At 44.0% G+C, this 288,358-nt stretch overlaps 2 protein-coding genes and 1 long non-coding RNA gene across 6 annotated transcripts in view; 2 read left to right on the top strand and 1 right to left on the bottom strand.

The window, feature by feature from the left end:
* Nucleotides 1-84,327, bottom strand: part of LOC137435381 (TSC22 domain family protein 4) — a 117,775-nt gene extending 33,448 nt beyond the window's left edge. The window contains exons 1-3 of one of the 4 annotated variants that reach the window (XR_010986049.2): nucleotides 83,634-84,127; nucleotides 64,122-65,530; nucleotides 57,715-57,766 (exon numbers count right to left, since the gene is read on the bottom strand). Coding sequence is in view for 3 of the 4 variants with exons in the window: in XM_068129126.2 (XP_067985227.1) it covers nucleotides 64,122-65,488 (1,367 nt within the window). In the remaining variant the exon portion in view is untranslated. Of the gene's footprint in view, nucleotides 1-57,714; nucleotides 57,767-64,121; nucleotides 65,531-83,633; nucleotides 84,128-84,313 lie in introns of those variants that run through there. The other 3 variants (XM_068129126.2, XM_068129127.2, XM_078784349.1) reach the window with 3 other exon arrangements.
* Nucleotides 84,328-94,833: 10,506 nt separating this feature from the next.
* CLYBL (citramalyl-CoA lyase) lies at nucleotides 94,834-200,440 on the top strand. The gene is given in 9 exon segments (XM_078784350.1): nucleotides 94,834-95,057; nucleotides 148,555-148,762; nucleotides 166,966-167,154; nucleotides 167,670-167,718; nucleotides 167,721-167,770; nucleotides 169,981-170,074; nucleotides 171,535-171,702; nucleotides 185,384-185,508; nucleotides 199,623-200,440. Coding segments are annotated over 9 exon segments (1,035 nt in total). The 5' UTR covers nucleotides 94,834-95,001; the 3' UTR covers nucleotides 199,719-200,440.
* Nucleotides 200,441-203,979: 3,539 nt separating this feature from the next.
* LOC137435387 (uncharacterized) lies at nucleotides 203,980-204,416 on the top strand. The gene is made up of 3 exons (XR_010986051.1): nucleotides 203,980-204,000; nucleotides 204,091-204,143; nucleotides 204,340-204,416. It is a non-coding gene; the product is annotated as an uncharacterized LOC137435387 (long non-coding RNA).
* The last annotated feature ends 83,942 nt before the right edge of the window (nucleotides 204,417-288,358 follow it).

Genomic DNA, 288,358 nt, shown 5'->3' with positions numbered 1-288,358 from the left:
ACACTGAAGGGGATAGTTGAAACATATTTAAACAGAACTGTGAAGAACAATCTTATATTCACAAAAATACCAATGGGGAGAGGAAGCCTAGAGCGACGACCACGAGTCACTTGGACAGGGCAAAAGGTGGAAGGCAATGGGAAAATGGGGGCGGGGCGAGACAGCGCACGTGGGCAGAGGCAAAAGCACACGAGGAGAAAGGGAAATAAAAGTTTTTTTTTGTTTGTTTTTTTGTTTGTTTTTGGGGGGGGGTATGGGGGTTACAACGTTAGACAAATAGTAGATGTTTGGTGAAGCTTGGTGGAGAAGGGGAAATCAAAAAAGCTAGCAAAACAGCGAAGGAAGGAACAACCTTCGACGGGGGAAGCCTGAGGCTGCAAGGCCTTGCTCGCGACGCGGCAAACAAACGATTAATTTATAAAAGATAAACACCGAGAAACTTCCAAGGGGGACACTATAAGTTCACACACCGAACGATAAATACAGTTTCGACAAAATACAATTGTGAACAGACTTAACTTTGAAAAACGTGGAGACCGTGTGGACCGTCGAAAACCCCTGCCACCGTCTCCAAGATCTCGCGAGATCCCAAGGTTGCCAGAATTATACGTACCTAGATTCTTCAAAAGAGACTTGTCCTGATGGAATCCCTGTGATTGTATTGAAGATGTGTTGTCCCAAACTGTCACCGATTCTTGCCAAGCTATTCAACATGTGCGTGTCTGCTTCAGTGTTTCCTTCATCATGGAAAGTGGCTTCTGTTGTCCCTGTTTTTAAGGGTGCCGGTGAGCATTTTGAACGAAGTAACTATCGCCCCATCAGCCTGCTTCCTGTTATAAGTAAGGTATTTGAATGCTTCATCAATGAACAACTTCTCAGCCATCTGGAGAACAATGAACTTCTCACTGACTGCCAGTATGGCTTTCGCTATTGTCGCTCTACTGGTGATCTGCTATCCTTAATTACAGATCATTTCAATAGGGCAATGGAGCTCAAGGGTGAAGCTCGATTAGTGGCTTTGTATATCTCAAAAGCCTTTGATAAAGTTTGGTACAGGGGTCTGCTCCACAAGCTTCAGTCCTATGGTGTATCTGGAGTGTGCATTCAATCATGTCAGCTTTCCTTACAAATCTCAGGATGAAGGTGGTACTTGAGGGTCAATCTACTCCTACTTGCTCCTTAAATGGAGGTGAATGAAGGCGAATGGAGGATGAAGGTGAATTCTGGTGTTCCACAGGGTTCTGTCCTTGGTCCCACATTGCTCCTTGTTTATATCAATGATCTTCCTGATTATGTTCCGTCTCAGCTAGCCATGTATGCTGATGTCTCACTCTACTGTACATCTGCTGATTCACTCAATGCCACTCATATTGAGGTTGGAGTTTCTCTGGACAATGATTTGGAGAATGTGTTGAAGTTGGGGCATGACTGGCTGGTAACCTTCAATGCAAAGAAAACGAAACTGTTGTCCATATCTCGTTCTAGAAACAGGTCTTTCCCTTCTGTGCACATGGGGTCTTCAACCTTCACAGAATCATCGGAGCTTCGGCTTCTTTGTCTGAACATGCCTGCTAACCTCCGTTGGGATAAGTACATTTCTGGTATTGCTGAGTGCTTCCAAGCGAGTTGGTTGTCTTTATAAAGCGCAGAGGTATTTACCTCCTGAGGCAACAATACGTCCCCTCATGGAGTACTGTTGTCACATTTGGGCTGGAGCACCAGCCTGCTACTTATCTTTACTTGATAGGCTCCAGAAACACATAGTCAACCTGGTTGGTGTAGAGATGGGTTCAACTCTTCAACACCACTCTCTCACCATAGGTCGATTGCCATTCTTGGTTTGTTCTACAGATATTTTCATGGCAAATGTTCTGTTGGACTTTCTAACTTGGTTCCTCCCATAGGAGTGTTTGGACGCAAGACTCAGTTTGCCATCTCTGCACCCCCACACACGATAGCCGATCCAAAGTGCAGAATGAAAGGCTATGCAGATAGTTTTATCCGTCGTGCTGTCTCGCTCTGGAATACACTACCTGTAACATGCTTCCCATTACCCTACGATTTACTGTGCTTTAAGAGGAATGTCAATTCATACTTCCTACATCTTTGAGGTTTAATCGCATTTTACCCGACCTCTGCTACTTCCGGTGTCTTGGATGTTTTCTTGTTTTTTGTATTTATTTTGTTTTGCTTTATCCTCATATTTTTCTAACTTTCTCTGAGCCCCTTACCTAGAGTGGCTGTATGCCTGGTCTGGGGCAATATCCATTTAACCAAAAAAACCCCAAAAAAAACCAGTTCTTGTGATTTGACCCCCCCAAAAAAATTAGACTGAACATAGACATTACTAATCTTGCAAAATGCACAATTTAAGAAATCCACAAAACATCGAGTTATTTGTTGCTTGAGTGCCTTATTGCATGCAATTGAGCAAATTCAATTCCAATAGGTTCTCAGAGAAAATTTCCGCACACAACGATCTGTCTCGGTCGGATCTAGATTCTTAACCACCGAAACATTCACAAATTGTCGTGATCAGTGCCACAATGGTCTATCAGGAGTTTAGGACTCCAGCACCATTGGTCATCGTGAGTTAGAGTTTTAATTATTATTAAAGTTTGTCAAACAGAGTCGTTAAATCGATATTGGTAACATTAACACATTTTAACAATTGATAAGCTGTTATATTGAAAGATGCCAGCAGGGGGTTTTCCATACGTTTTCCATACGTTTCCATACGTATCAGGGGGTTGTATCAGCATACGTTTTGACAGAGGATACACAATCGGGGCCGAGCTATCCCAACTGCAATCAACCGTTGTATACAAGCAGGAGTGCAACCAGAATATTCCTTAGAAGTGGGCTCGGGTTACCTGCCAAGTAGCAGAGGAACAGAAAATACTACAGGACAAAATCAAGGCATCAGGTTGATGAAAGTGTGATTATTAGTGTTCCCCATATTCTTGTAATAAAGGTTTGTTGAAAATTTGATGACAAAAGCTCAAATGTTAAAACAAAAAAATCTGACACTGACACACTGCTTCCGCTGCACAGACTAACAAAGTTGTAATCACATGTATGGCTAAGGGCCTGCAAGGCTTATCTACCAGTAACCTACTTATGGTGAAACTCCCAAAATCCAGGCTCACTGCTCACCTTCACTCATTTATTCCTCTGTTCTCTCACCTGCAGTCTGGTGTTGGCTTAACGGTTAAGGCGGCTGGCTTGAGACCTCAGGGTCCTGATTTCAAGCCCCTCTCGAGCCGTTGAATTAAAACCAGGTGGGTAGACCCAGTCTGTCGCCCTTCCGAGGTCGGAAAAATAAGTGCCAGCTTACTGGGAAGAATGAGCCATTCGAGTATCCTGCATCGGAGTAGCAACCCTTCCAGGATTGTGCCCAATAGCCGAGGAAACTGCTTTAGCAGCCCGATGCGTCTGAAGATGCTAAAGGAGTCGTCTTCTTCTTCTTCCCAGCAGTGGTTCCACAAACTTACCCCATCCATTCAATCGCATTCCTTCAGGCCTTCAAGACAGCTGATCACCACATCTGGCCATCCCCTATCTAGCCATGATCTTTTACGCCTCCATTAACACTCACCAAGCTCGTCACCAATTGAGATTTCGTGGCTGTATACATTTTGTCCACACCACCCCCCCCCCCACCCCCACATACTCTTTCAAGTCTCCCTCTATTTTGTCCATCCACACTTCTGTTGGAGCCCCCCCCCCCCCCCCCCCTGTTTTTGCTGTTCTTTTTGTTCTGTTAAATCTGGTCTGTGCTGTCTTCTAGCCAGCCCACAAGGCTCGACTCTGTACACTGAAAAAAATCCTATTTTTAGTCAACTTGTCTACAACTCTAAAAACAACGTACAAGCTTGCATATCACATGATTTTAAACTCAGCTTTGATTAGCCAGGATTACAGTAGCACACAATGGCATCCTTTTTGAGAGACACCACGTGATGTTTAATGGCCACAAGCAAAATGCAAACAGGATAGCCAGATTTAAGTGAGTGAATGAATGAATGAATATGAATGATCGTTTTAAGGCCATTTTTCCCCGCAAGAGCGGGGGTTAGCCTTGCGGGCCCCATGACAATCATGGTTCCCTGTTTGAGGCCATGTTTTTATGGCCGGATGCCCTTCCTGTCGCCAACCCTTAATCGCCTCTTACCGATTCTAAAATCTTACGCTTAATCTTAAAATCTAAAATCTTACGCAGGGATGTACGATTCTAAATCGGGGTACACCCGGGATAGCCAGATTTAAGTATCCATCAAAAATCTGGCATGCTCCAAGATGCAGCATTTCTCCGTTGCCCCTTGCACACCTTCTCAGGCTGACAGTAATCTTCCATTTCAGGAAAAACGTGACGAGCAGACAGCTCAGAGGCAATCATGACCAAATGAGCAGCCCTGTTGCCTCTCAGCCAACATTGGCCCTTTTATGGAGGTCTCAACCAAGTACCAACTGAGCCAAACTCTGCTTGGGTTCAGATATTTCATGGGTATAGGTGCATAGAACCTGTAGTAGTAGTAGCCTCTATTAAAAACAAAAAAATTCATAACTGTGATGGCTTTGTAAGCAAAGAGCATATTATTGGAGCGAAACTGTTATTGTCATTGGCTAACAGACACACCAAAGTCAGAGGAAATATCTACAAGTTATGATTGGAAAAGGAACTCAGCCTTTGAAGCAGGCCACTCTACCCCTTTTGAACTTTTCTTTACTCAACAATGCAACACTATCGACAGCACAGTGAAATTTAAACAAACGTGCTCGTAAGGAGAGCTTGATCCTCCGATCGCAGCAAGCCAAATGGGTGTGTGCTCCTCACCTCTCACTACAACTTAAAAATGGTCTCCAACAAACTTTGTAGATTCACACAAGTTTTATAAAAGATTTATAAAGCAGGGAGAAAAGCTTTAAGAAAATAAATTTTTGCCATTGTAACCTTTTTGTTTTGCTTGTAAACATATTTGTTGGCACACCGAAGAGCAGTTAACGTTAACCCTAATTCGCCTGGGTTATGTTGGACATTCTCAAAAGTCCGAAGGGGGTGGTGGGTGGTGAAAAATTCGTTATTGTGAAGGCTGGTGAGGGTCTGCGTTGGCCGGCAGGTAGATCCGATGGTTGAAATCATCAGAGCGTTGATCAGAGGATGCGAACCGCTATGGGAAGCAGGAAGCTGACGTTTCAGGTGTTAAACCTGTCTTCGGAACAATAAACCTTTGATAAGTCTCATGCGCTGACGGAGGATTAACTCTATAAACCACAGCTCCTTGCTTCCCACGGATGTTAGTATAAACGCTGATCAATGTTCTGTTGCTTAAATCGACCATTCTGCCGGTGACGTGGGAATGGGAAGCAGAGGAAAAAACAACAACAAAAAAAACAAAAAAAAACAAGGAAACCTTTGCACAATTTGTACTGAGATTTGCAATCTTAATGCTATCAGATAAGCCAACTTAAGTCACAAATGCACTAAAAGGAAAAAAAACAAAAACATTTCAATGGGAATGGGAAGAATGGTGCACAAATATTTATTCTACAACTGAGCCATTCTCCTCAGCACAATATTTTCCCTTCTCAAACCCCACCCACACATGCAGACAATTCCCATTCAGCCAACGCCCATAAGCCAACAACCACATTGCTTCCAGATGGCTCATCAACTGCCATGGTCAGCCGTGCATCACATTCTCCGTGTCTTCTCAAGACGCTGTGATCGGCATAAAATTTTAATCCACTTTTCTGCACTTTCATGGGCAAAGCAAAAAAAATATAAAACGAGAACGGGCACTCGGCAGAGCGCATATCTCCACCAGGCTGAACATTTCGTTTTGTATCCACTGATAGACCGGATCTGTATCTGGACCTGAAACAAAAATCTAAGACTTGTTTTTATCACATAACCAACTCATCCACCTAGTTGTGTCATAACTCATCCACAACTTTTTTTTTTTTTTTTTTTATATCCTGCTATTATATCGGTTTTGGCCCCATCTCCCAATGGTGACGAATCACTGGAAAATTAAATAATTCTCGTCTCCAAATCCAAAATCAGATCTTCACCAAAATTGAACCAATTCTTCCTCGTCACACACCCAACCTGGCCATCACGTTTCGTCAGAATCCGTCCACAACTTTGAGATATCCTGTTCACAGACAGATGGGTGAACACATAACCTCCATCCATTCGGTGGCAGAGGTAATAAAAGGTTTTTGTTTTTTTGGGGGGAAAGGGGACGTCATAATTGATCATACTGACCTAATGTTTAGTTTTATACAGCTCTAATAAAAACCATTATTTGCTGAAATTCCAGATGTAAATATTCCGATTCCAATTTCACTATTCATTTTCCAACTGTGTGGGGAAGCAAAATCTAACCTTGAGACAAGTCGCCGACGTCGAGGAAATAGTGAGTACGGTTATCAATTAGGTTTGAGAAGAACTTTGATTTTGCATGTGAACATTACATTGCTCCTCAGAAATTGGTTAAATAATCTTGACAAGATCAACATCTTTCAACATTATATTCAATAGTCACAATTAATCACAAAATGGATTTCGAGAAAATTGCTTGTGACAATTTCTGCCTTCCGTGCAAATCGCCAAATGTCCGTGGTACATGAGGGACAGTGGTCCCCTGTCCATGATATTGAAGCTGGTGTTGCTCAGGGCTCTGCACTAGGCCTTAAATTATTTTATATATATATATATATATATATATATATATATATATATATATATATATATATATATACACCATACAGTCACGTGAACATTTATCTTTGTTCACGAGAATATCACATTGATATTAAGAATATCACTTATTAAGTTTAAGATTAAGATTGAAGATAGAAGATTGATTAAGATTGAATATCACTTATTAAGACTTATTAATAATATCACTTATTATTACTTATTAATTACTTACTAATTATTTACTAATATTATTATTACTTACTCACTAATATACTTACTAATATTTAGTAAGTATACTTATAGTATAATTTATATACTTTAAGTATACTTATATATATATATATATATATATATATATATATATATATATATATATATATATATATATATATATATATATATATATATATATATATACTATATATATATATATATATATTAGGGTGGGCTTCAAAAAAGCAAAATGCAGATTTTCTCCGGGACATGGTCTATTTGTGTTCCTTTTGGTGTCAAAGGAAACCACACCACATTTGAATGGACTCCAATAATATTTAGGGGGTGCCACATCAGTGATGAATTTTCCCCCATGCAAAAATAGGAATTCCCATTTTTTGGGCTGTCTATACACAAAATAAATACATAATTATAGATATACATTAAATATAATATTACAAATAAATATATAGTAAATATACATTAAATAATTAAATATACATAAATACACATTATACATTATATATATACAATAATATTATACATACAGTTTTGAGACTTCCTATGATCACTATCTGGGCAATTTTCATGCATGTTTTGTACAGGTTCCCGGGGTCAGGGGTACGCTTTTTAGTGTGTAATATGTAGGCCTAACTTATTGACTGTGGCTCTTTTGTAGAGAGTGACCCTGTGGAGTAAGAATTAACAGGATTTTACCCACATTCTTGCGTATTTTGCAGATATGGCATGTGCTAGTACCAGTGTTTCATTGAAAACTCGGGCTCAGGATAATGTGTATCTCATTGGGTCCACTTCTGGAGATGCCATCAAAGGTGCCAAGCTCCCGACTGTGCATCAATCTCTTGTCCCTGTTTTTTCCATCACCTGAAGAAGGAGAATCGCACTGCCCGGGAGAGTGCAACCCTCACAATTGAAGAGGTTGTGAAGTTCTGGGAAAAAAGCTCACCTACCTACAACGACGAAGCAGCACTGCATCCATCGTTTGGAGAGGCTATATGAAGAATGGAGGAGCCTCCAAAAAGGTGCAAAGCGGTGGTGGTGCGACCCCAAGAGAAAAAGGAAGCATCCTTCAAGGCCTCCTTGGAGAAGACGTTTGATCTTAGGCATGCAGATTCGGAGGCCATAATCACCAACCCCGAGGACAGGAAGTTTCTTCACGATCAATTCTCAGAGAGGAAGGCTTCAATGGGATCTGTAGACACTGTGTTGGAAGCAAAAACGTTCTTGTGTGTTTGAAAGATCCAGCCAGCCACGAGATGATTATCGTGAACTCCTAGAACTGACTGTCACTACATGGGAGGAATCCCACCTCGTGGGAATCCGGATCATGGCTCCAGGGAGCAATGCACAGAGCCAGATGGATGGCAAAAGCACTATATTCACTACAGGTGTTTCATGTTTCGGTCAGAGTTCCACTTGACACTTCGAGAGGCGAGAGAACTCCGAGCCTTCAACATTTTTGTCTGCCTTGTTGTATGTACAGGCTTGGTTTCGGGCTCCACAAGCTATTGAGGCTCCCCTGAATGACATTAACCTCTTCAAGAAGTTGGAAAAGTTTGAACAAAATCAATCAGCAGATGGCTCAGGCAGCCTTGAAGGCACTTGGCCGCCACACGTGGTAACATGAGCCCAGTACTAGTGGCATTTGCATTCTTTGACACCAGAATTGACAAAGAAAGCAAGATCAATATGATTGAAGCATTGAAAAATGACGGTGAAAACCCCCTCTCCAAAGAGACCAGCTAATCAAACGAGGAACCGCCCTGTCAATCGCTGGCCTCATAACAAAACCACACCAAGCATTTCTTCAGCAATCCTAGGGACCCCAACTGATTGGATGGATAAGGATCCTGGTTCCATGGGAGCAAGGAAACCAGCTTTCAGGAAGCAAAGAAAGCCGCCAGTGGCTTAGTCGTGGTGAACGACAGGGCAGAAAGGGGTGTCGCATTGATACAAGACTACAATAAGCTCCTTACAAAGGATGAAGAGCAAAAGCAAGCTCTGCTCCAAGTTGTTGCTGCTCACAGGAAGATGTACCCCGATGCCAAGAAGGCAACAGTGGTGAAACAGGCCCAGAAATAGGAGTTACATTTCTCATTATATTTGGGTTTTTTTAATATTATCGTGATATGGTGTCTCTTCATTTTATGAACTGAACATTTGGATTGTTATCATTGAATTTGAGTTTTCATAGCAATATAGTGCTATTTGTGCAGCTATTGTAACTTGTGTTTGCTAGAATACAAAGAAAGTGAGTGGAGGGTGGATTTTCATTAAACAAACTTCTGGTTTTGCTTTCGATCCATATATAGAAAAGTTTTGTAGACACCTTTAGTTAGAAGGCTGATGTGGCACCCCTAAATAAAATCAGATTGCTTTCATATTTTGGTGTCTTTTCATTTTGGAACAAAAGGAACAACATAAAGCCATGTCCCAGTAAATATTTAAAAAAAATTATTTTTGAGCACCACCCTAATATATATATATATATATATATATATATATATATATATATATTATATATATATATATATATATATATATATATATATATATATATATATATATATATATATATATCTCCCTGGTATTGGCTTAGCGGTTAGGGTGCCGGCTTGGAAACTAGGATCCTGGGTTCGAATCCTGGTCGATCGCTGAATTAAGGCCAGGGGGGTTGACCCAACCTGTCATCCTTCCGAGGGTCGGCAAATTTGAGTACCAGCTTGCTGGGATGAATGATCATGGTGTGTACCCCGATTTAGAATAGGGACTGTATCCCTGCGCATCGTAAAGAGGCGACCAAGGGTTGGCGTCAGGAAGGGCAATCCGGCCATAAAAAACATTGCCTCAAACAGGGGAACCATGATTGTCATGGGGCCCGCAAGGCTAACCCCCGCTCTAGCGGGGAAAAATGGCCTTAAAAACAATCATTTCATTCATATATATATATATACTAGCTAGGCTCGGCTCGCTACGCTCACCTCACCAAGCGTCGTTGCTGAGGAACAGGCTTATTTTAGCTGAGGATAATGACTGTACCTGAGTTGCTGTGTTGTCATGATTTACACCAATCATAATACAAACAATTATTTTGCACAAATGTATTGTGTTGTGTTTGTGATATTACATTTTTATAGGCAATTTAGGTTGAATGTTTTTTTCTTTTCAAGAAAGAACCCCTCAGCACAAACATAGGGGAGCGGTAGGTGTAGACTGGAAATTTGGGAGGATTACACCTCACCACCCCACGTAATTTTAAAACACCTCACCACCAATAACGTAAAACACCTCACAGCCAAAAAAACACTGTAAATAAAAACACCTCACCACCACAAAATTAAAAACACACCACCACGAAATTAAAAACACCTTACCACCACAAAATTAAAAACCACCACACAGCCATGAAATTAAAAACACCACACAGCCACGAAATTAAAAACACCTCACCACCAAGTAATTAAAAAGACCTCACCACCACGTAATATAAAACACCTCACCACCACATAATATAAAAACACCTCACCACCACGTAATTATAAATACCTCACCACCACGTGATTTAAAAACACCTCACCACCACGTCATTTTAAAAACACCTCACCACCAAGTATATCAAAACACCTCACCACCAAGTAATTCAAAACACCTCACCACCCACGTAATTCAAAACCACCTCACAACCACGTCATTTCAAAATACCTCACCACGTTATTATAAACACTTCACAACCACGGAAACAAAAGTTTGAGGGAGTCGTTAAGTGACAACACAGACACTGCCCAGATGTGTTAGTGGGGCGGCTTAGCCCAAATATTCAAAAGAATTGTGCATTTTTGTGATACAAGCACCAAATTTGGCACAAAATGTAACATTAATATGTTGCGAACATTTTCAGATATTGGGCCACTTGAAATTCCGTAATTTTTTTTTTCAAATTTTTTCAAATTTCGCAATTTCAAATTTTTCGGGTGACACCGTCACAATTTCGGTCTTCGAGGCCGGCCGATAGGCAAAGTGTGACCGGAAGGGACGAGGTTTCTCCTGACCACGTGGCCCTCGATCTGGGAAGCGAGAGGCGTTCCATTAGTGGACGCGCCCCTCACGCCCGACTTTTGGGCGGCCCCGGCAGGCCGTTTGTTTTGACGTTCCGTTGACAAGGGCCCCGCACCCCCACCTCCGGGCCGACCGGAAGGTTGTGCTGAGTACATCATACCTGAACAACTCAGTGAGGCAGAACACAGCAGTGCACACCAGGGTGACCCCTTCAGTGCATAAACCAATTAACCTGTCCACTGCAGGGCATATAGAAATGAAGTTATTTTCTGCATATAATAATAATATAAGTTCAGTTCTATATAACAATTTCTGTTATCAACCACTACCACTACAACTACCACTACTACAAGCTTTGTCTGGAATTTTGTGGACTAACAGACAAACAGACATACAGACAAGCTGGGATCAAAACATTACCTCCTTCCACCATTGAGTGTAGAGGTAAACATCATGGAAATTATATCATGCCCTAGATTTAATTCATGCTTACCCGTGTATTTGCTTCACTGGTTCACAAGGTCTTTTGCATACATGTAATTCAGACTCTCGTCTTCATTGCTGACCACACAATGTTCGCAACATATTAATGTACATTTGTGCCAAATTTGGTGCTTGTATCACAAAATGCACAATTCTTTTGAATATTTGGGCTAAGCCGCCCCACTATATCGGCCGGCCTCGAAGACCGAAATTGTGACGGTGTCACCCGAAAAATTTGAAATTACGAAATTTGAAAAAAAAAAATTACGGAATTTCAAGTGGCCCAATATCTGAAAATGTTCGCAACATATTAATGTACATTTGTGCCAAATTTGGTGCTTGTATCACAAAATGCACAACAGGTTTGCTATGCTGCTACACTATGTAGATATCTATCTATAATTCCAGTAATCTCTATGTGTGTGTCTGTGTGTGTGTCTGTGTGTGTGTATGCGACCGCTGTTTCTCGACAACTACCAGTCCGATATACTTGAAACTTGCCAGGTATATTGCTGGGGACCCGAGGATGTGCCTTTTCAAGGTTTTAAATTAATCGGACAAGTAGTTACCGAGCTATGGCGATTTCTTTACCAAACTCCGCAAGCCGTTCGCTTTGGACCAAACCATTTCATGTAAATAGAGGGGGGGGGGGGGGGATTGTCACCGTACTCGCAAGCCGTTCGCTTTGGACCAAACCATTCCATGTAAATAGAGGGGGGGGGGGGGGGGGATTGTCACCGTACTCGCAAGCCGTTCGCTTTGGACCAAACCATTTCATGTAAATAGAGGGGGGGGATTGTCACCGTACTCGCAAGCCGTCCGCTTTGGCTTTGCGAATGGACCAAACCATTTCATGTAAATAGAGGGGGGGGATATAATTTTAGATATATATATAGTACGGGCATGCCCTAGTATAGATAAATGACTGTACCCGAGTTGCCGTTTTGTCATGGTTTAAACCAATCATAATTCAAACAATTATTTTGCACAAATGTATTTGTAATATACGTGATATCACATTTTATAAACAATTGAAGTTGAAAACTTAAGTTGGGAAAAAAAAAATTCGAAATTTTTTCAAAACAAAATACCCTTTGGACATACCGACGGGAGAGATATGTGCATACCAGAAGTTTGGTACGATTTCACAAAAGTTTGAGAAAGTAGTTCAGTAACAACACAAGACAGGACAGATGCTGCACATACATATATATATATATATATATATATATATATATATATATATATATATATATATATATATATATATATATACATATACATATATATATATATATATATATATATACATATACATATATATATATACATATACATATATATATACATATACATATATATATATATATATATATACATATACATATATATATATATATATACATATACATATATATACATATATATACATATACATATATATACATATACATATATATACATATATATACATATACATATATATACATATATATATATATATATAATATATATATATATATATATATATATATATATATATATATATATATATATATATATATATATATAGATATATAGATATATATATAACAGTGAGAAATAGTAGAAACTCCACAGTCCGAGCAGGGCGTCTCATTTGTATTAAATAAATAATCGGGAGATTTAAGAAGATGATTGAACTTCAACGATTGATGCAAAAAATAAAGACATGAACGACACCTCACTTACCTAAACGAATATGAACGAGGATCGTACCTAAAGGTCTCATTAAAAAACGATCTTGCTTCACAACTCAAACCAATGATGACGTCATCACTGCGCAATGGAATCTACTGCTATGGAACACTGCTCAACAACTAATGGAGATTGTAATAACACAAGTAAAAATAAAATTAATCAAATTGAATGAGAACATCAGCCAAAAGAAGGAGAAGATGTGGAAGAATGTGAATCCTGGACAATACCACCACATAATGTGCTCAATCAATGATAAGCTAATGACTGCTAAACACTACATTGTTAAAGTTAAGGAAAGGAAACTTAAACGTGATGAAATGTTATGCAAGCATATAAAACCATCTCAAGAGAATACACCCATTGTAAACAATAACCAGGTAACTCCAACCACCACTCCCAACCACTTCAAACACCCCAACCACTTCCGACCAACTTAAGCATAAACACAAAAATCGACATTATCGTAAAAAACAATACACAAACCGCAGACATCATTACATACAGAACCGTTCCTCCATGGAAATAAACACAGCTGAGGTTGAAAATAGTCAAACCAACAACAATAGAACTTCTACTACAACCAAACTTGTGGATCTACCTAAACTCGGGATCATCAATCTTTCCAATCATTCCCTCGGTGAGACGGAAATAAACCTGCTCTCTAAGGGTTTAAAATTTTGCCCAATCGCTCCACAAATAGACGAATTACAATTGAAAGAGTATTTAAAAGATTTCTGTAGGCGAATGACATGAAAGGCACACTTTGCTAAAGTACACCCAGCACCATCAGCACCACAACAGACAACACCAACAAACACGCATACAATCACACACGCCGATACCAATACACCACAACTCACTTTACCCAAACCAAAAAGCACCTGGACACCACGTGTTGTCAATCCATATCTACATGTCTATATGGAACAAGTGAGCAATGAAATTGAAAAGGTGGCACAAAAATATAATTGTTCCAGACATAAGGACAATCTTACAAAGGCAGAGCGACGAGCACTTCACAATCTCCAAAATAATGAAAAGATAATCATAAAGCCAGCAGATAAAGGTACTGCCATTGTCATTATGTCGACTACCGATTACGTTGCAGAAGGTAATCGCCAACTACATAGTGATAACTACAAACAAAGACTATAACGCTTACTTACAAAGAGCTCCCATCCGACCCTACCCTTTTACATCTTGAAGAGGTTAAATGGGTAGTAGATTCTTAATACAATACTTGTTTGTTGGTAACAATTGGTGTGGTTTCACCATTGATCTTTGACACACAGAATAACATATCTTTCTGCCGTGACTCCTCTCGGGGCTCGGAGGTACAACGTGACCGGGGTTTGGGGAGGAGCACGTAACAATATATATATATATATATATATTCAATTTGCCCGATTGTATTCCTTCACAGTTAACCATGAAACCGCCTTTAGAGGGCATTCCCCCCCCCCCCCCCCCCCGCAGAGCAGGGGTTGGCCTTTTTCAGGCGCCGTGGTCCCCTTTTTTAAAGCAATGTTTTTATGGCCGGATGCCCTTCCTGCCACCAACCCTGTTCGTCATCTTTTGCGACACAGGGAATTACCAGTGAGCTGGTACTCAATTTGCCGACCTCGGAAAGATGACAGGCTGAGTCAACCCACCTGGCATTAATTGAGCGATCGACCGGGATTCGAACGCAGGATCCGAGGATCCCAAGCCAGCACCCTAACCGCTAAGCCAACACCAGGCTGTCACAGTTAACCATGAACAACAACAACAACAACAACATGCATTTTAAGGCCATTTTCCCTGCTAGAGCGGGGGTTAGCCTTGCAGTCCCCATGACAATCTTCTCCATTTTGCCCTATTTTCTGCATCTCTCCTTGTTAACCCACTTGCCCGCATTTCTTCTTCCACCATCTTTAGCCAAGTCTTTCTCGGTCTTCCCCGTCCTCTACTTCCTTCTACATTAATTTCCATCACTCTTCTCAACCAGTCACTTTCATCCTTCCTCAACACATGACCAAACCATCTCAACCTGTTCCTCTTCACAGCATCAATCACAGGCAATATTCCCATCATCTTTCGCAATTCATCATTTGTCTTCCTCTCTCTCAACGATACTCCGCACATCCATCGAACCATTCGCATTTCCACCCTTTCCAGCCTTCGTTGCTGCTCTACGTTCATTACCCATGTCTCACTCCCATAAATCATAACACTTCTCACACATGCAGCATACACCTTTCCCTTCCATTAGTTAACCTTTAGTTAACCAATAACCATGAACGCAGATTTTAAACTGCATACTATATAATCACGGAACCATGTCTCCTCCACCCCATGTTCAGGCCAGTGCCACTCAATCAGGACCTAGAGAGCATGGTAAAATGGGGAAAAGACTGGCTCATTATTTTCAACCAAAGGAACTCATTTGTTGTCTGTGCCCAGCTCAAGATCACCCTTTCTACGTATGAAATTTTTTTTATTGTAATTTTTTATTGTTGTAAATGTATTGTAAATTTTATTGTATTGTAAAGTTTTTATTGTAAGAATATGAAATTTAAAAATTCTTAAGATTCTTCACCCTTGCCAGAACTCCTTGATGTCTGATTGGATATCAACTCAAACATCAGCATCACTGCCTCATTTACCCTACATCACTGCCTCATTTACACTTCATCAATTTTATTGCTTCAAGCTTCCACAAACACTTCACTGTTTACAACAGTACTTGATTACTCTTGTAGTGTAGCCACATACTGAGACTACAAATTAGCAGTCTGAGTACAATGTTATAATTTCAGTACATGATCATCAACTTCTTACAAACTGCATGAACATCTATATAATAATACCGTAAGGACTCGACTTTGTTATCCCTTTTACGCTGCACCCAGTGACCAGATGCCCACAGCACTCATGGATTTACGATCTATGAACCGCGCTCTTTGTTTATCACGTACAACCATACTCGAAAAATCTGAATTAGCAGACGTTGGGGCCCAAAAGCATCCGATTAACTGCCCTTACGACGCCATCGTATTGGCGTCTGCTGGGCGAAGGCGAAGCGAGCCGTCCGCTGATTGGACAGTCGAGTGGTGTGAACATGGGTGGTGTGAACCAAATGGTCTTTTTATTCCCTTGAACATTTTAAATTAGGATATATAAGGAAACGTCTTTATCGTCATTTTAATAAAGTTAAATGGAGTGACGTTGCGATACTCGGGGTGCGTTGCATAAATCCTCGTAACTCAGAGAGGTGTAGCAGGTGGTGAGACGTAAGGAAGCTTAAAGATAACGAGCTGAAAACAGACGAACGATATGTCAATCTCTTTCTACACCGAACGGCAATAAAAGTATGAGAGCGGGAAGGCATGGCCTGAGCACTTCGAGCAGAGAGGACTGATTGGACTTAACTTAAAGAGAAAAAATTGGAGCTTAACGGAAGAAGATCCCATGAGCGCTCCCCTATGCCATCCATAATGGTACACTCTATCCATACACCACATCCTCCCTTCCGTGGATGTTCCACGGGTTTCGGCTAGTCTCTAATAACAGCATTCTATAATTATCTCCATTTGTGATTGGTTACTCTAAGTTGATAAAAAAAGAAAAGGAGGAAAGACAACTGAAGCTGCAAGAAGTCCCTGAAATTATATAGGAGCTTTTTTATACAGAAATGAAATATAGGAGCTTTAATACTTTTAGCTATGCCTAGCCCTAGACAATAGTCTGGAGGCAGTGATGACGGGATTGTTATGTGATGGAAATACTGTTAGCTACTCTCGAAACCAACATCATCCCTGTTCACAAGGTGGTTCACTCTACCACCTCTGACATCAACTCATCCTGGGAATTCTTCCAAAGTAAATTGCTCTCTCTCATGCACAGATTTATCCCATCTCGTCTTCAGTTGTCATACCCTTCCTCCCGTCCATGGTACACGGAATCTTGTGGTGAGGCTGTTGCCCAGAAACAACTTGCCTTCGTCTCCTGGAAAGCAAATCCAACGGAAGGAAATCTCATTTCCTTTCACAAAGCCCGAAACAAGTGTGTGTCCACCCTCAGGAGAGCCAGGAAACAATATCTCTCCGTTCTCAAGACCGAACTCTCTTATCTGTCTCCCTCTTCCAAATCCTGGGGGCGTCTGGTCAAATCCGTTTCTGGTGTTTGTTCCCCCTCCATCCCCTCCCTTACCTCAAACGGCTACACAGCTGACTCCGCACGTGAAAAAGCTGAATGCCTCAACTCTGTGTTTGCCTCTAAATCTTGTGTCCCAAACCCATCCCTCTCTGTACCCACCATACCCAGTCGTACCCTGCTGCTCCTGGACTCCGTGTCCTTTCCTCCTGACAAGGTGGAAAAGTTTCTGTCAACCCTCGACTCTGATTCTGCAACTGGACCCGACGGCATCAGCCCACGTCCTAAAATCCTGCTCTGCTGCTCTATCTCACCCTCTCTCTGTTCTCTTCACCCTCTCTTTTGCTCAAGGTCAACTGCCATCTGCTTGGAAATCAGCCAACATCACCGCTTTGCACAAAAAAGGTGCAAAAACAGATCCTAGCAACTAGAGACCAATCAGCCTTCTCCCAATTATCAGCAAAGTCATGGAATCCATCATTGCTTCAGATATGAAATCTTTCCTCTTCTCCAATGGCTTGATCTCTGATCATCAATTTGGTTTCAGACCAGGTCACTCTACTCTGGACATGCTGCTTCTGCTGTCTCAACAATGGATGGAGGTCCTCAATGCCAAATAGGAAATTAGAGCTGTCTCCCTCGACATATCACGTGCCTTCGACACGGTCTGGCACCCCGCTCTGCTCACCAAACTCTCCTCCTCTGGTATCCATGGAAATCTCCACGCATGGCTGGCAGACTTCCTCTCTAGTCGTCGTCAACGTGTGGCCCTAAATGGGTTTCTCTCATCTCCTCTTCCTGTTCAGGCTGGAGTTCCCCAAGGCAGTGTTCTGGGCCCCATGCTTTTTCTGGTCTTCATCAATGATCTCTCTGACTCTCTCGAAAATCCTCTCTATCTCTTTGCTGATGACTCCACTCTCTGCCGCTCCATTCCTCTTCCCTCAGATCGGCAGTCTGCTGCCTCCTCACTCTCTGAAGACCTGGACAAAATCACAGACTGGTCAAACAAGTGGAACATGTCTTTCAATCCTGACAAATCTCACACTATGTCTCTCCGAAAAGATCGACTGGACAACCCTCCCATCTACTTTCTCAACAATCCTCTCCAAGAAGTTCTGTCGCTCAAGATTTTGGGTCTCACTATCTGCCATGATCTTTCTTGGGAAAACCACATTTCCAAGCTGGCCTCCAAAGCCAGTCGCCGACTGGGCATCCTCCGTCGTGCGAAGTCCTTCCTCGGCACACCTGAGCTCCTCACCACATACAAGGCTTTCATCCACAGCTCAATGGAATACTGTTCTCCCCTATGGGCCGGTGCTCCTGCCTCACACCTAGCTCGGCTTCACGCTGTTGAAACCAAAGCTTTCAGAATTATTGGAATCTCCCGCGATGAAGCTATCTCTGAGGGCCTTTCACTCACTCACCGCAGGCAGGTAGGTGGTCTTTCTGTCTTCTACCGACTCCTCTCCGGCCTTGCTCCCCCAGATCTCTCTGTGCTCTGTCCCCCAAATATTCCTACAGGTCGCACAAGATCTGCCAGCAACCCTCTGATGGTTAAACTGCCGAAATCTCGGCTCTCTGCTCACCTTCACTCTTTCATTCCTCTTTTCTCCCGCCTCTGGAACAAACTCCCTCACTCCCTTCAATCCCACTCCTCCCTCCAGGTCTTTAAAACAGCTGTTCACCACCATCTCTTATCTTCCCCCATCCAAAACCTTGATCTTTTCTACCCCCGCTAATTCACCCCAGATCCACCTTGTTTGAAATTCCAACTTCTTTCCTGGAAGTCCTGGCAGTGTCCATATGTTTTATACCTCTCCCACCGCCCCCTTCCCATGCCCCCCCCCCCCAAAGCCCTCGCCCTCTCTCAGATCTCTCGATGTCTCCATGTCTCTCGGTCCCTGCTCTCAAATGTTGTGTTTGTGTCCTTCCCCCTCTCTCCCCATCTTGTCTACCGCTCCCGATGTTATATGTTTTATGTGTCGGTTTGTCTTTCTGTGTGATTAATGTTCGCTCTTTCACGAGCCTCGATCTTGTATACAAAAAAAAAATAAAAAATAAAAATCCCTATCTCGTTTAGGACCTTTTTTAGACTGTAGTTTGTCATCCCTACATTGCCTTTTTAATTTAGCATAATTTGTTTTTATTCACTAGTTTGTGTAATTTTTTACAATGTGGAATAACACAATGGTGTATGGTACTGAGAGGATACCCAATCTTGGAGCAAAAGTGTCAAGATATCTTAGTCAGCAAAGTCAAACACAGCACGTGTTCCTATATTGTCTTACGTAACCCAGACTGTATCTTGCAGCTCTGTCTTATTGCTCGTTTCTCAAAGAGTAATGTCTTCATCCAGCCTCATGCCACACAAGGACCTGCACTTAGAAATGCCCAAAGTAACTGGTGTGGTTTCTCTCTAACCAATAAGGGGGGGGGGGGGGGGGGATCAGAGGGGAGGGGTGGAGCCTCTCGAGGAACTTGTGCACGGTCGGACGTGAAAGACACTCTCGTGGTTTTTACTGTTTTGCTTACTTGAAGTGTCAATAAAACTTATTATACACTCGAACTGCAAATGTCCTCGATAAACTACAATGAGAGTACAAAAATATACTCAACCTTCGTTTTGTATCAGTGGGTGACGGCGACATCTTTTTATCGGCGTCATCCCTGTTCGTACATGGAGTCGAGATTTGCCAGTGCACTCTGATAACAGTTTTGTAAAATTAATTTCGATGAAGAACTTTATAAAGACAAGATACAAGTATTTATCTGTAGTATCCAAATCCTGTTCTGAGAAATCAGAAGACCTCGGCAATACTAGAGTAGATTCTCCCCAGACAAAAATAGTCAATATAAATCATCATGAAGACGTTAGTCAAACACATCGTACAGGTGACGAGCTTTCTTATCTGCGCATGCGCATAGAAATGTGCATGGTTGATCGAGTAAGCGTGAGGAAGGGCGAGGGCGTGGCCTTGTCAAACTACGATGGCGTTGGTCGAGTACGAGAGAACACGCTCTCAGAGAGTATGTGTAAATATTTAACTGTGGAAATGAACTGGAGAAACAAATAACAAAGTAAAACCATTGTAAAACTGATTCTGCACCAAGTAAAACCCCAGTCATTGCCATTGAGAGAGGCCCAGCTCAGAAATACACTGTCTGAATAATTATTATAATTGAGTAGATGATGTTCTACTACTGATTTACAAATGTTGTCGTACAAACTTTATAAATGTGCTCACCAGTGGTGTACTGAGAGTGTCTGGCATTATTTTTTTTTATTACATAATTTTCCCTCTACCCCTTACCCCCACCCCTGTTTCCACCTCCCTCTCCCAAATCCCCAATCCCAGTAGCCATAGGTAATACTAATAGGGCATAGAAAAAAGGAAACTCCGATCTTTATATTTAAATATTAATTAATCGACCATTGACCACTCCAGGTGATGCAGTATGCCAAAATAAAGATGAAGGAGCACTAAATGTCAGTTAAAATATTTATTAAACTAGGAGGCCCATTGGTCCATTGGACGAAATTTTAATTGGGGACTTTTGAGTGATCAGGGTCATTTTGGTCCTTGGGGACTTTTTGGTCATCTGGGTATTTTGGGGGCTTTTGGATGTTTGGGAACTTTTGGGTCTTTGGGGACTTTTTGGTTATCAGGGTCTTTTGGGTCATCAAGGACTTCTGGGTCCTTGGGGACTTTTGGGTGATCTGGGTGTTTTGGGTCCTCAAGGGTCTTTTGGGTCATCAATGACTTTTGGGCGATTTGGGTTCTTGGGGACTTTTGGGTCATCAAGGACTTTGTGTGCTCGTTGACTTTTGGGTGATCTGGGTATTTTGGGTCATCAAGGACTTTTGGGTCATCTGGGTGTTTTGGGTCATCGAGGGTATTTTGGGTCCTCGGGGACTTTTGGGTCATCTGGGTCTTTTGGGTCCTTGGGAACCTTTGGGTGATTTGGGTCATTGGGGACATTTGGGTCATCAAGGACTTTGTGTGCTCGTTGACTTTTGGGTGATCTGGGTATTTTGGATCATCAAGGACTTTTGGGTCATCTGGGTGTTTTGGGTCATCGAGGGTATTTTGGGTCCTCAGGGACTTTTTGGGTCCTCGGGGACTTTTGGGTCTCAAGTGTTAAAGAGTCTTCCAATGTCTAACTAAGGGGTCTCAGCAGTCTAAAGGGTTAAAAGGTACATTTGAATAGTACGTAATTAATTAATAGACATCAAAAAGTATGCCTCACAAACGCGCACACGCTGCACACACACTCACACACCTCCTCCATTTATAGTCGATTCAATTCGCGTGGATTCCTTATTCAGGATGTTCTATACGACGGCATCAGTGTTGCGCCGCCGTAGCGAATCTGCCGCCGAGAAACCGTCGACTCGAGAAAGTTATTGAACACGTGGTTTGCTTTTGCCTTGTCCCGTGACTGGAGTGTTCATGATCACGTGTCCCGTGTGCGATGTGTAGCACTGCTACGTCACTATTATTTTATTTTCATCAATGTAACAATGAAAAACAAGGCATTTCCCGAGACATGATATTTCTGCTGATATTATTTGATGCCACGTAACATTATCACGCATAACACCGACACCAAGGCAAATGTGTCTAGCGGCTCTGCCCCCATCAAACTGATTGACAGTCATAGCCACGCCTACCCCAGTCCTATTCTTTTACATAGGAATGTAGTTTTGCATACTTTTAGTGGAATCCTTTCAAGCTACGAGAATTATAATACCAAAGGATGTGGCAGGAAGTAAAACTCTGTTGAATGGAAGCAGAATCATTGCCATTGATAGAGGAAGCTTGGAAATATGCCATCTGAAGAAGATTATTATTATTATTATTATTATTATGAACAAGAAGATTAATTCCCGGGTTTGACCGATCTCATTTTTTTCGCTTTATTTTCCTTTTGCCTTGGTCTGAAGAACTGAAAAGTGATCCCTACCTCGACAATCAGCTGAACAGACCAGGTAGGCTCTCATATGTAGCCTAAGCGAGTTTTTAAATAAGATACTCCAACTTTAGTTTTGTATGTAGCAGATGGGACCCACATTTTTTTTCCCGCGCCATCCCTACAGAGAGAGTACTAGGGTACTCTCTGATACAATACCACGAGACGACCTGTCATGGAGTAATGTTGCCCACCCTATTAGGGCTGGTGCTCCGGCCTATCACCTATCTGTCCTTGCCAGAATCCAGCGAGTGCTCTCAATCTGGTGGGACAGGAGTTGGCATCATCCCTGGAACCTATCTGTCCATCCCTCTATTGCTTATTTGAGCCTTTTCTATATAGATATTTTCAAGGAATGTGCTCTGAGGGTTTGACAGGTTGTTCCACCTGAGCGTACTTTGGGAAGAAACTGCCAAACGTGCAGAACAACAACCATACACTGTATCTGTCCTGATGACAGACTATGAGGGACTCTTCAAGTTTCTTTCCCATACTGCTCACTTTCGGACTCTACCTGCTTTCGGCTTCCATCTCAATTCAAGAGAAATATTCCGGTAAATAGATTATTTTTATTTCTCTTTCGAATATCTATACAGTACGTTCCTTTGTGTAGCCCCCACCTTGAGTGGCTTTTGGTTTTGTGGCAGGTGAAATCCCATTAACAAACAACCACATATCGAGAAAGAGGAGGAGGAGGAGGATACAATGGCAGCAATTGATAAAATAACTTTAAAAATACAAAATAAATAACCACCATGAGTTTGGAAGACTAAAAACATGAAGATATTTTGACAAATTGACTGATGCGGTCAGGGTAATGAGAAAGCTGGGATATATCTCGGGTCCCAAGGTTTCAAGTCATTACACACCAAGAATGAGGTATTCAACAAAACAAGGAAAAGAAAAAAGAAAAAAAACCACCTTTAGAGGCCATTTTTCCCCGCAAGCGGGGGTTGGCCTTTTTCGGGCACCGTGGTTGTTGTTGTTTTTTGGTCCCCTTTTTGAAGCAATGTTTTACGGCCGGATGCCCTTCCTGACGCCAACCCTTTTTGCCGCCTTTAACGACAAACAGGGAATTACCAGTGAACTGGTACTCAATTAGCCGACCTCGGAAGGATGACAGGCTGAGTCAACCCCCCCTGGCGTTAATTCAGCAATCGACCGGGATTCGAACCCAGGATCCTAGGATCCTAAGCCGGCACCCTAGCCGCTAGCCCAACACCAGGGTTAGATAGACCCACCTAGACCGTTAGACCGCTAGCCCAACAACAAAACAAGGAAAGCCATATCAATTTCCCACATCAGTATTGACGGGCCAGCAGGATAATTTAGAGGCATGGACACCAACGTTTCAGCCGTCGAGGCTACGTTCAAATCTCGACTCAGCAATAAACTGTCATTCAGCTGTTTGGTGCTGAGGAGGTTGCCGACACACATTGGTGACATTCTTAAAGATAAGCAGATGGGCCATGGGGAACCCACTATGCTGGTGCTCTGAAAGAAGATGAACAAACCCCAATTCTCAATAGCCTCTAGAGGACAGGTGGGTCCAGGTGATGGCGCAAAGCCGGGTGGGTCCAGGCGACAAGAATTTTGTTAATCTTTTCATAAAGGAGACTTACATGTACTTTAGCCTGCCAGGCTTTCTTATACTTGGGGATATAGATTTAACTTCCAGAAAAATGATGAAATGTCAGAGTGATTTGCTGATGTTGGTGTTCCAACTTAACATGTTGGAACAACTCAGAACGAGAGACATTAAAACATGTTCGATCAGGTCAATGAAAGGATCAGACCGTGCATGACATTATAACATGTTAGATAAGGTCACTGAACGGATCAGACCATGCATGACATTATAACATGTTAGATAAGGTCATTGAAAGGATCAGACCATGCCTGCCATTTTAAAATGGTCGATCACATCATTGAAATGATCAGAACATGCATGACATAACATGGTAGATCACATCATTGAAAGGACCAGATCGTGCATGACATTATAACATGTTAGATCAGGTCATTGAAAGGATCGGATCATGCATATTATAACATGTCAGATCAGAACATGACACATTAAAACATGTTCGATTGGGTCATTGAAAGGATCAGACCATGCATGACAGTTGTTTTCAGGTAGTAGGTTGCAGACAACAACCACCCAGGGTAGTACTACCGTTCTGACTTAGGAGTGTTAAAGTGGTGCCTGGAACCATCTTACACTCTCCCTGTCAGGATTGCTGGTCTTACTTTGTCTCACTCAAACTATATCTACCGGCCTAGCTTAAATCTCTTTCTCGCAAACAAATGCCATACACTTTTCATCATACACTTTTCTTCTCTTTTATTTAAGGCCAGGCCTTGAGGGCTATATAGACCATGCCTGGAGCATCCAACATAAAATAAAAAAATATATAACATGTTATTGTTCGATCAGGTCATTGAAACGATCAGACCCGTGCCACACCATTGGAAATTCCCGAAACTAAAATTCATTTCAGTGAGGGTGTCAGTGGGGAAGAAGGGGGGGGGGGGGGAGGGGGAGTTGGCAGGAAATATCTCAAATCAGAAAGCTCCTTGGAAGAACTCCGCGGAAGTAGCAGGAAGGGTGGTGTTAGTAACCATTGTGAGCTTATATTGACTACAGTAGATATATGATCAGGTGTGCTCGTTGACGTGATTCCTCCAAATCTATTTCACTTTTGTGTTTAACAGCATTATCAACTATTTTAAAAGGTAATCAAACACGTTTGTGGTTTATAATATTTTTACTTCTGGTCCACCAGAAGTAAAACGTCTCACGTAAACGGTATAAGCTGTTTATACATGTTATCACGGCAGGAAAAACACCTTGGGGAGGTGGGATATTAGTATGAATATTGTTTTGTAATTTGCAAAAAAAATTGTAAATATGCTATCTATCTATAATTCCATTAATCTCTGTGTGTATGTGTGTATGTGTGTATGTATGTTTGTCTGTGACCGCTGTTTCTCGACAACCACGGGTCCGATATACTTTAAACTTGCCAGGTATATTGCTGGGGACCCGAGGATGTGCCTTTTCAAGGTTTGAAATTAATCGGACAAGTACTTACCGAGCTATGGCGATTTAGCCGTTCGCCGTTCGCTTTGGCGTTGCGAATGGACCAAACCATTGCATGTAAATAGAGGGGGGGGTTCTGTGGTCGTTGCGAATGGACCAAACCATTCATGTAAATAGAGGGGGGGGGGGGTTCTGTGGTCGTTACTGCCACGTGGTTTCAAAGTTTTTTTTTGTTGTTGTTGTTTGCACGCATGTTTTTTTGCACCCACGTACGGGCACGCCCTAGGATGTTTACACACACACACCCCTACACAAATTTTTTTTTTTTTTTTTTTTTGGCAAGGAACGGGCACCCACGTACGGGCACGTCCTAGCTTATATATAGTACGGGCATGCCCTAGTTATTATTAATTTTGTTATTGAAAGCGTCTTTGGAAAAACGCCACGATAAAGCTAACTTAACATGGATATACACCTCAACACGCAACCCCATTGACGGCAATGGCGGGGAAAACCCACTCTGGCAGAAAACCCCCCTTGGGGAGGGGGACAAATGAATGCACTACAACCTTCATTATGTAACCCTTAGTCATCCTGTAAAGTTTGGTTGAGATTGGATAAGTAACGATGGAATGTATCGTGGTCAAAAAAAATCATCAGAGAGACAGAAACCAAATTGAGTATTTTAGTATAATGATGTGGTCACAAAAATCAAATCTTGCAAATTGTGACAATGGAAGCAAACTTGAACAGACATGAGGAACCAAGCAAACAGGTACAGTAATTATAGATGTCTGGTGCACAAATGGCTAAGGTGCACAAATGGCTAAGGTGCAGAAATCTAGATTCTGACTTCTCTGCAAACAAACATTACAAAATAACAAAAAAAAGAAGTAAAATCATAATATTGATACAAAAAGTAGGAATAAATAAAGAAATAAAAAGCCATGCGACAAGTGTCATATTTGTATGCTGTCGTCACAGAATCAGAAATATTCCAACACGGACACGAAACAAGTTCAGACTGAGGCCAGTTTTAAACAAAGGCCTCAAATCGACTCTTTCAAACAACCAATTTCCATCGTGAAGAAAGATTAACGAACACCCATCGCGCACACGCACACGCACACGCACCTGTCAGTTACTTTTGTTTACTTTTTGCTTTGACATTTTTTTCAACCCATGCAACGCATTGTGCATCTAATGTTTCCTATACAATTTATTAATCTCACGATGACATCTATGTCCGATAACATCTCCTTACCTTCCAAAGTATTAGGTAATATAAGAAATTGTTTTCCTCAAACATCTTCTACTGTTTTGTTCCTCTATTCTTAGAGTGCAGCATAATCTACAATTCTCTCTGGTCACATTCTTTCCTCCACTCCCTTTAAATGTCAAGCCATCACAATCTCACGAAAGCCCTTATTCCTGACATTTTCTATTCTTCACTGACCTCTCCTTTGCCCATCATTTGTTTGCGTGCTCCACCGTTGGTGTTACCTCCTAACCCCTGCCAGTTATCAACTATTTCATCATCCTTTATCTGTTTTAATTAATAACAGTAATAACAGACTAAACTAGCACGGCACTCGGTAGGGCGCACACCTCCGCCAGGCTGAACAGTTTATGTTTTGTATCCCACCGATACGCTGGATCTGGATTCGGACCTGAACCAAAATCGAATCGGCTTGTTCTTGTCACCTAACCAACTTTTCCACCAAGTTTAGTCATAACTCATCCGTAACTTTTTCAAATATCATGTTATACATCGCTTTTGGCCCAATCTCAATGGTGAAGAATCGCTTAACAATTAAATATTCTCGTCTCCGAATCCATATTCAGATCTTCGCCAAAATCGAATCAATTCGTCCTTGTCACACACACGTCCACCAAGTATCGTCTAAATCGGTGCAGAACTTTGAGATATCGTGCTATGTATCGGTTTTATCCCTACCACTCAAAGGTGAAGAATCACTTGGAATTAAATAACTATCGTATCCGAATGCACATTCAGATCTTCACCAAAATTGAATAGATTAGTCCTCATCACACACCCAAAACTCTCCACCAGGTTTCCCCAAAATCCGTCCACAACTTTTTGAGATATCTTGTACACAAATAGTCAAACAAATAGTTCACCTATGGTGAAAATTTCCTGTCAATTGGACCAACGGTTGCAGAGAAAAATCATATATATTCTGTGCGGACAAACAGACAGATGAAAAATCGGTCAGAGACCGAGGACTTGCCGGAATGTACTTTTTTTTGGATCAAGTTTTTCGGTTTTCCCAAGATGGCAGCCGAACCACGTGACTGATGACGTCATCATTATTTGTTTTCTAAACTAATTTATTCCTAGATTATGCTCAAGAAATTTCATCTTGATCGGATGAAGTTTTGTACTTGCCGAATCATGACGTCATAATGGAGGCACCGATGACATCATCATTAACATTTTATTCCCCATGGAGAGTTCTTTACAATGAGCCATGTCTCTATTTTTTTTCTATTCAGCACTTTGAGATATAGAGGTGCAAAGTTTTTCGGTTTTTCCAAGATGGCGGCCGAACCATGTGACCGATGACGTCATCATTATTTTTTTCTCCACCAGTTTATGCCGGCATGGCGCTCAAGAAATTGCATCTTGATTGGAAGAAAGTTTTGTACTTGTCAAATTATCGAATTATGACATCATAATAGAGGCCTTGGGCCGAGAGAGTTAAAAATTGGGCACAGTCTATTCCAGGGCAAGGCAAATATGTGTGTAAAGTATGGCGATGCTATGTTAAATGATGTAGATGTAAGCACTGCACACAGACAGACAGACAGACAAACAAACCAACCAACCAACCAACTTGCCGGAATTTTTTCTGGCAAGTAATAACCTCCATCCACCTTTGGTGGTGGAGGTAAAAATAGTGAAGACAAAAAAAATAAAATAAAAATAACAGATATAAAGCAGACTTCAAAAATAGATCAGACATTTTTGTCTCCAAACAAGATCAAAAATCCAAACACCAGATACTGCACAACCCAAGCTGGGGAACGTGGTGGGACGTGGTGGTGAGGGGGGTTGGGGGGTGGGGAGGGCGGAATGAACATTACACCCCACCTCAAATGCACCTTATTTTATCCACATACGCCATGCGAGCAAGGTTGTATTATTCATGGCTTGGAAAATGACATTACACTCTTCAATTATATAAATTGGAGAAACACCCATTGTTTCTGGTGAGTGTTTAAGCCACAAGTATTTTTTTTTATATACATATCACTTTTTTTAACCATGTAAAAACTGCCTAGCCCTAGTAGGAGCAATGTAGTCACTTATGGAACAAAGAAAACATTGTAAGAAGCAAGTGTCATTTGGCAGTGGTACATTGCTGCCATTCCCAAGCACGTCATTTTTAAACTGCCTAAACGTAGGTTTGTCTGTCTGAAAGAACTTGCAATTTTTCTATTCCATGATACCTTGCATGCGAACAACAATCAATGTGAATGCGTACTTTAAGGTGAATAGAGGCAATAAGGGCCAACATTCCTTGGTGCTGGCTTAGCGGTTAGGGTGCTGCTTGGGATCCTTGGATCCTGGGTTTGAATCCCGGTCGATTGCTGAATTAATGCCAAGGGGGTTGTCTCAGCCCGTCATCCTTCTGAGGTCGGCAAATTGAGTACCAGTTCACTGGTAATTCACTGTGTGTCGCAAGAGGCGACCAACAGGGTTGGCGGCAGGAAGGGCATCCGGCCATAAAACATTGCTTCAAAAAAGGGACCACGGTGCCCAAAAAAGGCCAACCCAGCTCTGCAGGGGAAAATGGCTTCTGAAGGTGGTATTCCTTGGTATGATCCATCATGATTAGCGTACCTACAAATGTTTACAATGCAAAGTGTTAGACAGGGGGGCAGAGAGCAGTTTCAAAACAAATTACAAATCAGAAACAAGGGCACTGCTCTAAGACAGATGCCAACAAAAATATGCAAACCCTGGAATGCTCTGTATGAATCGAGCAACCCCAAACAAAATCTGTTTTATACACACAAATTATATTTTGGAAATCAACAGCAATTCTTCCCTTGGTGTGAGCTAAATGGCATGAAGGGGACGGGAGGAGGGTGCGAAAGGAAGGCCAAACGGAATTCCGAAGCACAAACTAAACAAAGAAAGAGGGCTAAAAAAAATTTTAGAATAACAATAAAGAGAGACTAAATGACAATACATATAAAACTAGGAAAGCAAATAACATGGATTGCTAAATTAACTAGATTACAATGGAAAACTAGTATAAATCCTGAAAGCTGGTGTCATTCAGTGTTGGCGGACAGAGAACAGTGCAGGGAATAAACAGAACATTGATCGAAGTATGCCAACCGCCATGCAGTGGAGCATGCCCACAACACTGACAGAGACCGCTATATACATTATACAACCTTCTGAGGGAAGGTGGAGGGGAGGTGGAGGGGAGGTGGAGGGGAGGGGGATCCCAGCGCTCTTTTCCTCAGACAAATGATTAATATCCAAAACATCAGCTTTTCCTTGTTTCCCATGGTAGTTAGTATATCACAATCAATCTTGGCAAGGAACAAAGTCCGAGCAAATAACAAAATAAAAACCAAAACGCAGGAGAGAGTACTTTTAATACAAGCAGACCTTCCCTGCCCAATCGAATTGAAACTCGATATCCGAATTAAGGCCCTCAAAACCTTTACAAGTCACAGCAAATCAAGAGAGTAGCCAGTGTTTGGGTTTAACCAACACAACCAGGTAGTTCCAGGTAGTTTGGGCCAGGTAGTTCTACAACCAACAAAATACAGAAATGGGGAAGTGCCCTGGGGGCTTGGTGCTGGCACAATATTGTTGCGGATATGGGATTTGGCCTCCATATCCGCTTGTAAATATTCCCCTATTTCCCCAATACTCCCCAACTATCCCCAATCCCCCATTCCCTAGTCCCATTGTCTGTAAACAACACTCTGTAGCCCCGACCTTCCCCTTTTTCCCCCATTAAATGTCGTGCCCAGGTTCACCGCATCTCACGTAGACAACTATAGGACCTCTTGCTAGTTATTCTTAGTCTATGTCAGTTAAGGACTCGTTTCCATTAATTCTGACTCTTCGTTGCACCAGAATGTGATTGTATGGCACCAGTAGTGAGTTTAGGACCTCCCCATACCTCCTCCCATCTTCCTCATGAAACAACAACAACAACAACAACAACTACAACAACAGTGCGCGGGGAGTGTGCGTCCTCACTCCGGCTTGGTTAGCCGCCATTGCCCATGTGCGCCGACGGGGTTACCACGAAGGGGCTGACTGTCGGCCCCTCGTCAAGGGCGGAGCCCGGTAACCCCCCGCACCCAATAAGAAGCAACGGGCCGATTCCATCTGGGGCGGAGCTAACGAGCCGAGGGCGTGTCACTCCCCGCTGGATATACGCAGCCACTTACCGGACGTGACGTGAGATGCGCCCCCAGCTTGGAAAGAGAAGTCGCCACCTCCGAGCGCTGAGAGACCTCCCGCATCTCTGGACCGGACCGGGTCGATTCTGCCCCTGAGCCAAGGTGCACCTTGAGCCTCGACTACCTGCCCTTCCTTGCCATCAATCCCTGTGTGAGTCAGTTTTGTCCTGTTTATCTGTGGTCTGTCGGGGCTACTATAAGACCGTGATTAAGTGCCCACCTTCCTATGCTGTCCCTCTTGTCCTTGTAATCTAAACGTTCCGCATATCCCATATTATAACCTCCTCCGGAGGTCTTGAGAACTGTACCCCTGGTGTCGTGTCATCTAACCCAGCCGTTGTGTCCTTTCCTTCATTGATCTAGCGTAGCGCGACTCGGCTAACGTTCGAGTATAATCGGGTAAACTGTGCAGACGCGGTCATACCAAACCGCTCGGTAAACTAACATCCAAAACCGCGTCTGTAACAATATATTAGATCAAACGTAAGGTTAGTTATGAAGATCTCATATCCCTAACTTAACACCCTTTGCTTATGTCTTCATAAGTAAGAACATATAAAGGGCACTGCACTGCCAAGTGAGCCACAAGAAAACTGGACTATTCAATGTGGTGCGTGTTCTTGGCAAAATCATTTCCAAGTTCAGTGTTATTTTCCCACGAAACCGTCAACGTTCACAATACCAAGCGATAAAACAAACACCTGGCACATTTTATGGTCCGATTGGGAAGCTTCTCATCGCTTTTTCAGCTCAGGATTTTGTTGCAATAGGCGTGCCTACGCGTCGCTTCATTGATGGGTTTAATCAAAAGACAGCAGGTCGTACTTCAGAAACATATTGCATGTCCATGTACGAGTCACATTGAGAATGTAAAATTAAGCAAAACCCACATAAAAGGGATTTTTTTTTTAATTTTTACAACAGTTGCTGTTGCTGCTGTGTTGTTGTTGTGCTCCTTCCGTGTCCTATTATAAATTTGTATATTGCATCGAAAATAATTACTTTGTGTAATTTGTTGTGCTCCTTCCGTGTCCTTCTAAAGGGTTCCTGCTGTCGTATTTACGCATCCAATGGCCAATTGATCTTTGTGCTGCAATTGCTTTAACTCATCTACTCCGCATTCGTTTTGTTTCAGGTATTTCCTTATTGCTAACTTGCTAGTATATCCCAGTACCTGCTTGTTTCAATGATAACTTGGAGAGGATGTAACCTTGTCAAGAAGGTGGAAAAATAAAATATACCAAATCACAAGTTGAATCATTCAGTTACAAACTTTCAAAATAAAAGCTGAACTGGGTGCACACTGCGAGATAAACAAAATGCTTCCTTGGTACATCGAAGATCCTTCAACTTTTTGACAATGCAATAGAGTAGAGCTCTCTTCTGTGAGCTCGGGCTCATGCACCAGCTTGCATTCATGCAAGTGGTACAAGTGGTAAAAGTATGTATGCAAGTGGTAGAAGTGGTAAAAGTATGTATGCAAGTGGTAGAAGGCAGACTATGCAAGTGCAACTATGCAAGTGGTAGAAGGCAGACTGTCAAGACCCCACAACTTTCTCAAAGCAAAACAGAACATACTCGTACATTATGCAAAAGAAAACAAGAAAGAGCAATCGGAGATTGCAGACGTTTGCTAGGACGTGTTTTTAAGGCTTCTGTGTTAAAACAAATATGGCGGCCGAACCACATGACCGATGACATCATCATTATTATTTCTCTACCAATTTATCCCTAGATGATGCTCAAGAAATTTCATCTTGATCAGATGAAGTTTTGTACTTGTCGAATTATGACGTCATAATGGAGGCACCTATGACAATCATTAACATTTTATTCCCCATGGAGAGTTCTTTACAATGAGCCACGTCTTAATTTTTTTCTATGCAGCACTTTCGGAGATATAGAGCTAAAAAGTTTATCAAGATGGTGCCCATACCATGTGACCTGACATACTTACCATTAAAAAAAAAATTCTACAGGAGGAGGCGCAGCTATAGTGAAAATTTCCTGTCAATCGGACCAACGGTTGCAGAGAAAATAATATTCTGTGCAGACAAACAAAAACAAAAAGACAAACAGACTCAAATGCAATACTCTCTCCTCTGGTGAGGGTAACAATTCCCCATAAAAATAAATTGCCAAGAAAGCACAAGAATAAATGACCTATTTGCATTTTGCACTGAACACTTAAAGCTCTGAGACACTCAAAACCCAGTAGTGAAACTATTCGTACGTGAACCGTTTATAAACAAACATGGTTTAAATTTTTCCTCGTAAAGGTACAGCACAAGACACCAGACCATGTGGTAAACCACACTGTCACACCAAAGGCAATTGATAAATATATGCACAGCAGCAACAATCCCCCGCTAGGCAGTTCAGACTTTAATCTGCATTTCCCACAAATAGGGAATCCGATAAGAATACTCATCAATTCGTTTTATCCATACAAGCTTCCGTTTGCCCAGGCACTTTAAGCAAATGACAAAGTGAAACCAGATCACATGCAGTGCCAATAGAAAGTCTACACCCCCTTTCAAATGTTTCACCTTTTGTTGCCTTATATCCTGGAATTAAATTGTATTAAATCAGACTTTTTCCCACCTTTATTTATACATCGTAATCCACAACTTCCAAGTGAAAAACAAATTCTACAAATTTCAGAAATAATTAATTAAAAATACAAAACTAGATTATCTTGGTTGGACAAGTGTCCACCCCCCCGAGTTAATACTTGGTGTAAGCACCTATAACAGCAATTGCATCTGTGAGTCTGTTAGGATCAGTCTCTACCAACTTTGCAAACCTTGATTGGGCAATTTTTTTTCACATTCTTCTGAACAAAACTGTTCAACCTCAGTCAAGTCAAGTTGTGTGCGGAGCGTTGCACACCAATCTTCAAGTCATGCCACAGATTTTCGATTGGATTTAGGTCGGGGCTTTGACTGGGCCACTCAGGGACATTTAGACAGATGGACAGTCACAGACAGACGGCGCCGATGACAATATCCCCATTTTTTATTTCCCAAAACGCACGGGATGAATGGTGAATGAATGAATACCACAGTGAATGAGTGGCACTGGAAATGCTGCCAAACAGAACGCCATGGTGGGTGCTAATCACCAAAACCTGGACCAAATAGAACAAATGGAACCTTAACTACAACTAAAACGAGAAAGCAGAATTACAAGACTTCAGTGTCCATTCGAAGTCTGGTGAGAAATATGCAAAGCAGTGAGAAAGGAGAGGAAACATACAGAAGGAACACACACAAACACAAGTGTGGTAGAAAGACACACCGAAAGACTTCTTAAGAGTATTGTAAATCAAAGAAAAAAGGTGCTAATTTCCCCCCCCCCCCCCTCCCTCTCTCTTGGCAGGGACATAGGAGGAGCTTGGCTTTCCTCTTTGAAAGTCTATCCCAGCTAACATAATTTTCACAACATTTGAAAAATGTTCTGGTCCAAATTTGATGAAAAACGTCATTTTGTTGTGTTCTAAGAACCATGAAAACACAGAAACCATTGCATGCTTAAAATGTTTCAATAACATTTTTGCAATTATGATGTCAAGTATGAAATACCAAAGTTTAAAAAAAAATGTTGCCAAAATAGTTGATCAATTATGGTTCAATGACGTTTTCTAAAACCATACAAAATAATGTTTTCAATGTTTTAACGATATAACATGTTAGCAGGGATGCTTTGTCAGGAATTGAACCAATTTCACTAAAACGAGTAATAAAAACATTTTTAAAATGCAAAAGGATGTCAGAATGTTACTCCAAAAAGTATGCAAACAAGGTAGGGATGGTCACGATAAATGACAATGTGAAACCATCCCTACATCTTTCTTCAAATAATGGTTGTCCCTCGAGTTACATCAAAGTTATATCAAACACACACGCATACGCAAAAGGTACAGTCTTTCTTCGGGGCCACCATTATCCAAAGGAAGATGTAGGGATGGTTTCACATGATCATTTATTGTGATCAACCCTACCGTGTGTGTGTGTGTGTGTGTGTTCTACCATTGATTACAAATGTTGTAGTACAAACTTTATAGACGAGCTCAGCTCACATTGTGATGGTACTGTACATACTTCATCGATGATCTAACATTCGAAATAGTACGTACTTCATAGAAATGTGTGGGTTGTTGCTGTCACTGACTTCCTGATAGCATTCCAGCTTTAACCACACCCATTTAGGTCTGATTGGCCCAATGGTAAATTAGTCCAGCGGCCCTGCACCTATCAGGCTGATGACAGTCGTAGTCCCGCCCACCCCTGATCCCTTCCAATTCCTTTACAAAGGAATGTAGTTATGAGGAATTTTTGTGGAATCCTTTCAAGCTGTGGAATCCAAGGAAATACGGTGTCTGATGATAGATTATTATGAAGAAGATTTTCCAGTTTTGATTTTGCCACGGTCTGGAGCACTGAAAAATTATCCCTGCCGAGAGACAATCAGCTGAACAGACCAGGAAACCCAGAGGGAAACCTCTGGACTTCCAGGAAAGAAGTCAGTATTTCAAAAAAGTGGATCTGGGGTGAATTAACAGTTAGAAAATATCAAGGTTTTGGATGGGGGAAGATAATAGATGGTGGTGAACAGCTGTTTTAAAGAACTAGAGGGAGGAGTGGGATTGAAGAGAGTCAGGGAGTTTGTTACAGTGGTGGGAGAAAAGAGGAATGAAAGAGTAAAGGTGAGCAGAGAGTCTTGATTTTGGAAATTTCACCAGAAGAGGGCTGCTGGCAGATCTTGTGCGACCTGAAGGAATATTTGGGGAACAGAGCACAGACAGAGTTGGGCGAGCTAGGCCGGAGAGGAGTCGGTAGAAGACAGAAAGAAAGACCACCAACCTGCCGGCGGTGAGCGAGTGAAAGGCCATCACAATCAGCTTCATCACGGGAGATTCCAATGATTCTGAAAGCTATGGTTTCAACAGCGTGAAGCTGAGCAAGGTGTGAGATAGGAGCACCAGCCCAGAGGGGAGAGCAGTATACCATTGAGCTGCGGATGGAAGCCTTGTATGTGGTGAGGACCTCAGAAATGCCAAGAAAGGACTGTTCAAGGGTATTGTTCAGAAAGTAGATGGGAGGGTTGTCCAGATGGTCTTTTCGGAGAGACAAAGTGAGAGAGTGAGATTTGTCAGGATTGAGAGACGTTTTTTTTGTTTTTTGTTTTTTTGTATACAGAATCGAGGCTCGTGAAAGTGCTAACATTTATCACACAAACAAATCAAACAGACAAACAAAATATATAAAAAGAGGGAGCGGTAGACAAATATGGGGAGAGAAGGGGAAGCACACAAACACAACATTTGAGATCAGGGACATTGGGAGATGTGTGGGAGGGAGAGGACTTGGGGGGAGGAGGCATGGGAAGAGGGGGGGGGGGGGGGTGGGAGAAGTATAAAACACAAGGACACCAAGGACTTACAGGAAATAAGTTGGTATTTCAAAAAAGTGGATTTGGGGTGAAATTAGTGGGGGTAGAAAAGATCAAGGTTTTGGATGGGGGAAGATAAGAGATGGTGGTGAACAGCTGTTTTAAAGACCTGGAGGGAGGAGTGGGATTGAAGAGAGTGAGGGAGTTTGTTCCAGAGGTGGGAGAAAAGAGGAATGAAGGAGTGAAGGTGAGCAGAGAGTCTTGATTTTGGCAGTTTAACCATAAGAGGGTTGCAGGCAGATCTTGTGCGATCTGTAGGAATATTTGGGGGACAGAGACCAGAGAGAGCTGGGGGGGGGGGGGGGGCAAGGCCGGAGAAGTCGGTAGAAGACGGAAAGACCACCAACCTGCCTGCAGTGAGTGAGTGAAATGCCTTTGGAGTTAGCTTCATCGCAGGAGAGTCCAATGATTCTGAACGCTTTGGTTTCAACAGCGTGAAGATGAGCTAGGTGTGAGGCAGGAGCACCAGCCCAGAGGGGAGAGCAGTACTCCATTGAGCTGCGGATGAAAGCCCTGTATGTGGTGAGGTGAGGCGACTGGCTTTGGAGGCCAGATTTGAAATGTGGTTTTCCCAGGAAAGATCATGGCAGATAGTGAGACCCAAAAGCTTGAGAGGCAGAACTTCTTGGAGAGGATTATTCAGAAAGTGGATGGGAGGGTTGTCCAGTCGGTCTTTTCGGAGAGACATCGTAAGAGTGTGAGATTTGTCAGGATTGAAAGACATGTTCCACTTGTTTGCCCAGTCTGTGATTTTGTCCAGGTCTGCAGAGTGAGGAGGCTGCAGACTGCCGATCTGAGGGATGAGGAATGGAGCGACAGAGAGTAGAGTCATCAGCAAAGAGATAGAGAGGATTTTCAAGAGAGTCAAAGAGATCATTGATGAAGACCAGAAAAAGCACAGGGCCCAGAACACTGCCTTGGGGAACTCCAACCTGAACAGGAAGAGGAGATGAGAGAAACCCATTCAGGGCCACACGTTGACTATGACTAGAGAGGAAGTCCGCCAGCCATGCGTGGAGATTTCCATGGATACCAAAGGAGGAGAGTTTGGTGAGCAGAGCGGGGTGCCAGACCGTATCAAAGGCACGTGATATGTCAAGGGAGACAGCTCTAATTTCCTGTTTGGCATTGAGGACCTCCATCCATTGTTGAGAAAGCAGAAGCAGCATGTCCAGAGTAGAGTGACCAGGTCTGAAACCAAATTGATGATCAGAGATCAAGCCATTGGACAAGAGGAAAGATTTCATATCCGAAGCAATGATGGATTCCATGACCTTGCTGATAATTGGGAGAAGGCTGATTGGTCTGTAGTTGCTAGGATCTGTTTTTGCACCTTTTTTGTGCAAAGTGGTGATGTTGGCTGATTTCCAAGCAGATGGCAGATGACCTTGAGCAAAAGAGAGCGTGAAGAGAACAGAGAGAGGGAGTGAAAGAGCGGAAGAACAGGATTTTAGGACCCGTGGGCTGATGCCGTCAGGTCCAGTTGCAGAATCAGAGTCGAGGGTTGACAGAAACTTTTCCACCTTGTAGTTGGAGACCAGCCTGTAGGTCCCGTGACCAAATTCTGGGAACAAAGGTTTGAAAGTGTTTTTGTGTTCCCTGATGAATACCGAACAATTTTGACTTGGGCTGCCCCCTTGAAAATGTCAGGCATTTCCAGGAAGGGTCAACAAAGGTCAAACAGGGGTCAAAATTCAAATATATTCCAATCGTGTCGATATGCATATCACATTACTCGTCTAGTCATGAGGATTCCAAAAATGTATAGTTTGTTATACCTCCGACCTTAAATGAGGGCGCTATGGTCAAAAACGTCGAAAGGTCAACGCACTTTTGACTGGCGGTCAAATTCACCAACACAGTTAACATTGTCCGATTCTAATGATTTTAGTGTCTAATAATATGTTTTCTGACATGGCCAATTCAAATAAGCAACTTTTAAAAGTAAAGGTGGTTGCCATAACCTTGAAATTTCAAAATGGCTGCTAAAAGGTCCAAAAAGGTAAGGTCCTAAAGGCCTCCAAAGGTGTTTTAGCTCTTACATGAGCCTCGATCTTGTATACAAAAAAAAAAAAAAAAAAAAAAAAAAAAAAAAAAAAAAAAAAAAAAAAAAAAAAAAAAAAAAAAAAAAAAAAAAAAGGTTAACATAAATTAGCCAAAAACAACAATTTTTTTCCCAAACCCATGGATAAGAAATTATTAAATGTTTGTCACCGAAACGTCACGAACAATTGAAACACTCCATTTTTAAAACAAAATAATGATTTTTAATTGTGTGTATCATTTTTCTTTAGAGCACATGTTCGATATAATATTGTGTACCATATAAATCCCTGGTGTTGGGCTAGCGGCTAGGGTGCCGGCTTAGGATCCAAGGATCCTGGGTTTGAATCCCGGTCGATCGCTGAATTAACGCCAGGGGGGTTGACTCAGCCTGTCATCCTTCCGAGGTCGGCTAATTGAGTACCAGTTCACTGGTAATTCCCTGTTTGTCATTAAAGGCGGCAAAAAGGGTTGGCGTCAGGAAGGGCATCCGGCCGTAAAACATTGCTTCAAATAGGGGACCGAAAAACAACAACAACCACAGTTCCCGAAAAAGGCCAACCCCCGCTTTGCGGGGAAAAATGGCCTCCAAAGGTGGTTTTATATAAAGTGTATAGGTAAATGATGATGATGGGCTGTGAATATCTGGTAGTCATTTGTTCTGTTTCATGACGTCCACACACTAGTAATTTTTACAAACATTTCTTCTGTGTATTGATGTAAAGTAAATATGATTAGGATCCCCATAGGATCAAGACTAACATCTGCTCTGTATTTTTATATTTTATATCTTCTGGGAACAATGTCAGCACCAAAGTCAACACCAGTACTGAAGCCTCAACCAAACAGAAAAAGAAAACGAGAGGAAATATCTGGACTATGTAATTTGTGTAATGAACAATGCGATGAAGATAAAAGCAACATTTCTCCTGAAGCATGGGAACGCATGAAGGGCAAAGCACAAGATTGGAAAGGGTTGCATAAATTTGGAACTGTTTATGATTCAGTCAATTGGGATGCAGGACCGAATGGTGTCTATTTTCATAAGGCATGCAGGACTGCATTGGCAGCTCAACGTGGACTTCAACAAGCATTAAGAAAAAGAGATCAAGAACAGAAACAACAAACAGTGGACACACAAGAAACGCATGCAAAAGACCAGCAGCAAGCTGGACGATCTTCACGTAGCACAGGTCTCCTTCATGAAAAGAATCTGTGCATTTGGTGTATGAAACCAGAAGACTTGAAAAATTCCAAAACATTATGTATTATCCAACAGTTGAATGCGTGGAACACCTTCAAGTCACATACAATACACTTGGAAGATGACCAGATGAGAGAAAGAATTTTAACTGTCATAGATTCTACCCCTGATCCCTTTGCGTCAGAAATACGCTATCATCGTTCCTGCTGGATGAAGTATGTGAAGCCTCACTACAAACATTCTGATTCATCTGGTGACCGAATGCACTTACAGAACGTGCGACTTACAGAGGTTAGACAGATGTTTTTTAGGCATGTCCGTACAGTTGTGCTGGAGATGAATGAGCCAAGAACATTACAGGGTCTTCTGGTTGATTATAACCAAATGAGTGCAAACTTTGGTTTTGAAACTGTGATGAAAACCAGCACTATAAAACAAATGCTTCAAAATGAATTCAAAGACAACATTGGATTCCATGATCGTTTCCACAAGAACCAGAGCACAATTGTCTATGATGCATCTGCTGGTGGAAGTTACATTGAAGCAGCCATTTATTCTTGGGGAATAAGTGATGAACAGTTACTAAACAATGTTGCAAGGCGTCTGAGAAAGAAGTTTACAGAAGAAGTGGGTTTATCTTGGCCTCTCCGTGTTGATGAGCTTGAAAATATTGAAGAACCCCATGAACTTTTGCGCCAACTTTTGACATGGCTCAAGGATCCTGATTCCAATGACTTTACTGAAGCATGTCATGATCCACAAATTGCTGCTTTGGCATCCCTCTTGTTTTCGTTTATCACCGGCAAACGCACATCCTTCCAAACAAAGTTATCAGTGACTCTTCATGGATTAACTCGGAGTCGTGAAATCATTGACATCTTGAAAAAATTTGCTCTTGGAATAAGTTACAAAGATGTTCTTGCTCTGTATGAAGCTTGGGCCATGGATGATATCAAAGCAAATGTTGCTTGTCCTGACGAGTTAGCAGATGGTTTTCCAGGAACAGGTATCCTAGATAACGATGACTTCAAAGATGATACATTGACAGGGGCCGATACATCTCACCGGACCAATGTTATGTTTGTACAACCTGATGATGTTACATCAATGGACTCAGAGGAGGGTCGTCCTATACTTCAATTGACCAAGTCTGAAGATTTGAAAGATTTAAGTACTTTACAACACAAGATTCATCCTTACAAAACAGTCAAACGTGGCCAGCCAGCAGTTCGTCAGGAAATTGATATCTCACTTCAAACAAGTGATGAGCAAAGAAAGCGAGGTGTTATGCACGTGTTGGCCCATCTGGATATTGCAGGGAAGAACATACCAGCTGATGAACAGAAAGTTGGAAGTTTCACTGGGTTCCAGGCTAATATCCATGAGTATGTGGTGAAAAGTACAGCATACTATTTTCTGACATTTCCAAAGCCACCTCAGAAGTCAGTGGTTCACGAGGTTATGTGTCGCATGGTCACCGCAGCCGAGTGCAAGTCAATGCCATTTATTCAGCTGGTAGGCGACCAACCAGTCTATGCCCTTATTGTCCAGCTGAAAAATGAGAATCCTGAGAAATTTCAACTTATCCTTCCATTCTTGGGTCCATTCCACGCTCACATTTCCTTCATATCGGCGATAAACAAGCGGTTCCATGGCTCAGGTTTATCTGAAATTCTTGTGGCAGCCGATATAATTTCAGAAGGATCAGTTGACCAAGCACTTCGTGGTAAACACTACAACAGAGGCATAAGGTGCCTTTCACTTATGTATGAGGTGCTCATTCGCAGGATTATTTTTCGCGGGGTCAGCGAGGGACTGAAGCTATCATCGGAGCTCAAATCAAAGTTGGAAGTTCTTAGAAGTCCACCCAATAGCTCAAAAGAACAATTACAGGCCATCGCAGACGATTTCCTGATGGATGCAGAGTTCAAGTCCTTTATAGAAAGAGCATTTGAGAGTGTTGGGAAATCAGACAGCCCTATGGCAAGGTTCTGGTTGAGCTTTATGGAAATGGTTGAAATACTGATCATGAACATATACGCCCTGAGGACACAGGATTGGGATTCATTCAAAGCATCCCTCCGAATGATGATGCCATGGCTGCGGATATACGACAATGAAATACAGCAGATGGCTTGTAGAATTCTGGCTTGAGATTAGCAGTCTCCCCGAAGAAAAAGAGAGGTACATGCAAGATGGCCTATTCGCGCAATCAATGACCGGGAAACCGTACTCGTGCTTACCCCTGGATCTCTGGATAGAAATGACCATGAATAAAGGGTCGAAGATGAAAGCAGGTTGGAAGCGCATCTTAAAAAATGAAAAGATGTTGTTGACTCACACAAGAACCGTCAACTCTGTGAATAGAGTTAGAAGTTCACTACATGCATTGGCAAACCTCACCAAATCATCTGAAGGTCACAGAGAGAACTCCACAACGAGGTTGTTGCTGGATGAGCGCGGTGTACAACATCTATCTATAATTCCAGTAATCTCTGTGTGTGTGTGTGTGTGTGTGTGTGTGTGTGTGTGTGTATGTGTGTATGTCTGTGTGTTTGTCTGTGACCGCTGTTTCTCGACAACCACGGGTCCGATATACTTGAAACTTGCCAGGTATATTGCTGGGGACCCGAGGATGTGCCTTTTCAAGGTTTCATATTAATCGGACAAGTAGTTACCGAGCTATGTCCAAAAAACGATTCAACCAATCAGAGAGCAGCGAGTTATCACGTGTGCCGAACGTGGCGAACAGACTCTGCCTCGGACAGCACATTTGAGAGCGTATTCATTTATTTCACGTTGGCAAACTATGTTGCCGCTATGTTGGCGTTAAACTATGTTTTAAAACTAATTAAAACTAATTTGCGATTCTTTCGCTTTCCTGCGCGTTTGTGCACGCTATGGCGATTTCTTTACCAAACTCCGCAAGCCGTTCGCTTTGGACCAAACCATTTCATGTAAATAGAGGGGGGGGATTGTCACCGTACTCGCAAGCCGTTCGCTTTGGACCAAACCATTTCATGTAAATAGAGGGGGGGGGGGGATTGTCACCGTACTCGCAAGCCGTTCGCTTTGGACCAAACCATTTCATGTAAATAGAGGGGGGGGGGATATAATTTTAGATATAGATATAGTACGGGCATGCCCTAGTCTAGACAATTGCATCACGGAATTTGATTGTGACCCATTCGACCTTACACAGCCTATCTTGAGGTCGCTCCAGTCAGGAATGGTCGCATCAGATGCACTTGTCAAAGACTTTGACTCAGCACATGAGGATGGGGAGACTCTAGTGCAATCATTCTTCAAAGAGCGCAAGTTCTCTGGTGATAAACAGTTTGATGCAACCATACACAGAACCAGCAGACACAGCTTCAGCAAACCACCAGTTATCAAAGACACATCAAAACAGAAGGTCACAAAAACAGATGCTATGGAAAACAAAGCCATGGCCGAGATCATCACTTTGGCACAAGAGTTAGATGATGGTCTAGTGCTATCTGAAGTCATGGAATACCGCGTGACAGAAGAGTGTCTCCCCATCTTCAATGTAAATGGAACAATGCGCAAAGGGCAAAAATGTAAACTGGCACAAAAGTTCAACTTTATTGAACTGGAGTTCCGGGATAGATACATTGCACGAGTAGATATGGGGTTCATTTGGAGGCTATCAACCCCGTCTGCTGAGGATAGAGAGAAGCAAGACGAAAGTGCTTATACATGGGGCGATTATGCTGCTAAAATGTTTAACCTTGTTGTCCAACGCCATCCTACGGCTTCCCAGGTAATATTTGTAAATGACCCATATGATCTACAACACAGCATCAAAGATAGTGAACATGAAAGGCGAACAGGTGAATTGCCTTTTGTTGGTGGGACCAGGAATATTTTCATCAAGAGAAATGATGAACTGCCATCCCCTAGGCACTTCAACAACATGTTCAAGAACCCAGGAAACAAAATTCGTCTGCAGCAATTTCTGAAGACTGAGTTCAAAATCCTGTTACTCCAACATCCAGATACCAGATTTATTTACTCTGTGAGGGAACGCTGTAGTGATTTGTCCACTGATGAGGAGGTAGTTGAGTTGACATGTCAGCATATGGAAGCAGACACCATTCTGTTGTACATATATTCCCAACTAAGAAAGTCGGGAGTAAAAGATGTCGTTGTCATTGATGCAGAAGACACAGATGTGTTGGTTTTAGTATCGTATGTGGCACATCAAATTGAAGGTATGCTAGGACTGAAAAGGAAGAAAAGCATAATTGATTGCGCAACACTCCTTGATAAGGATATTAGTGATATCATTATCCCATTTCACATCCACAATGGTGCAGATGCTATTTCCAGTTTCTATGGCCGTGGAAAACCATCAGTCTTTGACAGCACAATGAAGTCAGAAGAGGCACGAGAGCTACTGAGAGGGCTTGGGAAATGTCTCCCAGTGACATCACAAACTCTTAAACAGCTAGAGCAGTATACCATCAAATACATATACAAGGATAAATCAAGCAAGACACTCGCAGAAGCTCGGGCCAAAAAGTGGGAGGGGATGAAGAGGAAATCGACTCTCAGGATTCCTCCTGATACAGATTCACATAATTTGAAGGTAACACGGGCCAACTATCAGGCATTCATCATGTTAAACTTTATGAATCCAGATGCTCCATCATCTCCCGTTCAGCATGGTTGGAGCTTGAGAGAGGGCAAATGTTTGCCAATACGGTATTCACAGCCGGCACTACCTCAACGTCTACGTGATGCCAGAACAAACCGCACTGTAGACTCTGACACAGATTCAGATACTAGTGATTGTAACAGTGATTTTGACTCTGATTCTGATGGATATGACACTGCGTAGGATGATGAACTGGGCAATAAAGCAAGATAAGCATCATTGGACAATGTGTATAGAAATAACTGTGTTATTGTTGGCCAAGGATCCTGATTCAAGTCTTTCAGTAGCCCTTTTGCCAGCCATTTTGAAATTTCAAGGTTATGGCAACCACCTTTACTTTTAAAAGTTGCTTATTTGAATTTGCCATGTCAGAAAACATATTATTAGACACTAAAATCATTAGAATCGGACAATGTTAACTGTGTTGGTGAATTTGACCGCCAGTCAAAAGTGCGTTGACCTTTCGACGTTTTTGACCATAGCGCCCTCATTTAAGGTCGGAGGTATAACAAACTATACATTTTTGGAATCCTCATGACTAGACGAGTAATGTGATATGCATATCGACACGATTGGAATATATTTGAATTTTGACCCCTGTTTGACCTTTGTTGACCCTTCCCGGAAATGCCTGACATTTTCAAGGGGGCAGCCCAAGTCAAAATTGTTCGGTATTCATCAGGGAACACAAAAACACTTTCAAACCTTTGTTCCCAGAATTTGGTCACGGGACCTACAGGCTGGTCTCCTACTATTGTCAGGAGGAAAGGACACAGAGTCCAGGAGCAGCTGGGTAAGACTGGGTACGGTGGGTACAGAGAGGGATGGGTTTGGGACAAGATTTAGAGGCAAACACAGAGTTGAGGCATTCAGCTTTTTCACGTGCGGAGTCAGCTGTGCAGCCGTTTGAGGTGAGGGAGAGGATGGAGGGGGAACAAACACCAGAAACAGATTTGACCAGACGCCACCAGGATTTGGAAGAGGGAAACAGATATAGTCCAAGCCATGTAGCCCAAATATGGGGCCAGATAGGAAAAAACTGCAACACTACATATCAGTGCGAAATTGTATGCAGTAATATATACCAGATAACATATCAAAAGTCTAAAGCTCTAAAAATATGGGGTGTCTGTCAAAATCACTGGTACATGGACCCCCCTTTTCATCCTTTTGCGGTACGATTTGTTCACATTTTGCGATACATTCCGAGCACATGGTATATAATTATACTTTTAATATCAGGAATTACAGCATGTTACAGCCCCAGTACGGCCCGTACGGAACAAAAAAATAAGCACGTAAACAAAATTCCCAATAGCTAAATACTGATCACTGATATGCAAATACATGAATCACTTGTCATGACTGTTTCAGAATTATGGCACATTTTGTTGATTAAAATCACAAACTCATAATAAAATCACATATAGAGAAACTAATAATACTGACTCATAAAATACTGTCGGAAGTCAAGGATTCGCTTAAAAGTAAAAAAAATGTCCACAATTAACTAATTCAGCTGCATGTAACAGTCTATAACAACAGTCCACGACCTAATCATCATTTTCCTCGTCATCGTCGTCGCTGAAACTGTCCAAGACGGAGTTGGTGCAGCCAGATCCACGGCACTGACCACAAGCAGGAGAACACTCCAAGTTGTTCTTGCGGCATGTACACCGTGCGGAACCACAATCGGTCGAACAGTTGCACCGGATAACATTCAACAAATCCTGAGGTGCCGGAGGGAGGTCGGTCATAACAGGAACAAGATTGCCGTCGCTCATTCTCCAGCCCCAATCCACTGGTTGTAGGCTGTTGTTTCCTTTCCACTGCTGTATTTGCAGATACACCCGTCTGCTGTGATATCTCGCTACAGCAGATGTGGGCGGTAAGGTCTGTGGGAGTATCTTCGAAGTCTTGACTGCGACCTGTTCACAAAACCGCTTGTACCTGAGGGAATCCAAACTTTCATCAGGTTTACCCTTGTAGAGACACACGAGTGCTATCTCTCCTGCAGCCTCGACCACATCTGGTGATGCATCCTCAGCCAAGAACTGTTGGGATTGAGTTTGGAAGAGTGTGCTCATCATGAATTTCTTCAGTGACGCTCTTTGCCAAGGCCGTACAGTCGAGACGTCGTGTCACATCCCAATACTGCGTGTATGAATAGGATGCTTTCACACACAGCTGCACCTAGCTGACGTTTCATGGACTTCACATTCCAGATGTGGTTTGGTTTTGTAGTGGATTTTGCCTGACTATACATAAACAAGTCGTGTGCTTCTAGGTTTGCGTAGAAGCAGAGTAGGACGATCAGATCTGTGTCTTCTCCTATAAGGGCTGTGTTCCTCATGTTCGCCGAACTGACTGCGGTCTGGACGATTAGCAGGTCAGCATCTTCCTGGGAATGATGGGTCTGGCATCCAGAAAGCCGGAGGTATCTGCTCAACATGTTGATGAAGTTCTGTTTGTTGTTGAGGTTTCCCAGGAAGATGTCTTTCTTCATGGTCAACTTCATGTCATCAGTGAAAGTCACTTCTGGTCCACCTCTACCTGCTGCTCGCCTCTGGTGGGTCATGTGCTTGGTTGATTGACCAAGATATCCATCAAATATTACGATGGCCTTTCCGTACTTTCTTGTAACATAGTCACAGTGGAGCATGCAGATCTCTCGATATGTTGGTGAACCACGTGGCCATGGTATACGGTGCAGCAGACTTCCACCATCCAAGACATACTGGATTTCGCTGATTGACTCTATGGTACCTGGTTCAAGTTTAGACCAGATAGCATCTCCGAGTACGGACTTCTGGGCTTCACGTAGCATCAGCTTTTCATCAAACAGCGCAGGTGGATGAGGGCATAACTCAAAGCGAAACATCTCTTCCTTATCTTCAGCAGATTTTGAGATGATGATGAGCCGCTGGAATAGCAGTTCTGGGTCTATCTGTACCTGGTCTTTACCAACTCGCACAGATGATCTGGCCTTCAGAAATGTGGTGGCTTGGTCTTTGCGCTTGAACGTGTAGTGGACAACTGACTGATTTGTCATGGAGTGCATGATCTTGTCTCCAATGAGCTTGGCATTGCCGACATCAACCTTACTGCCAGCGTTGACACCAGTCATTATGTTCCTGAGGGATGGATGACACTTGAAAGGATTTCTGTCAACTAGAGCGACCTGTAGTGTACTTGTATCTTGCATGTCGCGATGCTGCCTGGTTTTGCCCATCTCTTTGTTCTGTTCACCTGTGCTGTACTTCACTCCAGTGAGCTCTTGCATCGATCTGTTCGTCTCCGAACAAGCCGGCATGGACAAAAGCCACGTTAACCGTTGTTGCTCTGTCATTCCTCTTCCTCTTGTTAACCCCCCGCTGGTCTTCATACTTCTCATGAGTACTTGCTCAATCATCAGGTCTGAGGAAATTCCAGCCCAAGCTCTACTACTTCTTCGGGCGACATGGAAGCCCTGAGTAAACTTACGGTGCACATCTGGATAGTCCTGTTCTAAGCTGTGCATTATTTGCAGGTAAATCCTGGCAGACTTAGCATAGAGTGAATGACCTGAGGCTGCTACATATGGTAACATATCAGATACAGCTTCGAGGTGCAGGGACCAGAGTCCCATACGCTCGGCTTTGATGAATTTTCTTAAGATCTTCACCATATCCATATACTGTAACCACAGTTTCGCTGTTCGGTCTTTGGTCAATGATTCTGTCTGTGTTTGAAAGACTTTGCTGATCTTGTCAAGGATTGGATCACTTGCTACATCGTTGGAAGATCATGTGCCTTTCATCAACGCATCATACAGGGTCCTTGCTTTACTCACATCTGGATGAATCACATCATCATCGGCCAAGCCACTCATTGCATCTTCATCCCGAACTGGCAAGTCTTCTGCAGTTCTGTATTGTGTTCCTCCAAGAGGATCAGACAGGAGGAGTGCATTCAGGACAGCATCCAGGAGGATGTGTGCCCGTACAGCCCTGGAAATTGCTTTTCCTGTTAGGATGTGATCCACTGCATTTGGTGCGTATATGAGTTCTAGCAGCTCCTTCAACCCAGAACCACCCATGAGGTGCCCTATGCTGCCAAGGAAGCTCATTTCCATATGAAAGGCACCTAGCCTTACCACAATACGTCGCATGGGGCTTCCATCTGGCTCCGAGAGAATGATCGACAATGCCTTCCACCATAGTGGTTGATCAAAGGTAATGATGGTAGGTACATCATGTTGTTTAGCATGTTGCGCAATGTAGTTGAGAGTGGAGTAGATGCATGTAGTGTCGCTCGAGCTCAAATCAATCATTGGGAGAAACAGGACAGACGATTTTGAATGCTGGACACCACGATGTAAGAGTTGCATCATCCCGGACCATGCAGGTCTTGGTATCTTGAACAGCAGTGACGTCTTCCACAGTACATCAAGGTTGACCTGGAACAGTCTGTATTGGGTCACTGCGCTGGTCACTAACAACATTAATAGTCCGACTTCCCTTTTCACGAAGTGTCACTACTGGATTATCGTTGTTGGTGGATTCATTGCAGAACACACGAATTGGCCGCCATTCTTCAGGGTTGGATTACCTGCAAATATAGAAAAGTTGAATATACTATTACTGTATGTTATTGCCAATAGACCTAAACGTACTAAATACATGTCATTGATGGGATTAAAAACTAAGATATATATGGTTCACAAACAAATAATGATGTACCGTCGCTTGCTGTGGAGTGAGCAGTCTTTGTAAAACGGGGTGTGGTTAAATAAGACACTAAAACAGTAAAAACTTCACTTATATATACAATATTGTACAGTATGATATCCTTTATTTATTATATCGTGCTAGTGATTAGGTCCAGTGTATAAAATAAGCAATAGAAGTTCAGAGAGCGACAATAATCATAGCATGCGGCATATGTACGTCTTTTAACATGGGGCTAAATGGAGAAAACTTGATTGCATTATTTGAGAGTCACCCCATATTTTTGGACCTTTATACTTTTAGTATGTTATAAAGGTACCTTGAGGGCAATCAATACTAATGAGATCGGTAGTGTTGCAGTTTTTTCCCCGTCAAATGCTAAATGGCTTGGACTAATAAGAGAGTTCGGGCTTGAGAACAGAGAGATATTGTTTCCTGGCTCTCCTGAGGGTGGACACACACTTGTTTCAGGCTTTGTGAAAGGAAATGAGATTTCCTTCTGTTGGATTTGCTTTCCAGGAGACGAAGGCAAGTTGTTTCTGGGCAACAGCCTCACCACAAGATTCCATGTACCATGGACGGGAGGAAGGGTATGACAACTGAAGACGAGATGGGATAAATCTGTGCATGAGAGAGAGCAATTTACTTTGGAAGAATTCCCAGGATGAGTTGATGTCAGAGGCGGTAGCGATGGGAGACCAGGCCAGATGATGGATGGCTGCTTGAAGACCGTGCCATTTGGCCTGAGTGAAATACCAGACTCGACGACGCTGAGGAGGCTCTCTGAGAATGGTCAGAGAGATGTCCACTTTAACAAGCACATGCTCAGATGAGCCGATTGGAGCAGAAGAAGAGCAGCAGACATTTTCAGGGAAGTTAGTCATAACTAAGTCCAGAAGAGAAGATGCTCCGTTGACTGAGATCCGGGTCGGGAAATTGACAGATTGTGTCAGTCCCAGTGAGTCGCAGAAGTCCTTTGCTGAGGAGCCATGGCTGGTGAGAGAGGTACCCACAACCAGCCAACTGGCATGGTGACAATTGAAATCACCACATATGAGGAAGAGAGAGTTGGGATGGGTAGATAGAAGTTGGTCCATATTATCAGACAGCGAGATGTAGATGGAGTCATCACTGTTTGCTGGACGGTGCAACACACATATGAACAAAAGGTGGGAGCGAAGGGGAAGCCGTAGCCAGAGGTATTCCTGGGGGTGAGGTGGAGAGAGGGCAGTGCAGGGCGAGTGGGGAAGAGAGTTTTTAATAAAGATAGCAACCCCACCTCCAGGACGAGGCTCAGCTCTATCATACCGGAGGAGGGAGTAACCTGGGAGAGATACCAAGGAATCAGAGACATCATGAAGGAGGAAAGTTTCTGTTAAGCAGATCACGTCTGGTTTGTCAGAAGCAACCTGTATGGAGAGATCAGTCAAGTTTGAGCGAAGGCCCCGGATGTTTGAGGTCCATACCGTTATTGAAGAGGAAGGGGGAGCATCGGATACAGAACAGGGGGGGGAGGGATGGGTAGGGTAAGATGTGGGAGAGAAGGAAGTGGTAGGGAGAGCTGTTGAAGGTGTGTCAGAGATTTCAGAATAGCTTGGAGAAAGGGAAGGATGGGGCGGACAAAAGGTTTGATGGTGATTGGGTGAGGCACAGTGAGGTGTTATTTGAGGAGGGGGAAGAGCGAGGCAGAAGGTTGGGGGAGATGAAGGTGAAAGTTGGAAGGGGGAAGAAGCGGGGAGGACGCTTTGAGAAGGAGGGGTGAGAGGGGAGTCTCGGAGGGGAGGAGCGAGGGGGAGTCTCGGAGGGGAGGAGCGAGGGGGAGTCTAGGAAGGGAGGAGCGAGGGGGAGTCTAAGAGGGGAGGAGCGAGGGGGAATCTCAGAAGGGAGGGGTGTGGGGGGAGTTTAGGAGGGAAGGGGCAAGGGGGGAGATTGGAAAGGGATGGGTGGTGGGAAGGATTTGGAGGGGAGGGGCAAGGGGGAAGATTTGAATGGGATGGGTGATGGGGAAGATTTGGAGCGGAGGGGCAAGGGGGTAGATTTGGAGGGGAGGGGTGATGGGGAAGTTTTGGAGGGGAGGGGTGATGGGGAAGATTTGGAGGGGGAGGGGTGAGATTGGATTTTAGAAAGTGTACGATTAATGGGAAACGAACATTTATTGCAAAATGAGTTTGTGACTTTCGAGTCAAAAATACGTTTGAGGACGCTGGAGGAGGGGTGGAGTGCAGGAGAGTTTCGGGAATGTAGAAAAGAGGAACTGTAAGAGATGGAATTTTTTTTTGGAATGAATAGATTTGGTGAGCAAGTCAAAAGCAACCTTTTATAGAAGAAGAAGAAGAAAAAGGTGTTATAATATACGACAGAATACAGTTCTTCAGGGGAAAGTTTAAACATTTTTAAATTGAGCAGTGAAAACTATCTGGGGAAATGGAAAATGGAAATGGGGGTGAAACACGTGATCGAAGAACGAACGAACAAATAAGAACAACGAATAAATGAATAAGAACAACGAATAAGAACAGAGAAGGAAATATTTTATTATTATTTTTTTTTTTTGAGTTGAGATTTTAAACAAGGAAGTATGGGGTGAAAAGACTGGGAAAAAACAGAATGAAAGTAATTGCAGCACAATCGACGGACTACTGAGAGAAAAACAAAGCCTCAAGGTAGGACACGGTCGACTACTAGGCCTCAAAATATGCGACACAAATTAACCGACGATTTTGTATACAGGTACGAAAAATTAACACCGAGAATCCTACTAAGGACACACTCTCGGTACACACACCAAAAGATAGATACAGTTTTGACAAAAACACAATTGTGAAAAATTACTTAACTTCGAAAGCGTGAGCGCATGGACAGCTTCGAAAAGACATGACCTCGCCGACAAAGATCTCGCGGGAATTCCAATTATTTCTCAATTCTCAATGTTCAACTTGTTTGACCAGTTTGTGATTTTGTCCAGGTCTGCAGAGAGTGAAGAGGCTGCTGCCTGCCGATCTCAGGGTTGAGATATGGAGCGGCAGAGAGTGGAGTCATCAGCAAAGATATAAAGAGGATTTTCCAGAGAGTCGGAGATCATTAATTAAGACCAGAAAAAAGTACGGAGCCCAGAACACTGCATTGAGGAACTCCATTCTGGACAGGAAGAGGAGATGAGAGGATTCCATTTAGAGCCACATGTTGACTATGACAGAGACGAAGTCCGCAAGCCATGAGTGTAGATTTTCAAGGATACCATAAGAGGAGAGTTTGGTGAGCAGAGCGGGGTGCCAGACCGTATCGAAGGCATGTGATATGTCAAGCGAGACAGCTATGATTTCCTGTTTGGCATTGAGGAGCTCCATCCATTGTTGAGACAGCAGAAGCAGCATGTCCAGAGTAGAATGACCTCGTCTGAATCCAAATTGATGATCAGAGATCAAGCCATTGGAGAGCGTTACGTATTACCTCCCCAAACCCCGGTTATGGTGCACCTCAGAGTCTGGAGCAGGAACACGGCAGAAGGATTTGTTATTTTGCGTTTTCTAATAAACCATGGTAAAACCACACCAATGCAATTGTAGAACAAAACAAGTAATTGTATTAAGAACTCTCACATACACAATAATAACACTAAAAAAAGTACAATGAAAATGTCACTTGCATCAAATAAACAATACATATGATGGTACCATAATTCCCCAATGCTCTCAAAGCAATGAACTCAGGATACGCCAAATGTGAGTGGGATGTATCATTCCCCAAAGTCCGTGCACGAATCTCCACGCAGGGTGAAGGTCGAGGTCATGCAGAACGGCAAATCAATAGGCAGGTATTGGCGCAACTGTGGATGAGGAGTTACGAGGTGAGAGGTCGATATGGGAATTGAGCCGATAGGTAAACCAAGGGCAATCAACACAATGAGGTTGATATGGAAATCCCAATGGCAAAACAAGATGCACCAAGCGGACAGCCTCTTCTTCTTCGAAGACAAAATGGCATAAAGATCCATAATGGAGGCGCTTGATTTCTCCAACGATGACTCACACTTGGTGATAAAACCTGAGATGCAGGTTTAGTTGCACTTGCAATGTATGACGATGTCACAAACAATCCCTTTCACGGGAAACCTCAACTCATTCGCGACCAACATATAAGTCTGCTCGCAGCCTCGACGCAATTCACGGCTCTCTCCTCCTCTCTCTGCCCATATCGGTCTCCCTTCTTCTGGTCTCTTTGCCGAGTTTTCCTTTTTCCTTCACAAACATTTATTTTTACCTTTTACTAAAGTCATCTCCATTTAACATAAAAATCTTAACAACAATATTACCTGAAACTAAAAATCTTGCAAGTATATAATAACAACAAAGGTGGAAGTGACGGATCTGTAACAAGAGCCATTGGTTTAATAACCTTAAACAAGGAAATGAGGTAATTTGGCCCATCATTGCCATGTTGCACTCCAGAGTTAATAATCTTATTGACGTTTTACTAAGGAAAGAATAAATAATCTGATCTTGATCAGGTGACCGTGACCGTGACCACACACACACACACACACACACACACTCTCTTTATAATAAGTTTCTAAACCCCGAGCCCAATCTTCCTGAAATTTGCTACTCCGCATTAATTCCACACGAGGAAGGTCAACCTCACAAATAAAAGCCTTCAATTCTTGATCAAATAGTCCTACAACGTAAGCACTCATTTATTGTGGCTCCACTCACTGTCATTGGCAGTTAAAAGTTGAAAGGGCCCAAATGTATGAATACTATCCTCAAAGATTTAGTTTCACATATTGAAAACTGTCAAAGGCAAAGCCACACAACTTCACATGACAATATGTTGTCATATAACACAATCAATTAAAACAAAGGCCAAACAAAACCTCCAAAAAGTGTCCTTTAAAAAGCCAGGTTGTGTACAACCACCAGCATATTCCAAAGCATACACAATACATGCTAGATGTTTTGCCTTTCCACAAAATTGTCAAACTTAACACTGTTCAATGTATCTCTGATATTTATAACGACAAAACAGGCAAATAAAATACTTGGATATTTATTTTCAAAATCAATATAGAAAGCACTGGGGGGGGGACAAAATGCTTTCAAGAACGAGAAACTATGCATCAGAGAGAACAGAGAATCAGTGTTACGCCACACCACACCCTTAGGATTGGGAGTTTTTTTTTTGTTTTTTTTTGTTACACTTCACAGTAGAAAACAGGCATAAAAGGTACAAATTTGCATAAAACAAACAAATCATCATGTATGTGCAAAATGAAGCATTCACCACAACAAATACGTGCACAAGGTTTGCCATTATTACACAGAGGGGGATTTGGGGGGGGGGGGGGGTGAATATCACCAACTGAAGTTAATTTCGTTATGGTAAAGAAGAGGATTCAAGGTGGTGAAAATGAATAAATACAAAATATAAATTTTCATACAATTTCACTTTTGATCAAATTGATCACACAATTGCCATCGCAAAGCTCATTGATCTCAGCACACGTCCCTCTATTATTCCTTAGGTCTGCGATTTATTGTTCTTCCGTCAGCAGTGTCTACGCTAACATGCCACTCGCTAAGATTTGGCACCACTTAATGCTGGAGAGGTCCTCCAGGAATATGCTTGGGGCCCACCATGTTTTTAGTGATGATCAATGATGCACTACAGTCTGATGAACTGCATACATTTAAATATGTAGATGATTTGACTATGGTTCAAACTTCAATGTCATCAATCACACCAGCCTTCAAATGTACAATTAGCAGCTATTAACATCTTGAAATGGTATCAATGCAATAATGAGATGAAACCCTGCAAAATGTATCAAAATGGATATTTCATTCATGCGAGATCCTCAAAATGAGACGATTGCGCGGATCGGAAACGATCAGTTCCAAAATGTATGCACGGCAAAAGTTTAGGGTGTTTCTATTAAAAATGATATAAAGTGGGAAGCTCGTGTGGAGAGCATTGAAAAACGTGCAAATAGTTAACTCCGCATGTTACGTCTTTTGAAACATTATGGTTTACCGCCCCAAGACTTGCTTACTATTTATAAAACTAATATTCGGTCTCTTACCAAATATGCAGCACCTGTCTGGATGGAGCACTTCCAAAACACCAAAACTTTCATAATTGAAGAAGTAAATTTTAAAAAAGAAAAAAAAAAACAGAAAAAAGAAAAAAAAGTGGTCCGCATAATATTGGGATTCAAATACTCAACTTACCAACAAGTTTTGTTTCAGTATTCACTTCCTAGTCTGGAAGAATGCAGAAAAATCATTTTGCATTGGATTCATGGGAGAAAACATTAAAAACCACAAATTAATTTGTAAAAAAAAATTTCCCATAAATTGCTGCACAAGGACCTTTAGGTAGACTACCAATATCCCAGAATTCCATTGTAAAACTAGAACAGCACTAAGTAGAGAGCATACCTCTGCCACGTTAACATACGCTACATCTCTGCCAAATATCGCCTGAATCCATACACAACGTTTTGAGATATCTTGTTCACAAACAAACAGACAAGGGTGAAAACATAACCTCCATCCACCTTTGGTAGTGGCGGTAACAAACCATTTGAAGAACAGTGCTTTACCTTATTTAGTTCATATTTTAAATTAAAAGTGGAGCCTGGTGTTGGCTTAGCTGTTAGGGTGCAGGCTTGGGATCCTAGGATCCTGAGTTTGAATCACGGTCGATCGCTGAATTAACGCCAGGGGATTGACTCAGCCTGTCATCCTTCCGAGGTCGGCAAATTGAGTACAAGCTTGCTGGGATGAATGATCCCGGTGTGTACCCCGTTTTAGAATAGTTACATCGTATCCCTGTGCATCGTAAGAGGCCACTAAGGGTTGGCGTTAGGAAGGGCATCCGGCCATAAAAACATTGCCTCAAACAAGGAACCATGATTGTCATGGGGCCCGCAAGGCTACCCCCCGGTCAAGCGGGGGGAAATGGCCTTAAAACAATCATTCATTCATTTTAAATTAAAAGTGGATTAACCGTTTAGAACTGCTATCTGAACAAACTATGATTAGTAGCATGTGCGTACGCATTTTTATTTAAATTTTATGGTTTAACCCTATTGACTTGTCATTTTTTTACCAATTCATAATTTATTTTTACAATGATCCACTTCTGCCTGTTTTATTCGCCTTTTTTAATGATGTAATCCACATTAAATTTGACATACTGTTGTGATATGTGGAATCGAATAAACCATTTATTAATGTTTTTTATCCTTTTAAGTGCTGACCATCAAGCAATCCAGGTCCTGACCAAAAATGTGTGTTGCTGTCCTTTGCCAGTCACCTACATACAAAAAAATAATAATTCAGAACGATTGCTTCAAAACTGTGGACCAACATCATCTGACAAACAGACGCTATAGACCAACATACGTGGCAAAAATACTTTCACCAAGTAACAAACAGATAGACGGAATGACAGACTGACCGACCGACAAACAGACAGACGAGGGTGAAAACATAACCTCTGTCCACCTTGGGAAATAAAGGTATCAGTAATAAATGTGATCATAAAAAAATGCATGACACGAATGAAGCAATTTTCAATACAGTCACTATATAATATTCACTATATTAATATTCACTATTCACAACACTATATTAATATTGTTGTGGTTTTGGAATAAAGGTTAATTCCCCCTCGTAGGTAGACGCACCACAACATGAAGCCTCGCGATAGTTCAGTTATTTCTTAGTGAATGTAAGCGTAGTCCTTTCCTGTGTTTAGTTTTGCGTTGAGTAGGCCAGTGAGCTTAGGTGTTCTTTTGGCGCTGAAATGCCACGCGGCAGGCCTGAACAAGTCTACCGAGGCTGAAGGGAGGCGCGGCAGGAGGAGTGGTCGGTAAGCACGAGCCGCCAATCAGGGCTCGAGGGGAGTGGCTAACCACGATGACCAGAGGCGGGGTTTGAAACATTCGAGTGAGACTCTGGGGCGGGGTGATAAAACCTAGAGTTAGTGCTGTTAGCTAGATTCAAAATCCCGTCTCGGAACCGTCTCGATAAATTTTCAATTTTCATAACGGGATCTCGGGTCGGCTCGGTTCCTGACAAAGTAATACATTAAACAACAAAAAATAATAATAATAAAAAATAAAAAATAAGGCTTCAAAAATAATGGAATTTCATTACAATATATAAACAACAATGAAAAAAATTCATTTCTGATGTTGAGTACTTAAATTCCGACTTAGCTTCCATTTACCGGGATGAAATAAAATACACCGCCTACATGCAGATGATCGGCCACCGATGGGACCGGGTTATCTCATTACAGTTTGTATTGTCGTGTAATTTCTTGCTCGGAATGTCAGAGAGAGGGAGAAAATGTTTCTGCCCAGGCATATTCGAGTCCCGGTTGGAGTTTCATTATCATTTTGTGAGTTGTGATCGGGCATGTCAAGCGTTCTCGTAGCTCGCGCGCGTACACGTACGACCGTTCGATATTCATGATAGTTCAATAGTTGCCGCGTCCTGCTGCTGCGCACATGTGCATGTTACTTTTTTTTAATAGTTCTGTTAAGCGGGCTATAATGACGCAGCGTTGCGTGCCTCAACTCAAATCGGAATGTACAATTTTTTGTTCAACCCGTTGATAGCCGTTCGGTGGACGGATCGAATATACCGACCCCTTATTCCAGAAATTGAAACTAATAACGTTAAATAACGCCTTTCATCGAATGTTCACGTGTTTTAACAATTGTCGACTGATAAGGCACCCAAGTTATCCGAGCCCATGCTTTGATCAACCCGACTGCGTTACCTGAATTCCTCGGAAGCCCCACCAGGACGACGGCAGACATTTTCAGAAGTTCCTGCCACACAACGAAATATTTTTTATTCATATTTACCTCAGCGCATTTCAGCGCACGGAATCCACGGCATCAGAGCAGGTGGGCGCTGATTCGCTCAGAGCGATCACGTGATGACGCTATGACGCTATGAACGATATGACGTTATGAAAAAAAAAAAAAAAAAAAAAAAAAAAAAAAAAAAAAAAAAAAAAAAAAAATCGCTCGCTTTGCGAAGGGGCTCACTCCCCCCCCCCCGTTCCCCTCCCCCGCCCGGCAATGCCAGGTACTTCTGCTAGTAAATTATAAAGCAGGCGGTGTAGTGATCACCCCCCCCCCCCCCACCCCCCACCCTCCTTATTTTGACTCTGTGACTAAAGTAAACGTAATCAACTTATCAGGCCTAAAGTGGAGATAAGATAACCAAAATACTTTCACATTCAAACCGTCAAACCAAACCCCGAAGGATTCTTACAATTTATAGATTTAGCGTTGCAATTAAAACATAAACGTTCATCAAAAACTCATTTCATAAAACTACATAATGTATTGTACTTGTATTAATACATTGTGTGTAGAATAATCCGTTATAAACATGTTTTTAATCTAAATAAACATCGTCCCTCCATTCACGGGGCCTCGAGCGAGTCCCTCGATATTAATGTGCAAAAGACCATAGCAACCACATTCCGTAACTCGTCTCCAAGGACGGACACGTGACCGCAGCGTAAAGCGGAGCGAGGCGGAGTGATACAGCGGAAGGATTCAACGGTTTAAATAAAGCCGCGACGCGGCGGATTTTCATTGGGACCTTCATCCTGATTTCGTTACCTCTGCCACCAAAGGTCGATGGAGATTATGTTTTCACTCCTGTCTGTTTGTCCGTTTGTTTGTGAACACAATATCTCAAAAAGTTGTGGACGGATTCGGACAAAATTTTGTGGAGATGCAGCGTGTGTGACAAGGACGACATGATTAGATGTTGGTGAAGATCCGGATTCGGAATTCGGATTCGTTTGCAGTGCATTGTTTGTTGACGAGGGGAAAATCCTGGAACAGTGAGTTTACTTTATCTATCATCGTTTGTGTCAGTTCAGCTGCACTTGTGAAAAATGATGCTTGTGCAGAAGCAGAGTAATGAAAGCAAGGCTCAATAAATGCCTCTATTATGGAAAATATCTGCAAGAAGTTGGAATTTTAACCGGGATTTTTTTACCGAGAAATTGCGTCAGTCAATTTATCTCGGGACCGTCCCGAGACCGTCTCGAAAGCCGAAACCGCTGGGATTTCGTCCCGGTCTCGGATCGGTTGACAGCCCTACCTAGAGTCCCTTTATATACAGAGTTGTGACATAGAGGGTCCGGAAAAATCTAGTCACGTGATTGCGTGGAGCCATTTTGTGTCCATCGCGGACAGGATCAGGATCGGACGCATATCGGTCAGCGTTTTAAAGTTCCCGCTGTACGCAGCATTCTCATTCGTGTTTGACATCGATTTTACGACAAAATGACAGGTTGTAGTGCCCGTGGGTGCACAAATAGAACTGAGAAGGGATTCAAGATGTATAGATTTCCATCAGATGCTAAAAGACGGAAAATCTGGGAGAACAGAGTCAGTCGTGTTGGATGGAAAGTAACTTCTTCGTCAGTTCTCTGCCAGGTCAGTGTGATGGTGGTAATGGTCCCATATGCGTATATTTGTGTGCTGCGAGTGAGACTGGCCTTTGCTTTGGCTTTACAGGCTTGTTATCCATTGCTCGTGGATTAATTAGCACTTGAAGGGGAAGGTGTAGTGGTTACCTTATTCATATGTCGCGGTTATCTTATTCACGTCGCGGTTAACTTATCCGCATGTGACGGTTACCAATACGATATGTTTGGTCTAACCCACCCACACGGGCTTTTGGTTGTGTGGTCGTGACGCACGCGCGGCTGTTGGAGCCACGCCCTCCGAAGAGGGTTCTTGGTTTTATATAAGCCGTTACGACTTCCGTTCGCGAGCAGTTGCCAGGTGATTGTTGCTGAAGGTGAAGAAGTTAACCAAGCTGCAGAGCTTACTGTACTGAAAGAGTATAAGCAAGGGTGTCTTGTTCATGTTTCAGAAAAAGTGATCAACATGTTGGTAACTGTGGAGGCCATGTTTCGTGGTGCACAGGATGCTTTCATGGCTGAAAAGAACGTCGCAACAATGTTTGTGGAGAGAGCAGAGCAGATAACGAGAGATGTTCACTTCCCAACGTGCCACAATCTGAAAGCCAAACTACTTACAAAATTCATCAACACACACCTACACATCTTTTGTAAGAAAAAGACACATCAACGCAGGCAACAAGCTGCACAAGCAAAGAAGGGGGGTGAACTTGGCAGCAAGAGCATGGCAATGAGACAATTGGCTGCAAAAGTTAAATCGATATTTCCATTGGACTTCAGTTGCAGGACTGCAATGTGCTGTACACCTACAAGCTAGCAACTTACGTGGATAATTGGACGAAATAATCATTTTGAAAATGTTATCATTAACATTTTCTCTAATATGTTATTTCAACAGGGAATAATACACATATCCAAGTTATTTTAAAGCTATGGACTAACATACATTTCAACATGATATTTCTGAGAGGGAATGATTGTAATATTGGTTGCAAATTAAATAAATGTACTGTATGAATATCTCGCAAAGGAGCTCTTTATGAATGACGAGAATTTGAGCATGTATAGTTGTACACTCTGTTTTGAGGTACATGAATCAAAACTTACAAATTGTTGTTTATATACATGTACCAATGCCCTCTGCTAAAGGCACTTTCCTGCCTGTGGTAGTTAGTACTCCAACAAGTGAATGACATTCTTTGTTTTTAACAAAATTATGTAATTTGCTATAAAAGTGGAAGGTTACAGGTTCACGGTTTGAGTATTAATCGTAAATGAGTTCAAAGCCTTTCACAATGGTCTCTGAGACCTTCGTAAAACAAATAATAAAATAAGTTTTATTTTTTGTACTTTCACATGGAAGATAGGATTATTGTCATTCAAAATTTTCAATGATGCTTCAGAAAGAATTTGCTAGAAACCAATTCATGCCAGTGATACAGTTGTATGCCACAACTGAGAAAGGGGGGTGGGAGGGCATGCATTGAATGTATGTATTTGTCTCTGTTGATTTGAATGTGTGAGGACATTAACTTGTGTTTGTGTGTGTGACTTTCAATTTATATGTGTGTGCATTAGCACATGCGTGTATGTGTGTGATTGTAAATATGTAGAGTGTGAGTGTGTGAGTGTGTGAGTGAGTGAGTGAGTGAGTGAATAAGTGAGTGAGTGAGTGAGAGAGAGGAGAGAGAGGAGAGAGAGAGAGAGAGAGAGGGGGGGGGGCGGGGGTAGGGGGGCTAATCTATTTTTGGTGGGATTAATATATGATCGGCAACATGCAGCAAAGTTTAGATTAATAATTTAAATATGAAAATTAAACAAACACAAATATATACCCACACACGATAAACAAGGTCAAACAACTGCAGAAATACAAAGATAACTCTTAACATTGTATTGTACATGTACATGTATAAGCAGGGAGGTGAGAGTTCGAGTCTCGCTCTCGCCTCCCTGAAATTAAAATGAGGCTGAAATAAGCAGCACGTGTACCTGTCTAGTTCATTCCTTCTTTGTCATGGTTCTAAATGTCTGTGACTGTTAAATCACAACCAGCTCTGTGATTTTCTTCTTTATCATATGGCTCTTAGTTGTCATAAATCTTCTATTTTGTCATCTTCACATAATTTGTTCATTATCAACATGGAAAAGACCATTCCCATCTCTCATACAGAGAGAACATAATGGAATACACGGTTCAATGCACTAGCGCCATACGGCGGCTCCGCACTGAATGGACTCAAAATGGCGTCAAATCGTTAGTTGTCGCTACTCTCTCTATAAAGGGACTCTAATAAAACCCTGCTCCGAACCCCCCCCGGACTAGAGATGAGTTGCGCGCGAGTTGAGAGAAGTCCTCAGTTGAGTTCCTGGTGAGTTGAGTTGGCAGTGCAGTTGAGAAAGAGAAGTTCTCGGTCAGAGTCGTGTGCAAGTTACAGTTCCCCGTGAGAGTGAGTTGGGTTGAGCTGGAGATCCCGAGTGGAGCTGCAGAACGAGCGAATTGAATTGCCTATTGCACACAAACTTTCCCCCTGCCCTGCGCTCTGCGCTGTATTAATCGCGCGCTCGAGAGGACGACCCGCGCCGGGCCACAGACGCACGATTTCCTCCTGCCTGCCTTCGCCTGTGTACGTGCCGCGAACATCGGAGAGCCACGCCGGGCGAGCTGCCCCGGAGCGACCGACGGCAAAGCGCGCGAACATTCTTTTCTTCTTCTCCCCATGTGCGTGAGTGGGCCCGTGTCTGGGGACAAGTAAGATTGATTAAGCTCTGCTCTGTGTCCCCTTTCCTCCTTCATTCTGAATCATTGTACATTGTAAATAAATTGTGTTCTTCCTCTGATTTGACCGTCCTGTCCCTTCCATAAATTGGCTTTGCATGGTACAAATAAAACCGCTCGAATCTGGTCCCATAAAAAGTAACAGCATGAGTTACGTGGTACGCATACCGCTCGGGCGTACTCGATTAAGCGTGGCTTGTGCGAGGTTCGGTCTCCGATTTTGTGGCAGCGTGGGTTAAAGGTACGTGCGAATTTGTCCCGATACCATTTTTCACGTTTGCCCGGAAGTGGCGATTCGGCCTCGCGGACCCGAAGACCCAGGGGGAAAAATGGGTTTAATCCCCCCTTTATAACGGGAACGGGCTTCGGGGGATCTGCAACAATATTTTCAAACTTTCAGCTGCATTTTGTTTTTACAAGTCACAAATATAATTATAGTAAAGTCATTCCGTTTGTACTTTGCAGCAATTTGGTACGGACTACAAACTTTCAACCTTCGACATGGTCACAAATTTGCTATTCAACCATGGTGGAACATCTGCAGTTTATAATATGAATTGTCAAAGCTTTATAACTCCCAGATTCCAGGGTAACCATCCCTACCCTACTCTTTTCTTCCAATTTGTGGGACTGCCTTCTGGAGACACTTTTATTAGACCCCTTTTAGGGGTCTAACAGTTAGCCTGGTGTTGGCTTAGCGGTTAGGGTGCCGGCTTGGGATCCTAAGATCCTGGGTTCGAATCCCGGTTGATCGCTGAATAAACGCCAGGGGGGTTGACTCAGCCTGTCATCCTTCCGAGGTCAGCAAATTGAGCACAAGCTTGCTGGGATGAATGATCACGGTGTGTACCCCGGTTTAGAATAGGTACACCGTATCCCTGCGCATCGTAAGAGCGTGACCAAGGGTTGGCGTCAGGAAGGGCATCCGGCCATAAAAACATTGCCTCAAACAGGGAACCATGATTGTCATGGGGCCCGTAAGGCTAACCCCCGCTCTAGCGGGGAAAATGGCCTTAAAACGATCATTCATTCATTCATTTCAGGGCATCAGGCAGGTGGTGCACCTACCATATCAGGTCACTCCCACAACGCTACCAATGATATTTTCAACCCCAATTCACCCTACCCTTTTATTTGCAGCTTAACAAGTTTCCTGCCCTCCTCTTCTGTTCCTCCATTCCCTTGCTTATGGCATCCACCTGTGGTCCCACTGCCAGTTGTCTTTTTATCCTCTGTTATCCTCTGTCCTTATTTTCCAAAAAAAGTTAATAGGATTGTTAGTTTTCTTTTAAATCTTAATCATACACTTATTCAAGGTTGTTGATCATTTAGTTTCATCAATTTAAAAAAAGAAAAAAAAAAAAGAAGAAAAAAAAGAGGAATTTCTCTCTATTCAAATAATGTGATATGTGTTGGCCAAATGGAACCAATGCTCAGTATTGGGGTGACTGCCAGGTTTGCTTTAGTCACAAAACGCTCAGGAGATTTTTCTTCAGCAACAGAATTTGATATCGTTTACAAGAAAAAATGCATGCCACGATTGAGCAGATAAATCTTTGATGCAAAAACAAACAAAAGCAAAAAAAACTACCTGGAGCTAAACACGAACAGCCTTGCACCATTAGTTGCACTATCATTTAGAAGGAATGTTTTGCTGAGTTTACTGGATGCTTTAAAAAAAAGTTGTGGATATCAAAGAACCCACAAAAAAAAAAATTCACTTTGCAATATTTCTCTACTGCATGGTGCATCAGCAAGCATATGTAAACTGCCGGCTTTATTAAGAACAGCCATAAAACAGGCCAAATGTCCATTCACCTTTACCAATTTGTGAATATGCACAATGTCAAAACAAGCTCGAATCACATGCCACAAGAGAAATGAGAAATAAAATGGCATTGTGGAGCTTGAAACTGTGCACTTAACTCGGTTGAGAGCTAGTGGCACGTACCCGTCTGCCTCCATTCCTAGGTCGGATGCTGTTGGGATGAGACCCCCACGTACTGCCGAGGATGAGAATAGATGTGGAAATAGTTTGTTGGCCATGGCATCAGCTCCCTCAAGAGAAAAACAACCAGGAGGCAAAGCAGATGAAGCAAAGTTCCTGTGATCACGAAATGAATCATGGTTGGAGAAATTGCGTGTGGTTGGGCTTGGGCAACCAACTGTTTGGGCAAGGGCAAGAGGAAGAGGCATTGGGATGCCTGGCTCAGCATTTACTCTAGATTGCATTGGTGGTGTTGCCGGTACTGTTGTCAATGTATCAAGACGAAGTGGTGAGGCAAATGCTGCAGCATTTTGAGAGAGAGTCACTGGACAAGGGGGTTGTACAGCAATGGCAGGTGTAATAGAATTGTTGGCAACGGGTTTGTTTTCTCGATTTGGCACCAGATTTTGAGTCCCTGCACCAACAGTTGCTCGCCTGCTTCTGACCAGCTGCCCCTCCGAGGCCCTCCTGATAGAGTTGGTGACTAATAACGCAGCCGGAACAGCAGACAACACAGTCGAGCCATCTACAACAATGGGCTTGCCATTCACAGGGTTTGATATTCCACCAACTAACTGATCAGCTGTCGCATGATCCAGCACGTCCAATCCTGTCTGCACATCCAATGATCGTCGTCGAATGAAGACTGAAGTAGCAGGAGGTTGCTCTGGGATGTCCTGTTTTAAGCCTGCAGTTGCAGGAGGTTGCTCCAGGATGTCCTGTTTTAGGCCTGTGACCACAGTAACTGGGGTTGCCTCACCATGTCCTTGTGGGTTATTGTCTCTCTCGTACCAGTCAGTGCAAAGCCAACGGCCTCGCCGAAAGACCTCTTTCTCAAAGTCTAGCCGCACAACCCGAAACCTTGATGCAGTGGCACCCATTTGGGCAGACTGTTGACAAAATGCAGTGGAGACATTACCCGAGAGATTGTCTGAAGAACATTCAGCAAGCTTATCCCCGAAACCCTGCCACACCTCAGGCTGTCCGCTTCTCAACCGCTTGCCCATATTTTCCTCAAGCTTATTTCCACTCTTGGCTGCATGAGAAACTGGCCCTGGACTGGAACCACGTCTAGGGCGACCACGAGCTTGTGAACTAGGGCTGGGGGTTAGCAAAACACAATCATCATCCACACGGGATTCATCCGGGTCATCCGTATCTTCTCCCATGCTGCTGGCACTCTGAGCTCTTGCCGTTGTGATGCTCGTGATCTGAAAGCCGCTTTTCTTACGGCCCTTCTGTTGAACAAGGTGTCGATACTGTTCCAAAATAAGAAAGTCCTTCTGTTGTTCTGGAAGTTTACCTTTCATCATTTGTTGCTCCTGTTCCATGTCTCCTTGGTATTCTGTGCAATCTTGTTACCATGTGCCAGCCTAGATGGAGAGATTTGGCATTTTATGCACAATTTCAACTTTTTTTTTGGCTCAACAAACATCAGCAAATTTGCACATTTCAAAGTAAGGGCCATAAAAGTACATAATTAGTCTTGAACCTCCTTACCCACCCCCAACAACAAAGGAAAGAACAAGGGGCATCATAACTAATAGCCCAAGAAGAAATTCAGAAAAGCAAGTTATAGCTGCAAGGCCTAGACTTGCATCAAAATAAAATAAATAATTTTAGCAAACAAGCCAGAACAAGTGAACAACATTTCCAATTTTGTAACCACCTCAGTGATGTCAAGAATAGTCCCTGAATAAATTGACAATGTAAGGATCAACAAAAACTTTTCCTTCCCTTTTGAAGGAGGAAAACATCCTCAAATAAATAAGCTGGCTTTTTAATCTCTCCAATACATTCATTGGCAATTTACAGTTGTTGATCACATCTTGCTCAACCCAACCAGTTATTTTCCTTACCCAACCCAACCGCTCATACATCGAGTAAAATAGGGGAAATCCACCAGAACAATTTTTTGCACAGTTACATTAAGTTGATATCCTGAAGATGTCAACAAGTCACTTTAGCCAAGTCTCAAGTCAAATGTTCTTTCTTTCAGATGTTCTGACGTCTTTGAGGGTGAGTGTCAAGTTAAGTCTCAAATCACAGTAGTATTACTTCAACTTGTAGCAAGTCCCACATTTACTTATAAACAGAGTTAGAGTGCAAGCTATCAAGCAATTAAGACACAGGGCTTCATTTATTGCATGTTTTGAAAAGCAGTTCAACTCGTCTTTATGCCAATTTCATACAGTGGACATTTCTTGCTTTGTTTCCAGCAAATATCAATTTATGTTAAATTTACTTCTCATATATAGCATAACTACTTGAACATGTGTATGAAAATAGTCAGTAATCTCAGCTTATGTTTAAATTGTTTACATATAGAACCAAAGCAATTACCCAGGGGGCCAAACCAGTTTTTTTTTGGAAAAAAACAGACATGGGGTGGTTGCTGCAAAAGGTTGGCTGCCAAACATCATATCTATATTATATTATATTATATATATATATATATATATTGTTGCGGACGCGGTTAAAGATGTTATTTACCGAGCGGTTGGTATTAACGCGACCGAACAGTTCCCCCGATTCTTCCCCAACTCACCCGATTCACCCAGACGTTGGCCAAATCGCGCTATGGCAAATCAATGAGAGAAAGGACACGACGACTGGGAAAGAGGAAACGACGCAAGGGGTACAGTTCTCAAAACCTCCGGAGGAGGGTATAATTACAGTGGTGGAGAAAAGGGGTAGATTACAAGGCAGTGAGGTAAAGACACAGAAGAGATGGGCACTTAATTACCGTCTTATCTTATCCCAGACAGACCACAGACAAACGGAACAAGGCAGACTTACACAGGGATTGATGGCAGGAAGGGACAGGTAGGTCGATAGCACAAGGTGCACCTTGGCTCGGGGACAGGATAAAGCACGGTCCAGAAGATGCGGGGAGGTCTCACAGCGCTCGGAGGGGACGTCTTTCTTTCTCCAAGCTCAGCGCGCATCTGACGTCACCCCCCTCTCACCGCGCATGCTCAGCCGGGAGTGACACGCCCTCGGCTGGTTGGTTCCGCCCCACTGGGGCCGGTCCGCCGCTTCCATTGGGTGCGGGTGTTACCGGGCTCCGCCCTTGACGAGGAGCTGACAGGGAGCCCCTATTTGGTAACCCCGTCGAGCACATGTTTGATGGCGGCTCGTTGGGAAGGCCTGGTGCCCTCCCAACACCCCCTACCAACCAAGCCGGAGTGAGGACGCGCACTTCCTGCGCTCGTTGTTGTTGTTGTTGTTGTTGTTGAACTGTGAGGAAGAGCTGCAGGGAGGTATTGGGAGGTCCTAAACTTCCTAACGGTGCCATACAATCACATTCTGGTGCAACGAAGGGTCAGAATTAATGGAAACGAGTCCTTAACTGACATAGACTAAGAATAACTAGCAAGATGTCCTATAGTTGTCTTACATGAGATGCGGTGAACCTGGGCACGACATTTAATGGGGGAAATAGGGGGAGGTCGGGTCTACAGAGTGTTGTTTACAGAAAATGGGACTAGGGAATGGGGGATTGGGGATAGTTGGGAAGTATTGAGGAAATAGGGGAATATTTACAAGCGGATATGGATGGATGCAAATCCCATATCCGCAACACTGCACCCTTCTCTACCCTCGGGGCGTCCCGACCCGATAAATTTTTACCTACTTTAGTGTGGCACTCAGATGTAGTTCCCTCTACTATTAACTCAACCCTGAGTGCGACAGTTTTACAGATGTTCACAAATGAGTAAATATGTCCCCCTGCGACGTTGCACCCTTCTCCTAACAGAAACACACCCACAGGATAACCGAATCGCGGAAAGCATCCTCAAACTAAACATACAGCCGGTAGGGAGCATTATTTATACAACACTGATATTTACACTACGATCTAGGACCTGTTCTTTGAGGAACACATGCAGATGTTATGCATAGGGAGAGCACGCATGCCAGCATCGATACACCAACCCACGAGTGCCCGGTGGCCCTATGGCCTTTAATAATGTGCAGAGCACCCCGTCCAAGCACCAAAAGCACCACCCCATTACGCACAGTCAGCACCATCCGGTGCACCAATAAAGTGTTCATAAAAATGCGCAATTAAGTGTCCATGGTCACCGGTGGTGTCGCAGCCGGCCGATGTTCTGCCGCTGGTCTTGCCTTCATGGAGTGCACTTGGCCTTCTGGCTTCTTTAGAAATAAAGAAAGGCGCCAACCGCGTCCATTTCTGAATTGTGGCCGTCAGGGGGGCCAACTAAAAGTGGTTCACCTGTATGGCATAGGTGCCACGTTGACCCAGAGGTCCATCCACGGGTGGTGCTTGACCGCAAAAGAACTGCGGTCCATTGTGGGCGGCCACAAAAATTGCGGTCCATATGGTGTATTGATCCAGGCAGCAAGCAGCGGAAGTACAGGCCCACAACTACAGAGCCAGCACCTCTCTCTCCTCTCTCTCTGCCCCAAAGCCAGATCCTCGGAGGTGGGAGACAAAAGAAGACAAGTGAGTAAGGTGGTAAGGGCGCAAAAGTGCACGCAATACAAGGTACTGCACACTGGGGGCACATGGGAACCAGGTGAGACAGGTACGTTCCTACCGTACGCCCCCCCACCCCCCCACCAGGTAACCTACATTGCCCCTCCCTTACCCCTTACTGTATCCACAAAACACAACACTACCCATAAACATCTACTTTACACATCAACAACGTCCCTACTGTCTTCCCGGTTCCTCCCATAAACCAAATTCGTCTTCTCTCCCTCCTAACCAATCAAATTTGCCATTTCCAACTCAACATCAAAATCTGCCATCACCAATTCATCATCAGTCCCTCCTAAGGAGGGAGAGATGGAATCACCCCAATGTCTCATCCACGTCGTGATGCGTCTCACAAATCCAACCAGCAATTTTCCTTTCCTGCATCACAAAACAAAGGAACACAGGTGTGGAGTCATCAGCATCACCTCAGGTAAGTGGCTGCGTATGGTGCGACAGGTTCATCAATCCTAACTATTTCCTAAATGACTTTAACAACTTTACATTACCCGGGGTCTTTCCCTGCCAATCCATTGGCCAACTTACACTATGGGTTCTAAAAACCAATTCCCATTGACCAAACTGTGGTGCTTCTCAATTTGGGGTCTCACTCCCCCGATTCATCTCCCGGTGCCCTTGCACAATTTCTGGGCTGTGACGTGTAGCTCTCCCAGCAGGTCTACCCACCTGCACACCTCCACCACTTCAGTTTCCTCCCGAGCCTACCTGCTCCTTACCTAACCTATCTAACTGGGGAAGGCCCCTCCTGGCTCTGTCACCCCTTGGTGCCCTCTGGCACTGGGCTACCCGGGTCCGTCCTCCGGATCCTCGGGCCCCATCCACAACAACTACTACCGGCTCCCAGAGCCCACCTGCGGCCTCACCTGGCCGACATCCTCACAGTGGTGGAGTGCCCAAACCAACTACACACACTAACAGGCTACACGCCCAGCCATTTCCACAACACTAATGCACCCATCCAATCATCATTCTTCCACCCGCACCACAGATGCCAATATCCAACCACAATTTACCTATACCCTCTACCTAACACTTACACTACCCGCCCCGGGCATTCGTGATGGGGGTCCACTCTTCCCCCATCCACACCTTCGCACCACGCACACCACTCCGTACCACTTACTCCAACTCTCTCCACACCACTCATTCTCTGCCCCATATATTCCACACACCTGTACTTGCACACCTGTGCTCCCATACTTGGTGCTGCCTGCACCCTTCTCTCCCCCAAGCGCATTCGCGCTGACCCACAACACTCACTACTCACAATGACACTCATCCGCAATGCTCTCTCATTCATCACTTGTACACTCACACACACCTCGGAGCATTGCCTCACCGATGCCTCATGTGAAGCTGCTCACCAGCACTTCCATTCATACTGCATCATCTGCTCTGTCTACTCCCTTCTAAAACTCGCGCTCCTCCGTCTTCCCTTACACTCAGCGCTCCCACGTCATTATCAAACACTAAGCTACTACGTCCCCACTACAGGTACCAAGACTCTTACTTAAATCTTGTCACCCATAGTCACCTCTACTCCCTATCAATATAACCTAACCCACCCGGGCTAGTTTTCACTGCCATACACCCCATAATCTATAGCGCATTTGCCCCAATCATGGGAAGGGTGGCAGGGATGCCACCCTTACCCACCGGCATACGGCGCGAGTGGGACCTTGTGGGACCACCTCGTCTGTGAGTCATTGCCCGCCTGCCGGACCCCGTGCGTCGCCCCTTGCGGGGTCAGCGCGGGGCCAAACCGGCCGGGCCCCCACAGTACATTACCCCCAAGGGGCTCCCGTGCCTCCCCTGTCCCTCTAAAAACTACCCCTGTTGGTGTCGATGCATGGGTCACGCTTCCGCAACCCGCTACCCATTCCATACCACCACAACCTTGCTCACTCACACCTCACACCTCTCCCATCACCGGACCCTCTCGCTCGCACCCTCGTTCCATACACTCCGGACCAGCCATACACCTCACTCTTGGCCTCTCACGAACATCCGGGTCCATCTCGACCCCCAAGCTTATTAAATCACCTGGCGCATCATACGCACGACCATATTGGTCACCACTTACACCGGATCCTCTTTCTCTTCGCTTCTCCTCCATCACCTGTGAATCCCTCATCCGGTTAATGAGCACATCATCACGATCCGAACACAGACTTTGGACCAATTCTTTTACTTCCTCTTCTATCTCTTTCTTATCCTCTCTCCGTCGCTTCTTAATTTCGCTCACCCCTTCTTCCACTTCTTCTAATTTCTGCTTCACCTCCTTCATCTCCTCGTGCGCCCCCTTAAGTTCTTCCTCTAACTCCACCTTATTTTTTCCTATGTGCTCCCGCACCTCCCGCTCTTTAACCTTCATCACCTCTACCACCTTGTTCATTTTCGTCAGGTCCTCATGTACCGTCTGACACTCTTTTTTAATTACCCCTACGTCCTTTTTCATCTCCTTCTGTGTCGATTTTAAACCCTCTATTACCGCTGTGTTCTTCTTTACCTGGTCCCCCAACTCCTTTTGTCCCACTTTCAGCTGTTCTACTCCCAGCGTCAACTCCTCTATACCACCTTGCAATTTTACAGTCCCCTTTCTCACCTCCTTCTCCATGCGCTCCTCACAGTGCCTCACCTCCTCGCGCACTCCCCCGACCTCCTCACTCACACCTCTTCTGATCTCCTCTCCCATCACTTGCATCTCCTGCCCAGATGCCACCCTCATCTGCTCCATTTCCTCCCTGTGAGCATCCAATTTAGTTTCTACCCCCATTCTGACCCCCTCTATCTGCTGCCCCATTTGTTTAACTTCCCTTTCCGCTTGGTCCCTCATTTTGCCTTCCATACTGTTTTCTAACCCCTCTAACCCCTTTTTCATCCCTTCCATTTGATTCTCTTGAGCGGCCATTCTGTTTTCTACCCCCGTTAACCCCTCCTGTATTTCCCCTAATCTATTGTCTAATCCCTCAAATTTGTTTCCTAATCCCTCTATTCTACTCCCTAACCCTCCGATCTGGGCCCCCCATGTCCTCCCTCAATTTCTCGCTATTGGACCCCATCCTTTGTTCTAACCGTTGGCTATTGGCCCCCATGTCCTCCCTTAATTGCTTGCCCATTCTTTGTTCCAATTGTTCGCTATTCTGGGCCATAAGGGCCTTCATTTGTATAAAAAAAGGTTCAAATCCACCAGCGGCGCTGCTACGGTCGCGGGCGCGGTCGCCGTAGCCATCTGCGAGGCGCCATTTTGCGCGCCCGTAACCTCGTGCGCGAGGACGCCATTTTGCGAACCTGCCGCCCTCACTGCTTCGCTCTCCTCATGTCCCTCAATTTGGTCCTGGATCGACCCTGCCTCACTCTCCTCTACCGGAACCCAGCCGTCTTGATCTCCCATAACACGACTTTCAAAATTCGGGTTTTTTTTTGTAAAACAAAATCAAATTTCGGTGACTTGTAATTTTGAGCACGTTAAGCGCGCTTCGGGTCCGTATCTCACTCCCAGACACCAATTGTTGCGGTAATAACACAATTGGTGTCCAAAATTTGGGCTAAATAAATTTAGTCCCAGGTTCGAATCCCAACTCCTGACTACCAATTGTTGGGGACGCGGTTAAAGATGTTATTTACCGAGCGGTTGGTATTACCGCGACCGAACAGTTCCCCCCGATTCTTCCCCAACTCACCCGATTCACCCAGACGTTGGCCAAATCGCGCTACGCCAAATCAATGATAGAAAGGACACGACGACTGGGAAAGAGGAAACGACGCAAGGGGTACAGTTCTCAAGACCTCGGGAGGAGGGTATAATTACAGTGGTGGAGAAAAGGGGTAGATTACAAGGCAGTGAGGTAAAGACACAGAAGAGATGGGCACTTAATTACCGTCTTATCTTATCCCAGACAGACCACAGACAAACGGAACAAGGCAGACTTACACAGGGATTGATGGCAGCAAGGGACAGGTAGGTCGATAGCACAAGGTGCACCTTGGCTCGGGGACAGGATAAAGCACGGTCCAGAAGATGCGGGGAGGTGTCACAGCGCTCGGAGGGGACGTCTTTCTTTCTCCAAGCTCAGCGCGCATCTCACGTCACCCCCCTCTCACCGCACATGCTCAGCCGGGAGTGACACGCCCTCGGCTGGTTGGTTCCGCCCCACTGGGGCCGGTCCGCCGCTTCCATTGGGTGCGGGGGTTACCGGGCTCCGCCCTTGACGAGGAGCTGACAGGGAGCCCCTATTTGGTAACCCCGTCGAGCACATGTTTGATGGCGGCTCGTTGGGAAGGCCTGGTGCCCTCCCAAAACCCCCTACCAACCAAGCCGGAGTGAGGACGCGCACTTCCTGCGCTCGTTGTTGTTGTTGTTGTTGTTGAACTGTGAGGAAAAGCTGCGGGGAGGTATTGGGAGGTCCTAAACTTCCTAACGGTGCCATACAATCACATTCTAGTGCAACGAAGGGTCAGAATTAATGGAAACGAGTCCTTAACTGACATAGACTAAGAATAACTAGCAAGATGTCCTATAGTTGTCTTACATGAGATGCGGTGAACCTGGGCACGACATTTAATGGGGGAAATAGGGGGAGGTCGGGTCTACAGAGTGTTGTTTACAGAAAATGGGACTAGGGAATGGGGGATTGGGGATAGTTGGGAAGTATTGAGGAAATAGGGGAATATTTACAAACGGATATGGATGGATGCAAATCCCATATCCGCAACAATATTATTTATATATATATATATATATATATATATATATATATATATATATATATATATATATATATATATATATATACAGTCATCCCTCGCTATAATCGCGGTTCACTTTTCGCGGATTCGGTACATCGCGGTTTTTTCTCGCTAGTATATGTAAAATTATATCGCGGATTTTTCGCTATATTGCGGGATTTTGCGGTATAAATGTATTTTTATATACTATTATTTTAAATATTTTTGTGGTAAAATAAGCATTTTCTAGCCTAAAAAATTAAAAAACGTAAAGAAATAAGAAAAATACAGTATTTAAAACATATTACAAGAAATAAAATACTGTACATAGTGTACAGTAGAAGGGTAGACAAAGAGTCGTGCGTATGGAAAACGCCAGTACATTCATCATCGTCATCACCTTCATCGTCATCAGTACTGCACAGCTAATTCATCATCATCTTCATCACGCAAGTTGTAGTATTGAAGAGCCGGGGCTCTTGCTTGATACGGACGAAATGACGGGCAAGACACAAACTCGTCCGAGAAGATATTTATTCTCAAAACCAACTCGGGAACACTGAAAAGCCCATTTATCGGGCTGCATTATAAAGCACAACCAGAAACCGAAAGCCACGCCTCTCAAGCGTGGCGTGCTTCGGTGAATCGGTGGTCACGTGATCAACAGGTGTAGCTGATTATACCCGCAAAGCGCGGCACGCTTTAGCGGTCACGTGACCAGCCACTCTCGCGCCGGGAATCCCCGCCGGTGACGTCACCGGCTGGAGCAAGGAGATTCTGATGCTGGTCTTGCTTGGGGAACCCATGGGTAGCTTCAGTATCTTCAATGGTGAGTACCCATTAGAATTTTATATGTTGTTAAAATTACGTATGTTTAAGAGTGTAAAAAGTGTTTAAGAGTATAGGAAGTGTTTATAAGAGTATGGGAAAGGTTAATAAGAGTGTGGGGAGTTCATAATGCTTTAAAATATATATTAAAAAAAAAAATATATATATGGTCGCTACTTCGTGGATTTTCGTTTATCGCGGGGGGTTCTGGAACGTAACCCCCGCGATAAACGAGGGTTCACTGTATATATATATATATATATACAGTATATATATATATATATATATATATATATATATATATATATATATATATATAAACAAAATGTATATGGACAACCTTCCCAACAATCTACTAGAAATCTGTAGGAAGCCTCTAAACATGACCCTATACGCGAATATGGCACCTTTAGCGGCAATCAGCCATTATGGTTTATCCATATTCCTTGAGCAATGATGAAGGAAAAACTTAATTCTAACAAACCAAATACAGACTTGGCATTTAATATGGAATATTTTTTTTTCCCTTGACTTGGGTTTGCTTTCTTTACTCAGTATATCAATCTGGTGAGTTTCTATTACACTTTGTTGATTTATTTGTTAAAAGAACCATGTCACTGATTGTCTGTCGCAGCAAGAAGTCAACAACAGGATTATATCACAGGTGGCGTGGCAAAATGTACGGACAGGTGCATTTGATGATTGGCTTCACAGTCGGGTATACAAGGGTTGTTGCGATCTGTATTAGTGGAAATCAACTGCTGCACGTCTCCAAAAGTTATTGCCGCTTCCTCTGGAGATGGTCCGTCAACTCGACAATGCTGTTTGTCATGGAGTGGTGGCTTTACGAAATTACGGCATGAAACAGCGTGCTATTGCTCGGCAGTATGGCATCACTCAAGGTCAAGTGTCAAAGATCCTGAAACGAAATGCTCAGAGGGGTGTCCCTACTCCAATACCGAGGCCAGGACGTCCCCGCAGAACCACAAGCAGGGATGATCGCCAGCTGACCGGTTAGTCTGCAATGGCCGTACCAAGTCAGCTAATCGGCTTAGGGCTGAGTGGCAGCAACTGACAAATGTGCCTGTATCCAGAAGGCTAGTCAACCAACGACTGGTTCAAGCAGGCTATCGTGCCAGGCGTCCGCTGAGAAAGCCACGCCTGACCAGACAACACCGCCAGCGCAGATTGCAGTGGGCCAGAGAGCACCGTCAATGGCAGCCAGGACACTGGAATCACGTGATCTTCAGTGACGAGTCTAGATTTCTGGTCTATCGTCAAGATGACCACGTCCGAGTGCGCAGACAAGTGCATGAAGCCTACAACAAAGATTGTATAGTGCCAAGAGTCCAAGCTGGAGGTGGTGGGGTGACCGTTTGGGCTGCTTTTCATGCAGGGGGCAAAACTGACCTGGTTGATCTGAATGGAAACCTGAACCAGTTCAAGTACAGGGCCATTCTGGAAAAACATTGCTTCCATTTGCTCGTGCAGCCTTTCGAGGAAACTTTGTCTTCCAAGATGACAATGCACGGCCTCATCGTGCTCGCATGATCCAACACTTTCTTGCTGACCGTGGTGTAGAGCATATGGAGTGGCCTGCCATATCCCCAGATATGAATCCGATAGAGAACTTGTGGGCAGAATTAACGCGTCAAATCGACCACTTGGACCAGCAGCCGACCTCTGTGCGTGAATTGCAGCAGGCTATTGTCACTGCATGGCAAGCGATTCCTGTCCAAACCTTGGCAAATCTAGTGAACAGCATGCCTCAACGTGTACGTGCTCTCCTGAATGCTCGTGGGGGTTACACGAAGTACTGAACTGTAATTTTACTGTTCGTAATCCCAGTCGTAATTTAACTTTTGTTTTTATTTTAAAAAAATTTGGCTAATGTGCAAAATAAAGAGATACTTCTGGAAAACGTACAGAAGTTTAACACAGTACTGTCCATGAATTGAGTTCGATATCAGTTTACATCACTTTCAAGGATCAATTTATTTGTTTCGAAATGTCAAATGTGGTTTTTGTTTCTTTTAAAGGTCACTAACAAAATCTAGAATAATTTCAACATAATTTCAATGAACTTTTGGTTCTAGGACATCTTGAAAAGTAAGTTCACCCCCACAAAAAAAATATTCCATATTAAATGCCAAGTCTGTATATCATAAATAAATTGTTATTACTCCCTGAACCATTTACATCTCAATATCAAGGCATATATTGGAGCAAAACATTAAAGAATTGTTAAAAATGCATGCACAATCCTGAATTTGATTGTTTTGTTTGTGAACGTAACATTAGAAGATGCATTTCTGTGGTGCTGTTTGTTATCACTTTCTGATTCACTGCTGCTGTCAAAGGTGGCAGTGTAGTGGACACGGCTGCACTTCTTTATCGATCCCTGACAGCGCAAGCCTATACAACACGCAATGTTTTTCTTCCCACATGAGCAGTTTGTGTTGCAGCCCTTGGTGCAGCCACAGGAGATCGTCTGCATCATCTGCTGTGGCCAAATCGGGTGTGTGGATTGCACTGGTACCAGCTTTCCATCCCCCCCGGCCACCCATCGTCATCATATGGTTCGACACTCGGCTTACAAATGTGAGCACTCTTGTCGATTGCAGTCGCCAATGCCGCACGTTTGAGATGTTGTTGGAATGCGTTCTCTGTGGGTGGTAGCAGCTTCAGCAGAGTTGAACCCAGAGCTTTCAAAGGTCAGAGCCCTCAAAGTTATCACCCTTGTTGGTACATACAGAGACCACAAGCTCCTTTGCCTGGTTGATTACATCTGCTGTGATCCGAGCGGGACCTTGATCTTCGTCTGCAAAGTCTTCCAATGCCGAGATGTCAGGTGTCTTGCTTCTGTATGAAGGCAGAGTAATTATGTGTGCTTCTTCTTTGCCCCAAAATATGCCTTGATATTGAGATGAAAATGGTTCAGGGAGTAATAATTTATTCATGATATATTTCGTTTGTTAGAATTAAGTTTTTCCTTCATCATTGCTCAAGGAACATGGATAAACCATTATGGCTGATCTCCGCTAAAGGCGCCATATTCGCATATAGGGTCATGTTGTATAGAGGCTTCCTACAGATTTCCAGTAGCTTGTTGGCAAGGTTGTCCATATACATTTTGTTCCGAGATGTGTGTGTGTGTGTATATATATATATATATATATATATATGATTTTTGGCAGCCAACCTTTTACAGCACGCCATGTCTATTAACATTTGGCCCCCTGGGTAAATCAATGAGGAATGCGAAAGGATATTTTAATAATTTACTTGTATATTTATTATGTACGTTCAAATGCAAAGTGTAGTCAGGAAAGAAGGTGGCGAATCAGGAAGGTGGCGGGACGCTGTGGAAGTATAAAGAGGGCGGAACACTGGGGAAAATTAAACGTACAACTTATTAACTTCAATTGTTGTGATATAATTTACAATTATTGACAAAGTTTAAACAATCCAAGTCAACTGACATTTAAATAAACATATGTCACCCACAGGGTGAACCGTATCTTGCCATTTGACCTTGACCTTTGACCTTGACCTTAATAATTTCGTATGGTGAATAGTATGTCTTCATGACCAACGCACATGAAATATTGAAAGATTTTGATGAGAACTGAGGAAATAATTTTTTCATGAAAATTCCGTTTTTTCGTCATGACGTCATCAAATGACGTCATAGCGTCAAACTGTTTACAGATCTGGGAAGCACTCATCAAGGGCATTCATATGAGGTATTACTCGATATGGTACCTACGATTTCAAAATTTGACCTTGGGGTCAATAATTTTCGACCTCCAGCGCTAACCATGAAGGTCAAGGCCGATCGCCACCAAAAACTAATCAGCTGAGCGCCGGACCATATACTAGATTCCCATGAAGTTTGGAGACGATCCGATCAAAGTTACTCAAAAAATTAGTGTTTCGTCGACCTCCATGATTGACCACAAAGTGACCTTGACCTTTGACCTTGACCTTCAAAATTTTGTGTGCTGAAGGGTATCTCTATAGGACTCTGATATGCGAAGTTACAGGAGTTTCCAATAATAACTGTGGTCTACAGAGTGATCTAAACGTGAAAAAAAATGATTAACCACAAACAAATGAATGACCTTCAAAATGACCTTGAAGGTCAAGGCCGATCGACACCAAAAACTAATCAGCTGAGCGCCATACCACACCCTATATACCCACCAAGTTTGGAGATCATAAGATCAAAGTTACTAAAAAAATAAGGGTTTCGTTGACCTCCATGATTGACCGCAAAGTGACCTTGACCTTTGACCTTGACCTTCAAAATTTTGTGTGCTGAAGGGTATCTCTATAGGACTCCGATATGCGAAGTTACAGGAGTTTCCAATAATAACTGTGGTCTACAGAGTGATCTAAACGTGAAAAAAAAATGATTAACCACAAACAAAAAAACAAACAAAAAAACAAACAAACAAACAAACAAACATACAAGCTGACTGATACATCTTGCAAAAACTTCGTTTTGGCAAGATAATAATCACAAAATATCTTTATCAGGTCGGGACGTGCACGGGGCCACATTTACCCGATTCGATATGAATGTCAATGACAAGGTTTGAATAAAGTTGTGCTTCCTTACGTTGGTGGGCAATTCGTGTGCAGCCACCTGGCTGCTGGTTGCATCATTTTTCTGTGGGCGCGTCTGCCGCTGATGCAATGCCTCTCTATAACAAGTTATCTGGTACTCATTTTTCCGACCTCGGAAGGATGACAGGCCGAGTCAACCCCCACCTATCATTAATTCAATGGGATTCAAACTCAGGACCTTATGATCCCAAGCCCACCACCCAAACCATTAGGCCAACACCAGGTATCCTACGTTGGTAAAACTGGTGCTTGCCACTTGGCCCTGGGGTACTCTGTGCTGTCTGGAGGTACACTGTCAGGTACACTCTTTAACGTTAGTTTAGAACAGTATGCGACCCGGCAGCCGTGACCTCTGGCGCACCATACATATACAAGGGTATATGTCGTCATCGACCGAACCGTGCGTACCGTCAACTGAAAATAATTTACCATTTATTTCAAACTCTCCCTTCAGCATCATTGGAATCTCCCGCGATGACACTATGTCCGAGGGCCTTTCACTTACTCACCGCAGGCAGGTTGGTGGTCTTTCCGTCTTCTACCGACTCCTCTCCGGCCTTGCTCCCCCAGCTCTCTCTGGGCTCTGTCCCCCAAATATTCCTACAGTTCGCACAAGATCTGCCTGCAACCCTCTTATGGTTAAACTGCCAAAATCAAGACTCTCTGCTCACCTTCACTCCTTCATTCCTCTTTTCTCCCGCCTCTGGAACAAACTCCCTCACTCTCTTCAATCCCACTCCTCCCTCCAGGTCTTTAAAACGGCTGTTCACCACCATCTCTTATCTTCCCCAATCCAAAACCTTGATCTTTTCTACCCCCGCTAATTTCACCCCAAATCCACTTTTTTGAGGTGACTTTTGACTTCTTTCCTGGAAGTCCTTGGTGTCCTTGTGTTTTATACCTATCCTGCCTCCCTCCAGACCCTCTCCCTCCCACACATCTCCCGATGTCCCTGCTCTCAAATGCTGTGTTTGTGCGCTTCCTCCCCTTCTCTCCCCATCTTGTCGACCGCTCCCCTTTTTATATACTTTGTTTGCTTGTTTGTTTGATTTGTTTGTTTGTTAAATGTTAGCTCTTTCACGAGCCTCGACTCTGTATACAAATAAATAAAAAAACCCAGTTTTAATTAAATGATTATTTTCCGAACATTGTCAACAAGTTATTATAAAATCAAGTTGCATGCAAGTCCCAAGTCAGTGTCTTAAGTCAATTTTGTCAAGTCTGAATAAAGTCTGACTGGTGCCATGAGCTTACATCATTTATAAGACAAAACTACTCCAGGTTACACAAATATTAAAACACACCCTTGTAATTAGCATTAGGGTATTTAAAAACAACAAAAAAAAAAAACCGTTTACCCCGTGGTGTGGTAAAAAAAAAAAAGCCCCAACACCTTCCTCAAAGATAACCTTGTGATGTTTAGATAATTTCTCAAAAGAGGGGAGAGTCACATCAACTCAGCCTCAGCAGTGTAATGGTTACAGCGGAAACTCCGAGTCTAGGAGGTCGGCGGCTCAAACCCCGGTCAAATCATACAAAAGACTTGAGAAATGAATGGTACGTGCCGCTTCCTTGCTTGATGCTCGGCATTTAAAAAATGATAAAGCACGGCCAAACCACCATAGGTTGGCGATAATAGTGCAGGCTTTGATGGGCCTGATGGCCTCTCCTGCACCACAGTTCCGTGTCAAACAATGATTGATAATTATCAAACACAAAGTACACCAACATGAATAGGAACGGTACTACGCTGAACAGACATTTAAAAAAAAAATTGTTCACGTTTTTTGATTTTTCATGGCACTATTCCGCATCGTTTCATTTCGTTACATCTTCGATGCCATAAATATTGAATTCGTGCCTTTCGGTGCATTCAAAACCCTTGATGAACAAAACAGAACATGAGCTATTTAGACACTCAACCAATGGGTACAACTACACAAGGCATTAATGACCCAGGTGAGCTGCAAGTGCACGATGCAAGGAACACCTTTTCCAAAAAAAAGGAGGAGAAAAAAAAAACACCGATCAGATATACATAATTTGATGTTCTTGTCTCATCTCAACGAAACTCTACATTGAGAATAAACACACAAGTCATGTTTGCGTTGCGATGGAAGGTGGTGTCAAAGAAAGGTGATGCGTGTGAATACGTGCAGATGCTCAGGGGAGTAACAGAGAAAGTAACAGCACCCAAACCGTGGTGTGGTAACTACAACGGAGAAAGGGTACACCGTGGTGTGGTAACTATAACAGACCACCAAGGGTACCCCATGGTGTGGTAACTAACAGACCACCAAGGGTACACCGTGGTGTGGTAAGTATTATAACAAACAAAGGGTACCCCTTAGTGTGGTAACTATAACAGACCACCAAAGTTACACCGTGGTGTGGTAAGTACAAGTATAACGGACCACGAAGGGTTCCCCGTGGTGTGATAACTACAACGGAGAAAGGGTACCCTGTGGTGTGGTAACTATAACAAACCAAGGGGGTACCCCATGGTGTGGTAACTATAACAGACCAAGGGGGTACACTGTGGTGGTAAGTATTATAACAAACCAAGGGTACCCCATGGTGTGGCAACTACAGACTTTGCATTTAATATGGAATTTTTTTTTTTCTTGACTTGGGTTTACTTTCTGAACTCAGTATATCAATCTGGTGAGTTTATTTTACCCTTCGGTGATGTCTTTGTTGAAAGAACCATGTCACTGATTGTCTTTCGCATCAAGAAGTCAATAACAGGATTATATCACAGGTGGCGTGACAAAATGTAAGGACAGGTACATTTGACGATTGGCTTCACAATCGGGTATATAAGGGTTGTTGCGTTCTGTATTAGTGGAAAACAACTGCTGCACGTCTACAAAAGTTATTGCCGCTTCCTCTGGAGATGGTCCGTCAACTTGACAATGCTGTTTGTCATGGAGTGGTGGCTTTACGAAATTCTGGCATGAAACAGCGTGCTATTGCTCGGCAGTATGGCATCACTCAAGATCAAGTGTCAAAGATCCCGAAACGAAATGCTCAGAGGGGTGTCCCTACTCCAATACTGAGGCCAGGACGTCCACGCAGAACCACAAGGAGAGATGATCGCCAGCTGCACCGGTTAGTCTGCAATGGCCGTACCAAGTCAGCTAATCGGCTTAGGGCGAGGTGGCAGCAACTGACAAATGTGCCTGTATCCAGAAGGCTAGTCAACCAACGACTGGTTCAAGCAGGCTATCGTGCCAGGCGTCCCCTGAGAAAGCCACGCCTGACCAGACAACACAGCCAGCGCCGATTGCAGTGGGCCAGAGAGTACCGTCAATGGCAGCCAGGACACTGGAATCACGTGACCTTCAGCGACAAGTCTAGATTTCTGGTCTATCGTCAAGATGGCCGCGCCCGAGTGCGCAGACAAGTGCATGAAGCCCACATCGAAGATTGTATAGTGCCAAGAGTCCAAGCTGGAGGTGGTGGGGTGACCATTTGGGCTGCTTTTCATGCAGGGGGCAAAACTGACCTGGTTGTTCTGAATGGAAACCTGAACCAGTTCAAGTTCAGGGTCATTCTGGAAGAAACATTGCTTCCATTTGCTCGTGCAGCCTTTCGAGGAAACTTTGTCTTCCAAGATGACAATGCACTGCCTCATCGTGCTCGCATGATCCAACACTTTCTTGCTGACCGTGGTGTCGAGCATATTGAGTGGCCTGCCATGTCCCCGGATATGAATCCGATAGAGAACTTGGGGGCAGAATTAACGCGTCAAATCGACAACTTGGACCAGCAGCCGACCTCTGTGCGTGAATTGCAGCAGACTATTGTCACTGCATGGCAAGCGATTCCTGTCCAAACCTTGGCAAATCTCGTGAACAGCATGCCTCGACGTGTACGTGCTCTCCTGAATGCTCGTGGGGGTTACACGAAGTACTGAACTGTAATTTTACTGTCCGTAATCCCAGTCATAATTTAGCTTTTGTTTTTGTTGAAAAAAAATTTGGCTAATGTGCAAAATAAAGAGATACTTCTGGAAAAGGTACAGAAGTTTAACACAGTACTGTCCGTGAATCGAGTTCAATTTCAGTTTACATCACTTTCAAGGATCAATTTATTTGCTTTGAAATGTCAAATGTGGTTTTTGTTTCTTTTAAAGGTCACATTAACAAAATCTGGAATAATTTCAACATAATTCCAATGAACTTTTGGTTCTAAGTCATCTTGAAAAGTAAGTTCACCCCCACAAAAAAAATATTCCATATTAAATGCCAAGTCTGTATAAAAGACCACCAAAGTTACACCGTGGTGTGGTAACAATAAGAGACCCAGAGTACCCCGTGGTGTGGCAACTACAATGAATCCAGGGTACCCCGTGGTGGCAACTATAACGGACCCAGGGTACCACGTGATGTGGTAACTATAACGGACCCAGGGTACCACGTGATGTGGTAACTATAAGGGACCCAGGGTACCACGTGATGTGGTAACCATAAGGGTCCACAAAGGGTACACCGTGGTGTGGTAACTACAACGGAACCAGAGTACTCCGTGATGTGGCAACTATAAGGGACCACCAAGGATATCCATTGGTGTGGTAACTACAACGAACCCAGGGTACCCCTTGGTGTGGCAACAACAACAACGGACCATCAATAGTGCACTAAAACGAACCTAGGGTACCACGTGTTGTGGTAACACCTATAAGTATAACGCACCATCAAGTATAAGTATAACGCACCCCGTGGTGTAGTAACTACAACGGATCAAGGATCTCCACTTACCCGTCAGGCGAGTCCCGATTTTGCGCCGCACCAGCCGTTCACGATTCGCACGCTGAAGACCATGGTGATGGTGCGGCTCCTTTTAGGCATCGAGATGAACGTACGTACCATCCTTTATTATCATTAGGGGCACCTGAGAGTAATTCGCATCACGCACAGATGTTCCAAACACCATAACTTCTAACCGCCATGTCTCTAAAGCTGACAATAGCTTATTTGACGTTAAACGAAACAAAATAATGGTATTTTTTAAATCTCAACAAAGGAAATACTGGATGAAGACCACGCGGAGCAGAGCAGAGCTCACAGCACAGCGAACCAATCCACTTCAGTTATTTAAACCGTTCTGTGAACAGTGAGGGAAGACAGGAGGGGGAGGGATTAAAGTAGATTATGAGCCATTTCCCATGGTGATTTAAACAGCCACATGATTCACTCCGGAAGCTGCATTTTGAAGAGCCAGCACCGTACAGCACTTCCACACACAACAAAATCATTTTTCCTTTTAAAATACTGATAACAGCGTGAATGCGTGATCCGTGATTTTTATCTGCAAGCATCGATCCTGCTTAATTAGTAAAGCAGAAGAAAATGGTGAAAGACGATTTAATAAGTATGGCGGATGAAAGTAAAACTTTCATTGGAATTATTATATTTCGAGAGTGGGAACTGAAGCGTACTACGAACACCGCCATTGTGGCCGACAAATACAGATTAAACAAGGTATTTCAAAATGTAAAACTGAAACGAGAGAAACGCCTCAATTTCAAGCTGGATGTTGTAGAGAACACAAATTCATATCAAAATCCTTGAGGTGGCGAGTAGCTATCAGCACAGGATATCGAATCGTTGCAATAGCCGTGGTTATCGCCCCTCAAAGCGTGGAACTGGAAGAGAAGGCTGACCACCCGAACCAATGGGGCACCATCGTTAATAATTGAAATGAAAGTAAAACTTTCATTGGAATTATTATATTTCGAGAGTGGGAACTGAAGCGTACTACGAACACCGCCATTGTGGCCGACAAATACAGATTAAACAAGGTATTTCAAAATGTAAAACTGAAACGAGAGAAACGCCTCAATTTCAAGCTGGATGTTGTAGAGAACACAAATTCATATCAAAATCCTTGAGGTGGCGAGTAGCTATCAGCACAGGATATCGAATCGTTGCAATAGCCGTGGTTATCGCCGCTCAAAGCGTGGAAGAGAAGGCTGACCACCCGAACCAATGGGGCACCATCGTTAATAATTGAAATTCCCACATCCCGCAGAAACGTTCAAAATATTCCAATGGATGGATTTATTTCATATTTGCGGCGAAAAGGTGGACTTGCGACTATCTGGCCCAGCCCTGGACTTACATGGTCAGATCGAGAGAGTCCATGAGTGATGCAACCAGCCAGGCTGTTTTACAAAGACCCAATTACTCAAAAAGAACAGCTGCTGCGTTTTTACATCGCACATGTTCTTAAAAGGTGATCAATTGCATAAGGTTAACGGATGCTCTTTCCCTATTCCTGGCTGAACTTTTCGCTATTATCTTGGCATTGGAATGGAAAATTGGCTTCAACCCTCAAAGTGGAGTCATCTTCTCTCATTCATTATCCACTTTGAAGGGTGGAAGAGAAGAGAGAACTTATTATCCCCCCCATCCAAGACCTTGATCTTTTCTACCCCCGCTAATTCACCCCAGATACATTTTTTTGAAATTCCAACTTCTTGCCTTGAAGTCCTTGCGGCTTGCAGTGTCCATATGTTTTATACCTCTCCCACCTCCCCCCAAGCCCTCCCCCTCCCACATTTCTCCCGATGTCCCTGCTCTCAAATGTTGTGTTTGTGTCCTTCCCCCTCTCTCCCCATCTTGTCTACCGCTCCCCTTATTTTGTTTCATGTGTTGGTTTGACTTTTTGTGTGATTAATGTTAGCTCTTTCACGAGATCCAAAAACAATTATATTGTATCCAAAAAAAAAAGAAAAAAAAAGTTGTTGGAATCCCTCCAGGCTGGATCATGCACCTCCGATCCGATTTTCGAGATACAGTACTACATCTGATCTGATCAACATTGCTAAATTGAGACGATCAATTAATTGTTCGATTGTCCTGGATTCCTTCCCGTGTAAGAATAAGGGGCATTAATCTGAGGTTTGTGACCAGGCATAGCTAGGTGGCTAACACAAAAAACCGTTCGCATTGTGATACAGCATGAATCTTTGCAGTGATGATCGTGTGTAGATACTCTTTAAATGCAGTTGATTAGCCAACTGATTAGGATGTAGATGTAGATTAACTTCTACATGGCGGCCATTCTTTTTTTAAATGTCCGCTAAAATTGCTAAATTTCCACTTACACTGTTATACGAGAAGCATAAGCCACCGAGATCGATTGGGCTGTTTCGAGTCATTCGGATATTTCTATACCATTTGTACCACGACTAGGATGTCAAAGTAGTATTAAAATTTGTCAAAGACACCGGAAATAAAGTTAAAATTTTCGGAAGCTTGATGGCCTTTTATTTATTTAACATCTGACTTGTATGTGGAGCGTGGCATATATAGAGCCTTGCGGCTCTGAACTCTGAAGACGACAATATGCCCAGGGGGCAAACCCCCCATTTTTTGTGATAACAGACACGGTCTGCTATAAAAGGTTCTTGTATATGGTTGGATTCCTTAGACCCCCAGCAACAACTTCCAGGTGGACAACCTTTCCAACAGGCTACTGTAACTGTGCAATTCAAGATGGCGTCCAAGATGGTCGCCATATTTTTAAATCTCCATATTGTCGTCAATTGTTATCTTATTTTCATGTGTAATACTTTGTTTCTCTGGTTTTCAAGGTCAGGGAATCTATTTATGATGGTTTCAGAGTGATATGATGTGTTTTATACCATGTACTAGGCCTAATATTTATTACATGTTAATATATTATTTTAAGGCGACCATGACACAGAAAATCTACAATAACAATACACAGTAGTTTACTGTTGTTGTAAGAACAATAATGGTACAGAAAGGTACTAGTTACCAAGAACAGATTACATGAGAAATGAACTACTGCATGTGCTTCACAGTTTGGAATGCAAGCCAAATGGCTGAGGCAAATATTTGTAAAATTCATGTCAGTGATACACGCCACAATGTTGCATCCTATGAACAGGTCTACCACTCAATATAATGCTGCAATACAAGTGTCCATGTGAACAGCTGATGGTATACAGTTAATTGTCACTGTTTGAGTCACTGCTGTCACTACTGTCACTGCTGTCAAATGCTGCAATGTATTTCACTCGGCTGCACTTGGTGGCTGATCCCTGGCAACGACATACAATGTAACAGGCCACGTTGTTCCTGGCACAGGAACAGTTCCTGTTGCAGCCTTTGGTGCAGCCACATGCAACAGCCTTTGTAATTGTCTGTGGCCAGGCTGATTGAGTTGACAGGACCGGAACTAGTTTCCCATCCTCCAGAGCCCAACCATAATCCACAAATGGGGGAAGCTGAGGCTTGGCCACATGTGCAGTCTTATCTATAATAGTTGCAAGAGCTGCACGCTGTAGATGTAGAAGGAATGTATGTTCTGTTGGTGGGAGTAGTTTCAGCATGGTTGACCTGTTGATCAGGAATTTATAGGCTCTAAGCTTTCCAAGATCGCAGTCCTCAAAGTCATCAGATCTGTTAGTGTACACAGCAATGACAAGTTTGCGTGCCTGGTTGATGAGGTCTGATGTGATCTGGTTGCGGTTCTGACCTTGCTCACCAAAGTGTTCGAGCTCAGTTATATCTGTGGTATAGCTACGGTTCAACCAGGTCTTTTTGCCAGTGAAGAATGGGTAGCTGGTCGTATCCCTTCCACTCAGGCTGTGGATGAAGGGAAGTGCACGACATTTCGAAGGTCCTAGTGACCTAGCCATTTGGTGTATGGGCAGATATGTCTCTGCAGCAGTTCTTACCCACAGTTCAGGAAGATCTTCCAGAATGCTGGCAGCATAGTAGATACAAATGATGATTATATCTGTGTCATTGCCATGAATGACCACCCTATTGCTGTGATGTGATGAGGGCTTTCTCTATTGTTGGCTGGTTGACCAGTACTCTCCCAGAATCCTGCAGTTTTGTTAGTGTCTCACTGAGCAGCATAGCTGTGAAATTGAACAGGGAATCAGGAATAAGTCTGGCAGCAGCTGCAAAAGAAATCTCTGTTGCCTGTTCATTTCGGCATTGTCTTTTGCATTGCTTGCAATCTGCTCGGAGTATCTTTGCTGCATGCCGAAGTGTATGATGCTTTTCATCCTCATGTTGCGCTGCTTCTAGGTGCCTCAGTTTCTCCAGTGCATCACCAAGGCGTATGGTTGATGCGCAAATGAATCCTGATCCACATGTTTGATCGAGGATGGAAATTCGCTTGCCATACTTCTGTTGCAGCCTCAATTTGAGGGTGATAGATCAGTACGAGTCTGCTGTTTTTACTCCTAGCTCTCGTAAAATGGCCCTGTATTGGTCCCGCAGTGACTTCACCAAGTACCCACACATGTCATGGAAAAGGGGGGTCTGTAGCTGTTCTAGGAGTCGCTCAAATGCAACATCATACAGGTTTTGTGTTGTTGATTTCCCAGTGGGGACACGATGTGCTTTGAATGAAGCCATGCATGGCTTGTGGTATGATATATCATTGGCCACCATGTCATGCCCTTTACCAACCAGTCTGAGGAGAATGTCCTCTCTGTTTAGTTGCTTTGCCTTATCTATGATATTTTGCTGACTGTTTTCTGTAGATACTCTGCATGTTGGCTCTTTGCCACGCATCCACCGTTTGTTGCAGATGAGGCATGCATTCTTCGCATCAAATGTTGGTGTGTTGGTCCTGGTTAACCTTGAATGCTGGGAAGAGGTACTGCACCCAGGCTGGTTCAAGTCTTCAGCATCACTGCTTCCAATGTTCTTCTTTTCAGCAAGTTTGTAACGCTTTTCATTCGTGTACCAGTTTCTACATTTACTGTGCCATTTGGGCATTTTGTCTGTCAGCCATGTACCAGTAGCCAAATCATATTTGAGTCTCTCAAATGTCTCATCTTGTCGAGCCTTCATGGCCAAAACTAGTTTGTCTGGTGTTGTAATATTATATAGTCCCTTTGCACCAAGTCCTTGACATATTATGCACTTTGTGTAGTCAATGTCAGTGTCCTGGCGTCTCCTCTTGGGTTCCTTTTTCAGTGACAAGCTTCCTTCCACCACCTGTTTCTCTGCCTGGGTCATCATCGTACCTCTCATGCAATCACCTGCAACAGCAAAACCACTACCATGTTATGCATACTAGCAACTAGAGTAGGCCTACATGCAAGCTATTGATATGCTACACTACATGCAAGTTTCTGATATGCAAGACTACATGCACACTACACAATGGCCACACCACTACAGATCACACAGTTTTGGACATTTCTGCCCACATTATTTTTATGAGACAAATGGCATAAAACACATCATATCACTCTGAAACCATCATAAATAGATTCCCTGACCTTGAAAACCAGAGAAACAAAGTATTGAAGGAGCTGTGCTCCTACGTAATCGGAAGAATGGACGCGACAAAAAGCTGGAATTCGTCCGAGTTTCTTTATTGTCACAAAACAACTCGGGTACTCTGAAAAGCCCGTTTATCGGGCAGCAATATATATACACACATTATACCGGAGCGTTTGCCCGAGAAAGGCGAGAGGGGGCGTGGCCGGGCGTCCTGGCCGCGGCCTGGCAAGTCGAGGGCGGGCATGCCCGGGCATGCCCGGGCGTCCCGGACGCGGCCTGGCAAGTCGAGAGCGGGCGTGGCCGGGAGTGCCCGGGCATGCCCGGGCGTCCCGGCCGAGGCCTGGCAAGTTGAGCGCGGGCCTGCCCGGGCGTCCTGGATGAGCCCGGCATGGTGATCGCTCCGTGTCCTTGGTAGGTGCAAGGCGATTGTGTAAACCCAGTGGTAGCCGCTACACACGTCCCCCCAGAATCGACTTGCACCGGCAGGGTCAATTTGAGGGGGGTCCTGATGACCTGGCCGAAGCGACCCCTGGCGGGTCGTGGGGGGGGGGGGGGTCCGGTGTGGTGGTGGGCGGTCGAGTGGGGGGCACCATGGACGGGGGTGGCCTCGCCGCGGCGGAAGGGCCAACCGTGGCGGTTGGTCGATGTCCACGTGCGCCGGCTTGAGGCGGTCCACCGCAATCCGGTCCGACCTGCCGCCGATGTCGATGACGAATGACTTGTCGTCACGTCGCAGGACCCGGAAGGGCCCGTCGTACGGCGGCCGGAGTGGCCCCCGATGTGCGTCATGATGCACAAAAACGACCTCCGCTGTGCGAAGCGCTGGGGGACGTAGGACTGGGGGTCACCGTGGTGGGATGTTGGCACGGGGGCAAACCGTCGGGCGGCCTCCTGGAGGTCCGAGCGCTAGTGAGCTGCGGACCAGGGACTGGCAGCGTCGGGCACGAATTTGCCCGGGACGCGTAGCGCCTGGCCGTAGACAAGCTCGGCGGTGGATGCCCGGAGGTCCTCCTTGGGGGCTGTGCGGAGGCCCAAAAGGACCCACGGCAGCCGGTCGGCCCAACCGCCGTCTTGAAGGCTGGCCATGAGCGCGGCCTTCATGGAGCGGTGGAATCGCTCGCAGAACCCGTTGGCTTGGGGGTGGTAGGCCGTAGTATGGTGGAGCTTGACCCCCAGGTTGCGGGCGACCGTGCCCCACAGCTCGGAGGTGAACTGCAGTCCGCGGTCCGACGAGATGTCCGCCGGTGCGCCGAAGCGGGCGACCCAGGTAGCGATGAAAGCCTGCGCCACTTCGGCGGTGGTGGTGGAGACGAGGGGAACGGCCTCCGGCCACCTGGTGGTCCTGTCCACCATGGTGAGCAGGTGTGTGAACCCCCGTGATGGGGGGAGGGGGCCCACCAGATCCACATTGACATGGTCGAAACGTCCTTCGGGCACGGTGAAAGGTGCCAGCGGGGCCTGGGTGTGTCGGTGGACCTTGGCCTGTTGGCAGGCTGTGCAGGTGCTGGTCCAATCGCGGACGTCCTGTCGAAGGCCGTGCCAGACGAATCGCGCCGATACCAGCTTCTGGGAAGCTTTCCGGCCCGGGTGGGAAAGGCCGTGGAGGGAGGCGAAGATGCGGCGTTGCCAGGTAACGGGCACGATGGGGCGAGGCTGGCCTTGGGAGACGTCGCAAAGCAGGACAGTGTCCGCGAAGGGGATGTCGGCCAGGCGGAGGCCCGTGTCCGCCGCCCAGAGGGCTTGCACCGTGGTGTCGGTGGTTTGGTCCGCCGCCATAAGCGCGAAGTCCACGCCGAGGTAGACCGCGTTCGCGCTGGCCCGAGAAAGACAGTCGGCCACGGCGTTGTTTTTGCCGGCGACGTGCCGGATGTCCGTGGTAAACTCCGACATGGCAGAGAGGTGGCGCTGTTGGCGGGCCGACCACGGCTCCGTGACCTTGGCCATTGCGTAAACCAACGGCTTGTGGTCGACGAACGCCGTGAAGGGTCGGCCCTCCAGGAGGTGGCGGAAATGGCGAACGGCCAGGTGTAGACCGAGGAGCTCATGGTCAAATGTGCTATATTTGAGCTCGTTCGGCCGGAGCTGCGGGCTGAAAAAAGCGAGTGGTGGCCAAACCCCGTTCACCCATTGCTCATGTACGGCGCCCACCGCGTAGTCAGAGGCATCCGTGGTGAGGGCGATTGGAGCGTTGAGCACCGGGTGAGCGAGCAGTGTTGCGTCGGCGAGGGCCCGCTTTGAGCTTTGGAAGGCACGTCCATTGCTGCGGACCAGACGATGTCGTGCTTGGCCGGCTTGCCCCCAGAGGGCTTCGTAGAGGGGCCGCATGAGTTGAGCAGCACGGGGCACGAAGCGGTGATATAAATTCACCATTCCCAGGAATTCCTGCAGGGCCTTTATGGAGCGGGGACGTGGAAATGTGGTGATGGCCTCGACCTTGGTTGGCAGCGGCACGGCCCCGTTCTTGGTGATGTGGTGGCCCAAAAGATCAACGGCTGTCGTGCCGAAGTGGCATTTGGCCGGGTTGACGATGAGGCCGTGCTCGCTGAGGCGCCCGAACAGTGTTCGGAGGTGGAGGAGGTGCTCGGCCCGGGACGTGCTGGCGACGAGGATGTCGTCCAGGTAAACGAAGAGGAACGGCAGGTCACGCAGCACGCCGTCCATCAAGCGCTGGAATGCCTGAGCCGCGTTCTTGAGGCCAAACGGCATCCGTAGGAATTCGAATAAGCCGAACGGCGTGATGACGGCCGTTTTAGGGACGTCGGCCGCCCTGACAGGTACCTGGTGATATCCCCGTATGAGATCGATTTTTGAAAAAATGACCCGTCTTGCCAGACGGGCGGAGAAGTCTTGGATGTGCGGGATCGGATACCTGTCGAGGGTGGTAGCGTTGTTAAGGCGGCGGTAGTCGCCACATGGGCGCCAGCCGCCCCCTGGTTTTGGGACGATGTGTAGTGGCGAAGCCCACGCGCTATCGGAGCGCTGCACGATGCCGAGGTGTTCCAAAGCGTCGAACTCGGCTTTGGCCACGGCGAGCTTGGCTGGGTCGAGGCGGCGGGCTCTGGTGTAGACCGGCGGGCCCGTGGTTGGTATGTGGTGCGCGATCCCATGTCGTACTGCGACGGCCGAAAACGTCGGCCGCGTGAGGGCCGGGAACTCCGTGAGCAGGCGAGCAAACTCGTTCGCCGCCGGGAGGGCGCATGCCAGCTCGGTCGGAGCGGAGCTGCTCAATGTGCATACCAGGGAGCTGAAGGTCTCGGCGTTGATGAGGCGACGCCGTTGGACGTCCACCAGCAGTCCGTGTGCGCAGAGGAAGTCGGCGCCTAGCAGAGCCATGGGCACGCTGGCGGTTACAAAAGTCCAAGTAAAGCGTTGGCCGCCAAAGCAGAGGGTGACGTTGCGTGGGCCGAAGGTGCGGATGGCGATCCATTGGCCGCAACCAAGGAGGGGCCGCAAACCGCGGACTGCCTGTCCTGATCGGAGGCGGGTATGACGCTCAGTTGGGCGCCGGTGTCGCACAGGAAGCGCCGTCTGGATGCTTTGTCCGTGATGAAAAGTAAGTTGCCCGTGTGGCCGGCGCTCATGGCTGGTAATGAACGCCGGCCCGGCCGTTTCCCGGCCTGCCGAAGATGCACGGGGGTCGGCATGTCCGGGCCTTCTGTCCGAACCTGGCATGATAGCAACACCACGCTTGGTCAGGTGGAGGCCCCGGTCGTCGTGCTGGAGGTGGTCGGCTCGGCTTTGCGGCCGCCAACGGGCAGTTCAGTCGTCGACCGTGCCGGGTGCTCAGGCGCCATGGGCGTTGCGTCGGACGGCGGTGGGCCCCAGGTCGCTGCTGCAATGCGTTGGCCTGCCGCGGAGATCTTGTCGGCTTCCCTGGCGAGGGCGTGGGGATCCGTGATCGTCGTGCTCGCCAGGGCGAGGCGTACGGGGCTAGGCAGCTGACGGAGGAACAGCTCCCGGAACAGGAATGCAGGAGAGTGCTCGCCGAGCAGCGAAAGCATGTAGTCCATTCGCTTGGACGGGCGCGTGTTGCCGAGCTCGGGCAGGTCGAGCAGGCGCCGTGTGCGTTCCGCCGATGGGAGGGCGAAAGCGTCGAGGAGGAGCTTTTTAATCACGCCGTATTTGTCAGCGGCTGGCGGGCTCTCGAGGAGGCTCAGGGCGCGGGCCGGGGTGGCTGAACCGAGCGCTGCTACCACATGGTGGAAGTGGGTGTTGTCGGCCGTGATGCCTCGCAGGGCGAACAGGGAGTCTGCCTGGGCGAACCAAACCGCCGCATGAGCCTCCCAGAAGGTAGGCAGTTTATGGGCAACTGCCGTGTCCATGTCGGTAGGTCACCAATGAAGGAGCTGTGCTCCCACGTAATCGGAAGAATGGACGCGACAAAAAGCTGGAATTCGTCCGAGTTTCTTTATTGTCACAAAACAACTCGGGTACTCTGAAAAGCCCGTTTATCGGGCAGCAATATATATACACACATTATCCCGGAGCGTTTGCCCGGGAAAGGCGAGAGGGGGCGTGGCCCGGCGTCCTGCCCGCGGCCTGGCAAGTCGAGGGCGCGCATGCCCGGGCATGCCCGGGCGTCCCGGACGCGGCCTGGCAAGAGAGCGGGCGTGGCCGGGCGTGCCCGGGCATGCCCGGGCGTCCCGGCCGAGGCCTGGCAAGTTGAGCGCGGGCCTGCCCGGGCGTCCTGGACGAGCCCGGCATGGTGATCGCTCCGCGTCCTTGGTAGGTGCAAGGCGATTGTGTAAACCCAGCGGTAGCCGCTACAGTATTACACATGAAAATAAGATAACAATTGACGACAATATGGAGATTTAAAAATATGGCGACCATCTTGGACGCCATCTTGAATTGCACAGTTACAGTTGCCTGTTGGAAAGGTTGTCCACCTGGAAGTTGTTGCTGGGGGTCTAAGGAATCCAACCATATACAACAAGCTTTTATAGCAGACCCTGTCTGGTTGACCACTCTTGCCACCTGGGTAATAACAAGAACCAGCAGAACTGAACATATTCCTTTTTGGGGCGGTGTATAGGAAACGAAGCGCTGACTTCCATGTTCCCGAAAGTTTATGATTAGCAATGTTAAGGTAGGGCATGGTGTTTGTGAATACGCGAGATTCGACGATATCTTCGGCCTGAACTGCATGAAAATCAATATTTCGGTGGGTGGAGTCAACCTTCCTACTTATGACGTCGTTCTGGGTGGAGTTCGGTCAGCTGTCCAACCAATGGGCGAAAGGAGAAAGAGAAAACTGCCGCTGTACTACCTTCCTTAATATATACAGATATCTTCGTTTCAAAAAATTCATGTGGGTGTTCAAATAGATATTACCTTTTTTAAAATAGACTGTCAGACAGTACCATAAACAAACAATAAATTGCTTACCACAACATATCGATCATCGATAAATACTGTACAATCGATAAAGGATATTTTATGTAGCCTATACATCGATTTGCTCCTATTTTTATATATTCCCGACTATTATACTTATAGTACTTGTCCTTGTCTCCGGCTCAAATTGCAATTGCCTCAGCTTTTTGGGCGGTGAGTGGTTAAACCTAAAATCCATTAGGCCTAACTCTGACACTTTTTTCTCAAGTAACAAAACAATAATAAATGTTTTTAATATGTTTCGCGCTATTTTCAGTGTCGCATCTGTTCAAGATGTAATTATAAAATGTGGAAGGGTATAGTACATGAGAGATATTAATGTTGAAAACCTTGAGGGAGAGAGTATTGATTGTTTTGACAACGAGAGGACAAAAAGTCAAATTTCTGCAGAAACAGCGATTGCAAGTGAGGAGTTCGTTGAGTGAATTCCAGAAGATCGGTCGAAATGTCACGGACAATGTCGCTACTGTATTCCTACCGTGCTCACGGACTCAATATCGTGTAAGTAGCTTTCACGACCCTCGTTTCTTTTTCGATTTCATCTTTAGCACATATAATTGTCTTTATCATTTCGCTTTATAGTTTACTACAAATCCGTGCTGATGACGTTTTATAAGTTTCTCCTTTGCTCATACTGTATTGTTAGCACGCACTGTATAGTGTAGGTATGTATAATTATGCACCCTCTTGCTTCCCTACCCCCTTGTTTAGCCAATACGATATGTTTTGGATCATGGAAGAGTGAGGTCACTGAAGTGCCAGAGGGTAAAACGGCAACGGCTTGACAGTGGGGGTAGTGGGGACACAGTTGGAACCAACAAACAGTGGAGAGGATGGTGGTTCGTGTGCAGCCTGTAGCTGATGGTAGTTGTTGTTGTTGTTGTTGTTGTTACCTACGCCACCAAAGGTGGATGGAGGTTATGTTTTCACCCTGTCTGTTTGTCTGTGGATAAAATGTCGCAAAAAGTTGTGGACGGATTTGGACGAAATTTGGCAGGGGGGTAGCGTATGTCACAAGGACGAAATAATTAGATTTTGGTGAAGATCCGGATTCGGATCCGGCTCGTAGAATTTTTTAAAGTGATTCTTCACCATTGGGAGATTGTGCTAAAAACGATACATAGCAGGATATCTCAAAAGGTTGTGGACGGATCTGGACGAAATTTGGTGGACCGTTTGGGTGTCTGACAAGGACAAATAGGGTCGAGTTTGGTGAATATCTGAATATGGATTCGGATGTGAGAATTGTTCAATTTTTAAGTGATTCTTCACCATTGCATTACCATTAGGTGATGGGGCCAAAAACGATGCATAGCAGGATATTATCTCAAAAAGTTATGGATGGATTTGGACGAAACTTGTTGGACAGGTTGTGTGTGTGACAAGGAAGAATCGATTCGTCTTTGGTGAAGATCTGAATATGGATTCGGATTTGAGATTTAATTTTTTTAAGTGATTCTTCACCATTGAGTGATATGGCCAACCAGGTGGAGGTATGCTCTCTACTGAGTGCCGTTATAGTTGTTGTTGTTGTTCTGGTTCTTTTCCTCCTTGTTCTTCTTTTACCACCACCTCCTTCTTCTCCTTCTTCTTCTTCTTCTTCTTTTTCTTCCTCTTCTTCTTCCTCCTCCTCCGCTTATCCCTCTTCTTCTTCTTCTTTAAGTTCTCTCGAACAAGCCCAGAGACAGCCAATTGATCTCCCAGGAGCGACCCAGAGATCCCCCTCATCTAGGATGGTGTTTCCCACCTTTGTGAAGTCGGGGCCACGACAGAGTTAGAGAGAGAGAAGTGTGTGAGTGTGAGTAGAGTGTGAGTAGAGTGTGAGTAGAGTGTGAGTTGCACCTTTTTACCTTTGACATGTTGCAGGCCTATAAGAGCTTCTTGTTGCTTTTGTTGTGGTTGGGGTTCTTTGTGTTGGTCGATTTTTGAAATGTGCAGCTATTGGTCGGAAGGCTGACGGACCACACCCACAATTGTTGCTTGACCCCACCCACCATAGCACCGAGACAAAATTATATGGCCGCCATCTTGCTTTCTGGTCGTTCTAACGCATTAGGCCTCTATAGGCCTCTGCTAATTATAATACACTCTCCGGCTTTGTTGCATAAGATTTACATTGGCTTTGTTTGCATCGAGTGTTAAATTATTCATAAGGTTTTAAAAAGCCCGTTCTTTTTTCTGTTTGAACACAATGTCTGGTTGCAATGCTCTGCCTGCAATGTCCACACTTGATGGGATCATCTTATCTTGCATGAGCACTGTAGTTTATTTTCAGGGATCGGATTTGGTTTGTTTCCATGATTGTTCTGGCACCAGAATTTTGAAATGTTTACATTTGTTTGGATAAAGTGGGACAAATCGCTGTCGACCCGGATGGAATTAAAGGAAGATGGAAAAGATATATGGAAATGCTGTTGAATACAGAGAATGAATGGGATGGCAACATAGAGAGTAACCCAGTTTTAGGACCGGCAGAGAAGATAACTGAGAAGGAAGTTGAGGAAGCGATAAAAGCAATGAAGGGTAGAAAAGCGGGAGGGCCGACAGGAGTTGTGGGAGATATGTTGAAGGCAGCAGGAAGTTGGGGTGTGAAGAGAATGACAGAGATCTGTAATCTGGTGGTGAAAGAAGGCCGCATTCCAGTGGATTGGGAACTGAGTACCCTCGTCCCTCTATACAAGGGGAAAGGTGACACTCTGGAGTGTGGCTCGTACCGAGCGATAAAGTTATTGGAGCATGGAATGAAGGTATTGGAAAGGGTGTTGGAGAGGAGGATAAGGAAGAAAGTGAAGATCGACGAAATGCAGTTTGGATTCATGCCAGGAAGAGGAACGACAGACGCGCTTTTCATTGTGAGGCAGTTGCAGGAGAAGTACATGGAGAAGAGGAAGAAGTTGTTTCTTGGGTTTGTTGATCTGGAGAAAGCATTCGATCGGGTTCCACGCAAAGTATTGACATGGGCATTGAGGAAGTTAGGAGTGGAGGAATGGTTGATTAGAGAGAGTAGTGATGGCAATGTACAAAAGAGCGCACACAGCTGTAAGGACGAAGGACGGGAACAGTGGTGAGTTTGAGGTGAAGGTGGGAGTGCATCAGGGGTCGGTACTAAGTCCACTACTATTTGTAGCTGTGATGGAGGTGCTGGCTCAGAACGTAAAGGAGGGTTTACCGTGGGAGTTGTTGTATGCAGATGATCTGGTGTTGATTGCGGAAAGTATGGATGGACTGAAGGAAAAGATGAACACGTGGAAGGAATGTATGGAGACAAAAGGTCTGAAGGTGAATATCGGAAAGACGAAGGTGATGGCAAGTGGTAAAGCATGTGGTGAGGTGGAAAGAACTGGGAAGTGGCCCTGTGCTGTGTGTAGGAAGGGTGTCGGAGTGAACTCCATTCAGTGTACAATGTGCGCTGAGTGGGTTCATCAAAAATGTAGTGGTCTGAGAGGGTCATTAACCAGTGTGGCAGCTACATTCAAATTTAAGGTGTGCACAAAGGGAGCTGCAGATGGAGGAAATGTTGAGTTGGATCTTGGAGACAGTGTGAAGCTGGAAGGTGTGAAAACATTTTGCTACCTCGGAGACATGCTGAATGGAGAAGGTGGATCAGACTCTGCAACGGTTGCTCGAGTGAGATGTGCATGGAAGAAGTTTCGGGAATTGAGTGGCGTGCTGATGATGAGGGGAGTGTCGTTGAAGCTGAAGGGAAAGGTGTATGCTGCATGTGTGAGAAGTGTTATGATTTATGCGAGCGAGACATGGGTAATGAACGTAGAGCAGCAACAAAGGTTGGAAAGGGTGGAAATGCGAATGGTTCGACGGATGTGCGGAGTATCGTTGAGAGAGAGGAAGACAAATGATGAATTGCGAAAGATGATGGGAATAGAGCCTGTGATTGATGCTGTGAAGAGGAACAGGTTGAGATGGTTTGGTCATGTGTTGAGGAAGGATGAAAGTGACTGGTTGAGAAGAGTGATGGAAATGAATGTAGAAGGAAGTAGAAGACGGGGAAGACCGAGAAAGACTTGGCTAAAGATGGTGGAAGAAGAAATGCGGGCAAGGGGGTTAACAAGGAGAGATGCAGAAAATAGGGCAAAATGGAGAAGATTGTCATGGGGACCGCAAGGCTCACCTCCGCTCTAGCAGGGAAAATGGCCTTTTAAAATGCATGTTGTTACAGGTCGCACAAGATCTGCCTGCAACCCTCTTATGGTTAAACTGCCAAAATCAAGACTCTCTGCTCACCTTCACTCCTTCATTCCTCTTTTCTCCCGCCTCTGGAACAAACTCCCTCACTCTCTTCAATCCTACTCCACCCTCCAGGTCTTTAAAACAGCTGTTCACCACCATCTCTTATCTTCCCCCATCCAAAACCTTGATCTTTTCTATCCCCGCTAATTTCACCCCAATTCCACTTTTTTGAAATACCAACTTCTGTCCTGGAACTTCTGTCCTTTGAAATACCAACTTCTGTCCACGACCGCACGTGCACATTCGACACTCTACTTCCTTCGACATCCTGGAAGTCCTTGGTGTCCTTGTGTTTTATACTTCTCCCACACCCCCCCCCCCTTCCCATGCCTCCTCCCCCCAAGCCCTCTCCCTCCCACACATCTCCCTGCTCTTAAATGTTGTGTGCTCTCAAGTGTTTGTGTGCTTTCCCTTCTCTTGTCTTCCGCTCCCTTTTTTATATATTTTGTTTGACTGGTTGATTTGTTTGTGAAGTAAATGTCAGCTCTTTCACGAGCATCGATTCAGTATCCAAAAAAAAAAGAAAAAAAAAGAGAAGATGTGCCAGTGGATTACCCTACAGACGCTGTCATGTCTTTCTGTGTACAACTGTTCCGACATGAGTATTTTTATATCCCGAAAGGAGGTGACTGGTACTTTCTGTCTCTACCCCACAAAACCTTCATTTGTCCGATTGACTCAATCCATTACTCAAAGGCATTAGTGTAATGTCCTTGGTCTTCGGCATTTATGATGACTCATTCTCCAGTCTAATTAATTTGACCTCTTCTGAGCCATTCCAATGAGTTGTGTTCTTGTTCTGTGTTCTTGGACTTGGACATGAGTTGTGTTCTTGGACATGTTCTGTCAAGCTCTTTTTTGAATATTCCTGCTTTTTTGTCATTCTCCCATTTGTCAGAGTTATATCTGCTGGTATTTCATTAGTGTAATGTCCTTGGTCTTCGGCATTTATGATGACTCATTCTCCATTCTAATTAATTTGACCTCTTCTTAGCCATTCCAATGATCCTTCCTTGTCAATACATGTTCTGTCAAGCTCTTTTTTGAATATTCCTGCTTTTTTGTCATTCTCCCATTTGTCAGAGTTATATCTGCTGGTATTTCTTTGTTGTTTTCCTTTTTCTTCTTTGCAATCATTGGGGCTGTATTTGTTTCTGTTTCGTTTTCCTGTGCGGTATCCTGCACTTGTACCTGTTTTTGGGAAGTTTTTAGTTAAATGGAATAAGGATACTTTTTCTGATTTGTTGTTTTCATGCTCGTGTATAACTCTCATTCTATAGTCTTTTGATCTTTTCACATACTCCGCTAGTCCTACACACGCTGTTCTGTGCCATTGATTATGCTCCATCAGACCGTCTCCTCCTCGTCGTCTCGGCAAGTAAAACCTCGGAATGCATTGGTAGAATATCTTGTGAATAGTGACACGTTTCCTTGTTTTGGTGTCAAAGTTGTTGATCTCCGATTGTGGCCAGTTTATAATTGCACAGCTACAATGGAATACCGGTAGTGTGAGTTGGATTATAGCTTTGATTTTGTTCATTGGAGAGGGAGAACACTTCAGAATTTGTCTTATTCTGCATAGGTACTCTTTGCTGATTATTTTACGCATTTTTTTTTGTGTTGTACCTGGGGGCCTTCTTCTATTCCCAGATATCTGAAGGATGCTTCGTTTTCCAGTTCCTGTATTGTACTTTCATCGATTGAGATAGTGTCTTCTTTTTGTTTTACCATGTGGAAATGTGCATTTGGCACATTTGTCCAGTTGTCCACATCAAATGCCATTCAAATGTCCTCCGAGTACTGCTTTTACTCGTTTCAGTTGATGCTGCCAATAATTTGTCATCATTTGGTGCGACGAGTTTTATTTCATCCATTCCCTTCATTATAATTTTTCCCCCTCATACATTTTTTTTTTCACACAACCTTATGAATACAACAACAACAACATGCATTTTAAGGCCATTTTCCCTGCTAGAGCGGGTGTTAGCCTTGCGGTCCCCATGAAAATCTTCTCCATTTTGCCCTATTTTCTGCATCTCTCCTTGTTAACCCCCTTGCCCGCATTTCTTCTTCCACCATCTTTAGCCAAGTCTTTCTCAGTCTTCCCCGTCCTCTACTTCCTTCGACATTCATTTCCATCACTCTTCTCAACCAGTCACTTTCATCCTTCCTCAACACATGACCAAACCATCTCAACCTGGTCCTCTTCACAGCATCAATCACAGGCTCTATTCCCATCATCTTTCGCAATTCATCATTTGTCTTCCTCTCTCTCAACGATACTCCGCACATCCACCAAACCATTCGCATTTACACTCTTTCCAGCCTTCGTTGCTGCTCTACGTTCATTACCCATGTCTCGCTCCCATAAATCATAACACTTCTCACACATGCTGGTATTTCTTTGTTGTTTTATATGCATGTGAAGTCACTTTGTCAAGGTGTTATAACACATTATGTTATGTTATAACATAACAAGGTGGACTGATAACACCTTGCCACCAACCTGGAAAGGCATACACCTTTCCCTTCAGCTTCAACGACACTCCCCTCCTCATCAGCACGCCACTCAGTTCCCGAAACTTCTTCCATGCACATCTTATGAATGCCCTATTTAAATTAGTGAATCAGATCACAGTTTCGTAGCCCTTTTGAGTTCACAATTGTGAATTTCAATCTGCACACAGCAAGTCCCATAATAGGTTTCTTCTGTTTCTCTTGCCTCCTAAATGTAAATAAATTGCTTAGATGGGAGTGGGGTTGAAGGGGTCTTGTAAACTCACACTTTTAGCGTAACAAGAAAAATACAGCAACATATGTAATGCCAAAATCTTTGTTGGTTATGGAAAAAGCAATTTACTGTGCATGAGAGAGAGCAATTTACTTTGGAAGAAAAGTTTGTCCTTTTTCTTAACAATAACAAAATTGCTGCTTTCTCCAGGTATTGTAGGTAAGACATCTAATGTTTACTCTCTACCTATGGTGTTGGTTATGGAATACAAACAAAACACAACAGGTTATGGAATAAGGAATAAGCAAGGTTATGGTGTTACTCGTGTTGGTTATGGAATAAGCAAGGTTATTCCGTTTTTAGGTAATATGAAACTTCCCTCTTCTCCCCTTTCTCACCACATTTCCTCCTTCTTTTGAAAAACCTGGATCCGCCTCTGGAACCAATGAAAGAATCTCCTTTTTAAATGCCACAGAAAATGCATATTTAAAATGCCACTTGTGCAACATGCATTCCATTCAGCCCCAACGAGTCGTGAGAAAACCACAAGTTCAACCAGGAAAGATGAGGCCAAAATGAGGCCGTTGCGAGGCCAACATCCTGAGTAAAGGAAATTTATGATTCACTGTTCCTGCTGGATTATAAATTATTTTGATTTTTTGGAAGCAGAGCTTTGCTTTGTCAATTATTACGGATTATGTACCAAACATAATATTTTAGTTGATTCATTCGTCATTCATCTGACTCATATCCAGGGTTCTCTCTGGGTATTGAAATGACATTGGGTTTGGCGGAAGCATGTGGCAGAGGTTTGGCTGCAAAAAGTGAAATGGAAAAGGTAAAGATCATGAATCATTTTCCTTGAATTTTGTTTCAAGTTGAAAACAACTTTGTTGTTTTTTTTATTTCATTTTTTAACTTTCGTTTTCTTCCCTGCCCTTTCAGTTTTCATAAAGTCTGCCCAACCACCTTTTCTTACCTATCATGGCTCAAAAAGGTTGACCATCAAAAGTCACAAAATAAAACCAATGTCTATAATTACCTGAGGTATGCCATGCTGATATTGTTAACCTTGGAATTATGACATAGAGAATTAAAAAAACACACTCAGGTTGTTGCTGTTTTTCCCCCTTCAAATGAATTAAATATCCTTTTGAAAATTAATATAGCTTCAATGTTTTTTTATTTGCTATCAATAAATTGGTATTTGGTGATGTCTCTAGCAGGATTAAAAAAAAAAAAACTTTTTCCTTATTTAAATCTTTTCAACCCAACCCTGCTCCCTCCCCCATTAAATTGTTAATGGTGGCTACTTATAGGTTTAGGGGAGGGGGGGGGGGGATGCTTTTTATTGTTAAGTTTTATTTTGTTTAGCACAAACATACTCGGTCTTTTATACACATTTCATCAAAATATTAGATTATTGATGGTGCAGTAATAGTCATAGCACACTACAGTAATAAATCCCTTTGTCGGTCCTTTGTCTGTCTCTTCAGACATATTTCCATACTTCCCATTAAAAAAAAAAATCCTAATTTCCTTTTCCTTTTAAATCTTAAATCTTAAATAAATCTTTAAAAAATCCTAAACCTGAAATAAAAAATTATTTTCCTTTTCTCCCAGTGGCTTCCTCTCCACCAATCGTGACCACCTGTTTTCGCTCCACCCGTTTTGTTTTTTTATTCTCTCCTTCCTTCATAATTCGACATTCTTCAGCCGACACTTTTCCAATTCTAGTTTTTCACCATAGTCCTTCAACTTTCTGCTTCTTCCTCTGACCCACTTTTTTTTTTTTTTTTTTTTTTTTTTTTTTTTTTTTTTGTATACAATATCGAGGCTCGTGAAAGAGCGAACATTAATCACACAGAAAGACAAACCGACACATAAAACATATAACATAGGGAGCGGTAGACAAGATGGGGAGAGAGGGGGAAGGACACAAACACAACATTTGAGAGCAGGGACCGAGAGACATGGAGACATCGAGAGATCTGAGAGAGGGCGAGGGCTTTGGGGGGGGGGGGGGCGTGGGAAGGGGGCAGTGGGAGAGGTATAAAACATATGGACACTGCCAGGACTTCCAGGAAAGAAGTTGGAATTTCAAACAAGGTGGATCTGGGGTGAATTAGCGGGGGTAGAAAAGATCAAGGTTTTGGATGGGGGAAGATAAGAGATGGTGGTGAACGGCTGTTTTAAAGACCTGGAGGGAGGAGTGGGATTGAAGGGAGTGAGGGAGTTTGTTCCAGAGGCGGGAGAAAAGAGGAATGAAAGAGTGAAGGTGAGCGGAGAGCCGAGATTTCGGCAGTTTAACCATCAGAGGGTTGCTGGCAGATCTTGTGCGACCTGTAGGAATATTTGGGGGACAGAGCACAGAGAGAGCTGGGGGTGCAAGGCCGGAGAGGAGTCGGTAGAAGACAGAAAGACCACCTACCTGCCTGCGGTGAGTGAGTGAAAGGCCCTCAGAGATAGCTTCATCGCGGGAGATTCCAATAATTCTGAAAGCTTTGGTTTCAACAGCGTGAAGCCGAGCTAGGTGTGAGGCAGGAGCACCGGCCCATAGGGGAGAACAGTATTCCATTGAGCTGCGGATGAAAGCCTTGTATGTGGTGAGGAGCTCAGGTGTGCCGAGGAAGGACTTCGCACGACGGAGGATGCCCAGTCGGCGACTGGCTTTGGAGGCCAGCTTGGAAATGTGGTTTTCCCAAGAAAGATCATGGCAGATAGTGAGACCCAAAATCTTGAGCGACAGAACTTCTTGGAGAGGATTGTTGAGAAAGTAGATGGGAGGGTTGTCCAGTCGATCTTTTCGGAGAGACATAGTAAGAGTGTGAGATTTGTCAGGATTGAAAGACATGTTCCACTTGTTTGACCAGTCTGTGATTTTGTCCAGGTCTTCAGAGAGTGAGGAGGCAGCAGACTGCCGATCTGAGGGAAGAGGAATGGAGCGGCAGAGAGTGGAGTCATCAGCAAAGAGATAGAGAGGATTTTCGAGAGAGTCAGAGAGATCATTGATGAAGACCAGAAAAAGCACGGGGCCCAGAACACTGCCTTGGGGAACTCCAGCCTGAACAGGAAGAGGAGATGAGAGAAACCCATTCAGGGCCACACGTTGACGACGACTAGAGAGGAAGTCCGCCAGCCATGCGTGGAGATTTCCATGGATACCAAAGGAGGAGAGTTTGGTGAGCAGAGCGGGGTGCCAGACCGTGTCGAAGGCACGTGATATGTCGAGGGAGACAGCTCTAATTTCCTGTTTGGCATTGAGGACCTCCATCCATTGTTGAGACAGCAGAAGCAGCATGTCCAGAGTAGAGTGACCTGGTCTGAAACCAAATTGATGATCAGAGATCAAGCCATTGGAGAAGAGGAAAGATTTCATATCAGAAGCAATGATGGATTCCATGACTTTGCTGATAATTGGGAGAAGGCTGATTGGTCTGTAATTGCTAGGATCTGTTTTTGCACCTTTTTTGTGCAAAGCGGTGATGTTGGCTGATTTCCAAGCAGATGGCAGTTGACCTTGAGCAAAAGAGAGGGTGAAGAGAACAGAGAGAGGGTGAGATAGAGCAGCAGAGCAGGATTTTAGGACCCGTGGGCTGATGCCGTCGGGTCCAGTTGCAGAATCAGAGTCGAGGGTTGACAGAAACTTTTCCACCTTGTCAGGAGGAAAGGACACGGAGTCCAGGAGCAGCAGGGTACGACTGGGTATGGTGGGTACAGAGAGGGATGGGTTTGGGACACAAGATTTAGAGGCAAACACAGAGTTGAGGCATTCAGCTTTTTCACGTGCGGAGTCAGCTGTGTAGCCGTTTGAGGTAAGGGAGGGGATGGAGGGGGAACAAACACCAGAAACGGATTTGACCAGACGCCACCAGGATTTGGAAGAGGGAGACAGATAAGAGAGTTCGGTCTTGAGAACGGAGAGATATTGTTTCCTGGCTCTCCTGAGGGTGGACACACACTTGTTTCGGGCTTTGTGAAAGGAAATGAGATTTCCTTCCGTTGGATTTGCTTTCCAGGAGACGAAGGCAAGTTGTTTCTGGGCAACAGCCTCACCACAAGATTCCGTGTACCATGGACGGGAGGAAGGGTATGACAACTGAAGACGAGATGGGATAAATCTGTGCATGAGAGAGAGCAATTTACTTTGGAAGAATTCCCAGGATGAGTTGATGTCAGAGGTGGTAGAGATGGGAGACCAGTCCAGATGATTGATGGCTGCTTGAAGACCGTGCCAGTTGGCCTGAGTGAAATGCCAGACTCGTCGACGCTGAGCAGGCTCCCTGAGGATGGTCAGAGAGATGTCCACTTTAACAAGGACATGATCAGATGATCCGATCGGAGCAGAAGAAGAGCAGCAGACATTTTCAGGGAAGTTAGTCATAACCAAGTCCAGAAGAGAAGATGTTCCGTTGACTGAGATCCGGGTCGGGAAATTGACAGATTGTGTCAGTCCCAGTGAGTCGCAGAAGTCCTTTGCTGAGGAGCCATGGCTGGTGAGAGAGGTACCCACACCCAGCCAACTGGCATGATGACAGTTGAAATCACCACATATGAGGAAGAGAGAGTTGGGATGAGTAGATAGAAGTTGGTCCATATCATCAGACAGCGAGATGTAGATGGAGTCATCACTGTTTGGTGGACGGTACAACACACATATGAACAAGAGGTGGGAGCGAAGGGGAAGCCGTAGCCAGAGGTATTCCTGGGGGTGAGGTGGAGAGAGTGCAGTGCAGGGCGAGTGAGGAAGAGAGTTTTTGATAAAGATAGCAACCCCGCCTCCAGGACGAGGCTCAGGTCTATCATACCGGAGGAGGGAGTAGCCCGGGAGAGATACTATGGAATCAGAGACATCATAAAGGAGGAAAGTTTCTGTTAAGCAGATCACGTCTGGTTTGACAGAAGCAACCTGTATGGAGAGATCAGTTAAGTTTGAACGAAACCTTCCACTTTCACCAAACCTTCCAAAAAAAATATTAACGAATAATTAAAAAAGTAGGCCCCTCCTCCTGTACAAACACAATTGCTTATACACCTCCTTGTTCCTTCATTCTCTGCTCTCCTTCAAGCCCACAGAATCTTGTTTCTCACAGTCTGAGAGTCCTTTTAAGGGTCTTTTTTTTTGCAAACTCGAAGCGGGCTTTCATGTGTGAGGAGAGGAGAGGCTTCCGCCTGGCCACTCTGCCATAAAGCTCAGATCGGTGGAGTGTTGCAGTGATGGTTGTCCTTCTGGAAGTTTCTCCCATCTCCACACAGGATCTCTGGAGCTCAGCCAGAGTGACCATCGGGTTCTTGGTCACCTCTATTACCAAGGCTCTTCTCCCCTGATTGCTCAGTTTGGCCAGGCGGCCAGCTCTAGGAAGAGTCCTGGTTGTTCCAAACTTCTTCCATTTAAGAATTATGGAAGCCACTGTGCTCTTGGGAACCTTCAATGCAGCAGAAATTTTTTTGTAGGCTTCCCCAGATCTGTGCCTCGACACAATCCTGTCTCTGAGCTCTGCAGGCAGTAATAGTCATAGCACACTACAGTAATAGACCTTCGACCTCATGGCTTGATTTTTGCTCTGATGTGCATTGTCAGCTGTGAGACCTTATATAGACAGGTGTGTGCCTTTCCAAATCATGTCCAATCAATTGAATTTACCACAGGTGGACTGCAATCAAGGTGTAGAAACATCTCAAAGATGATCAAGAGAAATGGGAGGCAACTGAGCTAAATTTCAAGTGTCATAGCAAAGGGTATGAATACTTATGTCAATGTGATATTTTAGTTTTTTCTTTTTAATAAATTTGCAAAACTTTCTAAAATCCTGTTTTCTCTTTGTCATTATGGGGTATTAGTCCTTGAGCCAGACCAAAAGTAATGCTCCGGCGGGGGGAGTAATTCTCATTATGATTTTCCATTAGACCAATGTCTCAAGTGTCAGAAAAGGTGTGATGGACATCTGAGAACGGTAGCTTAGTGCCCGGATGGACGCCATCTTTGAAACCACCCAGCTCGAAAATGCCCATTTGGTGGGGTACATTGTTGCACGTGTATCTGGACTTCTATACTAGCTATCGATGTGCGGTTGACGACTAAATATACGTCCGATGTGTACCGTCTAAATAAAAAATAATATGAAGCATTTTGTTTTAGATTAATTATTATAAAAATCAATTATCGAAAAAAAATCATATATTTTTCAATATTTTATTATTAGACTTGTACTTTTTTTAGTGAAACAACACTGGTATGATTTTCCAAATTATGCATTGTGCTACACCGTTTATCTGTCTATAAAAATAACTCAAAAACTAAAACATATCATCCACCACGAGTTTACAACAAATAAATGTAAAGAGGCATAAAATGACTTAGGCCGCCGCTGGCATTATCTATTCTGACGATAACGCAAGTTAGGAATGTCGTACGGAGAGGATTTTAACACCATACGATATCTAATAAGCAGGCGGAAATTGTTACATAGGAAATCTGCACTTTGGTGGCCATCTTGGATTTCAAAATGGCCGCCAATTATATTAATTATTCATTACTAGAGTTTGGAAAGACGTATGGAGCTGATTTTAACACCATACGATGTATATTCCTAATAAGCAAGCGGAGGTATCATTGAACATGTCATGTTTTAGTCAAATAACACCGGTATGATCTTCCAAATTATACATTTTGCTAAACCGTTTATCTGTCTATAAAGATTTTCAGGCAATTTGGCCTGCATTATAATAGAGAACAACATATGCTATACAATATACAGTGCACACAAAGTTAATCATCAGAGTCGCCATCAGAGTCATTGGCATCCTGAGCCACGATAGCATCATCCTGCACCATGTTGGAGCATCCCTGCAGCTTACACACAACAGTGCACTTCAACCCATTCAGTATGCAGGAGCAATCTGACGGTCGACACGTCCTTCTGCATGTGCATGAGATGAGATTCAAGACGACATCTGGAGCTGGTAGACCCGCCATCCATCGGATTGTGAGCGAACCGCCATCATCGAGTTCCCAACCATGTCCTGCTGATGGTGTTGGGACGTCTGGTAGGTTTTCAAGGCTGCGTCGCCAGATAGCCGCCTGATAGTTGGCCCTAAGCGTATGCTGCATCAAGGAGTCTTCACAAGGCGGCAATTGTCCAGATTCGATCTGGCCCTTCTTTGCACAGAACATGTGATAACGGAGCGAATTAACACCGACGATCTTCGTGTTCTTGGCGTACAGCTGACACGTGAAGGCCTGAATGCTATTGAAGACGTCTGTTGGTACATTCCACGAAGATCCCAGATATGTGAATGCTTGAAGATACAGCTCATTCGCTTGCACAAGCTTCAAAGCCTTTATCTTTCCTTGGCTAGCCAGAGCACTCACAGTGTCACACCCGCTCCATGCATGAAGCCCTGGCAATGCACTGCAAACTCCAGACCCCAATACCGCAGCCAACTTTCCAACGTCGAACCTTTGTTCCTCGTCTGATGAAGAGCTGACTATCGATGGTTCTGCTGAGATGAAGACTGATGATCAGAACGTCGGTGTCATCTGCCACTAAGATGATCGTCTTGTAGTGGGTAGCGGCGTGCTTTGCGTGGAGAAACATACGCGTGTCTGCTTCCTCGTGGCTACATTCGAGTGCTTGCACCAACTTCCACCTATCGCGGGTCAGTACCAGACATTTTTCACCACAGGTGACATACAGTGTTCTGTTGCCTAGCTTTTCGCGATTTGTTTCATGTTTCCACGACTCCGCCAGAAACACAACCAGTTTCTCCTTTGTCTGGCTGCAAGCAAGGAGATGCCGCCAGTTCATGATTTTGTGTGCGGGTCTGATCTCGCTGAAACTGATGCCTTCATTTGAACCGCGGTTCACACGCTCAGCTGCTTTGATGGATTCTTCTGTGTATGTGTCAAAGACAACATCGATGCGCTCACTGCCTTGACCAGCGTGAAGCGCTGCAGCAAGGATGCGGTCAGATAGTTCTTCGAACGTGTCGTTCTCACCATGCATCTTTTGTATGAGAGCCATCGCATCAATTATTGTTGCACTTCGCTTGTCAACGTTCTCGGCTGGTTCCACAAGACCTTCCATGTGTTTCGCAAGTGCAGCTTTGTTCGTTTTTTTCATTGACCCATCAACGTTTGCCAAAGACCATGGTAACGGCCCTAGTGGGTGACAAAGGACAAGTGGGCCCAACTACATCTTCCGTCACCTGAACACGATCTCTAGTCATGATGTTGAAACCAGTCCACGAACTGATTGTCTGGTCGCATGGTTCCAGCATGCGAGTCATAATCCATACGTGATTTTGGCGCTGCGCAAGGGATGTTGCGCCTGCAAGAGTGTCAGAAAGATCTGCAGGCTTGATTGCAGGTGGGCCCTCTCGTTTCCCACCGCTGTATATTGGAACTAAATCGCTGGATGACGGGATAGATCGCTTCTTATCTGCTTTGGATACTGCCGATGGAGGTTGGGGCGGCAAACACGACTGCGACTTCGGTTGGACGATGATACCGTTGACGCGATGCGATGTTCCGCCACCACTCAGCGATTCCTCTAGCCTGTCGATGTTATCGAATGCTAATACAGTCGGGACCGAAGGGTGCACATGTGACGGAAGTGGTACTGTATCTTTCTCCACACTTGCTAATTTGTCTATGCATAGCGCTGTCTCGATTTCTTCCAGAACTGTGTACGAACATCCGTGCCCGAGTCGATTCAATATTCTGATGACCTCTGTATTACCGGTGAGCGTTTTCATGACCCACGGAAGTAGGACATGCTTCGATGTTCTGATGGTACCCCGGTGTACAGCATTGATGATATATTGAGCCATCGACCATACCAGTGTGTCGGCACGCGCAGAGCTACCCCCACTCCCGCAAATCAAAGTATGCAGAAATACACGAAGAGAATCTGGTATCTTCACGTAATCTGAAGTGAGTTCTGCTGGCTGAGGCGGCCAACGTTCATTGTAATCAGCATCTTTGATCTGGTGTCGCAGTGAAGTAGCTGCACGCACAATGTTACTTTCACCGTCCGTTCGTTCAAATGCTTTCACTTCTGCTTTCAGGTTTACGCACTCTGCAGCAATCTCTCGCTTTGTCAGATTATCGGGCATCAAGTATACACGGTGTTTCACATTGAAGAAGATGAGCGATTCTCCAAACTCTCTTTGTAATGTGCGCTGCAGATTCTTCTTGATGGAGTCACGAACATCAACTGAAAATGTATCTGAAGACAGGATATCTGTTGCAACATCAACTATTGGAACAATCCTCGGGTTCAAGAACAAGTCAGTGCGAATGAAATTGAATATACATCGTATCATTTCTTTTTTCTCGATATTATCTTCAATGTCAGTTTCTACTTGAGGTTTTTGGGGCCGTGTGTAGTTTCTATAGCAGGAGAAGTGGTAGTGAGCCTCAGCTGCAACCATATCTCGTGTAGTCAATGCCAAAACTCTCTCATCATTGCGAGCTGTCGCAGCATCTCTTATTGTCTTATCTGCTCGAAGTTCAACAGCCAAGACAACTGTTTCACGGGTACGACTGCCTTTTATGAATTTTGAAGCACGCTGGCAAAAAATGCATTTATCATCGTAGACCGTTGAAGTTGATCCTGTCTCTTCCCGTGATGATCGCCGTCGCACCGCATCGCCAGTATCAACTGAAGAACTTCTAGCTGCATTGGTCAAAGTAGCTAGGTGGTTTTTGTGAGTGAAGTCTGATCTACAAGCCCTATGGTATAATATTGGAATATTAGGAAGTTCAACTGCGCCTTCTTGGACTAGCTTTAGAATTGGATAAAAGTTTCTAACTGCGGCTGCGTCACACAATGTCTTCCAAGAACTGTTGCCCGCTGCCTTGCTTAGTTCAGAGAGTGGCGACTTCTTGCTGCACAGGATGCACGTTCCGGACTCAGGTTCAATCTTCGCCCGTTTCGCCTCGACACCGGCCATCTCAGCTGAAAGAACAAAAAGACTGACGTTAGATTACTCCGATATCCGAAAAGCTCGCCAGCTTACATAGACATACTCATCCAAGTCAGTGAACATGTTAGATGGCGCCACAATACAACTCTATAATAGAGTTGTATGTGGCGCCATCTAACATGTTCACTTTTAGTTCTTAAGCCACCCCCCCCCCCCCCCCCTCAGAAATTAATCAGGTCACCGCAACAAATCTCAGACTGAGATATAGAATATAGATATAGAATAGACTGACGTCACTTTCGGCACTGGGTTCTGTGGGTTGATTATCGGCGGGAAATTCCAACTGACATAGTTTCGGTTTGTGGAAAGTGCATGCCTTTTCATATATTTTTTGTGTACACTCGTGGTGGATATGTTTTAGTTTTTGAGTTATTTTTATAGACAGATAAACGGTGTAGCACAATGCATAATTTGGAAAATCATACCAGTGTTGTTTCACTAAAAAAAAGTACAAGTCTAATAATAAAATATTGAAAAATATATGATTTTTTTTCGATAATTGATTTTTATAATAATTAATCTAAAACAAAATGCTTCATATTATTTTTTATTTAGACGGTACACATCGGACGTATATTTAGTCGTCAACCGCACATCGATAGCTAGTATAGAAGTCCAGATACACGTGCAACAATGTACCCCACCAAATGGGCATTTTCGAGATGGGTGGTTTCAAAGATGGCGTCCATCCGGGCACTAAGCTACCGTTCTCAGATGTCCATCACACCTTTTCTGACACTTGAGACATTGGTCTAATGGAAAATCATAATGAGAATTACTCCCCCCCCCCCCCCCCCCCCCCCCCGGAGCATTCACTTCAAAAAATGGCCGGTTGGCTCAAGGACTATATTGAGTGTAGATTGATGAGGGAGAAAATGAATTTAAACGATTTCAGCATAAGGCTGCAACATAACAAAATGTGAAAAAAGTGAAGGGGTCTGAATACTTTCTGAATGCACTGTATATCCATGCATGAGTGTTTCAAATGTGTCAAAAGGATTCAGATCCTTTTGACACCGATCAGTAAATGTTGAATCATCATCACCACCATCATCATCATCATCATCACCACCACCACCACCACCATCATCATCATCATCATCATCATCATCACCACTACCGACCTCAGTTTCTGCATTGTTATTAGTCCCCTACCGGTGTACACCGGAGGGGACTAGAGGTTTGCATTCCGTCCCTCAGTCTGTCTGTCCATCACGCAAAGAACAGTTTAACGGACTTTTTTTTCTAAACTCTTAATGCTAATGATTTCAAACTTGGCACATCGTTTCCTCATGATAAGTTACAGATCAGGTTCGAACTTCACGACGTTTCGATCATTTTTGACAAAGTTATGGCATTTTGAACTTTGGTAATTTCCCCAACAGTTTTCCGGGCGACAGACTGCCGGTAGGGGACATGTATTGCAGCGCAATACTCAGAATGCTTGTTATCCCTGTTGTGGTCATCCCAATGCTCTGTACATATGCTTGTACCAACTGGAAGTGTGGCTCTGTATCTTTGTTCAATTTCTCTTGCCAATTCTAAAATAGCAGGTCTCTTGGTAGAACGAGAATTTTCTTTAGGATGACTTGGATGCTGACACATTGCTGAACTTTTCCAGTGGACACAACACTTGTTACGATGGAAGGCACAAACACTATTTTGACAAGAATCACGATCTTGTCAAAATGTGGTTATTTTTATGGGGTTTTGGGGGTTGTTTTGCAATGGGAACCTTTCCCCCTTTTTTCCACGAGTCCTTAGTATTAGTATTCGTGGTTTCACCATTCGCGGTGATCTAGGGTACATAATCCCCTTGATTGTTGAGGTGACACCATATTGTAATGCGAGCAGTGCTGTTGCCAGCTGTTCCTATCAACGCAGCTTAGATCGAGACCATGTGATGACCTTCGTCATGAAAAAAAATTAATAACTGAAATATTTGTCAGTGAAACTTTCTTTGCAAATTATCGGGGACCCAGTAATGTTTGCCAAAATTACCAAGCTGGATCCGAACCAAGTTTTTGCGAGAATTCCAACAATATAATCATTGTGCCATTCACAAAAGGGTCGATCTTTACAAGTACGTACTCACATGCATGTTGTGCCAGGTGACTCCCAACAGGCTTGGGAGTACATTTAAATGCTGAAATTGCCTTTTCATTGACAAACAAGTCATTCTTTTGTCACAATGTAACTGTTGGCTTTGGAAGTCTTTTTATATTGTTTCAGTCTGAGTGCTTGTTGATGTACCTGCCGTGGAATTGCCTTGTTCTTGTATACCACCGTTACTTAATGTGACATATTAATGTGACAATGCAATCCATGTTTATGGCTTACGCAGCAACTAATAATACCCTGTGCGCTGTTTGTGCTCAGCATGCACATACTAACTTGATAACAATATTAATATCGCGCATCAGAACGCATGTGCCACCGGTGCCCCCAAACCATCACAGTTGCTGGTGTTAGGTGTATAATTCCAAGGGACTCCAATAGGTCCAAAGGAAGACTCCTCCGAGAGCACTCGGCCATCATACTCGTGCAATTTATTTTCCGTTCAACTTGTAAAGGAGTCATTACCCTCGACAGAGGAGAGGGTATTGCATTTGAGTCCATTTGTTACTTGTAAAATCGAAGATTTTTCAAGTATATTAGTCGATTGCGTTTGTTATTCTGTCTGTCTGTTTGTTTGTCTGCCATTCACGTACAGGTCACAATTCTAAACCGATCGTCATGAAACTTCACCAAGGTGTAGAGGTCATCACAATTGAGAAGCCTATTGATTTTGACATCAAAGGTCACCTGGAGGTAAAAATTCTAAAATCGTCATTTTTCATCCGATTGACGTGAAATTGAACAGCATTTGTATGTTGTCACTAAATAGGGAAACCAACTATTTTTGAGGTCGAACAAAGGTCAACTCGAGGTCAAACTTCCAAAAATCACCATTTTTCATCCGATTGAGCTGAAAATTTAACATCATTTGCATAGTATCTCACTGAATTGGGAAACCAACTTTTTTTGAGGTCCAAAGGTCAACTTGGTCAAACTTTCAAAATCGTCACTTTTCATCCAATTGACTTGAGCTTTGATGAAGATCATCATTTTAAATATTGACGGAATGGACAATTTGATGGATCAATGGCAACCTTTTTGGGAAGGGGGGAGGGGAGGGTGGTGGATTTTGCAAGTATCGTGCTCTGTATGACGTCTTCTTGTTTGTTTGTCTGTCTGTCTGTCCGTTTGTTTGATTGTTTGCACAGAATAAATATGATTTTCTCTGCAACCGTTGGTCCGATTGACAATAAATTTCACCATCGGTGCACCTCCTCCTGCAGACGTTTTTAATGATAATTATGACGTTATAGGTCACGTGTCCATGGGGAATAGCATATGTTAATGATGATGTCATCGGTTCCTCCATTTTGACTTCATAATTCAACAAGTACAAAACTTCATCCGATGAAGATGAAATTTCTTGAGCATCATCAATGGATAAATTGGTGGAGATTAAAAAAAAAAAAAAGATTACTTCATCGGTCACGTGGTTCGGCCGCCATGTTTGTTTTAACACAAAAGCTTTAAAAATCACTAAAAACACGTGCTGGCGAGGGTCTGCAATCTCTGATTGCTCTTTCTTGTTTTATATTAGACATCTTAAACTTAGCATACAGTCAAAGTTTGATTTTGTAATTGGAATTCAGTAAGATGGCAATTGTTACGTGTTACCTCCCCAAACTCCAGTTACAGTGCCTCTCAGAGTCTCGAGAGAGAACGCGGCAGAAAGATTTGTTATTTTGAATGTTCTAAGAAACCATGGTGAATCCACACCACTGAAATTGTACAACAAAACAAGTAATTGTATTAAGAACTCTCACATACACAATAATAACTCTCTTAAAAAAGTACAATGAAAATCTCACTTGCATCAAATGAACAATACATATGATGGTACCATCATTCCCCAATGCTCTCAAAGCATTACACTCATGATAAGCCAAATGTGAGTGGAATGTAACATTCCCAAAGTCCTTGCACAAATCCCACACGGCGTGAAGGTTGAGGTCGTGCAGAACGACGAGAACAGGCAGGTATCGGCACGGCGGCAAGTGAGAGGTAGATATGGGAATTGAGCCAATATGAGAACCTACAGCAATCCACACGATGTCGATATGGGAATTAAGCCGATATGGCAACCATCGGCAATAAACACGATGATGTCGATATGGGAATCCCAACGACCAAACACGAAGCACCAGGTGGACGTTCTTCTCGAGGGGAAAATGGTGGATCGGCCTGTAATGGAGGCTTTTGCTTTCCCACCAAAAATAACTCACGCTTGGTAATAAAACCTGAGACTCAGTTTTAATTGCAATCGCAATATAGGACGATGTCACAGGCAATCCCTTTCACGGAAAGCCTCGACTCATTCGCGACCAATATCAAAAAAGTCTGCTCGCAGTCTCGATGCGACTTAACGGCTGTATCTCTAGCATGGCCGTCTCCTCCCTTCTCTTCCGGTTTCTCTTTTTTGCGTTTTCCTTTTTCCTGCATAAACATTTATTTTTACCTTTCACTAAAGTCATCTCCATTTCACACAAAAATCTTAACAACAATATTAACTGAAACTAAAACCCCTAACAGTATATAATAACAACAAAGGCGGAAGTGACGGATCCGTAACACAATCCAAAAGACCAAAAAGACCCTGAAGACCCTTAAATACCCCAAAGATCCAGATCAACAAACAACACAACACATTTTAAGGCCATTTTCCCTGCTAGAGTGGGGGTTAGCCTTGCGGGCCCCATGACAATCTTCTCCATTTTGCCCTATTTTCTGCATCTCCCCTTGTTAACCCCCTTGCCCGTATTTCTTCTTCCACCACCTTTAGCCAAGTCTATCTCGGTCGTCCCCGTCCTCTACTTCCTTCGACATTCATTTCCATCACTCTTCTCAACCAGTCACTTTCATCCTTCCTCAACACATGACCAAACCATCTCAACCTGTTTTCTCTTCACAGCATCCATCACCGGCTCTATTCCCATCATCTTTCACAATTCATCATTTGTCTTCCTCTCTCTCAATGATACTCTGCACATCCACCGAACCATTCGCATTTCCACCCTTTCCAGCCTTCGTTGCTGCTCTATGTACATTCATTACCCATGTCTCGCTCCCATAAATCATAACACTTCTCACACATGCAGCATACACCTTTCCCTTCAGCTTCAACGACACTCCCCTCCTCATCAGCGTGCCACTCAGTTCCCGAAACTTCTTCCATGCACATCTCACCCCAGCAACCGTTGCCGAGTCTGATCCACCTTCTCCATTCAGCATGTCTCCTAGGTAGCAAAATGTTTTCACACCTTCCAGCTTCACGCAGTCTCCAAGATCCAACTCAACATTTCCTCCATCTACAGCTCCCTCTGTGCACACCTTATACTTGAATGTAGCTGCCACACTGGTTAATGACCCTCTTAAACCACTACATTTTTTATGAACCCACTCAGCGCACATTGTACATTGAATGGAGTTCACTCCGACACCCTTCCTGCACACAGCACACGGCCACTTCCCAGTTCTCTCCACCTCACCACATGCTTTACCACTTGCCATCCCCTTCGTTTTTCTTATATTCACTTTCAGACCTTTTGTCTTGATATTCGCATGATATTTGTCTTGATGCACCTTCGTTTTGTCTTGGTCTTGATCTGATATTCACAGAATCTTGTTTCTCATTGTCTGAGAGTCCTTTAGGTGTTTTTTTGCAAACTCCAAGCGGGCTTTCATGTGTCTTTCACTGAGGAGAGGCTTCCGTCTGGCCACTCTGCCATAAAGCCCAGATCGGTGGAGTGTTGCAGTGATGGTTGTCCTTCTGGAAGTTTCTCCCATCTCCACACAGGATCTCTGGAGCTCAACCAAAGTGACCATCGGGTTCTTGGTCACCTCTCTTACCAAGGCCCTTCTCCCCCGATTGCTCAGTTTGGCCAGGCGGCCAGCTCTTTTGGCCAGGCGGCCAGCTCTAGGAAGAGTCCTGGTTGTTCCAAACTTCTTCCATTTAACAATTCTGGAGGCCACTGTGCTATTGGGAACCGTCAATGCAGCAGAATTTTTTTTGTAGGCTTCCCCAGATCTGTGCCTCGACACAATCCTGTCTCTGAGCTCTGCAGGCAGTTCCTTCGACCTCATGGCTTCGTTTTTGCTCTGATATGCGTTGTCAGCTGTGAGACCTGATATAGACAGGTGTGTGCCTTTCCAAATCATGTCCAATCAATTGAATTTACCACAGGTGGACTCCAATAAAGGTGTAGAAACATCTCAAAGACGATCAAGAGAAATGGGAGACACCTGAGCTAAATTTCAAGTGCCATAACAAAGGATCTGAATACTTATGTCAATGTGATATTTCAGTTTTTTCTTTTTAATAAATTTGCAAAACTTTCTAAAATCCTATTTTCTCTTTGTCATTATGGGGTATTGAGTGTAAATTGATGAGGGGAAAAATGAATTTGAACAATTTCAGCAAAGGCTGCAATATAACAAAATGTTGAAAAAATGAAGGGGTCTGATTACTTTCTGAATGCACTGTATATGTTGCCTGGGATGATCCAGTGGGCAATGCACCACTGGAGATCTCCTGTTATTTTGGTGATTTGCTTACAATACATCGATACCTATACAGGTTCAGTGGGTGGCCCGGCAGGGAGTAGTCTCTTCTAGCGTGCTACTCCGTTTAATGGAGAAACACCGAGAATTAGAGATACACAACACTTATACAGTCTCTTGTTGCTTGCAGCTTGTAATTCATTTGTCCCTGTGCTAACAGGTGGAGCAGTCAAAAATCCGTTTTAGGAAATATAACCCATCAGGATGTCCATGTGTATTCCGAGTCGATAATAACCATAGCTGATGACATTTTTGTACGGCTTTTCTCATTATTAAGCCGATTGTCCTCTTGGACCGAATTCCTGTCGTATTTGAAATTTCCTCCACAGTCTTCCACCCGACACGGGAGTTTGGCCGTAGGTGCCATACTTTGTTTATGCCTGCATCAATGAAGCGTTGGCACAAATCACGGCTCTTGAATACATCAGGGAAGAGAGGGTTGAAAAACAGAGGTTCAACTTCGAACATCCTTGGGGAGTATGTGTCCACTTTGCCACTCACAGTAAGACCTTTCCAGACATTGAGAAGGCTCTGGTAGAATATAGGGGAGTGTTGATGTATCCGAAGTTGATGTAACCGAAGTGAATTTGCAGCATTTAATTTCAACATTTTGTCATTTCTATCCAATAAAAGTTATTTGTTAAGCCTCAATCCTATTTTATTGAGTGTGTCTTATCTTCCTGCACATTTTAATACCACATTTGTGCATATAGCATCAATATTGATGCCTATAGAGGCAAAAAACCTGTCATGTCAAATCGGCTCTCGGCATCGACATCAGCACCTATTATATATTGTTACGGACCCCGACGTCGGCCTTTCCCACTTACCAAGGGGGGATTAATCCCCTCGTTTGTTACTGACCAACGTGGTCCCGGGGGTATGACGCCACGCCCGGTTGGCGCTGGTTAGGGTAGTAGGCCCAACCGTCCTATGACCTAAATACCAGCGCTTCCCGGTACGCAAGGAAATACTCCCCGCTCACGGCCGCAGCATAATGGATGGATAACGCTGAGCGAAGCGAACCGCGGCGTGAGCCATTTACCAAGACTAGACCCGATTTATGTGCGTCGGCCAAATCGCGCCACGTACACTCAATGTGGAAACCTCTAAAGCAACCGAAAGAGCATGAAGAAGGAAGAAGAAGAAGAACGTAGGAATAATAGGATTTATTATTTACACACAACTAAGCAGGAAGGATACGAAATACAATTTACAAGGCAATGGAAGGAGCAGGAGACACAGTGCAATTATTAACTTATCTATAAACAGTCTTACTTAATACCCCAAGACAACATGAAAGACAGACAAACGGCCAGACTTACACGGGGAATGAAAGCAGGAACGAATGGTAGGAGGTGGATGGCTTGGAGGAGAGGAAGGTTCAGCGGGGACTGGGGCATGGTCGGGCTGGAAGCGAACAGCCGCCGTCAAAACCCGAGCTGCGATCGTGCAAAACCGCCGTGGCTCCGAAGCTGCGCGGCCAAAGCTCCTCCTGTGCACCGCTGCGTCGCGCGCTCTCCAAATCACTTCGGTCCTTTCTCAGATCCCGCAGCTCTCTCTCTCTCCGATCTCCCTCGATCTCTCTCCGTCTCTTTTTCTCTTCTGGGGGCCGTGCCACCACGGGTTATATATGCCCCTCCCTTGAACCTTTGCGAAGCTCCTCGATGTTTCTCTCCATACCCTCTCCAAGCCCAACCCCTTGTTCTTGGTTGGTTGAGCGGGGCTGACTCACTCCTCCCCTCTATGACGAGGTGGAGACTCGCCTTTCTTCTCCGAGGTTAACCACGTGCGTAATGGAGTCAAAATGCAGCAAAGTGGCTAAGGGAGTCAAAATGCAGCAAAGTGGCTAAGGGAGTCAAAATGCAGCAAAGTGGCTAAAGGAGTCAAAATGCAGCAAAGTGGCTAAAGGAGTAAAAATGCAGCAAAGTGGCTAAAGGAGTCAAAATGCAGCAAAGTGGCTCAACCTGGCACTTTGAAGATACCATGTCGGAGGGATCTATCTTATTTAATTCGGTGCAACGTAATGAACTCGTGGAAAACAGAGCCTTCAACTACATAGAATAAGGACATAACTACCGAGGGAACTTATGATTGCCTACGTGTTGCGATGGCCTAACTACGGACGACCTTTGACCTTTCTTTACACTATGGAGGGTGATATTTACTTAACAAAACAACCACAATTCTCAAATCCGTTACACTGCACCCTCCTCCTCTTAGGCACGTCCCGGGCCTATTAACTTTTACCTTTAGTGTGACACGTAGGTGTAGTTCCCTCTACATTTAACCTGACCCTTGAGTGTGACAGTTTTAAAACACAAATAAGTATGTCCCACTAATTGCGTTGCACCCTGCCTAACAGTTTCACACCCACAGCTAACCGAATTGCGGAATTATTTTCAAACTAAAACATTTACGGTGGGGGAGCATTATTTACATTGGCATTATTTGACTATTTACAAAATGCAACCCAGGACCTGTGATTTTTCTTTTTAGGGAAACAAAAAGAAGGAAATTCCTGTTGGGAGGGAGGAGACAGCATGCATTGCATCGATGCACCAGTACCAATAACACCAAAGCACCCAAAAGCACCAAAAGCACCAACAGCACCAACCAGTGCACAGTCATCACAGTTCTTAATAAAACACAACGCTGGTGGTCTTCCTCTTCCCTGCTGGGCCGATGTTCTTCCTGATGGTTTCTTTCTTCCTGCGGCCTATTTGGCAATATAAAAAGCACAAACCGTGTCCATTTTTATTTAGGGCCACAGGGGCCAACTAAGGGTGGTCCACCTGTTTGGCATAGGTGCCACCTTACCGAGGTCCGCAAGCAAGACCCTGGGCCATCGTGGCCGGCTCCAGCAGAGGTGCCAGGCCCCAAAACGTGGGGTCCATAAAGTGGTGCGTGGCCGCAAGACGGCGGTCCATAAGTGGTGCATCAATGCAATGCATGCTGGTTGTGGGAGTTCTGGTACACCATGGCGGACTCCCGCATGCTCCCCTCGGTGCCCAGCGAGCACAGTCCTCGGTTGGCAGACAGAGACACAGAAGACAGGTGAGTGAGGGGTAAGGTCACAAGGGTACACATCAATACAAGGCAATGCAGGACGAGGTGCGTACGGAGAGCGAAGTGAGAAAGCTCGTCCCTACCGTACGTCACCCCCCCCCCCTGTTACCTACTCTACCCTTGCCCTTACCCCATATGTACAAAAATCTACACATTTACAAATTCGTCACTACTGTCACGTCTTCCCCATATTTCCCCTAATGCCAAATTCGTCCCCACAATCCCTCCAACCAAAATTTGCCATCATTCAAATTCATCAATCCTCATAAGGAGGGAGAGATGGAACAACACACAATGTCACACCCACGTCATGATGCGTCTCACATTTCAAACATTTGCACCAAAAAATAACAAAAACAAACCATGGCATGGTGTGGAGCTTTGTCACCTCAGGTGAGTAGATGTAGATGGTGCGAGGAGATTCCACTCCTATCTACCTTCTAAATGATATTAACACACTTTACACTACCCGGGCGGGGTCTTCCCTGCCAATCCATTGGCCATTTTACTCTATGCGGTTTTAAGAACCAAATTCCCATTGACCAAACTGTGGTGCTTCCTTAAGTTGGGGTCTCACTCCCCCGATTCAACTCCCTGTGCCTTTGTACAATTTCAGGACTGGGTCGTGTGGCTCTCCCAGCAGGTCTACCCACCTGCACACCTCCACCACTGCAGTTGCCTCCGAGCTTACCTGCTCCTTACCCTAACCTATCTACCTGGGGAAGGCCCTCTGGCGCTCTCCCCACTCGGTGCCCTCTCTGGCACTGGGCTACCCGGGTCCGTCTTCCGGATCCTCGGGCCCCATCCACAACTCTATCGGCTCCCAGAGCCCACCTGCGGCCTCACCTGGCCGACATCCTAACAGTGGCGGAGTGCTCAACCAACTACACACACTAACAGGCCACATGCCCAGCCATTTCCACATCACTAATGCACCCATCCAAACACCATTCTTCCACCACGCACCACAGATGCCAATATCCAACCACAATTTACCTGTACCCTCTACCTAACGCTTAAACTACCCTCCCCGGGTATTCGTGATGGGGTCCATCCTCCTTTCCCCCATCCACACCTTCGCACCATCCACTCCACTCCACAGTTTCCACCATACTCACTCCACGACCATCCATTCCATACTCCATATATTCCATACTCCATGTATTTCACACAACCATTCTCCATACACCTGTAGTTGCACACCTGTGCAATCACTCCTCCTGGTGCTTCCTGCACCCTCCTTCCTCCCTGGACCATTTGGTCAACACAACACACAACCACCACTACTCACTCATGCACTGCTCCATACACCTGTTCAGCACACCTGTGCAATCACAATTGTTCCTCACTCACTGCTCCATACACTTCCACGCTCAATACAACTCACAATCACCTTCTCACAATACACTTCTGAATACATTTTTACACACACACGGCATCATCTAACCTACCTGGTGCCCTGCTAAAACTCGCGCTTCCCCGTCGCCCCTTTAAACTAAGCACATCCCACGTCGTTATCATCCATTCTAACCTCTCTATGTCCCCGACTACCTGTCCGAAGTCGCTACTTAACCTTACCGTTACCTATGGTCATCTTCTCTAGATCCCTATCATTTTATCCTAACCCTCCCGGGCTAGTTTTCACTGCCATAAACCCCATAAAACTATTGCTCCTTTGCCCCCGCTGTGAGGGATGGCAGAGTTGCCATCCCACCACATCGGGCATCTCTCACGACCACCCCCCCACCCCCAGTCCTCTGATGCTACGAGCCCCTGTCGCAAGAGGTACTGGGTCCTGCCTCGGCATCTAGAGCCGAGGCGATCCACGAGGGCACCTGCTCGCCGGCATAAGGTCTTATCCGGTCGGCATGGACGATCCGAGGGAGAGCCCGTGGCCCCATTTTGATCTTAACGACCACGTCACAGACGTGCGACAGGACGGCTCCCCGGCCTTGCCAGGGGGAGGTGAGTTTCGGGCACCTACCCTTCCGCGTCCGGGGATTAAAGAACCAAATCTTCATCCCCGGAGCGTACTGACTCCCCTGGCTCCGGTCGTCGTACCTGCGCTTCATCTTGGCCCCCGCCAGATGGAGCTGGCGGCGGGCGAAGGCATGGACCCTCTCCATACCTTCCTCCAGGTGACGTGCATAACCCTCCCTCGGCGGGATATCTGTGGTGTCTGTCACGGGACCGCATAGCAAGTCGGCGGGAGCCCGTAACTCCCGCCCATACATAAGCAACGCTGGACTGCATGCGGTGGCTCTGTGCTGGCTGGTTCGGTAGGCCATTAACAAGTACGGGAGATGTTCGTCCCAGTCATCCTGACGGGTGGTGGTGAACAATGCCAGTTGTTGGACCAATGTTCGATTGAATCTCTCCACCATCCCGTCAGATTGTGGCCACAAGGGCGTGGTCCTGGTTTTCCGAATTGACAGGAGTCTGCACACATCTTTTAATAATTGGCTTTCAAAATTTCGACCCTGATCGGTGTGCAGCTCCTGTGGAATCCCATGCCGACATACAAATCCTTCCACGAAGGCCTGTGCCACCACTCCGGCTTCTTGGTTGGGGAGGGCATAGGCCTCCGGCCACTTGGTGAAATAGTCCATTACAACGAGGATGTACTTATTACCTTGGCGGGTGCGGGGCAGCGGTCCTAGAATATCCATAGCCACCCGCTCAAGGGGGGCCCCCACCTGATGTAATTGAAGGGGGCCCCTCATCCTCCGTGCTGGTCCCTTTTTGGCAGAACAGGCGTCGCATCTCCGACACCATTCCTGGATGTCGCGCCCCATATTAACCCAATAGAACCTCCGGCGGACCCGAGATGTTGTCTTTGTCCTGCCCAAATGGCCGTCGGAGCGGGTACTATGCACCTGTTGTAATATGACGTTCTTAAATTTGTCAGGGACTATCACCAACCAGGAAGTTCTATCAGAGGGAACCTCCACCCACTTGCGATACAAGATGTTGCCTTTCGATTCCAGGGTCTGCCACTGAGCCCAATACGCCTTTGTTTGCGCCCCGAGGGGGGTGACCTCTTCCCCCTTTGGTCTTTGCCCCAATTTGACCCACTTGAACACCGGCCCCAGAACGGGATCCTCCTGCTGGGCCGTGCTCCATGCCAAAGTTCCAAATTCTTCATCCGCGGTTAGTGGCAAAATTGGCCCTCTCACCCGGGTTGCCCGGACGACGAGAATCGGGGCAGAATCGCCCAATTGCTGCCTCTCCTCGTGTCTCGCACAAAATTTGCAGTTTTCCCCCAGACAAGGACGCCGAGAGAGTGCGTCCGCATTACCATGGGCCTTCCCGGCCCTATGGGTCACATCAAAATCATACTGCTGCAACTTTTCCAACCACCTTGCAATTTGGCCCTCCGGTTCCTTGAACCGAAGGAGCCATTGCAAGGAGGAATGGTCAGTTTGAACCGAAAATTTCCACGTACAGGTACGGGTGGAAATGGTTCATGGCAGCCAGCATAGCCAATAACTCTTTGCGAGTAACACAATAATTTCGCTCGGGCCTACTTAAGGCCTGACTATAATAACCAGTCACTCTCTCCACGCCCTCCTGTGTCTGAGACAAAACTGCGCCCAATCCTTCCTGGCTCGCATCCGTGTCCAGGGTAAATGTCCCGTCGCTAGTGGGGTAAGCTAGAAGGGGTGCGGATGTCAAACACCCCTTCAATTTTAGGAAGGCCTCTTGGCACTCCCTTGTCCAATTAAATCGCGTTCCCTTCTCCGTAAGCCGGTGGAGGGGACGGGCCAACTCCGCAAATTTCGCCACAAATCGCCGGTAGTAGGAGCAGAGTCCCAAAAATCCCCGCACCTCCTTGATGGTACGTGGTGCGGGCCACTCCTCTACCGCTGTAATTTTGCCTGGGTCCGTTTTTACCCCCTCGCGACCGATAACGTGACCTAGATAGGCCACCTCTCTTGCAAACAAAGTGCACTTACTCGGGTTCAGCTTCAACCCTGCCTGTCTGAGGCACCCGAACACCTGGTCCAAATTAGCTAAAGCCTGGGGGAATGTCTTGGCATGTACTAGGACGTCATCCAGGTATACCAGGCATGATTGCCATGGCATGCCGCCTAGTACATGTTCCATTAATCGCTCAAAGGTGGCGGGGGCGTTACACAAACCAAACGGCATCACAGTGAACTGATACAGCCCCTTACCTGTGGAAAATGCCGTTTTCTCCTTCCCTGTCCGATCCATCTCCACCTGCCAATACCCACTCTTGAGGTCCAAAGTTGAGAACCAATTTGAGCCCGCAACGGCATCGAGGGTGTCATCAATTCTTGGCAGGGGATATGAGTCCTAGAGTGTCACGTTGTTTAGCTGGCGATAGTCCACGCAGAACCGCGTGGTCCCATCTTTCTTTTTAACCAGCACAACAGGTGACATCCAGGGACTTCCCGAGGGCTCGATCACGCCTGCGTCGAGCATTTTTTCAACCTGCTCGTCAGCTTCCGCCCTCTTGCTCCAAGGGAGGCGTCGGGCGGCCTGACTAATAGGCCGGGCCTCACCGGTGTGGATCTGATGTTTCACCAGGCCCGTACGTCCAATATCCTCGGTGGACAAGGAGAAGAGATCCAAATGGGATCCAACCAGTTTGTGTAAGGCCTCCCTCTGGGTACCTCCCAACTCTACGCTACTTCGATTTACCATCTCGCAAATGGGATCAGGCCAATTCCTAATATTTATTGAAGGCTACTCCTGGGGCCGGCTCGGCTGGACGTTCTCGCCCCTCACTGACGCGACCTCGCTAACTGGGGTGCAGCCAGCTACCTTCGTGCCCCTCACTATAGTGCGTGGTTCTGTGCTAATATTAATTACCCGGACGGCCACCACCGGCCCGTCCGTTTTTACAAGGGTGCGGCCCACGATTAAACCAGGTATGGATCGTGCTGCCACCGGTTCGACCAGGCCGCAGGACTCCTGCTATGTTGGGTGAGCTGACCATCGGGCCGGCACTATGGCCTCGGCCCCCGGAGGGATGGTCATGGCCTCAGGAGCCTCCAGCTCCACCATCTCGGCCGTGCTCACCCCCTCCAATGGTAGCTCGTCCACTCCCACTTGCAGGATCCCCCGGCTCAAGTCGATTTTACAACCGCTGGCAGTCAACAAATCCAACCCTATTAAGCATGGGTCGCACACCTCCGCCACCCGAACCTCTAGCTCTCTCTTTACCGATCCCAACTTGAGGGTCACAAAACCACGCCCTATGATCGGGGCCGTTACCCCAGTAGCCAACTGCAAACTATGATTTTCTAGACGCTGGATTTTACCCCAGCCGTCTGCACTCGAATTAAGGATCACGGGGCTGATGATCGTGGCGCTAGCTCCCGTGTCCACAACGGCGTCTACCCCCACGCCGGCAATTTTGCATCGAATTGTCAAACTACCGGTTCCAATTTGGCCACAATGAATGACCTGTCGCGTCAATGAGGGCTCCTCTCCATCCCCTACTGCCGAACACCGCCCTGCATGCCCGGCACGTTCTAGTTTCCCGGGCCCTAGCAGGGGGGGGGGGGGGGGTGTCTGAGGTCGGCTAGGCCGATCTATACTGGGCGGAGTTGAGGGCATCGGCTGGCGGGGAATGTCCCGGTGTGGAGCTCTGCACTCCCACGCACGGTGACCCAGCCGAGCACAATTATAACACCTCACCTGGTAAGGTGCTTGCCTCCGGTATTCCAAATCCCCCCCCCCTGTATGTCCGAATTGGGGTACTTTGTCGTGGACTACCGGGTGCCACCGCTGGAGCCGCCTGCCATGGTCCAGGTCCCGCTAGGCGCCGATCCACCAGCCTCCGAACCATGCTCTCCAGGTCAGGGCCCCCGTCGGGGGCGGGCCCTCTGGGGGGGCCGCCCCCCATCACGGCCCCTACCTGATGCACCGCCACTGCGTGGCGCTCGCCTCCCCGGGCCAGGGGCCTCGCTGCTTCCCAACGGGCTGCAGCGTCGGCCGCTGACTCATGGTCTGCGGGCGCCACATGGCGAGCTGTTGTCGGAGCTCCAGATCCGGAAGGGCCTGGATAAAGTGATCCAGCGCCAGGCTTTCCTGGGAACTCGCCGCCATGTCTGCGTGTGCAATCCCTACTGCGCGGCGAATGTCATGGGCAAGTTCCCCGATGGTCTCCTGGGGCTTGCGTTTACGCTGAGCAAGCTGAGCTTTAACAAGCTCGCTTTGCTGTTCAATGCCAAATCTGTTAATTAAGGCCGCGCGGAGAGCTGACAGGGTGAGAGCACCCGGTGGTAAAGCTGTCGGCACCTCCGCCGCCGCACCGCGCAGTGCCCCCACAAGGTGTACTCCACCTTCGTCCGGATTCCAACCATTGCCTCTGCACACGTACTCAAACTGCGCCAGGTACGCCCTCAAATCACTCTTGCCGTCGTACGGCGCGAGTGGGACCTTGTGGGCGCCCGAAGGCCGGACCCCGCGCGTCACTCCTTGCGGGATCAACGCGGGACCAAACCGTTCGGGCTCCCACAGTACACTATTCCCGGGGGGCTCCCGCGCGTCCCCGTCCCTCCAAACACTACCCCTCCTGGTGTCGATGCCTGGGCCGCCCTTCTGCAACCCGCTACCCACTCCATACCCGCACACCCTTGTTCACTAACACCCCTCTCACTCCCCATAGCCAGACCTCCTTGCACACCTCCTTTATCCATACCCTCCGGACCAGTCATACACCTCACCATTGGTCCCTCACGAACACCCGGGTCGACACCACCCCCCAAGCCGACTGAATCTCCCCTCACACCATATACGTTTCCGAGTATATCGCCACTCACCTCGGCACCTCGTCGTCGCTCCTCCTCCGCCACCTGCAAACTCTTTATTTGGTTAGTAAGCACATCATCATGATTTGAACACAGACCTTGTACATATTCCATCACTTCCTCCTTTATCTCCTTTTTAGTTTCCCTCCGTCTCTTCTTAATTTCACTCACCCCCTCTTCCACTTCCTCTAATTTCTCCCTTACCTCCTTCATTTCCCGGTGCGCCCCCTTGATCTCTTCCTCTAACGCCACCTTGGCCGTTTCTATGTGCGTCCTCACCTCCCGGTCTTTCGTCTCCATTGCTTCCGTCACCTCGTCCAACCTCTTTGTCAATCCCTCATGTACCGTCTGACATTCCTTCTTTGTCGCTATAAGTTCCTTCTTGATGTCTTTCTGCATCGCCTTTAACCCCCCGATTATTGCAGTATTCTTTTCCACTTGATCCACTAGTTCCTTTTGTCCCACCGTCAGCTGCTCCACTTCCCTCGTTAGATCTTCTATGCCCCCTTGTAACTTTGCCGTCCCATTTCTCACCTCTTTCTCCATACGCTTCTCACCTCGCTGTACCTCCTCGCGTACCCCCGAGACCTCCTCGCTCACACCTCGTCTTATCTCCCCCCCCCATTTCTCCCATCTCTTTGGTAGATGTCGCCCTCATCCATTCCAATTCATTACTTTGAGCATCCAATTTAGTTTCTAACCCGATTTTCACCTCCTCTATCTGGTTCCCCATCTGTTTGATTTCCCGGGGGGATTGCTCCCCTATTTCCCGCAATTTGTCTTCCATCCTGTCTTCTAGCCCCGTTAACCCATTCTTCACCCCTTTTATCCCGTTGTCTAACCCCTCAAATTTATTGTCCAACCCCTTAAACTTATTGTCTAACCCCTTAAAATTATTGTCTAACCCCTTAAAATTATTGTCTAACCCCTCCAATTTATTGTGTAAACCCTCCAATTTATTTCCCATATTGTTTTCCATTCGTACCAATTGTTCTCCTATCCCCATTTGCACGGCGGCCTGCAGCTGTGCAATGAGGGCCTGCATGTCAATCCCTCCCACTTGTGCAGCGGATGCGGCCGCCGTAGCCATGTGCGAGGCGCCATTTTGCGTTTCTACCACCATGTGCGCGAGAGCGCCATTTTGTGCACCTGAAGCCCCCTCAACCACATCTTCATTTCTCTCCTCCTCCCTCTCCTCCATATACATTTCCCTGGGGTCCTGGGTCGATTCTACCCCCTCTATCTCCCCAACCGGCATCCCGTCGCCTTGACCAGCCATGGCACGATTTTTTAAATTTAAGATGTTAAAATAAAATTAAATTTTGGCCGCTCGAAATTTGAGCGTGCTATTCGCGTTTCAGGTCCGAATCTCGCTCCCGACACCAAATGTTACAGACCCCGACGTCGGCCTTTCCCACTTACCAAGGGGGGATTAATCCCCTCGTTTGTTACTGACCAACGTGGTCCCGGGGGTATGACGCCACGCACGGTCGGCGCTGGGTAGGGTAGTAGGCCCAACCGTCCTATGACCTAAATACCAGCGCTTCCCGGTACGCAAGGAAATACTCCCCGCTCATGGCCGCAGCGTAATGGATGGATAACGCCGAGCGAAGCGAACCACGGCGTGAGCCGTTTACCAAGACTAGACCCGATTTATGTGCGTCGGCCAAATCGCGCCACGTACACTCAATGTGGAAACCTCTAAAGCGACCGAAAGAGCATGAAGAAGGAAGAAGAAGAAGAACGTAGGAATAACAGGATTTATTATTTATACACAACTAAGCAGGAAGGAGACGAAATACAATTTACAAGGCAATGGAAGGAGCAGGAGACACAGTGCAATTATTAACTTATCTATAAACAGTCTTACTTAATACCCCAAGACAACATGAAAGACAGACAAACGGCCAGACTTACACGGGGGATGAAAGCAGGAACGAATGGTAGGAGGTGGATGGCTTGGAGGGAGAGGAAGGTTCAGCGGGGACCGGGGCACGGTCGGGCTGGAAGCGAACAGCCGCCGTCAAAGCCCGAGCTGCGATCGTGCAAAACCGCTGTGGCTCCGAAGCTGCGTGGCCAAAGCTCCTCCTGTGCACCGCTGCGTCGCGCGCTCCCCAAATCACTTCGGTCCTTTCTCCGATCCCGCAGCTCTCTCTCCGATCTCCCTCGATCTCTCTCCGTCTCTTTTTCTCTTCTGGGGGCCGTGCCACCACGGGTTATATATGCCCCTCCCTTGAACCTATGCGAAGCTCCTCGATGTTTCTCTCCACACCCTCTCCAAGCCCAACCCCTTGTTCTTGGTTGGTTGAGCGGGGCTGACTCACTCCTCCCCTCTATGACGAGGTGGAGACACGCCTTTCTTCTCCGAGGTTAACCACGTGCGTAATCTATCTATAATTCCAGTAATCTCTGTGTGTGTGTGTGTCTGTGTGTTTGTCTGTGACCGCTGTTTCTCGACAACCACGGGTCCGATATACTTGAAACTTGCCAGGTATATTGCTGGGGACCTGAGGATGTGCCTTTTCAAGGTTTCATATTAATCGGAGAAGTAGTTACCGAGCTATGTCCAAAAAACGATTCAACCAATCAGAGAGCAGCGAGCTTTCACGTGTGCCGAACGTGGCGAACAGACTCTGCCTCGGACGGCACATTTGAGAGCGTATTCATTTATTTCACGTTGGCAAACTATGTTGGCGCTATGTTGGCGTTAAACTATGTTTTAAAACTAATTAAAACTAATTTGCGATTCATCGTAACTGCGATATGCGACCTTCCGGACAGTCAAATGAGGACGTCACTTCCGGACTTACGGATAGTCATAGTGACGACGTACTGATGCTGAACGTGGCGAGCAGACGCTGCCTCGGACGGCACATTTGAGAGCGTATTCATTTATTTGACGTTGCAATCTGTGTTGATTGTTGTAAGGTACGATCGATTGTAGTACACGTTTATAATAACTCTGCCGATACAGGCCCGATTAACTGCAGCGCCATCCGAGCTGCGGCGTCGGGACGATACATTCATTGTACGGTCACATCACGCACTTACGGGCACGCCCATGGGCCCATGGGCACGCCCATGCACATTTTTTTTTTTTTTTTTGGCAAGGAACGGGCACCCACGTACGGGCACGTCCTAGTGGAGTCAAATGCAGCAAAGTGGCTAAGGGAGTCAAAATGCAGCAAAGTGGCTAAAGGAGTCAAAATGCAGCAAAGTGGCTAAACCTGGCACTTTGAAGATACCATGTCGGAGGGATCTATCTTATTTAATTCGGTGCAACGTAATGAACTAGTGGAAAACAGAGCCTTCCACTACATAGAAAAAGGACATAACTACCGAGGGAACTTATGATTGCTACGTGTTGCGATGGCCTAACTACGGACGACCTTTGACCTTTCTTTACACTACAGAGGGTGATATTTACTTAACAAAACAACCACAATTCTCAAATCCATTACAATATATATGTAAATGTGATTCTCGGAGTGATGTGCAATGCTTTCATATTCACAACCATGATTTTCTAACTCCCCAGACATCCCCCTTGAAGAAAAAATAGGTTGTGTTTTGTTCTAAGATGGGGAGGGGTACTCGACCCAAAAGCACCCTACACCGCTCGCCTAATACTTGAGGTGGGTCAGGAATACTTCAAGACCATAGCCGAGTCTGCCCGCCTGTTGCAAAATATGACAGGTCAATGGTTGGTTTGGTAGGTGCTCAACCTATAGAAGGCGCTGAATGAAGAGCAAGCGAAAGGCCATGATGTGGGATTTCACGTGAACAAGGCCTTGGCCTCCTTCAGATGAAGTAGGGCGTATTATGTTTGGCTGCAGCCAATGATGGCCTCCCCAAAAAAAGTCCAAAGGTTTGGCCTGGATCATTCTCAGCAGCACTTCCGGCAGTTGTAGGCAAATAAATCGATGCCATAAAGTTGCAGCAACCAAGTTATTGGCAACTATGACACGGCCCTTAAATGAAAGGTGCTGTAGGGCTCTTTTCCACAGGATCAGTCTCCTCTCCATTTTTCCAATCAAGCCTTCCCAATTATTTTTCATAAATTGTGTGGAACCGAGGGACACACCAAGGTAGTCGATACCATCTGACTTCCATTCTAAGTTTTCTGGAAGAGTATGTAGATGTGTCGAGACAGGGAGGCAACTATTAAGGTATGGCACCCAAATAGCTTTGCTTTTCCTCCAATAAACTTTCAGGGAAGAAGCCTGGAAAAAGGTTCTCAAGGCTTTAACAAGAGCATCAATATCTTGGTTGTTTCTGATTATGACGCACACATCATCTGCATAAGTTGATGTAGTCAATGGTGGACTCCCTGGAAAACACGTCAAGCCAGAGATATTCTCCCTAAGTGTACAAAGTAATGGTTCCATTGCTCATGCAAAAAGCAATTCTGAGACTGGGCAACCCTGCTGTACACCTCTCTGAACCTGTATGGGGGAAACGAGTTTATTGTTTACCTTAATTACACTCGAGATGTCAGTATACAATAGAGATATGAAGGCTCTGAAATTAACCCCAAAGCCACATGCTTCCAGAAGACGCCACTAAAAAACATGATTAATGCTGTCTGTCAAAGGCTTTTTCAAGGTCTAGGAAAATTATTCCAAACTCATTTTGATCATGGTGAGTGTCCATTAAATCCTGAACTAAAAAAATGTTGTCATAAATGGATCGACTGAGGATGCAGAAATTCTGTTCGGGTAGGACCAGATCACCAATGACTTTCTTCAGATGATTTGCCATCGCTTTTGAAAACAGTTTGTAGTCCGTGCATAATACTGAAACTGGTCTCCAATTCTCCATCCGCCGGAGATCTCCTGACTTCAGGAGGAGACTCACCACTGCTCTCCTTAAACTTAATGGCATTGCACCAGTTTGCAAGGATTCTTGGATGACATTTAAGAGTTCCGGACCTAAAAGGTCCCAAAATTCCATGTAAAACTCTGCTAGTAGGCCATCAATTCCTGGAGCTTTTCCAGATTCCATTTCAACCAGAGCACATTCTAATTCAGGAAGGGTTAAAGGCACATCCAGCTCCAGACGTTGATTCTCAGTCAGGGATGGGAGTTGGGAGGTAAAGAGTTTCATCTTATCCTCATCAACATCTTTTTTTGCAAACAGTTCTGAATGGTACTTTCTAATAGTATTTTTTACCCCATCAGAATTTGCAATTGCATTTTCACTCGGGTCCATAACTGATAAGACAAGCAGAGCTGGTTTCGTTTTGGATTCGAGGTGAAAAAAGGATTTGCTAGGGCTATCTGATACTTTAATATTTTTTATTCTAAATCTAACTAATAATCCTGCAGCTTACTCCTGCAATAGTTCTCTAAGTTGGGTCTTTCTTTCAAGGAGTAACTTATAGTTTGCCTCATTCTCTTGTTTTGCCAGTTTGTTCTCCAGTTTTAGAATTTCAGTTTCTAACCGAGCCAGTGACTCGACTTTCATGAGTGACATATGAAGTAAACTGTTGACAAAACAGCCTTATATGGGTTTTCATATTGTCCCACCACAGGTTACTGGAAGCAAAACGGGGCTTTTTTTTTTCAACTACTGCTATCCATAGATTGCGAAAGGCTTCCTTAAAAAAGGCATCATCCAAAAGACTAGTATTAAATTTCCAATAGGCACTAGTATGTTTAAAATGAGGAAAGGATAGGCCCATAGTGACCATGTGGTGGTCAGAGAAGATAGAGCGGGACAATATTTGAGAAGGTTATCATATTCCTAAAACGTGGGGTGATGTACCATCTTTCAAGCCTCTAAGGACACTTGACCATTGGAACATCGACACCATGTGTACTATTGGTCATTTGGGTGTATCAAGTGCCATACATCAAGAAAACCCCACGACGGAAAGGAAATGGGAGAGGTCACCATGGGCTTCGGGATGTGGTTCTGGTGAGTTTCTGTCCAATTTGTGCTCAAACCTGCAAATGAAATCACCCCCCATGCATATGCACTGATTGAGGTCAATCAATTTTAAATGGTTTACCACGACAGTAAAGAAAGTTTTACGGTCAGTACTTTCACTTGGTGCATATACATTAAAAATGATAAATTTTTGGGTATTAATCACCAGTTCCAGGGAAGCAAACCGGCCCTTTATCACCTCCTGAAAGAGGCAAGAGTCAGGTACAAGTCCTGGTTTTAACAAGAACCCAACTCCAGCAGATACAGATGACATGTTACTGAAGAAGCATTTACCTTAAAAAATGCTGCTCCAGTCATGTTCAACCTTCTCAATGATGAGTTTCCTGCAGTAAGATCACATCAACTTATTTCTGTTTGAATAAACTATTTGCTTGGATCTGGCGGATGTTACTCGCCCCACCACCATTTACATTCAGAGTTGCAAGAGTGAGTGTCTTCATTATTTGTTTGTGAATTTTGTCTGATGCTGAGAAAATTCAAACTTTGTCTTTTTATTATTTTATTTAGTCAATTGAACTGTGATTTTATGAGGTTTAGTTCCTCAGATTTTTTTAGGACCAGTTTTGCAGCCTGAATAAAGGAAGCCAAGTCGGGGAAATGATCAAAAATTACAACATTCCGTTGTCTGTAAGTTTCATTGAGAAATGAGAGAACAAGATGAGGAGGGACTTGGGGCTGATCTACCATTGATTGTGATACAACCGTCACATACACCTCCTCCTCTGATTCCGATAATTCAGACATTGCCCCAAAGGGGTCTGGGTAAATACCTTCAGCCATTCCTGTTTTGTGAACAAGTATGCCAGCGTCTGGGGGGTCCCAAGAGTGTTGGGTTTGGGAAACATCAGCAGCCTGACCGACTTTCCTCAAATTTAGTTATTTCATTTGTTTCCACATTCCTGTGGATTTGTGTTTACACTCTCATTTGCTAAATGGGCATAATTATGTTGGACCATAGTTTGATCACCTTCATGTGGTCGGATCAATGACGTATCATTCACCGACTCGCTATCAGCCATATTTACGTCATCACCCTCGTCCGTGCGGGTAATGGAAGCACTTTGTTGTACCATTTGAATCCCGTTGCACTTCTCCAGGTGTTCCGTTTCATTTATCTGGTCAACGTTTTGCAAAGAGATTTCAGGAGTATCCTGAAGAGTTTCTGCACGGAAGGTCTGCACATGGAGCACAACCTTTTTAACAGCACCTGGTGTTGATGACTCATCAGGTGCTCTTCGTTTACTAGTCACCAATTTAGATTCGGTATCCATAGCAATGCTTTGCAGAGGTGGAATAACATTGGAGGTTGAGCCCCTGGTTTTACACTCATTGGGAACATTAAGCGGTGCATTAACGTTTACCTCCTCCTCATTAGGAATGTTGATTTGAGTACCGGTAACCTCCTCCTCATTGGGAATGTTAGTTTGTGGAGTAACAGTAACCTCCTCCTCGTTGGGAATGTTGATTTGAGTACTGGTAACCTCCTCCTCGCTGAGAATGTTAATTTGTGGAGTAACGGTAACCTCCTCTTCGTTGGAATCATTAAGTGGTGGAGTAACGGTAACCTCCTTCCCAATAGGAATGTTAATTCGTGCAGTCACGGTATCCTCCTCCTTACACACCGCATCAGTGTAACCTTTTTTGCCACACCTGACACACGAGGCTTTGGGACAAAAGCGTTTTAAATGTCCGAACGCTCCGCATTGAAAACATGTTAAGGTGGCGGATGATGCATACAGCTGGTAGTTCGTGTCCTCGAAGTTTATTTTAAACGAGATATTGAGGCCCCGTATCACCCCCACGGTCTGGTAGGACAATGTAGGACCTGCCTTCGGAAACTCATGACGTGTTTACACGTTCATTCAGACAGCCAAGAGGAATTGTCGAGATCCTGGACACCATTTTACCATAACATGATAACACGGCCATAATCTTGTGATTAGAAATAAATGGAGGTGCGTTCGATATAACGACTCTCGTCCCGGGAGTCAACATCGGCGACGCCATCATAAAATGACCACTCGCTGTGCTTATCCCGGCACTTACAACATCATGGACGAGTTCATCGTATGAAACGAAAACAACTACTTTCTGATTCATACGTGATGCAGCACGAATATTTTCATCACCAAAAATATTCCCAACTGCGAGGATAATGTCCTCTACAGGAACTCCCCGATTAATGGGGGGTGTAGGAGGGGGGAGGAACAGAAATGCATGCTTCCCGGGTTAAACCCTCACATGGAGAGCATGCATTCGCCATGTCGACAATATTATCGCCCCCTTCTTGTCCGAAACGGACAAGAAGGTATCGAGCCTAAATAAATCAAGCTAAAATAAAAAAACCAAAAACGCTTTATATGCATAAACAAGGCTTACAAAGCGTCGTCAAAACTGATAGGCCGCACCCATAATAGGCCCGCTCTCAATCTTTCTCTCTCTCTCGAACACAAAGGAGTAGAAAACCAGAAAACAAAACGCCAGAGGCACATAGGATGTAACGGGAAAAGAGAGAGGGGGTGGGGGAGCTGTAGGGACAAAAACAATACACTGACGACTCACCACAAAACAGAGCAGCTGCATACGGTGGCCATGACGCCACACCCAAATCACGAGAGAGAGAGAGAGAGAGAGAGAGAGAGAGAGAGAGAGAGAGAGAGAGAGAGAGAGAGAGAGAGGAAGAGGAAGAGGAAGAGGAAGAGGAAGAGGAAGAGGAAACCGGTAACCTTCAAAGTAAGAGAGTTCGGTTAGGATGGATTAATGGGGGTAGAAAATATCACGATATGGGAAAGAGGTGCATGAGATGAGAATGCACCACTTGCTTTTAAAGCTCTGAACGGAAGAGTGAGATAGAATCATATTGATGCAGCAGTTTCAGAAATGCGAGAAAGGAGGAACAAAGTGGTGTGGAGAAAGCTTGCATTTAGGGAGTTTATCAAGGACAGGCGATTTCCTTTTTCTGCCACTCATCCACATAATGTGTGATGTGTACATCTCCCTGTTCCCTTATCATCTTCTTTCAGTCGGTGAATCTGCTGTTCTGTTATTTAGCTCCTCCATCTTAATAACAGGCTCTAAATCTAAATCAAGATGTCAGGACCATCTCCATGGATATATCTGGGGAATTCAACACAGTTTGGCATCCTGCTTTGCTTGCCAGGCTCTCTGCCTGTAGCATTGAAATCTGCCTTCATTCCTGCATTTCTTAATTCCTCCATTCATGAAGTCAAGATGTCGCTTTCAATGGAGCCTCTTTCGACTGGAGTTACCCCCAAAACAGTGTGTTTGGCACCAGTCTCGTTCCTCATCTTTAGAATGACCTTTCCCATGCTCTAACAAGCCATCTCTTCCTTTTTTTGCAGATGACTACCACATATACTGCTCGGTAGACTATAACTGCATCACTCTGCTGATCTGGAATTGAATAGAGGCTAATGTGATGACTGTAACATGTCCCTTAATCCTGGAAAATCTCTGTTTCACCCTGTTGCTCCGGAAGGATCATCAAAATAACCCACCTGTCTATTTGCATGGTCAGCCACTAGAAGATGTTCAGTCATCTGAACATCTAGGCCTCTCCATCACCCATGACATTTCCTGGGCTGACCACATAACAAAGCTGGCCTCCAAAGTCAGTCGCAGACTGGGAATCCTCCTTCGATCCAAGTTTATCCTTAGAAAAGCAGACTGATACACTTTTTACAAGTCCTTTGTCCATTACTCAATGGAGTACTGCTCTCTACTATGTGTTGGCACCCTAGCCTCACATCTGTCTTTCCTGGATTTTGTGGAATCCAAAGCTCTCAACACAATTGAAATCTGTAGCGACAAGGCTTGTGAACTGTTGCTTTCACCACTTCAAAGACATGCTGGTCGTCTCTCTGTTTTCTACTGCCACTTCTCTGATATGGATCCCTCTGCTTTCTGTCCTCCGACCCTCCCCGCCAGTTGCAGGATGCACATGTTCTTCCGGTAACCTTCTCCTGGTTAAACTTCCAAAATCCAAGCTGACAATGCACCTCAACTCCTTTATTCCTCACTTCTGCTGTCTATGGAACCACCTTCTGGAAGCAGTCCTTCTCCACTCTTCCTTCCAGGGCTTCAAGCAGGTAGTGCACCTCCACCTTGTGTCACCCCTCATCTTATCCCAAATCTTCATTTCCTTCTTGTTACTTGCTGATTTCAGTGTTTCCTCTTCTCTCTCTTCCTTTCCTGTTATTTTATTTCCTTACTGGTTGTGCTCAATTGTTGCTCCTTCTACCACTCTACCCCACTGTTAGTTTAGCCTTGCTTCTCCATGGGCCTCGTTCTCTTGGAAAGCGAAAAAAAAAACAAGCATTTAATTTGATCATCCTATTCTACCTACCATCATCCTAATCCTAATCATCCTAATCCCTGGTGTTGGGCTAGTGGCTAGGGTGCCGGCTTAGGATCCTAGAATCCTGGGTTCGAATCCCGGTCGATCGCTGAATTAATGCCAGGGGGGTTGACTCAGCCTGTCATCCTTCCGAGGTCGGCTAATTGAGTACCAGTTCACTGGTAATTCCCTGTTTGTCGTTAAAGGCGGCAAAAAGGGTTGGCGTCAGGAAGGGCATCCAGCCGTAAAACATTGCTTCAAAAAAGGGGACAAAAAACAACAACAACCACGGTTCCCAAAAAAGGCCAACCTCCGCTTTGCGGGGGAAAATGGCCTCTAAAGGTGGTTATGTTTATCCTATTCTACCTACCAAAACTTCAGGCTATATAAAGCTAATATCATAATAGTCTCTGCCGACAAAGGCCATGCCACCGTCATAATGAACAGTGTGGATTAAAACCACAAAGCCAAAGCTGTATTTGATGACGACAAAACCTACGGAAGCAATACCAAGCAATTTATAAGCAGGTGAGTACCACCTTACAGAAACTGTGATGTAAACCTCTTCACAAAATGGGGATGCCATGAGACCTACCGACTCCAACATTCCATGCTTCTACGGGTTACCAAACATTCACAGTAATATTGGTGTCCCCCTACAACCCATTGTGGCCCTCTGAGGAGCACTTACCTACAATCTGGTTGATTATCTTTTCCACTGACTCAAGCACTTAACAACACATTCAGCACACAATGTAGAAAACACCAAAGCGGAACCCACAATCGCAGCTAACACAAAACATGGCGAGGATTGACGAAATCAGAAATGTCCACTGTCAGTGATAAAATTATGGTCTCATTTGATGTAATTTCATTGTCCACACCATACCTGCTGAATTGGCAATACATACCTTAAAACATTACATCACCAATGACCAAGAGATAGCCATCAACAGCCACCTCAACACTTCCACCAAAGCATATATTTGATGAAGTGGTTTGTGAATGAGCTTTATATATTTGATTAGCTGCCTGTTCAGACATTGCTTGCCACCTTCCCTGATGCTAGAGACCATTTTGTGTCTACCTTTATGTTCTCTGATCATCCATTTGTTGACTAGCAAATCTCTGCTAAACTCTGTTTTGTGCTCTAAATGCATTTAAATCGGTCACAGACAAATGTGCTCTTCTTGCCTTATTCTCTCAATGTCATTTTCATCGTGCTTCTTTTTGCTCTTGAGAAGTCATCCTTTTCGCATTTGGAATGCAGCTTCTGATTAATTTGGTAGTTTCTGTGGATACATGACCTGAAGAAAGAAAAGTGTGATTTTTATCTGTAAAATACATTTTTAAAATCATGTTGGTCAGTAAATCAATGATGAAATGTACAGTATTTTAAATTGGGATTGTATGTCACAGTTGCCAACGACAGGGCTAGGCAATGATTAAAATCGTACTGGCATGGCGTAACTTCCGTGTCAATGGAGTGAACGAATTATGGGGCAATCATTGCTCAAAATGATGAAATCATACCAACGTAGCGCCCATGTCAATGGCGTGAACGAACGGCGGGCCGAACATCTCTCAAAATTGTACCGGCGCGGCGTAATGTCCATGCCAATGGCACAATGAAAACTAGTGCGATCGAATTTGGGTGAGATGACACGAAAACATTCGCACCTACACCCACTTGCATGCCAGAAACTCATCGATTCTTCATGTTCTCTAACACAGCTGTCCACCACCATCTCTTATATGCCCCCATCCAAAACCTTGATCTTTTCTACCCCCGTTAATTCTCCCCAGATCCACTTCTTTGAAATACCGACTTCTTTCCTGGAAGTCTTAGCAGTGTCCATGTGTTTTTTTTACCGCTCCCACCCACAGATCTCCCGATGTCCCTGCTCTTCAGCTTGTTCTCCTGCTCCCTTTATCATATGTTTCATGTTTTATGTGTCAGTTTGTCTTTTTGTGATCAATGTTAGCTCTTACACGAGCCTCGATGTTGTATACAAAAAATATATAAAAAACCCCAAGCAAAATTTTTGAAGTAACACCAGTCAGTTTCATGTCAACGGAATTTTGGATTATGGTCAACATTTATTATAATAAACTAGCAGAAGTACCCGGCATTGCCGGGCGGGGGACGGGGGGGAGGGGAGGAGAGGAGGGGAGGAGGGGAGGGGGAGGGATGGGAAAGGGGGGGTGAGGGATGGAGGGGGGGTGAGGGATGGAGGGGGGGTGAGGGATGGAGGGAGGGGGAGGGGGGAGAGAGGAGAGGGGGGGAGGGGAGGGGGAGGGATGGGAGAGGGGAGAGGGGGAGGGATGGGAGAGGAGGGAGGGGGATGGGGGAAGGGGGAGGGGGAGGGGGATGGGGGAAGGGGGAGGGGGAGGGGGAGGGCCAGTCAACAATGACATTGCAGTTCTCATGGTCGGAGAGCAGCACAACAATCGCGACATCGTCCTGAATCTTCGCAATAGCACGAAGCGGATTTTGGAGACTCACCGATCCTGTGACGCCCTCCAGTACCGGCGTTGCCGGGTGGGGGAAGGGAGACCCGTACATTCCCAACCCGTACATTCGCCCTCTCGACTCAAGCTCACTCGGACAAAAGCCTCGCACAAATTACACCGTGAAGGCCCAATGGCCATGTATATGCCACAAATCAAGTACGTGAGCGAGTCGGCGCACTGAATTGAAAATATATAGAACGCTCATACTCCGTGAAAAGTGAAGCCAACTGGCGGCGGAGATGGAACATCACGTGATTGCTCTGAGCGAATCAGCGCGCTGCTCTGCCACCGGTCAGAATCCGTGTATAATATTCCTCGCTGAAAAAAAATCTATGTGAAACATGCTACTATCTATGCTAAATCATGCTAAATGCTAATCATGCTAAAATCTATGCTACTTGCTGTGAGTTTATGGCGGCAAGGAACATCACGTGATCGCATCACGAACATCATTCGTGATCACGTCATCACGTGATCGTGATCGTCATCAATGAGCGCGAATGAGCGAATCAGCGCGCTGGAAATTTTCCTTCCTTACTCATGGCGTAAATAAATATACTGCTGTAAATATGGTACATTATTAAAAAATAAATGTACTACAATATTTTTGAAAAATTTCATTGGTTGCTAGGAGACAGCACAATGTAAAAACCGTTTGAATATTTGCAATACAGTTTGATCCAGAGGTAAGTGGTATGGTCTTGCTGGTTGGTGGACACGATATGTGTAAGGGAAATTATTTTGGTGTCCTGTATCTGGTCGTGCTAGTTGGTGAACACGGTAAATTTAAGGGAAATGATTTTCTGTCATTCTTCTGAGTGGTTGCTTCTCCTTCCCCGTATTTTTGTTCATTTTATTGTTTTTTTCCACTCTCTTGAGTTGTGGGCCTTGAGTGGTATTACATTTATCATCATCATCATTGGAATGTCTGTTGTAAAGATACGGACATCAAGTCCGTATCTTGACGCAGAGAGCATCAAGCACCATCTTTTTATACCAGGCAACGGCAACGCACTAACGCAGACCTCGCTCGGCCCCGCCCACAGCGACCTCTCTCGGCCCCGCCCATAGCTGCCTCGCTCGGTCCCGCCCACAGCGACCTCGCTCGGTCCCGCCTACAGCGACCTCGCCCAGCCCCGCCCACAGCGACCTCGCTCGGTCCCGCCCACAGCGACCTTGCTCGGTCCCTCCCACAGCGGCATCACTCCGCCCTACACGGCACTATCTATATATTATTCGTACAATGCCGGGTACTTCTGCTCGCTGAAAAAAAATCTACGTGAAACATGCTACTATCTATGCTAAATCATGCTAAATGCTAATCATGCAGAAGTACCCGGCAAAAACGCAATTGCTTTTCGCTCTGAAATACGTGCGAAGTTAATGGCGGCAACGAACATCACGTGAACGCTCTGAGCGAATCAGCGCGCTGCTCTGCTACTGGTCAGATTCCGGTCATAATATTTCGCGCTGAGGTAAAAATATGGTAAAAAAAATATTATTAAATAAATTTTTAGGTCGGCCATGTTCGTCCCAGGCTCAATGGCCATGTCTGTGCCAAATATCAAGTACGTGAGCCTCTCCGTTTAGGAGTCTACCGGTAACATTACACGCACACACACACACACACACACACACACACACAAACTGTGTTTTATATATATATAGATGAAGTAGATTATGGTTGCATTCTGTAAGCAGCTAAATAACTCAAGTAAATCAAGAATTAGTGATTAGAATGAGCTCTTTATTTAAAATTTTACAACTGTAGTAATTTTAAATGTAAATACGGCACAGGTTATAATATAAAAAGTGGAAGAGGCATGTGTTGGCTATTTGTTGTTGTGCTAATAGATAATATTTATTACTGATATTTCCGTTTAATTTTTTTTTTTTGTATGCAGAATCGAGTCTCATGAAAGAGCTAACATTTATTTCACAAACAAATCAAACAGACAAACAAAATGTATAAAAAGAGGGAGCGGTAGACAAGATGGGGAGAGAAGGGGAAGCACACAAACACAACATTTGAGAGCAGGGACATCAGGAGATGTGTGGGAGGGAGAGGGCTTGGTGGGAGGAGGTGTGGGAAGGGGGGTGGGGTGGGAGAAGTATAAAACACAAGGACTTCCAGGACAGAAGTTGGTATTTCAAAAAAGTGGATTTGGGGTGACATTAGCGGGGGTAGAAAAGATCAAAGTTTTGGATGGGGGAAGATAAGAAATGGTGGGGAACAGCTGTTTTGAAAAACCTGGAGGGAGGAGTGGGATTGAAGAGAGTGAGGGAGTTTGTTCCAGAGGTGGGAGAAAAGAGGAATGAAGGAGTGAAGGTGAGCAGAGAGTCTTGATTTTGGCAGTTTAACCATAAGAGGGTTGCAGGCAGATCTTGTGCGACCTGTAGGAATATTTGGGGGACAGAGCCCAGAGAGAGCTGGGGGGGGCAAGGCCTGAGAGGAGTCGGTAGAGGATGGAAAGACCACCAACCTGCCTGCGGTGAGTGAGTGAGAGGCTCTTGGAGTTAGCTTCATCGCGGGCGATTCCAACGATTCTGAACGCTTTGGTTTCAACAGCGTGAAGACGAGCTTGATGTGAGGCAGGAGCACCAGCCCAGAGGGGAGAGCAGTATTCCATTGAGCTGCGGATGAAAGCCTTGGATGTGGTGAGGAGCTCAGGTGTGCCAAGGAAGGACTTCGCACGACGGAGGATGCCCAGTCGGCGACTGGCTTTGGAGGCCAGATTTGAAATGTGGTTTTCCCAGGAAAGATCATGGCAGATAGTGAGACCCAAAAGCTTGAGTGACGGAACTTCTTGGAGATGATTATTCAGAAAGTGGATGGGAGGGTTGTCCAGTCAGTCTTTTCGGAGAGACTTCGTAAGAGTGTGAGATTTGTCAGGATTGAAAGACATGTTCCACTTGTTTGCCCAGTCTGTGATTTTGTCCAGGTCTGCAGAGAGTGAGGAGGCTGCAGACTGCCGATCTGAGGGATGAGGAATGGAGCGACAGAGAGTAGTGTCATCAGCAAAGAGATAGATTAATGCACAATTTGCGATGGTTTTGTAATTTTTTTTCCTCGGATTTTTTTTGTGACCCTGGATAATTTCAAATTCCTGCCCAAATCACCTTCAGTCAAACACGCTGAGCCAGTTGCTTCACGAAAGACTTGTGCCAAGAAATTCTCTCAGCCGATCCCACAATAAGGTGGAAATAATTAGTATTAGTAGTGTTAGTGGTAGTAGCGGTATCATCATTAGCAAATGCTATCCATTGTCATGAAAATTGGTACATGCAGAATATTTCTATGCAAAATAAATACTGTACTATAATGCATTTAATTGTGTCGTCCAATTACTTTTAACAGACAAACAAGGTGAGGTAATTGAAATGTGGGTTTGTGTTAACATTTTGTTTGTGTGGCGTCTCTTGTAATTTTTTTGTGTACTTCACACAAACACATGACCACACCCAGTGTCACATGCAATGTGATGCCTCCTCCACCTTGGAGAGATGAGCGTACTCATCGCCTTTGACACTATGCCAGCGCGGTCCCGGATGAAGACCACTCGGTGGTCAGAAGGTCAGAGCTGAGCCTGGCCTTGGATAGCTGTACTAGTTGGTGGTACCTTCGTTATATGTTGAACAAAGAATAAAAGCATTGATCCTTTCTTTCTGTGTACTTCATTGTCATCACCAATTTCCGGAGGCACTTTTTTCATAAAACGAACCTGTATTAACTTCTTCTTTTTTTTACAAAGTTGTACTTTCTCTGCATCGATCAAAAGACAGTTAACAGCGCATTGTTCCCCTTGTCACTCCTTCATTCACACACCCTTTCATTAAATGCTGGCCTCAAGCTTATTTACGTAGTACATACTGAGTCCATGTCGAGCAAGTAAAATATGCTGAAAACAAGAGGGCTTAGAGGTAATTAATCTCAAGTCTGATCAACTGAATGTGCAACAAGATTGTCCAACATTAAACTGTCAGACGACGGTGGGAAGGATCAAGAAGAGCAATTACTCTAAATTATGCAGACAGAGATTTAAATGGAAAACGAGGAATTCAAAGTACCCTACACTTGTCACCAGTTTTTAAAGAAGCTGTTATAATGGACTTTCCTTCCTAAATACCAGACATATATAACACAATGTCAGTTTGTGTGTTTGTACCGATTGATATCTGTCCCCCTTCATGAGGACGATTTGAGTCAGGTTTTAAAGGCCAATCTTTTATGTTTACCCGCGGTGTTTGTTTGTTTTACAAAGTGAAATTTTTTTTTTTTTTTTTTTTTTTTTATACAAAGTTTTTGTGACAATTTTTTATGTTTACAAAGTGTGTTTACTACGGTCTATTATTGAGGATAAAACAAACTCGAAAAACATTTTCCATAAAAGTGATTGTCTCTTCTATTGGAATTGTAGACGGTGGCTTGCAAACCGAGCCTCAAGGGCGGTGTACAAAAGTGTTTTTCAAAATTAACAATAAATGCAAGACACAGTGAGGCGATATTCACTGCATGTGATATGCAACACTCGCAGAGTAAAATAAGTGTTCATTTATGTCTCGGTTAAAAAAAAAAAAAAAACACCTTTAGAGGCCATTTTTCCCCGCAAAGCGGGGGTTGGCCTTTTTTGGGAACCGTGGTTGTTGTTGTTTTTCGGTCCCCTTTTTGAAGCAATGTTTTACGGCCGGATGCCCTTCCTGACGCCAACCCTTTTTGCCGCCTTTAACGACAAACAGGGAATTACCAGTGAACTGGTACTCAATTAGCCGACCTCGGAAGGATGACAGGCTGAGTCAACCCCCCTGGTGTTAATTCAGCGATTGACCGGGATTCGAACCCAGGATCCTAGGATCCTAAGCCGGCACCCTAGCCGCTAGCCCAACACCAGGGTCTGAAGCCTCGGCCGAGTGTCAGGTGTGCTTTTTCTTCTTTATTTATTAGGCATCAACCGATGTCCCTGTTATCTGCTGTTGTACTTGTGTGCTTTCCTCTCTCTCCCCAACTTGTCTCCCACTCCCTTTATCATATGTTTTATGTGTCCGTTTTTTTTTTGTGATTGATGTTAGCTCTTACACGAGCTTCGATCTTGTATACAAAAAAAACCCCCCAATTCTAAGTCTTTCTAAACTGTTCCAACCAATTATATTTCATATGCTTTTTACTTGTGTTGAAATAAAAGGCAAACATTAAGAACTTTGTTTTACGCCTGTACCTTTTCATTCTTTTTGGTTATGCGTATGACTTATCTGCTTCGGTAAAGTATGAAGTCTGTTTGAAAGGCACTTGTATCCAAATTTCTCTAACTGTCATGAGAGAGCTTCTTTTCCACCACAACATATAGATCTTCAAACTCCTCTGCTGCCATAATTGACTCTACCTGGGAGTGCTTTCACAAATCCGCCTTGCTTTCATGCACAGGATTATCCGATTTCATTTGCAGCTATACTATCCATCCTCTAAGTTCTGGTGCATAAAATCTTGTATCATGGCATTTGTTAGTGAGCAACTTTCTTTCTCAACATGGATAGCTAATCTGTCAGAGGGCCTACAACAAGTGCATGTTTATCCGCAGGCAAATCAGAAAACAGCATCCCAACAATTTTAAGGCTTAGCTCTCCTACCTGTCTTTTTCCCCCAAAGACATGGTTGTGCTTCGTTCTGTCTAGCTCGCGATTATGCCTCCATCCATTCCCTACCTCACCATAAATGGCTTGACTGTGGACTCCACTGATGGCAAGGCAGAATGTCATAATTTTTGTTTGATTCTATAAAGCTCGTGTGAGCAATCCATCTCTGTTCCCACGTTGGCCTCCCACAACTGCTCCCACTTTGTTTGTTCATATATGTGGCTGTGGCTCGTGGCTGTGAGCGTGCATCACTGCATCAGTTCTAGCTCCTGGACACAGTGTTTTTCACCTCAAAGTAGAGGAAATTCTGATCAGCATTGTCTCTTCAGCAACAGGTTCAGATGGCAGATGGGATCAATGCCTGCCTGTTCTCAAAGGCTGCAGCCTTAACCTCCAAGCCCCTCTCTACTTTCCTCCCGACTATACCAAGGATTTCATTGCTGGCTTGTATCATCTCCACATGCTAGCTTTTCTGATGTTCATTTGCCAAAGCGCCAAAGCACATGTCGTGCGCAATTTGATGATACCCTGCTCACTTGATCCTTCCATTTTATTTGCATAGTGTAAACTCCTCCAGGTATCAATGCATAGTAAGGTCTAAAGAAGCAGATGGAGGTGTTCCCTTACTATTAGCCTTTCAACTACCAAGATACACATTTTCACCACTGAAGTATCCTCCAGCGAAAGAACACTTTGTCTTTAAAATATCCAAGACCATTGATTTTATTACATCATACATTATTTTTATTACATTTATTAATTTTTATGTGGAGATGATGCAAGATGTACAACATTTTTTTATTTCCGAAACTTGCACTTGCTCTATAAGTTTGCATTGAGCTGTTGCATAAGTATTATGCCTGACATCACAGTGGTGTATTTTGTTTAGCCCCCGTTGGACTTAGTCCGAAGCGGGGGCTTATGGATTGGGTCTCATCTGTGCATCCATAGGTTTGTGCGTGCATGTGTCCGCAACCATATCTCAGACATGCATTTACCGATCTTGTTCAAACTTAGCAAACAGATAATGAGTGATGGCTTACATACGCACGTCCTTTTTCTTTTTTTTTAGATCAGATCCAAGATGGCCGACTGGCAGCTATTTTGTTACTTAAACGTGTCACCCAACCATTTTTCGGACATGCATGGACCGATTTTGTTCAAACTTGGCACAAAGACAACGCATGAGATTATACGTATGCAGAAGATTTTGTTTTGTAGTCCGACCAAAGATGGCCGACTGGCGGCCTTTAACTGTGCACAGCAAAATTACTAAAACCACGGGGGCTCTGACTTTGTCTTTTTTTCTTTGTTTTGGTTATTACACACATGGGTTTTGATAATGTATTGATCATGTTTAGGTAACTCCCAGTGCCTTTCCATTGTTTGCTCATTAGTTTAATCAAAATAATATATGTTGCAATTGACTGTAATAATAACTGATATAATAATAATTGTTGCAATTGTTGCAATCCTGGTGTTGGTTTAGCGGTTAGGGTGCAGGCTTGGGATCCTAGGATCCTGGGTTCGAATCCCGGTTGATCGCTAAATTAACGCCAGGGGGGTTGACTCAGCATGTCATCCTTCCGAGGTCGGCAAATTGAGTACCAGCTTGCTGGGATGAATGATCCCGGTGTGTACCCCGGTTTAGAATAGGTACACCGTATCCCTGCGCATCGTAAGAGGCGACTAAGGGTTGGCGTCAGGAAGGGCATCCAGCCATAAAAACATTGCCTCAAACAGGGAACCATGATTGTCATGGGGCCCGCAAGGCTAACCCCTGCTCTAGCGGGGAAAATGGCTTTTAAACGATCATTCATTCATTCATTCCTGACAAATATATGGCATGTTTAGCTATGGTTTTTACCTGGTGAAATGCTAGCAGGGAGAATTAAGTGAGACATTTTTCTTTTATTAAGAACACCAACATACAAACGAAAATAAGTACTGGTAATTATTGAAACGTGTACAATTTGATGACTTGGTTGTATTCTGGCCTAAATTGGCAAAGTTTAGTTCATTTTCCTTCTCGTCTTTTAACCTTGCCAGCTTCCCTGTGGCCAAGAGAATTATAGGTCTGCCATGCATTTCGCTGTTGGGATCTCGGCGTCACCAACACAGTGAGGCACGGTATGTGCCTCGGCGTGCTGTTCTCTATGTGCCAGGCGATGACCAACACAAGATCTCCAAGCTACCGGGCCTGCATGCTGACTGTACCATCATGGACTGTGAAGATGGAGTTGCACAAAACCGGAAGGTCTGTCTTGATTTGAGATTTGATGCAACCAAATATTTAATACGAATATTGTTCTCTTGCTTGTGTATTAAATGACTATATTTCCAGTCACTTCAATCGTTTTGCTGGTCTTGTATGATTAATTCCATTTGAATAAAGGCTCAGAGAATAGAGGTGAATAAAGTTTCAAGATTAAAAATGGTATTACAAGGACATTCAACGTCGGAAGCTAACTTTTCAGTGCAGGATTACCTGCAGCCAAATATATTTCCATTTTTTATCCTCCGACCAAAGGTATAGATTGCTCTTTCGTCATTAGGAACATAGTACCAGGTGAAATGCTAAATTACATGGCAATTTGACAAAGTAGCCCGCTGTGTCACGAAATTGTTTATTTTATTAAAGTATTCACTTTTTTTGATGGCTAAAGGTAAGGTTACTTGCATTGTTATAATTATTATTTTATTTTTAAACAAATTACTTTTATCTTGTTTGCACTTTAACTGCCACTGTTATATGGTTATTACCCCACGTGTGCGAAGCGAAAAACGGGGTTAAACAATTGTTTCAGGTCCATCCGTTTTGTTTTTTTCGAGGAACAACTTTTTTTTTTGTATACATAGTCTAGGCTCGGGGTAGAAATGGAATTAGTACTCCAAAGCAGTCTATGTCTTGGGTCCTGTCTTGTTCCTCATCTTCATCAATGATCTTTCTGATTTCCTGGAAAATGCTGACTATCTTTTTGCTGATGATTCCACCATTTGCTATATCATTTCTTATCCTTCAGACAGACAGAGGCATCAGCCATTTCCCTCACTGCAGACCTTGATCGAACCAGGAGTTGTTCCAACATTTGGAATGTGTTTCAACCCCGACAAGTTTCACACTCTCACTCTCTCACTCTGTCTCTCCAAAAGTACTGTTTGGCAAACCCTCCCATATACCTCCTGAACAAACCACTTGAAGAGGTTAAGTCACTCAAACTTTTGAGCCTCACCATCAGCCATTACTTGGGCAGGCAGTATTTCCATGATGGCCTCCGACTGGACATCCTTCATCATGCAAGGTCTTTCCTTAGCGAATTTGAACTTTTGTGAACCTACAACTTTTGTCCACAGCTGATTCTGTTGTGGTGTTAGGAAGTGTATTCCGCTACAAAAAAACATGCCTCAAATATGCCTTTTGGCGAAACGGGGACCTGAGTTTTGTGTTTTCCCCATCTGGGTTAGCTGCCGTGGTAACACTGGGCAGTGTTCCTGCATTGTCCCGGGGGTACAGGGTGTGTGTCTCAACAGGTTGTACCAATAGACAAAAGGGTTGGAAGAACTGGAATTAAAATAAAGATGTGTCATTTGTTGTGTACTTAACTCAATTGGCTGGTCTCGTCAGTCCGCGAACAGCCCCGGAGGTCCGTGCACGCGAACATGCCTTGGCACGAAGTCCGTACGCAGGACCAGGCCTCAAGCGTGCAGGCCCGAGCGTTCGTCCACGCATCGTTCCTCGTTCCCAGCTCTTCGTTCGCAACTCGGCCTCCTCACAATCCCCAGCAAGGTCTCGGCACACGACCGCCTGCACCGAGGTCCAGAACGTGAAGACAAGGGGGGAGAATCGTCAGCGCTCAACCATCTCTTTTTCACATCCAGCGCGAGAAGCACGAGAAGGCCCAAGAGAAGAGGGAGAAGAGAAAAGAGAATCGTGGCCGGACACGGTTTTTACGTCCCACCTCTGACGTCATTGGCGCTTGTCTTCCAATCGGCGAGTTGCTTCTTGCTCCGGCCTTTCTGTTGGTCAACTCCCACCCAATCACTGCCCTTCTGGGTGTGGCTCTTGGCCTGCCTGACCTTCATGGTGATGCAGCTGGTGGTATCACATCGGCAGTGCTCCGAACTGGCTTCCGGTTGGTTTTATTATTATTATTATTTAATGTGCTTTAATTGCCATTCTCACTAGTGTCTATTGCGGTGCCATAAGGGACAAAGGATCAATCACATGGGGAACGACGAACAGGGAAGTAGTTAACATAATCCCTATAACTAGTTAACATGCCCCATTCCTCATAATGGGGATAAATATACAACTTCATCCGACATTCGGGCTAAACAGGTCCTCTACTTATTACGTGGTGGTGGTTCTTCTTCTTCACAACAGTCAGAATGTTACCGACACAAATCTACCTGGTCTAAAGTATCTCTACCCCACTGACATAAGAGTACTATACATGGCAGAGCTGGTGAGATAGTGGAAAACTTTGAGCCGCAGAAGAGTGGATGTATGCTTTGTGCAAGAAACGAGGTGGAGGGGTGGTGCTGCAAGAATGGTCATGGGTAAAAATGATAGGTACAAATTATTTTGGATAAGTTGTGATTCTGGTACTGGTGGTGTTGGGATTATGGTGGCTGAGAAGTGGGTGGAGAGAGTGTTGGAGGTTAGAAGGGTAAATGCAAGAGTTGTAGTTCTAAAGCTGTTGTTTGATAAGCGTATATTAACAATAGTATCAACATACGCTCCACAGATAGGATTAAGTGATGAGGGGAAGGATGAGTTTTGGGACACACTGGTGCATGTTGTTTCAGGGTTTAGCGAGATAAGTCGTTCTGATGGGAGGAAATCTGAATGGACATGTTGAAGAGTTAGCAGAAGGATATGAGGGTGTGTGTGGTGAAACGAAACGAGACGGTCCACCAAAACTCCAAGCTGTGAGCTTTTATTCACTTGAATGCGACTGATCTATAAAGAAAACACAAAAGCTATTGAGCAAGCATCTCTGGCCACTTTCATTACCATTACGCCATTGCAGAGATATTAGCAAATGTAAAACAGATCTTGCACCAATCTTACCAACTCGAAGGCACAAGAGAGCGGAATGACCCATCCTTACTCATAGCTGGTATATAAATCCTCCCCACGCGGTCGGCGTCGGAATAGCATCATGAGTAACGTTTCGGAGATGGAGGGCATCCCTCGGATGGAACCATCTTACTTCACGACAGTGTGCATGGTGGGTCTGGTTTCAGAGATAGAAACACTGAAGGTGTAAAAATACTCGAGTATGGGGATGCTTTATATATGGTTGTCTGCAACACTATGTTTAAGAAGAGGCAGATCAGACTGATAAATTTATGCATCAGGTGGTATAAAGAGTCAGATAGACTACTTTCTAGTTAGGAGATTAGATAGGAAGATGTTCAAGGATGTGAAAACAATAGGTGGAGAAGAATGTGCTTTACAACATAGGCTGTTGGTGTGTGATGTAGAGATAAGCTGGAGTAGGGAAAAAGGAAATCATTTGTTCCAAGGAGAAGAGCATGGAAACCACAATATCAGAAAGTAAAGGACTATTTATGTAGGGAACTCTTAGAAATGAATCTTGGAAACTTGGAAAAAGGGGCGTACTACATCTGGCAAATAAAATACATTTACTTCTTCATGCAGGTGTATGAATCAAATTGGCACCCCTTTATATGAACTTTTCTAGAGCATTACGTGGTTCCTCCTCAGAACACAAGGGTAGTCCACCATGCACACGAGATTTTTTAAATGCCCTTTATTTTGTATTGTTTGGCATTTTCTACAAGTTATGGAATGTCCCTTCTTTTCTATACTTTGCCACATGGCACATACCCTTATATAAAGGGGCCTTTTCTATGCCCCTGGCATTTTACCCAAGAATAACCATTTAATTCCGGGCATTTCTCACTATGAAAAAATCCTGAAAAACTGTTAAATCCTTTTCTTTAGCTCTTTCTCGTGACATGTCCTGTTGGTTTGGAAATCTAGTGGGCAGCTCTGGCATTTGAACCACTATAATAAGTGATGTCATCATCCTGGTCATCTATTATTGGCTGAGACATTTCATCCTTTCTCATTCATCTAATGGTGTCAACTTTATGAGTGTCTTCCTCATGGGACAACCATCGCAAGGGTTGTGTAATGATCATCGCAAGGGAATGAGTTGGCAGCTTTCCATTTGGTGAGCTTATGTCTGCATCACAGTTGTCATACACTACCTGAGCTAAGCCATGCTTTGCATCTGATATTCTTTGTTAGTCTTTTTCAGACAGCCCAGCCACATCCGGAATGGTCAATCGGGCTGTCTGAGAAAGTGAGAAGATCCTTCTCCAAATTTGGCATTTTTACATCATATAACCCACACAGAATTCTGTGCAGCCAATTCTTTCATGTTAAGGACAAGATCTGGAAGGATAGGAAACATGACTTGGTGTATGGCATTAGATGTGGTCACCCATCATGTACTGAGACCTACATACTAGGTGAAACTCGGCAAACTCTTAAAGCCAGTATGAACCAACATCGTCGTCCAGCTTATGAAGAGGCTTTGAACTCTGCTGTATATACGCACTTGAACCTGCATGGTAACAGCTTTGATAAGTCAAGTGGCCATCTTAGTCAGAGAAAAAACGTGGTTTGCTGTAAAGACAGAAAAAAGTGTAAAGACAGAGAAAAGTGTAAAGGAATCCATTTGGGAAAGAGTTGAATTGCCATCTCTCAAAAATGACGTGGGACAAGGCTATTACATCTCTCTCACGTCGTCTGTATTCATCATGGGATGCCCAGATTGGTCAACAGACCAATTTATCTTCGGTCACGTGACGATTTTCAAGCTTCTTCTTCACTTCAACATCTGCCGCGACGAGTGGATTCTCGCTGAAAGGTCGGCTCTACCGACTAATAAGTCCGTTTTTTGTTGTTGTAACCTTGTACTCATTTAATTCTACTGGATGAATCATAACAACCTGCATCAATTTGTTTTCACTTTGTTATTCATTATGGGATATTTTTTGTAGATCGGTGACAAAAAATCTCAAATGAATCCATTTTAAATTCAGGCTGTAACACAACAAAATGTGAAAAAGTCAAGAGGTGTGAATACTTTCTGAAAAGGCGTTGTACAAAGGAAAATAGCATAACAACATTAGCCTAGATGATTGACAGGAATGTTGAAATTGCCTCGAGAAAAACAGAAATCCACCAAGACTGGAAAATTTCATCACAGTTTTGTGGAATTTGGCACATATCCTGACATTAACGACCATTTTGGCTATAAATCTGGTTGCCATCATGGCTTCTGTATATTTTGCATAGGTGGACATCGTTACTCAAAAAAGTAACTTCGTTACCCGTTACTCCGTTACTCAAAAAAGTAATTTCGTTATCCGTTACTCCGTTACTCAAAAAAGTAATTTCGTTATCCGTTACTCCGTTACTCAAAAAAGTAATTTCGTTATCCGTTACTCCGTTACTCAAAAAAGTAATTTCGTTATCCGTTACTCCATTACAAAAAGTAACGGAAGTTACTGTTACTCCACGACTTTTATTAAATAAAGTCAAAGAAACGCCGGAAAGCGTATTTTTTTATTCTACAAAGGGAAGAAATATAAAAAAAAGCGCTTAAAAAGGTTAAAAACGGAGCTTATCGGTGACGACGTTCACTCCTTGACGTCCTGCTCCAACTGGTTTGTAAAAGACTTGGGCCAAAAGCTTTCCATGGAGGAAAGCTTTCCTCGTCCATCCGAGGTTCCACACACATTGAAGCCTCGTCCTTCCTGTTAGACACCAGGATGACAGTTTGTAGCTGGTTCGGGATTCCAACCCAGGCTAGACAGCCCGAGGGCAAGACTTAAAACGTCTATCCGGTAGTGGTACTTGCAATATGTGCAGTTCCATCATCATTCAATGTAATTAGCGTCCCAGTTTAATTCATTCATAACTACAGCCGATTATTTTTCTGTCTCATAAATTCTTGAGTTCCGTAAAATAAATTTGCACAAGACTCACGACTTGATTAATCTGATACATGACAGGTTGTCTTCAAGATAGATTGCACAATAGAGGCCGAAAATAAGAAATCAAAATTTGTAATGAAGGAATTCAATTCCTACAAACTAGAAAGCATCTGAAAATGCAAAGCCCGTCCGCCACCGTTTGTATTCGTCTTTGTCTTCTTCTTCCATATGCTCAAAATAATGAAAAGTTGTTTTTTGTTTTTTGTTTTTTGTATACAAGATCGAGGCTCGTGAAAGAGCGAACATTAATCACACAAAAAGTCAACCGACACATAAAACACAAAATAAGGGGAGCGGAACACAAGATGGAGAGAGAGGGGGAAGGGCACAAACACAACATTTGAGAGCAAGGACATCGAGAGAAATGTGGGAGGGGGAGGGCTTGGGGGGAGGTGGGAGATGTATAAAACATAACACTGCAAGCACTTCCAGGAAAGAAATTGGAATTTCAAAAAAAAGTGTATCTGGGGTGAATTAGCGGGGGTAGAAAAGATCAAGGTTTTGGATGGGGGAAGATAAGAGATTGTGGTGAACAGCTGTTTGAAAGACCTGGAGGGAGGAGTGGGATTGAAGGGAGTGGGGGAGTTTGTTCCAGCAGTGTGAGAAAAGAGGAATGAAAGAGTGAAGGTGAGCAGAGAGCCTAGATTTTGGCAGTTTCACCATAAGAGGGTTGCTGGCAGATCTTTTGCGACCTGTCGGAATATTAGGGGGACAGAGCACAGGGAGAGCTGAGGGAGCAAGGCCAGAGAGGAGTCGGTAAAAGACAGAAAGACCACCAACCTGCCTGCGGTGTGAGTAAAAGGCCCTCGGAGTTAGCTTCATCGCAGGAGATTCCAATGATTCTGAAAGCTTTGGTTTCAACAGCGTGAAGCCGAGCTAGGTGTGAGTGAGGCAGGAGCACCGGCCCAGAGGGGGGAACAGTATTCCATTGAGCTGCGGATGAAAACCTTGTATGTGGTGCGGAGCTCAGGTGTGCCAAGGAAGGACTTCGCACGAAGGAGGATGCCCAGTCGGCGACTGGCTTTGGAGGCCAGCTTGGAAATGTGGTTATCCCAAGAAAGATCATGGCAGATAGTGAGACCCAAAAGCTTGACCGACAGAACTTCTTGGCGAGGGTTGTTGAGAAAGTAGATGGGAGGGTTTTCCGGTCGGTCTTTTCGGAGAGACATAGTAAGAGTGTGGGATTTGTCAGGATTGAAAGACGTTTGCACTTTTTTTTTTTTTTTTTTTTTTTTTTTGTATACAAGATCGAGGCTCGTGAAAGAGCGAAAACTTGTTTGACCAGTTTGACCAGTCACTTGTTTGACCAGTCTGTGATTTTGTCCAGGTCTGCAGAGAGTGAGGAGGCTGCAGACTGCCGATCTGAGGGATGAGGGATGGAGCGGCAGATAGTGGAGTCATCAGCAAAGAGATAGAGAGGATTTTCCAGAGAGTCGGAGAGATCATTGATGAAGACCAGAAATAGCACAGGGCCCAGAACACTACCTTGGGGAACTCCAGCCAGAACAGGAAGGGGAGATGAGAGAAATCCATTCAGGGCCACACGTTGCCTACAACCAGAGAGGAAGTCCGCAAGCCATGAGTCGAGATTTCCATGGATACCATAGGAGGAGAGTTTGGTGAGCAGTGCGGGGTGCCAGACCGTATCGAAGGCACGTGATATGTCAAGGGAGACAGATCTGATTTCCTGTTTGGCATTGAAGACCTCCATCCATTGTTGAGACAGCAGAAGCAGCATGTCCAGAGTAGAATGGCCTGGTCTGAATCCAAATTGATGATCAGAGATCAAGCCATTGGAGAAGAGGAAGGATTTGAGATCCAAAGCAATGATGGAATCCATGACTTTGCTCATAATTGGGAGCAGGCTGATTGGTCTGTAGTTGCAAGGATCTGTTTTTGCACCTTTTTGTGTAAAGCGGTAATGTTTGCTGATTTCCAAGAATCTGGCAGATGACCTTGAGCAAAAGAGAGGGTGAAAAGAATAGAGAGGGTGAGATAGAGCAGCAGAGCAGGATTTTAGGACCCGTGGGCTGATGCCGTCTGGTCCAGTTGCAGAATCAGTCGAGGTTTGACAAAAACTTCTCCACCTTGTCAGGAGAAAAAAGTTTTAAAAAAATACAAACTGAAAATTGATGATTTTATGCAGCCTTGACCTTTGAACTTTAGATCTTTAAAAAAAACAATCAGCTTCTAGCTTTTGATTGGTGAACTAATTCATTGACCCAATTAGCAAATTCTGTATATTTCAGGTCAATTGGGTGAAAATTGGTGATTTCGGCATGCTGTAGGTGGCGGTTGCCCTGTAATTAAAGCATAAATGTATCCATTGAATTAATTGTGACCTCCGCGATCGCGCACAGTAGTTAATTTAAGTACAAAGAAACGTTAAAAAAGCAAGTACACTGAATATAATCTTTTAAACGTAATTTGCCTTGAGGAACATGAGACGCTCCAAGCTGGCATCGGAGAGGGTGGCTCTCTTTGCCCTGATGACGTCTTTTCCCAATACCCATGGAGAAGAGGCGCTCCACGGAGGAGGCGCTCCACATCGGAGAGGGTGGCTCTCTTTGCCCTGATGACGTCCTTACCCAATACCCATGGAGAAGAGGCGCTCCACCGAGGAGGCGCTCCACATCGGAGAGGGTGGCTCTCTTTGCCCTGATGACATCCTTGCCCTGATGACATCCTTGCCCATGGAGAAGAGGCGCTTCACGGAGGCGCTGGAAGGGACGGCCGTGTTGTATTTGGCGAAGACGCGCATCAGGACTGGCTCCTTCGTCCTTGCGGAAGGCCATGTCCATCAGCTTGTCATCCTTCAAGATAAGTTAAGTTGGACGATAGAGAAACGATGCTGCTGCTGCTAAGAAGTAAGAACACTGCAGAACTGAAGTTCTGAACACGGAACGGAAATGGAAGTCAGCTATCGCCGCAGCTCGGCTTCATTTGTATCGGCGCACGCTATTGGTTGTTGGCTATTCAAGAGGCCAAAAAGTAGCGAACTAACGGCGTAACGGAGCAAAAAGTAGCGGAGTAGCGGACCAAAAATTAACTTCCGTTACTTGGTCCGTTACAGTAAAAAAAAAGTTACGGGTCCGTTACTCCGTTACTCAAAAAAGTAACTTAGTTAGTAATGGAATAACGGACCGGTGCCCACCTATGATATTTTGGCAATTAAATATTACTTCCAATCAATGCAGCATGTCTGGAAACATGAGAGAACGAGAACGTCACTCAGTAGAGAGCATACCTCCAGCAGGCTGAACAGTTTACGTTTTGTATCCCACTGATAAGTCGGATCTGGATCCGGACATGAACCAAAATCGAATCGGCTTGTTCTTCTTGTCACTTACCCAACTCATCCAACAAGTTTTGTCATAAGTCATCCACAACTTTTGAAATATCATGCTATATATCAGTTTTAGCTCTATCACTCAATGGTGAAGAATGACTTTAAAAATTCTCAGATCCAGATCCGGATCTTCACCAACATCTAATCATTTCGTCAGTATCACATACCTCACCTCCCCACCAAATTTTGTCCAAATCCGTCCACAACTGTTTGAGATATCCTGTTCACAACAGACAGACAGCAAATGAAAAAGCACGCGAAGAGCGACTTTTGGGCAAAACATAACAAAGTAGAATGGCACTCAGTAGAGTATCCTTTTGACCTCAAAAATAATTGGTGGTTCAATTCAGTGACTTGATATGCAAATTGCCTTCAAATTTTAAGTTAATCGGAAGAAAATTGACTTTTAGTAATTTGGCCTATGTTGGCCTTTTGACCGATGTTGACTTCAAATATCATTGAGATGAACATATTTTGATGATTAGTGGTTGAATTCATTAAGCTGCTATGAAAATTATATTCAAACTTCAAGTAAATCGGATGTAAATTTAGGATTTTAGGAATCTGAAAAGGTTGTTGACCTTTGGCCTATGTTGACCTTTTGGCCTATGTTGATCTCAAAAATAGTTGTTGGTTGAATTCAGTTGGCTGATATGAAAATTCTGTTCAACTTTCAAGTCTATCAGATGAAAATTGATGATTTTTGAAATTTGAAAAGGTTGTTGACCTTTTGGCCTATGTTGATCTTTTGGCCTTTTCACCTCAAAAATAGTTAGTATCTGAATGTGTTTAGGTGATATGTAAATCCTATTCAAATTTCAAGTCAATCGGATGAAAATTGAGGATTTTAGAGATTTGTAAAGGTTGTTGACCTTTTGACCTTTTGATCTCGAAAATAAATAGGATTCTGTCGGACCACGAACTCTACCATTTGGTGATTCGGTTTTAAATTGTGTCCTGTAGGCAAGTATAAGTATAAGTGAGCGGACAGACAAACACACACACAAACCGGAGTGATCAACATACTTGTCAAAAAAAACGTTTTTTTGCCGTTACAAACAGACGGGTGAAAACGTAACCTCCATCTACCTTCAGTGGTGGAGGTAAATATTTCAAACGTGTCTCTTACTTATCTGATTTACCAGGTATCCAAATTTCTTCAGTAATATCTGATTTTCGAGGTTTGTGGTGGCTATCTTGAATTTCTCAAATTAAACAACCATGACCATTCACACCCACCTGGATTTAATTACATACACCCCAAAGACAAATTATCAGCAAAGAGAAAAACTTTAACCAAACATATTGGGTTACAGTCATGGCTGCCGGACTATTTCCCACATCCCCTCCCTCTCACTTCCCCTTAACATCACGCACCCTCACTCTCACATATACTCCGCTGTTGATGTTTCTCTCTTTCTATTTTGTTCCCTTCCACCCTGCTCTATCTCGTTCATGATCCTTGATCCACATAATTGTTTAACCTCCATGCAAGTATCTTGCATAGTGATTTTATTTAGCACTAACAGGAGTACCCAGCATTGGGTGGGTGGGGGAGGCAGTAGAGGGAGGGGTGAGGAAGGGAGTGAAAGGGTGGAAGGGGAGAGGGGAGGGAGTCGTGATGGGAGAGGGAGGGGAAATATATACTACATATGCATCTTTGGGGGGAGGAGGGTGGCTTTATTAGGCCCCTCCGTTTTGGGGGAGGGGGGAAGGGGAGGAGGAATAATTTACCCGTGCAAAGAGTGCTTTAACCTCAGTGCTGCCCAGGTAAAAAAGGAAATTGTAATACCCTCTGCCACCATCACCAGTAGCCTGGGCCAAATCGGAGGTGATTTTCCTAATTCAATGTAATTTACCTAAAAGTTGTGAGTGAGTATCAGGAACAAAATCATGAAAAACAAATTCAAAAATATTGACGTTTTACGGTCAGACAGCCCGTTACCATAGCAACAGTTACAGACGACTCAAAAAATGCCTAAATTGACGATTTCTCAAGCTGTGTTTGACCCCCAGAGTTGATTCTGGTACCAAAAGATGCAGAATTGAAAGCCAAGGATGATTGGATAGCTTAACAATGTCTGTGACACAATTCAATACCACTTTTATCCAAAAAACTGATTTTTGTCTGAAATTTCAAGCATATTTATGGAAAAAAATTGAAAATTTTGCTTTTTAATCATAGGATAACCATTAATCAGATTAAATTTACTTTAAATTGTCTTTTACAACCTTGTATTGTCCAGTTTTTATAACTGTTATAACGTTGTTTAAATTTGGCCATCTTCATTTCAATAAAAAAAAGTTAACAAAAGCAGCTTACAATCATTAATTTTAATGCCTGCTTTCGGTTGTTACTGTAACCATTCATCAGGGCGTTCAAGGCGCTCTTGCACACATCAAGGATAGGCGCTCTTGTCTTCGATACAACGGCAGTGAACTCTGGGGTCAAGAGTGGAGTCGTAGTAAGACTGGAGACTGAGTTTGGCAGGAGTCTTCTGCAACTGGCGTGTCGGCACCACATCCACGAATTGGTTGGAGGGGCGTCTTGCTCAACAGTGTATGGCCCCACCACAGGACCTAATGAACAGCTGTTCAAGCGACTGCTCAACACTTGGAGTGAATTGGACCAGGGCAACTACACATTGGTCGAGGTGTCTGCTCAACAGAGAGAGCTGGCTGGCCATGTACATGCCACCATCACCTTCCTTCAGACGTGGATGGACAATAGCACAAAGGAGACTCTTCGACACGACTACCTGGAGCTGGCACACCTCACACTGCTGTTTCTTGGAGGGACTGTCCCTGATGGTATGAGGACCATCACTATCAAAGCTCCTGGGGCATTCCACCACGCCCGTTGGATGAGCAAGACTTTATACACTATAAAGGTGGCACTCTTCCGTTGGCAGCTGGGAGATATCTACACACCCGAAGAGCTGGAAGACATAACCAGTCTCGCTGCATTCATGTCAGTCTTCTACACTAAAGCGTGGTTGACATGTACCAGTGCTGCAGATGCACCATCTAACGACATGTACCTGATGAAGAACCTCCTCAAGGCTGAGGCCAGTATCGCAAAGAATCCAACAAAGTGGCCTGCCAAATTTCTGTCCTTTGTGACTGTGGCCCGAGAGAAGCTACAAAACCATTTGTGGTACCTCTCAGAGAGATTGGTCTCTTTGGCACTCTTCTCGGACAGAACGTCATCTGACAAGCAGACTATGAGAAGGGCTATGCTCAGGTACCATGGGACTGCACATAACATGATACAGGAGATGCCAGCCTCACAGCAATTGGGGAGTAAAGCCCTCAAAGACTTTGTTGGTTACGACTCTTGGAGCATGTTTGAACTTTTGGGTATTGACTCCAGTTTTGTCAAGCTCCCCGTTGCACAGTGGCCCACCTCAGACAGCTATCATCATGGCAAGGAAGTTGTGGCCAAACTCCCAGTTGTCAATGACGCAGCAGAGCGGACACTTGGACTCGCCACAGATTTGAACACTAACAAGGCCCCCAAATCTGAGGCGCAGCTCCATGCTCTATACAGGGTTGTGAAGGGCGTCAGGGAGAAGCTGCATGGACTGGCAACATCCACTGAGGTTGTGACTAAGAAGTCATTGGCCTCCATTGATTACAATTGGGACTAGGTTTTTTATTTTGTTATCAATGTTCAATGTCAGACCTTAAATTTGAGACAAAAAAGCTTAATCAATGACAAAAGTTAATTTAAAGTACATTTAATTTGACTATAGCTCTGATTAATGATTATCCTATGATTAAAAAGCAAAATTTTCATTTTTTTTTCAAACAAATGCCTTAAATTTGAGATAAAAATGAGTTTTTGGGATAAAAGTTGTATTGAATTGTGTCACAGACATTGTTAAGCTATCCAATCATCCTTGGCTTTCAATTCTGAATCTTTTGGTACCAGAATCAACTCTGGGGGTCACACACAGCCTGAGAAATCATCGATTTAAAGAATTTTTTGAGTCGTCTGTAACGGTTGCTATGGTAACGGGCTGTTTTACCGTAAGACGTCAATATTTTTGAAAAACAATTTCATGGTTTTGTTTCTGTTACCCAGCCACAACTTGTAGGTAAATTACAACCTTGTAGTATGAAAAATTGAAAATAACCCCTGATTTGGCCCAGCCTAATCACCAGGTGGCGCTACATGGTACACATTTACATAGAGAATTCATGCCCCTCCCCCGGCCCCCCCAAACCCCTGCATGAGACCATGGCCACATAGCCTATGTTACTCCCCCCCCCAGACAAAGTTGTATTTGTACTCCAAGTAAAGTGTATAAGCGTTTCTAGCTGGAGTACCTGGCGTTGCTCAAGCGAAAAAGAGACATTAACATATTTGAAATGAGAGAAAATATAACGGAAAAGCAATTACATCCAAATCAGAATCCACCACAAATGTCAAATCATCATTTTACCTTTGTGTTGAATATATGCTGGTTAAATGTCCCGTTAATCACGTTGCTGAGTTAAGTATGATAACGTTCAGGAAGAAGAAGAAGAAGCCTTACCACCAACTTCGACCACTTCCGAAATTGTTTGATTATTTGTGTTCAAATGTCTGGTAATTGTTTTGTATTTATTTATGCGAATGTGTACTTGTGTATGTATAAGTGTCATTAATCAAAAAGGCTTAGGTAGTATAGAGCGATTTTATTTTTTTTTAAATCCCAAAAAACGAACTTTTTTATTTTCGAAAAAAAGTAAATAAATAAATTCTGCCTAAAACACTCTCGGGCACTCACTGATGAACCTCTGAAATTTTGCCGAAGATCCGTTCAGCCCTTTCTGAGAAAAATGGCGACACAGACCAACGGCTCTCTTATTCAGTAGATTGCTTGTGCTTTGTGGCCATTGCATTATACCAGTAAAAATGGATTTATTGGAAGGTGATTATATCGATGATTTATTTTATATTTTGCTGTACACACTCTCTCCCTAACCCCCACCCTCATCCACTTAACTTTCTCTGCTAGTCTGTCAATAAGCAGCTTCTCATAGGTGTACTCGACACTTAAGCACTTTATTCGTAGCTTTAATGTCTAAAACATTGTAAATGAAGATGCCTAGGTAATAACACCTTATGTTTACGATTCTTTGTGGCTAATTTGTCTCTTACTCCTCAATTTTAACGTTTGATGGCTGACGTATACTGGAGTAACAAATCTTCTATATAAATAATAGGACTGTCTGTCTTTGCTATCTTCTCTCTCTCTCTCTCTCTCTCTCTCACTCTCTCTCTCTCTCTCTCTCTCTCTGTCTTTGTGTCTGTCTCTGTCTCTGTCTCTCTGTCTCTGTATCTGTCTCTGTCTCTGTCTCTGTCTCACTCTCTCACTCTCTCACTCTCTCACTCTCTCACTCTCTATTTCTCATCATCAACAACATCATCGGGTTACGGCCTTTTCCATGCTTGCATGTGCAAGCAGTGATTCACCTAATTGCTGCTTCGCCAAAAGGCATATTTGAGGCATGTTTTTTGTGGCCAGACGCCCTTCCTGATGCCACCACAGAGTCAGCTGTGGGCCTAACCTTTGTCTAAAGAGACATACCCTGCAATGCAGCAGGGGATTTGCAATCGGTTTCTTTCTCCTAGGTGGACTGCCCACCAAAGCTAAAGAGCTCCACCTACTCTGGTTAGATTGGTGAGTGTCACAGCAAGTCTTCACCATGGAGGGCCATGCACACGACACCTCAAGGGGACCAACCGACTCCGATATCCTCCAGACATTTAGGCAGTGCCCTCAAGAGGACCACTAGGAGGTAGTCTGAAAGTCTTGGCAAGGGTAGAGGCTATGTACCGGAAGCTTACACACTCGGCCTTCTTTTCGCTCGCAGGGCTATCCGGCGGCCGTAGCGAAAGGCAACGAGTGGTAAACCGCATCGCACCTTACTACAGCACTAGACGTGTACACCTGCTATGTAAAAAAAAAACACAAGCACCACTCTCTGCTTCATGCATTGTCGTCAAACTTTGTACCATAATTCGTAGTCTCTTCCAATGCCTCTTATGGCATCAAAATTGACTTCTAGGTTTTATTGTATTGTCCAGCCGGGGTAAACCTTTGTCAAAATGTTCATGCCAGATGACCCCATTGCCCTTGAGTGGGCAGGACTTGAATCTCAACCATCACAGGATTGTTGTCTTCATTCATTCCCTTTGTAACAGTTGTTGTTCTCTGATCCTGTTTTAGTACAAAATGCTACTCCATCCCATCACCTGTCCTTTACGGGTACATCCACAAGTTAATGTTAAAAATGGCACACCGTCGTATAGTATGAAGTTGCAAAAAGCTTAAATTTTGCACATTTGTTCCTAATATTTCTTCATAGTTATTCAGGTTAGATTTCTATAGGTAGGTGTGGCAATGGGGGTTTTCTTTTATTATGTGTGTAAATTTGGTGCTCTAGTTTTTTTATCATCCCCTACAAATGAAGGAGTTATTGAATCTTTGTTTGTGCCATATTTACTATCACACAGTCAAATGATCTCCTTCACCTGTAATTATGGTTCCCAGAGGGAGTCATTAAGTGTTTAGTCTTGGTGTCCCGCTTTTTGAAGAACTAGCCCAAAATATTTCATTGGGCTCAGCCGGGATTCGAACCTTGGACATCTCGCATCCAAAACGAGAATCATAACCCTAGACTACCAAGCCAAATTTGTAAGTTTGTTTGAACATAAATTTTCACTTTTTTAATCGCCCACATTTGTAACCTGTGGTAGATCTAATACAGTAGCGTGTCCAAAGGCTCAGGTCTGACGTTTTCGACCACAGAATGGTCTTCGGTCACAGTTGAAGAGCATCCTGTGGTTGAAATGTTATGCGTGACCGCTTGGCCACGTCACATTGATCTGTTCGAGGTGCCTTTTGTTTCCAACCTCATGTGTTTATGCAGTAGATTTTAGTACAAACCAGAACTAACATTCCTTGTGTTTTGGGGCCTTTGCATTTACATTTATTTTTTGTCTCTTTCTAATTTGGAACGAAACTATGTCAGTTTCTGTGCGGCCTTGGCATGGTTACCTGTCAAGTGTTTAAAGTACTTTATTATTCTTGACGAGCTTTATCCCAAGCTTTTAAAAAGTTAAGTGGCTTAGGCGATGACGTCTGCCTTTTGCGGCTATTTGTGTATAATTTGATGGTATAATTTGACTCTATTACTCGTCAATTTCAACATTTGACTTCTATTCACGGATAAGCAATAGCGTTCGTATCTTGTGCGCTTGGCCTCGGATTGCAGAATTGTATAAATTGCCACAACAATGAGAAATTGCATACTACATTCTTGCGAATTGACTAGCAGTTGTCGATGATTTTGTTTTGCTCCTCTGTGACTTTAATTTTTCTCACAATGTCTGAAAACTTCTTCAATGGATTGCATTCTTGGAATACATTGCCCTCGAGTGACTTTCATGACTCTCAATTTTACAATGAATTAAGTTTTCTAATCCATGACGAGCTGATTTTTGAGAGTGGTACAGTTTAGCTGACTGATTGTTCACTCCATTACAGTGACTTTATTTTGTCACCGAAGCTTGAAAATATATTGTCATATACCATATATAGTTCCTTTTTTAAGACGTTGGTTTAGTTTTGTCATTGCATTGCAAGTCATTGTATTTGCAAGTCACATGTCGTTGCAAGCCTGGTGTTGGCTTAGCGGTTAGGGTGCCGGGTTGGGATCCCAGGATACTGGGTTCAAATCCCGCTCGATCGCTGAATTAATGCCAGGGGGGTTGACTCAGCCTGTCATCCTTCTGAGGTTGGCAAATTGAGTACCAGCAAGAAGCGACTGACAGTGTTGGTGGCAGGAAGGGCATCCGGCCATAAAACATTGCTTCAAAAAGGGGACCACGGTGCCCAAAAAAAGGCCAACCCCCACTCTGTGGGGGAAAAATGGCCTCTAAAGGCGGTTCTTCTTTTCTATTGCATTACAATCGAAGCATTTTATAGTTGGAATTAATTTTTGTTCATCATAACAAACAAAGTAGACATCCAGGTACTTTATGCAGTTTCCTATGTATTGTTACGAATTCCGGGTTTATGTGAATTACTATTCAGGAATTCTTATTAATGTTTATTCTATTAAGGGTTGTTGTGGTTAAATGGTGAGAAGCGCTCCTGGTAAGAGAGCGAGACCGGAAACGGGATCGAAAACCGGAAGAAGAAAAAGACACGAGGTCCGGGAGAAGCGGCTATCTTCTTCTTCCTCGCCCAGCTCCGACGCGAGCGGTGTCGATATTGATTAACGTTGGGAACGCTGAGTTGAAAAGCCCGTCTGGCGAGAGGAGTTACCTGCGCGGGGTGATTGCCTGTTACGTGTCAGGTTGCCGTGGCTTCCTGGAAGGAACCCAGCGTCCGGCACTGTTCGCCTCGACGCCTCCGAGGGCGTGTACGGGTCGCACCTTGGGCCTCGCGCGCTTTGCGAGCCGCGCTTTGCTTTGCCCGCTTTGCTTTACAAGGAGGTGTGCGCTGCAACAGCTGTTCCCGGTACGTGACGTGCACGTTTGGAGCACGTCAGCCAGGGGTCCGTTCAACCGCCCGTGTGCGGAGAAGTCGACCTTCACCCTGGTCTGGAGGGGCCCAGAGACATTGTGAGGGACATTGACTATTGAGGGGTCGTGAGTGGGGAAAGGGGGGAAATATATGAGATGGCCATCTGAGTAATATTGTTGATTGATTGTTGAGTGTGGTTGATTGATTGGGAATATATTATCCATTAATCTGGATCCTTGGTGTGGGGGTTTCTTATTGACTTGAATTGTTGTGTCTTTCATATTGATTGCGTTACGAAAGCGTATAAATCATATATCTTTCTGGCGGGGTCCCTCCCACGGTCCGGGGGTCACCAAGACCAGGTAGTTACCGGGAGGACCACGTAACAGTATGCTAAGGCCACTAGCCATTACTTAATCACATTTTTGTGCTAAATTGATCCAAATTCCATTCTGCTGAACCTCTAACCTTGTTAACCATTCATTGTTTCATTGGTGCTTCAATGTTGCTTATGTGCCATGTATTACACTTTACTTGTGTTTATAGGAGGTTGCACGAGAGACTATTCGAAACGCCCTGACCACATTACCACAGGGAGGCCCAGAGAGGACAGTGCGGTTAAACTCTGTTGCAAGTGGTATTGCTGAGGAGGATTTGCGTGCCATTTTGTCTGGCCCCACACTGCCCCCAACTTTGCTGTTACCCAAAGTGGACACGGTGGAGGAGATCCGATGGGTGAGATGTAATGGATGTGTTAAAGTGAATCGGTGATGTCGTAAACTTGCTAACCGTATTTATTTTGATCATTGCTTAAGCATGGTGTTGGCTTAGCGGTTAGGGTGCCGGCTTGGGATCCTAGGATCCTGGGTTCGAATCCCGGTCGATCGCTGAATTAACGCCAGGGGGGTTGACTCAGCCTGTCATCCTTCCAGGGTCGGCAAATTGAGTACCAGCTTGCTGGGATGAATGATCCCGGTGTGTACCCCGGTTTAGAATAGGTACACCGTATCCCTGCGCATCGTAAGAGCGTGACCAAGGGTTGGCATCAGGAAGGGCATCCGGCCATAACAACATTGCCTCAAACAGGGAACCATGATTGTCATGGGGCCCGCAAGGCTAACACCCGCTCTGGCGGGGAAAATGGCCTTAAAACGATCATTCATTCATTCATTCTTAAGGAAGGTAGTGTAGTTTTCAGATTATATAGAGGCTTGTGGATTGTTTGTTGAGGATTACATTTTGTGATGCAGTTTGCAGATCAATTCTCAACCTTAATGAAAGGCCGAAGTCTTCCTGCTCCATGAACCTCATCACCTATGTTGAGAGTGCCATGGGTCTGCTTAACTTTCAGGTAATGTGTACTGTGTACAATTCATAATTGCTTTTTCTGTTTGCAGCAGTTCACACCATGTATGCGTGACTCTGTACTAATGAATAGTAAGCAAAAATGTTGAGAATGCCACTTGCAATAAAATGAAATCAATGAAGGCTTGGCCGTGCATCGACTGCTGAGACTTTCGTTTCTCCACTTGTAGTCAGGTTTTGTAACTCTTTCTGACCTATTCAATTCGAGTCTTTTTTGTCAAATTTCCTTTGCAAATCATGATCTATATTCTATATTAAGGACTAGCAGAAGTACCCGGCATTGCCGGGCGGGGGATGGGAAGGGGAGGGGAGGGGAACTGGGGGGGAGGGGAGGGGGGGGGAGGGGAGAAGAGGGGGGGGGGGGGGGAGGGGAGAAGAGGGGGGGGGGAGGGGGAGGGATGGGAGGGGGAGAGGGTGGGAGGGGGGAGGAGGAGGGGGGAATGGGGGGAGGGGGGAGGGGGAAAGGGGAGGGGGTAGGGCGTAGGGGGAAGGGAGGGGGTAGGATGGAGGGGGAAGGGAGGATGGAGGGGGGGGAGGGGGGGAGGAGAGGGGGGAGGGAAGGAAGGGGAAGGGGGAGGGGGAAGGGGGGGGAGAGGGAGGGGGGAGGATGGAGGGGGAGGGAGGGGGAGGGGGAGGAGAGTGGGGAGGGGGAAGGGGGGGAAAGGGAGGGGGAGGGGGGAAAGGGAGGGGGAGGGGGAAAAGGGAGGGGAGAAGGGGAGGGGGTAGGGTGGAGGGGGAAAGGGAAGGGGAGCGCCAGTCAACAATGACGTTGCAGTTCTCATGGTCGGAGAGCAGCACAACAATCGCGACATCGTCCTGCATCTTCGCAACAGCACAAAGCGGATTTTGGAGACTCACCGATCCTGTGTCGCCCTCCAGTACCGGCGTTGCCGGGCGGGGGAAGGGAGACCCATACATTCCCAACCCGTACATTCGCCCTCTCGACTCAAGCTCACTCGGACAAAAGCCTCGCACAAATTACACTGTGAAGGCCCAATGGCCATGTTTATGCCACAAATCAAGTACGTGAGCGAGTCGGGCGCACTGAATTGAAAATATATAGAACGCTCATACTCCGTGAAAAGTGAAGCCGCCGTGTCGCCATCTTGGTTAGCACGACTTGACCAACTCGCTTCGCGGATCTCGTTTGTTTTGAACGTGTGAATTACGTGCGAACGCGTAACTGTGAGTTTATGGCGGCAAGGAACATCACGTGATCGCTCTGAGCGAATCAGCGCGCTGCTCTGCCACCTGCTCAGATTCCGTGTATAATATTCCTCGCTGAAATGCGCTGAGGTAAATATGAATAAAAAATATGGATCTCGAAACCTATGTGGTAAACCTAGAAAAAAAAACCTATGTGGTGTGAATGGCAATGTTCCTCGCTGAAATGTGAAAAAACGCAATTGCTTTTCGCTCTGAAATACGTGCGAACGCATAACTGAGTTTATGGTGGCAAGGAACATCACGTGATCGCTCTGAGCGAATCAGCGCGCTGCTCTGCCACCGCCTCAGGTTCCGTGCATAATATTCCTCGCTGAAATGCGCTGAGGTAAAAATATGGTAAAAAAATATTATGAAATAATTTTTTTTAGGTCGGCCATGTTCTTCCCAGGCTCAATGGCCATGTCTATGCCAAATATCAAGCACGTGAACCTCTCCGTTTAGGAGTCTATCGGTAACATTACACACACACACAAACTGTGTTTTATATATATAGATGTTAATTTGTAAGATGTTCAAGTGGTTTCATAGGACTTGATTCCTTGCTTGAACTACCTACTTGGAATACTGTGCAAGCTTCTCGCATCTTTTTTTTTCAGCAAGCCTTGAAATTTTATTATCAAAAGTGGCATTAGATTAACATTTTTTGAAGGTGCATGGAAATATAATCGTCTTTCTTGATGATCATGATGTGTGACTTTTCCTTAGTGCTTTTAAAAGTTTCTCCAACAATTTTCATAATTTAAAATGTTTTGTTTGTGAGAACTCAATATGCTCCATTGTTGGTTGTTATCTCCATATGCAAGCTGCAGAAGGTGGAATGGAGCCCTGCCATGTCTCAAAGTATCCACGTGTGTGTGTGTGTGTGTGTGTGTGTGTGTGTGTGTGTGTGTGTGTGTGTGTGTGTGTGTGTGTGTGTGTTCAACTGTTGTGTGCTTCATGTGGCTCTGCATGTGCATGCCCTCTTTGCAGAATGTGTGTGAAGAAGGCTTACGGCTTGGAGGATCAGCTGGATTCTGCCTCGTCGGAACAGTTTTTGGCTCCGACGACTTCTGTGCCAGTGTGGGTGAGCTTCTCAGAATTATTACAACTACAGCAAAAGGAACAAATACACCCTTAATCTCTTTCCAAATCGCCTCGTGCTCAGCCCACGTCTACTGGGCCAATCATGACCTTCAGGGGCGTGACCTCACGGCTTTTCTTGACCACCCATTTCTCCGCCTCCAGTGGGTGGGCTTTTGCCTATTAGCTCCTTTGGGCGTGGCTTAGTCCGGGAACATGTTTGCTTGCAGTTGGCAGTTGTTGTTTAAAGGAGGTTTTGCATGGCCGGCCTCGTCAGCAAAACGTGAGGGGAAAATTACAGAGGGAAAGCACGCACTGGGGAAAACTAGCCTTAGACCCTCGCGATAATTATCACAAAACCACCCCCCCATGTGGTGAACACATAAACAAACTTGAGCTACAGTTTCCCTACTTGGGGGAAACTAGCCTTAGACCCTCGCGGTAATTATCACAACACCACTCCCCGTGTGGTGAACACATAAACAACCTTGAGCTACAGTTTCCTTACTTAAGTACATCGAGATTTTCTCCTATGCGCTCATGGTCCATGCTACAATTATACAATCCTACCTTCCCGAAGGTATCCTTTCACCTACCCCCATAAACATAACAATATTTTACTCTGATGCATTTACTAAGTATTACAAAACACTATTACCACAAAGTACACACATCATTGGTTGGATTACTTCATTTACAGGGCAACAGTGTTATCAACGCAGTTACATGAAAGATTACACTGGATGGTTTGCCATTGCCTTAGTTCGTAAGGAATTTACAATTAGTTGGAAAAGATTGCAATCGGTGGTTTGCCATTGCCTTCGTAGGAATTTAAACTGTTATTTAGAAAGGATTACACTCGGCGGTTTGCCATTCATGAGAAATGGTTCGGGCAGACATTTGAATTTGGTTAGAATGCCAGCGATGATTCGCCTACTCTTTGCGAAAGACACCATGAGGTAATTAATATCTCCCAACCAATGGTTGGGCACTGTGCGGATGCTTCCACAGCACACAGTAATGTGATATTACTTAAAGTTCATCTTTTGTAGTCCTATTGTGATCAAGCCAGGTTCATAATGAAACTGCTTGGCCAGTGAGTGATAAAATCATTTCCTTGGTTTCACAGCCATATAGTAAGCAAGTTTAGTCGATTGCATTCCAAACAAATATAATCGTTTTTACAGCCACTTAACCAGCTATTTGCTTCGTTCTCAAGCCATCCATATGGGTGTCCAGCCAGCGATTTCACAGTAAGCCAGCTTGAGTATTTTCTGTAATTACTCAAAGTGAATTGTTTGTAAAACGTTTATTTTAGAAGCTCTAGTCAAACGTGACACGCCACTGCAATGCAAACACATTTATTTTCATTGCACCAACAGCACACTCTAGTACATAGTCATTGCCGTGTTGATAATGTTGTGCAATCCTTGCTAAGTCATGGCGTGGTTATATGTGTACCAGGCACTACTCGTACGGCAGATGCCCATGAGCTGTTGTATACACGGCAGAAGATTGTAACTACGGCGAAGGCCTATGGGTTACAGGCCATTGACCTTGTCTACACAGAATACAAAGATGAGGTTGGACTGGAGCGTCAGGCACAGGAAGGTGCACTTATGGGCTTTACAGGTGTGTGTGTGTGCGTGTGCGTGCGTGCGTGCATGCGTGCGTGTGGTGTAAGTTTCTGTGTATCGTGGTTCTGGCTCTATCATTAACATTTATTCGGTTTTGATTACACAAAGATAATTTTCTTATGTGGACTGATTTTACATGAGGAAGAAAGAAAGAACATGCAAGCATTTTTAGAACCTGCAGGCAACCGAGATGAGAGAGGGATATTTTTTTTACGACATAGCCTGTAGGGCAGTGCAGTCTGGAACAGCGTTTGTCTGTCCGTTCAGTGTATGTATGTATAGATGTCCCTTCCACCGGCATTTTGTGGGTTTATTCCCTTTAAAATTCGTTTTCTCTGCAACCGTTGGTCCAATTGACACAAAATCTTCACTATAGGAGCACCTCCTCCTGTAGAATTTTTATGATAATTATGACGCCATAGGTCACGTGGTAGGGCGCCATTTTGGAAAAAAACGAAAAACTTTGCACCTCTATTTCTCCGAAACCACTCCTCGGAAAAAATTTAAAGATGGCTCATTGTAAAGTACTCCCCAATGGGAATACTATATGTTAATGATGTCATAGGTGCCTTCGTTATGACGGCATAAATCGACAAGTAGAACGTTTGATCCCATCAGTATGAAATTTATTGAGCGTGATTACAGGGAGAAATTGGTTGAGAAAAACCAAATTGATGACATCTTCGGTCACGAGGTTTGGCAGCCATATTTTTACAGCGAAGCCCGTAGGGCAATGCCATCTGGAACAGCGTTTGTCTGTCGTCCGGTGTATGTATGTATGTCCCTCACAAACGTCCACCAATCAGAGCTGAGGATCTGGCCACATGACAGGGGGACAGCAGATCCTCCACTCATCAGATCCAAGCCCGGCTATGCCGTTGTTTGACCATCGATCTTGTTTTTATTGGAAGATCAATTGGTATGTAAAATAGTTTACCATAAAGAGTAGTTGGAATAACAGTTAACCAGTTTAAATATGGATTGGTTAAATACCTAGAAGTGCGAAAAATACATAGGTATATTTGACTGGTAAATGCCAGCCAAGAAGAATTTGTGTTTGTGCTTTGTGTGAACTTGCTTGTGCTGGTTCTTGTGCATTGTGGTCAGTTGCATGCACATCCCTTCTGCATATTAAACTCGAGCCCCTCCAATCATCCTTTGCCACCTCCACACCCCCCTCAAGTCAACTCACCCCACATATTTCGCTCTTTTCTTAACCCACATATTTCTCTTGTGCCCTTAATCTACAAATATAATATACATACATATATGTATGTCTATATATATATATATATATATATATATTATATATATATATATATATATATATATATATATATATTGTTACAGACGTGGCTTAGATGTTAGTTTACCGAGCGGTTTTGGTATGACCACGTCTGCACAAGTTACCGATTATACTCGACGTTGACGAAGCCGCGCCACGCTGGCTCAATAAGAAAAAGAAGACACCCGGCTGGGTTATAAAATGACGACACCAGGGATACGGTTCTCAAGACCTCCGGAGGAGATTATATTCGTTACGGAAGGTCAGATTACAGGGACGAGAGGTACAACATAGAAAGACAAGCACTTAGACACAATCTTATATTATTCCCCAACAGACGACAGGCAAACGGGACAACGGCTGACTCACACGGGGGTTGATGGAAAGGACAGGCGGGTAGCGATGGCTCCAGGTGCACCTGTGCTCAAAGGTTAGAATCGACCCGGTCCGGTCCAGAGATGCGGGAGGTTTCACAGCGCTCGGAGGGGACGTTCTTTCACAGGCGGGCCTTTCTCTCTCAGCGCTCGCAGGTCCTTCTTTCTCCAGCTCGGGGCGCATCTCTCGTCACGTCCGCTACGTGGCCGCGTATATCCGGCGGGGAGTGACACGCCCTCGGCTCGTTAGCTCCGCCTCGTGGAATCGGCACGTTGCTTCTCATTGGGTGCGTGCGGGGGGTTTACCAGGCTCCGCCCTTGACGAGGAGCTGACAAGGAGCCCCTTCGTGGTAACCCCGTGGAGCGCATGGTCTGGAGCGCATCGTCTGGAGCGCATTGTCGATGGCGGCGAACCGAGCCGGTGGGAGGACGCACACTCCCCCCCGCGCAGCGCCGTGCCCCTCTGTTGTTGTAGACGGGGAAGAAGATGGGAGGAGGTATGGGAAAGGTCCTAAACTCACTACTGATGCCATATAATCACATTCTGGTGCAACGAAGAGTCATAATTAATGGAGACGAGGCCTTAACTGACATAGAATAAGAATAACTAGGAAGATGTCCGAAAGTTGTCTACGTGTGGTGCGGTGGACCTGGGCACGACATTTAATGGGGGAATAAGGGGAAGGTCGGCTCTACTGATTGTTATTTACATGCAATGGGACTAGGGAATGGGGGATTGGGGAAAGTTGGGGAGTATTGGAGAAATAGGGGAATATTTACAAGCGGATATGGAGGCCAAATTCCATATTCGCAACATTGCACCCTTCTCTACCCTCGGGGCGTCCCGACCCGATAAATTTTTACCTACTTTAGTGTGGCACGCAATGTAGTTCCCTCTACTATTAACTCTACCCTGAGTGCGACAGTTTTACAGATATTCACAAATGAGTAAATATGTCCCCCTGCGACGTTGCACCCTTCTCCTCACAGAAACACACCCACAGGATAACCGAATCCGGAAAGAATTCTCAAACTAAACATACAGCCGGTAGGGAGCATTATTTACACGACTACGCTGCTATTTACACTACGATCCAGGACCTGTTTTTGGAGGAACACATGCAGATGTTATGCATAGAGAGAGCGCGCTTGCCAGCATCGATACACCAACCCACGAGTGCTCTGTGGCCGACGGCCTTTAATAACGTGCAGAGCACCCTTCCCGAGCATCAAAAGCACCACCCCACCACCAATCGGTGCAGTCACCATTGTTCATTGGAATAAAAATAAATTCGACAACCCCTAACCCTGCAGGTGTCTCTTGCTCTTCGTGTGGCCTTCAGTGGTGTTAATTAACAGTGGTTCACCTTTATGGCATAGGTGCCACGTTGACCCATAGGTCCATCCCCGGGTGGTGCTTGGCCGCAAACGAACTGCGGTCCATTGTGGGTGGCCACAAACATTGCGGTCCATATGGTGTATCGATCCCGGCAGCAAACAGCGAAAGTGCAGGCCCACAACTGCGCAGCCAGCACCTCTCTCTCCTCTCTCTCTACCCAAAAGCCAGATCCTCGGAGGTGGGAGACAAAAGAAGCAGACAAGTGAGTAAGGTGGTAAGGGCGCAAAAGTGCACGCAATGTAAGGTGATGCACACTGGGGGCACATGGGAACCAGGTGAGACAGGTACGTTCCTATCGTACGCCCCCCCCCCCCCCCACCAGGTAACCTACATGGCCCCTCCCTTACCCCTTACTGTATCCACAAAACACAACACTACCCATAAACATCTACTTTACAAATCAACAAACATCCCTACTGTCTTCCCCGTTCCTCCCATAAACCAAATTCGTCTTCTCTCCCTCCTAACCAATCAAATTTGCCATTTTCAACTCTCATCAAAATTTGCCATCTCCAACTCAACATCATAATTTGCCATCACCAATTCATCATCAGTCCCTCCTAGGGAGGGAGAGATGGAATCACTCCCAATGTCTCATCCACGTCGTGATGCGTCTCACAAATCCACACAGCGATTCATCTCCTGCAACAAAACAAAGAAAACACAGGTGTGGAGTCATCATCATCACCACAGGTAAGTGGCTGCGTATGGTGCGACAGGTTCATCAATCCTAACTATTTCCTAAATGACTTTAACAACTTTACACTACCCGGGGTCTTTCTCCGGCCAAACCATTGGCCCTCTTACACTATTGGGTTCTAAAAACCAATTCCCATTGGCCAAACTGTGGTGCTTTTCAATTTGGGGTCTCACTCCCCCGATTCATCTCCCGGTGCCCTCGTACAATTTCTGGGCTGCGGCGTGTACCTCTCCCAGTGGGTCTACCCACCTGCACACCTCCACCACTGCAGTTGCCTCCGAGCTTACCTGCTCCTTGCCCTAACCTAACTACCTGGGGAAGGCCCTCTGGCACTCTCCCCACTCGGTGCCCTCTCTGGCACTGGGCTACCCGGGTCCGTCCTCCGGATCCTCGGGCCCCATCCACAACTCTACCGGCTCCCAGAGCCCACCTGCGGCCTCACCTGGCCGACATCCTCACAGTGGTGGAGTGCCCAACCAACTACACACACTAACAGGCTACACGCCCCGCCATTTCCACAACACTAATGCACCCATTCACAACACCATTCTGCAACCGCACCACAAATGCCAATATCCAACCACAACTTACCTATACCCTCTACCTAACACTTACACTACCCGCCCCGGGTATTCGTGAAAGGGGTCCACTCTTCCCCCATCCACACCTTCGCACCATGCACACCACTCCGTACCACTTACTCCAACTCTCTCCACACACCTGTACTTGCACACCTGTGCTCTCACACCTGGTGCCACCTGCACCCTTCTCTCCCCAAGCGCATTCGCGCTGATCCACAACACTCATTACTCACACACTGCTCCACACACCTGTCCAGTTGCACACCTGTGCAATCACACCTGTACAATCCTCACACACACGGCATCATCTCGGCTAACTACTCCCTTCTGAAACTTGCGCTTCCCAGTCGTCCCTTTAAACTATTGCGCTCCCTCGTCATTATCATCCACACTAATCTACCTGCGTCCCTACTACAGGTATCAGTCACTAACTAAACTTAACGTCACCTAATGTCATCTTCTAGGGCCCTATTGATATAACCTAACCCACCCGGGCTAGTTTTCACTGCCATACACCCCATAAACTAGTGCTCCTTTGCCCCCATCAGGGGAAGGGTGGCAGGGATGCCATCCCACCACATCGGGGGTCTCTCACTACCAATTTTGCACATCAAATTTCAACAAATTAAAAATTTGCCAATCACTGCCCATCATCTGCCAATCACTACTGCCAATCCCTTGCCAATCATCAAATTTTGTTTTTCTCTAATTTTGGGTCCAAAACACTAACCTCATCACCCAGTCGACTCACTAATACCTCTCGGTGCGCCAATCCCTGTCCAAAGCCCGGCTTCGTAAAGCCAAGCAATGGATGCTGGTTGTTTTGTGCCAGCGGCTGGATGCGTCCGGCACTCGGTGCAGGGACGGGGGCTTACTCGGGCCGAGATCCCACGCATCACCTCGGCGTGGAGCCATCCAATGTCCCGATCTCGACCTGCCGGCACGTCTCAACAAAACGTGGTCGCCATAACGACCCTTCCTATCGGGCTGCCAGCTCCGCCTAGTGGAGCCTGGACGCGGCCGTTCAAAGCGAGGCCCGGCACGCACCGAGGGCCTGCTTCGGCTAAAAGTCGTTCTAAACTCTACCCCGTCTAACGTCGATGCTTCACCTGCATGCTTACATCCCGCAGCCCGTTCCTTGCTCACACATCCAGCCGTGCCCATGCTCCTCGTACCTTTCCTTACACACCCAGGTACACCCATTCCACTCACAGCCTTGGTCACACACCTGACCACCGAACACTTTGGCACACATTCGTTGCTCGCACACCTCACCAATACACCGCTTCGCGCCCCCTCCTCGGTCACCTCCTCTGTGACAATCACAGGTGTGCCCTCATTCGCACACCCAACCACGTGCCTCACCACCAACTCCAGCGTGCATTCCCACTCACGCTCTACCATTCCAGGTGTGCATCCTTTCATCCCAGGTGTACATCCTCGCTCACCTGTCACAACTAACTCACGCTCCATGTCACTCTCACTACTTTCACCTCCATTCCTGACAGCGCACTCACCCTTACTCTTGACAGCGCACTCTTTCCCCATGCACCTGTCCGTTACACACCTTTCTCGCGCACACTCTCCCGTTACACCCTCTGTAACACTCACCACAGGTGTGCATTCTTCCTTGCCTTTGACAGCGCACTCTTTCCCCATGCACCTGTCCGTCACACACCTTTCTCGCGCACACTCTCCCGTTACACCCTCTGTAACACTCACCACACCGCGCTTCCATGTGCCCCCTCGCACACGCGCTACGACCGACTCACTCTCGCCAGCACCCTCACTCCTTGGCACGCACTTTTTCCTCACACACCCCAGAGTCGGACTTTCTCGCACACCTCCTTTTTCGCACACCAGACCTGTCGCACACTTCACCAATGGCCTCTCACGAACACCCGGATCCAAACCAATCCCCAAGCTTCTTAAATCCCCTGGCGCATCATACGCACGACCATATTGGTCACCACTTACACCGGGTCCTCTTCCTCTTCGCTTCTCCTCCATCACCTGCGAATCCCTCATCCGGTTAATGAGCACATCACGATCCAAACACAGACTTTGGACCAATTCTTTTATCTCCTCTTTTATCTCTTTGTTATCCCCTCTCCGTCGCTTCTTAATTTCGCTCACCCCTTCTTCCACTTCTTCTAATTTGTGCCTCACCTCTTTTATTCCCCGGTACGTCTCCTCAAGCTCGTCCTCCAAGGCTACCTTGACCGTTTCCAGGTGCGTCCTCACCTGCCGGTCCTTCGTCTCCATTACCTCTATCACCTCGTCCAACCTCGTTGTCAGTCCCTCACGTACCATCTGACATTCCCTCTTCGTCGCTATTAAGTCGTTTTTTATGTCGTTTTGTGTCGCTTTCAACCCTCCTAATACCGCAGTGTTCCTTTGAACCTGCTCCGTTAGTCCTTTTTGTCCCTCCGTCAGCTGTTCCACCTCCTGCGTCAGGACCTCTATGCCCCCTTGTAACTTTACAGTCCCCTTTCTCACCTCCTTCTCCATGTGCTCCTTACAGTGCCTCACCTCCTCGCGCACTCCTCCGACCTCCTCACTCACTCCTCTTCTGATCTCCTCTCCCATCACTTGCATCTCCTGCCCAGATGCCACCCTCATCTGCTCCATTTCCTCCCTGTGAGCATCCAGTTTGGTTTCTACCCCCATTCTGACCCCCTCTATCTGCTGCCCCATTTGGTTAACTTCCCTTTCCGCTTGGTCCCTCATGTCCCTGAATTTGCCTTCCATGGTGTTTTCTAACCCCTCTAACCCATTTTTCACTCCCTCTATTTGATTCTCCTGGGCAGCCATTCTATTTTCTACCCCCTCTATCCCATGTCTCACCTCTTTTATCCCATTGTCTAACCCCTCAAAATTTTTGTCTAACTTCTCAAAATTATTGTCTAACTTCTCAAATTTCATGTCTAATCCCTTAAAATTATTGTCTAATCCCTTAAAATTATTGTCTAATCCCTCACTGGTACCCCTCGCTTCGTCCCTCATTACCCCCAATTGCTCACTCCGAGCCCTCGCTTCGTCCCTTATTACCCCCATTTGGCCCTCCAATCGCTCACCCTGAGCATCCATCCGGTTCCCCAACCGCTCACCCAATCGCTCAATTTGGCTCCCCATACTCATCTGTACAGCTGCCTGTAGCTGCGCAATGAGGGCCTGTATGTCAATCGGCTGCATGTTAAAGCCCGTTGATACAGCGGGCTCGGCTACCGCGCGCTCTTGCGAGGCGCCATTTTGCGTGCCTGCTACCCTCGCTGTTTCGCTCTCCTCATGTCCCTCATGTCCCTCAATTTGGTCCTGGACCGACCCTGCTTCACTCTCCCCTACCGGACCCCAGCCGTCTTGATCCGCCATGGCGCGACTTTCAAAATTCGAGTTTCGTAACACAAATTCGAAATTTCGCCGTTATAATTTCGTCGAGCGCAGTAACCGCGGGACCGCGCTCCGGATCGATTTGGTCGAGCGCCGTACGCGCTCCGGCTCGATTTTCCCTCCCAAAATTTGGGCCTAACTAATTTAGTCCCGGGTCCGAATCTCACTCCTCGACACCAATTGTTACAGTACTAACACAATTGGTGTCCAAAATTTGGGCTAAATAAATTTAGTCCCAGGTTCGAATCCAACTCCTGACAACCAATTGTTACTGACGTGGCTTAGATGTTAGTTTACCGAGCGGTTTTGGTATGACCACGTCTGCACAAGTTACCGATTATACTCGACGTTGACGAAGCCGCGCCACGCTGGCTCAATAAGAAAAAGAAGACACCCGGCTGGGTTATAAAATGACGACACCAGGGATACGGTTCTCAAGACCTCCGGAGGAGATTATATTCGTTACGGAAGGTCAGATTACAGGGACGAGAGGTACAACATAGAAAGACAAGCACTTAGACACAATCTTATATTATTCCCCAACAGACGACAGGCAAACGGGACAACGGCTGACTCACACGGGGGTTGATGGAAAGGACAGGCGGGTAGCGATGGCTCCAGGTGCACCTGTGCTCAAAGGTTAGAATCGACCCGGTCCGGTCCAGAGATGCGGGAGGTTTCACAGCGCTCGGAGGGGACGTTCTTTCACAGGCGGGCCTTTCTCTCTCAGCGCTCGCAGGTCCTTCTTTCTCCAGCTCGGGGCGCATCTCTCGTCACGTCCGCTACGTGGCCGCGTATATCCGGCGGGGAGTGACACGCCCTCGGCTCGTTAGCTCCGCCTCGTGGAATCGGCACGTTGCTTCTCATTGGGTGCGTGCGGGGGGTTTACCAGGCTCCGCCCTTGACGAGGAGCTGACAAGGAGCCCCTTCGTGGTAACCCCGTGGAGCGCATGGTCTGGAGCGCATCGTCTGGAGCGCATTGTCGATGGCGGCGAACCGAGCCGGTGGGAGGACGCACACTCCCCCCCGCGCAGCGCCGTGCCCCTCTGTTGTTGTAGACGGGGAAGAAGATGGGAGGAGGTATGGGAAAGGTCCTAAACTCACTACTGATGCCATATAATCACATTCTGGTGCAACGAAGAGTCATAATTAATGGAGACGAGGCCTTAACTGACATAGAATAAGAATAACTAGGAAGATGTCCGAAAGTTGTCTACGTGTGGTGCGGTGGACCTGGGCACGACATTTAATGGGGGAATAAGGGGAAGGTCGGCTCTACTGATTGTTATTTACATGCAATGGGACTAGGGAATGGGGGATTGGGGAAAGTTGGGGAGTATTGGAGAAATAGGGGAATATTTACAAGCGGATATGGAGGCCAAATTCCATATTCGCAACAATATATATATATATATATATATATATATATATATATATATATATATATATATATATATATATATATATATATATATATATATATATATATTTATATATGTGTCTACAAATATATTATATTGAAATCACTTGAAAACAGGGAATAACTGTTAATGACTTGGCCATTATATATATATATGTATATTTATATATATGTGTGTGTGTGTCTGTGTATCTACAAATATATATAATGGCCATGTCATTAACAGTTATCCCCTGTATATATAATATATACAGGGTGTCCCATATGTCTGGAACCATCAGGCAAGATAAGTGATTCATGTTTTCTGTTGAATTCCTCAGCGACCTCCCTATGACTGATTTCCTTCAAGCAGGATTACCTGGATGTGTTATTCCTTACTCAGCGACATCATGGATACTTGCAAGAAACGAAAAAATCATGAAAAAGTCATTCTTAAACGAAAAAAAGAATGAATCACTTATTTTGCCGTATGGCTCCAGACTTATTGGGACACGCTGTATGTATATTTGTGGGATGTGGGATGTGGGATGACAGGAATGTTTTTTGCTGCCAAAAATTGTTGGATAGAGAGCACCCTGTGGCAGGGCACATTGTTGTGATTGGGGAGCCACTTGTTCTTCCACTTTTCTGGTCTTTTCCGTCTGATTGCCTCTTGCAAACATTTCACAACTTCCACGTAGAAAGCCACATTAATGGTAGCACCTTTGGGAACAAATTCTGTGAGAACCATTCTTTCCATGGTGAACGCAATCAGCATAACCCGCACTTGCAATCTAGACTGACATGCCTTTTTTGGTCTCGGTAACGCGGGTGTCTTCCACTAGAACTCTGTGCTTTCATTTCCAGGTCATGCCCGTAAACCCATGACTCATCACCCATTATCGCCTGGGCGAAGAATGTTGGATGCGAAATGCATCGATCAACCAAGTTGGATGAAATGAAGACACGATTTTATTTTTGGTCATCTGTGAGGATGTGTGGAACGAACTGTGCGCTGACGGGTCTCATGTTCAAGTCGTCTGTCAGTGTGGCCTGAACGGAACCAAACGTAAGAATGGTCTCTTCCACAATTTCTAGAATGGTTAAACGTCGGTTGCTTGGACAACAGTTCTGACTCAAGTGATATTTTTTATCAATTTGTGCTGTTGACGGATGATCGCTTCTTTTGTCATCTTTCAGCGACTCATTTCTTCCCTGAAACCTTTGAAATCACTTGAAAACTGTCTTCTTTGTCTGAAAGCAATCTCAGTTCCTTCCACAAAGCTCTCCTGAGGATGTGTCTATCCTCAGGAGACAACAACACACAACAACAGGCATTTAAAGGCCATTTTCCTTGCTAGAATGGGGGTTAGCCTTGTGGGCCGCATGACAATCTTCTCCATTTTGCCCTATTTTCTACTCTTTCTACTCTTCTCTATCCTCAGGAGAGCCAGGAAAAAATCCCTCTAATCTCAAGACTGAACTCTCAAACCAGTCTCCCTCTTCCAAATCCTGGTGGCATCTGATCAAGTCTGTTTTTGGTGTTTGTTCCCCCTCCATCCCTTCCCTTACCTCGATGGCTACACAGCTGAGTCTGCATGTGAAAAAAGCTGAATGCCTCAACTCTGTGTTTGATTCAAAATCTTGTCTCCTAAACCCCGTCTCTCTCTGTACCCACCTTACTCAGTCACACCCAGCTGCTCTTGGACTCTGTGTCCTTCTCTCCTGACAAGATGGAGAAGTTTCTGTCAAACCTCGACTCTGATTTTGCAACTGGACCAGATGGCATCAGCCCATGGGTCCTAAAATCCTGCTCTGCCGCTCTGTCTCACCCTCTCCCTGTTCTCTTCACCCTCTCTTTTGCTCAAAGTCATCTGCCATCTGCTGGAAATCGGCCAACATTACCCCTTTACACAAAAAGGTGCAAAAACAGATCCTTGCAACTACAGACCAATCAGCCTGCTCCCAATCATCAGCAAGGTCATGGAATCTATCATCACTCCTGACATCAAATCCTTCCTCTTCTCCAATGGCTTGATCTCCGATCATCAATTTTGATTCATACCAGGTCATTCTACTCTGGGCATGCTGCTTCTGCTGTCTCAGCAATGGATGGAGGTCCTCAACGCCAGAAAGGAAATCAGAGCTGTCTCCCTTGACATATCTCCTGCCTTCAATACGGTCTGACACCCCGCTCTGCTCACCAAACTCTCCTCTTATGGTGTCCATGGAAATCTCCATGCGTGGCTTGTGGACTTCCTCTCCTGTTGTAGTCAATGTGTGGCTCTAAATGGAATTCTCTCATCTCCTCTTCCTGTCCAGACTGTAGTTCCTCAAGGCAGTGTTCTGGGCACTCTGCTTTTTCTAATCTTCATCAATGTTCTCTCTGACTCTCTGGAAAATCCTCATTATTTTTTTTGCTGATGACCCCACTTTGTGCCACTCCATATCCCATCCCTCAGATAGGCAGGCAACAGCCTCTTCACTCTCTGCAGACCTGGACAAAATCACAAACTGGTCAAACAAGTGGAACATGTCTTTCAATCCTGACATATCTCACACTCTCACTATGTCTCTCCGAAAAGACCGTCTGGAAACCCTCCCATCTACTTTCTCAACAATCCTCTCAAAGAAGTTCTATCACTCAAGCTTTTGGGTCTCACCATCTGCCATGATCTTTCCTGGGAAAACCAAATTTCCATGCAGGCCTCCCAAGCCAGTCACCGACTGGGCATCCTCCGTCGTGTGAAGTTCTTCCTTGGCACAACTGAGCTGCTCGCCACCTACAAAGCTTTCATCCGCAGTTTGATGGAGTTCTGCTCTCCCCTCTGGGCTGGTGCTCCTGCCCCACACCGAGCTCAGCCTCATGCTGTAGAAACAAAAGCTTTCAGAATCATTAGTATCTCCCACAATGAAGTTGATTATGAGGGCCTTTCACTCGCTCACCGCAGGCAGGTTGGTGGTCTTACTATCTTCTACCGACTCCTTTCTGGCCTAGCTCCCCCTGCTCTGTCTGTGCTCTGTCCCCCAAATATTCCTGCAGGATGCACAAGGTCTGCCAGTAACTCTCTTCTGCTGAAACTGCCAAAATCAAGACTCTCTGCTCACCTTCACTCTTTCATTCCTCTTTTTTCCCCACCTCTGCAACCAACTCCCACACTCTTCAATCCCACTCCTCCCTCGAGGTCTTCAAAACAGTTGTTCACCACCATCTCATATCTTCCCCCATTTAAAACCTTGATCTTTCCTCCCTCATTAATCCACCCCAAACCCACCTCCTTCATAGTCCCTGTTTTATTTCCTGAAATTCCCTGTTTATCCATCTTGTTTATCCCATCTTGTTTATCCCGTGTACCCCCTGCCCCAACCCTCTCTCTTCCACAGATCTCCTAATGTCCCTGTTCTCTACTGTTGTTGTGCTTCCCTCTCTCTCCCACACTCGTCTCCTGCTCCCTTTATTATATAGCTCATATACGAGCCTCGACCAAGTATACATAAAGCTTCATCTATGTGGACCATTACGAACATTTCCTGTGTTTCTGTAGGCGTCTTGCAAAGTTGAAAACAAAATTTTATGTTTGCACAATGCTCAAACTGCGACATTTTCTAAAAAGTCACCAGGCGCCACAAACACACAAAGCAATGCCATGGCGCACTGGTGCGTAGTACTAATGGTATTTGTTGCATGCTGGCAAATGAGAAGCTTAACAAAATAAGCCCTGCCCACTGACCTCAACAATGTTTAGGCATGAGCTTAGCGGAGCCACAGCCACCAACTCGCAGTAGGATTGTACTGCACCCAATACCAGAAAGATAATTTAATTCTCAATTTTATAGACCAGTCCACCCCGGAGAGGAGAATCCATGTAACTTCTAAGCTCATGCCTATTAGGCGGAGCCTTTGCAAATGTTTCGCCAAAATACGAGTTGCTTTCAAAATGTACAGTATATGTATATTTATATAATTTATCATCTCCCACCTGACTCCTTTCAACCAGGAAAAATATTTCATTTTTACGATTTTAAATCATTCTTGTTGATACTTTTTTATTTTGATATTGTGCAAAATTATCTGAATGAAAGCTAAGTGCATGATCCTGAAAATGGCTAGTGAAAGACTTTGAAAGCAGTGGTAATTTCTGTAATCGAACACGTGCATCAACGCTTGTTCACATGTAACTACCTGTAAAAACTGAATATTGTTGGCCTGAAATTTGCTCAACAGCTTTGACTAATCATGCATGACTTGGTGTGTCAATTTATACATCTGTGCAGATTAAGTCTTAGTTGATGCAAACAAGTTTGTATAATTATGTTTTTGTTTTTATAGGTTGTTAGATGCGAACAAGCACCATTATGGTGATTGATGTGTGAATGATTGCACTCAGTTGTTTGTTGGTAAAACCTCGTTTGGAAATGTCATCGTTGTAGTAAGTGCTGTCATCATCATGCTGCACGGTTGAATAATCATCCTCGTTTTCTTCATTTGTATTGCATTGATCAATCCATCATCATCATTTTCACCATCATGCTTCTTCACCTTTACAGGAAAGCAGGTGATCCACCCTGGGCAGATCAATGCTGTACAGAAGGCTTTCTCCCCAAGTGCAAGACAGCTTGATTGGGCCAGGGAACTCATCTCCACCTTTGAGGAGCATCAGAAGCTGGGAAAAGTATGTCAGGGAGTTATTTTGGACATAAGAGATGGTGAGAAAGTGACATTCACTTATATGGACAAAACAAAGGTGGATGAAGTTTGCGGGAAGTCTTTTATTAAAGTATGCGTCCAAATATCGTTCAATGACACTGTTGACCCTGAGCACATTCCAGTAATTGACATCAATGCTGGTCAGAGTTTTTTTTTGTAAAAGCAAGATGATAGCAAACATAGTCAGGTATTCTGAAGAACAAAGGTGTATCATTAATTTTTTTGGTGAATGAGAACTGCAAACCAGCTGAATTTACAGGAGACTGAAGAATTTGGTAATACATTGTCTTTCACATAATTGTTTGTATAAATGGTGCATCGAGTTGAAAAATGTCTGTGAAGTGGTGAGCAATCTTGAGCAATTTAATATACAACCAATTATTATTTGTTCACTCAAATAAATATTAAACATGTGAAGCAGATGATGTTAGAAAATCGCCGGATTACTGTACATGAAACATAGGGACAATACCCCTGGTGCTCACCTGGTAGAATAAACAGTATACTGCACTGACTAAAGGTATTTTAAACCAATTTGAATGGTTTATAGAATACAGGGCAGCACGTAGAATCATACTAACATAAACCTGGATCCACTTTGACCCCGGTAAATCCCCTTAGACTCGGTTTTTTTTTTTTTAATGCCGTGAACAAATTTTAGTCACAACACAACACATATCATTTGTGCCAAATTTGGTCGCAATCCCATCAGCGGTTTCGGAGAAAACGTTTCACGTATTTACGGACAGACGGACGGACGACGCGCCATCGCATAAGCTCACCTGAACCTCGTTCCAGGTGAGCTAAAAAGCAGAAGAATGAATTGCCAGTGTTGGAAGCATGAAAACAATCGTTCATTCTCACTTGAAATTTAACTTGCCAAATGGGTCCCAAAGGGCTTAATGATTAATTAAAGGGAAACTTGTGCTGCCATTGAAACAGCTCCTAAAATTGCAGGGGGGTGGGGGGAGTCAAAAAACCACCGTTTAGAGGCCATTTTTCCCCGCAAAGCGGGGGTTGACCGTGGTTGTTGTTGTTTTTTTGGTCCCCTTTTTGAAGCAATGTTTTACACAGCCATTTGACTCCCCCCACACAGGTGGGGAGAGTCAGGTGGAAGATTATTTCTTGAGGAAATTTGTGACATGTCATGGGTCCATAATTTTATGCCAGAGTAAAAGCGAATCAGTTTGGGATTGCAGACATTCATAGTGCCAACTGCCAAAAATATTCAAGGCCGATTGCCATCAGCCGAAAGAAAGCTTATGCCAACAGTTCTTTTAATCAATCAATCATGGTTTTTCTTTTCTAGGAGGGGCTCTTCATTTTTATGGGAGGTGGAGGGGGGAGGCTCATCATTTTTTTTTAGCTGAATCTTGAAGCACTTTACCAGAAAATAAAAGAAGTCATAAGAAGTTTTGCAAACTTATTGGTTTCATTTGTATGCATTTTCTTGAATATGGGAAATCATCAATGCACAGTACTTTAGCAAGTTGTAACACAATGAAGTGTGACAATATTCAAATGACGGCTGGGTATCTTCTTTTTCGTATGTGACTCTACTTAACAAGAATTCTCACCCTCACTTGGAAAATATGACCCTTACTACTCTATCAGAGATGCATTGCAAAGTTCTAAATTGTCCCACATAAAGTCCAGGCTTATCAACTTGCTATTTTAATCTCTTTGGGCCACTCAATAACATATAGTTTGCTTGAAATTTTAAAATGATCAATGATTTCAAAGAATGTGTCATGAAATGGCTGTGTACGCGTACAAATATTCATACGCAGATGACGTCAAGGTGTCATCACAACAGTGTGACAAGAGTGCACCTGTACAGATGAATATGTTTGTTTGTTTTTGCATACATTATCGAGGTTCCGAGAAGAGCTAGAGCAGAATGGAAGGGAACAAAATGGAAAGAGAGAAAAAACAGGGTAGAAGTGAGAGTGGAATCAAGGGGAGGGGAAGAAAGACACGTCGGGGTGAACAAGCTGCGCACAAGCTGAATTAAACACCAAGATGAAACAGAAAAAGAGCAAACCAAACCAAACCGACAACTAACAAAACAAAAAGGGCTGAGGGAGAGGGGGGAAAGATCATAATAACCTGGACAAAGGGAGTGCATGGGAATGGGGTAATTTGGAGTAGAATGAGTATGGATGGGGAATATCAAGTAGGAGTGAACAGTTGTCTTGAAGCCCTGGAGGGAAGATTAAGATTGAGCAGACTGTGGAAGTTGGTTCCACAGGCGAGACAATAGAGCAAAAAAATAAGTGGAGGTGAGCAGTGAGCTTGGATTTTTGGGAGTTTAACAAGAAGAGGGTTACTGTCGGACCCTGTGCATCCTTCAGAAACATGAGAGGGACAGGGCGAAGAGAGGGCAGAAGGTGCAATGACCAAAAAGGAGGCAATATAATACAGAGAGGCCACCAACATGTCTGCAACGTGAAATTAACAAGCCTAGACACTCGGCTTAAATTGCCAGATATCCCGATGATTTTCAAGGCCTTGATTTCCATGGAATCAAGAATGGCAAGGTGTGAGGCAGGGGCGCCAGGCCAAAGAAGAGAGAGCAATGCTCCATCATGCTGTGAATAAAGGATTTTTAGATTGACAAAAGTTCAGATTGGTCAAGCAAAGACCTTGCATGATGAAGGATGTCCAGTCGGCGGCATGCTTTGGAGGCCATCTTGGAAATATGGTCTTCCCAAGGAAGATTATTGATGTTGAGGCCCAAAGGTTTGAGTGATTTATCACAAGCATATCACTCCAGATGCCATTCCACAATCTCTGCATGTGCCTCATCACATGAGAACATTTCATGAAGTTTTAAAGCACATTTGCTGGTAAGGCCTCCATGCTCCTCAGATAATACACACCATATCTTGCATAATTGACATGCCTGGATGCAAAGAAGTAAGGCATCATAAGTTTTTCTGCCTGTAGGTGAAGCGACCAATCACCTTCTCGTTCTGTCCTTGTATAAGTACATACAGCATCATTATAAGTACAGGTCCATAGGATGCATGGCTCGAGGCCATTCTATGGGAATTTCAATGGCAGCCGGGTCCATTGGACCCGAGCCATGCATCCTCGGGTTTGAAGACATCAACCCACACCATATCTTTGCAGTGTGACTTCGAGATGCCAGGTCTTCCATCACAGTTAAGAGATGATCATGGCGCTTTAGCTGATCTTGACCGATAACATCTCTGAGTTGCTCTCATTCGTTAGAAACTTTGTTCCAGTTAGCATTTTGCCCACATCACCAAAAACAGACTCCAAAATCTGTGCTAGGCCAGACTCTGCCATCAATGTTCCAATGGCATCCACAATCTTATCAGTATGTGCATTTCACCTAATCTGGGAATCTGATGTGGAAATAGATCTGATTGTGCCCAATGGACCTCTACTGCAACCCTGTGCAGTGGTTGATCAGCTGTGAACAGTGTGAAATCTTGTACAGTTTCTTGATGTAATTTCTGTGCTTTGCTCATGGCAGTCATAATAGTGTCAGGATGTGCTGGTGGCATATCAGTTAGTGGTATATAGACTGCTTTAGTTTTAGGCTCCAGAGATCTTCCTTGCTCACGACACAAACATGTATTCTACCCATTTAACTCAGGACAGTCATCACTCTTTACGACATCTGTCAGGAAAGTAAGGTTACTCTCACTAGCTCTCTGATGTGACACAACCATATGGACATTGGGCAAAGATACTCAGCGGAGGAACTTGCTTCTTCAGAAACTGAGGTGGCACATCTGGCTTCTTGGGGGCATTGTATCTGACAATATCAACCTCGTAATCTATTTGCTTTGTCATCTCTGTCCTCTTAAGGCATGATATGTCCTGTTCTTGTTGGTGTGTTTTAACATCTGGTTGAGTCATGAGACCTGCTGAGGAATGGGTTTACAAATTACACCATTCTGAGATGCTATATCTGCATCAAAATTGTCTACGACGATCTGCACTAGACTGTCTTCAGTCTTTGAAATCGCTGCAAATTAGCCACAATGTAATATCTTGAATTTATACAAATTAGCCACATCTTAACAATACATCGATTATGCGACCTCAAACTTGTCTATAGTGAAGGCCTGAGTGAAATATACAATATTTAGCAGTCTGACAATACTTAACGAATATTTGGATATTTGTTCAGGAAGAAATTTGGTATTTTGGTGGCCATTTTTTAATATTAATTATCTCAAATTGCCCAATGTTGACAGAAGTCCAGTAAAATTATTTTTCAAATTGGTTGTCTTGGCAAGCAAAATCTACAAAAAAAAACGTAGGATGCCAAAACAAGGTTGAGCCTAGCAGCTGCTAGACTAATTGCTCGGAGAGTAGAAAGAAACAGCATTCACAAGGTAGAATGACCAAGTCTGAAGCGGAACTGATGATCTGAGATCAGTCTGTTGGAGAAAAGGATGGGTTTGATGTCAACTGCAATGATAGATTCCATAACATTGCTTATAAATCGAAGCCAGCTAATAGGCCTGCAGTGGGGACGATCAGTTTTTGCAGTATGTTTGCGTATTGCAATGATCTTGGCTAACTTTGAGGAAGACGGAAACTACCGAAGAGGCAAAATGATCGAGTAAACAGAGCAGAAAGAAAATGAGCAAGATCTTTCTTGGGCAAACCATATTTCAAAGTTGGCCTCCAAATCCAGCCACCGGCTGGGCATCCTCTGTCATACAAAGTTCTTCCTTGGTACATCTGAACTCCTATCCACCTACAAGGCTTTAATCCTGCAGCTTGATGGAGTACTGCTCTCCCCTCTGGGCTGGCTCCCCTGCCTCACATCCTGCCCAGCTTTACGCTGTGGAAACCAAGGCGTTTAAGATTATTGGAATCTCCCACGATGAAGCTGAGTCTATGAACCTATCACTTCAACATCACAGACGGGTTGGTGGTCTCTCTGTCTTCTACCGCCTCCTTTCTGGTCTTGTGCCCTTTGCTCTTTCCATGCTTTGTTACCACCCCCATGTTTCTGCAGGGCATGCGCGGTTCACCATCAACCGCCTTCTGTTGAAATTACCTAAATCCAGGACCACTGGTTACCTCCACTCATTTGTTCCTCTTTTTCCTGCCTGTGGAACCAACTTCCACATTCTCTTCAATCTCATTCTTCCCTCCAACTCCAGCTTCAAGACAGCTGTTCACCACCATCTCAGATCATACACCATCCAAAATCATGATCATGAAAGGATTTGCGCCCAAAAGAGCGCAAAATCCTGAAAAAAAAACTTTAAAATAGGTGAGGTATATTTTGTGTACAAAATCTAGGATCTTGGAAGAACGAGATGACAGATAGTAAAAAGGCAATATACTGACAGTGGGATAATGTGGCCACAGTTGGACACAAAGCAAGGGAATGAACAAATAGGAAACAGAGGGGAGGGGAGGAAACAGTAATGTGCATTTTAAAGGGTTAAGTTAGGTAAAGTCCATGGGGGTAGAAAAGATTGTGGGTAGAGATGAAAGATGACACAACATGGTAGTAGCCCGAGTTTGTTGCAAATTTCTACAATGCCACTGCTGCCTTCCTTTTGCACAGTTATGCATTTTGTGGAAACAGTTGCTTTATGCTTCATCGCAAAAGTGGAGTGAATTTTCAGATGTAATCAAAGGTTTTCCTGGACATCCTAGAGTTGTTCACTCACTGCACATCAGTGAAGTTGGTGGTGACTCAGTCCCACCACCCGGCAGACATGGTTGTCAACATAGCATGTGACATCAACACACCCATTATCTGCAAGAAGCATAATGAATAGAATATACTTGTTAGTACAGTACTTGGAATAAGTGCATGGTAAATCGGCATGTTAATGCACAGGGGCTTGATAATAAAAATAGAATCGCTATAGTAACCCCCTCATCTACCCTTTATGGGGGATATGTAATGTATATTGGTCCTTGCTCTCACATATGAGACATCACATCTGCTGTTATGCTTGTATCTTAACCTTATGGGTCATCTGAATAAACTATGTCAATATTTTCCATAGTTTATGTTTAACACCCCTGCATACCTGTTCTCTATGTAGGTCTAGTCCTTTGTGGACATAGTGGATTTCTCGATTAGCTTGTGCTTGAAGATGAGGGCGTTTTCCCCTCCCATGCACTAGTCCTTTCGGCAGGTCATCCTGATGGGTTTGCCAGTGATTCCAAACATCTCCAGTCTGACCATACATGGAGAGGGAAGGATGATAGTAAAGAGAAAGGAGGTTAGGGAATGTTGGAGGAATAGGGAGAGAAGCGAATGCGTGCTTGGAAGATATAAGAGTGAAGGGAAGGGAAGGGAAAGGGCATGGATGTTGAATATTGCTTAAACACATCTTGAAGAAAAGTCCAGACATACGAGCTGCATGACAGGATGTATGCGGTTTTTTGATCAAGAAGGTTTGGCATATGGATGTTCTGAAAATGTTTGTCAAACTACACTCATTCATTGCTCATCATCCATCCACCTATTGTATCACCCAGAACAATTAACCGACAAATATAGTCCACCATGACCACAGTCTCAGGAAAGAATGCATCTCACTTACGCCAGCATTGAGCACCCCTGATCTTGCACATGCTTTTTACTTTGTCAACCTCAACCCACCACTTTCTAGTTTATTATGAAATATCATCATTATGATTGTATTATGAAGTCGCATGGTTTTGTCATGTATGTAATGTCGTATAGTCGACACGGGCTTGAGCAATATTGGCACATAGATTTGCATTTGAGTTTATAAATACCAGTCATGGGCAGTGCTTTTTTAACCTACATATTGTTACCTTTGTAGGGGGGTAGACAATGATTACCTTAGAACCAGGTAGAATGTATAGATTAGTGTGCTCTGATTCTCGTGAAGAAGAAGAACCACCCATGTAATAAGTAGGGACTTTGTATTATACCGGACTGTCGGGTTAAGTTTGTATATTCGTCCCCATCACGAGGGGTGGGGCTTGTTAATTAGCTCAGGGATTATGGGTAAATTAATTCCCTGTTTGCAAATACCTCTGTAATCTATTCCTTCGTTCCTTATGACACCGCACTAGACACTAGCCAACAATCACCCATTAAACACCACTAATTAAAAAAACCACCGGAAACTCAGATCGAACAATACCACTGGCGCCGCAGTCGCTACATCACCACAAGGACAGGTAGGCCAAGAGCCATGCCCAGAAGAGCGGTGATTGGGCGGGGGCAGTGATTGGCACAAGCCTGGGTAAGATGGGACTTGCTGATAGGAGCAGAGATGGACTACAAAGAGGTGGCACACTCTGATTGGTGAAGCAGGCATGGATGACGTCAGAGCGGCATGTACAAGATAGTTGGAGTGGCAGACATTTTCCCTTCTTGTTCTGGATGTCATAGTGAACGGTTGTGCATTTTTCCTTCTCGGTTTGGGGGTCTGGTGGTAGACTGCTGTGTGCCGGCATATTCTCTTCCTTCCCTCTTGCTCGCTCTTGTCTTCTCTCATTGTGGAGGCTTCATCGTGAGCGGCCATGTTGGGACATCTTGCTGGTGGTTGTGCAGAAGAAGAGCCACGGCCCGGGAACTGCGGTTTTTCCGTGCAGAGGACGGGTGGAGGAGCACAGCGTGGAAGAGCGGGCTGCACACCTGCAGTTCGCTTCGCGCGTAAGGTCTGTTTCGCGCCAACGAGCGCGGTCTAGTGAACGAGGGAAAGCGAGGCCTTTTTCCCACCAACACCAGAGCCGCGTCCGGATTGCATGCTCGAGGAGGGCCTGAGACAATTTTGACACCCCTGACGAGACGCCCCAGCCGATTTGAGCTAAGTGCCACAAACAATGCTATTTATTTTCCAGTTATTTTATCCTTCGTCTGTTTTCGAGTCTGTTTGTGGGAGTGCTCCATTTCAGAATTCAGCTTATCGCGCATTTTCTTTGTACCGGCATTTCTTTCATTAAACCTGTTATTTTTGTACATTTTAAACCTGGGTTGTTTGAGTTGATTTATTACAGGTTTGAGACTGTGTTGGGTCCCGTGAAGGTAAGCTCTCCTGTTCCTCCCTCTTTTGCTCCCCACGCGTATTAACTCCGCCATTGAACTTGAACACCTCGGAGTGTTAAAGCTTGTTTGGTCATCCGTGCTACCCTACGGTGTTCACAAAGGGTAGTCACACGACAATATTTTGGATCGTTAGCCTGTCCGTCCATGCAGTGGGAGATGGGGTTTTGCAATCGCCACTGTGTGTTTGTCTGTCTGTCTCTGTCTCATAAGGTTTGTTTACCATTGGAGTTTTTGACATCACATTTTCTTTATGATGAAAATATGAAGAATAATAATTAATAATTGGGTCAAAATGCCGAAGGGAAAAGTCACAGTAAGTACTAATAGCCCTTATTTGCCTGTCTACCATGCAGTTTATCACTGTTTATCGTAGACGGCCGGGTTTTTTTTATTGCTTCCTTTCTTTATTTTGTCTGCTTGCCTTTTGGGATGCTTTCACATTTACCATTTGAGATGTTGTCATTAAAATTTAAACAAACCTTTATTATGAGAACTAGCGGGCACTCCATCCAGACCAGAGGGTGGGAGTACCCTTTTCGGCCCACCTACGGTGGGCAATGTGCTACTACACATTCTTGGAAATGCACTTTATAATTTTGTCATGTTTGAAAGAAATTTTATAGATCGCTACAGATCATGTCGCTCCATGCAATCGCATTCGAATCTTTGCAACACACTCTTGTGACTTCTATTGTAATTACGTTTTCTGCTGACACAAACAGCGCCAATGGAAACATAAATATGTTCATTAAACATTTCATCGTATTTACCCCGTGCATACAACCGAGCGGGCTGAAACAGGGTTGGCGGCAGGAAGGGCATCCGGCCGTAAAACATTGCTTCAAAAAGGGGACCAAAAAACAACAACAACCACGGTGCCCGAAAAAGGCCAACCCCCGCTTGCGGGGAAAAAAATGGCCTCTAAAGGTGGTTTTTTATACAAATCGAAAAATGGGGTTAAGCAATTGGTTCATGTCCATCTGTCTGTCTTATCTGTTTATGATTGAAGAACAACTTATTTTAATTGAATGTTGTAGTCGGACCCCGACAATTGCGGTCCCAACATTCGCGGGTTCCGCATATTCAATAAATTGTGACCTGCTTCTACATTCGCGGAGCTGTGTCCCACATATTTTTGTTTTTTCACGGGTGCAAAAAAAAAAAAAAAATCCATGAGCCACACGCATAAGACATTTCTAAAACACATCTTCCATGTGCCACGCACAAAGCCACGCACAAAGCAACTGGACATAAAACGTATCTTCCACGAGTTGCGAGCATGACCTGCTTCTACATTTGCGGCCATCTGCTTCACGTTTTCGCGGCCAATATAAAAATACTTTATCCATGCTATAAGCCAGCTTCATGGGATGTCCCACCATTCACATTGTAAACATAGCTTTGCGGGATGTCAAATCATTCACACTGTATACATATCCTCATGGGATGGCCCACCATTCACACTGTAAACATAGTTTTGGGGCATATCCCACCAGCTGCATAACACATCATCCCCCGCAACTTGCTGTACAGGATTAAAATACTCCACCACATCTACTAGTGCTTTTAGCAGCCGCTCCATACGGCATCATCCAAGCTGTAACACAATGAAAATGCTCCACCACATCTACCACCTGCTGCATAACACATTATGCCCCATGAATTACACAATGAAAACACTCCACCGCATCTACTAGCACAATTATCTATCACCCATTTCCCCATTGAAACAGTACCCCAACATTCATGGAATTTCATCGACGTTCGTGGGATTTTCTTCAATATTTGTAGATTTTCCTTGACATTCGTGGGATTTTCTGTGAATCGGGAACTGCCAGGAACCTATCCCCCCTTTTCCCATTGAAACAATGCCTCCACATTGGCAGATTCGACATTCATGGCATTTTCCAGGAATATATCCCCCGCGAATGTCGGAGTCCGACTTTATTTTGAACACGAATCAGAACATAAATCGGAAGACAATTTTGCTATTTTACCATACTTTATCTTTGGATATGCCCCAATCATACATATGCAGAAAGGAGTGAGATAATATTCTTACTCTGTCTGCCATTGCCCAGGCAGTCAAACAAAATTGATTGAAAATTATTCCAAACAGGAAACTTACTGTTTTTAAGGACTTCAAATTGATTGAAAATTATTCCAAACAGGAAACTTACTATTTTTAAGGACATTATAAATGACATAAACAACAGTCACGAGGAACTAATGTAACATGTTAGATAGGGTGATGTAATAGACTCCAGATAAAACGGTGGTAAAACATGGAATTCATTTATTTATTTATTTACTATTTACTTGAAGACTGTAGAACACCAATTTGTCGGTAGGGGTAGGGGAAAGGGAGAGGAGGGAAGGGAAATGGGAGAGATGGGGAGGAAGGGTAGGGCCAGAGGAGGGGAAAGAGGGATAAGCAGGAGGAAAGGGGAGAAGGGAGAGTCAGAGGGAAGGGAGGAGGACAAATTTATTTGTGCAAAGAGTGGTTTAGCCTCGGCATTGCCCAGGTAAAAAAAGGAAATTGTTATACCCTCTGCCACCACCACCGGGTGGTGTGACATGGTACAGATTTACATGGAAAATTTACGTCTTCCCCCACCCCTCCCGCGTGAAGCCACAGCCACATAGCCGATGTTACCCTCCACACAAAGTTGTATTTGCACCCAGAGTTTGGAGTTTAAACTTAAAATATGTGGCCATGCATATAACACATACAAACAAACACAGAGAGAGATATGTGTTGCCTTTTATAGGTATAGATATAGCATGAGAGGGTGTGGCATGTGAGAGTGTCGGTGTGAAGAAAATGCCGATTGACGCTGCATTTGATGGTGATCAATAAGGCCTCCATCTCATAAACTGCGACTCAACGTCGTTTTATTACAGTGTGCAAGGGTGAAATTTTTTGTATACAGTGGATTCAGAAAGTATTCAGACCCCTTCACTTTTTCACATTTTGTTATTTTGCAGCCTTATGCTGAAGTCGTTTAAATTCATTTTTTCCCTCTTCAATCTACACTCAATACCCCATAATGACAAAGAGAAAACAGGATTTTAGAAAGTTTTTCAAATTTATTATAAAGAAAAAAACTGAAATATCACATTTACATAAGTATTCAGACCCTTTGCTATGACACTTGAAATTTAGCTCAGGTGTCTCCCATTTCTCTTGATCATCTTTGAGATGTTTCTACACCTTGATTGGAGTCCACCTGTGGTAAATTCAATTGATTGGACATTATTTGGAAAGGCACACACCTGTCTATATAAGGTCTCACAGCTGACAATGCATATCAGAGCAAAAACCAAGCCATGAGGTCGAAGGAACTGCCTGCAGAGCTCAGAGACAGGATTGTGTCGAGGCACAGATCTGGGGAAGCCTACGAAAAAATCTCTGCTGCATTGAAGGTTCCCAAGAGCACAGTGGCCTCCATAATTCTTAAATGGAAGAAGTTTGGAACAACCAGGACTCTTCCTAGAGCTGGCCGCCCGGCCAAACTGAGCAATCGAGGGAGAAGGGCCTTGGTAAGAGAGGTGACCAAGAACCCGATGGTCACTCTGGCTGAGCTCCAGAGGTCCTGTGTGGAGATGGGAGAAACTTCCAGAAGGGCAACATCACTGCAACACCCCACCGATCTGGGCTTTATGGCAGAGTGGCCAGACGGAAGCCAAACAGTTCAATCTTGGTTTCATCAGACCACAGAATCTTGTTTCTCACAGTCTGAGAGTCCTTTAGGTGCTTTTTTGCAAACCCCAAGCGGGCTTTCATGTGTCTTTCACTGAGGAGAGGCTTCCGTCTGGCAAAATGAATTGCTGTCAATTCCTTCAGGGAAAAAATGAATTTAAACGATTTCAGCATAAGGCTGCAACATAACAAAATGTGAAAAAAGTGATGGGGTCTGAATACTTTCTGAATGCACTGTACATACATAGTCAAGGCTTGTGCAAGAGCTAGTACTTGTACACTGAACAGATCAGGCCAAAAGAAACTGTTGAGAAAGGGAGAAACACAAACAGCAGAGTTGAAGGCCAAGATGGAGGCAGACTTGGACAAACAATGGATGTGGGAAGGAATGTGGGACAGGAGAAGATGCATGAAGTGGACCAGATTGATACAGAAAGAAACTTCCAGGAGGGAAAATTGGAAATTTGGAAGGAGGATGGATTGGAGTGGAGGTTAACGAGGGTGGAAAAGTCATGTATAGAAGACTGCTTTGGTAGTTCTAAAGTTATGGATTTTTAAACAATCTTTAAAATCATTATTTAATTAAAATTGAAGTACAGTACTGTATTATACTTGAACACTGAGTATCAGGTTCCATGTTCTCTCTAGTTCATATTAAATTATTTTCATTCTTAATGGTTTGTCTCCGGGCCGGAATGCTCATTTAGGCCCACCTTCAAAAACACGAAGAACCATAATGGGGAAAAAAGGGCACCCCCAATTGGTCAGCGCTGCGACCAATCGCCGAGTGAATAACGATGCTGGGAAAACGGACACCCAATTAACATTAGTGTCACGACCAATTGACGAGTGAATTTATGCGACATAGCTACACCTGCCCAACCTCTATTAAAGTAGACTAGCAGGGGTACCAGCGTTGCCTGGTGCTGTTATAATCCTGGTGGCAATTTGAAGAAATCTAATTTTTTGGGGTTTTTTTCTTCTATTTTTTTGTGGGGGCGTAAAACACTTCCCTACACCCACTAAGGAATTGGTCAGGGATCATTTACCTTTCACATAGCTACAAAGGCTTAGGCACTATAGAGCTAAAAAAAAAAAAAAATTCCAATTTTTTTTTTAACAAAATTATTCTTTTTTTTGCATAAAACACTCAGGCACTCATAGGTGAACCTCTGGAAGTTTTACAAAGATCCATTTGGCCATTTCTGAGAATAATTGTGGCACACAGACACGCAAATGGTTTCTTATGGTTTTATATATATGGAGAACACTAATTGATACATTTTACATATTTTGTTTTTTGAGATGTTTTTTTCATCAAGTTTAGCTTGAGTACAAAGATGACGTGGGTGGGCTTTGCATTTTGGGATGCTTTCTGGTTTGCTGTTTGTAATTTGCATTCTTCACTTTGAAAAGACTTTATTGGAGCAATATGGTTGGCAGTTGTGGTATTCCCATCTGAGCACGTCTGATGTTAGGATCCCAGTTTTCAAATCCCACATATTAGCTGTGAGTGGTCCATTGATATTCCTTTGAAAGTACAGTACACCAAATGTAATGTTCATGTCCTGTATCTGACATATATGTACAGCCTCCTTTATGTGCCTTTCAGTTTAAGGGCAAAAAACAATACGTTTTAAAAGTATTTGGCTGATGTTGTCTGTGCTCATTTTGTGGTTCTGGATGACCTGTAACTTATGACGTGTAATCTACAGGTGTAACTGTATCAGTTGCCCTTGAAGTTTTTTTTTAAAGCGAACTGCTTGGTGTACTGGTGTAGTCGTATCAGAGTTAAAGGGCCACAGAGTTGAAGCATTTCTCAAGGTTTGACATATGTTTAGGTAAATCGCTGCTCTGGAATGAGTTTTTCGAATCGTTTAGTGGCAACAGCATCATTTGAATTTCAATAAAGGTGGTATTTTATTTTTAGACAGCTCAAGTGAATGTGAATTGTCAGTGTGAGAAAAAGGAAAATGCTTTGCACTAAATGTCCTTCATACAGGAGGTAGGTTGGAGGTGGGGGGAGGTACATTCTTACTTGATGTGACTTGCACTTGACTTTATTTTGACTAAGAGATGCTTTGCACTGAATGACGTATACATTTAAATTAGGGGTTAATATTGAAGGTGCATCAATTGGTGTTCATAAATCGCATAAAATTATGCCGCTTATTGTTTGGGTTCGCTTTTACTTCTCTCTATTTTGCCTTGTTTTGGATATATGGTTAAAATGTTCTCTGGCTGTGCGTTCATATACTGTATGTACATAAATGTGTATATTTTCGTGTTTCTTCACAATGGTGTGGTCATTTCCCTTTTTTTCTCCTGTTAGGGGGCTTTCACCTTTCGTGGCAGCATGATTGACATGCCTGTACTGCGGCAAGCCAGGAATGTGCTCGCCCTTGCATTGGCCGATGCTGCTCGATGAGTACGCGCACTCTCAGCTACCCCAATGGAGCCTTCGTCCCACGTCCTTATTTTACATTGAGGCACACAAGCATTTAGAAATGTTTTCTTCTGCACCTTTATTCTCTCATGTGGGTTGGAATATATTGCTTTGCACTAATGAATTGTTCTGCGGACAGTAGGTGGCGTTCGCCTCCCATTTGGCAAAACCTTGTGTGCCATCCATGTTGGAATTTGTGAGGCAACATTAGTATTTCTGGATTGCGCACCCTCTCTGGTATTCTCAGCGTATGTGGAAAGCGTTTTTGTCGTGAAATGTCAAAGGGTGGGGGTATCAAAAAAAAAAAAAAAAGGAACACCGACACAAGAATTCCTTCATGCACAACACTATTACTGCCTCAGACAGTCAGTAAGCCCGCATTTTTGCCTCCCCGTGGAGACTGCGGCGGATTAAAAACAGTTTTGCTGCGACAAAGCCGCGCGGAAAAGAAAAAAAGCCAAATTGGATTGTTGATCCGGAATCCACCGTGCCTGACAGTGGCTATTAATCGAGGAGCAGGTCACAGAGTCTGGGCCGCACACTAATTAGGGTTTAATTACCATGCCGGGCAGTGACGGAGAGGCAGAAGCCCGCACTTGCCCTACACACTGCGTGCGACTTGTTTGGACCAATGTGCGAGACGAAGATACAGATTCCAGTATATTGATTAAGGTGTAGGTCAAAAATAAAACTATATTGATTCATCTTTGTACACACATTGTCATTATTACTGCTGTATTTAATGTTCATATATTCCATAGGTCATGCAGACATTTGGGTCGAGACTGTTTCGGAAAGCAATTCAAAAGTGTTTGATTACCCATTAATTAATTCCTTCAAGTATCAGTTTCTGCTGGGTGTATCTCACTGGCACCTACCTCTACATGGTTTTACAAATGCTAATAATCCATGATTGTTAGTAGTTGATTTCTTGATATTCAATAATGATCCTCATTATAATCTAAGTCCATGTGACTTCCTGCACTCAACCACCTGTCCTCCTATAGCTGTCAACATTTATGCCTCTTCCTTGCAGAAAACCAAGGGATAATGGCGCCTGCTGCGTGACCCGCATAGAGTGTACGTTACTTCCGTTCTTTTATAAGGGTACGGTCTGTGATCAAGTGCTGTACTGTATGTAATTATTATGTCATTGAGGAAGATGTATACCAGTCCCGCAATTTGCTCATCTCGATGAAATGTATTGCTCATTGGATGTCCAGCATATGAGGCCTTGTTTACCAGCAGAGTTCTCCAATCTACAATTCTTTAAGAAACCTAACTGTAATCCTTCCTCTATGTTGGGCTTTATAATAACCTATCGATTTTGTACAGAAGTCTCTGCACTCATCAATTCTGTAAAGTTAACATTTTACACAAAGTGGGGAATTTTGCAGTGAATTGGCTCACTGGTCTAAGGGATTGAAAGAAGAAAAATATGAGAAATAGTGCATTATTGCAATTGAAGTGAAATTCCCTGGGTCGTACCCTCCAGCAGTGACGGGGCGATTAAGTGAGTCTCCGGCTCAAAGAAGACGAGTAGTTTTGGTGGAAGGTGTGGGTGGAGGTACCACTGATGGTGGTGGGGTTACGTGCTGCTTTCAAAAATACATCCTTCCTGGGACACAGAAATATATTGGCAGATGGTTATCTCAAAATGGAAAAACTCTTATCTGTCTATGTCTCTCTCTCTCTCTCTCTCTCTCTCTCTCTCTCTCTCTCTCTCTCTCTCTCTCTCTCTCCCTCTCCCTCTCTCTGTCTCTGTCTCTCTCTCTCTCTCTCTCTCTCTCTCTCTCTCTCTCTCTCTCTCTCTCTCTCTCTGTCTCTGTCTCTGTCTCTGTCTGTCTCTTTATGGTACAGTAGAGCTGTGGAAATAAATGGCTCCTTCCAGAATTTTATACATTTGGATAAACATGCTAATCCGTTTAACAGCAATCTGCATGCATCATGTGTAATGTAATAAATATGGATGCTCATACGCTTGATGGAGCTTCGGGGGCATTCAGGACAAGTGAAGAAACATTTCATGGCTAGAAGCAATTGGGGATGGGTCGCCACTCCATCGTAGGATACTCGACTTTATGTAGCAGGAATTTGTAATTTGTTCAGGATGCTGGTGATAAATTGCTTACTCTTCATGAAAGATACAATGAGATCTTTAACATCCACCAACAGCCAGTGTTGGCATATGGGTCCTCTGGTTTAACGCCACTTCAACGGATGGAGCACAAATTGTACAGGGGGACTTGGAGAAATAAGTGATGTCGGGAATAATGAGGGCAAGGGGAGGACACATGGGGTGAATAAGATGGCTATAACCACAAACTCTCAATCACAGAAGTGGAAGGAAAAACTGGAAACTCGGAAAGAGGTGGGCTTGGGGAGGGTTAATAGGGGTAGAAAAGATCATGGTTGCTGATGGGGTTGACTTGAGATGGAAGTAAAAAGCTGTGTTTTAGCCCCAGAGGGAAGAATGGGATTAAAGAGAATGTGGAAGTTGGTTCCACATGAGGGGGAAAAGAGGAACGAATGAGTGGAGGTGACGAGTGATTCTGTATTTTGGGTATCATTAGAAAGGGGGTAACTGAATGACAGCATGCGCCCTGCAGATACCCAGGGAGAGGGGGGGGATGTTAAAGGCGGATGGTGCAAGACCAGAGAGGGTGTTAGCAGATAGAGATACCACAAACGTGTCTGAGATGTAAAAGCGATAGGCCCAGAGATTTGGCTTCATTGTGGGGGAGTCAAATGATTTTGAGGGCCTTTGTTGCCATGGCATCAAGATGAGCAAGGTAGGACTACTGGACCAGTGGGGAGATCAGCACTCTATTAGGTAGTGAATGAAGGCCTTGTATGTTGAAAAAAGTTCACATATGCTTTTGTAAGACTTTGCATGATGAAAGATGCCCAGTCAGCGACTGGCTTTGGAGGTCAACTTCGACATGTGGTCTGCATAAGAATGATCATGGCTGATAGTGAAGTCCAAAGCTTTGAGTAACTGAACTTCTTCAAGAGGATTGCTGTGGAAGTAGATGGGAGGGAATGCCATACGGTCTTTTCAGAGAGACAGTTGATAATACTTTCAAGTCCATGGCGGATTAAGACCAGCCTTGGACAGATAGCCGAACAGTTAACTCCGAGGCATATTTCGAACCTTGGCAGGATTATCTTTTCACGCGCGCGGGAAATGCCCAAAGCCTATCTAATCGGATGGCCGCCATGGGGTTTAATGACTCGAACCCGCAAACAAGTAAACGGACATGACAAGGAAGTAAAATGCAACAAATAATGCATTTAATGAAAATAATGCAAGGATAACAAAACGAAAGGTAAAGTAAAACTAATTCCTATATTGAGGCGCCTCCATGCAGACTCGTATACAAACAAGGAGAAAGCGAAGGTAAAAATAAATAATGTTTCTGCCGGCCGGCACTTAACTCTGGTCTTGAAGAGCACTTGGTGGGGTCGCCTAGAACCACCGCGCGGGAAACCCACAAGATGGCGCGGAGTCGCTCCCCACGATGCTACTAACTTGAGGCAACTCGTGCATGCGGTCCTCTTTCGCACTTCTCTGCCGGGGTGTTTAGTGGGGCGGGGTTTACTTGCCCGATGGAATCTGTGGGTACTGTCGGCAATGTCGGTTTAATGGCTGTTGTTGTAACAATAGGGCCGATTGCTTGGCTGGCCGAGTTTTCATGAAATGAAACTGAAGGGAAAAAAAATCACAGGGGCAATTACACACTGGGCAAATGAACCTCATAGACCTACGTAATTAGCATAGTATGGAGACACATATACGATCTTATTCTATACAGATTCCCTACTTATTACATGGAGACTCCTCTTCTTCACGTCACACGGTCCATGCTAAACTATACATTCCTGACTTCATTAAGGTATTTCATCTCTACCCCCACAAATGTAACAATACCCATCAGATAGATGAATGGCATTGTGTTTTTCAGTTTTGAAAATGGCATCACTCATGCAGGTCAACTTTGCCTTACTTTTCTGTTATTAAAACAACAAAACTCATTCCTCCATACTTTTCTGTTGGCGGACTGACAAACGTAATGCTTCTTTCTGTGTGTTTGCCATTTTACATACCTTGATTGTTCACAATACCATCAAGTCAATGGCATATTTAACTTTTGCCCTTCTTTTTTTTTAGCTAGTTTGCTACTAAACTAATTGATAAATGCTTCAAAAACACTATGGTAACCGAGCACATTTTCCCTTCAGCAGAGAACAAGGGCTCCACCAGGTCAGCTAAGCTCCAAGCACATCCTTTTTGACTATGGACACCAAGCAATGGAGGAATATGTTACTTATTGTATTAATCCCATCTGCACAGCTGCTATCAATTGGTGATGGAATTGACATCACCTACCAATCATAAATGGGCAGGTATGATTTGCACAAGAGGTTGGTCAAAGCATTCTTCAAGTGAAAGTGGATACCTTAAATAATTTGTGCTACGTTTGATCAAAACCTACCAGAAAAAGTGATGCACTCAAACATGTATTATTTCGTCTCTCAAGTGCATTTGTAACCCACCTGTTGCCTTTAACTGCTGTTGTCAGCATGATTTTCCATTTCACAGCCCCAGAGACGCTCAGTAGAAAGCTTTGGGCATCTTCGGCACTTCCTGCAATAGAAGGCCAAGACAGCGGGTCTCCTCCTCCCACAATAGATAGGTTTGTTGTTTCTTTTACTATTGTCTGGTTTCACAACATAGCTTCTCCCTGCCTTCTTTCCAGATTAACATGGTTGAATGTTGACATCCATCTCAGTTCTACCATAATAATTTATCCCTCCATTTTTGCTTTTGCAGTTGTTTCTTTGTGTCCTTTTGGGTGACATCATATTTGCCAATCCTCACATTGATGCAATCTTTTCACACCTAAAACAGCGTTGCTCCTGATCACCACTCTATCGTCAAACCACCGTTTAGAGGCCATTTTTCCCCGCAAAGCGGGGGTTGGCCTTTTTTGGCGACCGTGGTTGTTGTTGTTTTTTTTTTGGTCCCCTTTTTGAAGCAATGTTTTACGGCCGGATGCCCTTCCTGCCGCCAACCCTGTTTGTCGCCTTTTTACGACAAGCAGGGAATTACCAGTGAACTGGTACTCAATTAGCCGACCTCGGAAGGATGACAGGCTGAGTCAACCCCCCTGGCGTTAATTCAGCGATCGACCGGGATTCGAACCCAGGATCCTTGGTGATCCTAAGCTGGCACCCTAGCCGCTAGCCCAACACCACTCTATCGTCAGTACATCCTTAAATCCTTAATCATTGAGCTCCTTCTCTTTACCCTCAGCATCCATACAGTAAAATTACATGTTTGAGTTCCAGCAGAGGGATGATGAGTCTGAATTTCTGGAAGAGTTTTTTTTTTTTTTGTATACAGAGTCGAGGCTCGTGAAAGAGCTAACATTTATCAAACAAACAAATCAAACAAACAAGTAAACAAAGTATATAAAAATGGGAGCGGTCGACAAGATGGGGAGAGAAGGGGAGGAAGCACACAAACACAACATTTGAGGGCAGGGACATCGGGAGATGTGTGGGAGGCAGAGGGCCTGGGGGGAGGCAGGATAGGTATAAAACGCAAGGACATCAAGGACTTCCAGGAAAGAAGACAAAAGTCACCTCAAAAAAGTGGATTTGGGGTGAAATTAGCGGGGGTAGAAAAGATCAAGGTTTTGGATTGGGGAAGATAAGAGATGGTGGTGAACAGCCGTTTTAAAGACCTGGAGGGAGGAGTGGGATTGAAGAGAGTGAGGGAGTTTGTTCCAGAGTTGGGAGAAAAGAGGAATGAAGGAGTGAAGGTGAGCAGAGAGTCTTGATTTTGGCAGTTTAACCATAAGAGGGTTGCAGGCAGATCTTATGCGACCTGCAGGAATATTTGGGGGACAGAGCCCAGAGAGAGCTGGGGGAGCAAGGCCGGAGAGGAGTCGGTAGAAGACGGAAAGACCACCAACCTGCCTGCGGTGAGTAAGTGAAAGGCCCTCGGAGATAGCGTCATCGCGGGAGATTCCAATGATTCTGAACGCTTTGGTTTCAACAGCGTGAAGACGAGCTAGGTGTGAGGCAGGAGCACCAGCCCAGAGGGGAGAGCAGTATTCCATTGAGCTGCGGATGAAAGCCCTGTATGTGGTGAGGAGCTCAGGTGTGCCAAGGGTCGTCGAGACGAGTTGAGACGTCGACAGGGAAAGTCCCTATTGATATTGACTGCACCCAACAAAAAACAAGTCCTACTTGTACAAAATTGAGTTGGCCCTCACTCTTCAACCAGTGGAAGTGAAGCTCAGTGGTTAAATGGGACAACTGAAACAAATAAGGTACTCAAGGACAGCTGTTTTGCCCTTTAATGGAGCTCATCAACTTTGAATTGGTTCAAAAGCTTAAGTGTTCTTGGAAATGTGCCGTGCTCCTATGCCAAAGACAGCTTATCCCATCTGTGGTAATCCACAAACTGGTTCACCGTGTGTGTATTAAAACAGTAGATAGTGTAATGCGTTTAAAATACCAACATAAAACAGTACTTCCAGTTGGTAAATTAATGTGCTTGGAGGAACCCCATTTGCTTCTGATGAACATAGCGCTCTCCTTGCGTAATCGAGCTGTCTTTGCACTAATGGTGTTTTTTTAAAAATCTCTAATGATTCTTTTTTGCATTTAGATGGCACGTGGAGTCTGTGATTTTGCTTCTGATGATGCTTTTGATTTTTATTCTGTAATGTGGTGTTTCTGGTATATTGTAATTGATTTGTGAAGTTAGGATGTTTGCAATGGGGGGTTTTTGTCACATGGCATGAATGTGTCTTTGCATTTCTTTACTTCTTATTCCGTTGCTCTTGAGCATCTGAGATACTCTCCATGGACGTCCATGGAAAATAAACAATGGGATCTTTACCGTTCACCACTAACGCTAGTAGGTGGGACACAAAGCGTAATGCCCATCTAAGGGATGGCGTACTCGGCTATGTAACATCCTGCCTGTGAAACACCCATTCTGACAGTTGATTTTTGGGTTGGTGATTTAACCTTGGAAAGCCAGCTATAAGGTAATATGCTATGTCTGCACAGTCATATCAAACATAAGGGATGCGATTATTGAATAGTATTGTCACATGTGCAAGTGACTGCGGCCGAGGCACAAACTGTTAACGTCAGAGCGGATAACTCCACGGATATCCGGCTTAAGACCAAATTTATCACAGTATATACACCTGAGTGCCATACCGATAATTAATCACTTACCTCGATTTCCTTCCGGGAATCCAAACAGGTCGATGATTCGTGCGGCGGTGGGAACTCGACATGCGACAGGCACTTCTTAAGAAATTAATGACATAAAATACAAGGATGCAAGTCGTCAATGAGTACACAGCCACCAAGACGTGCCTTAAAACAGGACATGGAAATTTGACACTTAAATAACTAAATAAATATGTATCTAAATGAATATGTTGGTGGTGGAGATGGTAAAATGTAGACAAATAAATAAGTAATTGAAGGTGGTGTGTAGGTTGCAGGGATTTCCAGGAGTATATAAATAATTGAAGGTGGTGCGTAGGTGGTGGATTGAGATATTGGTGTGTATAAATAAATAAATCAGTGGTATGTCGGTTGTGGGATTGTAATAAAGGTATTTAAATACAGTCACGTGAAAAAGTAAGTACACCCCATGTAAAGTTTCGACTTTTTCAACATATTTCAACATACAGCTATTTGATCTTCGTTTCAACAATATTGATAGATAAAGGTAATATAATATAACAAATATCATGAAACATTTACATTTTGTAGTCCATTGTATAATTTAAATAAACATAAATGCAAATTTCGCATGTGGAAAAAGTAAGTACACCCCTACATTTATCACTACTTCAAATACCTAAAATTAGAATCAGGTGCACCAGCGCAGGTGCAAATGATTAGAACATCGTTGGAGAGGATCTTGGAGGAACCTGTCTTATTAAACCTGAGACATTTAGTTTGGTTTGCTCTTTCTTGTTGGAAGTGTGCGGCGTCACCACGCCTCGATCAAAAGAGCTCTCTGAGGCCTTCAGAAAGAAGGTTATCGATGCCTACAAGTCTGAGAAGGGATTCAAAACGATCTCCAAACAATTTGAATTCAATCATTCGACTGTCCGGAAGATCATCTACAAGTGGAGAAGATTCCAAACAACTGCCAACTTGTTCAGGCCAGGCCACCCCAGCAAGTTCAGCCCGAGAGCAGACCGCAAGATGTTGAAAGAAGTCTCTAAGAACCCCAGAATGTCATCACGGGACCTACAGGTAGCTCTTGCCACTGTTGATGTCAAAGTGCACGAGTCTACCATTAGAAAGAGGCTGCACAAATTTGATCTACATGGGAGGTCTGTCAGGAGGAAACATTTGCTCTTCAGAAAGAACATCAGGGCAAGACTAAAGTTTGCCAATGAACACCGAGGCAAAGACCAGCACTTCTGGAACAATGTGCTCTGGACAGATGAGTCAAAGGTAGAGCTATTTGGCCACAGTACCAGAAGACATGTTTGGCGAAAACCAAAGACAGCATTTGACCACAAGAACCTGATACCAACTGTAAAGCATGGTGGTGGAAATATTATGGTTTGGGGCAGCTTTGCTGCACCAGGGCCTTGGCAGCTCACCATCTTAGAATCCACTATGAATTCTTCATTGTACCTGAGGATAATGTGAGGCCATCTGTCGGAAAGTTGAAGCTCAACCGAAGGTGGACCTTGCAACATGACAATGACCCTAAACATACCAGTAAATCCACCAAGGAATGGCTGAAAAGAAAGAAATGGAGGGTTCTGGAATGGCCAAGTCAAAGCTCGGATCTAAATCCCATCGAGATGTTGTGGGGGGATTTGAAACGAGCTGTGCATGCAAGAAACCCCTCAAACATCGCACAGCTGAAAGAATTCTGCATGGAGGAGTGGGCAAAAATTTCTCCCAGTCGATGTCAGAGACTGGTAGACAGTTATAAGAAATGCCTACTTGAGGTTGTTTCTGCCAAAGGGGGCAATACCACCTATTAGAGCCAAGGGTGTACTTACTTTTTCCACATGCGAAATTTGCATTTATGTTTATTTAAATTATACAATGGACTACAAAATGTAAATGTTTCATGATATTTGTTATATTATATCACCTTTATCTATCAATATTGTTGAAATGAAGATCAAATAGCTGAATGTTGAAATATGTTGAAAAAGTCAAAACTTTACATGGGGTGTACTTACTTTTTCACGTGACTGTACATAACTGGAAAGCATCTCAAAATGCAAAGCCTGTCCATGCCCGCTTTGTACTCAAACTAAACTTGACAAAAACAACAGCTTTAGAAAAAAAAGTTATTGTCATTTTCTTAGTTAGTGTTCTCCATGTTTTCAGAATACTTTTTTTTTTTTTTGGATGACAACAGCTCAAATATCCAAGACAGACAAGCAAACACACACAGACACACACACACACACACACACACACACACACACACACACACACACACACACACACACACACACACACACACATATATATATATATATATATATATATATATATATATATATACATATACACGCACAGTTAGACACACAAAGACCCAGATGCACATACACACGCATACACACGCACTCACAGACACACACACACAAACACACACGCACACACACAAGCAATTGCAACACCCTGTCATACTGTGCAGACAGACAGGTTAGTTAAAGGTATTACGTCAGTCCCAGTTATGGTGAAGTTATTTAAACTAGGGCATGCCCGTACTATATATATATCTAAAATTATATCCCCCCCCCTCTATTTACATGAAATGGTTTGGTCCAAAGCGAACGGCTTGCGAGTACGGTGACAATCCCCCCCCTCTATTTACATGAAATGGTTTGGTCCAAAGCGAACGGCTTGCGAGTCCGGTGTTTTTTATCGGACCCGTGGAATTATAGATAGTAGTTTTAATTAGTTTTAAAACATAGTTTAACGGCAACATAGTTTTCCAACGTGAAATAAATGAATACGCTCTCAAATGTGCCGTCCGAGGCAGAGTCTGTTCGCCACGTTCGGCACACGTGATAGCTCGCTGCTCTCTGATTGGTTGAATCGTTTTTTGGACATAGCTCGGTAACTACTTGTCCGATTAATATGAAACCTTGAAAAGGCACATCCTCGGGTCCCCAGCAATATACCTGGCAAGTTTAAAGTATATCGGACCCGTGGTTGTCGAGAAACAGCGGTCACAGACATACAAACATACAAACATACAAACATACACACAGAGATTACTGGAATTATAGATAGATAAACTAGCTTTTTATAAACACCCAACAGGTGGGTATAAATGGTGAATTTGAAGTAGAGCACGATCGTTGCTGAAGTTAAACAACTGAGTACATTGAATTTCAGGGTTAAGTGGTTTGTCATGTGCATGTGGTGCGAGCGCACGCACATGAGTATCTACATTTTACTGCATGCTTCAAAGACATAGGGCCTACTCACATTGTAGTACATAGTTGATATATGTACTCGCATTGTACGTACTTAATATATGTTCCCACTATGTTGTACGTACTTGAAAGATGTATAGATCTACACGTATTTGATACATGAATACGGCCTGCAGCATCTTTTGATCCGGACAAGATCACGGTATGACATGATCACGGTATGACATGATCACTTTGAAGATGACACCAGGTCAGGATGGCCTACAGATGGGACCGATCCACAAAGTTTCCCTTGTCGAGGCATTGATCATGGAGGATCGCTGTAATTTATATCACCAAAATAACCATAGAAGTATATCCAACCTATGGAGTCGAAGATTTGCCGTCGGTGTCCGACGGACCGAAACAACTGAGACGTGGCTGAAAGAGGAATTATAAAAACATATATGACGGGCATGGCCAGTTCGAAGGACAAGTGTAGTAACAAGTATGAAGTCAAGAGACATTGTATAAAACATTTACATGTTCGACTATTGTGATTATGTCGTTTATTTAACTTTTTAAACATCCCTCGTATCATATCCTATTTGGGGTAGACTGCAGATCAATTGCCTTTAAAAAAACGCATTGTCTTTATTTCATTTCATAATGACAGCTGGTGTGTGTGTGTGTGTGTGTGTGTGTGTGTGTGTGTGTGTGTGTGTGTGTGTGTGTGTGTGTGTGTGTGTGTGTGTGTGTGTGTGTGTGTGTCACTTTACTTATGTATATTGTAATAGTGCAAGCTTCAATGTTCAGTTTGTAGAAAAGATAAGCGGAAACTTCCGACAAAAGGATGGGATGGAAGATAAAACAATCATACATTTACGTAAGCATAGATAACTTTTCTAAATTAAAGAATTAAGAACTGCTTACCCTTATGGATTAAATGAAGGAATTAATGATACATACATACAACATAATGGACAAAACATAATTGCCTCTGTTTTTAATTAACACCTTACCAAGAGACACAGAGTACATAATTATGGACGTAAACGTCCAGTTACAGACACACCACAACAAATCGTAAATGATTGGTTCGATCTTAACAAATCGAATGTACATGTACATTACTTAGCACCAGTATAACTAAGGTCAATACTTTTAAAAAACAACAACTGAAAGAAGTTTAGCAAATCGTGAACATATCGATGGCCCGAAAGTAATTTTAAACAACCCGGAGATTTATTTAAAACAGCTTTAAACATAATATTGTATGAATACAATTGATAAAGCAAACAATAATATTGCCTTTGTATACAAAACGTTCTACTACATTCAAACACTTTTGGAAGAATTGGGCTTAGATAAAGGAATTTCATCAAAGACCTACAAAATAAGTAACGATAATAAAATAGACTTGCCACAACACCATATAAATCACTCAAAAGCAAAAAGACTGTTAGTTCTGGATAAACACCATAAATTACTGAATTCATTTACTGAATCCCAAAAATGCACAAAAATCCTTGTAAGATGAGATTCATCATTTGCAAGTAGAGAATGCAGTTTGAAACCTTTGTCGGGTAGTATTACAGGGGCAATGAAACTGATTTATAAATGTGTCAAAACTACCATGAAATGGTGGTTTTATTCTGGTATTAAGAAATTCTGAAGAATTGATAATTCCAAACCTGTAATCAACAGTATCCACAACATTAATTACAAGAAAGAGCAATCAGAGATTGCAGACCCTCGCCAGGATGTATTTTCAGTGGTTTTTAAGGTTTTTAAAAATTTATGTTAAAACAAATATGGCGGCCGAACCACATGACCGACGACGTCATCATTATTTTTTTTCTCCACCAATTTATCCCTAGATTATGCTCAAGAAATTTCATCTTGATTGGATGAAGTTTTGTACTTGTCAAATTATGACGTCATAATGGAGGCACCTATGACATCATCATTAACAGATGTTATTCCCCATGGAGAGTTATTTACAATGAGCCATGTCTCAATTTTTTCTATTCAGCGCTTTCAGAGATATAGAGGTGCAAATGTTTTCTGTTTTTCCAAGATGGCGGCCAAACCACGTGACCGATGACGTCATAATTATCATTAAAAAATTATACAGGTGGAGCTGCGCCTATGGTGAAAATTTCCTGTCAATTGGACCTATGGTTGCAGAGAAAATCATATTTATTCTGTGCGGACAAACAAACAGACAGACAAACAAACAGACAGACAAGCAAATGAAAAATCAGTCAGAGACTGAAGACTTGCCGGAATGTACTTTTTTTTAAATCGGCCATTTTGGATCAAAATGGCGGGAAATCTATACATGTATATACGCTAAGCAATGGAAGGTAACACGAGTAAGTGTATGCATATCTCTTGTCCTTTCAGAGTTATAGTGGTTTGAAATATATTTTCAATGAAAACTTGGCTCCCTGACCTTTGACCCCAAAAATAATTAAAACTAAGCATTTTTAACCATTTTATGCCACATGTTATTTTTCGTGAATTGAATAATGAACATTTTGGTGTTGGTTAGAAGGGAATCGGATAATGTTTGACAGAGTTATTAGTAAAAAAAACTATTTTTGACCTTGAGTTTGACCTTTCAAGGTCACTCAAGGTCAAAGGTCATGGTGCCAAATGAAATGTCGTATGTGACTTCCTATATGTCAGTAACAGTGAGTGAGCATATCTCTTGTACTTTTAGAGTTATAGTGGTTTGAAATATATTTTAAATGAAAACTCGACCCCCCTGATTTCACGTTTTGGGTGACCTTGAGCTTGACCTTGGGCCTAGAGAGTTAAAAATTGGGCACAGTCTGTTCCAGGGCAAGGCAAATATGTGTGTAAAGTATGGTGATGCTGTGTGCAATGATGTACACGTAGTACTGCGCACAAACAGACAGACAAACCAACCAACATATTTGCCGGAATCTATTCCGGCAAGTAACAAACGGACGCAAATGCAATACCCTCTCCTCAGTCGAGGGTAACAAGGGTAAGGCAAAATATTTATCAACTTTTGATTTTTCCACATTGTACACAAACATTCCACATAACAAACTCATAACCACATTGGACAGAGCGGTAGTTAAAGCAGTATACATTAAGGTAATGAGGTAATGAAGTATACATTAATGTATATCAAAATAGAGCACACTGGTCTGTAGAGTAAAATCAATATTCATGCAGTTTTTCAAAAAGTAAACTCAAGGAAAGTATTCGATTTCTCCTAAACAACAGCTTCTTTGCATTTGGCAACAAGATGCTCCAGCAGATAGTGAGGATACCCATGGGTTCAAATCTGGCCCCTTTCTTTGCAAATTTGTTTCTTTTGACACGCAAATTTGTCAATTTTGCGGTCAATTTTATTTGCAAATTTGGCACGTGTACGAGTCTGATTGGAGGAATAAACTAAAGAACATGTGCAGGAATAAATTAACAACTTCACAAAGATGTGAAACATTTTGGATTAATTGACGATTTACTAGCAAGTAATGATGGATTTGTATTTGATCAGCTTCATAATGATATATTTTATATCCAAAATAACTTAAATTAAAAAAGGAATTGAGTTTCTTTCACTTCCACTTCCGTTTCCTTTTTAACTCAACTGGACTACCGTCCAGTTGAGTTCATCACATACTGAACCCTCCGGCGTCCGGCGTCTGTCGTCATCGTCTGTCGTCTGTCGTCCGTTAACTTTTCGACGTTTACACTCCAGCGTCCACAAATATCAACCGATTCTGATCAAACTTGACATGCAGCATCCTTACCCCAAGGATCAGGTTGGTATTAAATTTCACCCCGATCCGTTGAAAAATGGCGGACTTAGGCGACCATTCTGTTTTTGGTCATGAAAACGACGTTAACACTCTAGCGTCCACAAATATTAATAGATTTTGATCAAACTTAGAATGTTTAACCCTTACCACACAACGTAGGTTGCTATTGCATTTCAACCCGATGCGTCACAAAATGGCCGCCATAGGCCGCCATATTGTTTTTAGCTCCGAAACGACATTAAGACTAACGTCCACAAATATTTATGGATTTCAATCAAACTTGGTGTGCGAGACTCTTACCACACAAGGTAGGTTGCTATCACATGTCAACCCAATCTGTCACAAAATGGCCGCCATAGGCCGGCATATACAAGTATAAGGATACAAGGACCTTAAAATTATTACACAAGGTTGTTGGCTTTTGATTTAAGTCAAATCTAGTACACACAACTGACCTACTTTAAATTTGTCCAGTCAGTTCAGTTGAGTTCTGCTTCCCTGGAAGCTCTAGTTAGAATTACACATTGATATCGACAATAATACATTTCACACCAAATTATTTGATAAACGAGTTTTTTTTTTTAAAATTCCTCATTGTACCAATGCCTTTCTTAGACAGAACCATTCCCAAAAAGCTATTCTACAGTACAGTTGCAGGTGAAATAATTAGGACTGCGAGAGTAACCACACAAAGCACTGAACTGGCAGAGTAGGAGTAGTAGTTGCGCGAGTTGCAGCTTTCTACACGCGAGCTGTAGCTGTAGTTGTAGAGTTTTCGCGAGTTGTAGTTGTAGTATGTAGTTTCGTGAAGGTGACGAGCAGCAGTGCTCGTTGGAGAAGGCTCACCACTCTGGTCGCAGAGGAGGTGCTTGGCCGTAGTGCGCGCGAAGGCTAGGAGCAGCAGCGCACGTTGGAGAAGGTTCACCACTCTGGTCGCAGAGGAGGTGCTTGGCCGTAGTGCGCGCGAAAATCCTCGACAGCCGAGTTAGCCAGGGCTGACCGTGCCAGTCCTGGCAGCTGTTGCAGGAGCGGCTCTTTGCAGAGGAAACATCGTCGGTGGCTGCCCAGGAGAGACAACATGTCGTCCATAGGCTCCGGCAGCTTGGAATCGTCCAGCCCGGGTAGAGAAAGTAGTTCGCGGGCGTGCTCGGCAATGCTGAGCAGGCTCGAGCAGTGCTCGGCCTCATTGCACGCGAAGGAGACGAGCAGCAGTGCCGCCAACGTCTCGTACTTGCGTCTCTTCGGAAGATCCTGGTCGCAGTGGAGGAGCCGAGCGCAGACGCGACCCAACAATACGCCGTGTCGCCCACGGAAATGTTCCGAAGGGCGAACTGGGCCTCAGCCTGCGCGAACCATGCGACCACTCATCGTTCCCAAAACTCCGGCAGTTCGATCGAAACTGCGTTTGCCATGTTCATTTGAAGCCCCCGAAATTGTTCGGGAGCAGTCGGGGCCACCAGTGTAGGAGTTGCGGATGACGAGAGGACGAGGCCATTTCTGGTTGTTCAAAGCTCCTTTATTCCAATGGACTGCGTACGCGAACGGAACTCATACAGCTTTTATAGCGCCAACACCCTCTTCGGAGGGCGTGGCTTCAACAACCGCGCGTACATCATAAGCCCCACTGTCCCGTGCACGTGGATTATGTCCCAATAAGTTAACCCCTACGTTATCATATAATGGATTGTGTGATGGGAGTTGTAACTATGTGATAATATATTAATTCCTCAAGTACAAAATATGTCACAGGATGTGTGTGTGTGTGTGTGTGTGTGTGTGTGTGTGTGTGTGTGTGTGTGTGTGTGTGTGTGTGTGTGTGTGTGTGTGTGTGTGTGTGTGTGTGTGTGTGTGTGTGTGTGTGTGTGTGTGTGTGTGTCGAACATTTTATCGTATGGAGCAAAAGGCTACGGGCTAGCATCATTGTATGAGGGATGTGCTGCTGATGCAATGTCCTCTGTAGTTTAAGGAATTTGTAATTTGTCCATGGTATCGGCGATAGCTTGTCTGCTCTTCCTGAAAGGCAATGTGGGATCTACTGGCAACTAATTTCTGCAGACGGGACGCCCAGTTTGACATCCATCTGAGCGATGTCACATATTGGTGGATCACCCTGTCTGCGAAACATTGGGATGATAGTTTATAGCTGGGTTGGGATTCAAACCCAGGCGAGACGGCTTAGTATGCATACCTCTAGGTCATCCTGCCAGAACGGCCTAATTAAGTAAAGCGAATGAATACCAACAAAAGTACTTACCAGCATAAAGATGTATTTGCATTCTTAATGGAAAGCAATAATCTCATTGGTGAAGCCTCCTCTCAATTCGAGCAAATAGTCGGTTATTTATTTAATTTTGCTCTCTAGAAAGGGGTTGGGGGAAGAGGGAGGGAGGGGGGGTGTGGGGGGGGGGCGGTTAGGGAGTTGCTATGAAATGTAATTTTAGATCAAGCAGGCAGGTTTCCACCACTTCAACTCAACACTCTATGACTAACTTTTCCAGTGGGATGATGAAAAGGTTCTCTGTTCACCATGAGGCTTTGTGTTTTGTTCTCTTCAGTAATTTTAAGGATGTTCTTTTTCTTCTTCAACATGGAGTTTTTATTCCTGCTGTCAGGCATGGCCTTTGATCCCAAATGTGTAATTAAATAACCTGGTGCAAAAGTTTATATTCGTGTGAATTTTAATTATTAATGCCAGGGGGCTTCTAAGTACAGTGCACTATAATGTAATGAATTCCTCAGGGGATATTGTACAAGAGAGGCTTGCTGAAGGGGGTATACCACCTTTAGATAACCACCTTTAGAGGCCATTTTTCCCCGCAAAGCGGGGGTTGGCCTTTTTCGGGAACCGTGGTTTGTTGTTGTTTTTGGTCCCCTTTTTGAAGCGATGTTTTACGGCCGGATGCCCTTCCTGACGCCAACCCTTTTTGCTGCCTTTAACGACAAACAGGGAATTACCAGTGAACTGGTACTCAATTTGCCGACCTCGGAAGGTCGAATGACAGGCTGAGTCAACCCCCCTGGCGTTAATTCAGCAATCGACCGGGATTCGAACCCAGGATCCTTGGATCCTAAGCCGGCACCCTAGCCGCTAGCCCAACACCAGGGCTTGCTGAAGGGGGTATCCACCTATAAATGAAAATGGAGGTCTCCAGAACGAGTACACGTATCCAAATACCAAATCTTTTTTTAAATTAAATGGTATAATCGTACAGGATGGTGTAGAGGTACAGCACACTTGCCTCTGAGCTGTCCATAATCCTCTGAGCTGTCCATGCTGTCTTTCCCTGGAGAGTAGTAGTCCGGCAGCTAAGCTAAATATAGCATAACAATTGTGCATTTTGTGGGGAAAGCACCAAATTTGGCACACTAGTAGACTATCATATTATGAAAAGATCTGGATATTGGGCCATCTCAGATTCAGCCTCTGGTGGCTATGGCAGCCATGTTTCAAAATGGCCGCCAGCGGTTACTGTTATGATACATATCTGCTTTACTGGAGAGGAATGCAGGTTGACAGTGAAGGTTTATTTACTAATAAAGGTCCAATAATGGTCAAAGAAAGTGACAATTTGATTTGGTTGAGAAAAAAAAGTTAAAGTGGACTAATTAGTCTAATTAAAACACAGATTCTGAATGAAAACCAATGATAAACATACATAGCACTATTGGCTTGGCACCTGGTAGTAGAAGTGGCAATAGTATTTATGACTATGGGCTAGGAGAAAACCGGTTTAATTCATAACTAATTTATCCTACTCTCTAAATTCCCAAAAGGTGCTTTGGTGCATGAACTTTGACAACTATATCAGGAGAAAATCGACCCTTGATTCTGTCTATGTATGTGTGGGCATGTGTGTGTTAACAATTACATTGTGTCATTGCAGGTCCTGATGGTGGTGGTTGCTGGTGAACAGAAGATGCATGTAGACTAATGGTGGTGGTTGCTTATGAACAGAAGATATAGCCTACTGTAACATTGAACAACTTGACCATGTCCAAGAGCTTCCAATTGGTTGGCCTTGAGCGTCCTGTCCCATCAACATCAACGCACCCAACTCAGACTAACTGGAAGTTGTGTATCATTTGCCAAGAGGACAAAGCAGAGTCTCTGACATGTCCTTCACAGTCCAAGCGAAAAGACTCTGGGAGTGGGTACAGTTCACTCGCAGCCAATTTGATCAGATTCAGTGAGCTTGGACAACTTCCAGGAACACTTCAGTTGGAAAGACTCAATGAAGGGTATGGCATTGAAGCGGCCATGGTTGCAAACAATGCTTTGTACCATCAAACATGCAAGCTCAAATATAACAATACAAAATTGCAAAGAGCAGAAAAGCGAACACTCATGACAGAAGGAGAGATCCATGACGTACCAGATGCGTGCAAATGCACCAGATTTCATTCAAGATCATCAAGTACAGAGAAGGCCCAAGAAGCCCAGTGTTTCTTCTGCAGACAACCTGCAGGAACCGATGGTCTTCACGAAGTTGCAACATTTCAAATGGACAGTAAAGTTCGAGACTGGGCAGCCCTTCTTGAAGACACAGAACTGCTCGGTCGACTCAGTGCCGGGGACATGGTCGCCCAGGAAGCCAAGTACCATAAGAAGTGCTTATCAGTGCTGCACAACCGTGTTAGAAAGGCCCAGTCTGAGGGACCCAAGTACAAAGACAAGGAGCGAGAAGTATCAGGTATTGTCTTCGCCGAACTGGTCCTCTACATAGAAGAAGCTAGGCTAGATGAGGAGACAGCACCGGTGTTCAAGTTAGCTAATCTCGTAGAGCTCTATCAGTCCAGAATGGAACAGCTAGGGGTTAAGCTCGACACAAGGGTCCACTCCACACGACTGAAGCAGAGACTCCTTACCCAGTTCCCTGACATGCGCGCACACACAAAGGGGAGAGACGTCCTGCTGGTATTTGAAGAAGACGTTGGGGCTGCTCTCATCAAAGCCTGTGAGCTGGACAGTGATAATGATGTGGTCCATCTTGCACGTGCTGCACAGACCGTGCACCGCCACATGTTTGAAGAAGCTAAGCCCTTCAACGGATTCCCTGAAGGATGCCAAGAAGAATCTGTGCCATCACTGCTGCTTGCCCTGGTGAGCATGGTCCTAGAGGGTCCCAGCATTAAGGATCAGATGGCAGACTCAACCCCTGCAGCACTTGCCATTGCCCAGATGCTGAAGTTTAACTGCATCAAGCATAAGCGGGCACATCGCACCACAGGACCCGTAACTGCCAGGCACAGTGCTGCACAGGAGACCCCAGTTCCCACATACGTAGGGATGATGTTGCACGCTCACACACGAAAGAGGGAGTTAGTAGACAGGTTGTCACACCTGGGCATGAGCATCTCCTATGCCTGCGTTCTCCAGCTCTCAGCTCAGATGGGGAACAGTGCCTGCCAACAGTTTCACAGAGAACAAGTGGTCTGCCCCCCAAAGATGCGCAGCAATGTCTTCACAACATCAGCCATAGACAATATCGACCACAATCCCAGTTCAACGACAGCGAAAGAGTCCTTCCATGGTACAGCCATCTCCCTCCTCCAGCACCCCTCTTTCACTGGCGAAGGAGTGGACCGAAGCATTGTGATCGTTGGTGGATCTAGACATGCTAGCTCGAAGATGGTCGGCCACTTGCCACACTACTATACTGATGTGCCCCCAGTCACTACCAGCATGAAGAACCTGTCTGTTCCAGCTACTAGAGTGGTGTCCTTGACCAGAGACGACTTCAAGGAGCAGACTGAGGAGGAATACCTGTGGCTGGAGCATGCAAGGCGGGTCCTAGAGGACAACACTGGGACAGACGAGAACATATCGTGGTCAGCGTTTCATGCCAGTCGCCAGCCGCCGTTAGCTCGAACCATCTGCCCCACCGCCCTACTTCCACTGTTCCTTGAGAGTGCCCACACAGTGTCCATGATCCGGCACTCCATGGATGTGGTGAAGAATGCTGTAGAACATGTGAATCCTGGCCAGACACCTGTCGTCACCTTGGACCAGCCACTGTTTGCCTTGGCAAAGCAGATTCAGTGGAAGTGGCCAGAGAAGTATGGTGAAGAAAAGATGGTAGTGATGTTTGGTGGGCTCCACATTGAGATGGCCGCCCTGAAGACGCTGGGCGACTGGCTGCGAGGAAGTGGCTGGGTACAAGCCTTGGTGCGAGCTGAGATTGCAACGCCAGGGACGGCCGACTCCTTCCTGCGAGCTGCCCACGTCACCCGCACAAGAAGAGCTCATCAAATCACTGCAGCGGCACTGCACATCCTGCAACACCATGCGTATGAATGCCACTGTATGACATATGCTGATGATGCAGAAGACCTGCCTGAGTTCGAAGACTGGTGTCACCAGAGAGGAGAAGACATTCCCAACTTTCAGTACTGGGCAACTGTGCTGGAACTAGAGATGTTGGTACTGGTCTACGTGCGTTCTCTGCGGCAGGCTTCATTCACGATGTACCTTGATGCCCTGACGGAACTGGTCCCATGGTTCCATGACTTAGACCACACACACTATGCCAGGTGGGTCCCTGTTCACCTGAGGGACATGGTTGCACTCCAAATGAAGCACCCAGATGTAGCCAGAGAATTCAGGGCTGGCAACTTCACTGTACAGAAGACGAAGAAGGTGTTCTCTTCGATCCCAATCGACCAGGCGCATGAACAGAATAACGCCTGCATCAAAGGAGATGGTGGAGCAGTCGGCCTCACTGACAACCCAAGTGCCCTGCGGCGTTGGATGATTGCCAGGCCAGAAGTTGCCAGGGCCATAGAAGAGTTCCAAGATGGCCATCAACACTGGGGGAGGCGAGAGGACACACGTCATCACGACCAGACACCAAGTGTGCAGACCTCTTTCGCCAAGGATGTCCGCGCCCTTGTCAGCGTCATAGAAGAGCTTGGCAACCCCTTTGAGGAAGAGAGCATGGATCTGGTTGTCCTTGACACAAAGGAAATTGCAGGTCCTGCTGCAGTTGAGACTTTTAGGAATGTGAAGAAGATTGGCCAAGAGCAGTTCCAGGCTTTCACCAGAGAATGCCTGGTGGAAAGGACCAAGCCAATTGATGATGCAATTCGTCGGAACAAGCTGAAGGTGTTCAGCACTTCCACCCCGAGAAGTGTGAGCAAAGGGAAACAGCAGCTGGCCTCTCTCAGGAACGACGTGGAACTTTTCTCACGGCTCTACATTGGTTGCCAGACGAGGGATGGAAACCTTGAAGAGTTCTTTCGTCATGAGAATCAAGCGTGTCCTCCAGCTCTCTCCGATGGAGAAAGTCTCCGTCTAGGTACGAAGAGTGATCTCCTCACATGCTTGGAAGAGTTCTCCAATGCCCAATCAGAGGCTCCTGATACCACCAGCCTAGTTCTTGATGGGGCAGTCATTGTCCAGATGCTGAAGCCTGCGGTAGCCTTTGATGACTATGCCCAGGATGTCTTCATACCGTACCTGTCAACAAAGCTTCAGACTGTGTCACGCCTGGACCTGGTCTGGGACCGCTACGTTGCTGATTCACTGAAAGGCAGTGCAAGATCAAAGCGTGGAAAAGGAGTGCGTAGACGCGTGGTCGGAGCAGCAGTTATACCTGGAAACTGGCAGAACTTCCTCCGAGTGGACACCAATACCGAGCTGTTCAAGTTCCTATTAGAAGCTATCTTCAAGTGGTTTGACCAGGATGACAAGCAGCTGGTTATCACTGATGGAGAGGCAGTCCTGAGCAAGCCACCGCTGCTAGACCTGGCCTTGCTCGCCCCATGCAGCCACAAAGAAGCTGACAGTCGAATGTTGTTGCATGCATCCCATGCAGCCAACCATGGTCACCACAAGATACTGATCAAGACAGTTGACACCGATGTCGTGGTGTTGGCTGTGTCAGTGGCCCAGGGACTGCAACCAGAAGATGAACTGTGGCTAGCATTTGGCACTGGGAAGGGTTTTCGGTACCTGGCAGCCCACGAAATAGCAGCTGGCCTAGGACCAGAGAAGGCACAGGCACTCCCTATGTTTCACGCTCTGACTGGGTGTGACACTGTATCTAGCTTTGCTGGACATGGTAAGAAGACTGCCTGGACAATCTGGACCATTCTGCCAGAACTTACAGACACACTGCTGAAGCTATCCTCTGCACCAAGTGGCATACCAGACGATGTCATGCACACCATCGAGAGGTTCGTCATCCTGCTCTATGACAGAACCAGCACGTGCAAGGACATTGACAAGGCCCGGAAGAAACTCTTCGCGAAGAAGAACAATGTGCAGCTGATCCCGCCAACCAAGGCAGCTCTGGAGGAGCATGTGAAGAGGGCGGCCTACCAAGGAGGCCATGTGTGGGGTCAAACACTGCTACCAACGCCAGAGCTGCCTCCTCCAACCAGCTGGGGCTGGGTCAAGAATGACGAGGGGGTGTACGAGCCACACTGGACGAAGCTACCCAAAGCAGCCCACACCTGCTATGAGCTAGTATCGTGCAAGTGCAAGAAGAGCTGTGTGAAGCGTTGCAAGTGCAAAAAGGCCGCCCTTGAATGCACAGCTTTGTGTGTGTGTGAGGGAGAGTGCTCACAAAATTGAGAGAACATTAACAGAGCAGGCTGTGTCACTGATTCAGAACAATTTCGATATCATACCAAACACTAAACAGATGTTCACTAGTATGTGAATAACTCGATGCCATGAGTGGCGGCTATTTTGAAAAAAAAACGGCCATCTTTGATTTTCTAGTGGCATGCAAGTTTTTAAATATTATGTTTTTGAATAGTCTAACATTGGCAAATTGACACTAAAATCATTTAAATCAGACAACTCGATCAATTTCTATGAGTGAGATAGTCGTCCGGTACAACAAATAATTAGCGGCCATCTTGAAAAATGGCGGCTATCTTTAAACCTGAGGTGGCTACAGGTATGTTTTTCTTAATGCAGCTTTTAATAAATGTTCAGACCAATGTTAGTGTTAGTATTATCCTTTGAACGACTGGTACACTAAGGGTTTGTGAAATTATAGTAACCGCTAGCGGCCATTTTGGAAAATGGCTGCCACAGCCATCAGGGGCTGAATTTGAGATGGCCCAATATCCAAATCTGTTCATAATAGGATAGTCTACTAGTGTGCTAAATTTGGTGCTTTCCTCACAAAATGCACAATTGTTATGCTAAGTTGCCCCACTATAGGTAACGTATTGGGGCCGGAACTCTAACCAAATCCTAAATTCCTACCTGGAATCCTGCTGCGCGAACCACTTCGTGCAATCCTTGGTGTTGGCCTGCCTTGGTAGCACTGAACCTGCTTTTCGAGCAGAGCACTACAGAGAGGGGGTCGGGGAGTGGAACAAAGAAGAAGAACCACCTTTAGAGGCCATTTTTCCCCGCAGAGCAGGGGTTGGCCTTTTTCAGGCACCGTGTCCCCTTTTTGAAGCAATGTTTTACCTTTTTCGGGCACCTTGTCCCCTTTTTGAAGCAATGTTTTATGGCCGGATGCCCTTCCTGCCGCCAACCCTGTTAGTCGCCTCTTGTGACACACAGGGAATTGCCAATGAACTGCTACTCAATTTGCCGATCTCGGAAGGATAACAGGCTGAGTCAACCCCCCTGGCCTAATTCAGCGATCGACCGGGATTCGAACCCAGGATCCTAGGATCCCAAGCCGGCACCCTAACCGCTAAGCCAACACCAGACTGTAGGGGTAGGGGTGGGGGAGTGGGAGAACAGCATATTGATTGATACCTTAATCATACTATCAATTAGTTATCACTTTGCTAGTGTTCCACATACCAATGTACCTGTCATGATGGAACATTTTTAGCCTGAATCAGACAACTGCCAAAAACAAAAGGTTTCTCTTCTGTGTGCTTCAGGAACAAATGTAACACAGACGGACATTTCAACAGGAAGTTTTGAGAGGCATTGCACAAAAGGATACTTTAATTTTACTGTTTGAAAGTGGTGATGTGTCCGATGCTGTTAAGCAATTTATTATTGTGTGAATTTTGCGATTTATCAAGTATAGTCAGGTTCACTATGTTTTTTCCGTTCAAAATCATGGTAGATTAGCAAACCTATACATTTTTGGAAACGTTATTACATGGAAAATCTGAAAATCAATGTTTACATTTGCCAATTCCGACCAATTCGATTCGACCAATTCGACCAATCGCTTCGATCGACCATTCGACCAATTCGATTCATCGAATTCGATTCGTTCGACCAATTCGATTTGCCAATCAATTTGACCGACCTTTGCTTGTGTGGAACGGACTGTGAAAACGATGCGGACTATATTGTCGGATACGACACACAGGACAGTGATGACGAACTCTAAATGGCATATTCTGTAATCGTGTATGTTTGATGCCATTGACTGCCTGTGTATATTTTGTCATTGACTGCCTGTGTAGATGTGAAGTTATACTGACTGCGTGTGTATATATGATTTTGCTGACTGCCTGTGTATGTTTGGTGATATGAATTATTGTGACACATTTTGATGTTATTAACTGCCTGTACAAAATGATAACATGTATTTGATTATGCAAGTTATCGCGAATATAAAGACAGTATTTTGCAATTCAAAACCTTTGATTCGTCTCTTACCATTCCCCATAGCACTAATTTGATACTTTCATTGGATTCCTTGTCCCTGAAAATATAGGTTTAGTATATTTTTTAAAGTTTTTAGGGTAATTAGAGGCAGAAATAGAACAAAATATGTATTTTACAGTGGCCATTTTGATAATCCAAAATGGCCGCCATACAGGTATCTCTCCAAATGTAAACATTGATTTTTAGTTTCCTTATGCTATAACCTTTCCAAAAATGTATAGGTTTGCTAATCTACCATGATTTTGAACGAAATATAATTTATTGACATAGTGAACCTGACTAGTAGGTAATTTTGCGATTAAAAGACAAAATCTTCTTCTTCTTCACGCTTAGCAATGACGTCGCACTCAGCAGTCGACCTCCATTTTCGTATTGTCTATGGGTTACATCGCAGTGCGATTCAACTCAAACAGAATTGCTCAGTTCATCTTGTGACCATTGTCGTGAAAATCAAGCTCAGACACGACTTGACCTCTGGGTAGGTTTAATATCATTTAGATCTGCAGTACATCCTGTAAGAATACATGCATGCAACAGGCATTAAATCAGGGCATTTCATGAACAGCAATGGTTGATTCAATATAACAAGGGTTAGCGCAGCGCATTGTCAGCGCAGCATTTGGGGCGTACATACCATTCAAACTACTGGATAATGTCACAGTGAGTTCCGCCGAAGTGTCCGCGCGCCCCGGTTGTCCCGGGTCTTATAGACGCCCCCTTCCGTAGCGAGCACCCCTGGGTTCACCTTGGTATAATTTCACTACATTCTCCCCGCCGTTAGAACTATACTGCCGCTCGGCAGGTTGCAAGCAAGCATCAGCAATAATCGAATGGGTCACGTCAATCCACGTCAGTCGGTCCACCCGTAGCGGTCGGGGCGGCGAACCTCCCTGCCAGTTCGTGTTCGGAATCTACCGGGCACGGCGTCCCCTAGCCTGGAGTCCCCCGCGTCGGAATAGCCGCCGGAGGTTGGAGTCGGAGGGGGCGCCCCTGCGCCTTCGGGCACGGGAGCGGGGGACGACGGGAGTAACAGTGGTAGTTCCATAGGGGAAGCTTCGATAGAGTCCATAGACTCGTAGACGGGTTCGTCGATATCCCTGTCGTCGTCCCCACATGGGGCGAGATGGCGTACGGAGACAGTATACTCGCGGCCATCCGCCGTTAACACGCGAGCATGCTCGGGATTAGCCTGGAGGACCTGCACCTTGTCAACAAGGGGGTCGTACTTGCTAGCGCGAACCGCTCGTTTGAGATAGGCGGGCCCCGGTTCAGCGAGCCAGCTGGGTAAAGATTGGATACTGCCGGAGCTTCTAGGGTGGTGGAACAGTCGTTCGTGAGGAGTCTGGTTGGTGGCAGTACATAGGAGAGCCCGGATCGAGTTTAGAGCGGCAGGTAGTGACCACGCCCATTTATCGAGGCCTCGGCCGAGGGTCCGAAGGCTTAGCATGACGGCCCGCCATATAATCCCATTAAAGCGTTCGATCTGTCCATTCGCTTGGGGCCGGTACGGGGTGGTGTAGCTCGAAGCGACATTATGCTGGAGCAAGTAGCCCCTCACCTCCTGGGACAGGAACACCGCACCCCGATCGGTATGCACATAGGCCGGATACCCGAACATAGAAAACAACTTCTGCAGGCACCGAATAACCGTGGCAGCCGACATATCCCCGCACGTGTAAGCAAAGGGGAATCGGGAATACTCATCGACGATAGTGAGCAGATAGCGAGAGTTGCTCGACATTGGCAGCGGCCCTTTGAAGTCCATCGCCAAGCGCTCCCACGGTCTAGTAGCCCTAACGAGTGTCCCCAGAGGGGGGCTATAAAAACGCGGTTTGAGTTCCGCACAGATCGCGCAATCACGGCAGATGCGGCGGATGTCCTCCATCGAGTACGGCAGATTGCCCGCGCGCACAAAATGCGCGAAGCGCGTTACCCCGGGATGACACATAGTGCTGTGCAAAGTGCGCAGCCCCTCCAAAGTTACAACCCCCGCGCAAGTGGCCGGCCTCGATAAGGCGTCAGCGACCAGGTTATCCTTCCCCGGGCGGTATTTGATGGTGTAGCAGAAGTCGGCGAGTTTGATACGACAACGGGTGATTTTCTCATTCTTAATGCGCTGAGCATGTAAGGTGTCGTACATAAACGCAACACTCTGTTGGTCCGTGATGATTTGGAAACTCCGCCCAAGCAGATACGGACGCCATCGCCGAATTGATTCGACGATCGCGTACGCTTCCTTTTCGACAGACGAATGCCTCCGCTCGGCGGAGGTGAGAGTCCGCGAGAAGAAAGCCACAGGGCGGCCTCCTTGGGAGAGAGTCGCCGCTATCGCATGATCCGAGGCATCACTCTCCAAAACGAAAGAGGCACTCTCGTCAATCGTCGCGACAGCGGCGCCAGCAATGTCGACTTTAAGGCCCTCGAAGGCCGCCAGGGCGGCCGGGCCCATGGGGAAAGTGTCGCAGGCCACAAGGGGGCGGAGCTTTGCAGAGAAATTTTGCACCCACTTTGAGTAGTGGGCGAACAGCCCTAGAGCGCGTTTCAGCGAAGCCCGATCGCTATGCGGAGCCATATCGAGCAAAGGGCGCAGACGCTCCTTATCCGGAGAGACGGAGCCATGGGTCACGGTGTACCCCAAAAGGTCTACCGTGCGTAGAGAGTATTGACACTTCGCCGCATTCATGGTTAAGCGATATTTCCGCGCGACCTCGAGGAAGCGTTTCAGATTAGCGTCGTGATGCTCCTGGTCATACCCACAAACCGTAAGATTGTCCAGATAGACAAAGACATCGGTCAAATTCTCCTTCGCAACGAGGTCATCCATAGCTCTCTGAAAACAAGCGACGCCGTTCGTTACCCCAAAGGGAAGTCTCGTGAACTGGTACAACCGCTGACCCGATTCAAAGGCTGTAAAGACGCGATCAGCCCTAGAGATGGGGACTTGATGATACGCACTACGCAGATCGAGAGTGCTATAAACGGAATACAGGGCCACCTGGCGTACCAGGGCGTCCATCCCCGGTAAGGGGTAGGCATCCTGCTGTGTAAAACGATTAATCGTCTGCGAATAGTCGATTACCATACGCCGGCGGTGGGCCTCACTCCGCACCACTAAGACTTGGGCCCGCCACGGTGACCTACTGTGTTCTATGATACCGTCCTTCAAGAGCAGGGCCGTTTCTTCCGCAATGAATTGCGCGTCCGCGCGAGAGTAACGCCGCGATTTGACGGCTACAGGGGTACAATCAGTGGTCAGGTTGGGGAACAGTGAGAGTGGCTCCATGTCCATTTGAGCGAGGGTGCACACAGCGAGCGTGTCCGGCCCTCCAAAGTCTATTTCCAAACGTCCATGCCGCTTAAGGAAATCAAGTCCTAACAGAACGTCAGCGCATAAGGCCGGTAATACCATGAGATACACGTCCGGGAACGTGCGTCCGTTTATCACAAGTTTCAATCGACACGCCCCTTTTGTGCTCAACCGAAGTCCCTGAGAGGCCATGAAGATCCGGCGGGTTGTCCCGAGAACCGGCCACCCATGTTGACGCACGAGTCGCTGATCAATAAAACTATCCGTGGACCCCGTGTCAATCAAAGCTTGCGCAAAAACGCCCGCGACCGTGAGCGGAATGAAGGCCTGTGCTAGGCCGGCAGACCCGGCAGGTATAGTTCCGGCCGGGCGAGAAGATCGCGCCTCGCGGGTGGATCCCACGCCGGCTGCAATCCTTCGGGCAGCGTCGGCAGGTTGGGCCTCAGCGGAGCATTGAAGTCAGTTGGCTCATCAGCAGTTTCATTTGCCAGAGTGGGTGTGGGTTGGTCGTAAGAGCAGCCGCCAGATGGCGCTCGAGCCACGTGAGAAAGGTCTCTGCCGTCTGCAGAGTCATTTGCCAAAGTGGGTGCATGTAATTCATAAAAGCTGCCGTCAGATGGGGCTCGAGTCACGTGAGAAAGATTTCTGCCGTCTGCAGATTCACATGCCAAAGTGGGTGCATGTAATTCGCAAAAGCTGCCGTCAGTTGGGGCTCGTGTCACGTGCTGCGTTTGCCGCACTTCGAGAGGAGTTTCCAAAGCAGGAGCATGTCGCTTGTTTGAAGTAGGCGTTCGAACGCCAGTCAAGGTCGGACGCGCTGTGACCGGTCGCGTTCGCGCCATTTGTTTCGGCGGCCCGATGTATCTCACCAAGGTCGGGCGGGTAGCCAGAGGCCCGCGAGGAGGAGAGCGGCTCTTCAAAGCCGTGCGAGGCGCCCCGTCCGTCGCTCGATCCGTTGGCTCTGCGATGAGCCCATTCAAGGTCGCTCGGGAATGCGTGCCCCGAGCGGCCTTTCTGCAGACCTTTGCAAAATGGCCCTTGGTGGAGCACAGGTGACATGTCGCCTCTCGGGCCGGGCATTCAGAGCGAGGATGCTGCCGATTTCCACAAAAATAACATTTTGCATACCGGGCAGGCTGTGGCCGGGCAGCGGCGGCAGCAGTGAGGCCGGAAGCGGAGTCCGCTTCAGGAGCTCCCAGAGACTCGGCCGTGGTGGTGGTCGGGTCCTCCTCCGTATCCTCGGCGGTAGCCCTCTCAGGTCGCGCGAGTTGCGAGGTCCCCGCCACGACTCGTGGGTGATCATATGCGGTCAATTGTTCTCGGGCATCTGTGTATACGCGTGCCAGCCGTAGTGCTTCTGTAAATGTCAGCTCCGCGACCTCCAAGAGACGGAGCCGCAAGACTCCAGAACTAATTCCGGAGATGAATGAATCTCGGAGCAAATCGTCCTGCACTTGCTCGTGGGTCCGGACATCCTGCACGCAGTCTGCCAATAGGTAGCGCAACTCCTGCCCGAAGCGATCGATCGATTCAGACGGTTGCTGTCGCCGCTGAGAGAGTTGATGCCGGCCGTGCACAGCGCTCCGTGTCTTTACGTAGAGGCGCTTCAGCTCGGCTAGGGCCGTAGCGTACGTCCCAAATCGAGAAATGTTCTTGAAAACAGTGTGATGGACCTTGGACTGTAACACGGACAGCTTTATCGCAGCGGTGGGCTCTGTCTCGTGAGCCGCAAAGTAATTCTCCAGCGTGTTGAGCCAATGAGCAAACTCCGATGCAGATCCCTCAGCTTCAGGGTCGGCTCCGAGGATCGGTACCACGATCATCTTGTGGTCAGCCATTCCGGCGATCTAAATGATATTAAATGTCGTGAAAATCAAGCTCAGACACGACTTGACCTCTGGGTAGGTTTAATATCATTTAGATCTGCAGTACATCCTGTAAGAATACATGCATGCAACAGGCATTAAATCAGAGCATTTCATGAGCAGCAATGGTTGATTCAATATAACAAGGGTTAGCGCAGCGCATTGTCAGCGCAGCATTTGGGGCGTACATTCCATTCAAATTACTGGATAATGTCACAGTGAGTTCCGCCGAAGTGTCCGCGCGCCCCGGTTGTCCCGGGTCTTATAGACGCCCCCTTCCGTAGCGAGCACCCCTGGGTTCACCTTGGTATAATTTCACTACAACCATAGTGCGGTCATTCTTGTTTTAACTAAGGAATGGCTGAGCAAGTCGGCTCACCAGTTCGCCACTTTGGGCCATTAGTCATCACGAATCTGCAGAACTGTTGGGCCAAGGAAGAATGCAAGGAACTGCAGAAATTTCCAAGAACGCATGAAATGGCATTTCTGCCGATCAATATTTTCTAAAAATTCCTGAGGGAGGATCCCCAGACCCACCCCACCACCTCCCTTCCCTTTCGGCACTATGGTCTGGTGCACCCCCAGCTTGAAATTCCTGGATCCGCCCCTAGAGGTTTGTCCGAAATCATCGAGTGTGGATCGGGCCTACAAGGTGTTCGCTTCTGTGCTCAGAACATTTTACAGAGCACTGTTATGAAACAACAGAGATTGCTAGATTTTGTTGTTATCCGTCACGATTGAGAGAGAGGGGATGTCATCCACACGATTAAGCGGAAGAAACAGCCGTCACTTGAAACTCGACCATCCAGCACCTCTTCACCCTCCACTACCCATCCCCCCCTCCAAAATCCCCCATCAACTATCACCCTCACCATACACATCACCACCCACACTCCACCCCCCACCCCTTCGACTATCCCCCACAATCCCCCAACAACCATCACCATAACAATACTCGCCACCACCCCAACCTTCCCCTTCCACCCTTGCACCACTCCCTCCTCCACTGGAGCAAGACATCAACGCAGCACAGACACTACACAGGATGGACACGGACACGACACGCATGACCACAGACACAAATGGCGTCCCGGGAAAGTATGAAATGGGATGATCCCATAACATACAGGACACCTGGTGAGCCTGCGATGGTGAACAAAGCAATTTTGTCCTCGGCGTCTGAGTGTGCCTAGGTGGTGTCGGCTGTCGGACGATTACAGGTATTTCTTCTGGAGTAATATAGCTGATTTATCAATTAATACAAAACCCCTTGTAAACAGTCAATTACATGGAAAAACAAAACCAACCAATCTGTAGTGAACATGACAGGCCTTGTCATCTTCACTAACGCCTCCATTGTCGCCATCTTCATCTGAATCGCTCACTTAAGGCCCAAAACAATACAGCTCCATTATTCCCCCAAAAGCATTTCCATCACTAATTTTGTCTCCAATCGTTTCTTCAAAATCCCACTGATCAGTTTCAACATACTGAGAACTTTCACAGTTGTTGTGACGATGGAAACAATATCGCAATCCAAGCTCGACATGCACTGTTTCCTTATGTAAGCCACAATTTGGATCAAGGGGGGTTCTGAGTATGACAATGCTGGCAAAATCGACACTTTCAGACTTTTTTCGGCACTTCTGTGATTGGCCAAAAAAAAAAAAAAATTACCTCTAATTCCACCGTGATTAATGATTTTCAATGGTTTTCAGAAGAAATTTTTTTTTTCGTTTGGGTTGCTCTTTAAGAATAGGGATTACATTGGAGTGTTTCCAATCACAGGGAACTTTTCCAAAATTCCAAACCTTGTTGAATAGTGCAAGGAATACTTTCAACACCCTGTCATCCAAGTGCTTGACCATGAGATAAGTTTACCTATGTGGACACGCGGCACTATTTACTTAGGCTTCTGAATAAGCTGCTTAAAGGTCCCATGTAATTCAAGTTTCTGGTTATTTATATATTAACTTGACCGTCCTAGTGAAGAAATTACCCATGTTTCTTTTTTAAAATCAACAATGGGATAATTAGACCAATATTTTGAATATTTGTGGTGTTTTTCACAACTTGCTATGCCCCGCCCCTCAAAAAAGTGGAGTTCAGCCAACCGCAGGTGACGTGACCGGTGACGTCATCTCCAGAACGAAGTTCATGCCATCTCGATTCGCTATGCTTTGGCCCGCGATCCGTTCCGTGTAATTTGTACGTACTCTACTTTTGATTTGCTTGATCTTGATCTGAGGTATGCTGAGACACATGTGTGTCACGCCTCGCCTCGTTGATCAGCCCGCAAGGTCGCTCCGTGGAGCGGCCTGCACATATTCAACTATGGGTGAATTATATAAATAACAACTCGGTCTGAGGTAACTCGGCTAAAAATTATCCGATTTGCACCAAATAAAGTTTATGAATGGTTTCACAGACCCCTACGTCTCACTAAAAGTGGAAACAGAATGTAAATTGGAGTTAAAACAAGTGTTTGATTTGTATCAAGCAAATGCACGTGGAGCGTGCTTGCGAGCGAGCTCTGTTCTGGAGGTGACGTCACATGGATTACGTCATCGGCTTTGAGGTATGGGGCAGAATTTTTAGGGGCGTTCCCAAGTGGTTCGGTTTTCTTTCATTTTTAATGCTTCAGAGTGAATATAACAAAAAATCAATGCCATATTTGAATTCACCATAAAAAGACTCATTTGGATGACATCAAATGCATTTTGAGTGAGATTCCGTGTCTGTGGACTTTTAAGTTCCCAAAGATTAAAGTCCGTATTAAGAGGAGAATATAGAGGCCGAACATCATTGATAATGTCCTCATATTGACTTGCCAATTGAAGCATATGTGCTTTGAACTCATTATCCCTGTTATTGTCACCAAAACAGCCATAAAAATGTTGATCCATGGCCTCCTCCTTGGCTCTATTTCAATAGAGTTTTGTTCAGGAAAATAGTGAATTTCCAGAAGTCAGAATAGATTTCCATCCAAATTTGATTCCCTGCATAATTAAATTATTTTTCCTTTTGAATTTAAGAGGGGTGTCCGAATTAATAGATGCACACTATTATTGCCATTAATAGATGCACACTATTATGCACACACAGAACCCTGGTGTTGGGCTAGCGGCTCGGGTGCCGGCTTAGGATCCTAGGATCCTGGGTTCGAATCCCGGTCGATTGCTGAATTAACACCAGGGGGGTTGACTCAGCCTGTTCATCCTTCCGAGGTCGGCAAATTGAGTACCAGTTCACTGGTAATTCCCTGTTTGTCGTTAAAGGCGGCAAAAAGGGTTGGCGTCAGGAAGGGCATCCGGCCGTAAAACATTGCTTCAAAAAGGGGACCAAAAAACAACAACAACCACGGTGCCCGAAAAAGGCCAACCCCCGCTTGCGGGGAAAAATGGCCTCTAAAGGTGGTTATTTTATATTATAATCCCTAGTCTTAGCTCCTTTAATAATCCGTTGAGCATATACGCCCTTTTCCTTCTGTATTCCATGGCATCCTCCATATTAAGGGTTCTTCGGAATCTTTTAAGAGCGGCCCTCCTTTCCTGGATAGGCTGTTTGCAACCCTCATTCCACCAGGGAATTTTAATTCTATTGCCAACAGAACTTCTGGAGATTGGAATTTATCACCCGCAATGTTATTTATAATTTGGACTATATTCCTATTATAGGAAGGTGTCTTGTAGGAAATACCTTTACAGGCCAGACAAAAGCACCAAATTTTCCACGGAATTTCTTTAGGGTAACATGATCAATTTCAGAAGGTTAGCCATCAAATATGGGAAATAAAAAATTTCCAGAAAATGATACAGCTCTTTATTATATATGATTTATTGTTTATATATGATTACTTCATACATATTATAAATCACATAGTTATCACTAGAGGTTCAAAATTTGATAATTGAAATATTGAAGAGAAAGTATGAATAAAATTGTCCACATCATTTCGACTACAAGAGATATTGTCTGCCATTGTCCCCATATTTGCAGACATCACATATAATTGCCTGCAGACATATTGCCTGTTTGTCGTTAAAGGCGGCAAAAAGGGTTGGCGTCAGGAAGGGCATCCGGCCGTAAAACATTGCTTCAAATAGGGGACCGAAAAACAACAACAACCACGGTTCCCGAAAAAGGCCAACCCCCGCTTTGTGGGGAAAAATGGCCTCTAAAGGTGGTTATTTTTTTAATTTTTTTTTACATATAAAGCATTATACATTGTCTTTTCGCCCTGTGCTCGTGAAGCGAAAAGCAAGGTTGGCCATTCAGTGGCGTACGTGTCTGCATTTCTAAAATACATTTTCTTGGCAACCGTTGGTCCGATTGACACGACATTTTACCATAGGAGCGCCTCCGCCTGTATAATTTTTTTGTTCATAATTATGACGTCATAGGTCACGTGGTACGGACGCCATCTTGGAAAAACGTTACACCTCTATATCTCCCAAACCGCTCAATGGAAAAAAAAAAATTGAAACATGGCTCATTGTCAAGTACTCCCCATGAGGAATAAGATATGTTGATGATGATGTCATCGGAGCCTTCATTATGACGTAATAATTCGACAAGTACAACGCTTGATCTGATCAGGATGAAAAAAAAATTCCTCTGTAACTGTTAGTTCGGTGGACACGAAATTTTCAGAATATGAGCGGCTCCTCCTGTAGAATTTTTTTTAATGATAATTATGATGTCATAGGTCACATGGTACAGGCACCGTCTTTGGAAAGTCGAAAAAAGTTTCACCTCTATCTCCGAAATCGCTCCATGGAAAAAATTGAAACATGGCTCATTGTCAAGTACTCCCCTTGTGGAATAAGATATGTTCATGATGATGTCATCGGTACCTTAATTATGACGTCATAATTAGACAAGTACAACTCTTTATTAGATCAGTATGAACTATTTTTCTCTGCAATTCTTGGTCCGATTGATATGAAATTTTCACCATCGGAGCGCCTACTCCTGTAGACTATATATTAATGCTAATTATGACGTCATAGGTCATGTGGTACAGGCGCCATCTTGGAAAACCTTCGCACCTCTATATCTCCAAAGCCACTCCATGGAAAAATTGAGACCTGGCTCATTGTCAACTACTCCCCATGGGGAATAAGATATGTTAATGATGATGATATCGCTGCCTTCGTTATGACGTCATAATTCGACAAGTCGAACGCTTCATCCAATCAGTATGAGTTTTTTTTCTCAGCAACTGTTGGTCTGATGGACACAATTTTAACCATATTAAGAGTGCCTCCTCCTGGGGAATATTTTAATGATAATCATGTGATAGGTCATGTGGTACAGGTGCCATCTTGGAAAAATAGAAAAAATTGAAACGTGGCTCATTGTAAAGAACTCCATATGTGGAATAGGTGTTGTTAGCGATGACGTGATTGGTTCCGTAATTGTGACGTAATTCGACAGGGACAACGCTTGTTCTGATCAGTTTGAAATTGATTGAGTGTGATCTATGCAAAAATTATATTAGAAAATATAAATGTATGATGTCATCGCTCATGTGGTCTGGCAGCCAAATTGGATCAAAGAAAAAAATGAACGTTCAAAAACAAGAGTTGGCTCGCACCAAGTTGACTGTGCAGGGTAAGTATTCGATGAATACCATCTAGTTTATTTAAAGTGAATAAATATACAGGTGACGTCTATATCAGTTTAATTCTATGTCCTATTCTATTTTGATAATTGCATTATATTCCATTTTGACTGTTTGGTGTTGATTGTTCTCCAATAACTGTTGTTATAAAAGACCTACTGAGGACATACAGTGCCTATAGAAAGTCAACCCCCCCCCCCCCCTCCCCCCTTTTCAGAATTTTCACCTTTTGTTGTCTTATAGCCTGAAATTCAATTGCATGAAATCAGACTCTTTCCACCTTTATTTACACATCATAACCCACAACTTCCAACAAATTCCTCAAATTTCAGAAAATTAATTAAAAATACAAAACTAGATTATCTTGGTTGGACAAATGTCCACACCCCCTGAGTTAATACCTGATGGAAGTCCCTTTGATAGCAATTACAGCTGTGAGTCTGTTTGGATTGGTCTCCACCAACTTTGCACACCTTTATTGGGCAATATTTTTGCCCATTCTTCTGTACAAAACTGTTCAAGATCAGTCAAGTTCTGGGGTGGGGGAGGTGGGGGGGGCATTGATCGACAGCAATCTTCCATTCATGCCACAGATGACTAGAAAGTCATGTCAGACCACAAGACTTTTTGCCACATGGCTTCAGAATCTCCGTAGTGGTTTTTGCATACCTCAAATGGGACTCAAGGTGGGCTTTTTTGAGTAATGGCTTCCTTCTTGCCACCCTACCGTACAGACTTGTACAGTGCTTGGGATATTGTTGTCACATGCACACAGTGACTAGTATTTGCCATAATGGCCTGTAGCTCTTTGAAAGTTGCCATTGGCCTCTTGGTGGCCTCTCTGATCAGTCTCCTCCTTGCTTAGTCATCCAGTTTGGAGGGACCTGATCTAGGCAGGGTCTTGGTGATACCATATGCCTTCCACTTCTTAATGATTGGCTTGGCTGTGCTCCAAGGGATATTCAAGGCCTTTGAAATATTTTTATACCCATCCCCTGATCTGTGCCTTTCCACAACTTTATCCCCGAGGTATTTTGAAAGCTCCTTGGTGCTCATGGTTGAGTCTTTGCTGTGAAATGCACTACCCGGCAGAGGAAACCTATAGGAACAGCTGATTTATTCTGAAATAATCAGAATCGCTACAATTTAACACAGGTGGAGGCCATTTAACTAGATGTGTGATTGGTTACATCTGAGCTAATTTACAATTGATATTATAAGGGGAAGGAGTTGGGCCTGTAGGGTGGGGTGTGTGTTGGGTGGGGTGTGTGTGTGTGTGTGGGGGGGGTTAGGGGGGGGTTAGGGGGGGGGTGGACACTTATCCAACCAATATTATCTAGTTTTATATTTTTAATTAATTTTCTGAAATTTGTATAATTTGTTTTTCACTTGAAAGTTGTGGGTTATGATGTGTAAATGAAGGTGTAAAATGTCTGATTTCAAGCATTTTAATTCCAGGATATACAACAACAACAACATGCATTTTAAAGGCCATTTTCCCTGCTAGAGCGGGGGTTAGCCTAGAGGCCACCAGGATATAAGGCATACAAAAGGTGAAATTTTGAATGGGGGTGTAGACTTTCTATAGGCACTGTATGACATATCTGTGGGTAATATACGATGTTGCATTTCACTTTCCCCTACTGAGATATCATTGTTCTATTTCTCGGTGGCTACCCTTCTGAAATTAACCATTATGACAAAAGGAACATTCATGGAAAATTTGGCACTTTTGTCCACCCAGGAATGATATTTCCAAAATATTTCATTAAGCCACCTTACTATTGAGGTTATCAATATTTCCATTAATCATCTTTTCATTCACTTTCTTGGAACAGCGACTTGAGCAAAGAGCCCAGTCTGCCTTAGAAAAAATTCAAAAATCCTTCAGAGTCCACAGAGCCCCTTTCTAATTTACCCAGATTGTCATTGTGCACCCTCCATTCACATTTCGCTGCTACCAATTCCGGAATGAAGATGTGATCCAAACAGGACATCTTTCCCGTGGACGGATTCATACAAGTCCCCACTCTGTCATTTAATAACACCATATCAAATTCATCAATTCACTCTTCAACACATTCGCCATTTATATCTGTGGTTCTGGAGCCCCAAATAATGTTATCAAGGGAGGTGCAAAGCGCCCCTTCCTTTATATGGCGTCGTTTCTCTGTATGCAACTTTAACATAGGGACTGAAAACTTGTTTCTCGGCTTCTACTGCACGAAATCGGCTGCAAATTTCAGAAGTACATACTTTGTACGTCGAGGTAATACGTTCCAAATTTCACCAACATCCATTTGTGCATTCTTGAGTTTTTTAAAGAAAACCCTCAAATTCACGCTGGTATCTGTCCGTCCGTCCGTCCAAAATGTATTGGCGCTCGTATCGCAAAGGCTATAAATTGAAACTAGCTGAAACTTGGAATACACATCAGCCCATAGGTCTAGTTAATGGCTTTGAAAAAAAAATCAAAATCTGCACTAATTAAGGCGCACTATGGGAGGTTTTGTGAGCCCTTCCCAAAATAGGTATTTGCTCTCTTCTCTGAAACTACACTCACAATTTTGATGAAACTTGGCGACAAGCTTCATATCTGATGCCGAACGAAGGTGTATTGACAGCATCAACATCTGAGCACATTAATGGGGTTTCCTGGGGAGGGAGGTGTTAACCCCCCAAAATAGGTATTTGCTTTCTTCTCCAAAACTACACACACAGTTTCAATGAAACCTGATCACAACCTTCATTGCCCGTGTTGTACGAAAGTTTGTTCACGGCATTAAAAATATCAGGGTCTGAGGGATTCTGTGGGGGGTTTGAGTGACTGCTGTTCCTGATCCAGGTGAGCTTCAGGACCCACGGTCCTATTTTTGCTTGGCTCACAGGGGCGATTCCCAAAAAGTTGGACATCAAAAAATTTCGACTCCGTTAGTAATTCTTGGAAAGAATGCCAGGGGCATATGAAAGGCCCCTTTATATGGTATGTGCCATGTGGCAAACTATAGAAAAGAAGAGATATTCTTGGGGAAAATGCCAGGGACATAGAAAAGGCTCCTTTTATATAAGGGTATGTGCCATGTGGCAAAGTATAGAAAAGAAGGGACATTCCATAGCTTGTAGAAAATGCCAAACCATAGAAAATAAGGGACGTTCAAAAAATCTCGTGTGCATGCTGGACTACCCTTCTGTTCTTAGGAGGAACCATGTAATGCTCCAGAAAAGTTCACCTAAAGGGGAGTCAATTTGATTCATACACCTGCATGAAGAAGTAAATGTATTTTAACCTGTACATGTAGGGCGCCCCTTTATATGAACATTTCTAGAGCATTACTTTCTTACAAATTCAGTAATGAATACTGTGAAGGATATGCCATGTTTAATAAGAATCCCACATCGAACCACATTCCCACGTACTCTATCCCTACTATAAGGGTATACCTTGGAATCTGAAATTGATTATGACTTTTGGCCGCCATGTTTCTTGTAAACATATCGTGCCAGGTTTAGTTATCGAATCGGAAATAAACTTTTAAAACTCTGACCCATGAGCCACTAGACTTTTATCATTCCATTGCATTATTAACATTATTCAATTGAGTCCTGAGACTGTTTGTCCTCAGAACTGCTAATTTTATTATTCCTCACGCTAAATATCTTGTTAATCTCCTTGGAGGAAATGCCCTCCCAACCCAGATGTTTAGTGGCTGCCGAATAAATTATGTTGATTTTCCTTGATCAAAATTTTCGCTTGAGTTGCTCAATTAACAACCTCAGCAATAAATCAAATGAACCTTTCTTTTGGAAATATTCATATCCATTTTCCACTTGTCCTCAGTTTGAGATTCCTGATCTATTGTCTCGATTTGACAATCCACCAATCTTGTCTGTATTTCAAACTGGGCTGGAGTTTTAGTGTTCAAATTGACTTCCTTGATTGGAAACTTCATTTTATGGACCTTGAGGACAGCCCCTGCATATGACAGCTTCTGCATAGGATAGCTTCCCTGTCGTTTTCAGACCCTAAGATCATAAGCCAACCACCTTAACCATTAAGCTATCACCAGGCTTATGGGTGTTGGATGTATTCCTAAACAGGAAAAGCTTGGTAACCCAGGAACACTAGGTGGTAGGACAAAGTTGGAGAAGGACAACACCACCGATGTGGTCTCAACGTCAACCACAGTGAGATGATGGGAGTTAACTACTCCCTTATCCATCAAATGATCATTGATATCCTCCATACCGATGGCATGGGCTACCCCATAAATAACTCCATGACTTTCCCTCAGAAACCTAGGGATGACGGCAGAGACTCTGACACCACCGAAAAGAGAATCTCTCAAAATATTTTTTCCTGCTGGTCTACCGATTTACACTGGATCAATAACTCCCCTGATCTAAGCTTTTTAACTTAGATAATAATAATTGATAATAACCTTGATAATAACTCCCCTGATCTAAGCTTTTTAGCACTGTGAGCATCACCAATTTCTTTCCCAAATAAATCAGCCATTTTAATTGGGTTGTCGAAAGTTAACGACTTGGAACCTTCCAACACCGAGATTATAATTGGAAATTTATCATCAGGCTCCTCCTGAGCCTTGGCCACATTAGACATTTCTTGAATCTTCAAGGGAAACATGACCTCCTGCAGCATTACGACGAAGAATTGTGGAACGAACGACTTGCTTATCTTGCTGACATTTTCGAGCAGCAGAACCAGCTGAACCTCAAGCTCCAAGGAAGAGCGACTAATATTATTCTTTTCCACGATCATCTCGGAGGATTTGTTGCCAAGCTCCAAAACTGGCGCAGGAAAGTGAACAGAGGAAACATTGCTATGTTCGAAAGAATGTCTGGATTGCAAGACAGCATGGGACAAGAGCTTGATCCCGTACTGAAAAATGACATTCTTGAGCATCTGCAGTCACTGGAGCTAGAATTTCATAAGTATTTTCCTGATTTAGACGACAATGAGGCAAAAATTGTGAGGAATCCTTTTTCCGTCAAACTTTGCATGGAGAGCATGCCGGAGGCAATGCAAGATGAATTCCTGAATCTCTGAAACGATTCATTTGCCAAAGACACATTTGAAGAGAAGAGCTTGACGGAGTTTTGGGTGGGAATGGGTCGCTACCCTAATATCAGCCAGATAGCTAACCGGGTGCTTCTGCCATTCTTGTCTACCTATCTCTGCGAAGCGGGGTTTTCCACGCTGTTGAATATCAAATTGAAACAGCGTAATCGGCTCCACGTGGAAGATGACCTCCGCTGTGCCCTGACTGTGACTCAACCACGGATACCCCAATTGGTAGCTAAAATGCAATTTCAGCCATCCCACTGAGTTTTTAATTCACTTTTACGGCGCATGCACCGCGTCCCTAGTTTTGATTACCTGAGTTGTTGTCGAATTGAGTTTCTTTTTGTGAGATTATAACACACTGCGTTAAATACAGACACAACAGAGGTTTCTAGTTTTCACATATTCTTGATTTGGAACCTTTTCATACTGTTTTCTTGTGTGACAGTTCTATTTTATGCTGTACATAGTGTTGCTACTGATAATATTAAAATCTCATATCAAACATGCATCATTCGAGTGGCGTTGCTTTGTTTGCTTCTTCCAAAAACGATGTAGTTGGGAGCCAGTAAGGAACAGAAATAAAACGATGGAACTAAATGTTCATGTTGGCTACTCGGAATTCCTCATTTTCTGTGTAATAATTTACCAATTCTCATACAAACAAAATAGCCAATTAAAGGAAAAAACACCTCTCAGAATGCACCACAGAGCATCTAGAAATCAAAATTTTTATGAGGGGCATGCCCCCAGAGTGGGGGGCATGCCCGCATAAGCAGGGGGTAGCCTGGTTACTCGCGCTCCGCCGCTTGACCCTCGCGAAAGGGAGGGAGGTGCTGGGGATGTGCTCTGGGAGCCAAGGGGGCCATAACACAAAAAAGGTTGGGAACCCCTGCTTTAGAAGCTCTATTACTCCATGGAGGATGCATCCCTCGTCATCACCTGATACGTGCTCCATTATTTCACTCCTCCAGAGAAAACCCCAGAGGGTGAAATTTGGCCCAGAAAATGTCAAATCGGTACGAACACATGGAGAGAGACGATACTAAATACCGGAAGAACACCGAAGCACCCTCCGACCCGCTCCCTCCCAGGAGCGCCCTCTCGTGTCCAATATCACATGAGCATTTACAACGTCAATGTAATGACAGGACACAACAGTATGTATCATCTACTCCTCCGAGGGGATTGGACCGAGGAAGCTGAAACTCTCAGGGATTAATGAGGGCACCCTGTAGTTGTGCATGTGCAAGTTTCGTTTGATTCCATCCTTTGATTCCAAGTTTTGAAAAAAATCTTGGCATTTTCTTCCTTGAGTAGTGGGGAATTGGAAGGGGGAGGGTGGGGTGGAGTTGTGTGTGCAATTTAAATTATATGAGTTATATAACTACAGTGCATCACATATGCACATAAACAGAACACATGTTTTTGCTTCATATATACATAACCCCGATTAATTTTATTTATAAAAGAATCTCACAAGTTTCAAAGTAAAGATTCAAAGTAATGAATCTCACAAATCGGACAGTGCACAGTGGAAGGAAGTAATAAACATTCATCATTTATGCACGGTGTACAGTTGTAAGTGTTATAGTGCATACTTTAAGTATTACATGCTTACATATATTTCATTAGTTACATAAATTCAGGGATGCCGGAGCTGTATAAGGGCATAGGGTGCAGAATTTATTTGAGGGCAGAAAAGGAACACCATGTCCTTCCTTTTATTGATTTAGGGTAGAAAAATAATCTGGAGTTTAACAGCAAGTAGAAAATTGAAGAAGAAATTGAGGCCTCAAATACTAAATGCTATTAAACATAGTTATATTGTACATACTAAATGTATTAAACATAGTGACCTAATTGCTATTAAACATAGTTATATTGTACATACTAAATGTATTAAACATAGTGACCTAATTGCTATTAAACATAGTTATATTGTACATACTAAATGTATTAAACATAGTGACCTAATTGCTATTAAACATAGTTATATTGTACATACTAAATGTATTAAACATAGTGACCTAATTGCTATTAAACATAGTTATATTGTACATACTAAATGTATTAAACATAGTGACCTAATTGCTATTAAACATAGTTATATTGTACATACTAAATGTATTAAACAGGGTAAAACATAGTGGTCATGACGCTTGTGATCAAAACGGAAGTACCTGTACTAATCAGCTGTTGCACACAGCAGGTTTGTGATAAACGTACCCAGTCCGAATGTTGCTATATCCAGTCAATGGCGAAACTGCAAATGGGGAATCCGCGAATGTCACGGATGGAATCCCTTACGTAATTTCCTCTGTGCTTTAAACTCAATATCTCTATATTTTCATTCTAAACAGCATCATTTATCATTCCAATCACAAATTAATACTATCGTATTAATATATCAAAATATAATGTTAAATCTCGATTGTATTGACATTATCAAATCAGCGAATCGTTGTCATCTTGTTCACTTCTGGATCGGCAGCAGCTCCGTAACGATGGTATTTCAAAATTATAATTTTATTGAGGAACTTATGAATCCTCCTACCTACCTTACGACACTCACTGGGACCCCAAAACGTTCCACAGAATGTTTGGCGGGGTTAGCCACAAAATTGAGGGAGTAGTTTCGAGACGGACGGACAGACAGACTCCTGTTTTATAATATTTATCAACCAAATAAAACACAATATCAGTTTGTGTGTTTGTGCAGATGTCTGTTCCCCTTCACACGGGTACGTTTTAAAGGCCAATCTTTTCACACGAATGTGTGTTCACTACGGTCTATTTTTGAGGATAAAACAAACTCGGAAAACATTTTCCTTAAAAGAGTAATTATGTCTCTTCTATTGGAATTGTCGACGGTGGCTTGCAAACTGAGCCCCAATGGCGGTGTACAGAAGCGTTTTTTTTAATACTAATAAATACAAGGCGCAGGGAGGTGAAATTTGCTGCACGTGATGCGCAACGTACACCGAGAGCATCACCGGCAATGAGTCATCAATTACATTTAATTGGTAAATGTGGTGGATCACCTACTTCAACACATCATATTACCTGCTCATGTATAGTTAATTACCTCCACCACCAAAGGTGGATCGAGGTTATGTTTTCACCCCTGTATGTTTGTCTGTGAACAAGATATCTCAAAATGTTCTGGACAGATTTGGACAAAACTTGGTAGAGGTTGTGTGTGTGACAAGGATTAATCGATTAGATGTTGGTGAAGATCTACGATAATTATTTGATTTTTAAGTTATTCTTCACCATTGAGAGATCTGGCGAAAAGTGATATATAACATGATATTTAAAAAAAAGTTATGGACGAATTATGACTAAACTTGGTGGACGAGTTGGTTAGGTGACAAGAACAAGCTAATTCGATTTTGGTTCAGGTCCGAATCCAGATCCGGCCTATCAGTGGGATGCAAAACATAAACTTTTCAGCCTAGTGGAGGCATGCGCTCTTCCGAGTGCCGTTCTAGTTTACTTTGAATTGTGATCACAAGTTTTTGAAGATTATAATCAATGTGAATTAAATAATACTACATGACAACCTTGGTTTGTTCTCGCCAAAATTAAGCTGGATTAACAAGTCAATATTTTTATAATAGAAATCGCTAGTGGAGGCTTTGAGTACATTGTTGATGTTCAAAACATCTATATACATTGTAACTCCTGGATGTGTCTTAGACGTTTTTAATTATTGGAGACAAAATATGCAAGCAGTCATTGCATTCAGCGCATTGCTAAAGGCAAAAGGATAAATATAATTTTAGGATTTAACAATGGAAGCATTTTGTTGAGCTCTAAGGAAGGAGGCAGCACTATGTTTACATTTGTTTAGGATGAGTCTGGAATATTGTATTCAGCTTTGATCACTTTATAGATCTGATGGAGCTGCATTAGAGAAGGTTCAACATTGGGTTACTGGAATGGTTAAAGGGAATGTGGTCTTAGTTCTCAACCAAGTTTAGAGAAGTGCTGTTTGCTTTGGGAAATAAAGGATTACATGGAGATGTAATGGAGGCTCGGTAAGTTATTTCTGGGCATTCATAGAGTAGAAATTATTTGACATGGTGTCGAGAGATATGAGGACAGAGCTTTGTCTCTGTCCGGATGGAGTTAATGGTTGTGAAAGATTTATTCTCAGAGTCGTTTGGTATATTAAATGTTTGACGAGAAGAGTCGTGCAGCAAAATTCAGATGAAAAGGAATTCCATGAATGTCTCGAGGTAACAAAAATAAATGGCTACAGGTGGCTGGAGGAGGTAAGCAGGTTGTGTGTAGGGTTGCTGTAGAGAGCCTCTTAGTTGTTTTGTGCCTAAATACAATTGTTTGTTGTTTTACAAAATGTCATACAAACATCGGATTAAAACGCTCAGGACAGATGGATCAGGCTCAATATGAGACTTTTGGCATATAAGAGAAAGTGTGATGCAGAGAGGAGGAGCAGGAATGCTTATGAGTATTGCATGTACAGCATTTCATATGAGATCCACTCAGGCTTAATTGGCTTTAAACCAAGACTGAAAGTCTAACAACGGCGTAGCCGGGCTTGTTTGATACTTTAGTTGAAGAGGATAGTATGACCTGGGTGAGAATACCAGTTAGCAAATAATGTAAGTATTAAATTTTTTTGACTTTAGGCATGAACAGCCGATTCGTGGATGACTTGGATTAAAAAAAAAACGGCGAATGGCAAACGATGAACCAATAAATTCCACATTCCTGTGCCACCTTCAGTCGAACTGTCCGGCATTGACAGCAGGTTCGTGAAAGGCTTGAACAAAAATGTACCCAGTTTGAATGTTGCTATATCCGGTCAATGGGGAATCTGCAAATGGAGGAATCCGCGAATGTCATGGATGGTAACCCTTACGTCATTTCCTCATTCTGCTTTAAACTCATTATCTCTATATTTAAATTCCAAACATCATCATTCATCATTCCAATCACAAATTAATACTGTAATCTTAATATATCAAAATATAATGTTAAATCACGATTGTATTGAGATATCATCAAATCAACGAACCGTCGTCATTTATTCGTGTCGATCACATTTCAAAATCGTAATTGTGTTGAGGAATTTCTGAAACCTCCAACCTACCTTACGACACCCGCTGGGACCCAGAAACGTTCCACAGAAGGTTGTTATATTTCCTTTTAGTAAAATATGCACCTGTAATGCTTACCAAACGCTGTCCCCCTGTCATGTGACCCAGGTCCTCAGCTCTGATTGGTGTATGCTTGTGGGGACATACATACTGACAGACAAGCGCTTTTCTACCATAAAAAAAATCAGGCCCCATGATGCATTTGCCTCAATCATGGGTAACCTGACCCCTTTCTTAGAGGTAAGGGCAGCCAAGCTTGGCTTTGTGCAGGAACACAGCTTTACACCTTGTTGCTCTCCATTGTCCTCCTTACATTGTTCTCTCTTTGTCCTTTCCTCTCTTTCTTTCCCCAATTATGTGGTTGTTTCTTCACTCGTCATGTTGTTGTTGGTACTCCCTTTATCCAGAGTCTGAAATTTAAGAGCAAATGTAACCTTAACCAATCAGAATTATATCTTTAAAAATGAGGATACTGGTTCGTAACGGTTTACACTGATCTATCACAGAGGAGTGTTTTTAAACAATCAGCATTCATTTTTATTCTATCAATTGTTTAACTTGCTGGCAAACTCCATTCCACTTTGCTTCCATTTGTTTTGATTACCTCAATTGGCTTGTTGTGCCCAGTCTTCGCTATAGGGTCACTTCTAGTTTCCCTTCTCTGCTTTGAGCATCAGCATTGCGTGTTTTCTTTAAATACAGTATTTGGTCTTACCAACTGTCTTGACTTTTACTGTAAATCTTATTGCAAATGTCCTCATCACGAACGACATTTTTGATCATAAATAAATCAATTCGCTTCTTGTTTGAATATTTTCAAGTGGACATGTATTTATTGCCCCGCGCACACGAAGCAAAAAGCGGGGGTTATGCAATTGGTTCACTTCTGTCTGTATGTCTGTCTGTCTACAAATGTGAGTTTATGATCGTGGAACAACTTAATTTAAATAGAATGTTATATTTTGAACATGAATCGGAAAGGAACCTGCAGTTTAGCAGTAATTTTGGCTCTGAATTTGTCCTGAACGCACATGCGCAGACTAGTGGGAAAATATATTTTTAGTCTGTCTGCCTGACTGGTAGTTAAAGAAAATTGAAAATCAGTCAAAACAGGAAACTCTGTTTTTAAGGATGCCATCAAGGACACAAACATGCACGAATAACTAATGTGATATGTTAAATAAGGTAGTGTAAAAGACGGTGCATCAACGGTGGTAAATTTCTAATAAAGATTTTTTTTTATACAGCCTTTAAAATCTTTCTTTTATTTATTTTTTATTACTATTTTTTTTGTATACAAGATCGAGACTCGTGTAAGACCTAACATTAATGACAAAAAAACACACGGACACATACGATGAAATAAAGGGAGCGGGAGACAAGATGGGGAGAGAGGGGGAAGCACACAAGTACAACATTTGAGAGCAGGAACATTGGGAGATCTGTGGGAGGTAGAGGACTTGGGGGGAGGAGGTGTGGGGAAGAGGGGTGGGGGTGGGAGAGGTAAAAAAAAAACACATGGGCACTGCTAGGACTTCCAGGAAAGAAGTCGGTATTTCAGAAAATTGGATCTGGGGTGAATTAACAGAGGTAGAAAAGATCAAGGTTTTGAATGGGGGAAGATAAGAGATGGTGGTGAACCGCTGTTTTAAAGACCTGGAGGGATGAGTGGGATTGAAGACAGTGGGGGAGTTTGTTCCAGAGGCGGGAGAAAAGAGGAATGAAAGAGTGAAGGTGAGCAGAGAGTCTTGATTTTGGCAGTTTCACCAGAAGAGGGATGCAGGCAGATCTTGTGCGACCTGTAGGAGTACTTTGGGGACAGAGCACAGACAGGGCTGGGGGGTGGGGGGTCTAGGCCAGAGAGGAGTCAGTAGAAGACAGAAAGACCACGAACCTGCCTGCGGTGATGAGTGAAAGGCCCTCATAATTGGCTTCATCGTGGGAGATTCCAATGATTCTCGAAGCTTTGGTTTCAACAGCGTGAAGACGAGCTAGGTGTGAGGCAGGAGCACCAGCCCAGAGGGGAGAGCAGTATTCCATTGAGCTGCGGATGAAAGCCTTGTATGTGGTGAATGAAAGCAATTTAAATTGAATTATATACTTGAACACTGTAGAACACAAATCGCCTTTCTGATACTTTCAAAACCCTTCTGTTTATCAGTACTTGGACAAAATATTACGGCATTTTACATCATCAAGAGCAATCAAATTTGCTGCTCATAGACCCTTCACCTGGCATGGTTATTTTACGCCATTGACGATTACGTTTTTTTCAATACAGCACAGGGAAAGGTGTTCTATGAACTCTCTAGTTATGCATGTTCGGTATGTATGTAGGTGAAAGAGTAGGTTGGGGGTGAAATTGTGAAAATGAAAATTTTAGAAAAGGATGGGATGAGGTCGGGGGAGAAGAGAGTGTGGGGTTGGAACTAATTAGACGGGGGAGAGAGCGGCTTGTGTATGATTTATGTTATAATTAGTTTGATAACATTTTCCTAATTGGTTTTCAGTTTGACTTGATTCTTCTTCAGTTTTCATTTCTCGAATATAAGTTATATTTACTGCTGGTTTGTTATGTATTCCTTACATGGTTTACTACAACCTTACTCCATATTCTTGTTCATCATCTTTTTTGAGGATAACTTGCTGTTCTGCCTATCTCTGTACTTCACCTCCAAATTAAAATATATTCCTTCAAATATTACCTTTTTCACATGTCTTGCCAATCAAAATCTCATTGCTTGGTTTCACTACTATCCATCCACAAGGTCATTCTCTTTAAGCACATGCTCGACCTCTCAGTGTAAACTTCTTCAATGCCCAGGAACTCTGCAGCATGTTTCCTCGTGGAACTTGTTCATTCCTGTTACCTGCAAACTGACTTCCACAAAGGTGAAGATGCCAGGGGCAGAGCCAAGCAGCTATTACCATAATACTAGCAATGTATGCAATTGACAGCTCAAATTTGGCAGCGAGTCATAGAAAAGGCAAGATAAGGTGCAACCAGCAACACAAAAGAAAAATAATTGTAGATTGTCACACCAGTCATGTGGCCACCAGAGCAAACCCAGATATAACTAACGAGGCAGCCAAGATTTTGAATTGGTAGAGACAGGGGATGATCAAACTGCGCAAAAACTTTTCAGACATAGGCCAGACAAGTTGCTTCGTCCTGTGAGGTTATGATTGTTTCATAGACATGATGCTTCTATATATTCATGTCCTGACCTGCAGATATTATATTGTCAAGATCCTTTGATAGGGTGAATCATACGGAGAAAAGGGTTTAAATGAAGATGTAGTTATGGTTTAGGAATTTGCATTGGGCTGAGGCCATTTTGCCTTCTATTTTGATGTTAAATAAGCCTGGTTTTCCTGTCGGGATAAAGCTGGCAATGTATAGCTGAGGTGCATTTCCATGGAGAAAAATGATGTGTTAAACGCACCATCTCTGAGTTAGAATGTGATTAACGTAATTGCTTTCTGCTCAGGCTTCCATTCTCTCTGAACCCAAGTATTCATCCTCTCCCCAAAATGGTGGAATGCTGAGAAAAGGGGATGGAAGGAGTGGTGGGGAGCCTGTAATGCAAGATGGCATAATTGATCCTCTCCACCAGACATAAACCTCCGATTGTTGCTTTGGACTGACCAATTGTGGTGCTTCGTTTGAAATTTGGACAAAGTCCCTTAGTTCCATGACGTTATCTGACCCCAGCTCTCCTGCCCCTCTGGAAAAAGATAAAAGGCAGAGATTCAGTGAAAGAGGCTGTTTTTGTGCGACATGGCAGAGAGCTTTATGATGTATTGACAATAGCTTTGAGCTCCAGTGGATCAGCTGCAGTCAAACTCCCTGTTGCGGCATTCTTTTCTGGTTATGACCTTCAACTTCAGCTCCATGCTTTTCATTGCAAGAGCATGGCCACACCATTATGTTGTACTTCTACCTCTCGGAATCGGTCGTGAGGACCAGCACAAGTAATGAGAGTTGTAGCAGTTGAATAACTTACCTTGTCTGTTTGCACCGAAACCCTCATATTACTTGTCCATGCGCTTGAGGTTTCTTCCACTGCAGCTCTGACTCTCAGGCTCATTACTTTATCTGAGCTACAGTGTGTGAGATCCAAAACGGGGAGCTCATTTTCTCCTGCAAATGGTTGCAAGCCGCAGCACGTCTGTGCCAGCCCTGCTTCCATGGACTTGTGCAAGACTTAGTTTTGCCCTCATAATGAACTGCCAGGCATAAAGCTGATTTGTGAGCAATACTCTTCACTTTGGCCAAATTGTATGTTGTCTTCTGGGTTTTTTGTTTCAATATATCTGTGGTCATCATCATTTCATGTGCAACCTGTGGCTGCTGGTTGCATCATCACTGGGAGTGTAGTTGTGTGGTTGATACTGTTCCCCCTAGATACAGTTCCCCAAACAAGTGGAACATGTCTTTCAATCCTGACAAATCTCACACTCTTACTATGTCTCTCAAAAAAGACCATCTTGAAAACCCTCCCATCTACTTTCTCAACAATCCTCTGGAAGAAGTTCTGTCACTCAATCTCTTGGGTCTCACTATCTGCCATGAATTTTCCTGGGAAAACCACATTTCCAAGCTGGCCTCCAAAGCCAGTCACCGACTGGGCATCCTCCGTCGTGCGAAGTCCTTTCTTCGCACTACTGAGCTTCTCACCACATACAAGGCTTTTATCCGCAGCTTGATGAAGCACAGGTCTCCCCTCTGTGCTGGTGCACCTGCCTCACCCGAGCTTGACTTCACGCTGTCGAAACCAAGGCTTTTAGGATCATTGGTATCTCCTGAGATGAAGCTGATTCTGAGGGCCTTTCACTCTCACCACAGGCAAGTTGGTGTTTTTTCTATCTTCTACCAACTTCTATGCGGCCTAGCCCCCCCAGCTCTGTCTGTGCTCTGTCCCCCAAATATTCCTGCAGCATGCACAAGATCTGCCAGCAACCCTCTTATAGTTAAACTGCCAAAATCAAATCTCTCTGCTCACTTTCACTCTTTCATTCCTCTTTTCTCCCGCCTCGAGAACAAACTCCCTCACTCTCTTCAATCCCACTCCTCCCTCCAGGTCTTCAAAACAGCTGTTCACCATCTCTTATCTTTACCCATCCAAAACCTTGATCTTTTCTACCCCCGTTAATCCACCTCAAATCTAACTCCTTCAAATTCTATTTTCTTTCCTGAAATTCCTTATAGTGTCCATCCTGTTTATCCCATGTACACCTCCCCAGCCCCCTCTCTCTCCCATAGATCTGCTGATGTCCTTGTTTCCTACTGTTGTTGTGCTTCCCTCTCTCTCCCCATCTTGTCTCCCGCTCCATTTATTATATGTTCTATGTGTTTGCTCTTATACGAGCTTTGACTTAGTAGTCTAAAAAAAAAATATATATATATATATATATATATATTGTTACGGTCCGCGGATTAGATGTTATTTTTACCGAGCGGTGGTGTAACCGCGGCCGAACAGTTATTCCCCGACTAAACCCGATTCAACCCAAACGTTGGCCGTATCGCGCCACAGATACTCAATCTGGAAAACTCTAAAGCGACCGAATGCAAAGAGGAAGAAGACGTACAGAAGAGTAACGGGATTTATTATTATTTACACACATAAGCAAAAAGAAAACAGTCACGTTTATTTACAGGGGACATGAGACGCAGGTGACACAGTGCAAATTACTAGCTTATACTGACTTAGTTTACTACCCAGGACAGAACAAACATAACAAACTCACGTAGGCAAAACGGGGAACTTGCGGGCAGGAATGGCTGGAAAGGATGAGCAGGTGGGATCACAGGGCACAGCGAGCAGGTCCACTCCGGGCGGGAAGCGAGAAGCCGGCAGCGCCTTGTAATCCGCTTTACAGCGCACACCGTCAGGGCTTCACGCGGCTGGTTGAAACGGGGCTGCACTCCTCGGCTGTATCTCTCGTGTAGCTTGCTTTGTAAAAGCTCCTCGGCTTTCTCTTGGACCACTTCCTTTTCGTGTACCTCTCCACGCAGCTCAGCTCAGCCTTTCTCTCACTTCTCTCCCGCTCATCTGCTTCTTTTTGCACCCCTCTCGCATACCGTTAGCACGGGTCTGACACGCCCTCTTCGGTTTCGGTACCGCCCTCTCCCCCGTGCTCTGTTTCGTGACCTTGTATCGTAATCCCACGGCTTGTCTCCTTATTTGGGCATCGCGCCGACGGCACGCCCCTCGTGGTGAGCCACGGGCTTGTTTCCTTATTTGGGCATGGGGCTGCACAGCCCCGCCCTTCGTGGCGCGCCCTGGGCTTGCCTCTCCCTGGCGACCCCACCCCTCCTGTTCAAACAGAGCACGGAGCACATTTTCACTATAGCAGCGAATTGAGAGGGCGTGCACCCCATGCTTGTGAACTGCTTTACCCACAGATGGAGAGTTTGGCTGGGAAATGGAATTATTGAAGGGGAGCTATTCTTAATGGACAATTCGGTGCAATGGAGTGTCATTCTAATGGAAGACAAGGCCTTACTCTAAAACACATAATAAGATATAAGCTATCGAACAGGGGTATTCTATGATTGGCTGACGTGTATGCTTTATGGACTAATTACCGAGACGCCCTTTTTACCTTTACACTACGGAGGTATTTACAAGGAACATGACATTTACAAAGGGTGATCTTTACAACAATTTACACTACAACAACAACAAAAAAAAACTATTCTCATATCCACAACACTGCACCCTCCTCCTCTTAGGCCCCTCCCGGGCCTACAACTCAAATTTAGTGTGACACGTAGGTGTAGTTCCCTCTACTTTTAACCTAACCCTGAGTGCGACAGTTTTAAAACATAAATAAATGTGTCCCGCTGCTCCATTGCACCCTGCCTAACAGACTCACGCCCACAGTTAACCGAATTGCGGAATGGTCTTCAAACTACACACTGACGGTGGGGAGCATTATTTACAATTGACACTACTTTTATTTACAAGACTAACCCAGGACCTGTGATTGTTCTTTCTGGGGGGGAGACAGTCTGCTCTGCATTGACGCACCATGAAAGCACCTATAAGGCACCAACACACCCTCAAGCACCAATCGGTGCAGTCACCACAGTTCAACAATGTTCAATAAAAATAAAATCAACAACCCCTAACCCTGCAGGTGGTCTCTTGCTCTTCGGCTCCCTCTGCTGGCTATTATTATTTCTTCCAGATGTTGTCATTTTCTTTCATTTTCTTACTGGCGGCCTATTTGAACTGAAAAATGCACCCAATGTGTCCTTTTTATTTTATTTTATTTATGGCCCACAGGGCCGACTAGTGTGGTTCACCTGTGGGGCATCGGTGCCCTGTGGCCAAGGTCCGCCAGCAAGATTTCTGGCCCTCATGGCCGGTTCCAGCAGAAGGGCCATGCCCCATCCCATGGGGTCCATAAGTGGTGCTCGGCCACTGACATGTGGTCCATAATGTGGTGTATCGATGCAGACAGCTGGTTCTGGGAGTTCCGGGCGCACAATGGCGGACTCACGCACGCTCCCCTCAGCGCCCAATGGCGCACAGGTCATGCGGGAGACAAAAGGGGGACAAGACAAATGAGCGAGGGGTAAGGTCACAAGGGTACACATCAATAAGGCAATGCAAGGCGAAATGCGTACGGAGAGCGAAGTGAGAAAGCTCGTCCCTACCGTACGTCACCCCCCCTGTCACCTACACTACCCTTGCCCTTACCCCATATGTACAACGATCTACACATTTACAAATCCGTCGCTACTGTCACGTCTTCCCCTTATTTCCCTTATACCAAATTCGTCACCACAATCCCTCTAACCAAAATTTGCCATCATCAATTCATCATCAATCCTCATAAGGAGGGAGAGATGGAACATCAAGCACAATGTCACACCCACGTCATGATGCATCTCACAATCCAAAACATTTGCACATAAAAAATAATCAAACCAACCTGGCATGGTGTGGAGGTACGTCATCTCAGGTGAGTGGATGCAGATGGTGCGAGGAGATTTTCATCCTAACTATTTTCTAAATGACTTTAACACACTTTACACTACCCGGGGTCTTTCCCTGCCAATCCATTGGCCACTTACACGATGGGTTCTAAAAACCAATTCCCATTGACCAAACTGTGGTGCTTCGCAATTTGGGGTCTCACCCCCGATTCATCTCCCGGTGCCCTTGCACAATTTCTGGGCTGTGACGTGTAGCTCTCCCAGCAGGTCTACCCACCTGCACACCTCCACCACTGCAATTGCCACCCGAGCTTACCTAGCTCCTCACCCTAACCTATCTAATTGGGGAAGGCCCCTCCTGGCTCTGTCACCCCCTGGTGCCCTCTGGCACTGGGTTACCCGGGTCCGTCCTCCGGATCCTCGGGCCCCATCCACAACTACCCTACCGGCTCCCAGAGCCCACCTGCGGCCTCACCTGGCCGACATCCTCACAGTGGTGGAGTGCCCAAACCAACTACACACACTAACAGGCTACACGCCCAGCCATTTCCACAACACTAATGCACCCATCCAATCACCATTCTTCCACCCGCACCACAGATGCCAATATCCAACCACAATTTACCTATACCCTCTACCTAACACTTACACTACCCGCCCCGGGTATTCGTGATGGGGGTCCATCCTTCCCCCATTCACACCTTCGCACCATCCACTCCACTCCATTGTTTCCACCATACTCACTCCACGACCATCCATTCCAATACTCCAGATATTCCACACTACCATTTATTCCATACACCTGTTCTTCATTCACCTGTAGTTGCATACCTGTGCACTCACACCTGGTGCCACCTGCACCCCCCTTCCTTCCTGGACCATTTGGTCAGCACAATACTCATCACCATCACCATCACTCAAACACTGCTCCACACACCTGTTCAGTTGCACACCTGTGCAATCACACCTGTTCAATCACACCTGTTCCTTACACACTTTTCAATACACTTGAATACACCTCCAACACTCACACGGCATCATCTCAACTACCTGTTGCCCTGCTAACTTAGTGCTCCCCGTCTTCCCTTTAAACTAAGCACATACCACGTCATTATCATCCACACTAATCTACCTGCGTCCCCACTACAGGTATCCTTGTCACTAACTAATCTTAACGTTACCTAATGTCATCTTCGCTAGATCCCTACACACGATATATCCTAACCCTCCCGGGCTAGTTTTCACTGCCATAAACCCCATAAAACTCGTGCTCCTTTGCCCCCCTTTGTGAGGGATGGTGGATTGGCCATCCCATCACATGGGGCAGCTCTTACTATAAATTTTACTCGTCCAAATCCAACAAATCAAAAATTTGCCAATCTGCCAATCACTGTACCATTACCAATCATCACTCTGCCAATCCTTTGCCAATCATCAAATTTTATTTTTCTAATTTCGGGGCCAAAACACTATCCTCGTCATCACTGTCTACTTACTAGTGCCTCTCGGTGTGCCAATTCACTTCTACAGCCCGGCTTCATAAAGCCGAGCAATGAATGCGGGTTGTTTGGTGTCAGCGGCTGGATACGTCCCGCATTCGGTGCAGGGACGGGAGCTTACCCGGGCCGAGATCCCACGCACCCCCTCGGCACGGAGCCATCCCATGGCCCGATCTCGACCTGCTGGAACGCGTCAACAAAAAGGGGTCGCCATGACGACCCTTCCTATCGGGCTGCCCGCTCCGCCTAGTGGAGCACGGACGCGGCCGTTCCAAACGCGGCCCAGCGTGGATCACGTACGGCGGTCCTTTCGAACCCGCCGTGGTTCGGATCCCCGCTGGTCCTCGCGGCACGCGAAGCTGCCCGACGCGCACCGAGGGCCCGATTCGGCTATAAGTCGCTCTAACCGCTAACCCGGTTACCGTCGCTGCCTCACCTGCATGCTTACACCCCGCAGCCCGTTCCTTGCTCATACATCCAGCTGTTCCCATGCTCCTCGTCATTGCACCTTCTCTTCCACACCCAGGTACACTCATTCCGCTCACAGACCTGGTCACACACCTGACCACCAAACACCTTGGCACACATTCGTCGCTCGCACACCTCACCAACATACCTCTTCGCGCCCCCTTCTCGGTCACCTCCTCTGTGACAATCATAGGTGTGTTCTCACTCGCACACCCAACCACGTGCCTTACTACCAACTCAAGTGTGCATTCCCACACACGCTCTACCATTCCAGGTGTGCATCCTTCCATTCCAGGTGTACATCCTCTCTCACCTGTCACAACCAACTCACGCTCCGGGTCACTCTCACTACTTTCACCTCCACTCTCGACAGCGCACTCTGTCCTCATGCACCTGTCCGTTACACACCTTTCTTGCGCACACTCTCCCGTTACTTCCTCCGTAACACTCACCACAGGTGTGCATCCTCCCTTACTCTTGACAGCGCACTCTTTCCCCATGCACCCGTCCGTTACACACCTTTCTCGTGCACACTCTTGCGCACACTCTCCCGTTACTTCCTCTGTAACACTCACCACAGGCGTGCATTCTCCCTTACTCTTGACAGCGCACTCTTTCCTCATGCACCCGTCCGTTACACACCTTTCTCGCGCACACTCTCCCGTTACTTCCACCGTAACACTCACCACAGGTGTACACTCTCTCGTTACATCCTCTGTAACACTCACCACACCGCGCTTCCATTTGCCCCCTCGCACACGCGCTACGACCGACTCACTCTTGACAGCACACTCACTCCTTGGCGCGCACTTTTTCCTCACACACCCCAGAGTCGGACATTCTCGCACACCTCCTCCTTCGCACACCGTACCTGTCGCACACTTCACCAACGGCCTCTCACGAACACCCGGATCCGAATCAACCCCCAAGCCGACTGAAGCTTTCCTCACATCATATACATTGCCGAATATTTCGCCACTCACTTTGGCACCTCGTCTCCGCACCTCCTTCGCCACCTGCAAACTCTTTATTTGGTTAGTGAGCACAACATTATGAGTTGAGCACCGACCTTGTACATATTCCATCACCTCCTCCTGTATTTCTTTCTTAGTTTCTGTCCGTCTCTTCTTAATTTCACTCACCTCTTCTTCCACTTCCTCTAATTTTTGCTTCACCTCTTTTATTTCCCGGTGCGTCTCCTCAAGTTCGTCCTCTAAGGCTACCTTGACCGTCTCTATGTGCGTCCTCACCTCTCGGTCATTCGTCTCCATTACCTCTGTCACCTCTTCCAACCTCATTGTCAGTCCCTCACGTACCATCTGACATTGCCTCTGTGTCGCTATTAAGTCGTCCTTGATGTCTCTTTGTGTCGCTTTCAACCCTCCTAATACCGCAGTGTTCCTTTGAACCTGCTCCGTTAGTTCTTTTTGTCCCTCCGTCAGCTGTTCCACCTCCTCCGTCAGATCTTCTATTCCCCCTTGTAACCTAGCCGTTCCATTTCTCACCTCTTTCTCTATACGCTTTTCGCCTCGCTTTACCTCCTCGCGTACCCCCGAGACGTCCTCACTTACACCTCGTCGTATCTCCTCCTTCATCTCCTCCCTCTCTTTTGTAGATGCTGCCCTCATCTGTCCCAATTCATCCCTCTGAGCATCCAATTTGGTTTCTACCCCGATTTTCACCTCCTCTATCTGCTCTCCCATTTGTTTAATTTCTCGGGCGGATTGCTCCCCTATATCCCGCAATTTGTCTTCCATCCTATTTTCTAACCCCATTAACCCATTCTTTACCTCTTTTATCCCATTGTCTAACCCCTCAAATTTTTTTTCTAATCCCTCACCGGTACCCCTCGCTTCGTCCCTCATTACCCCCATTTGGCCCTCTAATCGCTCACTATCAGCCCTCGCTTCGTCCCTCATTACCCCCATACTGTTTTTTAAACCTCCAATTTGGTCTCCCATTTGTCCCATAACGGCCCCCATCATTCTGCTTTCCATTTTCTCACTATCGTTTTTTTTCTGCATTTCCACCATGAATTGGGCCATGAAGGCTTGTATTTGGGCCACGCTCATTGGTTCCGCGGCCGTGGCCCCCTCAACCACGTGTGCGAGAGCGCCATTTTGTGCGTCTGAAACCTCCGCAACCACATTGCCATTTTTCTCCTCCTCCCTTTCCTCCACATACATTTCCCCGAGGTCCTGGGTCGATTCCACCGCGTCTATCTCTCCCACCGGCATCCCGTCGCCTTGACCAGCCATGGCGCGATTTCAAAATTCGGGTTTTGCTTTACAACACAAATTTCCAGCAGCTCGTAATTTTGAGCGCGTTAAGCGCGATTCGGGCTTCGTATCTCACTCCCCGACACCAATTTGTTACTGTAATAACACAATTGGTGTCCAAAATTTGGGCTAAATAAATTTAGTCCGAGGTTCGAATCTCAACTCCTGACTACCAATTTGTTACGGTCCGCGGATTAGGATGTTATTTTTACCGAGCGGTGGTGTAACCGCGGCCGAACAGTTATTCCCCGACTAAACCCGATTCAACCCAAACGTTGGCCGTATCGCGCCACAGATACTCAATCTGGAAAACTCTAAAGCGACCGAATGCAAAGAGGAAGAAGACGTACAGAAGAGTAACGGGATTTATTATTATTTACACACATAAGCAAAAAGAAAACAGTCACGTTTATTTACAGGGGACATGAGACGCAGGTGACACAGTGCAAATTACTAGCTTATACTGACTTAGTTTACTACCCAGGACAGAACAAACATAACAAACTCACGTAGGCAAAATGGGGAACTTGCGGGCAGGAATGGCTGGAAAGGATGAGCAGGTGGGATCACAGGGCACAGCGAGCAGGTCCACTCCGGGCGGGAAGCGAGAAGCCGGCAGCGCCTTGTAATCCGCTTTACAGCGCACACCGTCAGGGCTTCACGCGGCTGGTTGAAACGGGGCTGCACTCCTCGGCTGTATCTCTCGTGTAGCTTGCTTTGTAAAAGCTCCTCGGCTTTCTCTTGGACCACTTCCTTTTCGTGTACCTCTCCACGCAGCTCAGCTCAGCCTTTCTCTCACTTCTCTCCCGCTCATCTGCTTCTTTTTGCACCCCTCTCGCATACCGTTAGCACGGGTCTGACACGCCCTCTTCGGTTTCGGTACCGCCCTCTCCCCCGTGCTCTGTTTCGTGACCTTGTATCGTAATCCCACGGCTTGTCTCCTTATTTGGGCATCGCGCCGACGGCACGCCCCTCGTGGTGAGCCACGGGCTTGTTTCCTTATTTGGGCATGGGGCTGCACAGCCCCGCCCTTCGTGGCGCGCCCTGGGCTTGCCTCTCCCTGGCGACCCCACCCCTCCTGTTCAAACAGAGCACGGAGCACATTTTCACTATAGCAGCGAATTGAGAGGGCGTGCACCCCATGCTTGTGAACTGCTTTACCCACAGATGGAGAGTTTGGCTGGGAAATGGAATTATTGAAGGGGAGCTATTCTTAATGGACAATTCGGTGCAATGGAGTGTCATTCTAATGGAAGACAAGGCCTTACTCTAAAACACATAATAAGATATAAGCTATCGAACAGGGGTATTCTATGATTGGCTGACGTGTATGCTTTATGGACTAATTACCGAGACGCCCTTTTTACCTTTACACTACGGAGGTATTTACAAGGAACATGACATTTACAAAGGGTGATCTTTACAACAATTTACACTACAACAACAACAACAACAACAAAAAATTCTCATATCCACAACAATATATATATATATATATATATATATATATATATATATATATATATATATATATATATATATATATATTAGGGTGGTCCTCAAATGTACACCAAAAAATAAAATTGGACTTTGTTCAGGTGCTTGTTGCTAAAATTGTTCCTTATTGTGAAAAAATGAAATGTGCCAAAGATGGTTTCTACACGACTTTATTTACTACTGTCACACATGGGTTGAAAATTACAATGTTTCAGTATCGACACACAAAATTGTTTTTAATAAACTAACACTCAGATGTAATCCCAAATCAGTAAGAATGTATGACAATAATCATAAACACACAGAGTAAGAGTCCTCCAGACCATTGATTCCTCATTAATAAGTTATGTGGTAAATTATTTCCTCCTTATCTTCTTTGCGTCGGGGAACTGATGGCGGTGCCACTCAACAACTTGCAACAGGTACTGGCGCTGCTGTTCATCCTTTGTCAAGACTTGATTGTAGTCCTGTATTAATGCTACACCACGTTCTGCAAAGTCGTTGACAGTGGCAATACCACGCAAGACTTGCTGTGATGACTGAAATGATGGGTCATCGGCCCACTCACCAGGGTCCTTTTCTAGGAAGTCAGTGTTGACTTTGAATGCAGTAAAAATTCGCAGAGGCAGAAGTGACAAAATCTGCAACAGTCTTTGCAGCGATGGCTTCTTTTGCTGTAAGATCCACATGTACCTGTGGTTGAGGATTCTCTTGGCATTCTTCTTTAAGAGCAGCTACTATCATTCGCTTGACATCAAGCTCAACACTATCGTCAAACAGAGCAAGTCCTGTCAGTTCTTCGCTGAGGTACCACAAGTGATTGGAAAGATTTTTGCTGATGGCTTCGGCAATCACTGAATCAGGATAGAAAATGAGTGCTTTTAAGAGAGCTAGGTCTCCAGCGGGAGCACCAATGGCAGATGGAGCGCTGAACCAGGTTTTGGTATACACTGCTCCAACAAATGCTGTAAAACGTTTTATGCCAGTGAGTTCCTTTGGGGTCAGTCGAAACTGATCACGGAACAAGTAGATCTTGATTCCATAAATCACACGGGCCATCCATCTTGCCCGATGCATGGCTCCTGGCTGCATGAACCTGAATCCTCTCGGAGGACGCTCACCAAACAGAATAATAGTCAACTCAAGAAGTTCACGATAGTCATCTCGTAGTTGGCCAGATTCCAGTTTCTGGATGCAGAATGAAACGACATCTTCTTTGCAACTTAAAAATACACTGGAAACTACAGACTCAAGGTCATCAGGCATCATTGGCTTAAACTTGCTTTGGTCAATGGAATTCCAGTGTGACTGGAAACGCTTGAAGACGGCTATCTCAGGTCCTTTTGATGGACCAGGAAATGGTTTGAATGCTGCCATTGCTGCCTCTACCACTAGTTCCAGAATGTGATGCGGCATGCAAAATGTAATAGTGGTCGTCCAAGCTTTTGCTGCAAAATAGTGCACGCACCAAGTGCTGAACCAGTGTTGCTGGCTGTCGTGTCAAAGCTCATACCTGCCACCATGTCTTGCAAATGCCATTCTTCGAGGCATTGCATAACAGCGGCAGCTGTTGCTAGTCCAGTTCCTGCTGGCAGCTTTGGCACACCCAGAAGCTTTCCAGTTCCTTGTGGGTCACTGACAATGACAGGAAGGCGATCAACTTTTTTTGTCCCATCGTCTGGAAGGAGCTTGCCATCCCAATGAACCACCAGACTTGTGTTTGGAGCATAGGATGCCTGGATGTCACCTGCAATTGTCTTCCGTTGGATCCGCCTTGATTTCCTGATCGATGTGCGGTTGATGGCCAACTCTGAAGGGTCGTGTCCCAGAGCAGAGGCTGCTGCTGACAAGATGTGAACAGCTGATCGATCGCTAACCTTGGTGCTTTCGAGAGCTGCTGTTAGGTCCGGTGTAACAATGCTACTTGCACGCTTTCGGCTCTGCCTCTTTGAATCAGATAGAACAGCAGAGTCGTCATGATCACTGGCTTCAGCACTGCTGTCTGTTGATGATGCTAGCTCAAGAGTCTCCTCTCGGGCTGCTTGCTTCTCTTTTTCATGCTGCTCTCTTTCAGTTAACACCTTGTCGCGTTGATGTATCCGCTCCTTTTTTCCTGCTAGCACCTTGTCAACACCAACCATAAAGCCCTACCGACCTGGCTCCCGTTGTGCCTTAAAGAATTCACGGTCCTCTGGTATTTTGATCAGATCAAGGACATCAACATGAGCAATGTCAAATAAGTCACGTAGTCCGGTTTGAAACTGCTCTTCTTTCTTCATCTGAGGGACAGATCGCCGGCTCTTTCCTTTCAGGATGGATCTGTATTGTTCTACTTTTCTCTCTAGTTTTGCAATGATATTCCGCTCATCTGCAGTGGGGATCCGTGCTTTCTCCCAGATGCATAATGTCTCACGAACAACAGTTGTTGTGGCACTGCTTATGTCCAATTTCTCAGCATGATGTAGCTTAAAGTATCGCAGCAGAATCTCTTGCCAAGATGGGAGCCGAGTTTCTGGTAGTTTTTCAATATGGCAGCCTATCAGCCACACATGGTTCTTTTTTCTGGTTGCTCTTCTTGAAGTACTTGCACTCGCCATCATAACCGAAACAAACCGAAATAATTTCTGTATAGTGCTAATTAGCAGATTAGCAGGGGCCATGTGACAGTGGTAAAAGTTTTCAAAATGAAATGAAATTTTACCCAATTTGTTCTCTCTACAGGTGTAATAAAAAAATGGAAAAGCACTTTAGAAAAGTTAATGTTTACATTTGAGGACCACCCTAATATATATATATATATATATATATATACAGTCACGTGAAAAAGTAAGTACACCCCATGTGTACTTATGTTGCCTGTGGTTAGGGCACAGTAAGTAAACCTGAAAAAGTTTTTACTTTTTCAACATATTTCAACATACAGGTATTTGATCTTCATTTCAACAATATTGATCGATAAAGGTGATATAATGTAACAAATATCATGAAACATTTACATTTTGTAGTCCATTGTATAATTTAAATAAACACAAATGCAAATTTCGCATGTGGAAAAAGTAAGTTCACCCTTGGCTCTAATAGGTGGTATTGCCCCCTTTGGCAGAAACAACCTCAAGTAGGCGTTTCTTATAACTGTCTACCAGTCTCTGACATCGACTGGGAGAAATTTTTGCCCACTCCTCCATGCAGAATTAGTTCAGCTGTGCGATGTTTGAGGGGTTTCTTGCATGCACAGCTCGTTTAAAATCCCCCCACAACATCTCGATGGGATTTAGATCCAGGCTTTGACTTGGCCATTCCAGAACCCTCCATTTCTTTCTTTTCAGCCATTCCTTGGTGGATTTACTGGTATGTTTAGGGTCATTGTCATGTTGCAAGGTCCACCTTTGGTTGAGCTTCAACTCTCCGACAGATGGCCTCTCATTATCCTCCAGCACCCTCTGGTACAATGGTACAATAGCCTGGCGTTGGCTTAGCGGTTAGGGTGCCGGCTTGGGATCCTAGGATCCAGGGTTCGAATCTCGGTCGATCGTTGAATTAACGCCAGGGGGGTTGACTCAGCCTGTCATCCTTCCGAGGTCGGCAAATTGAGTACCAGCTTGCTGGGATGAATGATCACGGTGTGTACCCCGATTCAGAATAGGCACACTGTATCCCTGCGCATCGTAAGAGCGTGACCAAGGGTTGGTGTCAGGAAGGGCATCCGGCCATAAAAAAACATCGCCTCAAAAACAGGGAACCATGATTGTCATGGGGCCCGCAAGGCTAACCCCCGCTCTAGCAGGGAAAAATGGCCTTAAAATGATCATTCATTCATTCCATTCACCCTCTGGTACAATGAAGAATTCATAGTGGATTCTATGATGGTGAGCTGCTCAGGCCCTGATGTTGCAAAGCTGCCCCAAACCATAATATTTCCACCACCATGCTTTACAGTTGGTATCAGGTTCTTGTGGTCAAATGATGTCTTTGGTTTTTGCCTAATATGGCTTCTGGTACTGTGGCCAAATAGCTCTACCTTTGACTCATCTGTCCAGAGCACATTGTTCCAGAAGTGCTGGTCTTTGCCGAGGTGTTCATTGGCAAACTTTAGTCTTGCCCTGATGTTCTTTCTGGACAGCAAAGGTTTCCTCCTGGAACACCTCCCATGTAGATCAAATTTGTGCAGCCTCTTTCTAATGGTAGACTCGTGCACTTTGACATCAACAGTGGCAAGAGCTACATGTAGGTCCCGTGATGACATTCTGGGATTCTTAGAGACTTCTTTCAGCATCTTGCGGTCTGCGCTTGGGCTGAACTTGCTGGGGCGGCCTGGCCTGAACAAGTTGGCAGTTGTTTGGAATCTTCTCCACTTGCAGATGATCTTCCGGACAGTCGAATGATTGATTTCAAATTGTTTGGAGATCTTTTTAAATCCCTTCCCAGACTCGTAGGCATCTATAACCTTCTTTCTGAAGGCCTCAGAGAGCTCTTTTGATCTCGGCATAGTGTGTGACGCCACACACTTCAACAACAAAGAGCAAACCAAACTAAATGTCTGAGGTTTAAATAAGACAGGTTCCTCCAAATCCTCTCTGACGATGTTCTATTCATTTGCACCTGAGCTGGTGCACCTGATTCTTATTTTAGGTATTTGAAGTAGTGATAAATGTCGGGGTGTACTTACTTTTTCCACATGCGAAATTTACATTTATGTTTATTTAAATTATACAATGGACTCCAAAATGTAAATGTTTCATGATATTTGTTATATTATATCACCTTTATCTATCAATATTGTTGAAATGAAGATCAAATAGCTGTATGTTGAAATATGTTGAAAAAGTCAAAACTTTACATGGGGTGTACTTACTTTTTCACATGACTGTATATATCTGGAATGACTTCCCTCAAGCCTTTTTCAACCATGTTGTGTCCTCAATGACATGTCATTGCTAAGCCTGTGTCAACGCAAATTCTGGCCACACCAGATACTGCGCTGTGAAGTGACTTTTGACTGCACCTCTCTTCGATCCTCTGGAGACATGTCTTGCACATATGCTAACATTCTCATGTCGATTTCATGTTTATAAAACACTAGATATTGATATGACCAAACAACATGATGTGTTTGTTCTCATTTCACATAGGTGTAAAGTATGCACATGAACTTTTTTCCATTCGTGTATATATATGATCCTTAGTAAAAAGCCCGACAAAAATGACGGGTTGAACAGTTTATTCGACGATGCAGCCCCGTGACTGTGCCAAAGTCTGAAGCCTCGGCCTAGTGTCAGGTGTGCTTATATATTCTTTATTTATTAGACATCCTATGGACGTAAATGAACACTTGTTTTACTCTGCGCGCATTACACATCACATGCAGTGAATTCCACCTTCCTGAGCCTTGTATTTATTGTTATTCTAAAAAACGCTCCTGTACACCGCCCTTGAGGCTCGGTTTCCAAACCACCATCTACAATTCCAATATAAGAGACATAATTACCCTTTTATCGAAAATGTTTTTCGAGTTTGTTTTATTCTAAAAAAAATAGACCATAGTGAACACACATTCGTGTTTAAAGCTTGGTCTTTAAAACCTTTCTTTAAGAAGGGGGACAAACATCTGTAAAAACACACAAACTGATATTGTTTTATATCCGTGGCTCCCAACGTAGGGGCTTTGGTGTATTTCGCGGGGGGGGGGGGGGGGGGAGGGAGGGGGCCATGGTTTGGGTGCTTCTGCCATTCTCGTCTACCTATCTCTGCGAAGCGGGGTTTTCCACGCTGTTGAATATCAAATCGAAACAGCGTAATCGGCTCCACGTGGAAGATGACCTCCACTGTGCCCTGACTGTGACTCAACCACGGATACCCCAATTGGTAGCTAAAATGCAATTTCAGGCATGCCCCCAGACCCCCCTAACCTGCTTACATGCGCTCCGCCGCTCGACCCCCGCGAAAGGGAGGGGGGTGCTGGGGATGTGCTCTGGGAGCCAAGGGGGCCATAACACAAAAAAGTTGGGAACTCATGTTTTATATAGTAGATAACATTAATTGGGCAAGGTGGCTCAGTTGCAATCTGTGGATTTTTTTTTTTTTTTTTTTCCAGACACGCTCACTGCGAAAAGCAGGGTCAACTGATACACTGCTCACCCTAGCCTCACTGAACCTAATTGGTTTTATAAACATTTTATTGGTAGGATTTGTAGCCCAACCCATGGGGAAATTATCAATGCATGGAGGTGTCTCAAACCCCTTGGCCATCATCGCTGGTGAGCGATTTTTTTTTTTTTATATAAAAAGGTTGAAAACAACATTTTAACAAAGCTAAAGACATTGTTTGGCCCCAAGGCCAAAGTACACAAACATAGCTTGTCAAACTAATACATATTTACCTTGGTGTAATGGCCATTGGTGTAATTCATGGTCATGTAAAAAAAAAAACATCTATACCCACAAGACCAGAATGCATGGTCCAACTATAAACATTAGGGCCCACTTGCTTCTGTTAAGAAGAACATTTTAATGTAAAGAAAAGGGTAGAAAAACCCAACATAAAACCAAGCACATGTACTTTGGCCCTTGGGGGGCGATGGTGTATTTCTCGGGGGGCCATGGGGTAATTTGAACCATACTAAAAATTCAATATTTTTTTTTTATTGTTTTTAAAAAATTGTTTTGACTTTGATATTGTTTTTTTTTTTTCCTATTGCAGATTTGACGTTATGGCTTCTGGGAGTAAAAAAAAGAATATCTTGACGAATACATAAAGCTTGGATTCACGTCCATTACCATGTCTGGCCAAGAGAAACCACATTGTGTGCTGTGTCACAAGGTTTTGAGTACTGAATCCATGAGGCCATCCAAGTTGAAGTTGCACCTCAAGATGAATCACGCACAACATGCAAAGCATGATCCCGAATTTTTCAAGTGGCATGAAAGAAATTTAAAGCGACAGAAGTTGGATGAGGGAGGAGCTTTTCAACAACAAAATGTAGCAACTGTCCAGGCTTCTTATGAAGTTTCTCTTGAAATTGCAAAGAAGAAAAACCCCCACTCGATTGGGGAGACACTCATCAAGCCTTGTACCCTCCTCATTGTCGAACAGGTGACGTGGTTCCTTATGTGCCCTGGACGGTAAGAGGACCTTACCGTTCTCGGTAAGGCAGAAGCTCGCAAAGATGAACAGGTGTCTTTATCGAATAACACAGTGCAGCGTCCTATCCGTGACATGTCGGAAGATGTGAAACAACAGATCATCAATGAGATTAAGGCGGCGCCTTTCGGCTTGTTTTCTTTTCAACTTGATGAATCGACCGATGTTAGTTCCTGCTCCCAGCTACTGGCATTCGTTCGCTATGTCAAGGGAGATGATATAAAGGAAGAATTATTGTTCTGCACTACCCTGGAAACAACGACAAAAGCTAACGACGTCATGGAAAAAATGAAGTTGTTCTTCGATGCTGGAGGAATTCAGTGGGAGAATGTATGCGGTGTCTGTACTGATGGTGCTCCTGCCATGCTTGGTTCCAAATCTGGATTCCAAACAAAAGTAAAGATGCTGGCACCACAAGCGAAAGCAACCCACTGTATGATTCATCACTATGCCCTGGCTTGTAAGACTCCCCCTCTCTCATTGAAGAAAGTTCTTGAATTCATAATCAAGATTGTTAACTACATCAAGGCAGGGGCTCTCAACACCCGAATGTTCAAGGAGCTGTGCAAAGACATGGACGCGGAACATGATACGTTGCTGTACTATACTGCTGTGTGCTGGCTTTCGAAAGGGAATGTTCTGAACCGCGTCTTTGAACTTCGTGCGGAAGTCAAACATTTCTTGAATCTGCAAGGGAAACATGACCTCCTGCATCATTATGACGAATAATTGTGGAACGAACGACTTGCTTATCTTGCTGACATTTTCGAGCAGCAGAACCAGCTGAACCTCAAGCTCCAAGGAAGAGCGACTAATATTATTCTTTTCCATGATCATATCAGAGGATTTGCTGCCAAGCTCCAAAACTGGGGCAGGAAAGTGATCACAGGAAACATTGCTATGTTGAAAGAATGTCTGAATTGCAAGACAGCATGCAAAAAGAGCTTGATCCTGCACTGAAAAATGACATTTTTGAGCATCTGCAGTCACTGGAGCTAGAATTTCATAAGTATTTTCCTGATTTAGACGACAATGAGGCAAAAATTGTGAGGAATCCTTTTTCCGTCAACCTTTGCGTGGAGAGCATGCCGGAGGCAATGCAAGATGAATTCCTGGATCTCGGAAACGATTCATTTGCCAAAGACACATTCGAAGATAAGAGCTTGATGGAGTTTTGGGTGGGAATGGGTCGCTACCCTAATATCAGCCAGATAGCTATCCAGGTGCTTCTGCCATTCTCGTCTACCTATCTCTGCGAAGCGGGGTTTTCCACGCTGTTGAATATGAAATTGAAACAGCTTAATCGGCTCCACGTGGAAGATGACCTCCGCTGTGCCCTGACTGTGACTCAACCACGGATACCCCAATTGGTAGCTAAAATGCAATTTCAGCCATCCCACTGAGCTTTTAATTCACTTTTATGGCGCATGCACCGTGTCCCTAGTTTTGATTACCTGAGTTGTTGTCGAATTGAGTTTCTTTTTGTGAGATTATAACACACTGCGTTAAATACAGACACAACAGAGGTTTTGAGTTTTCACATATTCTTTATTTGGAACCTTTTCATACCGTTTTCTTGTGTGACAGTTCTATTTTAAGCTGTTCATGGTGTTGCTGCTGATAATATTAAAATATCATATCAAACATGCATCATTCAAACAACGTTGCTATGTTTGCTTCTTCCAAAAACGATGTAGTTGGGAGCCAGTAAGGAACAGAAAAAAACTATGGAACTAAATGTTCATGTTCGCTACTTGGAATTCCTCATTTTGTGTGTAATCATTTACCAATTCTCAAACAAACAAAATAGCCAATTAAAGGAAAAAACACCTCTCTGAATGCACCACAGAGCATCTAGAAATCAAAAAAATTATGGGGGGCATGCCCCCAAACTCCCCTAGCCTGCTTACACGCGCTGCACTGCTTGACCCTCGCGAAAGGGAGGGGGGTGCTGGGGATGTGCTCTGGGAGCCAAGGGGGCCATAACACAAAAGTTGGGAACCCCTGCTCCAGGACCTCTTAATGGTGACCATGAATATATGGTTAGATGGGAATTCTGAACAGGCCAATAGATCCTACCATCGGAAGCTATATGGCTAGATGGGAATTTTCTGGATAGGCCAAGATATCCTAGCATCGGCAGCTACAGTGCATTCAGAAAGTATTCAGACCCCTTCACTTTTTTCACATTTTGTTAGGTTGCAGCCTTGTGCTGAAATCGTTTAAATTCATTTTTTTCCCTCATCAATCTACACTCAATACCCCATAATGACAAAGAGAAAACAGGATTTTAGAAAGTTTTGCAAATGTATTTCAAAGAAAAAACTGAAATATCACAATGACATAAGTATTCAGACCCTTTGCTATGACACTTGAAATTTAGCTCAGGTGCCTCCTATTTCTCTTGATCATCTTTGAGATGTTTGTACAACTTGATTGGAGTCCACCTGTGGTAAATTCAATTGATTGGACATGATTTGGAAAGGCACACACCTGTCTATATAAGGTCTCACAGCTGACAATGCATATCAGAGCAAAAACCAAGCCATGAGGTCGAAGGAACTGCCTGCAGAGCTCAGAGACAGGATTGTGTCGAGGCACAGATTTGGGGAAGCCTACAAAAACATTTCTGCTGCATTGAAGGTTCCCAAGAGCCCAGTGGCCTCCATAATTCTTAAATGGAAGAAGTTTGGAACAACCAGGACTCTTCCTAGAGCTGGCCGCCCGGCCAAACTGAGGAATCGGGGAGAAGGGCCTTGGTAAGAGATGTGACCAAGAACCCGATGGTAACTCTGGCTGAGCTCCAGAGATCCTGTGTGGAGATGGGAGAATCTTCCAGAAGGACAACCATCACTGCAACACTCCACCAATCTGGGCTTTATGGCAGAGTGGCCAGACGGAAGCCTCTCCTCAGTGAAAGACACATGAAAGCCCGGTTGGAGATTGCAAAAAAGCACCGAAAGGACTCTCAGACTGTGAGAAACAAGATTCTGTGGTTTGATGAAACCAAGATTGAACTGTTTGGCCTCAATTCTAAGCGTCATGTCTGGAGGAAACCAGTTACCGCTCATCACCTGCCCAATACCATCCCAAAGATGAAGCATGGTGGTGGCAGCATCATGCTGTGGGGGTGTTTTTCAGCAGCAGGGACTGGGGGACTGCTCAGGGTTGAGGGAACAATTAATGGAGCAAAGTACAGAGATATCCTTCATGAAAACCTGAAACAGAGCGTGCAGGACCTCAGACTGGGCCGAAGGTTCACCTTCTAACAGGATAATGACCATAAGCATACAGCCAAGACAACGCAGGAGTGGCTTATGGACAACTCTGTGAAGATCCTTGAGTGGCGAAGCCAATGGCCTGACTTGAACCCAATCGAACATCTCTGGAGAGACCTGAAAATGGCTGTCCACCGACGGTCCCCAGCCAACCTGACAGAGCTTGAGAGGATCTGCAGAGAAGAATGGCAGAAAATCCCCAAATCCAGGTGTGTAAAGCTTGTCGCGTCATACCCAAGAAGACTCGAGGCTGTAATCGCTGCTAAAGGTGCTTCAACTAAGTAATGAGTTAAGGGTCTGAATACTTATGTCAATGTGATATTTCAGTTTTTTCTTTTTAATAAATTTGCAAAACTTTCTAAAATCCTGTTTTCTCTTTGTCATTATGGGGTATTGAGTGTAGATTGATGAGGGAAACAATGTATTTAAACGATTTTCAGCATAAGGCTGCAACATAACAAAATGTGAAAAAAGTGAAGGGGTCTGAATACTTTATGAATGCACTGTATATGGTTAGAAGGGAATTCAAAACAGGCCAAGAGATCCTCGCATCCAGAGCTATATGGTTAGATGGGAATTCTAAACAAGCCAAGAGATCCTTGCATCTGGCAATATATGATAAGCTGGGAATTCTAAAGAGGCCAAGGGATCCTCGCATCCAGAGCTATATGGTTAGATGGGAATTCTAAAGAGGCCAAGAGATCCTTGCATCTGGCAATATATGATAAGCTGGGAATTCTAAAGAGGCCAAGGGATCCTCGCATCCAGAGCTATATGGTTAGATGGGAATTCTAAAGAGGCCAAGAGATCCTTGCATCTGGAGCTATGTGGTTAGAAGGGAATTCAAAACAGGCCAAGAGATCCTCGCATCCAGAGCTATATGGTTAGATGGGAATTCTAAACAAGCCAAGAGATCCTTGCATCTGGCAATATATGATAAGCTGGGAATTCTAAAGAGGCCAAGGGATCCTCGCATCCAGAGCTATATGGTTAGATGGGAATTCTAAAGAGGCCAAGAGATCCTTGCATCTGGAGCTATGTGGTTAGATGGGAATTCTAAACAGGCCAAGAGATCCTTGCATCTGGAGCTATATGGTTAGATGGGAATTCTAAAGAGGCCAAGAGATCCTTGCATCTGGAGCTATATGGTAAGATGGGAAATCTAAACAGGCCAAGAGATCCTTGCATCCGGAGCTATATGGTTAGATGGGAATTCTAAACAGGCCAAGAGATCCTTGCATCTGGAGCTATATGGTTAGATGGGAATTCTAAAGAGGCCAAGAGATCCTTGCATCTGGAGCTATATGGTTAGATGGGAATTCTAAAGAGGCCAAGAGATCCTCGCATCTGGAGCTATATGGTTAGATGGCAATTCTAAACAGGCGAAGAGATCCTTGCATCCGGAGCTATATGGTTAGATGGGAATTCTAAAGAGGCCAAGAGATCCTTGCATCCGGAGCTATATGGTTAGATGGCAATTCTAAACAGGCGAAGAGATCCTTGCATCCGGAGCTGTATGGTTAGATGGGAATTCTAAACAGGCGAAGAGATCCTTGCATCCGGAGCTATATGGTTAGATGGGAATTCTAAAGAGGCCAAGAGATCCTTGCATCTGGAGCTGTATGGTTAGATGGGAATTCTAAACAGGCCAAAATATCCTTGCATCCGGAGCTGTATGGTTATATGGGAATTCTAAACAGGACAAGAGATCCTTGCATCTGGAGCTGTATGGTTAGATGGGAATTCTAAACAGGCCAAAATATCCTTGCATCCAGAGCTGTATGGTTAGATGGGAATTCTAAACAGGCCAATAAATCCTCGCATCTGGAGCTATATGGTTAGACGGGAATTCTAAAGAGGCCAATAAATCCTCGCATCTGGAGCTATATGGTTAGATGGCAATTCTAAACAGGCGAAGAGATCCTTGCATCCGGAGCTATATGGTTAGATGGCAATTCTAAACAGGCGAAGAGATCCTTGCATCCAGAGCTGTATGGTTAGATGGAAATTCTAAACAGGCCAAAAGATCCTTGCATCTGGAGCTATATGGTTAGATGGGAATTCTAAACAGGCCAAAATATCCTTGCATCCAGAGCTATATGGTTAGATGGGAATTCTAAACAGGCCAAAATATCCTTGCATCCGGGGCTGTATGGTTAGATGGGAATTCTAAACAGGCCAAGAGATCCTTGCATCCAGAGCTGTATGGTTAGATGGGAATTCTAAACAGGCCAAAAGATCCTTGCATCCGGAGCTGTATGGTTAGATGGGAATTCTAAACAGGCCAAAAGATCCTTGCATCCAGAGCTGTATGGTTATATGGGAATTCTAAACAGGCCAAGAGATCCTTGCATCCGGAGCTGTATGGTTAGATGGGAATTCTAAACAGGCCAAAATATCCTTGCATCCGGAGCTGTATGGTTATATGGGAATTCTAAACAGGCCAAGAGCTCCTTGCATCCGGAGCTGTATGGTTAGATGGGAATTCTAAACAGGCCAAAATATCCTTGCATCCGGAGCTGTATGGTTATATGGGAATTCTAAACAGGCCAAGAGATCCTTGCATCTGGAGCTATATGGTTAGATGGGAATTCTAAAGAGGCCAAGAGATCCTTGCATCTGGAGCTATGTGGTTAGATGGGAATTCTAAACAGGCCAATAAATCCTCGCATCTGGAGCTATATGGTTAGATGGGAATTCTAAAGAGGCCAAGAGATCCTTGCATCTGGACCTATGTGGTTAGATGGGAATTCTAAACAGGCCAATAAATGCTCGCATCTGGAGCTATATGGTTAGATGGGAATTCTAAACAGGCCAATAAATCCTCGCATCTGGAGCTATATGGTTAGATGGGAATTCTAAAGAGGCCAAGAGATCCTTGCATCTGGAGCTATATGGTTAGATGGGAATTCTAAAGAGGCCAATAAATCCTCGTATCTGGAGCGATATATTAAGCTGGGAATTCTCAACAGGCCAACCCAGCTCTTGATAATATTTCAAATAATGCCTATCTGTTCTTGAGTTTTGCAAAAATAGTGCTGATTGATCTTCAGTGTTTTTTTTTTTTTGCACCAATTTTTTCCCCACATTTTCGTATTGTCCACTAAAGGCTGCCGTTTTGTGAAAAGGCAAAATGGAATTCACTTGTGTGACATAATGACAGATAATGGGCTTTATAGTTATCAAAGGAACAACATTTTATTCTTCCGAAGACAACTACCAGATTGTTCTTTGCAGAAACTGGAAAGACCGATACGTGCCTTCACATTGTGACTAATTATTGCATTTCTGTGCGATGCACCCATCAGTTGCCCTTGTTTTTTGGGGGGTTAAGGAAGAATTGCTATCACAAGGAACCTGAAAATCGTATTACAATGACACACACATGATTACCAAATGTAATGGGACGACAGTTGCAAAACCGAAGTGAACCTTCCCAACCTGCTCATATATTCCTGGACCGCAAGTGATATATCAAGGCATCTTAGTGTGACATTTTCGACAACACTGCAATGCTGCCATTGAAGCAATACTTCGGATTGTATCTGCCAGCACAATAGTGTACCACCGATTCTGTTGGGAATTAATTAAATATATATATACTGTAAGTAGTGTAATAATGTTGCTTCTGGGACACCTCCGTTTAACATGGGAAATCCCTATCTAATGTCATTTACCCCCTTGTCTTTTTCAAAAATCATAAACACCTCTATTTCTCCCACCCTCATCTTTATGAACCTTTTGTCTGTAGTACCTATCCTTAATGTTGTTCATTAGACCACTCAAACACTACAAATATTTGTTTTCTCTTATAGACCTATCATCCTTCTTCTACATATCATCTGGCAGATTAATCTTTGACCCATTCACTTCCATATTAATTCTTTCCCTCCCTCATTGACCTTAAACACCTCTATTTCTCTCACCCTGTTCTTTACGAACCTTCTAACCTTTTGACATGTTATCCTTATTCATTAGACCACTTAAACACCTGTGATCCTTCTGACCTTATGGACCTTTTAACCTTTTACTCTTAATATCATCTGGTGAATATAACCCACTCAAACAACGACCCTACAAATATTTGTTTATGTGTGGGAAATAATTTAATTCTCCTACAACTCTCCTCACCGTCTAATACATTAACAAAAAATATGTTTGAGTTTGGTTCTTTCTCAAGATATTTTAACTGAGCTAAGATAAAATGGTAAACCTCCCTCAATGTTCTTGTTTGAGCGCCTCCAGTGCCACATACCATTTTTAAATTAAAGTATATATTTTCCTGACAACCATCAAAGTTTTCCGTCCACTCAAAAATATTTCCATCTTTTTTACCCAATTCACCGGTATTTAAATTAATTCTCTTATTTGTTTTGTGAACTTTTTTACCAGTTGCCTTTTCAATTATACCTATTTGATATTTTTCACATTCATTATGTTTTCCATTTATATACCAAGGTTGATTACACCTCCACTCTTTAGTCTGGTTGATACTTGGTTCTATCATTTATATAATAGTAAAAAAGGCGGCGGTAGCCCGTTAAAATCCCCAACCCCCCCCTTTTTAACTTATCACTTATATATATCTTATCACTTATATATATCTTATCACTTATGTATATCTTATCACTTTTATATATCTTATCACTTATATATATCTTATCACTTATATACTTATATAACCATAAGGGAGACTATCAATTCCATTTTCTAAAATAAACCTCTTATCATCAAAAGCCCCCAATGCTTTCTTATTTATCTCTTCTGAATATAATTGATGTTTATAACTTCTTATTCCATTAATCTTTCTAAACTCTTCTTTCTTTGTTGTTAAACAGTTATAATAATCCTTAAAGTTTATTGTTTCTTTAATAACATTTTTCTTTACACCTTTTAACTTCTTATCAGTCTTTTCAACGTTATTCACAATGTATTTATAAGCATAAGCCTTTGACCTCAATCCCACAAATTCACTCATAACATTTCCTCCTAATTCATCCTTGAACTTTCCAATCACCTTTTTATTTTTAGAAGAGAACAACTCACTCTCTGGACTGTAATTACTCGTGTCATAGATATTAATGTCTCTTTTCATGTCTGAATAAACATCGTTGGTATTAATTTTCAAAATAAAACTATCTGTATCCATATAAAGTAGATTAACATCATTTTGATATTTCTTCCTCAAGTTATTATAAAAGTAATCATACATTAATGACTTTGATAAATCAAGAATTGTTGTTCCAATATAAATAGGTTTGTTCATTTCAATACTCTCTTTAATCAAATGGATCGCACAAAAGTTCTCAGTAAAGACCTCAGCTCGAGTAAAACTCGGTCTATTAATTAATTTTGATGCTTGTTCCCAAGATGTTGATAGTCTGATATTTTGTCTTTTCCTCACATTCTCCATAGTCTTACCAAAGACCGCATTATTCATCAATTTATAAAAGTCTTTCTCAAAATCTGTTTTTGACTCTGTTCTTCTTTGTGTATTAAAATCAATGTACCCCTTTAACCAATGACTTTGATTGAACTTTAGAACCCTATGGATCTTCTCTACTCTTAGACCTTTTGATAAATATTGTCGCAAATTTCTTTGGTGTAGAACATAATTTTTCTTGTTATATAATGTAGTAAGTAATTTTTCTGTTGATTCACCTATATCAAACGATCGTTGATAATCACTCAACCATTCTTTCTTTGGACTTTCTTTCTCACAAGCAAATGGGAGATCTTTGTGTAGGTTATGGAGTTCCTCTGGATATTTTAAATCAATTTCAAAATAATAACCAACTTTTTCTTCATCCAATTCTTTTTGTGTAGAGATACATACATCTTGTAAAACGTTTTTGTAGTCTTTTTCCTTTACCCATCTAAGTTTTCCATAAGGAAGAGCCTGAGACATTGCCCAGCCATACAGGTTGTTCGCGTCATAGTACATCAAGTAAGAACTCTCTTTCGTTGGATCATAATTTGGAAGATATTTGTTATTTGCTTTTGCGTATCTACTCGAGCAGACTTGTGAAATTCCACCTCTTTTTGCCTTTTCAATCATAAAAAGCATATCAACATCGGTTATCAAATCCAAATCTTGTTTTGTCATTTTCAACATCGCACTCCAGGCCAATCCAGGTGCTGTGTAGTAGTGAGCAGGATCCAATCCATATCCAGTGCGACAAACAGATCTAAAGGCTTCAAATACATCGGCCAATAAAAGCACATCAGTTTTGAGATACAAATCGTGATACTCGCCAAGATTCTTGATGTTATATTTTTCCCAAACATTTTGTGCGTGTACATAATCTTTATCAGATATATGACTATTATTTAATTTGTTATAGAAATTTTCTTTTGAAGGAAGTTGTGTTTCATTGAATCTCTCAAATGAGTCCATATAGTCATAGGGGTAAATTCCCTTTTGTGTTAGAAAATCTTTATCTAAAAAATACTCTGAAAGACATGGAAACTCTTTTAGATTTTGAACCAAGTTAACCAATGGACTTGCCATGAATTTAAATGTATCAAGAAATCTGATATGAGTAATAGGAGATGTGTGAATTGTTTTTGTGAATGAAATGTATTTCTGATCCGTGTTTGGAATTGCTGAGATACTTCCAGAAGTCTTTGAGAGTTCCTTGATAAATAGATGTGTATCATAATGAGCGTTGTTATGAAGAAAGACAGGAATGAAAGAGGGGAGTTGATAATTAATATTACAACTTTGATGAGCCGGACCTCTATATTTACCAGTGAGATGACAATGGTCTCTAACCTTTAGACCTTTACCAATTTTCTCCTCACAAATATGACAGACATTGTTTTTTATAAATTCCCTTTTTTCTTTACTTGTTAAGGACATTGGTTTATTGGTTTCTCTCATTATCTTGGTTAATCGAACACAGTCTTTTTCTAGTCGTTTCACAAACTCCTCTGGGGTATTTGAGCCTCTATACATCTCTAACTTGTTATATTTATCACCAACGGATGATTTGATATAATAACAAAAACCACAAGGAGTATGTTTTTGATATTTATTTGTGTATGATTCTTTTGGATCTTGAGAAGCAGTATCAATTTTTTCTAAAATACTTTCAAAATCAGCATATATAACAAATGGATGTTTGATCTTTTTATTTTCATCTTTGAATGTGATCTTTGAGCCTTCTTTAGGCATATTGATTACCGTTGATTTATGTTCGCCACAATAATTTGAATGTTTATCTAATCTTTCTTGTGAATTGAAGAAGTTAAGACAACGCAAACAAATATATATTTTATTTGTTCTCTTACAGACTTGTGGTTTTATTAATTTAGCAATATCTTTGATGTATGTATAATGTGAATTTTCGTCTGAATTAAAATATAGAAGATTAATATGAGTTTGTTTACAATTGTCAGAAAGCTTTAAAACCTGAATGTTGTTTGTTTCTGTTAAACCATAAACATTAACTGATAAATTATTCATCTTTTCAAATTTAGGAATATCATTTAAAGTCATCGGAAACTTTAGATCTTTCGTATTTAATGTATTCTCATATTTTTTATAATGAGATACTCTTTCATCATGAAAATGTGGAGGATGTAAGTGTGCTAAAATAGACCAGAGAAAACATTTATTGTCTTTATTTTTGATATTGATAACTGCTTTTCTATTTTTGATAACACTGGGTAAATCAATGTAAGAAGAAGCTTTTAGAGGATCTGATTTAAGAATATGAATGTCTATGTAAATAATTTTTCCTATATTGAATCCACTTCCTACGATTGAATTATCCACATCTTGCTCTTGTTTAATAAGTTCATCATAGACTCCTGATGTTTTAAAATCTTGATATGAAGATATAAAGTGTGGCTCAGTTCTCATGTATGGTGCATCTATAACTCCTTCATCCTTTGTCATTTCTAATTTTACTCCCATATAAAATTTAAGTGGTTTCATTTCCTTTAGTGTTTTTTCAATCAACGTTTGAACAGCAGGTTTAACTATTTCTACAGCATCAACTATAGACTCTGGTTCAGGAGGTTTGAAGTTAAAGACTCTTATTTTAATATGTCCTTTGAATGCTCCATCAGAGTTTTTAGTTGTGATAAAATTTGATAAATGTAGATTTGTTTTAAGATGTATTTTGAAGCCTTTCTTGAGGATATTTTTATTACATGTAGAACAGTGTTTTGTTTCAGGTGGAAGAGGGGAAAGTTTGTTTAAAATGTTGTATGTATGTTTTGCGGTGAGAATATGTTGTTTATAATATTTTACTTCCTTCTCGCAAGTATCACAATAAACCATATTTATAGCGTGAGAAAACGTGGTGTTTTATATATATCACTGTGCTTAAAATAAAACACTTTTGAGCTTTACAGCTCCGTTTTATATATATCGCTGTGCTTAAACTAAAACACTTTTTCACTCAGAATCATCTAAGTCATAACTATCACATGAATACTCAGAATCATACTCAGAGTCATCAATAAAGCTACTCTCATAACTATCATTTGAGCACAAACTATTAGCATCATAACTATCATCTGAGTTCAATGAAATACTATCATCACCATCGTCCAAGTTCAATGAAATACTATCATCACTATCGTCCGAGTTCAATGAAATAGTAAAATCTTCACTGCTGTATTGACTCATATTTAATTAGCAAGAAAAATATTCCCATCAATATCTATATACTTTCTTTCATTAACAGATTCAATCTCTACAATTTTTATATCAAAAGTTATCTTTAAATAATCTCTAACTATCATAGAACGAAATGACATTTCACCAGAAATATTAACATCATTCATTTTACTTAGATCTACACCCTTTGGATTATTAAAGAAAATACAAATGTCTCCTCTAGAATTATTAATGGTCTTATCATTCTTTTTCAAAGTATCGTGGTCAATCACTTTTTCAAGCTTTGAATAAATTGCCAGGAGTAGAGGAGAAACTTTTGTTAGATTTACTTTAATGGATGTCTTTCCAGGTATAGTTAGAGCTCTTCCTTTAAATGAAATAGAGGGGCTCATGTTATTTTCCATAACTGGTTTTACCCAAAAATTTCCATATTTATCTTTGTTCAATTTAACATCTTTGACATATTTTTCTATATCTTCCACCGAAGTAGAGATTGATTGAAATTTGTCTTTTGTGCTTTGAAACATTGTATTTATTAATGAATAAACTTGCATTTAGTTTAAGTAAAAATTTACCACATAAATATGATAAGTTCTGAAGGATATTTAGAATTTCCAGACTCTCCATATGATAAATTAGAGAATTGTCCGGCTTGTGATAGAGTGGGGCTTAATGATGAGGATTCATATAAACAATGTTTATTCTGTGATTATATTCTAATTAATGATAATAAGAAATATAAAAAAACATATAACTCTTTTAAATTAGAACCAAAAATGAATTACTTTACAAGATTAATAAGAGAGATGAATGTTAAGCATTATGGTGATAATACACCATTTCTTACAAGGAAAGAGACTCTTTGTATTGAGGAAATGTATAAGGGTTTAATGATATTTATTATTCAAAATAATTTTAATGGAAATGTTAATACAAGATACTACATAAATAAAATAATGAATTATTTTGAAATTAAACCCGAACTCAGGATAAAATATAGAGTTTCTAAAATAGCTCAAAAAAAGTTGGATGACTTGTTTTCCAAATATATAAATGAATGATTTTTTACCCGTTTGGGAAAATAAGATAAAATTTAATAACCATAAAAACATTCCAAATTCATTGAGATGTCTAATAGTTGGTTCAAGCGGATGTGGGAAAACCTGTTTACTTTTAAAGATGCTCCTTGGTCCTAATTTTTTAGATTATGATAATTTAATAATTTTTACAAAGTCAAGTTTTCAACCCGAGTATCAACTACTCTCACAGGGTTTTAATGCAGGTCTTAAAAAGGAAGACATTATCGGTTTATTTAAACTTCAAAACAAACTGAATGATTATAATATTGAAGATATAATACAATTATTTTGTGATACACAGAAATCAAAATCGAAACCCATAACTTGTATTCTCAGTGATAATACGGATGATATACCTTCACCTCAAGATTTAGATAAATCAAAAAAGAACCTCGTCATCTTTGATGATTGTGTTAATGAGAGAAACCAAACAGTAATGGATAGCTACTATACAAGAGGGAGACATTCTTCTTGTAATTGTATATATCTTAGTCAATCATATTTTCAACTCCCTCGACGCTCAATAAGAAACAATGCCAATACTTTTATTTTATTTAAGTTAAATTCAATAGATGTAAATAATTTTTGGAGAGATAATTGCTCTACGTTATGTAGTAAAAAAGAATTTGAAAATTATATGAAACACACGATTGGAAAATATAAATATATTGTTGTGAAACAAGATGAGATACTAAATGATATTTTTCAATAAATAAATACAGAAAATGAATACCGAAGAAAGAGAAAGAAAGTTTAAGGAACATCAACAATTAGTTTCAAAAGTTGTTAAACAACAGGAAGAGATAAAGAAGAAACGGAGACAGAAACTAACTGGTGAAGAAGCCTTTGAAAGAAAACAAGAGAAATTCTTTAAACCACTTTTGAAAACTCAACACTCACCTACAGTTCCCACGGTAGAATTTACTCCGAAAAAACTTCAAATGCTCAAAGATTTTAGTCAGATAACAAAACAAGAACTTGGTGAATTAGAATATGATGACGAGGGATTATTTCGGAAACTTGAGGAGGTAAATCAACCCCCTAATTATGTTGTGGAAGCTCTTCAAAACAATGAATATTCGGCGGGTTCAAAAACCAGAGCAGGTCTCATTCCAACAGAAGAACCAGCAGTGTTTCATCTTGTGGAAGAAAAGGTATTGATATTTAATGATGAATTGATGTTCTTGAGTTCTACTCAACCAAATGTTAAATTAACTCCAAGATTAATGTTTCTTCTAACAAACCCCGGATTCAGCGGTTCAAAATATTTTGAGGAACCACTTGATATGGAAAGAGAGGAAGATAGGGTATATATTGAGTTGCTAAATGCACTTGATTATGGAGTTTCTGTTGCTGGTAAAAGTAAGAAGAATGAGAAGGAGAAACATATTATTGATGCTTTAAGTAAGCTTGGTTCGGGTGTTAGTTTTCTTCCAAATGACCCATCACAATTAGTTAATAGGCTATTATTGTTGTTAGGTAGTAAGAAGGCTGGAAACAACAATTGTTTTAATGAATCCTCAGCCATTTTAGATCAGTTGATGAACATGAAAATAATTAATAAATGTCAATACAAAGATATTTTATTAGATATTAAATAAGATGAGAAGCACAATTCTTAGTTTTAATTTCACAACGAGCGATTACACAGCTTCATTCCCTTACCCACTACAACTTGACCCCCTTACCTCATATGAGGCATCTTTGTTGTCAATGGAAACTTACAATACCCTTTTTAATATCACAGAGAAAAACAACAAGTTTAGTTATAATCCAGGAAGTGGATATAAAACTATAACCGTTTCACCTGGAGCTTACGAGATTTCTCAAATATCTTCAGAAGTCTCTCGCCTTATGAAAGAAAAAGGTGATGAACCAAAAAATATTGTAATAGATATTCAAAAACACACTTCAAAATCAACTATTAAACTTAAAAATAATTATAAAGTTGATTTCACGATTGAAAATTCGTTTAGAGAGCTATTGGGTTTCTCTTCAAAAAAGATTGAAAATAACGGGACGTTTTACAGTGATAATGTTATCCAAATATCCTCCGGTATAAATTCAGTATTAATTCATTGTGATTTGATTGATGGTGCTTATAACGATGGAATAAGAACAAATACAATATTTTCATTCAGTGCATACTCAACCCCGATTGGTTATAAATTTAATATGGAACCAAAAAATCTTGTCTATTTACCTGTGTCAGGAAAAACCATATACAGAGTAAGTTTTAGGATAACCGACCAAGATAATCGTATGATATCCTTTAATGATGAAATTATATCCATCAGAATTCACCTACGTGAAGTTTTTCAATAAATAAATAATGGTTATTGTGAGAAAACACGAGTTGGGAAAATATAAAATAATTACAGGGGAGGGCATGTTCCTTTCACCAGACTATACAAGGTATGTGGGTAGAGGATACTATAAACCTAAGAGACAACGAGGTGTAGGTCATCAATTTCGAAATAAAGGAGATGGGATAATTGATACTCTAATGGGTATTGGTTCAACCATCCTTAAACATAAAGACCTAATTGATTCAACTGCTTCTGCCGTGGGCTCCGTTGCGGGTGCTATAAAGAGTATAAAAGATGCTCAAAAGGAGTCTCATAAATTACAAGCAATCAAAGAAATAAAAAAAGGTAAAACTCAACTATCTTCACAAGAACGACAAAAAATCATTAAAATACTTGGGTCAGGGTTTCAACAATTTTAATGCTATATAAATACAAGTATGGAAGCGATTGATAGTATCTATGATTTGGATGATACGATTATCATTTCAAACTCCACTAAAAAGGAAGACTATTTTAAGGTAAATGCTATAACAGGAACAGACTGGAATTCAAATGGAACAAAAAGTTTTGAAATAAATAATCAACAAACTTACTTGAATATAGCTGATAGTTTCTTGCTGTGTAAATTTAAATTCACTAAGGCTGCAAATAATACTAATGCTACACTCGTAAATGATTTCTTCTGGAAAATGTTTGACAGTGTCCGCCTGTATATTGGAACACAAGAGGTTGAAGCGGTTGATTATGTCTCTGCTACATCTGAAATGATGAAATTTACACTATATTCGTTTAGTGATAGAATGGGTAAGGGAGCTGTTGAAGGTTTTATTCCTGATATGTCAACGGGTACAAACGCAGACCCTGGTTATAGTCAAAGGAAGTCAATGTATAATGATGAAACAAAAGCAGTGAATAGTTTTACCGTAGCAGTACCTCTTAAAGGTATATTTGGATTTTGCGATTATGATAAAGTTTTGTATGGTCTTAAAATTAGATTTCAACTACAAAGGAATGATAATGTAAATAGATTGCTTTTTGGGGCTGAAAATGCTTTTGGCGACAATAATAAATTTGTTATTAATGATTTGTGTTGGTATATCAGTGAATATACTCCTAATCTTAAAACGGAAGAGATGTTAAATAGAAGACTTAACTCAAAGAAACCGCTAAATGTATCATACCTTAAAAGAAGATGTCAACACGTTAAACTGGAACACACTACCTACACTTGGAATTTAGGTGTTCTTCAAGGAAAGCCACGATACCTCTGGCTCATTTTTTAAAAACCAGATGGAGAGGACGGTACTAATAAGAATAATGCGCTGAGTGATAATGCTAAGGTGAAACAACTTCGGGTTTCTCTTGATGGCACATTTTATCCGCGAGATAGATTGGAAATTGATTGGGAAAAAAATGATTATGCGGAAGCCTACAAGTCCTACCAAAAGGTGTGTGAAAGTAATGGTAATAATGATCCTATTTTGGATATGGTTGCGTTTCAAAAACTTTATACAATCTACGCAATTGACCTGAGTTCTCAAAAGGAAACTATAAAGTCTAATCGAGTGGATACTTCTCTATACATTGAAAGAGGGGAGAGTGAAGAGGTTAATGCATATTGTTTGCTTTTGGAGGAAACAGAATTACAGATTAATACAGATAATGGTGTTATGATTAATATCACATAGGTTTTTTCTCATAAATAAATGGTTGGGGTATATGTTAATCAAATCAATCTTAATAAATTAACATCTTGTATTCAAAATCAAAAGCCTTGTATTATTAATGTTAATACAATTCAAAGAAAAGGAGCTGTAAGAATTGATGTTTTACTCACACACACACAAGTAAAAACACTAAATGATGTTGGATCACTTAAAATTAAAATGACGAAACCTATGTTAAAGAAATATTCAATAGACGAGTCAAGAGGAGGATTTCTCCCGTTTCTAATTCCTTTATTTGCTGGTTTAAGTGCGGCGGGAGCATTGACTGGTGGTATTTCAGCAGCGGTAAAAACTGCTAACGAAAGGAAGGCACAACTAAAAGCTCAAAAAGAATTGGAAAGACATAACAAGGAGTTGGAGAAACAAATTAGTGGAAGTGGTGTAATTGTAGATTTTGCTCAAAAACTTGAAAGTCTACCTGATAAAGCTAGATTGTTGGTTGGAGATATGCTTTCCTCTATCGCTCAAGCGGGTGTTAAACTAACTAAACGGGGTAATGGATTGTATCTTTCTCATAAATAAATGGATAAATGGTTTAAACAATTTGGAAAGAATACAACGTCAAATATAGAACTAGCTAAGTATTGTAAAACACTAAAAATTGATAATGTGGTTATTTGTATGAGAGATGAATTAATACATATAAATAAGAATACAAAGAATATTATTATGAATTTAGACACACAGAATGGTTCTCATTGGGTTTGTATTCATAATAGTCAGGATAAATATTATTTTGATAGTTATGGTATGCCACCACCTGTTGAAGTAATACAATTCTTACAGAATGGTGTTTATCAAACATTTCAAGTTCAAGAAATTAATTCTAAATGTTGTGGTCAATTATGTTTATATGTATTATTTCAACTCAACAATAATGAAAATTTTTATGATATCATTTTTAATCTAATATAAATGACTTATGTTGGAAAAGATGGTTCTATCTTTGGAAAATCTTCTCAGGATATTGATTTATCAAATTATTATACAAAGGCACAGGCTGAACGACAAAAATATAGTGTAAGTAAAAATATTAATATGAAGAATACTTATAAATTAATCAATTATCCAAACCCTACAGATGCGAATGACTTAATTAGATTTAGTGATTTATCACAATATATATTTTTAAAGAAAACAGCACGTTTTGTTAAACAAGTAAAATTTACAACCACAACACCTGGTTATACTGACCATACACCTTTCCTCATTGAATTTAACTACCTGCTTACAATTGAATTTTATAAAGAAGGACATATAATTAATATGCGAATTAATAAATGGGGGTATGATATGCCTGATTTAGGGTATAATTGGTCTTTTTCAATAAACATAGAAGACCTACATGATTTAAATCAGTCTCGTAAAGAAGAATATTATCCACTTGGTGAAGATAAGGATTTATGTGGAAGTACAATTAATAAACAACAAATACATGGTTTTAAGAAAAGAAAAATATATGATAGTATAGCGATGGTTAGCATGACAAAGAAGGAAGGTCATGAGATAAGGATAGAAAGCCAAGGAATACAAACCAATTTGGTAGTGGGAAGATGGGGTGGTATTACCTGTCATAATATTAATCTCACATATATTTCTGATACATAAATGGCAGGAAGAAGACTACAAGAGAATTATAATTTTTGTATTCAAGGATACCTACAAGAAAAGGGTGCTCGGTATTACATACCTTATGATTTGGAGCATATACATGGGAATTTTGTCATAAAAAACTGGCCTTATACTGATATTGTTAAACCCACAAATAGAGACTTGTTTAAAGTATTAAATAAAAATGAACTTCTCAAAGTTATGAAATATAAAACTCTTTTAGAAATCGTCAACATATCTTATTGGTATCCTATTATGAGAAAAATAATTATAGATACAAGAATATCTCAAAATCCAGATGAGTATATGTATAATATTCTTTGGGGTTTAAACTCAAGGGTAGCAAGGGATGAGGAAGGAGTTGAAGAAGAGAGAGAGAAAAGAGAGAAGGAGGAGAGGGAACAAAGAGAGAGGGAGATGGAAATCAGAGCGATTCAAAAAAGAGTGGATGTATTACAGCAAGAAGATCAATCTCAACTCACCGAAGAGGAAAATAAAGAAAGAATGAATGCTGTGAAAATATTGATATCAAAAATTGCTAAGATAAATGAGGAAGGAGTTAAAGAAGAGAAGGAGGAAAGAGAGAAAAAGGAGAAGGAGGAAAGGGAGAAAAAGGAGGAGGAGAGGGAGGAAAGAGAGAAAAGAGAGAAAAAGGAGAAGGAGGAAAGGGAGAAAAAGGAGGAGGAGAGGGAGGAAAGGGAGAAAAGAGAGAAGGAGGAAAGGGAGAAAAGAGAGAAGGAGGAGAGGGAGCAAAGAGAGAGGGAGGAAAAATATAAAAAGATGGAAATCAGTGAGATTAATAAAAGATTGAAGGTATTACAGCAAATAAATCAAACAACGCACTGAGGAGGAAAATAAAGAAATGAGAAGTCTAATGAAAATATTATTTTCAAGAATAACGACGTCAATGTCTTCAGTTTCAGGGAGGAGATTTAAACGAGAAAGTGGGGATAAAGAAGAAGAAGAAGGAAAAGATTATGTGGTTGATGATGTCGGTGTAATTGACTTTAGTTAGTTTTATTTGTAAATAAATGGAGGAGAGAGTGAAGGCATTCCTTAGGATTCTTTATGTTTTAAAAATCAAGATTGAAATGTATATGTTGAAAACCAAAAAGGTTTTGATACTCTGTCGGAATTTTTCTGATAAATAAATATGAGTTATTGTCTCAAATGTAAAAAGAAAACTAAATCTAAAAATATCTCTTATGTTAAAGCTAAAAATAATAGAGTTTGTCAAAAAGGAATATGTCAAGTGTGTGGCTCTAAAAAGTGCCAATTCATCTCTCCTAAAAGAGGAGGAGACATACAAAAGTTTCTGTCAGGAAGTAAATTTACAACAACTGGAATTCCAGGGGAATTACACCTTCCAGGGTATTCTTTCTGTGGTCCAGGAACAAACTTGGATAAAAGATTAGATGAGGCTGACAATCCTAAACCTTGGTCCAGACCAAAAAATAGGGTTGATGAAGTGTGTATGAAGCATGATATTGCTTATGGGGATACCAACACATTGGATGAAAAACATGAAGCAGACAGCGAAATGTTGTATAATTTGTCCTTGATACGAAATCCTACATTGAGAGAGAAAGTTGATAGGTTTATTGTGAAAAAAATGATAAGTGTTAAATTGAAACTTGGTCTTGGTTATTTCCCAAAAAACTATTAAACTCCAATGATGTTATCAAGACTGAGGAGCTTTTGGCTAATGAATTACATAAACCTATAATCACAAAGTTTAAAAGAAGGAAGGTTTATTCTAAATACACCGACCACATATGGTCCGCTGATTTAATTGAATTGAATAATGATAAGGGATACAGGTATGCTTTAACCGTTATTGATTTGAGGAGTAGATTTGCCTGGGTTGTCCCTTTAAAAAATAAAAGGGGTGATACTTTAATGTTAGCCTTTAAGCTAATATTTGATAGGGATAAAAGAAAACCAAAGAAACTGTGGACCGATGAGGGAACAGAGTTCTACAACAAAATATTCATGAAATTTCTTAAGGGGAAGGGTATTAAATTATACAGCACCTTTAATGAAGGAAAGGCAGTTGTTATTGAGCGTTTTAATCGTACTTTGAAAGAGAAATTATATAAAAAATTCACACAACTCAGTTCTCAAAAATGGGTGCATTTAATTCAGGATATTGTAGATGATTACAACAATACAGTTCATTCATCAACAAAATCAAAACCATCAGAAACATTTACAAAATTAGAATATGAAAAGGAGATTAATTTGAGAAAGCCCAAGTTCAAAGTTGGTGATATTGTAAGAATATACAAATGGAAAAGCCATTTTGAGAAAGGTTATACACAAAAATGGACTCGTGAATTATTTAAAATCATTGATGTAATGGATACAGTCCCTTGGACCTACAAATTATATGATTTAAATGGAGAAGAAATCTTGGGTTCATTTTACTCGCAAGAATTACAAAAAACACAAGTAAGCAGTTAATACCCTTGAAAATAATAAATAAATAAATAAAATGTAATGGGGATACGTTTTTAAATCTGTGAACCCCAAACACAGAATCCCACAACTTTTTAGTTGGTGCTTAACTTTTGTGTGTGTATAATGGGGATACGTTTTTAAATCTGTGAACCCCAAACACAGAATCCCACAACTTTTTAGTTGGGGCTTAACTTTTGTGTGTGTATAATGGGGATACGTTTTTAAATCTGTGAACCCCAAACACAGAATCCCACAACTTTTCAGTTGGGGCTTAACTTTTGAGTGTGCATAATGGGGATACGTTTTTAAATCTGTGAACCCCAAACACAGAATCCCACAACTTTTTAGTTGGGGCTTAACTTTTGTGTGTGTATAATGGGGATACGTTTTTAAATCTGTGAACCCCAAACACAGAATCCCACAACTTTCCAGTTGGGGCTTAACTTTTGTGTATGTGTGAGTGAGTCATAATAATATACAAACCCTAACCCAACCCCATCCCTAACCCAAACCCATCCCTAACCCAAACCCATCCCTAACCCAAACCCATTCCTAACCCAACCCCATCCCTAACCCAACCCAATCCCTAACCCAACCCCATCCCTAACCCAACCCCATCCCTAACCCAACCCCATCCCTAACCCAACCCCATCCCTAACCCAACCCCATCCCTAACCCTCACATTCAAAATCCCAACCCTAACCCAACCCCATCCCTAACCCAACCCCAACCCATCCCTAACCCTCACATTCAAAATCCCAACCCTAACCCAATCCCATCCCTAACCCAAACCCAACCCTCACATTCAAAATCCCAACCCTAAC

This window comes from Myxine glutinosa, chromosome 9 (genome assembly GCF_964187855.1).
Source record: "Myxine glutinosa chromosome 9, kmMyxGlut1.1, whole genome shotgun sequence".
Taxonomy (NCBI): Eukaryota; Metazoa; Chordata; class Myxini; order Myxiniformes; family Myxinidae; genus Myxine; species Myxine glutinosa.
This window is presented reverse-complemented; position numbering and strand designations above follow the sequence as displayed.